Source organism: Sceloporus occidentalis, unplaced genomic scaffold, assembly GCF_023333645.1.
Source record: "Sceloporus occidentalis isolate IW3139 unplaced genomic scaffold, rSceOcc1.0.p SCAF_4, whole genome shotgun sequence".
NCBI classification, from domain to species: Eukaryota; Metazoa; Chordata; class Lepidosauria; order Squamata; family Phrynosomatidae; genus Sceloporus; species Sceloporus occidentalis.
In genome coordinates, this window is record NW_028316984.1 from 36,527,548 (window position 1) to 36,771,340 (window position 243,793).

General features: G+C 41.0%; 5 protein-coding genes and 1 long non-coding RNA gene across 7 annotated transcripts; 5 read left to right on the top strand and 1 right to left on the bottom strand.

Annotated features, from left to right (window-relative positions):
• Nucleotides 1-19,209: 19,209 nt before the first annotated feature.
• On the bottom strand, nt 19,210-26,359 carry LOC149313742 (uncharacterized). Of its 2 annotated transcripts, none has more exons than XR_016280854.1 (2): nt 26,266-26,359; nt 19,210-20,315 (listed from the first exon to the last, which is right to left on the bottom strand). It is a non-coding gene; the product is annotated as an uncharacterized LOC149313742 (long non-coding RNA). The 2 variants fall into 2 exon arrangements; XR_016280853.1 differs by lacking the exon at nt 26,266-26,359 and adding an exon at nt 25,156-25,356.
• Nucleotides 24,899-51,598, top strand: SP3 (Sp3 transcription factor). The gene is made up of 7 exons (XM_089519727.1): nt 24,899-25,274; nt 25,864-26,054; nt 26,228-26,374; nt 40,631-41,981; nt 48,842-49,034; nt 49,371-49,567; nt 49,865-51,598. Exons 1-7 carry the CDS (start codon nt 25,268-25,270, stop codon nt 50,179-50,181), a joined length of 2,403 nt encoding a protein of 800 aa, XP_089375853.1. The 5' UTR covers nt 24,899-25,267; the 3' UTR covers nt 50,182-51,598.
• A 17,077-nt stretch (nt 51,599-68,675) lies between these two features.
• On the top strand, nt 68,676-90,946 carry LOC149313744 (dynein beta chain, ciliary-like). The gene is made up of 10 exons (XM_089523026.1): nt 68,676-68,954; nt 70,964-71,110; nt 71,676-71,860; nt 73,572-73,761; nt 77,321-77,420; nt 77,774-77,985; nt 85,026-85,259; nt 88,064-88,231; nt 89,888-90,004; nt 90,905-90,946. The coding sequence occupies exons 1-10, from the start codon at nt 68,676-68,678 to the stop codon at nt 90,944-90,946; spliced, it is 1,674 nt and encodes a 557-aa protein (XP_089379152.1).
• Nucleotides 90,947-107,736: 16,790 nt separating this feature from the next.
• Nucleotides 107,737-113,711, top strand: LOC149313745 (dynein beta chain, ciliary-like). The gene is made up of 6 exons (XM_089523027.1): nt 107,737-107,811; nt 108,739-109,071; nt 110,065-110,319; nt 110,441-110,610; nt 113,223-113,442; nt 113,544-113,711. Exons 1-6 carry the CDS (start codon nt 107,737-107,739, stop codon nt 113,709-113,711), a joined length of 1,221 nt encoding a protein of 406 aa, XP_089379153.1.
• Nucleotides 113,712-119,556: 5,845 nt separating this feature from the next.
• On the top strand, nt 119,557-182,399 carry LOC149313746 (dynein axonemal heavy chain 11-like). Its single transcript, XM_089523028.1, has 25 exons — nt 119,557-119,643; nt 120,024-120,140; nt 120,670-120,756; nt 121,789-121,947; nt 125,903-125,986; nt 127,395-127,553; nt 127,656-127,778; nt 128,157-128,279; nt 131,883-132,107; nt 134,662-134,753; nt 136,291-136,417; nt 136,875-137,024; nt 139,145-139,378; nt 140,751-140,882; nt 143,977-144,137; nt 152,240-152,396; nt 158,135-158,280; nt 158,742-158,858; nt 165,531-165,669; nt 169,885-169,977; nt 171,925-172,119; nt 176,196-176,273; nt 178,756-178,888; nt 178,990-179,117; nt 182,107-182,399. The coding sequence occupies exons 1-25, from the start codon at nt 119,557-119,559 to the stop codon at nt 182,194-182,196; spliced, it is 3,336 nt and encodes a 1,111-aa protein (XP_089379154.1). The 3' UTR covers nt 182,197-182,399.
• Nucleotides 182,400-221,505: 39,106 nt separating this feature from the next.
• On the top strand, nt 221,506-243,407 carry LOC149313747 (dynein axonemal heavy chain 11-like). Its single transcript, XM_089523029.1, has 8 exons — nt 221,506-221,632; nt 223,248-223,413; nt 226,932-227,034; nt 229,582-229,821; nt 230,742-230,903; nt 236,190-236,383; nt 241,893-242,055; nt 243,327-243,407. Exons 1-8 carry the CDS (start codon nt 221,506-221,508, stop codon nt 243,405-243,407), a joined length of 1,236 nt encoding a protein of 411 aa, XP_089379155.1.
• Nucleotides 243,408-243,793: the final 386 nt, after the last annotated feature.

Consider the following 243,793-nt stretch of genomic DNA (forward strand, 5'->3'; position numbering starts at 1 on the left):
CAAGAGGTGCACCATGTTAAGAACTGCATTAAGCACACTTAGGCTGCTGCCACACTGCTTTCACTCTCATCACTCCATCCTATGGAATTCTGGGATTTGTAGTTTGTTGTGGTGCCAGGGCTGGGCTTTGAAATCTCAGGCATAAGAGAGGCAAAAGGCTTGGGCTGCATCTACACTGGAGAAATAATCTGGTTTGAGACCACTTTAACTGCCTCGGCTGAATGCTATGGAATTCTGGGAATGGTGGTTTGTTCCAGCACCACAGCAGAATGGCAGTTAACCCCTGGAAAGCTCTCTGACCAAGGTGACCAATGCCCTCTCCTCAAAATGTAGGGCACCCAAGCAAAAATATGTAGGACATGGCCAAAAATAAAAGCTAAAAACACCCATGTAATTATAAATCCATGCTTCTTAGCCATGATCCAAATGGAGGACATTTTGAAATTTGACAGAAGAGGACATGTCCTGGAAAAGGAGGAGGATGCCTGGTCACCTTGGCCTGTTACAGACAGGCCAAAATAAAGCTGCTTCGAGTCACTTTGGAGGTATGGTATTTGAATGATGCATGCGTCCTAAGAGTCCAAAAGCTGCACCAAAGCCACACTCCAGTTCTAAGGACTGGAGTGCAGCTTTGGTGCGGCTTTTGGACTCTTAGGACGCATGCATCGTTGAAATACCATACCTCCAAAGTGACTCGAAGCAGCTTTATTTTGGCCTGTCTGTAACAGGCCATAGTCTCTGGTCCAAAATACACTGCAGAAATAAAACAATGCTGGACTGAAATGCCCAGAGTTCCTCACCAAAGCTGTATCCACACTGAGGAAATAATCCAGTTTGAGAGTGACTTAACTGTCCTGGGTTAGTGCTGGGGAATGCTGGGAATTGTGGTACATTGTGGCCCCAGAGCTATCTCTGACAGGGAGTCCCATAACCCTCCAAACGTAGTTGAACTGCAGTGCCCAGAATTCCTCCCCAGGTGCATCCACACTGAGGAAATGGTCCAGTTTGAGACTGCTCAGTGCTGGGGAATCCTGGGAATTGTAGTCTATTGTGGCCTCAGAGCCATGACTGTCTCCCAAACACTAGCATTCCCAGGATTCCCTAGCACTGAGTTAAAGCAGTCTCAAAGTGGGTTATTATTCCTGCAGTGTGTGTGAGAGATATAAAAGCTAGGGACTGGATTCATTTGGAGGATCTCTGTGTCCAAAACACACTGCTTGGACTGCCAGGGCTCAGTGCTATGGAATCCTGGGAATTGTAGTTGATTGTGGCACCAGAGCTCTCTGACAGAGAAGCCCAAATGCCTCACAGACCCCAGAATTCCAGAGCATTGAGCTTTGGCAGTTAAAGGGGTCTCAAAGTGCAGAGGGGGGGGGGAGAGAAAAGCCAGGGAGTGTGAATGAGCTCTGAGAGGAGGAGGAGAAGGAGGAGGAGGAGGGAGGGAGCCAAGGGAAGTGGCCAGGACCACCAGAGGAGCCCCTGCTTTTCCTCATCATCGCAGCCTTCTCACTGCTGGCAAGAGGCTCTGCCCCCAGCCAGGCAATGCCTCCATTCAGTCTCCTTTTGTCAAAAGAGCTGTGGTGCCACAAGAAACTACAATTCCCAGAATCCCATAGCACTGAGCCATGGATGTTTAAGGGGGGGGGGTCAAACTATTTTTGCAGCCTTTGCTACCCCAAAGCCTTCTATTATTTACCAGCAACTTGCAAGGCAAAATCTCTTCCTTCCAAGCCTTTGAAAACCAACCCAAGGGGAGGGCTGATTGCTTCTTTCCCATTGGTCAGCTTCAGGAGAAATTTGCATATTACAAGGAAAGGTGTTTAGGGCCTCAAAAACGACCCTGTGATAAAGAATTACAAGAATACTGAGCGGTAGACATTTAAAAGATGAGGAGGCATTTAGACTCCCAGGGAAACAGGAACGATTGATGGCCTTTTTTTTCTTTGCTCACTGTAACCTGAAAGTAATGCCTCTTGCAGGGTATATATACCAAGTGGGCTGGCAATAGCTCTGAGTGGCAGATGTCTTTAAGACCTACTCTCTAGGCTTAAGTCAGGCAGGGAGGCGGGGAGGATGGCACACAGCCAGGGGGAGGGCTGGAGCTGCCTCCAGGGCCTTGCTGGGGGGGGAGGTCCCGGGGGAGGGGCCAAACTGGGGTGGGACCATGTGGCCCCGCCCCAAACTGGGAAAGTCCCGCCCCCGGGTGGGATATGGCAAGCCTAAGTGTGGCGTTCTCCAGTCATTGGTCTTAATCAACATGATACATTAGGACAGAGAGCTTATACTTCCATCTGGGATATAGGGATGTAGATGTATTTAACCCTTATATAGGGAGGTGGATGGCTGTAATCTGTTTTGGCATTTAATCTGAACTTTAAAGGACTAATCCAAGGTGCTACACCTGTTTTGAGGATGGGGCTCTATACCTTGGATATCTCTTTTGAAGTTCAAAAAGGAGCTGATTCAAGTTCCCACTGACTTCAGACGAGAGGCATCAAACCACCTAGATAGAGATACAGATAAATATTTCAGCTAGAGAAGCAGAAGAATTAAATTACATTTATTTATTTAGAATATTTATACTCAACCCTTCAGCCAAAAAGGCTCCAAGGGCAACTTGTAAATAATGAATTCGACAGTTGCCTGTATCTCTTTAAAATGCTTTAAAGGATAGTGGGAGTGAAGTGAAGCTCAGCAGGAGAAGAAAGAAGCCCCCCCAAAAAACTTTTTAAAATTAAAATTACAAATTTCAAATTTTTTATTTCTTTGAATTTTGTTTTATAAATTTGATTTTTTTTAAAGAAATACATTTTACCCAAATCACCCATATGTATATGTAAATACATTTAGGTTATGTGTATGATATGGTAATTTGAAAGTCTAATTTCAATTTTGATAGTTATTTATGTCACAACTATTAGCATGACATTCCGTGGTATATGGGAATTAGTGCGTAACATTAGTGCAAAAAAGCATTTCTAAGGCCTGTTACAGACTGCCAAAATAAAGCTGCTTCGGGTCTCTTTGGAGGTATGCTATTTAAATGATGCATGGGTCCTACAAGTCCGGAGGTCGCGCTAAAGCCACACTCCATTCCTAAGCACCAGAGTGCAGCTTTGGTGCAGCTTCCGGATTCTTAGGATGCATGCATCATTTAAACAGCATACCTCCAAAGAGACCCGAAGCAGCTTTATTTTGGCAGTCTGTAACAGGCCATCGTATTCTGTATGCTGTGAAATGGGAGGAAAAGGACAATGGGGTGACACTATGAGTTCCCGCACCAGGTGACGCCAACCTTAGGTACGCCACTGCATGGAGGGAAGGCCTCTTACCAGATGCTGGGTCCAATGGACAATGGAGCTGTGCCTGGCCATTCTTTTGTCATCCAAAGGCCATTTTGATGGCAGCTAGAATATGGAGGAAGGCCTCTCACTAACTTTTGGGGCCAAAGCATGATGGAGCTGTGCCTGGATGTTCTTCTTTTTCTCAGTGGCCAGAGCAATGGTATTGGTAGGGGATTTACCCTTCAAGCTCCTGCTATTACAGTGAGCCCTTGGAATCTGCTGGGATTTGGTTCCAGAACCCCTCGTGGATAACAAAATCCATGGATGGTCAAGTCCCATTAAATACAGTGGCATAGTAAAATGGCATCCCTTAGATAAAATGGCAAAATTAAGGTTTTCTTTCTGGAATTTATATTTTTAAAAAGTATTTTCAAGATGTGGATGTTGGATAAAGAATCTGTGGATACAGAATGCCAATTGTATTTGCAGGAATCCAATACAGTAATTGCAACCAAGACTGTTGTCTAAACAGGGAGGGTCCTTTGTCTTTAAAGGAGACATAAAACAAATAAAATGGTTGCTTCAAGTGACAATGATGCTTTAAGCCAAGTGGTGGATGGATCCATTGTTTTGGAGGCAGCAAATTCACTCTCAGTTTTAAGACACTTTAGTGCTGAACTTCAGGAAAGCTACTGTCCTGCAGCTGGATGGTTTCTGTACATCTGGGCAGCTGCAGGCCTGTGAAACCAAAAGGAAATTTGCTGCCCCCACAATAACAGTCTAATGAGAATAATATAGGACATGCCAGCAAATACAAGAAAATGCACAAATATTTTCTGTTCTCAGAATTTCAGAGGCTGCTGCCATACTGTAGAATTAATGCAGTTTGACACCACTTTAGCTGTCATGCCTCAGTTCTGTGGAATCCTGGGATTTGTAGTTTGCTGCAGCACCAGAACTCTCTGACAGAGAAGGCTAAATAGCTCACAAAACTACAAATCCCAAAATTCTACAGCATTGAGCCATGGCAGTTAAAGTGGTGTCAAACTGCATTAATCCTGCCATGTAGATGCACCCATAGAGACTAGAGATATGTAACCTTGTTCTTCTTTTCTTGTTTCATGAAACAATGTACCCCTGAAGATTAAGGTTTAGAATAGATTTGGAATTAGGATTAAGCTGTAGAAGAAACGATGTCAGAAAACACTCCTGGCCAGGATAGCATGTGTGAGTGAACTGTTGACGCAGTGACACTGTCATTTAGTTAATGTTCTGTTTGCCTTCAACTATTTCCTGGATCATGTGAGCCTAGCAGTTGTGAATCAAAGTTCACTGATAATGACAGAGAAAAACTCTTCCCAGCATTTATGACAGAGGAAAAGAAATGAGGTACAAAGAATGACAATGAACAAAGTCATGGGCACAATCACAACGGAGTGCACCAGCCATCATGATCCCATAGGAACCACTCTTATAAAAGCCCTCACAGCAGAGTTTGGAGGGCTCGAAATTTAAAAATTGTTTTATTCACTCTTTGTGAGCTCAAAAGAAAAAAGAGAAAGGAATGTATTTCATTAACTTCAACAGGTAAATAGTTCAGTTCATTAAACTGCATTTTGCATTGATCATTAACATTAATTGTTGCAAAGGCACAGGATTAGAAAAGAAAGGCCACTTGTTATATATCTAAATCACTGCATTTGTGCTGCAGCCATTTTCTTTATAGACGCAACTCTGAAATCCCCTGACAAATTGCTCCCTGGTGGACTTCCTTGCAGTAAGTAGCAAAGGCGAGAAGCGATCTGTGAGATGATGGGAATTAGGTCCCAGGCATTCCCAGATTACTGTCTGACCCTTGGGGAACATGATTTTAGGGCATTTACATCCAAGACAGCAAGCACAACTACAACAATTATTGCATTGAGAAATACTCCTGATTTAAATGTGGGATTAAAAACTCAAACCCGGGTATTATTGCACACACTGTCTAGAAATTCTGGAATACAGGGTGGGGTATATTATTATTATTAATAATAATATTAGTAGTAGTAGTAGTAGTATAGCACTAAGCTGGATTTATAGTCTTTAAAATATTGTACCTTACCCTTCCTCCAGCAAGACAAGACAGCTAACAAGGATACAACTATAAAATGATCATTAATAACTGTTTTGGAGGGTGATGAACGTTCCTTCTTTTTCTCTATCTAAACTTTGCCAGCAAGGTGAGTGACCAGTACAAGCAACTACTCAAAGCAGCAGCAAAAGTGTCAGTTCCTTGCCTCCTGTGGGGCAGCCAACTCTACAGGCATTTCTGAAAAAGATGCTGGTGCCACCTACCAGCAATGGCAGAAGGCCATCTTGAGGCACCACCAAGAGGAAGAGCAGGGCGAGCATGGATGAGTTGGTGCCAAGCACCACAGAGAGCTACCCTCTCCCACCCTCCTTTTGCCGCCCTCTTTTCCTTCCATCACTTCAGCCATGAAAGGGAAAGAGGTGGCAACAGCACTGAGGAGGGAGCTGGAAATTGCGCTCAGAGGAGATGCTCCCCCAATGAATGGCACAGTATTGACCCAACGGTCCATCCCATTCGTCCTCTGCCCCATCTTTGGCTCATGTCTCTTGGCTTTTTTGTATGTGCATCCACTGGGAGCAAGAGCTTCTGCTTCTCAAGCACCTCCATTATTGATTATTCTGTCATTACTGTACTAATTGTTTTAGGTCCTGCTGCATATCCCTGGGGGTATGTGTACCCCAGGTTAGAAACCAGTGAGGTAGAAGATACCACTACCTCTGATGAATGAAGGTTGCTTGAAACTTGTTAGTCATTACAAAGAGATATTGGAGTATTTTGTTTTTGATAAGAAAGAATAATCTTATCAAAAGGGCTCACTATTTCTTTCCCTGCTGCCTTTTTTTTTAAAACTTAATATTTATGCTTCTCCCTTCTCTCTCTATCTATCTATTTTTACCCAAGAAAGGGCCCCAGAATCCACTGTGTAGTTGTTCGTACCTTGCTCTTGAAGAGCTCCATCACAATGGTGGAGAATCTGTGGCCTTCCAGATGGCGTTGGACCAGTGGCACCACTAGAGTTGCTGTTAACCCCAAGCTGTTTGGCTCTGGCACCCCCCACACCTGTCACTTCCACTAGCCAGGCACCTCTGCTGTGGTGGGGTTGGGGTACTGCTGCCACCCAACAGCCCCTTCCAGAAGGCCAGAAGATCTGGAAGGTAGCCCCTTTTCAACAGTGGCTGCTGGTGACTAGTGGTGTTTTTGTCACCCTGCAGCCCTTTCCAGGTCTGATGGGGCTGCTGGCTGAGAAACAAATTTGAGGTGACTCTATTTCCACTTGGCTAGCAGCCCCAACTGACCCAGAAGTAGCACCCCACCAGTACTTGCAGCCGATGGATGGCATAGGCACCTTGGCTGGCAAGAGGGGGTGGTGGGATGTGTGTGTCTTGGGACAGATGGGAGTGAACTCCCCACAGGGTGTTCACTCCCCATTGGTGTCACCTGCTGTGATCCGCACTCCTCAAATGAGGCCTCTGTGCTGGACCATAATTGCCATATCAGTACTGCTAATAGCCCTGCTCCTTTTTAGCAAACACTTCTATATACTAGTGTTTTAACACATAGACCTTGCATTCTGGTTGCAGTGTACTTCATAAATAGAAGCTTTCAATGGAGTGTGAAGTTGACATATTCAGATCTCTGTAGCATAAAGTTATACTTAGTTCCTTTTTAATAAGACATCTGAGCTCTTCCTACAACATAGGAGTCATATTTATTGCATTGACACAGCAGCTGTGAGAGAGAGATACTCTGCATTCTAAGGAGTTTATCCCATGGCTTAATAAATCAGTTTACCTCTGTCTGGCTTAAATCTTAATTCGGGTGGCATCCTGATATTATTGCAAGGTTTTTGCTGCCTAATTTGCCACCAGAGTATAGTCTGGGTCCATCTCCGCTTCCAGGAGTGCTCCTCCCTGCTCTTTTCAGATCCAGGAGTTTACTGAGTTAAGAAAATGACTGCCGAAGCACTCCTGGAAGTGGGGATGGACTCGGGCTGTATTCGGGTGGCAAATTAGGCGCCAAAAACCTTGCGATAACATCAGGATGCCACACAAATTAAGATTTAATCTGGGTAGAGATAAATCAATTTATTAAACCATGGGATAAGCTCCTAATATACTTGAGGCCTGGAATGAGTCTGTGTGGAATCTATCTATCTGTATCTGCAAGCACGCAGCCTTACTGATGGCCATTCCTTACAACAGACAATGCTTTTGAAAAAAGTATTCATATTATACTTCCATTATGGCTCTGTCTGGGACTCTATGGAGCCTCTGCGTAGCTTCACCACTTCTCTAAAATACTTGGGACTCTTCGACCATCTCTTGGCTCCCTGCAATCCCATTTTTCTTCTTGTGCAAATACCCTACCTGAAGATTTACAAGCAACAGAAAGAATATTGGAACAGTTATCTGACAAGTAGAAAAGAATGATGGATTTAATTAAGAACAGAGGGCAAACGAAACATATTCATAAATAGTTCTATAAATATGAACGTGCATAACATTATATCATTGTCCATTTAACGCCTCATACTGAATTATGAAACCCCTGAATACAATATTGCACAAGAGCCAAACATATGTGAATGGCACGATATCTTATTATTTCGACAGCAAAGAGAATTTTCATAAGTCATTCATACTCAATTGAATTAATGCTAAGACTTACTGCTGGCTGTTAATTATCTTCTGTAAAGAGTTGGTTATTGTGTTCAGCCTTAGTAAAGGGAACAATTGTTATTGTGCATGTTGAAAGAACGATACCTGGGGGAGAGCTGAGAAAACACACTTGCTCAGAATTTTAACAAGTGGAGCATTGCTGTACAGAATAAGTGCTGAGATTTGTGAGTTTAGTTCTGCATACTGGGCTATGGAAGATTAACATTTTTTCCTCACTTGATGAGCACTGAATAGTAAATCTTAGGTGATGTGTGATATATTTGCATTTGGACATCCACTTATTCAGAACCGCAGTGACATTTAGGGATCAGATTAAGACATTTGATGGTCTAGTTGGGTTGTCCTTTACAGCAAATCTCATTAGCTGAATCAGTAGCAAAATGAAGAAAAGATGTGAGGCAGGGTTGGATTAAGACATGCTGAAGCTCAAGACTCTGGGTGCATCCAGACTGATTAAAAATGCTAGAAAGTTCCAGATTTTGTTCCTGTTCTTTCTGACTTTATTTTGGAGATCCATGCACATTTTGTCATCCTAGAATGTTTTCCATCAGTTCCCATTATGACCAGGGGCTTTTTCTACCAGTTCTCCAAGTTGGTTTATTTTAACCCAGAATAAAATCAGAAAGAACAGGGGGAAAAATCTGGGACTTTTCAATCTGTCTGAATGCACCCTATGTCAAATTTAATAAAACTCATAGCATTACCAAAACGAAGTGTCTTACATTAACAATTATGCAAAGGTTTAGTTGTGTGTGTACATGAGTTTTTTCAGTAGTTCAGTAGTTTGAGCCACAAAACTAGTTTACAACTTCTTTCTGAGGCCTTGTCTGCACTGGCCAGGATACTATGGGGGCAACCCAGAGTATCCTGTTGCCACAGTTGCCCCAACATGCCCCTGTTAACTTGGCCACCGTTCCCAAATCACCATAGCTATCTGCACAGGAGTCCCACCAACCTGCCCAGCTTTTCTGCCTCTGACATGCGTCGCTCACTTCTGAAGTCAGAATGAGACACCCAGAAACAAGCACAAGCCTGGGCTTCTTGTTCTCATCTCAGCACAAGCGACCTGTGGCTAGGGTTGCCATAGTGCCGGACCTCGAAACCGGGAAAAATGTAGGACAACATTTTCAAATGTAGGACACACAAAATTGTGTCCTACATTTGAAAATTCTGTCCTACATTTTACCGCGATTGCAGCGGGGAGCGGAGGCCAAGCGGCAAGGGAAAGCCTCCACTTAAGGAGGCTTTCCCTCCCCGCCTGGGCCCCGCCACGATCGGAGGCCAGGATCGGGGCCTCGCCTCGTTCCTGGGACCCTCAGGGACCAGGAAGGAGGGGAGGAGGCCGGCGGCGATCGCCCCGGCCTCGCCTCCTCCTTGGCCCCCGCGGGGACCAGGGAGGAGGGGAGGAGGCCGGCGGCGATCGCCCCGGCCTCGCCTCCTCCTTGGCCCCCGCGGGGACCAGGGAGGAGGGGAGGAGGCCGGCGGCGATCGCCCCGGCCTCGCCTCCTCCTTGGCCCCCGCGGGGACCAGGGAGGAGGGGAGGAGGCCGGCGGCGATCGCCCCGGCCTCGCCTCCTTCTTGGCCCCCGCGGGGACCAGGGAGGAGGGGAGGAGGCCGGCGGCGATCGCCCCGGCCTCGCCTCCTTCTTGGCCCCCGCGGAGACCAGGAAGGAGGGGAGGAGGCCGGCGGCGATCGCCCCGGCCTCGCCTCCTTCTTGGCCCACGCGGAGACCAGGAAGGAGGGGAGGAGGCCGGCGGCGATCGCCCCGGCCTCGCCTCCTTCTTGGCCCCCGCAGAGACCAGGAAGGAGGGGAGGAGGCCGGCGGCGATCGCCCCGGCCTCGCCCCAGGCCTCAGAAAGGCCTTGGAGCCGCCGAGGCGGCGGAGGTGGCCGCGGTGGGCGGGGCCGTCCCGGTTTGGGCGCCAAACCGGACCGGGACCGGGATGGCACCGCCCAAACCGGGATTGTCCCGCCGGGGGGCGGGATATGGCAACCCTACCTGTGGCGGACATGCCAGGTGACCCAATGCAATGTTTATGCAAACAGCAACAGTGGTATGGGAATGGAGGGCCCCAGATCTTCTCAGACAGTCTAGAGCTATAGATATATTTTTAAAAACCGTTGTAAGTTTGTTAAACCCCAGCTCTGTAGTTTCTAGATCTATTTTTTAAAGATAGTTCCTGTCCTCTGCCTTACAGTCTAAAAGATGCGACCACAAAGGGAAAAAAGGGATGAGGAAGTAGATTAGCATGGCCATGTCTCACTGAAATGAACAGGCTGTGATCCATAGAGCTACAATTTCTGTGTTGCTTAACTTTAGCCTCCTCTAATTCTTAAAAGCTCAGAATCACCCTTCCCAGACTAATCCTCCCCATTCCATAAATCCATACTGGGTCACAGAAGTATTTCCATACCTCCCCCACCTCTACACATTCTTCTACAATTCACACAAATTGGGAATGCAAAAATTCATTTTCAGGGGACAGTTCTGAGCTTGGAAAGCAATAATTGATTCTTATATATCAAAGTATGGAGCAAAGCAGGGGTGAGAAACCTGAGGCTGTCCAAATATTCTTGGATTTCAGTTCCCATTAACCTCTGCTGGGGCAGCCAATGGCCAGGGATGGTGGGGGCTTTAGTCCAGCAACTTCTGAAGAGGTACATGTCTCTCACCCTCATGACAGAATTACACAACTGCAAGTAGCACATGGCTTGAAGCTAAGAATATGATCCAATGCATCTTAACAGTTGACTGCACTAAACAGTGGAATTTTCTTCTGAATAGACATGCAGAAGATTTCACTGTGTAAGGCTACCATCTTATATCACTTACTAGTAGTCTCACTGAACTCAGTGAGACTTACTTCCAGGTGAACATACCCAAGATCCATGTTGTTTGGGCCCATTTATGTGTGCTTTCTTTTTAAATATCTTTCCATAGCAAATGATTGGATGTGTTGCTCTGTAAATGATTGGCCAACTAACTGTTCTGCTTCAAGACACTTCCATGTGTCTGCTCCTCATCAATACTGGTTTGGTTTTCATTTTGTGTAAACATGATTGGACCTTTAAGCACATGTAATGCCTTTTGGATTGTGACAATTAACTCCCTCATTTCATTGTATATCTGTAGGGACCAGGGTTGTTAGGTGCAGCCAACATGGCGTAGTGGTTTGAGCATTGGACTGCGATTCAGGAGATCAGGGTTTGATTCCCACTGGGCCATAGAAACCTTTGGGTGATTTTGAGTGAATCACACTCTCTGAGTCCCAGAAAAACCCATGATAGATTCACCTTAGGCTTGCTATAGGTTGGAAATTACTTTAAGGTACACAACATCAAGGGTGGTTAGGTTGCCCCCCATTTTTGTTGTTCAAAGCCCTGTCAAATTTAAACACATTCACTGTGATGACCAGCAACACAAACATGTTGTACAACACAATCTGGGAGGGGGCGGAAAGGAAGGAAGAAAGGAAGGAAGCCATCTCTTCCTGTTTCTCAATCTGTCATCTTTCCTTGGCCATTTTTTAAAAATAGCTACTGCTCTCAGTATAATAAAGCAAGTTTGGATATCTTCATTCAGAAGATGGAAAATGTTAGTTAAACATTATGCTACACAGGTAGCTGTCTTCCATAAGAACAAGTTATTTGTCCTCTTTTCCTGGATTACTTTTTCTTTTAGAAAGAGTCCAGGTGTTCTATAGATAAAATAATCGAAAACCATGAAGAGCCTTATACAGCTTAGGTCCAGGCTGACAGAGCATGTCTCCTCAAATAACTATGCCTGGGCCCTGAAGAGGCTGTTGTCTTGCTTCCAACACCTTCACAGGTACAGATGGTGGGAACATGGGAGAAGGCCTTCTCAGTGACTGCCCTAAACTTTAGAACTGCCACCTTAGAGAGACTAGAATGGCCCCCTCCTTGTTATCTTTCAGCTGCTGGGCAATGACTTTTGGTTTTTATTTATTTATTTAGACAGGCTTTCAACATTGAAGGCTTTTAAGGAAAGGGATGGAAGAGCTGTATTGTTTTTAAATTGTATTGCTCAACTCTTAAAAGATCTTGACCACACTTGAATGTTGCTTGGCCACACGTATGTTGGGTTTCAACTGTGAAATGTTGCTGGGCATGGACATAATTATGGGGCGCAGAGGGTGTGACCCACAGCAGGTGGCATCATGAGGCAAGTCTCAATGGGAGGAAAAATGAGAGGCCCTAGTTTTTTTTTTAAAAAATTAAAATTTAAAATATTTTTAAATTATATATATATATATATATTCTTATTCTTTTTTTTTAAAAAAACCACACCTTACCAAATGTTCACTTTAACCACATAAAGCTATGTAGACAAAACACATTAAGGCTGTGTGTATGATATTGTAATTTAAAGGTATAATTTAAATTTTGTTAGTTGTTTATGTCACAACTACAGTTGTCCCTTCATATCCATGGGGGATCCATTCTGCCCCCTGCCAGCAGATAACAAAAAATACAGGCCCTCAAGTTCGGTTGTTTCCTATGGTGACAAAACGTGCATGTGGAAAACAAGCAGGTACACTTTTGAGTAAGCCACAATAACTATGTGATGCTGCCTTATCTACTGTAGTGCAAAGTTCTGGCTATAGAATTCTATGTCCTGATCCTGATTCAAGGACTTTATTTATAACTTTTAAATGCTTAAATACAATTGGCATAGAACTTTGTGTGTTTGTGCCTTCAAGTTGCATGTAGACATATGGCGACCTCATGAATTTCATAAGGTTTTCTTAGGCAAGGAATACTCACGGTGGTTTTGCTGTATTCCTCTGAAATATAGCCTAGAGCACCTGGCATTTCTTGACAGTTTCCCATCCAGGTACTAATCAGGGCTGACCCTACTTAGCTTCCAAGATCAGATGGAATCTTTAGGGTATTTAGGCATCCCACATAGAACCGTTTGAAAGACAAAAGTACAATAATTAGGCAGTGAAATCTACTTTCTCTTTCCACAGAAAGTTTACTAATTTTATTGATTAAATTTCATTCCTTTACTAGCCATATCTACTATGAATTAAACTGCATGGATTACCTCTTAGCCAAAAGGGTGATTGTTAGCACCAATTTTAATACATCCAAATGGAAAATATCTAAAGGCTTTGTCATATTTGTTACTTTGGGGGGAAATGGAAATGCACTTGTCTAATTAAATGGGAAATAGTAAGATCATACGCAGTTATTTGTTGCAGCTGTTGGAAAGCAGAATTACGATTAATCTGCTGTTCTAATTTATTGAAGCCTCAGATGGAAAAGAAATTGGAAAGAAAAACAAGAATTGACAATCATAGTGCTGAAGAAGGTGGATATTTATTTGGTCATAAAACTGCAAAATGTAGTTGGTTAGCAAAATTGCAATTTAATTTCATTGCTGTGAGGCCTGATGATTCCTGTAACAGAGCTTATCATTATTTTCATTATCCCAGCAACAAAAGATTACAAAGGATTTTTAAAATAATAATAATAATAAAATCATGGAAACATCTTTTGCATACATAGCATACAAAAATAACAGAGAGGATGTCACATAGAACTCATCCTATAAAAATGATAATTATTATCATCCCAGCTACAAAAGAACACAAGGGACATGCACACAAAAATAACAGGGGGAATGTCACATGAAAATCATCATGTCAGTGTTGTCCTGTCAATACCAGTGGGTCCATCTTTTGGGCAAAGAAGTGGTCAATTTGGTTATTTGGCTTTTATATTTGCATGCTGGCTGAGCCACACTCCAGTTCCAGTTGAATTAAGTGTTGTTCAAAGCTCATGGGAAACATGAGTAGGTAAATTGGGGTGGGGTTGAGTTAGGTCTGGGGCTGTTATAGTCCATTACAGACCTCCCTCCCTTCATTTCCTCCCATACACATTCTTGCCTATGAAATTATCATGCCTATGTCCCCCTGCTGCCTATGGTTTATTCCCAATTCAAGCAAAGGGATAGTAGACTCAACTAGTTGTGGTGTCCGGCATGACCCCGTGTATGTGCCATTGAATCTTCTATCATATGCAGGGATTCCATCCTACATGCTTAGCAGTTTCCATAGAAGGGAAAGCAATGTAGATGTTATCCAAGGATAAGAACTTTGGAAGAACATGATACATAATTTTGCCATTTATTATTGTATTTGCCATATATACTAGGCTATAAGTCAACCTTATGAATAAGTCGAGGGCAGGTTTTGGGGCCAGAATTATGGATTTTGCCATGACCCTGTGGATAAATTGAGGGTAAAACTTGTCAGTGTGTGTATGTGGACGTGGCAAGAGTGACTCTAATTGAGGCTTTTTGCTTCCGTGTTTCATCTGTCATTTCAGCCTTCACTGCCCAGATAGTGGCAGCATGGGCGGGAGAGGGACTCTGTTTAACTGCAATCAATCAGCCAGGGCTCTTTCTGCTTGGCTCAAGAGAGAAAGAAACTGATCTCCTGACCGCATGAGGAATTCTGAAAGAGCTGCTATCATACTATACTGACCCATAAATAAGTCAACCTGGGATTTTGTGGTCACTTTTTGGGCACAAATTTTTTGACTTATAGATGAATATATACGATAAGTATGAGTATGAGACAAACTGCAAGTTCAGTCATTTGGGGGAATGATCTGGATCAGAAATACAGCATGGAAGAAACCTCTGACCACATCTCAGTCCCAATCTGAATTTGAGACTCCACAGCTACTATTTGCTTTAAGGAAAAGGCAGCTTCCTTCTCAATGAGAACAACTGTGAAGGACTTCGTTTGTTCTAGTCAATATCACAGATCTTCCTTCTACTGTTTTGAGCCTTCTGGTAATCCTTAGAAAGCCACAAGAGGAAAACCAGCTTATATTTCTTAGGAAAAATTGTCACATCATATGTTTTTAGATTACTAACTACTAGCAAATAAGATTAGTAACTACTAGCAATCTAGATTTTCCCCTTGCCCAGTAACATGAATCCTGTAAAGTCCTAACATGTAGACAGTGATGTAAAGTGGAAAACATTCCATCTTTGGACAACTGGACTAAAACAAAAATTCCAATGCTTTTTCAGAATTGTCTTCCTAGGTAGCACATATATTTCCATTAAAAACTTTAAGCCAGGGTAAAATTAGAATTTTAAGTTTCTGGGGTTTGTGGGCCTCTATGTCAATGACAATATATATGGGCTTCTTGGCAAGGTTTCTTCATAGGTTTTCCCTTGCTTTCTTCTTAGGCTGAGAGTGCGACTTGCCCCCAATCACTAAGTGGGTTTCTGTGATTGAGCAGGGATTTGAGCCTGTGATTCCTGAAATCCTAGGCTAACACTCAAAACACTACTGGTTCTTTGTCTTATCATTTACAATGCCTTTATTATCGCAGCCTAAAGAATAAAGGGAAAATGTATTCTATCTAGTTGCAGTGCCATACAATATTTACATGAATTACAAGGACCAAATAAACCAAAAATCCCCAAAACAAACCTGTTTTTTTAAAAGTGACATTTTCTTGATTCAAATTTTAAACCTCATGGGATCAGCAATCTTAAGGCATGGACAGGGGAAGAGAAAAATCTGTGGTGAAATAAAAACTCCACTTGTTTATGCTAACCAAGACAGAAACATGGGGTCCTGGGTTTTATAGCATTTCCCCTCCCATTCCACTATGATGTTTTTAAATACCCCCTTTGGCACTAACTAAAGTGAAAATACCATATTTTCTGGTGTATAAGATGACTGGGCATATAAAACGACCCCCAACTTGCGTGCAGGCAGTGCCCTGGTCTACTATAGGCCGAAATAAGGGGGTCTGGTGCCCACACACGCCAGCTTGAGGGGGCCTCTGCAGAGGCCTGGAAGGAGGGTGTCAGAAGTGGCAGTAGGGCCTCCCGCAGTCTGGCCCAAAAGAGCACTTGACACCATGGAAGAAGCCACTGGAGCGGAGCATCCCAGGCAGCAGTGGCGGTGAGGCATAAGAGGCCGGTTCTTTCCCTCGGCCCGACCATCCCTCTCCCGCCGGACCAGCTCTGGAGCTGTTTCTCCGCCACTTTTTCTGGCTTCCAGCCCCCAAAACCAGCCCCTCCCATTCTCTCAGCTCAGCTGTAATGGCAGCGAGAAAGGGAGAGCCTGGCCGCAGTGCCTGCTGGGATAGGAAGCTGCAAGGACCCCCCCCCCCCCGGAGATGGAGAAGTGGTTACGCCATTTGCCTTTCTCTGTGGAGGCTGGCGAACGCTTAACCCAGCGTATAAAACAGGGCTAAAAGGTTGTCTTATACGCTGGAAAATACGGTAATTATTCTATGCCCTCAAGACTAGTGTAATTGTTTGTCTTGTTAGGGAAGGGGCATGACTTTAAATCCTACGAATCAAAGGCTTCTTTCAATGCTGTTGATACTCCTTCTGCCCTACTTTTGTTGTGGCACAGATGGAAGAGCTTTTCACCAGACCTACCTTCCACCGAATACAGTAATAAAGATTAAACCCGCACATGAAATATTTTACTATTGGAAAACCATTCCAGGTATTTGTACATAACATACAATTAACACATATTTTAGTGGGCTTTTAAAAAAAATTATGTGTTAAGTCAAATAACTCAGATCTCCATTAATAATAGGATAGCAAAAAGTGCTCTCGATATAAAAAGATGTTTTTTTGTAGTAACTTGAAGATTAAGTAATTTGTTTTGGCATAAACATTCATGGCCATTCTAGCCAACTTCTTCAGAAGTTAAAAAGGGACTAGATGAGAGCATGATGGTGCACATCCATATGAGTAGTATGGAGATATGGTACTTACTCATCATATAAGGACATAAAGCAAAGCTGTATCTCAAGTATGAAAGAGCAACTGTAGCAGAGCTGGAAATGCACCTAGAGTTAAAATTACAGGATGCCATCCTATGCACACTTATTTGGGAGCAAGGCCTCGCTGAGTTTACTTCTGAGTCTAAGTGCATAAGATAAAACTGTGAATCTATGTAAACGATCACCAGCGAGAATCTTACAAACATTCCAAGACACACTGAGAATATTTAGAATGGCCCTCTCTTTACTGTCCTTGTATTTACAGGTAATCCCCTTTTTATTCTGACAAGTTTTTAAAACAGAACTTTCAAAGAACAAACTAAGGGTGTTGTATTGTTTCATATGGGACAGTTTGTAATAGCTTTTCAATAGCATTTTCTCTTTTTAGGGTAGGTTTGAATTGTTTTAATATTGTGAATAGCTTTAAGTCCCATTTTAATGTCTCCTTTTTATGTTTTTAGCTCTATTGATCTTTTAAGATCGTAAGCAGTCTTGAGTGTCAATTTTGGGATATAAATAAATATAACTTGTGATGACATCATGCAAATGCCTTATAAAAACTGAATGAGTAACAATTTAATAGGCTTAAATACCAGTTGAAAGCATTGCTGACCAAGCCAATATTGTCAATGGTGAGGAATGTATCTAACACCACCTGGAGGGTCACAATAGTTTCACACTTGCTTTGCACACACTGTGGAGCTGGGAGCATATGTTCTCATATTCAGGCTCATGGTCCAAGAATTCATCTTTTTGAGCTTTTCTTTCATATTCCCTTGCAAGGATGGCAGCTTTCCACCTAAGAATAAGTGACATGCAGGGAGTGAAGGTATTTTTATTGGAGTCTAGCTGCAAAGGGAAGTCTTAAATCTCTAGGTTAAAATGTCCTCTCTGTGCTTGGTATAACAACACAGTTGTGGTTGCTAAATGCATTTAAAGTAGCATCTGATTTGGCCTCATCAAATAAATAAACAGCTTGCTTGTTCACCCCAATTACTCTGTTCAGTATTCTTTACAATCTCATTTCAATGATAACCTCATTGTAGATTAACTGTCCCAATGTTTATCTTATTCCTTTCATTTTGTCTGTTGTCACCCTCCTTGTTGAAAACTGAATTGGCTGCAAATCTCTAATGAGTGTTGTCCAAGCCCTAGCTATCAACTATTTTCTCCTTCCTCACCTCTGAGAAAGAACACAAAAGCAGATCTAGAATAATCCAGTGGAAAACTATTCCTTTAGCTATGTTCCAATTACTTTCCCTGTCACCTTCTTTTCAGGGCAGCAATTCTAGAGGGAAATGGTGCCTCTCCCCCTTATACATTTGGTAACTGCTGCTCTGTGGCAACTTGGTTTGCCGAAAGACTATTTCAGGTGAGAAGATGCCATTAAAGCAATGGTTCTCAACCTTTTCTATGCCTCACACCCCTAGGAAATGTTTGATTAATGTCTGCACCCCTCCAATAATAATATCACCTCTGAAGATGAAGAAATCTAATTTCTAATATCTGACCCCATTTAGTGATACACATACAATGTGTACATACAAAGGGAACAAACTGAACTTAAAAAAAAAAATCCAGGCTTATCCATTATGAGAGACCATGGTGTTTATCACCCGGGAGGAATTTCTCTTAATTTCGAATGAAAAGAAAGTGGGGCCAGAACGCATTCACGTGAATTTGCTAATTCAGCGAATTTATGTGAATTTGAATTGCATTTGAACTGACTCCCCATTGCCTGAAAATAGCTTGCCATTGTATGTGATCACCTCTCACGCAATAACGTGAAACCCCATGATTGCGTTCGGACTGCCTTCCCATTGCCCAAAATTGCGTGTGGTTGTCTATCACGCAATAACATTAAACCCCATGATTGCGTTCAGATTGCCATTGGATTATACTTCCAATTTCCCTTGTCTGATAAACTCCTATGGTTAAGGCTCCACCCTGATTATGATTGTATAACTATTTGATGATTGTATATTTTAAGGAACTAATAGGAATGTGTAATTCAGTATTAGTATTTTATAGATTGCTTTGTTGGATTGTATTATATTATTTTAATGATGTAATCCTGCTTCGATCCTTGGGAGAGGCAGGAAATATAAATAAAATTATTATTATTATTATTATTAGCTTTTAAATCAGTGTGTAAAATCCAAATCTAAATTTAGCAATTAGATTCTAATTCAGAAAAAAATTAGTGATGACTCGTCACTCAAGGACACAAGCCAGAATGGGAACCTCTGCATTAAAAGACCAGAGCATTAGAGCACAAACAAATGTAGAGTGGGCTGAATAGAAAAGGTTAGCAGATGAAGAAGGGGGAGAAACATAGCTGAAGCATAACAACAGTAAAACACTGTGATAAAAAGTTTGGTTAAAGAAATAGTACTTTATTAATGAATTAAAAAATAAGGCCACAACATTTCAAGCATGCACTTAATTGCATAGTATAAATGTCTGTAATATATCAGCATGTTTTCAAACAAGCCCCAGCACTACTACTAAAATAATCTGCAGCTATTCTGTTTTCCTTTCAATTGATTTCTTGAGGGGAAAAAGACAACATAATATAAGGAGAAATCCCCACCGCCCCAAATATGTGATTAATGCAGAACTGTTCTCAGTGGCATCTGGTGGATTCCACATCACCAGGGCAGTTAATTAACCCCGCCCCATCCAAACTTTAAAAGAGCTATCTAGGGTGCTGGAGTTTACTCCCAAAACAAATTAAATGCATTTCAACTTCTGACTAAAACCTAGAGGAGACTCACTGCTCTACTGAGATGCACCAGTTGCTACTGGCAGCTCCTGGCATAATTTGATCCCTTATGCTATGGATCCCTCAATTTTGACATCTGTTGCACAATTATACAGTCTTAGGAAGGACTTTTTGCGGTATTTCATTTTCTTGTTTGCTAGCTGCCTTCCAGTCGACCTTGACTCATGGTGACCGTGAATGAAACATTTCCAAGCCCCTCTATCCCCTATCTCTCTGCTCAGGTTCAGTAGGCCCTTGGTCTCCCAGATTAAGTCTATCCATCTGGTCTTCCTGTCTTTCTCCTGCCTTCTACCTTTACCAGCATCATCTTTTTAAATTTCATTTTCTACCCTATGCAATTCCATGCTGTTGTACTTGAGCTTGCAGGCTGGACGCTAACTAGCCCAGGGGCCAATTATACTCACCTCAGTACCATGCCTCATCTAGCTTTTCCAAATGAACTGTTCAGGTCAGTTTTCAAAGCTCACTGAATCTGAAGTGTTGTGCCAGCCATCTGTACCCACCTCCCCACATCAGTTCTTATGAATTGCACTGGTTTTGTGAGTAGCGTCTTTGTTACTTTTGGAAGATAATACACAGGTTCCACTTTGTTGTATGTTGAGAGAGGATGTTGATTCTGGACACTCAGTGGCAACTGCAGTTTAACTTTTCTGACATTATCTTGTTTAGTTAACACCAGCATTGCACAATCAGGACCTGCAATAAAATAATATTTTTATTTGTATTTTTTCCTTAGTTTAGAAAATATTTAAGTATTTAGTTAACCTGTTTTAATCTGAGACTAGGTAGGCTCATACCACATGTATTTGCCATTGCCATTAAGACTTTTGTTTTTATTTTTTAAAGTAGGTTTTTTTGTAAAAAAATTAGAACTAAGCATTGTCAACAGCCTTCAAAGCAAATAATTTTACTAGGGTCATACAATATCAAAAAAGGCTACTTTCTTTAATTCCTCCAGGTGATACTAATCATGCTGTTTTTGGACTTATAAATCAGTGTAGACAGATTTATTTTACTAGCTAAAATCTTCTCTCAACCAGCAACCTTTCTGCATGAACTTGATTCTCAAAGTGAGATAGTAATACAACCAAAGGCAGATAAGTTTTGAGTCTGCCACACAGTTAGAATACAATAAAATATTACTTCAATTATAACTGAGACATCCGTGCAATGATCCTACAAGAGTGACACAAATATGGAAGCAGACTACATACATGGATCCTGTTCTGGATCAGGATTTACATACAACAAATTGTACTATATGAGTAGGTTACTTTATTCAACAAGCAAACCTGTTCACACAGATCTCTTTCACTGCTGAACCAAGATTGCGCAAACAGTACTATACTTTTGTATCAGTTGCCCCAAACATCCAACGAACCAAAAATTAATTTCCCACTGACATACTATTAAGCCACTGTCATTTGTTAATATAATAATATGTCAAGTGGTACAACAGACCCCCTAATTATTCATGTATGTGGCTTCCTGGTGACTTGAGGCAGAAAAATACATGTTTAAAAATGAAAATATCTAAATCATATATTAAATAGAGGTTACTACGTAATACTAGCTTTTCTTTCACTGTCATAGCCCTATCCACTGAAAGTCATCCAAAAGGAAAACAGAAAAATACTCAAATTTATAGGATTATGTAAGCTGTGATCCTCATCAGCTACTATGGAATAAGTCCCAATAAACAAAGTGGGATGTAAATCCTATTCAACAAAATGGGTCTGAATTCTGAGTAAATATGCAAATTATCAGACTGTATGCCTTAAAATTCAGCAACACTTCAACACAAACCATCCAAAATCTATGATGCTGGATAATACATGAAGAACTAAAACACCATCATGACATTTATACTGTTGGGTGAAACCTGGGGTAATATAAAAATTCAAGACACTTTTTAAAAACTCTCCAATTCCTTACACATACAATTGGCCATCTGTATCCACAGATCCTTTATCCACAGATTCAAGCATCCACAGCTTGAAAGTATTAAAAATATATATGAATTCCAAAAAGCAAACTTGCCACTTTATATAAGGGACACCAGTTTACTATGCCATTATGTATAATGGGACTTGAGTATACATGGATTCTGGTATCCACGGGGGGTTCGAGAACCAAACTCCAGAGGATACCAAGGGCCCACTGTATATGATAAAATATGTATCATATTAAGTCTAGTTCCTCAGGTATTTGGGAGTTAGGACTATATTTATTACAACGAATGAACACTTCTCCTTGGATCTCAGCTGGACTGCTTCCTGGAAAAACAGTTTAGATAAACATTAAAACCAACGCCAGAATTGCCACACTTTAAGGCAGTGGTCCCCAAACTGTGCTGTTTAAGGGATTTTGGACTTCAACTCCCAGAAACCCAGACTAGTGGCCAACATGGCTGAGGCTTCTGGGAGCTGAAGTCCCAAATCTCTTAAAGGGCACAGTTTGGGGGCCACTGCTTTAAAGAGATGCTTATTATGTGCTTTGAATCTTGGGCGGGTTACAGACCGCTGAAAAGCGGCGGCCTGCACCCACCCGTTTCCCCACTGGATCAGGGCCTCAGCAGCCAGAGCGGCAGCTGCTGAGGCCCCGATCCACCGCTTTCCAGGCCGCAGGGAAGCGGCAAAATGCCGCTTCCCTGCCGCCTGGAAAGGGGTGTCCTTGGGGCTCCAAGCCCCAAGGACGCCCCGCAACGGCAGGGAGGAAGAGAAAGGGGCCACTTGGCCCCTTTCTCCTCTGAGTCGCTGGGCGCAGCCGTCTGAAGGCTGTGCCCAGCGACGCAAAGCCAGGAAGGAGCTCCGAAACGGCCCCAATATGTCACAACCGTGCCGCCTCGTTTGGAGGCGGTGTGGTCATGACGTAGTGATGGCAGTGGCCTTGTGGAACGGCCGCCGCCTTTTTCTACGTGCCGAGCACGTACTAGGGTTAGGGGTGTCCGGAAAGGACGCCCCTTTCTAACCCTAGTACGCGCTCATCGCGTACTTTAATACCCGTTTGTAATGGGCCTTGGACTCATTTCTCCCAAGATGGGTTGCTTTGTGGGCTTACAGCAAGCCCTGTGAAAACATTTTAATACATTCATCGCTCCATATTTGAGGCTTTGATATCTGCGGTTTTGATTATTCACGGATTCATGGCTTGGGCCCAGGATACCTGAAGGACCGCCTCTCCCCATACATTCCGCCCCGCACCCTCAGAACTTCTGGGCAGCAATTACTTAGGGTTCCAGGGGCCAGATTCACCTCCACATCGAGGAGGACGTATTCCATCGCTGCCCCGGCCCTTTGGAACATGCTGCCCGCAGAGCTCCGCTCGGCTACCTCCCTGGCTCAGTTTAGAAGGGACTTGAAAACCTTCTTATTTCGAGCTGCATTCCCCGATTGAAGATCCTGATGGCCTCCCCCCTCTTTTTGCCGGCAAGATGGCTGGCTGACTAGGTTTTAATTTGTTTTTAATATATGTATTCTCTGTTGTATGTATGTGTTTTAATATGTTGTACACCGCCCTGATCAATGGAAGGGCGGTATAGAAATAAATTTTTTATTATTTATTATTATTATTATTTAATATGTTCTCTCTAGGAATATCTAGGTCCTCTAGTGCAACACTATGGTCAATTTCAGTTGCAGTGAAATACCTAAGATTCCTAGAGAGAATACTCTACTAGGCGTTTGTGTCTCCTCCAGTGCAGTTCCCAGAGAGGTGTCCTCTCAGGTAAAAATATGGTGTTTTTGTTATTTGCGGTTTTCCCATATTCACGGGGGTCTTGTACCCCTAACCCTAGCGAATATGGAGGAATGAGTGTACTGTCAGTTGAACATACTAAATGCTTTGTGGAGCTTATTATTTATGGAGTCTTGATATTAAAAAGCAAATTAGGAGGAACTTCCTGACAGTAAGGGCTGTTTTACAGTGGAACACACTCCTTCCTCAGAGTGTGGTGGAATCTCCTTCCTTGGAGGTTTTGAAACAGAGGCTGGGTGGCCATCTGTCAGGGGTATTTTGATTCTGTGTTCCTGCATGGCAGAAGGGGGTTGGAATGGATTGAAATTGGGGTCAGAAGGCAGTTCTGAACCTAAGCTTTTGCTAGTTGTCCCTCCATATTTGCTAGGGTTAGGGGCACAAGACCCCTGTGAAAATGGAAAATGCGTGCATAACAAAACCATGTTTTTACATGAGGACACCACTCTAGGAATCTCTAGGTCCTCCAGGGCAACTCTGTGGTCAACGTCCGGCAGACAATGACCATAGAACTGCACTAGAGGAGCTACAAAGGCCTAGTAGAGTATTCTATCTAGGAATCTTAGGTCTTTCAGTGCAACTTTTAGCTAAAGTTGACCATAGAGTTGCACTGGAGGAGGACCCAGATATTGCTAGAGAGAACGTATTAATCAAATCTGTGAATAATCAAATCCACGAATATGGAGGGACGAGTGTACCTTTATAAGTGTGCATCTACACTATAGGAATAATGCACCTTGACCCCGCTTTTATGTGCTGTTGCGTCATTCTATGCAAACCTGGGAACTATGGGCCCAATACAGACGGGCACTTTGTGGTGTGGTGGCTGTGATACTAGGGTTAGGGACCGTACACCAACTGCATGGTCCCTAACCCTAGTATGGTGTGGCGGTATACTAATGGCGGTGTCCCGTGTATATAGGTGCTGCCATTGTGACATAAGCGCCACAGTGTCCACACGGCACCATGCATCGCTTACATCGTGAGTGTGTCGCGACGTCACTCTGGTGTCGTAAAAAGGACCTGGTTTTGCACCGCTTTAACTTGTTGTCTGGCTCATGGCTATGGAATTCTGGGAGTTGGAGTTTGTTGTTGTTCTGCTCCGCTCTGGGCCCACAACAAACTCCAACTCCCAGAATTCCATAGCCATGAGCCAGAAAAAGAATTAAAGTGGGGCAAAACCGGGTTATTTCTCCCGTGTGGACGCAGCCTAAACGTCCTCCTGAGGAGGCAAAGGGCGGGAGCGGCGCCCGGAGGCTTCCTGGGGCCTGGGCCTCTCCCGTCCTCTCCGCCCGAGGCCCACCGGGGCCTAGGCCTGCCTCATTGTCTCTCACACAAACCCTGTCCACAAAACAGGAAGCCATCTCTCTCCGAGGCGGGAGAGGCTGAGGGCGGGGGCCCAATCAGAGCGCGGCGCGGGTGAGCGACGGGTGCCGCCAGCCAATGGGCGCCGGAGCCGAGGATGGCGGCGTCCAACCAGCGCGGGCGCCGTGGGCGGGAGTTCCGGCGAAGGCGGACAGGCGGCGGCGGCAGAAGAGTAGTAGTAGTAGTAGTAGTGGCGTCGGCGGGGCCCCCGCGTTCCCCCTCTGCCGCCGCACAAGCCCCACCTTTTCGGCGCCGTCAATCAAGGCAGCGGGGAAGCCCCGGAGTCGGGCTCCAGGCAGACACCCAAAGGCCCGGAGCCATGGCAGCCGTGGCCGGGGAGGCCGCTTAGGAGAGCAGCGGGCCTGCGCGGGAAGCGGAGAGAGGGAGCGAGAGAGAGAGCGAGAGAGAGCGGACCAACCAGGCAGCCAGGCAGGCGGCGAGAGCGCGCTTCGCTTCCTTCCTCTTTGCTCTCTGAGGCGGCGGCGGCGGCGGCAGACGAGGCCTGTCTCCTTCCCGCTGGCACACCCGCCATGACCGGTGCGTACGGGGCGGGAAAGGGAAGGCAGCCCCCTTGGTCCTCCTCCTCCTCCTCCTCCTCCTGGCGCCGTGTCTGCTCGGGAGCGTGGCTGGAGCGGCTGTGGCTGCGAGCGGGAGGAGCAGAGCCAGGGGGAGGAGGAGAAGGAGGAGAAGGAGGAGGGAGGGAGGAGAAGAAGAAGGAGAGAGGGGCAGGGGCAGCGGGAGAGGGAGCAAGAGGAGGAGGAGGAGGAGGAGGAGGGAAAGCAGGCAGGGCGGGCTCCAGTGCGCGGGAGGTAGGCTTAGGCCCTGGCCGGGAAGGAGGGGGAGAAGGAGGGAGGAGGGGAGGGGAGGAAGGGAAGGGGCCAGCTCTCCCGCCCGCAGCCCCTCCGTCCATCCGCCCGCCCGCCCGACAGGGACTCCCTTCCCCCAACTACTATCCACTGCTGCTACTACTAAGGCGGCGGCGGCGAGGAGCTGAGAAACCCCTCCCTGGATTGAGAATATAGAGATCTCTATATCTGTATCTATGGATAAATAGATATACCTCCGCCTGCGGCCGCCGAAATATCTCCTTCCCTGCCTCCCTCCCTCCCCCCCGTTCTGCCCGCAGCTCCCGAGAAGCCCGTGAAGCAGGAGGAAATGGCTGCCTTGGACGTGGACAGCAGCAGCAGCAGCGGAGGAGGAGGCGGCGGCGGCGGAGGGGGCGCCCAGGGGGAGTATCTGCAGCACGGAAACAACGGCAGCAACGCCAGCGCCGCTGCGGCGCCCCCCGAGGCCTCCGACGAGCCCGGGACCCCGCAGGTAAGCAAGGCGCCTCGCCAGCCTCCCTCCCCCTCCGGAGCGGCGCACACAAGGCCCGCGGCCTAGGCTCCTCCAGCAGCAGCGCCAGCGCCAGCGCCGCCATGCTGGGCCCGAGTGGCGCCCGGAGGAAGAGGCCGCCCGGGACTAACCCTCTCTCTGCCCTTCCCGCGCAGGAGGCCCAGCCGTCCCCGCTGGCGCTCTTGGCGGCTACCTGCAGCAAGATCGGCCCTCCGTCGCCGGAGGAGGAGCTGGAGGAGGAGGACGAGGAGCTGGAGGAGGAGGAGGAGGACGACGAGGAGGCTTCCCCTTCGGCCGGAGCGGTGAGTGAGGCGGAGGGGGGCCTCGCACGGAGGGAGACCGACCGACTGCTCGCCCGCCCGGAGGGAGGGAGGGAGGGACGCAGGGAGGATGGGAGACACACACCGCATCGCCTCGCTTTGCCCGCCCGCCCGGGGGAGGGACGAACTGGAGGCCGACCTGCCTGCCCGACCGCCCGCCCGGGAGGGGGGTCCCTAGGCTCCCCCCTGCCGCCGCCTCCTCCTCCTCCTCCTCTCTCCGGGAGGAGCCGCTCCTTCCCTCCTTCCTTCCTCCCTGCCTTCCTTCCCTGGGGCGGAGGGGAAGAGGAGGAGGAGGAGAAGGAGGAAGGAGGCGGCGGCGGTGGGACTTCCCCCTGGCTTCACCCAGGCTTCCATGCTCCCCAAAAAGGGAGGAGGGTCTCTCTGGCTGCCTCTCTTACACACAGTCCCCCCTTTCCCCGGGAGCCCTTTTGACTGCCATCTGTCATTCCCCCTCCCTGCTCAGAAAATGAAGGCAGGAGGAGGCAAGGAGGGATGTTTTCTGAGGGGCAAAATGGCTGTTGGCGGAAAAGGAGCCCAAGGAGCCCCACAGCGGAAGGAAGGAAGGAAGCTGCTGCAGCAGCCTCCGCACACTGCGGATCCTGAACGGCATCAAGATTACAGGGAGGGAGGGAGAGGGAGGGGTGTTACAAGCACAGAGATAATTTTATCCGTATGCCTTGCCCTGGGTGGCCAGAGGACACCCCCCCCCCCAAATTATACAGATGCCTTTATCTGTATGCCTCACTCCGGACCCCTTTCTCCAGGACCTGCCCTGCATTCCAAAACAGACTCCATTTTGAGCATCACCAAGAAGCACACACTCACATTTAATCGGCCACGTCCTCCGTTGTCCTCGAGGGACGCCCTACATTTTTTTGTCCTCCATTGCCCTCTGACCTCCCCCATAAAAATACGTTGTTACTAGGTGGTGGGGTGGCAAGGGTGGCACGTCATTTAAAAGACGGGCAAAAACAATTGTTTACTGTCTAGCCAACTAAGTGACCCAATTCCAAGGTGGGTGGTGGGCTCCTTACAGATCAGGCTTTAAGCCCAATGGTTTCCTGATTGATCTGTTGGGGGTATTTAGGTGACGGGTTCAGATTGTCTTAAGGGTTCAGCTGTGTCATTAGTGTACAAGGATTGGGCACAGTGTCTTATTTTGACATATTTTTGTCAAGTGATGAACTGTACCTTCGACGTTGAGTGGAAATCTGCGTCTTTTGAGCAGCCTTCTGGGTGTTCTCCCTATGAAAATAAAACATAAAAACAAATTTAAATGTAGGAATTCAAGCTTAAGCTTTATTCAGATTTTGTATTTTGGGATACCTGTGTGTAGGATTCCTCTTTCAGTGTCCCTTGGCAGAACCTGTTAACATTTGAACTAGAGCTCTCCTTTAGAATTTGTCCACTTGATTTAATTTGCATTTCTCTACCCACTTGAGTGCTTGGGAACCATCTCAACCTCACTACAGTGCAAAAGCCGTGCCGGTGGATTAAGGATTGTAGCCTCTCCTAGGAGAAAGAAAGTATTTGTTATCTTTACAACACACCAGGAAGCTAAGATGCTCTTCCAGTTGTAATCGCTGGTCCACAGCCTCAGTGAGTTAGTGTCAGAATCTGGAACAAAGCCAGAATTTAACTTGCTTGTGCATGTCCTTCCAAATGTGACGCAAAGGGGAAATAGTGCAGCGGTGTGGTCTCAGATTCTCAGACAGCCTGAAGCAAGATTTTGACATGGCCAAAATTCTCCATCCTGGGTTCCTCAAAGTAGGAACTAAAATGGTACTGGAAGAACATTAAAAGTGTACTTTTTTTTGGTTAGTAACCTAAGTTTATATTAAGTGGGGTTTTTTTTAAGGGTAAACAGGAATTTATTAAAGGAAAAATGGGTGGGGAGAAGAAGACATGAAATAGGTATGCAGGACAGAGGCAACATAAATTGAAATGGTTGTCCACAGAAAAAGTTGTTATTGTGACTTTTTGTAGATAATTATGGAAATATAATATAATACAATTGCTGTCTGTGGTTTAGTCATATATCTCAATGTACCATCTCCAGCTCAGGATACTTGCAGCTAACACCTGATAGATAACTGCTATGGTGTTTGGGCTGAGGAAAACTAGGTGAATACAGTTAGGAAACACCATCTGGGAAACCATTATGCCATTGTATTATTGTCTCATTCATGGCACTAGAAAATCTGGATCTCTGTTTTTCTTCACACTAACAATAATGATGCCAGATGAAGAGAGATGGGCTGAAGAGTTAACATGAATCTTTTTAAAGGGATTGTTTGCTTAAGCATACAAAGTTGAAATAAATCTTCTACATCAAATGCATCATGTAATGTTTTGACATGTTCCTAGAAAATATTGTTATCATTTATGATAATAAGACAAAAGCACTTAGCTTTCTCTCCACATAGCCCGAAAACCCCACAAAAAACTAGTGATAGAGTATGATTCTCATTAAGGTTTAGTTGAAAGGCCACAACCATTTCTCTTCTGTAGTTGTTGCTAACTGCCCTTGAGTCAACCCTGACTCATGGCAACTTCACGAATGGGATATCTTCAAGCCTCCCCGGCCTCCACTCTTCTGCTTAGGTCCTGTAGATTCAGGCCTGTGGCTTCCTGATTGAGTCTTATCGATCTGGCATACAGTCTTTCTTTCTGAGACCCTCTATTCCAACACTATTGTCTTTTCTAGTGAGTCATGCCTTCTTGTGATGTGACCAAACTATAACAGACTCAGTGTGATAATCACACTTTAACTTTGAGTGCTCTCTCATGCACTCCAGTTCTTTCTTTCAAACCGTGCTTCCCAGCTACCTGAAGCTTGCTCTGGCAAATGAATTGGGCCATGGTTGCCATGTTTATTGTTTTCCTCACAGATTTTATCCTCACATTCTAGGCTGTAACATTTCAGTTCCTAAGAGGCATGCTTTGTTCCAAACTCCCCACACACCTATAGTGACAACATATACATTCTATGGCATTGTCACTTGAACAGTTGTAAACAATTTTCTCAAACTTAACCACTTGTCATACACAGTTTTTTGTACAAGTAAAAAAATAAGCAAAAAATGTATCTTTGACTCTATGGTACTTTTTTTTTTATCCCAGCTAAAATGTCTGGCTACATCTTTCAACAAACCATGATGTGAAGAACAGAAGTGGTTTGCTGTGGTTCTCAGTAGGTTGGCTCCATTTGAGGGGGAAAAAAGTCATCCAATATTTGTTAAGGAATACCCATACGTCAAGCAATTCTACTTCTTGATAATCCTCTGGTCCCTAACCCACCCATCATATATGGGGAAGCTTCCTGTACTTCAAAAAGTGAATGCTTCATTTAATCAAATTTTATTTTTCATTCCACTTAATGTTTTCTGGTTCTAGATGTTTGGGTGGAATACATGTGATCTGGTACACATATGGAATAAAGTATGTTCCATCAAACATCAGGTATTTGTATAGCCCTTGGATATCTGATATTTGTATACTCCTAAGTAATTCTCCTTAAGGAGCCAGAGTGGCCTAGTGGTTTGAGTGTTGGACTACAATTCTGGAGATCAGAGTTCAAGTTGCAGCTTGCCTCTGGAACCCACTGGGTGACCTTGGGCAAGTCACATGCTCTCAGCCTCAGGGAGGCAATGACAAATCTCCTCTGAACAAATATTGCCAAGAAAATCCCATTATAGGTTCGCCTTAGGGTTTCCATATGTCAGAACTCACTTGAAGGCACATAACAACAAAATTCGCATTGGAGTCAGAAAATATCAACTCATACAATGGCGGGATACAAACCGCCATATAGTACGTATAGGATATGTACTAGGGTTAGGAAGGGGCGGTGCTTCCGCACCCCCTAACCCTAGTACGTATCCTATACGTACAAGATGGCGGCGCCCCTTCTACATGGGCGCCACCATCTTTACGTGCTGGACGCATAGCATCCAGACGTGTCGCGGCGCCTATGACGTCGCGAGTCCGCGCCAGGCGCCTCGCGACGTCATAGAGGCGCCGCAAGAAGAAGCTCCGAAATGGAGCTTCTTTTTTGCTCCGCGCGGGAGCCGCGCGGTTTGACTGCTGCAGCTCCCGCGCGGAGCAAACGGCGGCGGCGGGGAAGCGCCGCAAAGCGGCGGTTTGTATCCCGCCAATGCTTTTTTTAAAAAATTAGGGCATGAGGGTTAACTTGGGCCTCATCTGCACTGCAGAAATAATGCAGTTTGACACTGCTTTAACTGCCATGTCTCAGTGCTGTGGAATTCTGGGGTTTGTAGTTTGTTGTGGCACCAGAGCGCCCTGGCAGAAGGCTAAATATCTCACAAAACTACAAATATCAGAATTCCATACCTTGAGCCATGACAGTTAAAGTGGGGTCAAACTGCATTATTTCTGCAGTGCAGATGAAGTCTTGGTTTCCAGTTCTGGGGCAAACTGTTACTTGCATAAAACATAAGTTTGCCTAATTCTTCTTACAAAGGATAAATTAAAATTCCTTCCTCTTACCCCGAAAATGCAGAGAAGGCTGAGCATGCTTTTTACCCTTCTGGAGGCACAGAATATTGAGAAGCTGGGGTGGAGAAATCAAAGTGAAGGGGAAATTGAACAGATGAAGTAACTAAGCTTCTTTCAGTTATCCAGATGGAAGAATATCTGAGAATGTGCCATGAAGTAGGAACGTGATTTGATTCTGTGTGATATACGCAGAGTTTTGGATTAATCAGCCTTCAAAACATTGGTTTGTTTTGAGAGTCTACCCATTTCACAGATTAAATGAGAGAGAACTACAGTGCTGCATGGAGTGGAAAGTTCTGGATACCTCTAGTTCTTGTGCTGTGCTCAGGGCAGTAACTATTGCCTATTTATAGCAATTGATGTAAGGCACAGGACTGGAGTGCTGCAGGTTAAACAGAATGTGCTCCTGTACCACTGGAGCTGAATACCCTTATTCTTTTATACAATAAATAAGATTTCCTGCTTGTTCATTCTTGCAGGTTCCAAATTTATTTTAATGATGAGCTTGTGTGCTTGTAGTATAGATTTTTTCCCTTTGTGACAACTTTCATTTAGATCTAGGACTGTTTTGTACAATAAATACCAACAAAGTTGCATGGACCTTTCTTACAATCCATGTTAAGGTTTACTTGGACAGGGTATCTTGTTTCCTTATGTTTTAGTAAAGTTCTCTGCCCAAATTTCTCTTTCTGTTTCAGCTGTTGTGCCTCCTTTTATGTTTACTGGATTAAAAAAATGTTAAAATCTTGCTTTCTGTTATACTTGCAGATAATTAATTTACTATGCTTCTCTCATTGCCTGCTTCCTATTCTGATTCTCCCCTCTCCCCCTTAAATAATTGTGGTAACCACTGACTGAAGAGCACTGGTACTTTGTACCATTGTATACTTTGAAGCTTTGTATGACTTGTACAAAGGTGGTAGTGGTTTTAGAGTTTCTGGACAAATGATACTATTTAGGGCATCTTTGTTTTGATCTAAGGTTTCACCTAGATTTATTTTGTCCCCTTTGAACCTTTCTGTTACTTGGTATTACAGTTACAATATTTTCTTAAGAGAATTCTGAAATCTTTAAACTGACTCATTATAACAACTTGTTTGCTATTTGCTACCATCTTCAAAAGATATTCCCTATATTCTGAACATTTGAAACCTTCAGATCCTGTAAAACGCATTGGATTTCATGGAGTTCTTTACTGAGCAGAACACATACGTTTTCTTTCCTTTTTCTTTTTTGTCTTTCTTTTAAAAAAAATAGTGGTGTGCAATAATCAAAATTGATAATTGCAGGCATATAAGGAATTGATAGCATCAGAGAAAATCCTAAACTCCAAGTGCCATGTGCTGCTTTTTATAAAATGCACTTTAAGATATGTTCATGGAGAAAGTATAAACTCTTCAGCAGTGGTAGAGTACGCCAAGCAATTAAAGCATAACAAGATATAGAATTAATTCTTGATGTAGGATTCATTTATGTTATGTCTTCATTCTCCATGATACCATTATTTGTTGGTTTCTCCATTCTAAGAGGTTGAAATGCCTCTCCTAAGGCTTAGGAGAGGCATCTCTAAGAGCTTTAAGCTAAAATATGCTAATATTTTTGGCCCCACCCTTTTCTGGAATGATTCTCTCCGGAAGAATTTTTCTGACAGTGATTTTGGCCCTCAAGTTGAAAGAGCTCCCCGCCCTTTGTTTAAAAACTACAGGTAGAAAAGAAATGAAGATGTTTATATAAACAACTCCTTGAGATTGTGATTTTAAGGCAGTTTAACTGTGATGCTGAGTTCTATTGAACTTAATGGGATTTCCTTCTAATTAAACGCATTTAGTATTGAGATCAAATATAACAATGTTTACAGCACACTATAATAGTGTGTACATGCCCCAATTACATAGTTGCAACATGTACTAATTTTAATAATGTATTTTCATAAGGAAGTTGTAGGTCACTGCACTGAATGAACCTTGACTACTTGAGTCATGTGCTTTGAGGATCAGGAATCAGGTGTAAATATACTCTGAATATGGGCTGTGTATAATTATTTTGAGCCCACATGTTACATAAGTTGAGGCATTGAATCAATCCCTGGGGGCGGGGGGGATGTAGAAAGCTTTTGTCTCTGATTTTATAGTTAAAACTAAATCTTGGTTTAAAATAGTTCTACATATCCTTATTCCATAACAAATAAAAATATTTTTTATTTATTTCCCACTTTTTGCGAAGCAATCAAAGCGGCGTACAACAAGTTAAAATACAACCATATATACACAGTACCCCCCCCTTAAAACAAGATTAAACAGTATAAGATTGAAACCAAAGAAGAAAACATGAAGAAAACAAGAAGTTTGAAAGTCTTTCCATATTGAACTGTGTTAATTGCCATTTTGGGCAAGTGGAAGAGACCCACATAACTCTTAGTTGCCTTTTGAAGTTGATGAAACAATATTTTAAGCCCCTCAGAGCAGTTGTGATTCTTAGATTTTGACCCCTTAAACAGTGGGGTTTGGGACTGAGTATTGTTTGCATGGGGCTGAGGGGGTCAGGGAGATTTCAAAAGCTGTATTGGACACACACGCCCTGATGTGGCTTGTAGTCATACTCCAGTTGGGAAATGTTGGGCTGTAATTCTGAGCCGCTCTAGTCACAGTGCCAACAGTGAAGGATGCATGTTGTTCATCCCTATCTAAGCCAAGGTTTAGATGAGTGATTCCCAAGCTTTAGTCTTCCAGGCGTTTTGGACTTCATTTCCCAGAAGCCCCAGCCAACTTGACCAACATTCAGGAATTTTGGAAGCTGAAGTTCAAAACATCTGGAGGACTAAAGTTTGGGAACCACTGGTTTAAATTATGGTCACCATAGCAAGCCTCAGGATTTCTGCTCTTTGGCATCAGAAAGGAAATGAACACTTCTGCTGTTGACACACCCACAGTTCCCTATTATGAACTTGCGGAACTAAATTCTTAGTTGAAACAAATCATGAAAGTTTGGATCCAAGAACAAGTGAAAGGACAGGCCCAATGCCATTGGGCCCGGCCTCGATTAAGAAAACGAGCCCTCTGCCTTGTCCATCTGCCTTGGTCCAGGCCTCAGAGGGAGAGAAGAATGCTGGACCTGATCCCCTCCCCCCCACCATTCCCGTGTCCTTTTGTGTCGTGTCTTTTTAGATTGTAAGCCTGAGGTCAGGGAACCGTCTATTATCCCCTCTGTTGTAAGCCGCCCGGATTCCCAGTGATTGGGCGGCATATAAATAAATCCTATTATTATTATTATTATCTTGTCCAGCCCTACTTTGATCCTAGAAAGAGTTAGAATAAAGAGCATTTCCCCAAGTTCGTAAGTAACAGGAAGCTGATGTAATCAAAAATGAAAATAGGAGGCTTTACTCTCCTACTGTTGTGTCAACAAGAGGAGGAACAGTAGCCTGCCAATGATTTGAAATTGTGTGTACTTTAATTATGTTTTTCCAATGCTTGCTGTTTAGTTCTAACAACAAATCTCTGTGAGGTAGATCTCTAGTTACTGAAAAAGTTTTTCTGAGTTTTATGCTGAAGCTGGATTTCTGAACTAAGAGAGTCACTGGATTTGACAGAACTCAAGGATCACTGTAGCTCATGTGGTATTATCTAATCTGTCAGTTTAAGGAGCTCAACAGACTGCCCCTAAGAGTGCTGGATTGGGGCCACGGCAACTACATGCTGCAGTCCCAATTTGGCCTTTCCGCGGTGCAAAAAGGAGCCACAAAAAGCTGTTCCTTTTTGCATTGGGAATGGGCGCCATAGCTATCTGCTGTGGCTTTTCGGTGCTCCTTTGATGCTGCGTCATCTGGACGCTGCATCATGCCAACATGGGGTGGAGTTGGGGTGTGTGTTGTGTGGACACCACGCTCCCACTCCACCCAGATGCCAGCCTTAATGCCTTGTTTGTCGAGGCTGTAAATTATTGTCTGAATTATTCCATTGTACTGTACTAAGGGCACATGTGAGTCTCAGAATCAGTGGGATTTGTTAAATTCATGTGTGTATTTTCTTTGAAACTCAGTATTAGTGGACTTGCACTGACTCGTCTCATTAGCATCACCATCTGCTTGTGACAATTTAGGCAACTATCAGAAACATAGGGACACGTTGGCTTGGTGGTTAAGACGCTGACACTGATGATTTCAAGGTTGGCAGTTAGAGATCCAAACGCCACATGACGATGTGAGCTCCTGTCACAAGTCCCAGCTTCTGCCAACCTAGCAGTTCAAAACATGTAAAAGTGCAAGTAGATAAATAAGTACCACTTTGATAGGAAGGTAACATTTTTTGGTGCAGTCATGTTGGCCACGGAATTGTCTATGGCAACACTGGCTCCCTTGACTTAGTAGTGAAGATGAGCACCGCTCCCTGTAGTCAGACATAACTAGACAATCTTGTCAAGGGAAAACCTTTACCTCAACGAAGGGCATTAAAAAAAAAAAAAACCAGAAAAATTCTCATCTTTGTTGTGGTGTGGTATTTTGTTACTCAAAATATTCAAATTGTTGCTTAAAATAAGTACAGTCAGCCCTTCTTATACACGGATTTTTTATACACGGATTCAAGCATACACGGTTTGAAAATGTTCAAAAAAGTATAAATTCCATTTGATTTTCCATTTTTTATAAGGGACACCATTTTTCTGTGTCATTATATTTAATGGGACTTGAGCATACACGGATTTTGTTATACACGGGGGATCTTGGAACCAAACCCCAGCTTATAAAAGGGTCCACTGTATTTAAATGTAGCTGTGGATATCTGTATAGCTTAATTATGAAATATTTATAGTATCATATGGAGGTTACATTCTGAGTTTTGCCATTTTGATGAAGGATTAGAAAGGCTGTGATATAAGTAATTTTTGCAGGTGTTGGATTTTACCAATGACCACTATTGTGATCATGAGAAGGATGTTTGATAGGCCTACCAATGACCTTGGACCCAGAAGCACTGACAAGTGAAGTTCATGACTTGGTTTATTTGGAGTACAGTGGGCCCTTGGTATTCGTGGGGGGGGGATCCATTCTGGATCCACCCACGGATACCAAAACCCACAGATGCTCATGCCCCATTGTCCTCATTGAGACTTGCCCCTTTGCCCCACCTGAAGCCTGCCTTGCTGCGGTGGGCGGCTGCCTCCCTCCTCTTATCCTCCCTGTTGCTGCTACTCTTCCTTCTCTCTCCTCTTCTTCCTTGCTACTTTTTCTCCTCCTCTTCTCCCCGCCACTCCTCCTCTTCCCCACCACTGCTCTTCCTCTTATTCTTCCTCCTCTTCCCTGCTACTGCTCTTCCTCCTCCTTCCTTCTCTTTCTTCCTTCCCCCTCCTTCAATGCTTCCTCTTCCTTCCTCCTGCTTCTTCCTCCTCTTCCCGCTGTCTCCTCCTCCTCTGCCACCCCCCCCCCCCACAGGCTGAAATATGCTGATGGGAAGTTGCACATATGGAGGGTGGACTGTATAAGCAACACAAGAAAGATTTAAAAGAGCGAGTTCACAGCAAGATATTGTAAATTGTTAGGGATCGGTCCGAGAGTTCGTGTCCACCTGGAGTTATATACCTGAAGTCTTGATGTTTTTAAAGCAGGAGTAGGAACATTTTGGCATTCCAGGTGTTGTTAGACGTCAAGTTCTTAGTAAGCCTAGGCAGCATAGATGATGCTGAGGAGCACTGGGAGCTGCAGTCCAACAGCATCAAGAACAATGCCTAAATCCTATGTCATGTTCTCAAGGCTTAAAAACATGGCATTCTGAAGATGACTTTCAGTGGACCCAGAACTACAAATTTCAATGACATTTAACTCCACCTCCAGCAATCTTAATGACATCATTTTAGCCATGCAAAAATTTAAATAAACATGATGGAATCTAATATTATCTAATCTGTCAGTTTAAGGGGCTCAACAGACTGCTCAACAGACCGATGGTTCCTGTAAGTATAGTTGGGCCTCTGTGTTCATGGATTCTGCACCCACAGCTTGGAAATATCCTAACTGCCTCAAAAACAAACAAACAAAAAACAACAACAACCAAATTTTGATTTTGCTATTTTATAAAAGGGACACCATTTTACTACGTCATTGTATTTAATAGGACTTAAGCATCCATAGATTTTGGTATCCATGGGTGGTCCTGGAACCAAACCCCAGTGGCTACCAAGGGCCCACTGTAATGCCTCTTCCATGTCCACTCTTTCAGTATGAATGACAATCTTCCCTCTATGGTTACTGCAAGGGTTTCACCTTTGTTTTGCTGAGATGTTTGGTTTTAAGCTGGCATAGAAACTCAGGTTCAAGACCTTTCTCTTACAAAGAACTCGAAAATAGGTAATGCAGATTTTTTGTACTGTTTGTACCCATGACTTATCTCTGTAACACTGGTAGTCTAGAGGTCCCTATTTGTTGTGTGTGTTCAAGTCATTTCTGATTTATTGCCACCTAAAGGTGAATGTATCACAGGGTTTTTTCAACAAGATTTGTTCAGATATATATTGCCATTGCCTTCATCTGAGGCTCAGAGGATGTGACTTGCCCAAGGTCACCCAATGGATTTCCATGGTCAAGCAGGGATTTGAACTCTGATCTCCAGAGTAGCAGTCCAATGCTAAAACCATACCACTGGTTCTCAAGACCACTGGGCAAGAAGCCCAGTTAAGGACAATCTAAAGGGAAAACAAAAAGTAAAGAAAGACGTTGAACACTCAAATTGTAACACATAGGCGGGTTACAAACCGCCATGAAGGTACGTGCAGAGTGCGTACTAGGATTAGGGAAGTGCGGTGCTTCCGCACCTCCCTAACCCTAATACGCGCTCTGCGCGTAAAAAATGACGGCGGCCATTCCAGACGGCCGCCGTCATGAGGACATCATGGCCGCGCCGCCTCTACACGGGGCGGTGCAGACGTGACGTCCTCACTCCGCGCCAGGGCGCCTAGGGCGCCCTTTCCGCGGACCAGGAAGGAGCTCCGTTTCAGAGCTCCTTCCTGGTTTGCAGTGGCGCTTTGCTTCGCTGGGCACAGCCTTCAGACGGCTGCGCCCAGCGAAGCAATGGAGAAAGGGGCCAAGTGGCCTCTTTCTCCTTCTCCCTGCCGCCGCGGGGTGTCCTTGGGGCTTGAAGCCCCAGGGACACCCCTTTTCAGGCTGCGGGGAAGCGGTGTTTTGCTGCTTCCCCGTAGCCTGAAAAGCGGCGGATCGGGGCCTCAGCGGCTGCCGTTCTGGCAGCTGTGGCCCCGATACACCGGGGAAAGAGGCGGGTGCAGCCCGCCCCAAATGGGCGGTCTATAACCCGCCATAGGCTGCATCTGCAATGCAGGATTAATGCAGTTTGACACCATTTTAACTGCCATGGCTCAATGCTATGGAATTCTAGGATTTGTAGTTTTTGTGAGATATTTAGCTTTCTCTTTCAGAGCTCTAGCGCTACAACAGACTATGTATCCCAGGATTCCATAAGATGGAGCCATGACAAATTACATGAACTCTGGTGTGTGGCAGCAGCTATAGTCCTATATTTTTGTTCTTGTATGTTCTCCATTTGCATGAAGTAAAGCAGGTTATGGAATTAACTCCTGTAGTAATTTTCAAATGGATTTCCACCAGTGTTTCATTGGAGTAGAAACAGACTTCATTTTCACCAGCAATCACTCCTAAAAATCTGCTCTAGAGAAACCTCAACTCTTCAGAACATATTTTTGGATGACAATATTGGGTACACAGGGAAGAGCAGCAAAAGTCACCTCCCTTTTTTTGCCACTGAATTTTCCCCACCTAATTCAACACCTGTTAACACAGGTGTGGGCAACATCTGGCCCTCCAGCTATTGGACATCACCTCCCATTGGCATTAGCCAGCATAGTGAATTGTAAGAGTCTGTGGGAGGTATAATCCAGTAATATTTGAAGGGCCACAGTTGTCTACTGAAAATAAGTTGTTATTAAATAAAAAATAAATGTTTGTGTTACAAATTGTGTCCAGGTCTTTGAAGGTATAAAACATAAAGATACACAACTGAACAGTAAAGTTAGGATTGTCCAATCAGATGTATTCCCCTTGACCACGTAAGGATGAGAGCTGGACAGTGAAGAAAGCTGATAGAAAGAGTATACCTCATTTGAGATGTGCTGGAGAAGAGTGCTGAGGATACCGTAGACAGCCAAACAGACAAACAAATGGGTTCTAGAACAGCTCAAGCCTGAACTCTCCGTGGAAGCCAAGATGACGAAACTGAGGCTGTTGTACTTTGGCTACATCATTAGAAGGCATGTTGGGGAAGGTGGAAAGCAGTAGAAAGCGAGGAAGACCGCACACCAAGACTAAGGGAGGTCATGGGCATGAGTCTGCAAATCGTAATCAGAGCAGTGGAAGATAAGGAGTCTTGGAGATGTCTCATCAACAGGGTCACCATGAGTCAGGACCAACTCAAGGGCATTTAACCGCTTTGAAGAAGAGCCTGTCATTGACATTTTTGCAGTTTTATGGGCAGATGAGTGAGCATAGCTGTCTTTTCTTGCCTTTCTGTGTTGGTTTTGCCTGCACAATAACCTTTAAAATGGCAGCACATTAATCTTCAGGAAGGTGCTGTTTTATAAAGGTGACCCTGAATTCTGATAGAGGGGATAGGCTAAGCACGTAGGCATGAATTCAGTTACTATCCTAATTATAGTAGACCCACTCAATCGGTGGAGTTTAACTATGTGTTGACTCATTCAGCTTTTCGTTGACTGGGTCTACTCTTGTTGAAGCTAACCAGCCAGATTCCAGAAGATCAGATAATGTTTATTTTTATTTCCATATTTGTAATTAATTCTTTTCGAAAATAAACTGAAATAAGAATGGTTATTGTGAAATGTTAGTAATTCATTATAGAAAGAAGATCAGATTAGTATCTTTGTTTTCCATTAAATTCTTCTAAGCATCTTAATACTTGAGTTGCAGCAGCTATATCTTTTCAGGACTTTGCATACTAGTAAACACAATAACTGTTTGTTAGGAGGCTCTGTCATTGTAGGTGAGCATTTATTTGTCTTACTAATGTGTTTTTCTGAATAATAAATTTCCCTATGCTGCATTATAAATTTTGAGTTTTTCAAGTGAATAATGTGGCTATTTTACCTCAAACTTTTAACCTGTAGAGCAGTTTTGGGAAAGGAAAAGTTTAAAGTGAATAAGACATGTTGTCAAAGTAATAAGACAGGGACATCTGATGCTTTGTGATCCAGGCACAAACAGTTCAGAGCAACATTTTGCAGTGCTCCAGGGATATGGAGTAGATTCAGTAATTTCCAAACTGAAAAGATAACATCCTAGATGAACACTAGATTCATGGTAATAATCCTTTTCATAATCTCCAAGATAAATCACTACTTATAGCAATGAATGAGCGTCTAAACCGGTTAGGAAGTAAAACGCTTTTAAAACTGAAAATGAATTTAAATGTCAACAATTCAGAAGTTAATATGTCTTGACTAAGGAGTAATGAATATAACTGGACACAGTGTAGCACAGAATTTAATGCAGTGCAATGTGCTGAGTGTGTTGGCATCTATTGAAATCAACTGCTTTATGTGTATTTCACTGTGCGTAGCATTGAATCAAAGCTTTTGGCATATTGTAGATACATGAGTAAATGTATTCACTTGCGTTTCACATGTAAACCAACATAAGTGTCTCACCTTTGTTTTTTTATTTTTTTGTTTATTTCTATTCAGACTGGAGATTTGGCCTCTGTACAATTAGCAGGAACTCCAAATAGATGGGAAGTGTTGTCTGCTACACCCACAACTATCAAAGATGAAGCTGGCAATATAGTGCAAATCCCAGGAGCAGCTACAGTAACGTCAAGTGGGCAATATGTTCTTCCTCTTCAGACTTTGCAAAGTCAACAGATATTTTCTGTTGCTGCACCTGGATCAGATTCATCAAATGGTACTGTATCCAGCGTCCAGTATCAAGTCATACCCCAGATTCAGACAGCAGATGGTCAGCAGGTTCAACTTGGTTTTGCAACGTCCTCTGATAATGGTATAAATCAAGAAACTGGTCAGATTCAAATCATTCCTGGCTCCAATCAAACCATTATTGCCTCTGGAACTTCTAGTAATATTCAAAATATTTTATCCCAGTCTGGCCAAGTCCAAGGGGTGACAATTGGTGGTTCATCTTTTCCCGGACAAGCGCAGGTAGTTGCTAATGTTCCTCTTGGATTACCAGGAAACATTGCTTTCGTTCCCATCAATAGTGTTGATCTAGATTCTCTGGGACTCAGTGGTTCTCAGACCATGACTGCAGGCATTAATGCTGATGGACACTTGATAAGTACTACACAGGCAATGGATAGTTCAGAAACTTCTGATAGGACTGCTGAACAGGTTTCTGCTGAAATGACAGAAGCCACCACTGATACAGACTTGTTTGTGCCAACATCCTCTTCATCACAGCTGCCCGTTACCATAGATAGTACTAGTATATTGGAACAGAATGCAAACAGCTTGTCTAATACAACTGGGCAAGTACATAGTTCTGATCTTCAGGGAAATTACATCCAGACATCAGTCTCAGATGAGACACAGGCGCAGAATATTCAGGTCTCCACAGCACAGCCTATTGTACAGCATATACAGCTTCAAGAGTCTCAGCAAACTACCAGTCAAGCCCAAATTGTGCAAGGTATTACACAACAGACAATCCATGGTGTGCAAGCAAGCCAAGGTATATCACAGCAGGCTTTGCAGAATCTTCAGCTTCAGTTGAATCCTGGAACCTTTTTAATCCAGGCACAAACAGTGACCCCATCTGGGCAGATAACATGGCAGACATTTCAAGTACAGGGAGTTCAGAACTTGCAAAACTTACAGCTGCAGAATGCCCCTGGCCAACAGATAACATTGACACCTGTACAGACACTCACTCTTGGTCAAGTTGCAGCGGGTGGGGCCTTGACATCAACCCCTGTTAGTCTAAGTACTGCCCAGTTGCCAAATCTACAGACAGTTACAATAAATTCCATAGACTCTGGTGGCATTCAGCTGCATCCAGGAGAAAATGCAGACAGTCCAGCAGGTATTTATATTATTATAATTGTGTTGAAACCAATGCGTCTTGTGCTTTGAATACTGATAAAAGTTAATTAATGTTTTATTATCACTAAAGCATGTAAGACTTTATGTTCCCATTTATGGACAGTTCATTTTCTTCTATATAAAGTTCTCTTACCACCCCCCCCAGCCCCGCTGCTCAGATAAAAGGGACAAATATGCCACTGAAATGAAGGACATTTCTTTTGTAAGACTAAGTGGCCTGTTTATAGGAAGCCTATATTTATCAACTTTAGGATCTATCCCATGTATTAGATGCTCTGTTGACTTCTTGAGTTGTTTTATTTTTACTTTTTAACAGCATTTAATGTAGATGGGTAACATGGAAATCAAGATGTCAACATAATTATGTAAAGCTACAAGAGGACCTTTAAAATTATATTTTAGAAATGTTAATCGTGCAAAAAGGACAGCCAGAATATTCAGGGGACTGGAACACCACTGAGAGGAGAGGTTTCATTGTTTGGTACTGTTGAATTTAGAAAAATGTGGGTGGGGACGATGATAAATGTTATAAAATTATATGAAATTATGGCCTGTTACAGACTGCCAAAATAAAGCTGCTTCGGGTCTCTTTGGAGGTATGCTGTTTAAATGATGCATGCATCCTAAGAATCCGGAAGCTGCACCAAAGCTGCACTCCAGTGCTTAGGAATGGAGTGTGGCTTTGGTGCGACCTTGCATTGGAGTGTTATAGCATTGCTTTGTACTTTCTGTGTCCCAGCTATGTGTACATACTAATTCTACACTTTCCAGCATTCTGTTAATGATGACCATGTGAGCGGGGGAAATAGGACAAAATTCATTTTTGCTCTTTTAATAGTTTTGTGCATTCTGGAAGCTACAGGTACCTTTTTTTAGCTAATTGCTATAGTTCAAATCTCATTTTGTCTCTTTACATAAAGGATATTTTGCTAAAAAGTATACAGGAAGGAACCTTTGGGCTTTCATAAGAAACTTCTTGCTTTTTGGATTTTACACACTTTTGGGAAGAATACTTGCAGACTGCTCTGAAGCAGCCAAAATGTTTGTAACTTAAGATGCTCTTTATATTCGGTAATTAACAGCACACACAATTTCAGACTTTCCGAAATTTGCTGCTCTAGTAATAATGATGATGATAGTGACTATTACTTGTAGTCATTTCTCAAAATTTTCCCAAACATACATGTACAATTTCATACCAAGGTAGGGTTAGCAAAGCAATTTGCACTTTGTATCAAGCATATCTTTTTGTGCAGGAGAGAAACAGCAACCATTCTTAATCTCATATTTTCTTTGACTGGATACCTAGGTCTTCATTCATGGTTGCTTTTCATGGGACCAGAGCAGCATGTACAGTGGACCCTTGTTATACGCTGGGGTTTGGTTCCAAGATCCCCCATGTATAACAAAATCCGTGTATGCTCAAGTTCCATTAAATATATGACATAGCAAAATGGTGCCCCTTATAAAAAATGGAAAATCAAGGTTTGATATTTAAAATTTATGCTTTTTTGGAACATTTTCAAACCGTGTGTACTTGAATCTGTATAAAAAATCCGTGTATAAGAAGGGCTGACTGTAGTGTGTTGTGAGTGTCTCTGGCTAGAATAGATAAATTTATTCTGGATGCGTATGAGCCTTGTAAAAGCCTGATCATTTGTGGTTTTCTATCGGCTGCATATTTTAAGAACAGATGAGGATAGAGGAGTTCTCCTGTTGCCACATCTAAGCCTGCAATATTATACACATTTTCCTTGGAGTGTGCCCTACTAAACACCCTGAGGAAACATGGGTAAGATGTTCTGTAAAAACACACAAATATCATATGTACAGCGCTGTGTAAATTTACAGCCCTTTATAAATAAAGCATAATAATAATAATAATAATAATAATAATAATAATAATAATAATGTGATTATAATCACATGCTCTGAACTATGCACATCATATTTGAAATGAATGAGACTTAATGGTGCACAGTAGTTCCAGTCAAACAAGATTATGTATGTACAGTTTGCCCTCCACATTTGCAGTTTAGACTTTTGCAAGTTTGATTATTTGTGGGTTTGGTTAATATGTTCTTTCTAGGAATCTCTAAGTCCTTCTTCAAGCACAATGCTCTGCTCCTTGTCTCTATGGCCTGTTACAGACAGCCAAAATAAAGCTGCTTCGAGTCACTTTGGAGGTATGGTATTTCAATGATACATGCGTCCTAAGAGTCCAAAGGCCGCACCAAAGCCACGCTCCAGTCCTAAGGATTGGAGTGCAGCTTTGGTGAAGTTTCCAGACTCTTAGGACTCATGCATCATTGAAATACCATACCTCCAAAGTGACTCGAAGCAGCTTTATTTTGGCTGTCTGTAACAGGCCCATGTTTTCTTTGACCCCAGACTAGTGCAAACATTGTTTTTTTTTTCTTGCCCCTGGTGAATGCGATTTGTATAGATTCCCGTTCATACCCCTTGTAATGTTGTTTTTAAATTTTTATATTGTGATGTTTTTAACTGTATTTTATCATTTTTCATCTTGTAAGCCGCCTTGATCATGCATTTGGAAAGGCAGGGTAAAAATAAAAATTATTATTATTATTATTCTGCCAGGAATTGACCATAGGATTGTGCTGGGGATCTTAGAAGTTCCTGGAGAAAACACTTCTATAGGCATTTGTTGGTCCTCCAGTGTATGATAATCTTCTGGGAGATGTTGACCACAGAGATGCACTGGAGGACCTGGAGATTCCTAGAGAGATATTCTCTAAAGTAAAAAGAAAAGTGGTTTTTTTTAATTTGTGGTTTTTCCACATTCATGGAATTCCTTTACCCCTAGCCCCAGCAAATGTGGAGGGACTACTGTATAGTTTTTCTTCGTTTCTTTTGGCGTTATAGTTCAGGAATCCTCTTATCACTGTTCCTGGAAGCTTAAAATATGATCCAGAAGGGAGGACACTGATGTTTTATGCTGTGTGGTGCCTCTTAGATGGCACTTGTATAGCTCCACTATGCTTGCGATATTAAATCATATTTAATCTGAAGATGGGTTTAGTTTTAGGTCATCAGTTAAACACAGAAAATATTAAGCGAGAAAAGCCCTCCAAAGTAATGCCAGGGGAAGTGTGAAAAATCTTTTTAAAAATGGTTTGGAAAAGAAATATTCAGACAATTGGCATTATTTCCATGCAAATAAGAGGGTTTTTTCAAATGCTGTGCAGACTATAATAGCTTACCAAGTATTACCTAAGCAAATATATATGGCAGTTACATTGTCTTTTTCCTATTATCAGTTATTCCTTTTATATTTCTTGCATTTGATTTTCTGTATTTGTCATAATTCTGTCTCCTTGGAATTCCATTTGTTATTGGCTGCCTTAAATAGCTTCTTACACTTTAACATTTTAAGAGGAAACTAGTATGTAGTACTTGGTTTTTCTCAAGTCTAAAATACATGTTAGGATTTAGGATTCCAGAGATTGGATCTCCACTGCACAGTTATATCAGTTTGATACCAATTTAATTGGCATGGTTTTGCCCTGTTGAATCCTGAAATTTGCAGTTTGGTAAAGTACTTAGAGTAGCTATTTTCTGCTAGTAACATGGTGTCATCTGCATATCTTAAATTGCTGGTTATTTTTTCCTCCAATTTTCATGACTCCTTCCTCTGAGTAACCCGCTTTACATATTATATGTTCAGAAAACTAATTAAACAGACAAGGTGATAAAATGCAGCCTTGCCTGACCCCTTGCCAGTTGGAAACCGTTCTGTTTTCCCCATATTCTGTCTTGATGGTAGCTTCTTATCCTGAGTACAAGTTATGCATCAGGATAATCAAATGCTGTGACACACCCATTTCTTTGAAAGCCATCCATAATTTTGCACAATCTACACAATCAAAGGCTTTGCTGTAATCTATAAAAGGCAGATTTTCTTCTGAATTTTTTGTGTGTTCTCCATTATCTGATGTACGATAATGATCCCTACTGCCTCTTCTTTCCTGAACCCAGCTTGGACATCTGGCATTTCTTATTCCATCTAGAATAGAAGTTTTCTTGTAGAATTTTGAGCATCACTTTGCTTGCATGGAAAATGAAAGTAGTGGTCCTGTGGTTACTGTAATTGCTGCTGTTACCTTTCTTGGGGATTGGACTGTATGTTGAGCACTTCTAATGCATGGACCATTGTTTTGTTTTCCATATTTGTTGACAGATTTTAGTTAGAACTAGAGTAGATTCTGTCGCTGTGGATTAAAGCAGCTCTATTAGTATGCCATCTGTTCCTGGTGATTTATTTCTCTCAAGTTCTCTGCCTGCAGCTTGTACTTAACTTTCAAAAATTGGAAGTTTGTCTTCATATGGTTCTTCTTAAACTGGATCTGTCACATATACATCTTTTATATACTTCACTGTTTTGTTTACATCATCTTTTTGTTTCTGCTTAATCATGCAATGTGTTCTACTGGTGATAAAGCATCCCCACTCTTGGTTTAAATTTCCCTTTGATTTCTCAGATCTTGTGAAAGAGGTCTCTTTTTCTTTCTTTTTTGTTGTCAACTTTTATTTCTTTGCATTGATTAATATAGCAGTTCTCCTTGTCCCTGCACAAAAATAATTGAACAGTTGCATTCAGCTTTCTTCTCATCTGTCCTTAACTGTGTGAAGTGTTGCATCTGTCATCCGTTCAGATGCCTCTTTATTTTTTGGCTGCAGATAGTCTCTTTTTGCATTCCTGACTGACAGTGTACATGGCTTCAATGCAAAGTTGTTCTAGCTCCCAATCAATTAGGCTCAATAGTGCAAATATATTTTCCACATTATCTTAAAATTCTACAGGTATGTTCTTCAGAATGTTTTTCGGCATGATGGTTTTCTGTGTGTGTGTGTGTGTGTGTGTGTGTGTGTGTGTACGTGTACGCACTTTACTCTAAATTTTAATATTGGTAATTCACGGTAAGTGCCACAATCTGCTCCTGGTCTTGTTTTTGCAGAGAGAATTTAGCTTCTCCATCTTCTCCTTTCAGTTATGTTGTCTATTTAATATATATATTGGCTGTCAGGTGATGTCCATGCTGAAGTTGCTTCTTGGTTTGCTTGAAGAATGTTTTTATGATGCAACAAACTGTTAACTTTGCAAAATTCAGTCAGTCACTCTCTTGCTTCATTTATTGATCCTTGATCAAATTTTCTTGCAGTCTCTGGTTCTGCTCTGTTCCCTGTTTTTTGAATTCCAGTGGCCTATGATTAACAAGAAGTCCTGTTTTGAAGTGTGTTCAATATCCTCCTGAGCTGCTGCATAGAATTTTTCAGTTTCTTCCTCTGTAGTTGGAGCACAAACTTGGACTATGATTATATTGATAGTTTTTCCATGAAGTCTTATTGAGATGACTTGGTCCAACTTTGCATTATATCCTTTGACTGCTTTTGACTGTCCTCAATATAAATGTTATCCCATTTCTGCCTAGATTTTCATTTCTTGAGTCAAGTTAGCTGACTTAGAATGCCCCATTCCTGTCTACTTTAGCTCACTCATCCCAAGTATTTCTATGTTTATACATTCCATTTCTTGTTTTTCTAGGTCTAGCTTCCCCTGATTTATGCTTCTAACATTCCATGTTCCTATGACAGGTGTTGTGCAGCATCAGACTTTACTTTCACCTCTGATCCTGACTGCCCTTTCGGCTTGAGTCTAGTTGCATCACTAGCTGCAGCACTATTCATACTTGCCCTCTGCTCTACCCCAGACGCTCACTGAGTACTGTCCAATCTGGGAGTCTCATCTTCGGGCACTGTGACTTGTTTCATTTTGGGTCATCTCATCATAGGGTTTTCTTGGCAAAATATCTTCAAAAGGAGGTTTTCTCTGTGCAGTACTAACAAGTGTTAACTATGGCACCAGTGCTTTTGTCTCTGAAAGATCCCCTGCCACCACAGAGGATGCCATGGTGGGTTTGTATTGTTAGATGGTATCAAACAATTCAGACAGTGAATTGCTGTCTGAATTTAACTGCTGTTGTGTTCACTTCTCATAGCGGTTGAAAAAAGGAACTTTAAAAAAATTAAGGCTTACTTGTTAGCCTGTTTGAATTATTCCACTGGTTTCAGTTAAAGAGATTTTCATATTTCAGTGAGAAGATTATTTAAATTACTGTTATTATTACTGGAAGGTTTACTTACTTGTAATCTGTCATGAGAGCTAGTGTGATATAGTGGTTTGAGAGTTGGATTACAACTGGAGAGCAGGCTTTGAATCCTCTTTCAGCCATGGAACCCCACCAGGTTACTTTGGCAAGTCATCCTCTCTCAGCTTCATAAGAAGGCAAAAACAAATCCCCTCTGAACAAATCTTGTCTAGAAAATTCTGTGGGAGGTTTGCCTTAGGGTAGCCATAAGTAAGAAATGTCTTGAATGCACAAAGCAACACTAACAAAATCTGTCATTTCCAAAGTCCAATTGCTAGTCACAGCAAGCGCACACCCATGGAATCAGTGTGGTTTACATAAGTGTTTTCAGTAATTGATTCAATTCAGTGGGTTTGTGTTTGGGACAACTACTTGAATTTAAATCAAAAGTTCTTTCCATTGTGTTATTCAGCATGTATTTTAAGTATCATTTTCTAGCAAGAAAGGTGCTTAAAAAACACTTGCATTGGTGGATTTGAAACCTGTGGCTAGGCATATCGTCTAATTGCAGAACCATCAATAGGGATATAGCCATAACACAGGTAGGCAATAAAACCTATAAACTTTTCAACTGGCATATTGTGGTGTACAAGACATGCTATAGGGGTAAGATCATTATGGCCTGCTTCCCTTAATGGGCTAGCTACTGATCTCTGTTGCTTGTCTTTAGATATTAGGATTAAAGAAGAAGAGCCCGATCCAGAAGAGTGGCAGCTTGGGGGTGATTCTACACTGAACACCAATGATTTGACACATTTGAGAGTACAAGTGGTAGACGAGGAAGGGGACCAGCCACATCAAGAAGGGAAACGATTGCGAAGAGTCGCTTGCACCTGTCCTAATTGTAAAGAAGGCGGTGGAAGGTACGTGCTTCTTGACTTCCTGTGTAGTAAACGTCCTTAAAATAAATGAGGCAAAAGTGAGAGAGAGCTCATTACTTTCCACACCTGTAGCTGTGGGGAATCTGTGCTTCTGGTACTTGCAGTGCAAATGGGCAGGTGACTGACAGAGGGATGTGGCCTGTATTGTGATTTTTTCCTTCAGCAGTGACAGCTCCTGCTGCTTCTGAACCAGTTAATGCCATTGATCCCTGTAAATGCATATGGAGTTATTTGGGCATTATCTCCTTACAGTTCAGCAAAATAGATGACAGGCTTAGAAGTGCTGAGTAACTTTTGTTTTCATGTATATTTTGACAGGGGCACCAACATAGGGAAAAAGAAGCAGCATATCTGTCACATACCAGGATGTGGGAAAGTATACGGAAAGACATCACACCTGAGGGCTCATCTCCGCTGGCACTCTGGGGAGCGTCCATTTATTTGTAATTGGATGTTCTGTGGCAAAAGATTTACTCGCAGTGATGAGCTGCAGCGGCACAGGAGAACACATACAGGTTATTAACATATTTTTTTCTATGTTAGTTTTTGAAATGAGTGTGGGAGACTGCCTCTTTGTGTAAGAGAGGAAGAGTAAAGAATCAATCAGTTTAAAATATGGTTATCGTTGCTGAGTTCTAAATGTTTGCCTGTAGCTACTTTCTTTGGAATGGGGGAGGAATATAGTTTTATTTGGTTGTCTGTTTATTAAGCTCTTCTGCACAAAGATCAATTTGTTTCAGTTATGTTACATTGTATGACAGCGTTCTGTGAGTGTCCATGTGAAAGAAACGCTTACTTTATATTTTCTGCAGGTGAAAAGAAGTTTGTCTGTCCAGAATGTTCAAAGCGCTTCATGAGAAGTGACCATCTTGCCAAACATATTAAAACACATCAAAATAAAAAGGCTATTCATGCTAGCAGTACAGTGCTGGCATCTGTAGAAGCAACACCAGAGGATGCTTTGATTACTGCGGGTGGAACAACACTTATCCTTGCTAATATTCAACAAGGTTCTGTTTCAGGGATAGGAACTGTAAATACTTCTGGCACCAGCAATCAAGATATTCTTACCAACGCTGAAATACCTTTACAGCTTGTTACCGTTTCTGGAAATGAGACAATGGAATAAATATACACAAGATACCTATTAATTGTGGTTATTTTTATACAGTAGTGAGAAGAATATTGTTCCTAAGTTCTTAGATATCTTTTTATTGATGTGCAAAAATTTTTGGATTGACAGTAACTTGGTTATACATGACACTGAAATGCCTTACTTTGTATGATATTCCATAGTATATTAAAATGGTAAAATTGCATGGGTTTTGTAGGTACTTTTGGAATCTAGAAGAGATTAAATTTTACCAACTTGTATAAAAAAAAAATTTAACGATGGAAATGGTAGTCTAATCAAATGCATCAATCCTTTGTGGTTTAGTGTAAAAATGAGAACATGTTGGTATTTATCTATTGTAAGATAAAAGTTGATTGGTGAAAAGAAATCATGTTATGATAAAAGAAATTTTGTAATTTTCTTGATGACTGGAATTTTTATTATGCATAACTGACAAATCAAGTTTCCAAGCAAATGTTTCATTGTATAGGCTTTACTTAGCTCATCAACTTGTCATTTTGAAGCTAATTATTTTAATTAGGTTAACTATGTACAATATTTTAAGCATTACTCTTGTAAGAGTTTGAAAATTACATTTTAACATGGAACTCTAGGGATAGTCACCTTTTAAATCCTATTGAAAAGCCATGTTTAAAGTTTAATTTTGCCAAAATAATGTCTTGTTAATATTCTTTCAATAACTAATTTGGGAAATAAAACCAATGTTTAAAATTATTCAAAGGCTTAAAAAAGAGAGGTTGTAGATTTAGAGTGGTGAAACAAAAATAAAGAAATACCCTTTTCTTGAATATTGGAGGACCAAAAACTAAAGGGTGTTCATTTCAACAGTAATTTTTTAAATCTAATATTGACTCCAAAAACATTTGTCTGCCAGGGCCTTAAAAGCCATCATGTAAATTACCAATAAAATAAATACACACAAACATACACATACACACATGGAAGTAGAAAATCTGTTTCATAGGGACAATGCTTCATATTAATATTAGTCATAGTGAAATAAGGGTTTTACAGCGCTTTCTTCTGCCAAGCTTTTGGTTAGCTGAGCTGCATTTAAATGTCCACATCTTTACTTTACGCTTCCCTTAAACTGTATGTATCCAGTACATATAACTGATAAACATATATGTTTTTTATTAAGCCGAATTCTTTTTTATTTTTAATTACTGTTTATATTTTCAGTTATAGAAAAATGTACACACCTTTAATTTACATAGCCAGTCTGTAAATGCTCTGTCCATTTAACAAAAGAAAAGAAATACAATAATTACAGAAGTTCACTCTTTACAAGCATTTGGAAATCTGTTCATTTATTCAAACCACCTCAAATTTAAAGGCTACCTTATTGTACGTTTAAAATGTATTATAACAGTGTGGTAGTTAATAAAACACTATTTTTTTTTCCTTTTGACTTGGGGTGTCTGGTTTTCCTTGGCCTTTTTCTTTTGCCATAAGAGTGATTTGTTACAAATTATGGTAGTAGCAGATGCTACACACACACACCACTATGTTTCTTCCCAATTTTCCAGTACAGCTAATCTTTTGAAATATGATTAATGACCAGACCTGTACAGTTCTTTTCTCATTCCTAATTCACTCAAGAAATAAGCAGTACCGCAAAACAGATAGTAGAATGTAATTCTCATGCTATTCTTACAGAGTGTGATATGTTTATATTCTTTGCGTTGGGTTGTTTTCTCATAGTATAGCAGACTCTTCCTTCAGAATACCTACATTTCTTTCAGAGGCTAAGCAGCTTCCATGTAATTGCCTTAAGAGTACTAGGAACTGTGATAGGTGTATGGTTTACTAGAGGTTGCTTTGGAGGCATGTAGACCCTGGTTGGCACAGCAGACCAGACATACAAAAACATGCTTTGGGCTATAATTCTACAAAGGGGGAAGAGCAATGGATTTCTTTTTAAAAGACCCTCGTATTTTTCACAAATCCCCAAAGTGTCAGTGCTTTTATTTTTTTATTGTACTTGTTCAGTTGTCTGAACTATAATATTGAATATTCAACAGAAGAGGCAGTCACCTTACTTTAAGTTGATTCACAAGCCTTTTGTTAACCATTATTTCAGACACAAGCATATTCTTTTTCTCTTGGATGCCTAAATTTCTTCCCTCTACTTCTTCCAGGCCTTGTGAGAGACAATGGTGTTTCTGTAAATCTTGATTTGTCTGAACCTCACATATGTGTAGGTTTTATCCTCTAGAGTAGACCAAAAGTCTAGAGTGTGTAAGTATCTGAGACCTCACTTGTATGCTTGAGTCTCCCCAAGTACTTCCTGTTCTGGCTACTTTTTGGATTATTCCAAAAAGAGTACAAATGTATCAATATATAACATCTTTTTTTTCTTACCAAACTCTTGTCTACTCTTGAAACTCATTTGAAGAGAAAAAATGCTTGAGAGAGAAGATAGAACAGTTGGAGGGGAATAAGGAATATGCTGCAGAAGGAAGGGGTTTACTTTCCTATGCCCCATTCTGTAGGCAGAGATAGGTAAATTTAAACAATAGCTGTACCATCATCATGTTTGGCTCTGTATATTTTAAGTTTAACCCATCTCTTTCCTTACATGGTTCCAATCACTCTTGCTTCATATATGCTAGTTTGGAATTTGATTTCTTCATAGGCACACAGAAAGATCTGAGTGTGGGAAATGTATGGATAGTGCATTTTGAAGCTTTAGAAATCCAATACTGGTAAATGTATCATTACATCCTGTTCCTGGTGTGTGGTTTCTGAGAGCATGATGTTTTAAATTCACTAGTTATATGTAACTTTCCAGCAAGTATCTTCTATGTAATATCCTGTAGACTAAGCTGCAGAGATCTTGTAACTCCCTTCTGAGCTGATCATGGCAGAAGTCCACCTGGTGGGAAGATGCTGAGATAGTGTCCCTTTAAATGTTATAGCTAAAAATTAATGTGGAATGTGCTTCCAGTGTTCATACATACCAATAGAACTAAGCCAAATGAATGGATAGAGGTTTATGAAATGGCTGCTTTCTTAGGACGCTCATTTTGTCTGTAATCTACTGTGTCTATAAAATGAGAAGTTGATGGAAATGCTTTTGTGTTTTTCTTTTCTGTTTTGTTTTCCCCTCCATTACATTTTATTCTGAGGTTTCTCCTTTCCACTTAGAGCTGTCCCACAGAACTGGAAGAGTGCCTTTACCCCACAACTGCTAAATGCAAGTGTGATTCAGCAATTAAATCTCTAGAAATATTTAAGTAGTTTCAGGGCTGAAATAGATGGCCCAAAAAGGCTGGATTGGGGCTGCTGTGGCGCTGCAGCAACTGCACACCGCGCCCCCAACCCAGTGTTTTCCCATCGCAAAAAGAATTGGCAGAAAGCCTCTCCTTTTTGCACCAGCAAAAAGGTGTCTTTGCTGCTGTGGTGCTGGTTTTTTGGAGCTCCAGCAGCGTGCGGCATCTATACGCTGTGCTCCCAGAGCGCTGAATAACTGCCGCTGTATGGGCACAACCTGTTCCCAGTGTCTAGAGGGTGTGTGTCGTGCATACGCCATGCCCCCAAGCTGGGAAGACACTGCATTTTGCCAGTCTTGTTTTGCCCCTCAGTTCTGTATAAGATAGTAAAGTAATTTTGTTATAAAAAGCCAGTTCCCTGCTTGAGGAACTAAATTCTCAAGTGTTTATATGTGGGTCCTTTGTATAGACATGAGCATGAACTGTGACATCCCTTTTAAGGGCTGTTTGCAAGGGCAGCAAGCTTTAATGTTGCTAACTTTGGGTGGCATAACATCTTTTAACAAGAGGCCAACCCAACAAGCTACCCATGTGTGCTTGGGAAGAGAGACAACCTCCCGCATGTGTGATAGATGCTAGACCTCTCTCTTTTAAAAGAATTCATTTGCTTGATTTTAAAAACAAACAGATTTGGTGGTCATAAAAGAAACTGGGAACAGCATCACTCCACATGTCAAATGTCTGTGTTTGATTCTGTTGCTTAGAAAATAAGAAATTCCATGGCAGAAATGTGGATACGTAATGCATGATGTAGAGCTGGGATGGGAAATGTGGCCTTCCAGATGTTGATGCAGCTCCCAGCACCTCACCATTGCCTAGAATAGCTAGGCTGGGGCTTGTGATCCAACATCTGGATAGTTGCATGATTCCCACCTGATGTAGAGAAAATGAACAGTAACATCCCCCCTCCCCCCCCCCCCAAACAGACTTAGGGTATAGTAACTGCTTCATATTCTCATTTGCAATTGTGGTACTATTGCCACACCTGCAAAAGACCCACCTTTAAATCCAGTCAGTTGTTTGAAGAAACAGAAATCTGGCAAGCAAGACGCTGAATCGAATCCTCCCTGACTCATGGCAATCCTGTGGATGAGGCATCTCCAAGAACCTCTGTCCCTACTGCTCTGTTTAGGTCCTCTAAATTCAGGCCCATGGCCTCATGACTGAGTCCAACCATCTCACTCACCCTTTTCATAAAATTGCAAAAATGCCAGTGATAGGCTCTTATTCAAAGTTGTTATTAACTGCCCTTGAGTTGGCCCCAACCCATGGCGCTCGTGGATCTCCGAGACTCCTTGTCTTCCACTGCTCTCCTCAGGTCCATTAAATTTTTTATTTATTTACAGTATTTATATCGTGCCTGTAACCTCCCTGACTTGAGTCTATCCATGTGGCATCTTCCTCTCTTTCTTTTGCCCACTACCTTCCCCAGCATTATTGTCTTTTCCAATGAGTCGTGCCTTCTCATGATGTGGCCAAGATACAACTGCCTCAATTTAGTCATCTCGTCTTCCAGGGAGATTTCAGACATGATCTGCTCAAAGACTCATTTGTCTTTTTAGCTGCCCATGATATCCTCAGCACTCTTCTCCAGCACCACAAATGAATTGATTTTCATTCTGTCCCCTTTCGTCACTGTCCAGCTCTCACATCCGTACATGGTGATGGGGAACAGAATGGATTGGTCGATTCCCACTTTATAGTGTTTATAGACTTCTATCTTTACACTTTAAGCTGGCTATTTCTAGGGTGAAGTGCAGCTTGATTATTGATTGTCGTGCAGTGGACAGCAGTGGAGTAGTGAGACCAGGCTCCAGGGCCCTCCCAGAGAGTGGGATTTTAAAAAGCAGAGTTTTCAGTTGTGACAGTTGGCCTGGCCTGGTTGGTGGGTTATCTGAGGAGCTGACACCAAGATGTGTGTCTGGAAGAAGAGAGAATGGTTAAAGCCTGCCAAGATTTTGATTTTAACATAACCATACTGAGCTTGTAGTTAACTCACATAAGATACTCTGTATCTGTACATTTCTCAATAAAGGTTACCACATTCAACTCATAATATACTCTATTTCTATACGTTTCTCAATAAAAATTACTGCATTCAGCTCAGATAAGATACTTTTTATCTGTACATTTCTCAATAAATGTTACTACATTCAACTCGTAAGATAATTCTCTTCATGTTTCTCAAAAGTTACTACATCAAACTGAAATAAGATACTCTATATCTACATATCTCAATTAAAGTTACTACATTAAACTCATAAGATACTCTATTTCTGTACATTTCTCAATAAAAGTTACTACATTCAACTCACATAAGATACTCTATTTCTGTACTATTATCAATAAAATAAAACAAAAATGCATGGATTCAAGCTTTCACAGATTGAAAATATTTTTTAAAGTGCAGTGGGCCCTTGGTATCCACTGGGGTTTGGTCACTTCCAGGGCATCTCATGGATATCAAAACCTAAGGATGCTCAAGTCAAATTAAATATAATGGCCTAGTAAAATGGCATCCCTTATATAAAATGGCAAAATCAAGGTTAGCTTTTTGAAATGTATATATTTTAAAAATATTTTCATGCTGTGGATGCTTGAATCTATAGATTAAAAAAAATGCATGGATATGGAGGGCTGTATAAATTCCAAATAGCAAACTTTGATTTTGCCATTTTATGTAAGGGACACCAGTTTGTTATGCCATTGTATTTAATGAACTTGAGCATCCACACATTTGGGTATCCATGATGGGTTCTGGAACCAAACCCCAGCAGATACCAGGGGTTCACTGCATCTGTTTTATAGTGGATTTGTTGTTGTTGTTGTTGTTGTTGTTGTTGTTGTTGTTGTTGTGTGCCTTCAAGTCATTTTTGACTTATGATGACCCTAAGACAAACCTATCCCTTGGCAAGATTTGTTCAGAGGGGGTTTGGCGTTGCCATCCTCTGAGTCTGAGAGAGTGTGACTTGCTCAGGCTCAAACAGTGGGTTTCATGGTTGAGTGAGGATTTGAACCCTGTTCCCCAGAGTCATAGTCCAATGCTCAAACCACTACACCATGCTGGTTCTGATGACTCTGACTGAATTGATTGTTATAAATTGGAAAGAAGAGAGCTCACCACCTAAAATATTGAAGCTGGTTTGGGGAGACACTTGGGACCCTAATATACTTAAGGATTGTGTTAAAAGGGTGAAAGTAGGGCAAATGTCTGGGTACCGCCTAAGGTTGGAAGGTGAAATCAAGCTAGGTCTTAAAGGAGGTCTGTGACCACCAAGAGAGACTGCAAAGATTTGGAACAGGACCCACAGGGCTGCATTTGCACAGCAGAAATAATCCAGTTTCACACTACTTTACCAGCCACGGTTCAATGCTATGGGATTCTGGGAATGGTAGTTTACTGTGGCACCAGAGCTCTCTGACAGAGAAGGCTAAATGTCGCACAAAACTACTGTTCCCAGATTTCCATAGCACTGGGCCATTATATTTAAAATGATATGAAACTGAATTATTTTTGCAGTATGGATGCAGCTCAGGAATCCTTGCTTCTGCTCCTCGCAGGGTTACAAACAGGCAGGCAGGGGCTGGTCACGTCATCCTGGAGTGACCAGTTTACCAACAGAACAGACCTTCATCCTGGACAACTGAGTGGCTCTTAAGATGAGTTTCTGGGACTTTATTAGTTTCTGGGACTGGATGGAGAGTTAAATGGTAGAACATTGTGGCTATGTGTTTGATACAGGATCTTCTCCATGTAAGACATGTTTTTTAAACTCCATGTTTGCCGTGTTCTTACACCATGTTATGATGTGACAGAAAACCAAAACCCACTAATTGGAGTAGATTTTATTCTCAAGGGAGTGTGCAAGCCAGAAGATGATGATGTTCTGGTCCAAGCTGTGAGGTTTGGGGGTCTTAACCTATTCCTAGTAGGGCCAGCATGGTGTAGTGGTTTAAGTGTTGGAGTACGACTGAAGATCAGGGTTCAATTCCCCACTCAATAATAAAAAACCCATTAGGTGACCTTGTAAGTCACACACTCTCAGCCTCAGAGGATGACAATGGCATCTTCTGAAGAAACTTGCCATGAGTACCCCATGATAGAGTCACTTTATGGTCACCATGAGTAAAAAATGACGTGGAGTCACACAACAACGAGAAGAAGCATGGGTCGCTATTGCATCGGTGGCCGGCTTCTGTGTCAGCGAGACAGTAGCTCTGAACTTTGAAGTTCTCCAAAGCACTGGATCTCCTTTGGGAGGTAGGGATCCAGTGCTTTGGGGTGGTCTTTAAAACTTCATACAAAAACCCGGGGGGGGGGTTGACTATCCCACCTCCCTCAGGGCCCATCTGTGGTCTTCCCATGTGTTTCTATGTGGCAGGATACTGGGCTGGAGTAGCCGCTGCTCTGATCCAGCAGCCCTCTTCTTATTTTCCTACAGAATGAGAAAGTAAGTTTTCTAAAAAGGTAAACGTGAGAGCCAATGTTGTGTAGTAGCTTGGGTGTCGGACTAGGACTCTGGAGACCAGAGTTTGGATCCCTGCTCAGCCATGGAAACCCACTGGGAGACTTTAGACAGGTCACACTCTCAGCCTCAGAGAAGGTAAAGGCAAAGCTGCTCTGAACAAATCTTGCCAAGGGCCACCATAAATCAGAAACAACTTGAAAGCACAACAACAACCATCTGTAAGATGAAAAATATAAACACAGAGACATTGATAGAAAACAACCACAAGGTATCTAAAATACTTATACCCATACTTTCTTCCTACTAGGTGCATGGAGAGAATGAAGTGCTCAGATGTAGGACAGAATTGTGATAGGGATAAAATATTGTGGGACATCCCCCTCCAGTGAGAGTTTGTTCCTGCAATGTAGCCCTCCTCTTCTTCTTGTCCCATTTGTCATGATGACAATGTTGTTAGAAGTCCAAAACAACTAGACTCCGCTGAGCAGTTCTGATCTCAGGGAGTGGGAATGTGGGAGAAAATGGGGGCTTATAGCACCCCCCAGGGGCTGTGGAATTTGCTTTGCTGAGTGCTGTGAAACATTTTAAAATGTGTTAATGTGTTCCTAGCTGCTGCGTAATGAAAGAATAGGGTGGGTGATTAGGCCGTAATGCAATTGTTTTCCCTTTCTCTTTTTTAATCAAAATCAGAGTGAAATTGCTGAGGTGCTGTGATTAATAATTAAACACACTGTGGCACATTGTCCCATTTTCCATATGTTTTCATACCAATCTTTATGTAGGTAATGTGCTTTAAATATATAATTATTTAACAGCCTAGAAAGGCACCAAAGGAGCCCCATTGCACAAAATATATAGTTGCAAATAATAGCTTTGCTGCTTCCTGTATTTCCCCCCTTTTAATTAGTTGCATGTTTACCTGAGGCACAAAAATGGGCCATTTTTGAAAAGGTTAATTAATTTTAATGTTTTAATTAGGCATGTTATTATGTACTTACTTATTTAGACTGAGTACCTGACAATATTATATAGATTTATTGAAAGTGTTAAAAGTCTCAGAACTACTCAGTCAATCACTTGCACTAGGGGAGATCCCCCCCCCCATTTTTAATTTTTATTTTACATTATTAAAAGGCACACCCCTAGATAAAGAAAAGCTAATTTTAAAAAAACTACTTGTACAAAGCCAAATGTAAATGCATATTGTAATGGGATGTGTGCTGGAAGTATTACTTTTGTTGCTTATTGCCTTGAGATTTTAATTTGGATTTAGCCATTGATATCTGAGACCTCAAAAGGGCAGAGGTTGTAACTCAGTAGTAGAACATTCATATATTAATTCCCTGGCAACTCCATTGACATGTTCTCTGATTTAGGCATGGCAAGAGGATTTGCTTGTGATTCTGGAGCAGTGCTTCCCAACCACCAGATGTTTTTGACTTCACTACCCATTATCCACAGCGGCCTAAAACAGATGGAGAGAGCAAACATAGGGAAGATTGCGCTGGAGTGTTTCCTAGTCAGAGTCAGTCATTATGGGTTTTGTGAACTGATTTCCTAAAGGAAATTCTTTGTTTGTACTGGTCACAGCTGGTAGATGCTGCAAGGACCCTTTCACACTGTGTGTGTGTGTGTATGTGCCTTCAAGTCACCCTTTGACTTATGATGACCCCATTAATTTCATAGGATTTTCTTAGGCAAGGAATACTCAGGAGTGGTTTTGCCAGATCTTTCCTTTGAAATATAGCCTACAGCACCTGATATTTGTTGGCATTCCCTCATCCAAGTACTAACCAGAGCTGACCCTGCTTAGCAGACAAGGCAAGACAAGATCTGATGCCTTTAGGATATTTAGGCTCCTTCCCTTTCACACTACTCAGTCTCATGTACAGTTGTCCCGATGAGCGAGGGATTTGTTCTCTCGCGAATTGAAAAAAACACAAATATTGGAGCCCCATTGTTTTTAATGGCTGTATGTTCCTGCACACCCTTTTGTCCCTCCTGGCTTCCCATACATGAATCTGGAGGGACGACTGTATTAGCTGACTTCAGCTCAGAAACAGTGCAACAAAATCTGGAGGGCCTCTGCAAAATCAGAAAGCTTTATTCAGAAACCTAACTTGCACACAGAAGAACAATGTTGTCAGGACTGGATCAATTTCAGTCACACAGTATATTAAAAGTACATAGCAATTCAAATGTTTTGCGCACTGACACCATATTTATCTTCAAATAAAACCATTCCTCTTGCCAGGACTATTTCTCCTTTCCTTTTCTCCTTTTCATACCACACACACCATGACCTTGATAGCTCACAGTAAATATTTCCTCCCCTCACATCTGCTCATTCGCTAGCCCCAAGGAAAATAATCTGTTTACCTAGCAGTTCCAATGTGCAGCAAATCCCATCATCCACCATTACAAAGCATATACAGAACATGTGACTAGTAAGCATGGCAAGATCTATGATTCTGACAATCACTTATAGCACTATGATTTCACCTTAAATGTGATTGTTCTGTCTTGTGGAATCCTGAGATTTGTAGTATCATGAGTTATTTAAAGTTCTCAGGCAATAAGTTTTAGTGCTTCATCAAACCTCAAACTCCGAGATTAGAGTGGAAGAAGAGTGAAAGAACCCCAAAGGAAAATAATAATAATAATTTTATTTATACCCCGCTCTTCAGCCAAAAGGCTATCAAAACAGCTTACAAATTGTTAATTAGACATTTCCCTGCCCTCAGGCTTACTGTCTAAAGAGACAAAACACAAAAGGCGAAGGGAATGGTAGTGGGGAAGGGGGAAAGTCCAGCAGATCGTCTCTCCCTCAGAGGCCTGGACCACGGCAGATGGACTGGAGGGAGGGCCCTTCTTACTCTGATTAGGCCTGATGGAGCTGACCTGCCTTTCTCTCCCTCTGGATGATGGATGGAGGAAGGGCCTTCTTCTTTTCAGGCATGGCCCGATGGAGCTGTCCTGCCTTTCTCTCCCTCTGGATGATGGAGGGAGGAAGGGCCTTCTTCTTTTCAAGCAATGCCCGATGGAGCTGTCCTGCCTTTCTCTCCCTCTGGATGATGGAGGGAGGAAGGGCCTTCTTCTTTTCAGGCAAGGCCCGATGGAGCTGTCCTGCCTTTCTCTCCCTCTGGATGATGGAGGGAGGAAGGGCCTTCTTCTTTTCAGGCAAGGCCCGATGGAGCTGTCCTGCCTTTCTCTCCCTCTGGATGATGGAGGGAGGAAGGGCCTTCTTCTTTTCAGGCAAGGCCCGATGGAGCTGTCCTGCCTTTCTCTCCCTCTGGATGATGGAGGGAGGAAGGGCCTTCTTCTTTTCAGGCAAGGCCCGATGGAGCTGTCCTGCCTTTCTCTCCCTCTGGATGATGGAGGGAGGAAGGGCCTTCTTCTTTTCAGGCAAGGCCCGATGGAGCTGGCCTGCCTTTCTCTCCCTCTGGATGATGGAGGGAGGAAGGGCCTTCTTCTTTTCAGGCAAGGCCCGATGGAGCTGGCCTGCCTTTCTCTCCCTCTGGATGATGGAGGGAGGAAGGGCCTTCTTTTTTTCAGGCAAGGCCCGATGGAGCTGTCCTGCCTTTCTCTCCCTCTGGATGATGGAGGGAGGAAGGGCCTTCTTCTTTTCAAGCAATGCCCGATGGAGCTGTCCTGCCTTTCTCTCCCTCTGGATGATGGAGGGAGGAAGGGCCTTCTTCTTTTCAGGCAAGGCCCGATGGAGCTGTCCTGCCTTTCTCTCCCTCTGGATGATGGAGGGAGGAAGGGCCTTCTTCTTTTCAGGCAAGGCCCGATGGAGCTGGCCTGCCTTTCTCTCCCTCTGGATGATGGAGGGAGGAAGGGCCTTCTTCTTTTCAGGCAAGGCCCGATGGAGCTGGCCTGCCTTTCTCTCCCTCTGGATGATGGAGGGAGGAAGGGCCTTCTTTTTTTCAGGCAAGGCCCGATGGAGCTGTCCTGCCTTTCTCTCCCTCTGGATGATGGAGGGAGGAAGGGCCTTCTTCTTTTCAGGCAAGGCCCGATGGAGCTGGCCTGCCTTTCTCTCCCTCTGGATGATGGAGGGAGGAAGGGCCTTCTTCTTTTCAGGCAAGGCCCGATGGAGCTGGCCTGCCTTTCTCTCCCTCTGGATGATGGAGGGAGGAAGGGCCTTCTTTTTTTCAGGCAAGGCCCGATGGAGCTGGCCTGCCTTTCTCTCCCTCTGGATGATGGAGGGAGGAAGGGCCTTCTTTTTTTCAGGCAAGGCCCGATGGAGCTGGCCTGCCTTTCTCTCCCTCTGGATGATGGTGGATGGAAGGAGGGATGGCTCTTCTTCTTTCAGGCAAGGCCCGATGGAGCTGTCCTGCCTTTCTCTCCCTCTGGATGATGGAGGGAGGAAGGGCCTTCTTCTTTTCAGGCAAGGCCCGATGGAGCTGGCCTGCCTTTCTCTCCCTCTGGATGATGGAGGGAGGAAGGGCCTTCTTTTTTTCAGGCAAGGCCTGATGGAGCTGGCCTGCCTTTCTCTCCCTCTGGATGATGGAGGGAGGAAGGGCCTTCTTTTTTTCAGGCAAGGCCCGATGGAGCTGGCCTGCCTTTCTCTCCCTCTGGATGATGGTGGATGGAAGGAGGGATGGCTCTTCTTCTTTCAGGCAAGGCCCGATGGAGCTGTCCTGCCTTTCTCTCCCTCTGGATGATGGAGGGAGGAAGGGCCTTCTTCTTTTCAGGCAAGGCCCGATGGAGCTGGCCTGCCTTTCTCTCCCTCTGGATGATGGAGGGAGGAAGGGCCTTCTTTTTTTCAGGCAAGGCCTGATGGAGCTGGCCTGCCTTTCTCTCCCTCTGGATGATGGAGGGAGGAAGGGCCTTCTTTTTTTCAGGCAAGGCCTGATGGAGCTGGCCTGCCTTTCTCTCCCTCTGGATGATGGTGGATGGAAGGAGGGATGGCTCTTCTTCTTTCAGGCAAGGCCTGATGGAGCTGTCCTGCCTTTTTCTCACTCTGGATGATAGATGGAGGAAGGACCTTCTTCTTTTCAGGCAAGGCCCGATGGAGCTGGCCTGCCTTTCTCTCCCTCTGGATGATGGTTGATGGATTGATGGAGGGCTCTTCTTTTTTCAGGCAGGGCCTGATGAAGCTGGCTTGCCTTTCTCTCCCTCTGGATGATGGTGGATGGAGGGAGGGCCTTCTTCTTTCAGGCAAGGTCTGATGGAGCTGAAGACTCCATAGGCCTGAAGACTATGCCTATGTGGCATTCCTAAAGTTGCAATTGCATCAAGAGGGTTACAGCCCTATTATTCATTTCCACATATTTCTAACATATTTGTGTTGAAAATATTCAGATGTGACAATGGTTGCTAAAGTTTAAAATGGGTTACAGCTGAAGGCCAAAAGCCTAGGCCGCAGACAGAATGTCCAAGGAAAACGGAACAAGACAAAATGTAAACAAGATATGTTTTCTGTCTGTACTATGATTGGTTCCTATGTTGCATGGCAGCTTGTGGGAAAGAGGCTGAACTAAGTGATCACAGTGTGGGAATGTTGTACATATGAGAACAAAGACTGTTCTGGTGGATTCTGGGAGAATGGAGACTGAGAGAGTAAGACGTGTTGTACAGTTACAGCTATTAGCTCATGTATATAGCAATAAGACAATAAAAGCCCTCTTTAATGAGTGAACCTGCTGGAGTCTGCTTCTTTAATTAAGCAGCTGTTTCACTAGGCATTGTTCCAGCAAGCTGAAACACATGTTTTGGAGTTTGTTTTGATCCTGAGTTCCAGAGGAGCCTGCATCTGCATCCAGTTGGCACCAGACTGGGACCACGGGCAAGAGACATCACCCAAAACATTTCAACAAGTGCGCCCATGTTATACGCAGGTGCGCTATACGCGGCTTTTAGCTTATGCACAAAGCAGTGTAGAGCCACACGGGAGTGCACGGAGTGCAAGCGGCGGCACATCCCATTCAAATTAATGGGGCGTGCACCCGTGGCGCACATGCACCACTGCATGTACGAGGCCCATTCACTTGAATGGGGCTTGAACATAGGCGGTATTTGGCTTATGTGGTGGGGTCCGGAACGGATCCCCGGCGTAAGCCAAGGGTGCACTGTAATAGGAAAGTTTTCAAATGAAAACAAGGATACACACAGTTTTAACAGGGGAGACTCCTTTATCAGTCGTAAAGGCTAATGTCAAAAGCTGAACCACAACAATTGGGTTTATTTAGGATTTGCAATTTTGTGTTAATTCTGTTAACTGATCTGTTATAAACAATAATTACTGATGTGAAGTCAATGCTGGTGAAACATTAGGAATAAACTCTTCCAGAACACAGGCACATAACTCAAAACCCCCACAAAAACTAATAATTACTGATAATTGTAAAGAGGAACTGGGCTCCCACATTGAAACATCACCTTTGCCAAGTGAAGTAATTGTCAAAAGAGAATAGCTCTTAGAAGAGCTTGGAAAAAGTTAGTTTTTGAATCAGTATATAGAGAGATCTTGTAGTACCTTTGAGCCTAGCTGAAAGAAAGAAGTTGGCAGCATGAGCTTTCCTAAACTTAAGCCTACTTCCAAGGATTTGGAATCTGAATTGAAGTTACACACACTAATGGCATATATAGGCCTGTCCCTGGCTTACCACTCCACCAAATGCATCTGAGGAAGTAGACTTAAGTCTATGAAAAATCATGCTGCCAACTTCTTTCTTTCAGTTAGTTTTAAAGGTGCTACCAGATTACTCTACATACTGATTCTGACATGACTATACCTTTATTTTTGGATGTAAAACATGCATAGTGCCCCAGCCAAGGGCATGTGGTTGGGGTATTCTGGAAGTCATAATTCAGAAAAATAAAGTTTCTCAATTCTGGTTCCTCACCAAGTTGGGAAGATACAGAAGAAATGCCACAAAAGAATGACAAAACCAACTCATGTTCTCCATTTTGATTGTGAGTGTGGGGATGGCTCCTGCATTTATAACTGAAAAAATCCTGTGGTAGTGTGTGCCTCCAAGTCATTTCTGACTTCTGGCAATTCAAAGGCAAACCTATCTTGGGGTTTTCTTGGCAAGTGTCTTCAGATCAGGTTTGTCATTGCCATCTCTGAAGCTGAGAGAGTGTGACTGGGGCAAGGTAATCCAGTGGGTATAATGGTCGAGAGGGAATCGAACCCTGGTCTCTAGAGTTGTAGTCCAACACTCAGACTGCTACTCAATACTGGCTCTCTATCAAACCTTACAATATTGATATAAGATGGACTTGAAAACTGGTGCACTATTTCTGTAATGCTATTGTAGTCTAACAGTCACAAAATATCTGCTTCATGGAATTATATAAATTGTTGCTAATTATAGCATAAATGGGAAACATGTTGGGTTGTTGGATTGCAATTTCCACCAGCCCTAGCCTGTACAGCCAATTGTGAAGGAAGATGGATATGGAGGACCAAACACTTCCCACTCTTGACTTATGGCCACTTCCCCTTTTCCATGTTTTTATAATGCAGAATATTGAACATTTCTTCCTGATCTCTGTTTGAGATAGGCTATGAATCTCAGGGTCTGGACCCTCTTTTGCAGTCCCTAGGGAAAAATTGAGGAATCTCAGGGTGAGAGTACTATTTTGAAAAATATATGTATATCCCCCCCCCCTTTTTTTTTTTTGTTAGAGTTGGTAGTGTTTATTAGAATGGCATATTCTGTGCAACTGTACTTAATAACATCAGCAAGGACTGCCCCTGCAACATCATCCTTGTAACATCACCAGGGCCTGTCCTCCACATATTCCTCCCTGGGTGTCAGATTTTGGCCATGAACTCTCATGACCTATGATAGTTCTGACCTGGAAACCCCATGTTTGAACAACAGATCTCTAGAGAATAAAGGAATGATTTCCACAGTGTTTGTCATTTCTTAATATCCTCTCCTTAAAATCTTTCCCTTAACATTGACACCCTAAACACCAGGAAGGCAACAGACAGAAAGGCTACCTTGGATGTTCATTTGTTATGAACTACTCCTGTTGCTTCCACTTGGTTGCCTAAGCCACCTTAGCTGCTTCAAATAAGCAAAAGCACAGCTTTTTATGTGGGACCAGTGTAGAGAGAAGAAACCTAGTGGCATCATTATGGGAAGCCAGGGGTGCAGACCACACCAGGGCCTCATTCCCACTTACCGTTAAATTGGGTTTCTGAACTGAATCCAGGATTTGGTTCAGCAGCTAGTGTGGTTCTCACTATGTTTGCACCAGAAGAAGGCCAGTGCTGGAGAGACTGGGAAGTAGGCAAGGGAGGCCGGGGCACAGAAGGCTGGGGCAGATTTGAATCCGCATGGTTCCCACTTGGGCTGAATTGATTTATTTCAAAATAAATCAATTCAGCCCAAAAGACCTAGAAAAAACCAGCATCTTCTTGTCACTGGTTAAATGGGTCTAGAATATGCCCCCCCTTTCTGAATTGCTCCAGCAATTTGGATTAAGTGGGAACCATGCTTGTTTAAACCAGATCGTACCGAATCACGATCCGGTTTAAACCGTAGTTGGAATGAGGCCCAGGTGACACAAGGGGGAAATGACACTACTGTGCCTCAAACATCTACCTTTTGGCAGAAACAGCCTGTGGCGTTCATCTGTTTCTGTTTAAAATACTGTAGGAGATGGGGTGAGTGGGGTGAGGCTCAGTGAAAGGAGGAAGGATAGGCCCCAGATTTTTTAAAATAAAACTTAAAATGTCAAAATTTTAACATAGTTTTTTGTGGGTTTTTCAGGCTATGTGGCCGTGTTCTGGACAAGTTTATTCCTGACATTTCACCAGCATCTCTGGCTGGCATCTTCATAATATGGCCACATAGCCCCCCCCCCTCCCCCCATGAAAGCCAGCCATGAAAGCCTTTGACTTCAAAATTTTTAACATTTTAATTTTTTTATTTTTAAAAAAATATTTAAAAACCTTACATTTTACAACATTTTCACTTTAACTACACGAAACTATGCATATGTAAACACAATCACCCTGGGAGTATGCTATTGTAATGTAAAGGTATAATTTAATTTTTGCTAGTTATTTATGTCACAACTATTGCCATTAGATTCAGTGATATATAGAAATTATGACTTATGAGTAACATTAGTACCAAGAACGTTACTAAGGACTCTGCATGGTATGGTATAGGAGGAGGTCAATGAAGGGGTGGGGTGACGCCATGGGTTACCGCAAAGAGTGACACCAACCCTAGTGATGCCACTGAAGAAACCTTCCAGTTGTTTTAACTACAACCCGCATCATCTCCACCTCTCATGAGCAATGGCAGTGTTGTGGAAGTTGTACTCCAAACCATCTGGAGATCCAATGGTCTCTCATACTGGGCTAAAGAAGGATAGGATTCTGTCACAGGTACTGAAAACAGGTTAGGATCCATTTAAATTGAGCAATCTATGTATAATCTTACGTGTGTGTGTCTAGTATGCCCTTTCAAAAGATCTGGTGGATTTGGAGGGTTGGAGAGATTTTTGTGCAGGTAACACCTCCACCCTACTATAAGCTCTCTGTACACTCACAACTGTACTCCTATACCTTCAAGCAACAGGACAAAGCATTAAACGTGTGGTGAGTCTCATGATTTTTTTTTTGGTGAGGGTGTGACATTTCCAAAGAGGACAAAATCTGGTTGTGCATGTGAAAGGAAAAGGGGAAAGCTGCATGTTGTGAAAGGAACAGCAATATTTGGTGTGGGGTACTGCACAGGAGACTAACTTTTGAATCTTCTCCACAGCTGCTCAGAAGTAAATCTAATTATTCTCAGTGGAGCTTATTCCCAGGTAAGTGTGTCTAGGCTTGCTGCCTAATTTTATTCCAGGCATTTAGTCAGTCATCTTGGGATAAATTTTATTTCATTTCATTTTATTCTTTGCTGAGGGGTTGCAGCTTTCTTTGGTGTTTTTGCTAATAAGAATGCAAAGTAGACAGGCTGGAAAACAGTTTTGGAAAGGGTGCTGTGATTTTCTTCCTGTATGCAGATCTATCTGTCTGTGGAGGTTTCCTGCAGTTTCACCTCAAGGTTTAATAGCCAAGGTTAAGAGCTCACATTTTGGCTTGAGCAACATGGATCCTTCATTAGTGAAAGCCCTCTTGGCCTCCAAACCTTCATATCCCTTTCAGACTGGTGAGCCTGACTTTCCCCCTAATCACAGGCATGTTTTCCAACTTGTTCTCAAGACCTCTGAGCGATGGGTTCAAATACTGACTTGAACCTCCCCCCCTCCTCCTGGCTTTGTATTTGCAGGAGATCCTGCAACAATTACCCGCCTGCATTCCGAAGGCTTCTCCATTGTTTTCCTGTAAACAATGGCACAACTCACATCACATTATAAGAGAAAGAGTGCAATTGGAGAGGCCTCACTCAGGTTGCAGTACAAGTGAGGTCTTGCGCTGCTGGGCTGTCGCTCTCTCAATCATTAAGGAAAATCCACTTACTGCTTCCATCCCCTCCCAATATTTTAAATAGGTGACATTAAATAGGTGAGCAAGGGAGGGCACGCTTGCCTTTTAAGGAACACAAAGAACGGCTTCCAAGCCCCAGCTCCTGCTAGCCCAGTTTGCTCTTACCAGTCTCTGGGAAAAGCCCGGTACAGAATGAGAAATGGGAGCTGCTAGGGAGTCCACTTCTGGAATCTCCTGCATGAATTGAAGAGGTATTAGCAGAGCTCCATTTGCTGTACTTCAACAGGCCCAGTGTTTTCTTCTTCTCTCAGCCAGAGTCAGCAGTTTAAAAAGTCCAGCATGTTGGGATCAGCAACATGCAGCAGTGCTGTTTCCTTCCCTAGTACAGCCCTGAATCCAGCCACCACAGCTCCTCTCAACTTGAGTTCTGTTTTGGCCATTGATCACATCAAGGAACAAGCTTTCAAGTCCTTCAGGCTTAAGGCCGAGAAATGGAATCGATTCATTTTGACAGAAGAGAACCAAAAGCTTTTACTGGATTTCTTGGATAAAGGCCAATCCCAGTGGCTTGCCTTTTGCACTGGCCCAGGAGGGAACCTGTGCGTGAGCAGTGGCCAGGTAGGAACAGAAATAGAGAAAGTGTGTTGACACATTCAGAAGTGGGAGAACCATGGCTAGCATTCAGAGCTAAGAAGTGGTTAATGGTCCAGAATAGTCATAGTACCCATGCATGATTAAAGGTGATGGTTCTTGTTGTTTTCAGATGAGTGAAGTAGGGTGGTGGTGATGATGGTGGGATGAGACAGGAATGGTTTCAGGGAGTGAATAAAATCATCACCATCTTCTTCTTCATCAAGAGGAAGGTGAATATCTTGAATGCTGAAATGTTGGCAACCAAAGGGGGAAAGAGTTATAGAGACGATTCATTTCAGAAGTTGCTTGTGGTTCTGATGTACAAATTATAATCTTTCTTAGAAAAGGGAATGTCATATCGTTAAGGGTTTAAAGAATGGGTTTTACAGCCTAAACAGCATTATTTGATAAATTCATAACATTTTTGTATAAAAGAAAAATAATTCCCTTTGCTGTTTGAAAATAATGCAAATGTGTGAATGTCTGTGAAGAAATACATGTAATCACTTGACCTAGTGGGGCCACCTGATCTGGTAACTCATGGTGTCACACCCCCCCCCCTCCATTGATTTCCTCCAGTGCCACACCATACAGAAACCTAAGTAATTTTTTTGATAATTCCCATATATCAGTTAGTGTAATGGCCATAATTGTGGCATAAATAACTAGCAAAATTAAAATTCTATCTTTAAAGTACAATATCATATGCACAGCCTAAAAGTATTTACATATTTTTATTTTAATGTGGGTTAAAGTGAACATTTGAAAAGATTTGATGCTTTTAAAGAAAACTTTAAAATAATATTTTCTTTACAGTTTGAAAATATCTTAAAATATTTTAACTAAATTTAGTTTTAAATTTGTAGCTCCTGCTCTCCCCTTCTGCTGCTTTACTGGTGCTAGTTGGAAATTGCTATGTGTATTTTTAACTGTATAATTGTATTCTGATTGCTGCTTTTATTATGTGTTATGTGACTGCATAATTTATTTATTGGAACCCGCCTTGATCCTTGGAAAGGTGGGCTAGAAATAAAGTTTTTATTTTATTTTTTATTTTAAAAAATGTGAGTCCTCTCCTCTCTCCTCCCACTGAGCTTCACTCCACTCACACCATCTCTACAGCATTTTAAAGGGAAACAGGTGAATGCCACAGCCCATTTCTGCCCAAAGGCAGATGTTTGGGGAACAGTTGTGCCACCGAGGTCTGAACCCCCTAGTGATGACCCTGTCTACTGGTGCGAAAGATTATAGTAGTCAAATGTACAGGAGATAGAATAAGGAAAATGTGCTGACAAGGAGAGTAACTTAAAAAAACAGCTGATGAGACTGATGTGTAGGTTTATAAAATCTACAAGTCAGCGCACTAACTCAGTACAGCAATAGTCACTGTTTTTAACAGGTTTCTGCACTGTTTTTAACTGTTTTTTTTTAAATGTAAGTTTCAAACGGTTTCTAATATTATTGGTAGCTTAATTTTAATGATAATCTTTTGTAAATTTTTATGTATATTTAATCTGTTTAATTTATCATTCATATTGAGTCTCAATTCTGAGGGAGAGGACAGAATATAAATAAAGTGAACAACAACAATACCGGAACACTGAGGGGAAAAGTTATTCAATTTTTTTTCCCTATGTAAACTGTTATACAAAGAGCAAATCTATTCTAATATTATTGCAGCCCAAAAGCAACTCCCAACACAAATGCAGATAGGTTGGGTTTTTATTAATACCAAAAGGGGCCTGCTATGCACTGTAATGGTTGCAGTGATATCAATGGTTGAAGAGTGTGGGAAAGTTACTTTTTTACTGTAGCCAGCAGAATCACTGGCCATTCCAGCTGGGGGATTCTGGGTGTTGTAGTCCTTCCTCAGTAAATTTTTGGTGTTGTGCTTTTCTGCACAAGTCTGGGCAATCATACTGGCGAAAATGTGTTTATTCAAGAAGTTGAATAGCCACTAGTGATGGCAATTTTATATGTTATTTCTCACTCAGGCGCCTATTTCTTGGAAAACAAAACTTTTGTATGTCTTATGGAAAATGCCTATTACAAAAGTATCTCAATCTGGCTATAAGCAGGAGATTGAATTAGGAGAGGTTTCATATCACCTTCTTGATCAAGTTCCTGTCCTCATAAGCCAGGTAATGTCATGCATGTGGCCACATATCATTGATTTCGTTCAAAGTTGTCTGCATGGAATTTGTGTCTCCCTGTTCTCTCCCCCCCCCCCCCCCCGTATATATGTGTTTAATTGGAAGGGTGGTGATGGTGCAAACTTGGGCCCATTGATGGTGATACGATTTACAGTGGTTGAAACTTCTTAAATTCTTTCGTGGTGTCTTTGGTGAAATAAGAACAGTTCATTATAAAGAATGCTGAGATGGCCTTCTCATCTTTCCAGCTATTTTGCCAAAATGTGCTTTTTGTGCAAATATGAATGATCAGTGGACAAATATTTTTGCTGAATCGTTAAAAGGGGAGCTGTTTGATTAAGTGGCTCAGCAAATGTGGTGCTCAAATGGAGAAAAAAGAAAGCTATATAAGAGGAAAATGATGTTTGCAATTATCTTCCCCTTATGTTACATCCAACACCTATTTGATAGGACTTTGGTACGTTGGGATCTAAACACATTTTGTTTTTCCAGCCAGACTTTAATTTGATTAAATTCAAATTAACTTAATACCTACTTGTATAATTCCTGGCAGGTTCTGTTGGTCATTCTTTCCAACCCAAATAGTTATAGAGGCTGGCCCAGATTCGTGCTAGAGGATGTAAGGAAGCACGTGGAGATGCTAAGAAGTACAGCGTATGTTCTGCAGGGACATGTAGCAAGAAGAACTTACCTTCCATTGCCTACACTGATGGAGCACCTTGATGATGAAGAGGCAATGTAAGTATGCACATTAGGGGAGCTTGAAGGAACTCTCTGAGGTGGCAACATGGAGGTGTTGCAGGGTCAGGGGGCCAGCCAGACCCCACCTCCCAGCAACAATCCACACAATGACCTTTGACAGCACTGTGAAGAGAACTTATAGATACATATGTGTGGAGTCCTCCTTTTCATGAGGAGGATCTTCACAGAATTGCTGTCACCATCTACCTTATAGTTGCACCTCCACTGTAGAAATAATGCAGTTTGACAACACTTTAACAACCATGACTCCAACCTACGGAATCTTGGGATTTGTAGTTTTCTGAGGCACCAGCACTCTTTGACAGAGAAGGCTAAAGACTTTGTATAGCTACACATCCTAGGATTCCATAGGATGGAGCTACAGCACTTAAAGTGGTGTCAAACTGCATTATTTCTACAGCGGGGATGCACCCTATGTGTATTTTTGTTGGAGGCTTAGCTTAACTGGTGTAGTCCCACCACTGCACACATGCTTTCAGTTTTTCCCATAAAACCTGCCAACTTTCCTAAATTTGCACACGAGATTAAATCTTTAAAGACAAAAGGCTCATGCCCACTCATAGGCACACATATAAACTGCTTTTTAGATTTGCCAGTTGAATGACTCTCTTTTCAATAATTAAGAACCGAAAATTCAAAGGGCCTCTCAACTCCAAGGCTATTACACCAATAAAGAAGGTCCCACTTCCTCACATGCTACTGAGGTACATGCAAAGGTAGATCATAATATATGCTACATGAGAAAGCAGATCATAATATATGCTCTTCTTAGGAAGAAGCTCTGAAGTCAAAAGAAGGATGAATTGGAACACACAATTTAGAAAATGAAGTTAGTTTGCAGTTTGCTTCTCCCCTGATTTTTATTGTCAACTGCAACATCCCAGTATGATGTAAACAATTTATTGTAAGTTAAAATAGGATTTTTACGAATATAATTGCATCAAAAATACTTGGAGATTGGGAAGACACTTGGTCACATGGGTTAAAGTAGGGAAAAACTGTAATTTCATTATGTATGTGCCTAGCCCATGCTTGTATCCTATGTATTTACCCCCTTTCTTTCTTTCTTTCTTTCTTTCTTTCTTTCTTTGTAATAATGCTTTAAAAATTCAATTACAAATAAACTTTGGGTTTGAGGATACAGTTCATATGTATCAAATTCTATCTGTGCTTGGTTTTGAGATTTTAAAAAAGACAGAAATGGCCATTAACCTATATTCAAGTACATCTATAGGGAAGGCCTTACATAAGACAATGAGATATTCATTATGTATATTACTAACACCTATTGCACATTCATTCTGTTAAGAAAAATAAAATACATATGACACATATAGTGCTTTATACAAATACGATGAAAAGCAAAATGGTTTAATCATCTCAGGATCCAGAGCTCACATTACTTCGACCATTTGAACTGTAATTGAATATTCTCAAAATAAAAATTGGATGGATGGATGGATGGATAAAAAGATAGATAGGTAGTGTCTAATTTATAATCTGGCATTGTGTACACTTGTTCTATAATAGTCTTTCATGCCTATGTAACAGGAGGAATGAAATCTGAACTCTCACTGAGTATAAATAATTGAAGCCACAGGTCAAATAGTTACATGCTTCCAGGAGTATTGCCTTTCCCCCTATTTAGCTTCCATCTTCCTCTTTTCTTTTTTTTTTTTGACAACAGGACATCTTATATGGAAGCCACTTCTCTGTATGTAATTGAAACTATGATAATCCAGTGGACTCATCTTATATCTGAGGTGTTAAGACTGGATTCTGCTCAGCTGATATTGCATGGTGGAAACCCTGGACCTTCTGTAGAAATTCAGTTTTGGCAAAGGCAAATGGAAAACCTGCAAGGAATTTATGAGCAGGTAAGACAGCTAGGGCATAGTGTAGCTTGAGTGTTGGACTAACGACCAGGGTTCAAATCTCTGCTTGGCCATGGAAACCCATTGGGTGACCTTGGGCAAGTCCCTCTCTCTCAGCCACAGACCAAGGGAAAGACAATCCCACCTCCAAAGAAATCTTGCCAAGAAAATTGTGGTTTAAAAGCCATGTACAGTAATCCTATTCATTTAAGATCTTCCAGATCCCCCCATGGATACCAAAATCTGCAGATGCTCAAGTTCTGTTGTCCCCAATAACGGCACATGAAAGCGGCTGTGTGCACGTGCCACCACAGGACAATGGGGGCTGTCCCTAATAGTGGTATGGCAATGTACACGCACCGCCATGGGGACAACACTGGTTTGCTGTCCCTGGATGCTTGAATCTGTAGATGGTAAGTCTGTGGGTACTGAGGGATGACTGTAGTTGTATTACTTGCTGTAACTAATTATTTCCTCGCTGTGGCCTAATTTGGAATCAGCCCAGTATTGTGTAACCTGGATATCAGTGATGCTTCAGAGTCTCATTTACGCCTCTGTCCCACTGAACTATGGACAACTATTATCCCAGTCTGATGATCCCTCAAATGTACTATCAAATGATACTGTTAGAAAAGTGAATAATGAGGCATTTTAGATTACTGAGGTGGGGATGGGTAAAATAACTACCTAATATATTGGCTGAATCCAATTTATTAGTCCCAATGAAAATAATGAGTCAATGATTTGATGATGCGTCTACACATAGATAAATCTCATTAATTCATTGTGTCTACTCTAGTTGAGATTAACACTAGGATTCAGACCATTTTTTATATTATAGAAAATAAACTGAGGAATGTAAAATTGATTTACAAAACTGGTCTTGATTATCTAGTGATAACTGGCCAAAGAAGAGCATCAAGTCAATAGGATCTATTTATTTATTTATTTGATTGATTATTTTTATCTTGTCTTTCTCCCAAGTTGGGACCCAAGGCAGCTAACAACACACACACACACACACACACTAAAACAACACTTTAAAAAACAATTAAAAATACATCACACAAAATTTAAAACATACAAGGTTAAAATGATCTAAACCAACCCCTATCCCCCAATAAAACCAGGACTGCATGATTTTAAAAAGCTTGTTTGAACAAATATGTCTTTGCCTGCCAACGAAAGGTCAGCAGTGAGGGGGCCAGCATAGTCTCCTGTGGAAAGGAGTTCCAGAGGGTGGGAGCAGCCACTGAGACAGCTGTCTCTCGTGTCCTCACCAAATGAGCCTGGGATGATAATAATAATAAATAAATAAAATGTTTATTTGTATACCGCTTTTCCTGGGATCAAAGCGGTTAACAGCATTAAAGAACAGTTTAAAATTACAACAAAGATTAAAAAGAGTTACACAATTCACAAATAAAACACAGCCAAAACACATGTCAGCTCAACAGTGCTGACAAAAAAAAAAAAGGGGGGGGAGTATTCAGAAGATAGGAGTCAGGGGTAGGCCTGCTCAAAAAGATATGTCTTCAACCCCTTCTTGAATTGGATAAGGGAGGTGGCCGAGCGGAGCTTGACGGGCAGCGAGTTCCAGAGGTTGGGGGCCGAGGTGGTAAAGGCCCTCCTAGTGGTGGTAATCAGCCTGGCTTCTGGAACTCTTAACAATTGCTGCCCAGATGATCTGAGTGTGCGGGGCGGATTGTGTGGAGAGAGGCGGTCCTTTAAGTACCCTGGGCTCAAGCCATTTAGGGCTTTATAGGTAATAACCAACACCTTGTATTGTGCCCGGAAGCGAATAGGCAGCCAATGAAGGTCTTTTGGTGGGACCAAGAGAAAGCCTTCTCCTGAGGATCTTAAGGCTCTACGTGGTTCGTATGGGGACATACCGTCTCTCAAATAATCTTGACCTAAGCCGTTTAGAGCTTTATAGCACTTTGAATTGTGCTTGTAAATGAACCGGTAGCCAGTGAAGCTGTTTCAGTACAGCAGTTATACGTTCCCTATAACTGGCTCCAGTCAGGCTTCTAGCCGCAGCATTTTGAACCTGCTGAAGTTTCCAAACAGTTTTCAAAGACAGCCCTACATAGAGTGTGTTACAGTAGTCCAAATGGGATGTAACCAAAGCATGTGTCACTGTAGCCAGATCTGACTTCTCAAGGATTGGGTGCTGCTGGTGCACTAGTTTTAATTGTGCAAATGCACTCCTGGCCAGTGCTGAAAACTGGGCATCCAGGCTCAGAGTTGAGTCCAGGAACACCCCCAAACTGCGAACCTGAGATTTCAGGGGGAGTGTAACCCCACCCAGCTCAGGCACAGCCCCAGTTCCCTGATCTACCTCACGAATGACCAGAAGCACCTCTGTCTTGTCTGGATTAAGCTTCAGTTTGTTTGCCCTCATCCAGTCCATTACTGACAGCAGACACTGGTTCAGCACAAGCAGCTTCCTTGCAGTCAGATGAAAAGGAGAGATAAAGTTGGGTATCATCTGCATACTGATGACACCGCACCCCAAAACTCCAGATAACCTCTCCCAGAGGTTTCATGTAGATGTTAAATAACATGGGGGACAAAGCAGAACCATGAGGGACCCCACAGGCCAACGACCAAGGAGTTGAACAGGAGTCCTCCAATACCACCTTCTGGGTCTGCCCCTCCAAAACAGACTGGAGCCACTGCATAGCAGTGCCCCCATCCCAGAAAGGCAGCTCAGAAGGATATCATGGTTGATGGTATTGAAAGCCACTGAGGTCATCCACCAAGGCAACCAAAGCTTTCTCTGTGCCATAGCCAGGCCTGAAGCCAGATTGAAATGGATCTAGATAGTCCATTTAATCCAGAAATCCATGGAGCTGGGAGGCCACCACTTACTCTAGAACCTTGCTCAAGAATGGAATATTAGAGACTGGCCAATAGTTATCAAGGATGGTGGGATCCAGGGAGGTCTTTTTCAGTAACAGCTTTAACACAGCTTCCTTTAGGCAGGATGGAAATTTGCCTTGGTGCAGTGAAGCATTCACCACTCCCTTTACCCACTTGACCAGTTCCCCTCTAGCTGATTTCAAAAGCCAGGAAGGGCAAGGATCAAGATCTAATCTTGCTTATTTTATTGATTGATTGATTTCATATCCTGCCTTTCTCCCTGCATGATGTTCAAGGCAGCTCACCTCCCCATCTGCTCCTACATAAAGAAAGAGAAAATTACACTTGGAGTTCACCCTGTCCAGCTCCAGCCACCCATTCACCCTTGGATAGGGAACCCCATGCAAAGAAGCAGGTGGGATGAGTGTTTTCCAACTGGGCAGCCAGCCAGCCAGCCAGCCAGCCAGCCAGCCAGCCAGCCAGCCAGCCAGCCAGCCAGCCAGCCAGCCAGCCAGCCCGCCCGCCCGCCCTTTGGCTTCTACCCATAGCTCTTGCTCTATGGACTCAAATAGCTAAGTGCAGGATGGCCAGGAAATCTTTGCTTAGCTTGGTTTATTGACCCTGATGCAGTTAATTCTTGCTTACCAAAATAGAAAACAGGTACTTGTGCTAAATGTTATATATCTTCTTTTCATAGCTGCAAAGCCCAAAGGTTCACAAAATATTGGAGATCCTACATAGGACAAGAAGTAGCTATTACCCCGCTTTCAATCTACTTATCATAAAAGTTGAAGCAGGTATGACACTGGGTACATGTATGGAGAGCTCCCAATTCATTTGTTCATTTTTTAAATTATTCAGTGCAATAATTTGTGATCTGTCTCTGTAATACTTGAATATATTAACTACATAGCAAAGGCAGATGTGTGTGTGCCTATATTCTACAACATGCTTGATTTGATGACCCATGCCAAAGATTCATCTTGTTCAGTGCATTACAGGGACAATTGGACTTCACAGAGCAAGACTTTTACATTGACCCAGTGAAGACTGGGGACTGTATGCTGCCCTTGCATTAAAAGCGTGTGAATCAATTCTAAATAAAGCTCACCTCTGTACGTTGATTTTGTTTATTTTCTATTGTTTCCAGCGGTTTCTGAAGCTCAAGATATTTGCTTGTATCTAAGCCCTTTGAAACACTACATTGCCTACTTGGAAGAATCCAGCTTCTCTAATACTAAACGTCTCATTGCACCCCTTTTCCATACCATCTGTCTGATCTGGACCCATTCCAAACACTACTGCTTCCCCAACAGAATTGTTGTCCTGCTACAGGAGTTTTGCAATCTTCTAATTGACAGGGTAAGGAAAATGTACTTTGCGCGTTTCAGTTAGCAAGTTATATGTTTCTTTGATAAAGGATTTAAATACCGACATCTGCCATATTAAGTTGCAGTTTATGGATCCCAGTTAGTGTGCACAAACTATTTAATGATGCCCTCTTTGCTGGACTGAATCTTGATTTGCCTTGCAGAAAGGCCAAGATTAATTGTTGCTTTAAAAAAAATTATTGTCTGCCAATATGTTACTTATTACTGTTCTGTATTTAGCATTGGAATGCAATAATTGCAGTATCTGCTTATTCTTATAGAAAATACAGATGGGAATCCAGTAATTTGATTTGAATTTTCTTTAAAGTTCTGGATCATAAAAAGGGATAAAAATGTTAACTCTATAGATTTATGATGCAGATTTTCAAGTGTGGCTAATGATTTATTTAATAAAAAACATGGAACCTCAGGGAGCCTCACCCATTCATTCAGTCACTCACTCAATCTGTAACTTAAAATTTATATCCCACTTCTCTCCCATTAGTGGAGCCAGGACAGCTTACAACACAAGTTAAAACCAAAAAACAAAACTCCAGTTAAATTAGATTTTTTTTAAATGATTAAAATCTATCAGATTAAAACTAAGCACTGTTTTTTAAAAAAATAAAAACATGACAAAAAGACCCAGATTAAGCAGCCAGTTAGTGTGACAAAAGCTGCCTATTTACAATGGTCTTCATCCATCAACAGAAGAAGTCCAAAGAGGAAGGCAGCCTAGTCACTTGTAGAAGGGAGTTGAGTCAGTAGACTGAGATCAGTCACTTAGAAGACCCCCTCCTCTGATTTTCATGGCGTTTTGGTCATAGCCAGCACTTCGAATTGTGCCTGTATATGGACAAGTGGCTAGTGCAGTTCTTGTAAGAAGAAGTTTCTGTTGTCCCTGTAATCAGGTCTGGTCAGTAGTCATGTCACAGCTTCTTGGACCTGCTGAAGTTTCCAAACACTCTCCAAAGGCAGTGTCATGTAAAGCATGTTATAGTAATCCAAATGAAATGTAATTGAGTCATGTGTTATGGTGGCCAGATATGTCCACCACTGAAATCTGGGTATCTAAGCTCATGGCTGAGTATCCCCAAACTACAAACCTACAGTGAAAGTGAGGCGGGTTACAAACCGCCAAAAAATCCGCACCCCCCTAACCCTAGTACGTATTCCATACGTACAACATGGCGGCGCCCCTTCCACATGGGGGCCGCCATGTTTACGTATCGGACGCTGTGCATCCGCACGTGTCGCAGCGTCTATGACGTTGCGAGTCCGCTCCTGGCGCCTCGTGACGTCATAGAGGCGCCGCTTAAAGAAGCTCCATTTTGGAGCTTCTTTTTCGGTCCGTGTAGGAGCCGCGCGGTGTGGCTGCTGCGGCTCCCGCACGGAGCAAACGGCAGCGGCGGCAGACCGCCTCAAAGCAGCGGTTTATAACCCGCCTATAATTCCATTCAGCACAGGCTCCCAGTCCTGTTCCCTGATCTGCCTTTCAACAGACCAGGAGCACCTCTGTCTCGTATAGATTAATATGCAAAAGGATCTTGTAACACCTTTGAAACTGTGTGAAAAAAGTTGTAGCACAAGCTTTCATAGAGTTGGTCTACTTCCTCTTACTTACGTAGAATGCCTTTCTCATAGTTAGTCTCAAAGGTGCTACAGGATCCCTTTGCATACTGATATTCCAGACTAACACAGCTATGTTTCTGAATATGTAAACTAGGATACATATGATATAGATTAAGTTTCATTTTTTTCACCTTTCCCTGGTCCATTGCTGACACTGATTTAGAACAAAAATGGTTTCCTTGTAATTAGATAGAAAGTTGGGATATAGGATTGAGTGTCATCAGCATACTAGTGGCACTTGAACCCTTAAATTCCAGACTTCCAGCATCTTCATGCAGATGTTAATGTAGTATGAGGGACACAACTCAACCCTGTAGGACATTATAGGACAAAGACCAAGGCATCAAACTGGAATCTTCCAGCCCTACCCTCTGAGTTTATCCTCCCAAGAAGGGCCACTATGAAACAGTGCCACCAACTCTCATCCCAGTGAGGTGTGTTCCAGAAGAGTATCAAAAGCTCCTAAAAGATTCAGCATGTGTGGATTGTGGCCCCACAGAACTGGTTGGAGGTGACTTTTGATGTGAATCAGTCTGTGTTCCCCTTTGCCTATTTGTTCTTGTAGGTCTCTAGTAGAGCTAGATTGAAGCCATTTTCTAATGGCTAACTTATACCCCATGGACCACTAGGTGGGTCCAAGAACTAGGTGAAAAAGGTGTTCAAATGCAATTCTTATTTGAAGCTTCCATCAGATTTTTAAAGGAGTCCATGATCCAAGAAAGGGCAGGAACCACTCTTTTACTGGAGTGTGTAGTCCATGCAACTTTTCCTTTACTGCACCAACACACAATTATAAAAATGTTTCAGACTCCTGATCTGCTGCAGCCTCTTCTGTCTTGTCTGTTCTTCCTCATTAATAACTTTTGCCATCTTGACCACACTCTGGGGTTGTTTGGTCACATGTATCCTAGTTTACATCTGTAAGATGTTGGTGGGTATGCATCTGGTGGGAACATGGGAGAGAGCCTTCTCAGTGACTGCTCCCAGGTCCTGGCACTCCATTCCTAGAGCACCCTCCTTGCTGTCTTTCTGCAAACAGGCAAAACTATTTTTGTGTCAGCAGGTCTTTGAAGACTGATTGCTTAAGGGGCATGGGCCTTGCATAATGTGCTGGTTAGTCTATTTGTTATTTTATTTTTAGTGGTTTATGTTTTCAACTGGTTTTAATTTTTTAAATAGTCTAATTACATTTTTAATCTTTCTGCACTGTGAATTTTAGCTATGTTTGTTTTAATTGTTATGTTGTATTGAATCCTAAACTGGGGAATAAGATTTCTTCTTCTTCTTCTTCTTCTTCTTCTTCTTCTTCTTCTTCTTCTTCTTCTTCTTCATGGCATATTACCTGAGAAATTTTCTGCCACCTGAGAAGTAGGGGGAAATGAAAACAGTAATCACATGGGCTAGTAAGACCGTACTTATATTGTAAACATAAGCTCTTTTTGCTAACAGTTAATCCTGCCTATGTACCCTGAACATAGGCATACATTAGAACATAGATATTAATTGCATCAAATAATACACTTTTTGGCCTTGATCCTGCAAAGCACTTAATGTATTTGCTGCAAATGTGAGAAGAGCACTAATTAAAGAAGCAGAGCTCCTTTAAGTACATGGCAGAACAATTCAGGTTGGACTAGGGAGATTATCACACGCCAATTTCCTGCTGGTATAGACGTGGGTTGTAACCATAAGAGACGGATTCTTGTTGCACTGCCCCATGGCCAGGCAGTAGGCATCCTGTATCAAATCAGGGCTTCTCCTGCAGCTTTTCAAGAAGAGGAAGTCTGGATTTGATATAGGCTGCCTACTGTCTGGCCATGGGGCAGTGCGTTAAGATCTGTCTCTTACGGTTGCAATCTGCATCTATCCCCTCAGGAAATTGTTGTGCAATAATCCTAAACTTCTCTGATTTCATTTCCTCCACAAGTATTGGATTACACATCTGTTGGCCCAGCCATCTATGAATGCTGGGAGCTGTATTCCAACACTTGTGGAAATGTGTGCCAGGTTGGGAAATCTACTGTGAGCCTATAGTTCTGTGGGCTGGTTTTGTTATTGAATATTGAAATATTTGTGTTGTGATAAAAGCTTAGGCCATTTGCTAGTTTTTTGTAATTTATATAACCAGCATCTACACTCCCGCACAACTGCACACTTAGTAAATGACAAGAATCCTCCTGCAGTCAAATTAGCCAAACACATCTAGAGCTTGGAACTTTTATTTAAGGTTAAAGCACTACAGTTATTTTAATAAAATACATGTATTACAAGTAATATATTACTTTTTAATTAATTTATAGTTAACTTGTTTAAAAACCTTATAGAAAAATAGTTCCAAATCTTCCTAAACAATCCTCAAAAACAATATTTTGAAAATAACGCCCTTACCAGACATTACATTGTTTCATTAAAGGGTGGTTATTATGTGGAGTCAAAGGCTTTCATGGCCGGCATCCATAGTTTTTTGTGGGTTTTGGGGGCTATGTGGCCATTTTCTAGAAGAGTTTCTTCCCAACATTTCGCCAGCATCTATGGCTAGCATCTTCAGAGGATGCCAGCCACAGATGCTGGCAAAACGTCGGGAAGAAACTCTTCTAGAACATGGCCACATAGCCCAAAAACCCAACAAAAACCAGTGGTTATTATGTCCCAATCATCTCACTTGTTTACTATGATGGTGTTTGGAGTAGTATTATTTAAAAAATAACAACAGTGTTCCAGATACCATATTAGTAAACAAGTGAGAAGCATAACTTTCTCATATGTTTCTTGCTTTGTCGTTGGCAAGCGCACACAGAGAAAAGATGAACCTACCTAAACTTGCAAAGGGATCTTGTAGCACCTTGAAGACTAATTGTTTGAAAGAAGTTGTAGCATAAGCTTTTGTAGGGGTGAAGCAGATGGAGCAAAAGGAGTGGCCAGAGGCTGCTCCAATCCTGATAGCTACAGGACTGTGGTCAATAGACAGCGGGGTCCCGAAGCCAGCCGCTACCATGGTCCCATTCACTCTGTTGGCAGGACTGACTTTTTGCCTCTCCTTTTTCTGGTGACTTCGGTCTGCATTAGCCAGCCTCAGAGTGGCTTCCAGCCGCTTTGGGGGCATACTTTGTATAAATGTCATGTCCCCGAAGTGACCAGAAACTACTTTATTTGGCTTATCTATTTCAAACCATAGACTTAAGTCCTCTTCCTGAAATGCAGTAAATCAAGTGTATGAAAGTTCATGCTACAGGTTTTTTCACACAATCTAAGGTGCTACAAGATCCTTTTGTATACTGATAATCCAGACTAATACACCTATGTCTCTGAATCCTACCCAAAATTCTTCATTTTTCCTTTTCATTTTTGGCTGGCTTTGTCTTCTGCACAATTATGATCCATTATCATGCTGCAAATGCCTTACAGCTAATAAACAACAGGAGGGGGCAGGCTTAAACTGGCAAAAAGCAGGAAAGTCACACTAGCTGTGTGAGTCTGAAACAGCTCTTGTCTTGAGTCCCTGTGCGCACAGAAAGCATGGCACACAGGGCAGGAGAAGCCACCCTGGGTTGGAAACCCTGCTGCCAGGACCAGAAACGAGCAGCCATCCACATTTAACCCTCAGCTTCCTGGCATAGTATTGTTGGTGCCAGACAGTTGAAAAATACATCAAATGGCATTTAGTGTTAGAATCGTTGCTGATTGCAGATGTTTCCTCTTTTTTGGAAATAATTTAATTCATTTACTATTCTTGGTAGCCAATCACTGCAATACTATTAACGTTCTTCAGTTTATACTGCCCCCCCCCCCCCCGGGATACATGAGTAAATTTATGTACTAAAAAAATAGTATAAAGCTTTCCTCAGAAGTATTTCTGGTGGAAATGACAAATGTTTTACAACCTACCACCTTCCAGCAGGCTCTGGAAAGACTTAATAAAAATTATGTTAAGATTAAAAACACGCTGACAGATCAGAAACAATCAGATTATGGTGATCTTGGGGAATGCAGTTCTGGGTCTACGTTGGGGTGGATATCTGGAGACTTTCAGCCCAGTTCCATTACAAATGAACATCCATATCATGCAACACTGAAGGGTAGTGGCAGCAACTGCAACGAGGCATGATGTGAATACCCAAGCAGGCACGGACCGCCTGGATTCACATCCTAATTTTTTTTGTAATTTTAAAAACGTTTCACAGCTGTGTTCAGTTGTATAAATCTGTGGAACTCCCTGCTCAGGGAAGTTAGATTTTCTATCTGTTTTGAGCATCCATTAGGCAGCTAAAACTATCTTGTTCTGTATGCCCTTTGGTGTTTAAAACCATTCTGTCTGTTTTAATTGTTTGTTTTTTGGAATTATTTTATGGAATATTTTTAGTTTGTTTTTAAAGTTTTAAATCTCTGTATCATTTTCAAAGTTTTTATCTGTTTTGTATAACAGGACCAGGACCCTGGTGAGCTGTGATATAACAATACTTTAGCTAAACAAACAAACAAACAAACAAACAAGAAAGCAGAGACAGCTAGCTAAATTACAGAAGATTATTTTATTATTTTTACATTGCATATATAAAAATCCTAGTATCACTCTCTACAAGACAGCTAATTCAGAAGCACATGTGTTTAGCAGTAGCACCAGGGCAGCTGAGCTTCAGGAGTAAATCCTCATTTTCTTCCTTTACTCATGATGGTGCTATAATTTAAATGAGTTTAAAATGTAAAATTACACATAATAATGATAATGATGCTGCTGCTGATAATTATAATAAGAATAATAATTTCTTGCCCACCTCTCCCCATGGATCGAAGCAGAGAATTACAACAATTAACAAACACACCAGTTAAAAGGACATCAGTTAAAAGAACAAATAAGATATACACATATTAAAATGGTTTGTATTTTAATATATTATATTTTAATTTCAGATTTTGGAATTCTGGATAAGAAGGACTTAACCTGTAGCATGAGCTTTCATAGACTTGAAGCTACTTCCTCAGATGCATCTGAGGAACTAGATTCTAATCTATGAAAGCTCATGCTACCAGTTTCTTCGTTTCAGTTAGTTCCAAAGGTGCTACAAGATCCCTTTGCGTATGATTTTCCACACTAACATGGCTATGTCTGAATACTACTACTGAAATTACAAGCAACAGAAGACTGGGTAGAACTTGTTTTGAAATCAATGGGAAAGAAATGTTATGACATAATCCAATATTCTGACATACAGCCCCCCCCAGAGTAGTAATTCTCAACTAGTGGTTGAGAGGAGAAACACAAGGAGTTAAGGTCACCTTGACCAATGGCCTAAAATGCCTAGTGGGTTGGGTGAGTTCAAGATCAGTTGATGATTTTTTTATATATTGATAAAACGTCTTCATAAATTATTTCAATTTGTTGGATCTTTTCTGTCACACTAGGCCTTCTCATTTCTAATCCCTGCGGAGATCTTCACGATGGACCTAGGAGAGGGAATAGAAAAAATTAAACAGACAATACAGACATTCAGAATGTTCAAGAATACATTCTCTACTTATCAAGAAAAGCTTGCTTGTGATCATAAAAATCAGGGCAGTGTGAAACCCTGGGACTTCCCTTCTGATTTGGTGTTTACTAGATTTGATAAGATCCTTCAGAGGTTGCTGCATGTTCAGGTAATGTATATTAATTGTAATACTTAATTAGGGTTGCCAGATCTTAGGGCCTGGGCCCAAGTCTCCAGTTTTTGAGGTGCAATTCCTCCAGTTTTGGTGGGCTCACAAAGGTCTCTGTGCAAGTCCTCACTTCAGCTAGTAAAGCAGCCACTTTGTACAATTTACAATGTTTAATGGATTTGCCTCTGCAACCTGCAAAGATTCTCCAGTGGATGTATGCATTTACTAAGCCAGCTTCCTCCTTGCCTGCCAGTGTTTGTAGTGCCAGGGCTCACACTCTGTTCTGCTCTGCACCCACCTTCTGGTTAGAAGCAAGGCTAGATTAAATGTTCTTATTCCATTTCCCTAAGTAGGTAAGAAACAATAATGCCATTTCACTTTGATCTGGGAACAGCCCTTTATCTAAGATCTCTCCCTTAATTTCAAAATAGGAAAACATGTTGTGTGTGTGCGCGGGTGCACGTGTGTTTTAAGGACAAGCTGTGAGCAATTGTGGTTTGCACATAATGCATAATGCTTAATTACATCACCAGGACCAAACCCTAGGCCTCAGGTTTTGGCCCAGAAACTTCACAGCCTGGGATGATCCTGAACAGGCAACCCTAACATATCCATTTGAACTGTTAAAACTGAACTTGAAAGCACATTTTAACATTTCATATGTAGGTGGCTATAGTTGGTGCTGAGAGCCAGTGTGTTGTAGTTGTCTGAGTGCTGAACTCTGGAGACTGCATCTCGAATCCCCAGCCATGGCAATCCATTGGGTGACCTTGAACAAGTGACATTCTTCTAACCATAGAGGAAGGCAATTGCAAACCGTGCCAAGAAAACCCCATGATTGGTTTGCCTGAGGGTCGCTATAAGTCAGAAATGACTTGAAGGCACTCAACAACAGAGTCGGTGCCACCCTTACTCTTCTGTCTCAGAGAGTGAGTTCAGCAAATGCATATGCTCTTTGTCGTCAGAGAGTGAATTCAACAAATGCACATCTAGTCAGATGCTTTCTCTTAACATTTCTAGTGGGGGATGTTTACTAATGTATAGACATTCTGTTTCAACGGGTAAAAATCTGCAGCAAAATGTTGTAGTGAGAAGCACTTGGCAATTCCAGCCAACCAGCTAGCTAGCAAATCAGCCAGCCTTATTTTCTTCCTGGAAATGCTATTTGATTACTTTCATCCAATTTCCTCTATCTTCCCACAACAAACTCTCAAGAATATGATAAGGATCTGTCCTCACTGATAAGGATTTGTCCTCACAGAGCTGGGGTTTGGAGAGGGGTACCCCCTTAGATTATTTCCCTCCTTTAAAAATGTTTTTTGTGTTTCTACAAATGTTTGGATTAGAGGTGTAAAGAGCACTCATAAATTTTATCATCCTCAACAAGAAAAGGTGTCACAACAACCAAGTATTATAATAAACAAACAAACAAACAAATGTCAATAATTTTGCCCATTTGCAATAAGAGAAAAAGCAGCACCCTTAGGGATTCCTTCCTTCAAAATTGCTTTTTTTTTGGTGCAAAAAATCTTGTGAATTTTTTCAGAAAGGTCCCAAAATTTGAAAAAATATACAAAAACTCTTTCTCAGTAGGGACAAAACCTCTGAAATTTTTCATTCTTCTATGTGAAAATTAAATATGCAAAGGCTCATATCTTTGCTTGGGATACTCCTCAGTATGCTGGTACTCCATCTTGTTTATTGTCCACATTTAACTACAATCCTGGCAGCATCCACTATCTGAGTTTTTTTATTAGAGTGTTGTCTCCCATTTATACTATCAGAAAACTCTTCCTAATGCCCATCTTACATGTTTTAGGCTTCAATTTGATATGATTATTTCCTTTCTCATTCATAGCAAACAAAGGGACCAATCAGTCCCTATTTTCCTAACAGCAGCCTTTCATGTATCAGAAAATAAATTGTGAGTGACCTTATCTTAGCTAAACAACTCCTTCAGTCTTCCCTCATTATTTCATATTCTTGGATTGACCAGAAGTGAATAAGAGATTCCAACAAAAGCTTCACCACAGTGGAGGTTGGAAATAACATTACAAACAATGAGTTTTCTATCATTTGTTCCTTTTCTTTCCATAAGCAATGCTATTGTAGTAAATTCTGAGGTGTAAACGCTTATCATGACAGTCCCCTATGGCCTACCCCAGTGTGCCTTTTTTTGTGTATGGAGGGATGGGTTTAATGAAATTCCAGAGTTACACTAATGTGGTTTAACAAAATACAATTCACACAAAAGAAAGTTTTAGAAAACCAGGTAGTTCTGGAATAGCAAAAAGGAGAGGGAGGGGAAGAGGAGGAGACACAGGCACCACTAGACTGCCCAGTTCTGGAACTTCCATAGGAGTAATTTAGCACATTTGAGGACTAGCATTATACCACGGTGATTGGGAGCTTATTGGTGGGTTTTCCCTGTCAATGGCAATGTGCAGGCTAACCATGCTCAGAGGAAAAAGCAGTGAAGGGAGAGAGATGGTGTCTTGCAATAGGTGTCGCCAAAGGCACTATTATTCAACTTTTATGATGATTTAAAAGTTGTGTGTGATAAAGTTATTAGATTCTGGTAATATTTATAGGTCTTATTCATTAAGTTTTGGACTGAAAATTTCCATAATATCAAATCTTATGATTTCTTCCCAGTGCTACAAAATGTATAACATTTTGTATATTTAATAATACGCCTTTATTTTTTGTTGAAAATTGTTAATAAGCATGACATGTTTTTAAAATCATTAAAAAGACATTAGGATAGATACTGAGCCCTAATTAAACATGTCTTTAACTCAAAGGAGATATTTACATCAGCTATTGACTTCCTCAAGTTGGAAAAAATTGAAATTGGAGGCTTGAGAGGGAAAATTCTCAGCGAAGAGATTCACTGTATGAATGAAGAGTTTCATGAAAGCTGGAAGGTACTCCAAGAAAGTAAATATGACCCACTGGACTACGAGAACCAGGTATATATTAACCTATCTCATGAACATATATGCACTTGCTTTAGAAATAGCACAACAAAAATATATGCAACCAGATCTTGGCAGTCCCATCCACAGCTGGATGAATGACCACACACACTAAACATGGCTGTACAAGCAGCTCATACTCTACTCCAAGGGTTGGAATTTGTGCCTCTGAGTCTACATGCAGCCCAAAGATCTTTGTTGCAGCCATCACCTTGGCAACCCCAATGGTAATTTTTTTTTAAAAAAAAAAGCTTTATTTTTAAGGCAGTCATATCCTGATATGAGCTGTTATTGCATTTCCAGGCAGGAACCCCTATGCACCCAGTTTTTACTCTGGCATTGATCACAATTGTGCAGAGAATGCCATTCAGATACTAATTAGTGTGTATTTGTGTGTTGTTGTTGTTGTTCCTGTGTGTACTTTCAAGTCCTTTCCAATTTACGGCATCCCTAAGGTGAATCTATTCCTGGCAAGTTTTTTCAGAGAGGGTTTGCCATTGCCATCCTCTGAGGCTCAAGGAGTGTGACATGCTCAAGTGGGCTTCCATGACCAAGCTGGCATTCAAACCCTGGTGTCCAGAGTCATAGTGCAACACTCAAACTACTACACTACAGAAGCTTGTGTGTGTGTGTGTGTGTGTGTTTGTGTGTGTGTATTGTACACACACAATTTTTTAAGCAATGCTCTAGCCTTGAGGTTCATCATCAACTGAGGACTGCAGGTGAGAGTTCATGCTATGAGAGCTGAGAACCTTAAGTGCCAGTGGCCTCTTGGGTCTCAGGAACAAAAATTCACACCATTTTCTATCTGGGACTAACTCAGGGTTAGACAATGACATGATGGAGCCTAGGTGTTACTCAACTGGTTGCTGGATCTTAGAGGACTGTAGCCCACTACTTTACAATACATTTTTTACTTTCATTTTCTTATTTTTACTCAAAATGTCCCTGTGCCCTGGGGGCTGTAGGGACAATTTCACTGTATTTTGCCTCCTCCTCTGGAGGCTGTTTAAGTCCCAGTGAAGACTATTTAAAGGTTGGAAATAAACTGGAAATCACATCTGGTTTACTTACTGTGGAGCGAGGAGGCTTTGCCAAGCCTTGAACTGTCCAGGGTAGGGAAGAAAACATTTTAAAATATATATTTAAAAAGGGTGGGTGGGGCCCATGGGGGCCTCAAAAACAGCCTTGGAGACTACATATTTCCCACAATTCATACCAAATGGCCACACCAACAAATGGGTATCTGCACATATAGATGCCTGATCAGGGTGACCAAAAGTCCTCCTTTTCCAGGACATGTCCTACATTTAAGCCTTTTGTCAAGAAAGAATTCCAAAATGTCCATCATTTTGCTCATGACTAAGCAGCATGAACTTATCTTTATATGAGTGTTTTTAGCTTTTATTTTGTCATGTCCTACATTTTCCTTGAATACCCTACATTTTGCGGTGCCTCATCCTCCTTTGCGGTTAGGACACTTGGCTACCCTGTGTGTGACGTTTTGGAACTGATGCTTGGAATGGGCTACAGAGGCATGGCCATTTTGACATGGCTAGACTTTGGTTTGAAAGAAATGAGTTAGTGGTGCTATCTAATTGAATGGTTGCAACGGCAAGCTGAAATTAAAAGCTCCTATTTCCTATGCAGGAATTTCTGTCTGACTACACCAGATATATTGAGCAGATTAATGTGTTTGATAATCGATTGGGAACAATACTAAATCTTGCCTTCCAGGAGCCAAAGAGATTGGAATCAGCTTTTAAGGTAAGCATTTTAACAATCAACTAGATACAGACTAAGCCATACTTAGTTCTATTCCAGTCAATCGGAAAGAAGCCCATTAATTTCAGTAGAGCTAAAGTATACAGTAACTTAGTCTAGATCCAACCTTATATGTATATCAATGCAACAGTGCTAACTTGAGTAAACCCATTGAAACCAGTGGCAATTACATAATGGTGACTAGCAAGTTCTGTCTATTTCAATGGGTACGTTCTAGCTGGGACTGACGTTACATTTATCTATTCTGGATTTAGCTGTGAGTGTGAGTGCTCAGGTCTATATTTTATACCTTAAGCATCAAATATTTGAGTGTGAGATATAGCTAATTTATTAATTTGCATCTGCTTACAGATAGCACATTTAATTTAATTAGCACCTACTGGGAGCAATGATTGGTGCTTGAAAGAAGGCACTCCAAATTCTGTCCTTGAGTTTTGAAATGCATTATATACTTTGAGCTCTGCATTGTATTCCGTACTGTTTTAAATTTCCATTCCATTTTCTATACTTACTTAGCAATTCTTCCCTTCCCTTTCCCTCTTCCACTATGCACAATTGAAATGGGAATTACATTTCAGAGGTGAGACTTAGGATTTATGTAGAATGCTTACTATGGAGATTCTATTTTCTATTCTTTTGTAGTGTTATTTGGCTACAGGAGTTGGTTCTGTGTATCCATAGTTCTGTGCATCAATTTTGACCACTATGAGGTTCGAGCACTATAACAGAACATCATTATCCCCATTTTGCAGACAGGATACAGAGGCTAGAAAAAGATGATAGATCAAAGACCACCCAGGACTGCCCACTTGATTTCTGTATCCACGTGCACCATTCTATCCACGTTGAGTTGTTGTATCCACATTCTTTTAACTTTTCCAGATAGTCAAGGACAAAATCAAGTGGAGCCATTATATTCTGTAGTGATGTAGAAGAGATTTGTGGACATTACACAGAAGAAAGTCATAAGGGGAGAATCTTATCCATGACATTTATCCTATGCTATTCAGGAGTTGTATAGGATTTAGCTGCACAAACCCCATTCAAACCAATGGGGGTTATTTAAGTCAGTGGGAATTGTATAGCTAGAACTTTTGCACAACCTTTGAAAATCTAATGGCAAGTAGCAATCTGTATAGTGATGGAAACCAAATATAAAGTATCAGAGGACAGCATTACAGGAGAAAATTAGGAAAATGTCTTACAAAATGGAAAAGCTGATGGAAAAAAGAGATGGATGGGGGGAAAGGAGATGGCTGAATCGCTGAGTTAGGTAAGACTCTGAAAGAGAATTCATAGGGTTTCAGAAAATACAATTTCATCAAAAGCCAAAGGAAAATGAAAAGGGAGACAGCGGGTGTAATTGCTGTGAGGAACAGTTTCCTGCTGAGACAGGAGAGTTTTACCATCAGCTCTGTAAGAAAACATCCAAGCAAATACAATAAACATAGAAATAAATGTATCATGAAATCAAGAAGGTAGGACAAAAAGACTTGACATATGCACTGGAGAAGAGGCAGAGCAAAGGGTGAATAGGATGACAGTAGGAAAAGAGAAGTGAGAAAATTACATCTCCATGGTGCCCTACAGGAACAGGGGAAGAGGACAAACAAGAGGATAAAGATACTTAGAATATAACTGGAAAAAGTACATTTATGAACAGACTGCAGGAAAGAAAGAAGAGAGAGAGCGAGAGAGAGCAAGCAGGCAAAAATTGCATCTGAAATATTTTCTCAGAGGAATGAAACCTTGCTTTTCTAAAGTTCACCATTTCTGTGAAAGTCAAGTGTCACCATGAGTCCTCATTCTCATGTATGAACAAGCCTATATTTAAACACATACATTTGATCAGCATAGGAGTCCTGGAGTCTTTTGGAGAATGGTCTTTGTTTCTAAGGGTGATAACCAAGGGTGATAACAGGCAAAAAGTGACAGCAGGCTGACCCATTACAGGTAATTCCTGAGCCCCACATGGTTTGGAATGAAGCTCAAGCATAGGATTTGGAACCAAAAGCAATTAAGCAATGCCTCTCCCTGGCCCAGGACTAATCTGAGAAAGAACACAAATAACAACAAAATAATTTCAGCCCATTGAAGTGGTGGGATGGGGGTAGTGACAGGCATTTTAACTACCAGTGTTTTAGGCTGTTCAATCTGTAAGCTTCCTCATGGGGTGCTTGATTAGAATGGTGTTTTCCAGTTCAAGAAGAATTATGCATTTATCTAGATATAAGGCAAGGTGCTAGAAAGATGGCAAGAACAACAAAGAAGCCATCGTAGCTGAGCTTCTCACTGGACACTAGGTAATAAAACTACTGTGAATTTTGAAAAGAGCTAATGTATATTATTTTGTTTCTAGTTTTATGAAGAAGGCAGATATGAACTCTCAGTTTCGAAGAGAAGGCTCTGGTGAGTCTGAGCCAATAGGCCTGATCAAGATATAAGGCCTCACCTGAGCTCTGCCTCTTATCTGAACAACTTTCATTCTGTCGGGGAGTGATCTTTGATCCTGCAGATTCTTCTGTTTCTGCAGTTCTTATGTCACTTCTTTCTCTAGAGAACTACTACTCAAAGTGGTGGTGCCTGGGCCTGAATTGGGCCCTGAGCAATACCAGTCCCTGGTATGTTTCCAAGAGACAAATAAACAATTATACCCAATGGGCACAAATATAGTGCTGGTCCCTAGCACATCAGGTGGAGTGGAGGGAATAATTGTCCATTCCCAATATCTGATAGCCTAAGAAGCAATGCCTTAGGACCTAATATCTTCCTGCTTTCCCCCTAACACTCTACACTTCCTACCTGATGTTCAAGTTATCTTGCTATGCATTTGTTCCTTCTTACTGGCTTCTGGTATCTGGACTGATGATTTACTTCCTGGACCTGCTGATGACCACTCTTCTGTTTCACCCTCCATCTACTTGGATAATCTGTGACTGATCTGGACTGAATTGACTGCTTGACCAGTCTTGCATTATAACCCCCTGCTTCCCAGGATGCTTGCTGACTGGAGCATAGGGCATATATAAATGGAATTATTTTCAAGAGCCTTTAGACCAAGCAGGTATTTGAACCACAGCATCCAAGATTAGGTTCAACACTTTGCCCAGTAGTTTTGCTATACAGAGGTAGAAGGGAAATGTTGTTGATCTGAAATATTAGTGTCCACACTAAAAGCTTTGCAACAGGTGTCTTTCAGACAAATAACTTTTTAAAAGTATAGGTCAGGCAAGTGAGATATTAACATAATGCTTGTATCATGTAACATAATAGTCAATGGATCCAGATTGCTAAATTTTGTAGCAAATGAAAGTAACAAAATAGATTAATAATAATAATAGCAATAAAAGCACACAGTAAAAACAAACTGTAAAAGGCACACAACAGAAGGACAAACAGCAGGGGAAATGCAGGTAACGGGCTTGAATTGATGCCAAAAATGGGATGGCACAACAGAGATAAATAAAACACACAGCAAAGATGCAATATAATAAAATGCTGTAATTTGGGCTGTCAGCATGAAAGTGTAGGGAGTTCACAATAGTAGGGAGTGAGTTAGCTTTTATGGGATATTTAACCACAGCCACTAGGAAAAGCAGCTGCTGTTCGTATTCAAATAAAGCAACCATGCTATTGAGGAAAATGATATAAAATCACTTCTATAAACTTTTGGATTCCATTTGTTGAGTCTGCCCACCAGATATCTGCATTTTACTTTTTAATGACTGCATTCCCTGATCTTACATAAAAGGTTCTTCACAGTGTTTCCAAAATAACACAGTTCTTATGAATGAGAATTTGTTGTATTCAGGCACAGACATTATCTGTGCAATGCCCTGTTTAGATTTTCCACACCTCTGGGGCTCAGCTGAACATGTATTTTGATGTACACGAGGGTGGAGATGTGTAAATAGCTCTCCTGCAAAGTCAGGATTAAAAAAATATATTTTTTGCTTTCCCAAGGTCAAACCAAGGTCTCCAATTGGATCTCTCCTTCCCATAACTTCTGTTTGAAAAAGTTGAAAAAGTCCTGAAAACTAGTCTTATTTTCACACATCTCTATCATGATGGTTAGTTTACCATGGATATTTTTTAAAATGTCCTGCATGGAGGCCTGTGTTTTAGACTGTACTAGAGAGTGGTAGAAGCCTGTTACATTATCAGGACTTGCATACAGACTGGAACCATACACAAGGTTTATGGATAGTGCAGACCGCAGCTTCTTTGATACATTCATTTGGCTCTAGACTAGAAACAATGCTGTTTGACATTATTTTAAGTGCTATAGCACCATCATATGGAATCCTGGGGTTTGTAGTTTTTAAAAAGGGCTTTAACTTTCTCTGTCAAAGAGTGCTAGTGCCTCACAAAACTACAAATCCCAAGATTCTGTAGGATGGAGCCATGGAAGTTAAAGCAGTGTCACACTGCATTTTTTCTACAGTGTAGATGCATACTATATCATACATATACTAGATTTTGAAATGAACAGGGTCTTAGACTTAACTACTATGTATTAATGAGAATGTAGCTTTCAATAGCTATCGGATTGTAGTTTTCAGGTAGCCTGGATGAATTTTAGTTATGAAAGCAGAATGTTATATTACCGATGGTGAAGCAAGCATTGCACAAACATTGTACTCTGTGTGTGTGTGCGTGCACAGGCATATATTAAAATTAAAATAATTGGACATAACTCTTGCTTTTTTGCATTTTTCAAATGCCTCTGCTTGCATTTGAGAAACAAAATGTAAAGGAATGTAAAGGCATGAATTTAGTTATAAAAAGTGTTTATACTTAATCATTTTACTGAAATACTGTTCAAAAGTTAGTACATGAATGACATTCATCCAAAACAAATATATAACACAGGTAATGAAATGTCTTCTTTTAAAAAAATTAGCTACCTGAAATAGTATTTTTTTTAAAAAAAACCAGAGATGAAAACTGACATATATGCTACCGTTCCCGTGTGTTAACAACACACAATTTCTTTACAGATTTTGCAGATATTTGGAAAACTTCTGGAGAGGGCTGTCATATATTCTCATTTTTATCCCAACGTTGCTGTTCTTCTTTCAATGTTTGATGAGGAAATTACCTGCTGCAAGCAAATATTTGACAATCAGATAGAAAAAGTGAGTAACTACTTTTGGCATTCTAATTTATTATTATATATTATTTACTTATTTATGGAGACATTACATTTTTCTTCTTCTTAGTGAACACCTGTTCAGTCATGATGATCACTACTTTGAAATTTAGTATAAACTGGAGGGAAAACCCAACTGAGGTTTTTAGTTGTTGATTCTCTTTCTTATATAAATTTCCAGTTTGTGATGCTATTGCCTGGCAGGTCCATTATGGTCAGAAGACAGTTAAAAGATTTATAATCTTCTTGATAATGTAGTTTTAGAATTGGGATGAAATGAGAGTATGTTCCCCAAGAATATAATTCACAGGTTGTAAATTTTGCAAATCATTTAATTTTGGGGAAAGGATTTTTAGAAAGTTTCAAAATGGTGGCAAGTGGTGGCGATATCTCTTTTCTCCTTTCCCACCATTAACCTTTCAACCGTGTATTTTGTTCCCTGCTAGCTGCAGGGTCAATAGTAGGCCTTTTCTAAATATCTATTACATCGTCCTAGGGGCATCTTAGGCAGAGAAATAGCAATATTTGCCGCCCAAAAGAGCTCAGGCAAAAACACAGTATGTATCTCCAAAGGGAGACCAGTACCCTGGCCACTCACAAAATAGATAAGTACCTGACCAGAACCTAGGAGAAAAATGGTCTGTCACAGCCCTAATCCCACCATTTCAAAGGGCTGAAATTATTTTGTTGTTATTTATTATTTATTAATAAGGGCTGAAATTTATTTATTATTGCAAAGAGCTGAAATTATTTTGTTGTTATTTGCTATCAAATCAGCATTAACTTTATGACAACTCTGTGAATGAGAGACCTCCAAGAGCCTAGGTCTTGATCATCAACAGGTCTGCCCAGGTATTGCATACTCAGGACTTTGGCTTCATTGATTGTGTCTATTCATCTAACACAGGGCTTGTCTTCACTGTACAGAATACTCTGGGCTGCCCCTGGAATATTCTTGCCCCAAATTCCCCCGTACCTGTGCTTTTTCTGCAGTAATGATGGGTGGCTGACTTCCCACATGATCCCTGTTCATTTTACAGTGCTGCTGCTAAGGTCACAATGAAGCACTCAGCCATGTTATTGATGCTGGGCACCTTGTTATAACCGGAAAGCAAATTGCGCCTGCAGCAGTGATGCTGGGCGGCTCTTGCTATCACATGGGAAGGCAACCACCCATTGTTGCTGCTGAAAACCCAGAGGAAAATGTAACAAATTTAAATTCAACTTTAGGGGAGGGAAGGTCAAATCGGGTGTGGATGTCAGGAAGACCACACTCTCATGTTGCTTGGCTACACATATCCTGGTTTTCGTCTGTAAAATGTTGCAGGGTAGGAAGAGTTGCCATTTGTCCTGGAAAACCTAGAAATCCTGGATTGAAGGGACTAAAAAATGTCCTGGCTAGTTGAGGTTAAAACATAGTGGTAGAAAAAATGCAATGATTAATGTGTTGAATTTGCACAATCAGAATGCAAATTAATAATATGCACAATTACAATAATTTTCATACTATGCAAATTAGATGCCTGGATATGAGGGCTTGGAATATGGCAACCTAAGGGTATGAAAAGCCATTGGTATTTTCAGAAATGGGGAATGGGGGAGTGAGATGAGATCAGGAAAAAAAAGAAAGAAAAGAGAACTTTTGTATGTTCCTTGCTTTTCCTGAACGTTTTACCTTTAAAGCCCTAAATGGCTTGGGCCCTGGTTACTTGAGGGAACGCCTCTCCCTGCATAATCCACCCCGCACTCTCAGAACAACAGGTAAATTATTACTCGAACACCCTAAGGTGAGGTTGGCGATTACCCATCAAAGAGCTTACACGGCTGTAGCGCCCACGCTCTGGAATGCTCTTCCAGAAGAGATCCGCCTCAGTGGTACAGTGGAAGCCTTTAAAAAGGCATTGAAAACCTACTTCTTCCAACAAGCTTATTCTTCCAATTCCTTGTAATAAAAGTATCCCCCAAATTGATTGATTATGTATTATATATATTTTATGTTTTTAATACTGCTGAATTCATGTTTTTAGACAATTATATTGGATTGAAATTTGTATTACCGTTTTTAATTTGCTCATATTGTAATATGACATTGGTCATTATTCAAATGCTGTACACCGCTTTGATCTACAAGGAAAAGCGGTATATAAATAAACAATTTATTATTATTATTATTATTATTATTATTATATATCCATCTCCTTTTCATCTCTTTCTGTGTCTGTAAATATAGACAGGATCTCCACCCAGGACTTTTGACATAGGGTATGCAAAACAATTGTTTTGCTGCCATTTCCTTTCATTAGCAGTTGATGTGTGGTTTCATTTATATTCAGTCTTTTGAGAGGCAGAACGGTGTAGTGGTTTGAGCACTGAGCTATGACTGGAAACCAGGATTCAAAATTCCTGCTTGGCCATGGAACCCCTTTGGGTGACCTTGGGCAAGTCACACTCTTTCAGCCCCAGAGGAAGGCAAAGTAACCCTCCCTGAGCAAATCTTGCCAAGAAAATCTTGTGGTAGAATCACCTTAGGGCTGCTACAAGTCAAAAACTACTTGAAGGCACACAACAACAATCTGGCCTTTCTCCCAACAGGGGACCAAAGGTGGCTTACAATATAAGTTAAAACAAGATACAACTAAAAGCCAAATGATAAAAAAAAAAGTTAAAATGCAGTTGATAATACTAAAACACAATCAATTTGAAGAGTATAAATCATTCAAAAACATAACAATACAAATAAAAATATCCCCCCACAAAGACTCTTCTGCAGTCAATCAATCAATCAATCAATCAATCAATCATCAAATGCCTGTTTAAAGAAAAAGGTATTTTCATTTGATGAAAGAAGCACAGGGAGTGACCCAGTTTATCCTTTTGTGGGAGGGAATTCCACAGTCTGGGATAGCCACAGAGCCCTCTCCTATGGCCCCACCAGATGGGCCTGTTATGGTAGTGTGTTTCAACAGAGGTGTGTGTGTGTGTGTGTGTGTGTGTATACGTATATATGTACACACACACACACACACACACACACATTTTAATTAACTGTGTAGCAGTGGAACCCCTCTACATGTCTACTGAAGTATGTCTCAGAGAGTTCAACAGAGATAACTCCCTGGTACATAGACATAGGATTTCAGTTTAATTCCTGTCATAATAAGCTTCATTTGGATGTTTCACAGATTTCAGTGGGATTTAATTCTAAGTAAGTACAATTATAATACCAGCCTAAGCCTATTTTGGTGGGCAACTTTTTTGTTCCCCTCCTATGGGGCCACTGCTGAGATTTTATTGCACTTTTTAGTGTGATGTATTGACAGTCCATCATCATAACAGTTTCTGTTTATTTAAGTTAAGGAATGGAGGCAATGCACTTCATAAAAACATGCCAATGACTGCAGGCAATTTAAAATGGTCTCAGGAGTTACGAGAGAGGCTGCTGAAGCACAGAACACATTTTAGGCACATCAATCATCTGTAAGTATTGCTATAAAAATTGTACAATAGGGCTTAAACCACTTCCCAAACCACCTTCCACTGTGTACTTAGAAATGACATTGAGGGAAAAATCCTTTCCATCTCTCTAGAATTCCACAGACAGAGGAAACCAATTTTGTCTTCCAAAAATGTGAGAAAATGTTGGCATTATTGGATAAACATGACAAGGAAATTTATACCTTGTGGGTGCAAGATCTAAACCTCCTTTGCGAATCACATCTCAGTCAACCAATCCTCAGAAGTGACAACAATGGATTATTTGAAGTTAACTTTAATGAAAAGGTAACCCCTAGGCATTAATGTGCCCTTTGCTGTGGTCATTTGAACAATTGACCACCATGATGGACTTTAGGGTCTAAACTGGGGACTTCAGAGGCTGAAGGATGATTAACTTCACTCTGAGCTGTAGAACCCTTATGGTTTAGAACCCTTTTCATGAGGCCCAGTGATAGCCACTCAGAAAGATACTTGGGTTGGTCAAATCAATGATAAATATCAGAAGCTTGGACACAGGCCATTGTTCCCAAGTCCCCTGTTGTTTCTGACCTCCAGCCAGGGCTTCAGGGTTCTTGCTAGGGTCAACTCCCCAAGAAATCTAGCTTTCTCATTATACAATTTCTCTCCATGCTCCAGCCCCCAGCTTAGAACTTAAAGTCCATCATGGTGGTCAATTGTTTTGTTTGCTCTGGATCAAATAATTCCAGAGTTCAGGTTGCTTTCCTTGCTCTGATCTGTCCCTTGAATCTTGACTCTGAATAATTCTCTCTGGTTTTTACATTTCCTTTTATTTATTAATTTCTAGCCTTTCATTTTACTGGTTTATTATTTCATGTATATGCTCTTATATGCATTTTTGTGTGCATGCAGTGTGCATTAATGCATTGATGCACAAATGTACATTTTTTTCTAAAGTGCATATTTTTCCTAGCAATTTTGCCTTATGCAATTAACTTTTGTGTAGAATTTACAATCATATGTGTGCTGTGGTGCACACTTCCCACCAGTGCAGACACTGAAACAATAACAACTGGAGAACTACGTTGCAAAAATCTGGGAAAGAGAGAAGTGCTATGCACGGTTGGTTTGCTTGTTGGTTTAGGAGATACAAATTAGGTACATACATATGAAGGCTTGGATTTAGCACATTTCTGCTCTTTTCCTAATGTGCATACTTCCCAATATCCTGTGAGGCCCATCCCATCTGCTCAGTAGAGGTATACTGCCCCCACCAACCATCTTTGACTGAATGTGACAGGATTTCAGGAAGATATTTGCTGAAATCATAATGGTTAGTCCCAACATAGTATATCCATTGAATCAATTATTGGATAGTGAATCAACATGTAGGTAAACTGAATTGATTCTATAGGTTTACTCATATATTTAAATAAAATGGTAATAAATACTCTACTTGGAACTATTAGAGGTATTTAGGCCACTGTTACTCCTATAGGGATCCTGATATGATGTACTGTGCCCACACAGCAAAGGATTGCTCCCATCCATTTACCCAGCTGCCTCATACAATTTAAAATATGGGGATAGATGATGTTATCCTTCCTCAGCCTGTCAACCTCTATATGTATTGGGCTACTATCATCCCTAACCAGATTGATGAGACATGATGAGAGTTGTAATCCAACATTGGAAAGCTGATTATACAGTATCTATAATGTCTGTGCTGTAACTGAAGTAAAATGTTGAGTGAAACAGCAGGAAGATTTTTCCAGAAGAAAGTTGGAACGAATGTGCTCAATGTGAGAAAGTTTTGTAGTGGTTTCTTGTAGCATAACAAAACCATTTACATCTTTTGCTTCAGCTCTCTGCTGTCCTCCGAGAAGTGAAATACCTTGAGGTTTTAAGACATCCTGGTATACCTGAGGTTGCTGTGCAATTGTATTCCAAGAGAGAAACTCTTTACAAGGTAAATAGAAATGACTCTGTGTGAAAGATGTGTGTGAATATAAAGAAATGGAAGAAAATTGACATAACTGCAGTAATTTGTTTGAGTCTTCCACTATCCTAAACCAGAAGCGAAGAGTGCACAACTATTTTTTCCTAATTATTTTGTCAGCTGGATGGTGGTTATATTGGAGTTTGTAGTTAATCTTGTATTTCAGTCTTACTGCACCTAGACATATTCTGTTGAATACAAAGGGCCCTCATCTTCTCTCTGTTGAATTAGCTTGCGATCCTATTGACAGCAAAATAGCAGTGTACACATTACAAAGGGAGTGGGAGGACCAAGCACTTCTACTGCATTTAGGGTCTCTCTTCACATGCTTTCCCTTTCCTGAAGGGACTTGAGAAAAGAACACAGGGGTGTGGTGATGTGAAGGGAGTGAATAGGAAGACCCCTTTATTCCTCACCCACTCACAGGTTTCTCAAACCAAGAATTCACAAAATTAATGGGAGAAGAGAAAGATGCCTGAATGGATTTTAAAAAAGAAGCTAGTGGTCATTGCAAATGAACCAGAAGAACAGAAAATACCATGGTCATGACTTGTTTATCTATCCTTTTTAAGCAAGTAAGCGAAAATAAAGAAAAGCTTGGAAAAGTTATCTTTTGGGAGGAGGATTATAACTCCAGGAAACATCCAGCCATCATGGCCACTGGTCACACTGGCAGGGGGATTCTGGGAATTCTAGTCCAAAAAAGTAATGTTACCAAACTCTTGACAAGAGTGAGTAGTAGAAGAAGAAGCTCCTTCCTCTTGCCCCTTTGTGTTGCCCTCTCCCTCTGGACAACTCTGGACAACTGTGGAATGTGAAGAGCTGCTGGTCAGGCAACGGGCAGAAAAAAGGGAAGGTGGAGCCATTCATGGAAATGGGCCCACAGAGCTGAATGGAGCTGTTGCAATATTTGTGTCACCCATGAGAAGCCTAGCTAACCCACAGACTGGAACAAAGGGATCTGCTTACAGTGTTATGAATTTGCACACTTCTCTGTGTAATAAAATCTTTTTGTTCTGGAAGTGCCTGAATCTTGAGGAAAGCTATTGTAATCATGGGTGAGCTGTTTGGTTGGCCATTTGAAATGAGGGAAGGTTGACCTACTTCAGGCGCTACATATTCATGCTATGACAATGGAAGACTGCCACAGTGATTGAGTCTGGTAGCTCCTGAGAATGGTCAGGGAGAAAGAATATCCTCTTTGTTGCTTCCTAAAATAAAATAAAATGTAGAGGTCATGTGAAACCAGGGAAAGCAATAGAATAAAAAGGTTCTTTTGTTAGGACCATGCCATCCTCTTATACCTTCAAGCTTTGGGCCAATATGCTGTTCAATGTATGAATCGGCATGGAGCCCAATAGACAGAGGATTAAAAAAAAAAAGATGTTTGAAAGGCTTGCTCTGTTAAGGGACTTGAAAATGTATCACATCCAGATCCCTATAAACTACGTACTTAAGAATATCTTAGCTGTGAACTGAATAATAGGCAAAGAAGGAAATATAATTTATACTCACTAAAACATGGTAACAATCTTCCTTAGCTTGGTGTCCAGCAAATGTATTGCATTAAAATCAACACTGTGATGATCAAAGATAATGGGAGTTTTGGTCTGATATGTATAGTGGGTACCAGGTTGGGAAAGACTGATCAAAAATTTTTTTTTTAATTTGCAAAAACATACACACACACCACTTATATAATAATATACTAATATACAAACATTTCAAAGTGGTGTACACCAATAAAATATAGACAAGCCACAAATACAGTATTCTTTCATATCCATGACCATATCCATGAGCTCAGTGCTCACAGGTTCTCCTTCTGCCCAGTGCATATTATACATTGGGTCAAATCCCAACTTCCCACAACTCCCGAGGGGTTATCTTGAGCAAATCATAGCTTTTCAACTTTAACCTACTTCACAGGGTTGTTGTTAGGATAAAAATAGAGATGAGGGTTAGAGAAATAATGTACAATGCTTTTAGATCCAGGATATAAATAGAGTGGAATTCATTAAGAAATAGTTGGGGTGGAAAATGGATGCCAAAAGAAACCCATGCATTGCAATGGCCTTTTAAAATTTCTCAGTTAAGGTTCAGTCCTGTCCACATCTTCCACTGGTGTATAATAATAATAATAAGTTTATTTGTCTTTTCCTGCTTCTCCCAACAGATCGAAGTGGGATTACAACCAAAAATCTCCATACAGGCAATCATGTCTAAAATACATATCATAAAAACATCACAAAGTATAAAAATTTCAATTACAGTAATCGCAGGGCAGTGGGCAGTTATGCTGTTATGACCAGAAGTGGGGTTTCCTAAAGTTCTTTATAGAAGGTCAGGTGGGTATGCCCACCGGAAGAGATCTGTCTTTAGTGCCTTCTTAAAGGCATCTAGGGTCGTGATGAGACGGATCTCCTCCAGCAGATTGTTCCATAACCTGGGGGCCATAGCTGTATATGCTCTTTTGGAAGTAACTGTTAGTCTGACCTTTGGGTATTCTAACAGATTCTTCCCTGTTGTCCTGAGGGTGCGGGGCAGATTGTGTATGGAGAGGCGTTCCCTCAAGTAACTCGGGCCCAAGCCATGTAGGGCTTTAAAGGTAACAACCAACCCTTTGTATTGCACCCGGAAGCTAATCGGCAGCCAGTGTAAGAATTTTAGGACAGGTGTTATATGATCTGACCTGGAAGTTCCAGTGATCAATCTGGCTGCTGCATTTTGAATTAATTGAAGCTTCCGAACCTGGTACAAAGGTAGCCTCATGTAGAGCACATTACAGAAGTCTAAGCGAGAGATTACCAGTATGTGTACCACCATTTCAAGGACCTTTCGGTCCAGGTAGGGACGCAACTGGCGTATCAGCTTAAGCTTGTACCAAGCACTCCTGGCCATCGCATCCACTTGAGAGGATAACTGTAGAGATTGGTCCAGGAGTACTCCCAAGCTGCGAACTTTGTCCTTAGGGATAGGTATGACCCCATCCAGGACTGGGTGACAAATCTCCATCCCTGGACTTGGGGTGCCTATCATGAGTACCTCCATTTTCGCTGGATTCAGCCTGAGTTTGTTTTCCCTCATCCAGACCATTACTGACCCCAGGAAGGCATCCAGAGGAGAGATGCCATCCTTAGTCACTGTATCGGTCGGAGACATAGAGAGATAGATCTGGGTGTCATCAGCGTACTGATAACACCGTGCTCCATGACTCCGGATGAACTCTCCCAGCAGCTTCATGTAAACGTTAAATAGCATGGGGGACAGAATGGGCCCTTGAGGGACACCAGATATCAGCTCTCTCTTAGAGGAGCAGCTGTCTCCCAGCCTCACCATCTGGAATCTGCCCGAGAGGTAGGAACGGAACCACTGGAGTGCAGTGGCCCCGATACCTAACTCTCTCAGGCGTTCCAGAAGGATACCGTGGTCAATGGTATCGAAGGCCGCTGAGATGTCCAAGAGCATCAACAGGGTCACACTTCCCCTGTCGATGCCCAGACAGAGATCATCAACTAAGGTGACCATGGCCGTCTCAACTCCATATCCCACTCTGAGGCCAGTTTGAAATGGGTCCAGATAATCAGCTTTGTCCAAGACCTCTTGGAGTTGGAAGGCGACTGCCCTCTCGATCACCTTGCCCAAGAATGGTAAAAGGGAGACCTGTCTGTAATTATTTCTCAACTGGGGATCTAGGGAGGGCTTTTTCAATATTGGATTCACTATAGTTTGTTTTAGTGAAGATAGAAATATCCCATCCTGAAAGGATGCATTTATTATGAGTTGTGACATTTTCATTGCATCACCTCTCTGAACGGTCAGCCAGGATGGGCATGGATCGAGAGGGCAAGTCATCTTCCTTACACTTCCAAGGAGCTTGTCCACGTTATTGGTATTTACAAACTGAGTTGATATGTGTGAAACATTGCTCTGCAGAAGACTTTCTCCAAGTAAGCACCAGTAAATCTCTCCTAATACTGAACATCTACAGGTTGCAATTTCATTCCTATGACACTATACTTTTTTGATCTATGTGCATAAATGCATACACACACAGGAAGAGTAGATCAAAAGAAAACAAAAACCTCAGAAAAAGCTAAGTCTTGAAACATAAGGTTTACACAAATATCAAAAACAAAACAATTTTTCTGGTCCAAAGAGCTGTGGCCAGATTGCTAACTGGAGTTCACTACAGAGAGCGCATAACTCCCTTGTGGCACAGCTCCACTGATTGCCTGTCCATTTCTGAACAGAATTCAAAGTGATGGTAATGAGCTAGAAAGCCATATATGGTTCACATCCAGGTTAATTGAAGGATCGTTGTTTTTGTTGATGTTGATGTTGCGAGCCTTCAAGTAATTTCTGACTTATGGCAACCCTAAGGAGACCCTATCACGGGGCTGGCTTGGCAAGATTTGTTCAGAGAGGTTTACTTTTATCGCCCTCTGAAGGTGAGAAAGTGTGGCTTCCCCATGGCCAGCTGGTGGATTTCCTTTCCTTTCCTAGTTGAATACAAAGTACTCTATTTCAGCATCTTGGTTGACAGGCCAGAAGGGAGGAATAATAGGATTCTTTAAAACTAGCTGAGAATCCAGGAATGTAGAAGATTAGCGGTGGCAGTCCCAAGTGATACATGGCTATTGGAGACTAGGATTTTTTATTTCATCTTCATCCTCAAAGACAGATTCTGGCCTCTAATTTGTGCAGCAAAGCTGTAAAGATCTGTCATGGCATTTGTTAACTGCAGTTTGCTGTGAAGAAATTTTTGTGTACCTCTGTGTACAAGGAGATCTCTATATCATAATGAATGGTTTGGTATACATTTCATTTATTCATCACTGAATAATAGATGCATCATCATCATCATCACCACCACCTAATTCTTTGTCTTTTTCAGTATCTTGGGAATTTAAACATGATTACCAGACAGTATAACCAGCTAAGGAGGACAATTCTGCCTGAGGAAGCAGAACTCATAGCGTACGAAACTGGGAGAATTGACCTACAGTTAAAGCCTGCTTTTGATACACTGACCTGGCAGAATGAAAATCTGTGGTTTTTTATTGAGCAGACCAGAGAGCTTGTTCAAAATGTAGGCAGCAGACTCCAGAAAGCCAAGGATAATGTGGAATTGATCCAGATACTTCTGCACAGACTGAGTGAAACGTCTTTTCTTGCACGAAAAACTGGTCCCAGCCCTTCGATGCTGTGTCTTGATTACAATGAAAGAATGTGCCAGCACTATGAGGTTGTTCAAGAGACAGGGAGAAGGATCCATCAGCTAGTTCAGGTGACTATTCTTTCTAAATATTTTAAATAGGACTTCTATGCTGGGCAGTAATCATCATCTTAATTTTTGAACTATTCAACCTCATTTGCCTATAGTATGTTTTAATCCAATTGATTGTGGTGGCCCATGTGATTTTGTTTACAGGGGTCCATGCTGATAACACATCAGACTGCAGCATCTGACAATGCAGATGGGATTAAAGTGAAATGTTGGCAAGTTGAAGCCAAGGACAGTGAGATCCAGGGGGGAAAGTGGGGGAGGAAGGTTAAAAATGAAAGCACCGAAACAATGCCAATGAGTTTCCAACATTTGCTGAAAACAGTGAAGATTTTTACAACCTCCTAAAATGAATACAGAATGAGGTAGTTGGTGTCAGACAGTTTTCAATTCACTAGCTACCACCGTTTCCAGGCAGATTCAAGGTGCTGTTATGACATACAAAGTCCTGTATGGCTTCACTAGCTACCACTCTGTTTCCAGGCAGATTCAAAGTGTTGTTATGACATACGGAGTCCTATATGGCTTCAGATAATACTTTCTGAAAGACCACATTTGCTTATATGAGCCTGCCTGAGTTTTAATATCTTCAGGAGAAGGTCCCCCCGCCCCTGCCCCCCCCCACTCTCTTTCAATCACATCATCAGCACAGCCACATTTGCTGAGGACTCTGAAGAGAGCCTTTTTGGTGGCTGCTCTTAGGGAATCAAATAAAAACAAAGGGTTCCAGAACTAGTACTTTAGTAATAATAGGAAGAGTGGTCTTAGCATAGGTGAAGACTGTAATGCACTGCTGAGTAACTTTAGCCTTTGCCATTTGGATTGGAAATGGTCTTTTAATAGTGTACAAGGGACAAAGTGTACAAGGGCAAGTGTACAAGGGACAAAAAGAAAAGAATGCTTGCAGAAAGAGAGTGCTGAAAGGGCCATCTCATGTATGTTCCATGAGAAAAAGGTACATATCCCAAACAGTTTCTGCTGTCATGGCAAGTCAGTGTAGTATGGTGTATTTGGACTGGGGCGGGGGAACATGGTAGAAATCTTTTATATTTGTAAAGCTGATTGTATGATCTTGGATGTAGGGATGACCAGTGGTTGCCATCTCAGCGGTATGATGAATCACTTCTAGTCTAGGTTTCATTCCAAACTTTAAAGGGATTCAGTGTGTTAAACCCTGTCCCCCAAACAGATCCATCACCTTTTCAAAGCACCACTGACATGGATGTCATTGCCTATCAAACCACAGTCAGCATTCAGTATCTACAGATTTTTTATCAATGGATTCAAACATCCACAGCTTGAAAATATTAAGAAATTTCCCCCCCAAAAAGCCTTGATTTTGCCATTTAATATAAGGAACACCATTTTACTATGCCACTGCATTTAATGGGATTTGAGCATCCATAGATTTTTGTATCCATTGTGGGTCATGGAACCACAGCCCAGTGGATAATAAGAGCCCACTGTATAACCTAGGCCTCATTCACACTACGATATAAACCGATCTGGAAACCTGTTTAAAGAGGGGTCATTCACACTCGCACCTATTTTCTCCAGTGAGATTTCGGGTGTGGGGGGCAGGGCACAAAACCCATTTAAACTGGTGCTTTTGAATCCAAAGCATTTACTGCTTTTTTTTTTCAAAAGCACTGTTTTTTGTGGGAGCCGCCAATGGGAATGCAAAGTCAATCTCATTTGAAACATCCCACCACCACTGCTCTTTCTCCTCTTCCTCCTCATCCTTCCTCCCTCTCTCTTCCTCCTACTCTTCTTCCCCCCTGTCACCCCCCCATTGCTGAGTGTGAACAGCAATAGGGGTAAAAATGCCATGGAGCATAGTGGCAACTTCAATTTGGATTGGCATTGCTGAGCAGGCCTGGTTTCCTCAGTACAAAAAGGTAAGTGTGAATAGGCTTGTCGCATGAGCATTGTTGCTTGAGAATTCTGTTTCTCCTTGGAATAAGTCCTCTCTAATCATAATTGGCACAATCTCGTGACTTTGCCAGAGAAATGCCGTTTTAATCCCGTCTTAAATTCTGGTTACCCCCCCCCCCCCCCAGTGAGGCCCTATTTTACTAGATGATTGTGAAGATTCAGTGAAAATGTCACTCATGTATTTCAGCATTAGGTGGCACATAATTTTTTGACTAAACAAGGATCCCATTCCCCAATAGATATTCACTCTTTTCTCCTTCCCATTTAATTCATGATCCTGTAATCTCATATTAGGGTATTTATGTTAGATATCTGGATGATGCACACAAGGAAACCAGTTTACGGAGAAAAGGCATCTGTTGAAGGGCTAGCCCTACCATTAAACATGATGAGGCAGCCCTTGCAGGCAGGTGAAATGAGGTAAAATGAAAGGGAAGAAAATTATTAGTTATTTAATATATTATTGTTGTATTTTTACTGCTGTGGTTGGGACAGTACTGTTCCCAAGTGCTGTGGTAATTTAACTTGGGTACATTGCATTGTGATGGGACTGGGGAGAAGTACCATTTGTGGGACTGGGCGCAGACAGCAGAAATGTCTTTGACTGGCTTTGATATAGTGCAAATAAGAGATACAAGCTTAACATCTACATCTTGTATTACCTCTGCCTTTGTCAGACCTTGGTGTTGCATCCATTACTTTGAGCATAATATGGGTGTCACTTACATGGTAAGGAAATTATATTATAAACAATGGGAAAAGAAGGAAGCTTTTCCTTCTCAAAGAGAAGCTTCCTTTACTTGGAAGTGGATAAATAATAAACATAGGATAGGTCTTATGATGGGAAGTGTGGATTTTAAATCCTCTTCCTCCTACTCATTTTTTCCCAGGACAATCAAGATCTTCTTCAGGCAGATTCTCTTTCTGATGAATGGAGAGCCTACACTGAATATATTGATCACATGGTTTCAGATGGGCTATTCAAGGCTATCAAGTGTTCCCTCCAGTATATGATGGAAAACACAGAGATGACATCAAAATCCACTGCCTTATTTGAAATTCAGCTCCTTCTTAATGGCAAAGAAATGACTTTTACACCTTCTTTGGACCACATGGTCAATGGCAATTTTTTTGATGTTGTGGAAGGTCTAATCCAAAACATTTACCTGATTGCATCTCATATAAATAGAGTTGCGAAACATCTTGGGTACGAAAATTACCAGGTATAATCACAAATGCTCCAATTGTTGTTTATTTTAACCTCCAGTAGTGTGGGCTGTCATCAATGAGGCTTTCTTGTTTGTGCAAGCAAGGCATGAGCAGCTTTTGATTTAATCTGCCTATGATAAACCAAGCCTGTAATGACCATGAATGGTATGGCTTTTACAACTTGACATTCTGGCTCCCATTTAACAGATGATAACTTCCATTTTAGGAGATAGCTGGGAAAGCAGGCAATCCTATGGCTCCTAGTAATAACATGTTGGTAGACAGAGTCACAGTTTTGCATTGTCATTTTGATTTTCTTTTGATATCCAATTCCTCTTTGAAATGACGGGATACTTTGCTTGCGGACTAGTTTACATGATTAAAATTTTAATAGTATGTGATCTGCCACAGTGAATTTGCAGAAGTTTGGGCTAGATCAACTGCAGCCTGTTACACACAGGCCTGAATCCTATCATTTATCCCCAACTAGAGCAGACCTATTGAATCCACCATTGAATGGTGAGTCAATTGGAGACAAATCCCATTGATTCAATTAGATGAGACTAATTATAGCATTTGTGCCACATTCAGCAGAACTGGCAGAAGACAGTATGCCTGTATAAACTGTTATTGGAGTGGGGATGCTTGCAGATCAAGTCCAATTTAAAAGCTCTCCAGATCCTTTGGGCTTTCACTTTTAAAAAAATGTCTGGCTAAAAGGAGGGAATCGGCCCATTCGGAGGTCTCCAGGAAGAGGAGGGATTATCCTCTAAGGAAGAGCCCAGATAGGAATAAGACCTATACTGTGGCCTCCTATGCTTACTTCATGTAAGTAATAGAGCTTTCTGTTTTGTCCTCCTCCTACAACCTTTTTTGGTAATGGCCATTAAATTAGTTTACACACTTGCAGTTGGTGCAGGGTCTTGCTTCCAGACCAACTCTGAATGTCTTTCCACAGTACAGATTAAATCGTTGTCCCATCTCTATGGTTTTATTTTGACATTTAGCATGATGTAGACCAGATGGATACACTGAAAGAAATGCACCAAGAAATCATGAGCAGGGTGCGCTCAGTAATTGTTAATGCCCAGGAATATCAAAGCTACTTTAAGAAATACAGCCACTTATGGATGGATGATAAAGCCAAATTTATGAAGCAGTTCCTTCTCTATGGACGATTTCTTCATACTGAAGAGCTGGAATTATATCCAGACCATGAACTTCAGAAATGCTCCCCACAGTTAGATCACTTTAAACAACAGGTACTTAGCCATTTTTATTTGTGGTGAATTTTTGTTTATTATGTTCTTTTAACTAACTATTTAAATTATGTAGTTCTTCTAAATAAAAACTCAGAATTGTGCTCATATCTCATTTCTTAAGATCAGCATTTATGAAACGCTACATAAAGAAGTCAGCGAATTTGAAAATCAGAAGACTTTTAATGGCTGGTTTTGGGTTGATATTAAGCCTTTTAAGTTCTCACTGATGAATATGATTAAAAAATGGAGTTGGATGTTTAAGGAGCATCTGCTCAACTCTGTCACCCAAAGGTAACCTACTTTTGATGTCTTTTAAATAGTCTTTTGAATTTTACTGCCTTTTGAAAATCGTGTTCATTTTGTTAAATATTGAGCATAATGGAAACAGGCATGTTAAGAAAAAAAACTCCTTTCAAGAAATGCGCAATGCAGAATTATGTCCTTGCTCCCACAAAACCTTGCTTTATATAAAAACCAAGGAATGGCAGCCTCCTGGGCTCAGAAAAATTGGGGCTGCATTGGACTGGAGCTGCACCACCACTGGGTGTCCAGACAGGCTGCCCTCCTCGGAGCTGCACCACCTCTGCCTCAGCTGAAATTTAGCCAACAAATTTGATGTCATTGCAGTTTGCCCCCTGGGCAGCTCTCTCTGATTTGGAAGCAATAGCAATAGCATTTACGTTTCTATTCTGCTAAGTAGTCTCTAAGCAGTTTACAACATGTAAGCTAATTGCCCCCAACAAGTTGGGTACTCATTTTAGTGACTTACGAAAGGATGCAACCCGGGAGCCCCAGGATTGAACTCACAACCTTGTGGCTGCAATACTGGTTGTAGTACTGGCATTTAAACTCTGTGCCATTAGGGCAGAGAGTGCAGGACAGAGTGTCTTTTCTCTTCCCATATTGACAGGAAGTGGAGGGAACAGTGGACACTGACATTGATTTTAGACATAGTGGTGACAGTGATAATAATAATAATAATAATTTGTTTTATTTATATACCGCTATTCCAAAGATCATAGCGGTGAACAGCAAGTAAACTAATTAGCAAGTAAGCTAATTTGCCCCCAACAGTCTGGGTACTCATTTTAGTGACCTCGGAAGGATGCAAGCCTGAGTCGAGCTTGGGCCCTTTTGCTGGTCTTGAACTTGCAACTTTGTGGTTTTGAGTGAATGGCTGCAGTACAGGCATTTAACCACTGCGCCACCAGGGCTTCCCATTATTTTTCCAATAATGGTACCTTGGGGGCCTTAAAACAGGGGTGTTGAGCTGTAGGCAGACCACGTGTTTATTATTATTAAACTCTACCCAGTATTTCAGATGACCTTGTGAAGGAAATGATCTCTGTTTGCTGCTTCAATCTGCTTTTGAAAGTATAGCAGGGCTGTGCTACTGAACCTACTTCTTTGCACTGTTGTATGCCTTCCCCAACCCGCCTCTAGTGTTTATTTATTTATTTATATTTATTTATTTCATTTGTATGCTACTCTTCTCCCAGAGTGACACCCAGAGAGAGTCAAAAAACCTTCACAATAGACATTTAAAAACAAAACCACCACATAAAATAGTATGAAATCATTTAAAAGAAATACAGAAGTTTAAAAAGATAACATCCCAGTAAGAAATTCCCTGCTTGCACATTAAAAGCCCTCTTAAACGAAAAGGTCTTTAGTGTTCAAAGGAGGAGCATGAATGCTTGCAACAGGGAAACCTTCGAATCTGGTCTTCTTGTGAGCTGGAAGTCTTGTTGCATAGGGTCTCCATTTGTGCAGAAGCCTACATGTGTAGAGGTCAGCGGAACAGCACAGGCATTCCTTATGCTGGCTTCAGTACTCAGCATTTCTGGTGTTCTTAGAGAACTGATCATCCCGTCCCATTTGACTCTGGTTTCAGTGTGGAACTTGGTACAGGTTCAGCCTGTTCTGGTGGAAAGAGAATTCTAGAGTGGTTCTGTTCCTTTTTGCAGGGCTGAATAAAATCATAGAATCATAGAATCGTAGAGTTGGAAGAGACCTCAAGGGCCATCCAGTCCAACACCCTGCCATGCAGGAAATCTAAATCAAAGAACACTGTGGGATTTCTATTTAGCCCCACAGTTATTGAACTGTGAAATATTGCAGGGTTTCATTCCCATGTTGGCCTCATTTGGGGCTTTTCACCAAAGCTTTCCACCAAAATCTGTCTAGGTCATAGCTTGTCTAGAACTTTGATAAATGCAATAGTTTTACATTATTGTAGACACTCCAGTGCAGGAGAAAAGGAGCATGCAACTCCTGAAGATTTTCTCCCCAACAGGAAATATATATATATATATATATATATATATATATATATATATGAAAATTCTGAAAAGCCTAGGTCCCTTGAGTAGTCTGTCTTCAAAAGCCTGCTGGGAAAAAATATCTTAACCTACTCGTGGAAAGATAGCAAGAAGGGTGAGTATGTCACAACCCCAAGCTGCCCCCACACCGCCATATAACGCTGGTCTGTAGAAGCTTTCAGTTCTCAAAGCACTACCAGAATAGAAATGTATTTACTTGATTGTAAAAATGTAGTGAGCTGTTATTGGAGGGAAGTTCCAGAGCCTGGGAGTAGCCACTGAGAAGGGCCACTTCCATGTTACCACCAAATGCACCTGTGAGGATGGTGGGACAGGTTTCCTCCATGCTCGACTGGAGGAGAAAGCACTTTCTTACCAACTTTCTTAGGTATGGGAAAACCTAAGGAAAATGTTTCTTCCTTATAACATGTATAACACATTGGCTTACCCTTAGCATGCACAGATACTTGACACTTATCCCTCTGCATCTGGAAAAGCCCTTAAATTACAGTTGAAACTAACAGAAATGGCTAGCTCTGTATTAATTATTTGCTGATATACTTTCATTCTTCTTATTTTTAGTGTTACAGAGTTAGCCAGGTTTATCCATGAAACTGAACAAGGATTAGTGAAGAAAGTGAAAGAAGGAGATTATGCGCTTCTGGTTGAAATAATGGGGCATCTCATGGCTATACGTGACCGTCAGTCAACAGGAGACATTTTCAAACCTTTAAAATCCACAGCTGAATTGCTACAAAGTTATGGACAACAGTTACCGGAACATATTTATATAGAACTTGAGGTAAAAATTAATAATAATTCCAGTAGTGGTGTATTCCCCAATTTTTGAAATATTTTTTCAAATGATAGCAAATAATTTTCGTTAAGTGTTCTTGCCCCTAGGTGTCTTCTGGGGAGATTATGAGGGCTCAGTGGGGTGAGGGGAGAATAGTCTGGTTCAGATGGGTCAGCAATTGGTCTCTACAGTATGCAGTCTTTGTGCCAATGGAAAAATACCACAGTAGTGGGGAAATCTGTGACCTGTTGCTTGGTCTTCTGCCCAGGCAGTAAAGGTTGATGGGCAACCCCAAAACCTATGTTCTCTTTTCTGACATGGAGGCAGCATAACTCAGACCATGCTATCCCTTCACATATCAGGGATGCAGCAAGTAAGGCTCCTGAGTCCTGCTGACCAATTGACAGCCATAGGTGCCTGATGGCATCACCATGCAAAAGTAAGCCTAGTTGACATCCTGCTAGTAAATTATGATATTACGTTTGCCTTACATCATCACAACTCACTTTTTTGGTCATTCTATACACTAGAAATTTGTTCTGATAATGTAACAATCGGAAGGTCCTCTCCAACCCACGTTACAGCCCGTGTAGCTCTGCCCTTTCCCATGGCCATGTCCATGTTATCAGAGAGCAAGGAGATCAAGTAGTATTGCATCTAGTTTTAGCTGGATGTGCTGCAAGGGCCTCCCCCACAGGGATGTCCTAAGGACTTGAGGAGATCCCTATGGGTTGCTGGTACTTCCAGTTTCAGGAAAATAGCTAGATGTGTTGCTGCTCATTCCCTCACTCCCCAACAACCTGAAAATGGAAGGCAAGCTGCATGATCTCCAAAGTAGGTTTGGGAGGGCTAGCATTGATAAACATAGATACAAAGTCCTAATTATCTGATACACATATGCCTTCTGATATAGCTTTTAAAGCCTGAGGAGATTAAGAAAAAAAGAAAAAGAAATGTCAGAATATTTTAATGAAGATGGATGAAGACACAGCTGCTATATCTTTGACAAGTTATTAGGCTCTGGGACTTCCTTCTTATGGAGGTTAGGCTGGTTCTTGCCCTGTTATTCTTCCATTGGCAGGTGAAGACCTCTGTAGTTCAACAGTCTTTTGCAAATTGGCTGATCTACAAGAAAAAGGAATTTCTTAGTATGTTTTTAGATATGTTTTAAATTACTTTTATTCCTTGTTTGCCTTCAAGACATTTCCAGCTTAAGGCTATCTTGGCATTTTCTTGGTGAGATTCATTCAGAAGGGTTTTGCCTTTGCCTTCCTGAGGCTGAGAGTGTGTGACTTTCCCCAGGGTCATCCAGTGGGTTTCTGTACCCGGGTAGAGATTTGAACCCTGGTCTCCAGAATTCTAGCCTGATGTTTAAACCACTACACTGGCTCTCATTTTAGATCCAGCATTTTAGAATTTTAGACATAATTTTAAATATTTTTAAATCTAGAAGTATTTTTTCTTGTATATCTTTTGTTTTGCAAGAAGCTTTGTGTCCCAGTTTTGAGAAAAAAGAGGGTGATGGTAGGATAAACCAATTCAATACAATACAAACAAAAACTATACATAAACACAATCCAGAGAGATTTTTTTTCTTTTGTTAACAAGAAAAAAGGAACATATGGACCAAAACATTCTACTGGCACTAACCTTAATCTAAAAACTTGATTTAACTCACACAGTAATACTTCTCCAGTGTTTTCAGGGCCATATATTCATAAGGCCCCCAATCTGTACATTAATCTACTGGGCTTTTCTTGTTTTCTTTTCCTCTTGTTGTGAGACTCCCTCCCCCATTCCCTCCAAGATATGAATATACTTCATGCTTGGTATGGAAGTTGGAAGTCTGTCAACTTGATTGGCTTATTTTTCCATTCTAAATTCTCATTTACTGTGAGTACTTCATTGGAAAACATTTTTAAAACTATGGAAATATTGCCTTTTACGCTGCAATTTGTAGGCAGAAATGTCTTTGTGCCATCATTTACAAATTCATTGTCAGTAGATTGCCTATGTGTATTAAAATTCTCAGACCATGTGAATGACAAATTTTGCATCCTATAAGAATCAATTTTTCAGCTGCATGATTTAGCAGATGCATTCTGACTTTGCTACTGGAAATGGCTCTTCTTGCAAGATGGCCCAGTGTCCAGCCTCAGTTCAGGGACTGTTTTACATGGTTTGTTCTCAATACAGTTCCCACTCAGATATCCTTTCAACTTAGCTGCAACCACCATTGTGGCTGTGGATAATGAGGATTTTATTCCAACACATTTAAAGGGCACCAGTTTGAAGAAGACAGAATGCACTGAACCTGCAACATTTTAACACAATCTACACACCCTCTTCATTCTCCCCGGTGCATTGTATCTTTTTCTTTTGGGGTGATTCAAAATGTTGGTTGATTTTTGAGAACACAGAAAACCATGCCATGGTTATACCTCTCTTGTAGAACTGAGGGGAAATGCAGAAACATGAGACACAAATCAGGCAGAGGAACACAGATTGGAACACCTTTCATATGAAGAAAGATCACAAAATCTGGGACTTCTTAGAAGAGCTTGGAAAGTCATTTTTAAGAAGAATGAATAGAATGATATGCCAGAGTAATGGAATAGTGGTAGAGTGATTCTCTGGGATCTATTTCTAGCAGAGCAGTTATAAAATGATGTTCCATGACAAAGAACATCATCTACCATTGCTCAGTTATGGGTGGCTTCAACATGTCATTCTTTCTTCCTGAAATTGGAACAATGGATGCAAGCTAAATGAAAAGAGATTCTACCTCAACATTAGGAGGAACTTCCTGACAGTAAGAGCTGTTCAATAGTGGAACACTCTACCTTGGAGAGTGGTGGAGTCTCCTTCTTTGGAGGTCTTTAAACAGAGGCTGGATGGCCATCTGTCAGGGATGCTTTGGTTGTGATTTCCTGCATGGCAGGTGGTTGGACTGCATGGCCCTTGTGGTCTCTTCCATTTCTATGATTCTATGAAAACAACATTCTAAGTTAGGCTCGTTTATTTTAAAAAAAAGATGACTAAGGGAAAACATGCCCAGTGTTTATAAGCTTATTAATGGTATGGATACAGTAGAAAGGGGGAAAGTTTCTCTTCCTCTTTCATCCAATAAAATTAGTGGTGGAAGAATGAGAACAGATAAAGTCTCCCTTATCTGAAATGCTGGGGACCAGAAGTGTAGTTCTGGAATACCTTTATTTGCATATATGTGCATAATGAGAAACCTTGGAGATGGGACCCAAGTCTAAACACAAAATTAATTTATGTTTCATATACACTTTATACATATAGCCTGAAGGTAATCTATACAATATTTTTTAAAACAATTCTGTGCATGAAACAAAGTTCTGTACATTAAACCTCCCAAAAGCAAAGGTGTTCTTATTTCAGTTATGCTTGAGAAAGGTTTTGGTTTTTGGAATGTTTTGGATTTTGGCATTCCAATTAAGGGAGACTCAACTGGTTGCCATTTATGGAATTTACTGCCCTAAGATATGGTGTCATTCATTAGTTTAGAGAGGTTTAACAAATGGATTTGTAAAATTCATGGAGAATAATGTCATCCATAGCTGCTAGTCATGTTGATTATGTGTTTCCCAAACTTTGGAAGAAACTAATTACAAACCATGAATTACTTGTAATTAGTTGCTTTTCCTAATAATGAATGTGCAGCTAAATTACATTACTTTAATAACTTAATGAAGAACATGCTCACTTCTTTCATGGTCTAACTAACGTTAAAGTTACTTTTATCGTTTCAAGGATATGACTTCACCAAATGGTTTGTTGTGTTCTGTTTTTTTAAGTAACTAAACATTAACTATTTTAATAATTTTTGAGAAACAGGAAAATTCTCTTTTTAAAAAACTTGCAACTCTTAAGTGTAATTTATTAAACATTTTAAAACATAATGTTACTTTAAAAGACTGATTGTGTCAGACATTAAGTCCTCAATATACTATTTAACTCTTATATTCCATTTAGGCTTCTCTTGCTTTGTTTCCTGGGAAAACCATGGAAAAATTTCAAAAGTATCCTAGTCCTAAGTTGAAGAAGAGCTAAAGTCTTGCAAAGATCTTACAGGTTTTTGCAAGGATTCAATTGGTCTACAAAAATATTTTGATTTACTCTGTTCTATCACACTCAGCCTTTACAAGTCCATTGATGTTTTCTTAAAGGAAATCTCAGTGAAGAAGTAAATGTTTTGATAATACCTTAGGTGCAACTGCCAGAACAAAATCAAAATCAATAGCTCAGATTTTGAAGTTGGAGACAAGTTAATCTTGAAACAGGACTGTAGATGGGGAAACTTATGTGTATTAAGCAATGCAACTAAGGTTCTTCTCTGCCCCCCAAAACAGTATTGATTTCTAGAAACACTCCCATTCTAATGCTTTGATGGTATGATATAGGAAACACACATTAGAATGTGTTTTTTCATTGATTTAAATTGTTTTTATGCTACCCTCTAGTTTAACAAAATTCGCAAGGCTGTTCACAATACTCATGAAAAGAATGTCAAATTCAGAAGATAAAGGTAAGCAATATAAAATGAAGTAGAGAGCCAACATGACGTAGTGGTTTAATAGTTGGACTCTGGGGCTCTACAGACCACCCTGATAGAGTGGCATCCCGCCACCCCTTTCAGCACTGGATCAGGGCCGTGGCAACCACATGCTGCAACCCTGATCTGGTGCTTTGCCAGCTCTAAAACAAATGGCAAATTGCCACTCCTTTTAGAGCCGGCAAAAAGCTGTCCTTGCTGCCGCACTGGCACTTTTCAGTGTTCCTTTTGGCATGTGGTGCATAAATGCCGTGCCAAAGAAGTGCTGTAATGCCGCTTGCCATGCGGGTGGTGTGATGCAGGCATGGAGGCATCCTCGGGGTGTGCGTCGTCCAAATGCCATGCCCCAATGCTGCCCCCACATCGGTGCTTCAAGCTAAGACTCTGGAGACCAGGGTCTGAATCCCTGCTCAATCATGAAACCCACTGAGTGACTGTGCACTAGTCACATGCTCTCAACCTCAGGGGAAGACAACGGCAAACCTCTCAACAAATTGTGCCAAGAAACCCCCATGATATTCTCACTTTAGGGTCATCATGATTCAGAAATGACTTGAAGGCACACAACACACAGCACAGAGGACAGTTAAACCTGAGAAGAATGATAAAAACCAGAAAAGCCAATAAAACAACAGCAACAGACGAAAACCACTACAGATGGCTTGTTGAAGTCCTGACTAAATAAAAATATGATTGACTCCTGCCAAAAGGGATTTTGGATTGGACCCAGAGAGGCTGGGATTCTGCTTATTCAGTGGGACATTCCTTGCACCCAGCATCCAGCTGCAAACTTCTGTACTTCCCCAGCAGCTGATGTTAAATGGATAGGATGAACAAGATAGAAAAGTCTGAATGGGGAGATCTGAGAAGTTCCATGTGTTTGTTTTCTTCAAGCAGAAGTGTGTTCCATTGTGTGAATGGCATCTCTGGATTAATTCAAATCCTTCAGGTGATTCTATCAAGAGCTTTCTTGCCAAGTTTCCTTAGGAAGTTTGCCATGCTTAGGGTTGCCTTGAGATGGAAATGACTTGAAGGCACACAACAACAAACAACAAGGCTTCTGAGTAATTGTTTTTAAATATGCATGAAGTCGTTTGCACCAAGAAGAACATGGGAAATTACCCTTAAACAATAATTAGCTACCTTTCTATTTCCAAAGTGTTTACTCCCCAGTAGTGAGTTGCTGATATAGTTGCCATTTATAAAATGTTTTTCTTTCTTTTCTCAGAAATCACTACATAGCTACTTTTAATTACTTTAAAAATATTAGAATGCTCTAAGCCAGTGCTCCTCACGTGGGGAACCAGCAATTACCGCCGCCCCCCATATGCTCTGGACCAGCACCATGTTTATGCCCATTGGCTGTAACTGTTTCTTGGTTTCCTAGAAGCTTGCAGTGACTGGCACCAACAGCTTAGGTACTGGCACTGGTCCAGGGGCCACCACTTTGAGTAGCACTGCTTCTAACCTGTTGCCCTATAATACCAAGTACTCTCCTCTTGTCTACTTTGTGGTTGCCTTGATACCAACAAGTGAGCATGAGCTTCAAGCACAAGCCTGCACATAAACCATGTGACATTTCTTTGCTGCCATTTTGTGAGGCCGCACAGCCCATAACTATAAAAGTAAGTAAGCCTTACATTTATGGCAACACAAAAGGAGTGAAGGTATTCAGTTATGCTGCCATGTAGTTATAACTTAGTTATCAGAAAAGGAATTAATTACAAGTAACCATTTATTTGTAAAGAATTAGTTCCATGCCCTGGTGTGAACTGTTCACCCAACAGTTTAAAAATCTGGAAAATTAATATTTTATAAATTACCATCCACAGTGACTGCATTACTGCATAAATTAATTAGGAAAATAGTTAAATGTAGAAATCTACTAGGGAAGTGGGGGGAGAAAAGGGTGGTTGTGAAAATAAGATATGTGTACAATCTTTTGTGAGAGGAAGAGTTGCTGGCTTGATATGCCACCAAACAAACAATATCTGTGCGTTGTTAGGAATTACCTGAAAAGTGGAAGAATCTTAAAAAGATTGCCTTCACTGTGAAGCATGAAGTGGCTCCTCTACAGTCCAATGAAGTGTCTGTTATCAGAAGAAAATGTGTACTTTTTGAGGTGAGATCAGTTCTGTGCTGTGAACCGAATGATTTTTCGTTTTTTGTTCCGATAACAAGCTGGTAGCAAGCTTCACTGAACTGAAAAATTGTAAACTCTTAGAAAAGGCTGTCTAAAGATAACAATTCAATGTTTCTTGGTAATATATTCTGGATGAATCTGATAATTTAAAGCCCATTTCACCCAAAACGGGAATGATGCTTGCATCCTCTTTATCTTCAATTATGTCTAATCTGTTTCTAATTCATACATGGTGCCACTGTTGTCAGATCAAATGTAGATTTTGAATGTTTTATACTTATCCACTGGGAACATGTGAGCTGTGTGTCAGGGTTATGCAGGCTGGAGCTAATAAAGTTTTAAGCAAATTTAAGAGAAATGAGAGTACTTAAAATGAAATGATTCAGGGTTCATGAGATGGAACATACTTAATGAATGGCAGCCAAGGAAAAGTTAAATAGTCTCAATGGATCACTTGCTTAACCTTTAACTTAACTTCAGATATACATTTGTATACTATGTCTTTCAGGTTAAACAGCAAGAGTTTAGAAATAGATTTAAAAATGAAGTCATCTTTAGATTTGATGCTGAGGATCCTTATACGTGCATGGATAAGGTAACAAAATGTCTCAGACACTTCAGTTAGAGTTTCAAAACAGATATAGACCTAGCAATAACTTTAAAATAAATATATGCAGCAGCAAAACATTTTTCTTGACTTGATTCGCTTGGTATTAACAGTCACCTGACAAACTAGGGGTGCAGCTAAACTGTAGAAATAATGCACTTTGATACTACTTTGATATTATTTTAACTGTCATGGCTCCATCCTACCAAATCTTGGGATTTGCTGTTTTGTGAGGCACCAGCTCTCTAGAAGAGATGGCTGAAGACCCTATAAAACTATATTCTGATTAGTTGTTTTCATTAGGGGTGAGAAAATGTCACACAGTTGTATTCTGCTTTGTTACTTTAATGTAGAGTCTGCCTTCTAAGATGAAGAAAAGCAAAAATTAAATGGATTTAAAATTTACCCCAGGCCTCCACACTCTCCACCCACAGCAAGCCTAAAAACTTCTATTTTCCTCACAGATCTATCTCAAAATGGTAACAGGAAATTGTGTCTTTTGTGGCTTCAGGGGCCAACAAAAGTCAGAGCCAGGGGTTGCATGCTCCCCATGGACCATACTATGTCCATCCCCACTTTAGAGGGATATAGCATTTTAGAAGATGTCTCTGTTGCCTTGTACAGTCAGTCCTCCATATATATTGTTTTGTTATCCATGGATTCAAGCATCCACAGTTTGAAAATATTTTAAAAATATATAAATTCCAAAAACCAAATGTTGATTTTGCCATTTTTTACAAGGGATATCATCTTACTGTGTCATTGTATTTAATGGGACTTGAGTATCCACAACTGATTATTATGCAAAAACACTCAGGTTGATTTCTTGAATAGTATGCCTATAGCAACGTCCTCATGTACACAGATCTAGTTTAAACTAATAATGGCAGTGTTTTCCACATCACCCATTCAGGGCTAGATAGAAGCAACATTTTTATCTGAGAACTGTATACTATGGATCTTTCAAATAAATCCTAGTATTTTTGTTTGGTAAATTATTTCAAAATGGTGTCCTTGCAGACTCACAAAGACATTGCAAAGCTGGAGGCAGAAATGAATAAATTACAGCAAACAGCAAACCTTTTTGAAGTGAGTGTGCCAGAATACAAACAGCTCAAACAGTGTCGTACTGATGCTATCTTGGCAAAATCTGTCTGGGACATGGTGGTGTTTGTCCAGGTAAGGACGCACTTTTGCAGTTTCCACTGGCTAAATAAGAGGTATTTCTGCAAAAGCATGCATGGGCAGAATGAAGCAATACATGGTGTCTTTGTGAACGAATGAGTCCTATATTGTCTTGGGACGTCAATCAATATCTTTCCTATGTGTGCGTGCCCAAAGTTTGAGGCCTCTTGAGAGGCCCTCCTCTGTGTCACCCTCTAGAAATGTGGGTAAATGAACCTAGAGCCAGTAGATGATGGCCCTGGTTCATAGTTTTTTGAGTTATTCACTTGATAAAAGAAAGGTGAATTGTCTGGTGGGAATTGTAGTTTGAATAAGTTTGAAGCAGACTTTTCTCATTAGGCATTGATTGAAGAAAGTATGTCCCAGAAAATTAATCCCATTCCATTTCTGCTTTATGCCATGTGGCCACTGAATGTACGGAAATGTTAAATTATTTATGAGCATGTGACTCAAATGAATAAACACAGAGTAACAATGCTAAGAAAAACCAGACGCTAAGGCAGAACATAAAATTCTGTCTCATGATCTGTCTTTAACTTTCCTTGGATTTCCGTTTTATATAATGACTGTGTTATTGTCAGTCATAAACCTGGAACAAAGCATTAAAAGGGGAGATTCCTTTGCATGGATTTGAGGAGATCACACAATATTCAATTTAATATTCTACTCATAGAAAAAGTAGGCTCCAAAAAAAACCCCTCACACTGACAACTGATGGCTCCCATGTAAGCATTGAATCTCTTCCAGGCTTTGAAGGAACTGTAAAATGTGCTGAACCCTTAAATAGGTTCAGCACTTTGGGCAGTTCCTTTGAAATAAGCTAAAATCTGTAATGGATTCATTGTCCCAGAGATATGGGAGCTACCAGCTGCTACTGGTCTGTATTACAATGGAAGAGACCCATTTAATACATCTCGATGTGTGTTTTCCCAGTAAGTCAATTGACATGGCTTCTGTTGAGTTTTTAAACAAACAAACAAACAAATAAACAAACAAAGCAAACTTCCAAAGATAAAAGGAATAGGTGCATACCTCTAATTTTTTTAAAGCTGCTTGTTCCTTTTGTCTTTGGCAGTTCTTATTCTGTCAGATATGTAAAACTTGATAATGCTGCATCAGATAGTGTGTGTGTGTGTGTGTGTGTGTGTGTGTGTGTGTGTGTGGTACAGAATGCTCTTGAATGTGCAAACTCTGTCAGCCAGTGAACAGGATTAGTCTCTGGGTGATGCGCACGCACATGCACACACACATTGTGGTGATTTAAAAGCAGAAATTGTAAAGCTGTTATGTGAGCACCCCTCCATGAGGACAGATGCTCATATGTTGGGCCAGCTGCTGCTTGCAGCCCTACAATTTATCCTGGGTTGCTACATCCTACATTTCACTGTTTAATCACAGATGGAAAAACAGTGAAAGAAGGATTTGTATAAATAAACCCACAGGTAATGTGACACGGGATCTGTGTCTTGGATCCTAAATGGCAGCTCCATTCATAACAACACAGGAAGCTGTTTTATACCAATCCAGACTCTAGCCTAGAACTGCCTAAGGGCTGGGCTATTTGTGTTGTAGTGCAACATGCATCAACAAAGTATGAGGACCGATGGGACCTGCAGACAACAGCATCTAGTGAAGTACTCCTTAGCCACATTTAATCTGTATTGACTGGCAGCATCTCTACTGCCAGTTTCTCAGCCCTGCTTGGAGATGGTGAGGATGTAAAAAAGGGTCTTCCACCTGCAAAGAACGCTGAGCCACAGTCTTCCCTAGCCATCCCTGTAAGATGTAGTTTTCCACTACCTTCCACCTCTACTTTCAACCCTCCCTCTGATATCATCTCTACAGCAATAACAATAACAAATAATAATAATAATTTCTATTTATTTCCTGCCTCTTCCCATAGGATCGAGGCGGCTTACAATCACAGTAAGATACAATAAAATAATAAAATCCAATATCCAAATAAAATACAATACAACTCTAATAAATTCATACCATATAAATAAGTCTCCCTCCCCTCCCTCCTTACATGTATAACATAATTTCTAATATAACAATGATAAAATATAAAATAAATTATTAAAACCATTAGTTAAAACAATTGAGACAGGAAGAAGTAGATATCTTAGATAATCAGTAGGGAGTGATCAAAATGATGGTCGATATCAGTGGTGTGACCAAGTGTATTATTCAGGGAAGGCCTGTCGGAAGAGATCCGTTTGGAATGCCTTTTTAAAGCCATCAAGTGTAGTAATGTGTCGGAAGTACATTTCTATGCTGCTTATCGGTAATTTAGCACTCTCTAAGCAGTTTACAATGTGTAAGTCAATTGCTCCCCACAAGCTGGGTACTCATTTTACCAAATTATGAAAGGATGGAAGGCTGAGTGGACCTTGTAGCCCTCCTCTAGGATCTAACTTACAATGTTTTGGCTGAAGTACCAGCATTTAACCACTGAGCCACCAGGGCTCCTTTTGTTGTGTGCCTTCTCTCCATTTGTTGTGTGCCTTCAAGTCGTTTCTAACCAAGGTTTCCCTAAGGTGAAACTATCACGGGTGTTTCTAGGGATAAATTTGTGTGATTTGCTCAAAGTCACCCAGTGAGTTTCCATGGACTAAGTGAGGAATCAAACTCTGGCCTCTAGGGTTATAGTCAGATCACTACATCACACTGGCATTCATCTCTCCGTACTTAAGGGCTATAGTGGGAAAGGAGAATGCCCTGTTCCATGGAGGTGAACTCTTTTCCATTCATGGAAACAAAGCTGGAATCCAAATGTATAACTGTGTTTGTGTAAAGCATTACTGAGCAGGGCAGGATTGGCTGGAAAGATTACTTTGAGGGAACAGTTCACTTCTTATCCTTTCCTCTCTTTCCTTCCTTTGTCACTAACTTGATAAATCAATTCAATACAAGAGACAGACTGTATCATCAACTATGTAGAAGCTGTGTTCCATTGGGTTCCCCCCTCCCCTAGGCTGTGAATCTTACAAGCAGCTGAATTTAGATTTGTTGTTATGGATCATGAGATAGCCCCAAGGCTAGAATAAGAAGAGCTCCAAATCTAGAGAGATGATAAGCAGACCTCTAGAGAGAGGGTCATTTGGTCATGCTGTTTGCCAAGAGGTAATATCCCCTGCCCCTCAATGAGTCTTTTAAAGTGCAAGACCAACTCCTTCTAGGTAACCTTTTGCTAGGTAAACTGATATCTCATATGATAATCAAGAGAACCACTGGTGAAGTAGGGCAGTTACCCCCTTCTGTGTTTTAGATCATACATGAGTCTTAATATCTTTGATGATTAGGTGATATTAAAGAAGAACAAACACGCTTAAAATATACTTACTCTTTTTCTTTTTTTTCTTTGGCCATTTAAACTCAAATATATCTGAAAGAATATCTTTGAATCTTGCTGTGAATCTTGCTCCCACCATTGAAAACCAGAGAAGGCACCCTGATGTTAACATTTAATGAAAATCAAGAAAATGAACAGGCAGAACTTTATGATTTTTTTTTTAATTTTGCATTTTCTTCTCTTAACAAAATATGAGCAAGGTTGGTAAGATAGAAGAATGCCTTGGGGAGTGGGAGGAAAGGCTCTCTAGGAAATGATTAAAACATCAACCTACTCTTTTCCAGCTTTTGATGAGAGAGCATCCTACTGAATGTGAAAGAAACTCTATGTCTGGAAATGCAATGGGTTTGAAATATGAATCTGGACAGTGTTTTCTCTCTTAAATGTGAGTGAGATTTTCTAGCACTCAGAATGAAGAATATAGATATCCTCTTAGATTAGATTTCAGCCTCAGTAGGTTTTAGATTTTGAAATTCATTTTGTAGTCTTTGTACATTATATACATATTTATACACAGAACCTACAGTTGAGTCTGAAAACTCCTCTTGCATCTTAAAATGCCACAAAAAATGTTACAGGATTTTCCTTCCCCAGATGAGTATTAAAGACTGGATGAAAACCTCATGGAAGCAAATAAATGTTGAACAAATGGACGTGGATCTCCGAAGATTTACAAAGGTGATTCCCCCACTTCCCCATTGCTGTATGGTATTTATGTACAGTATGTGCCATTTTTATTAGTTTGGCACACCAGCCTTTACATGTAGTATTGCATACTGCAGCTAAAGTGTTATCCAGTACCTGGCAAACCATCTAGAAGCACAGCTATTTTAAACTCGGTGAAAGAGAGTCTTGGAAAGTTGATGTATTCTCCCATGGTGGCAGTTGTTGTTGTTTAATATTGCCATTTCTGGAATCTGATTTGTGCTCATGTTGTCTTTTGTGTAGAGATTGGCCTTTTGCCCTTTGCAGAATGCAAAAGGGCATGTCAGAGAGAAGATATATATCATGTTGTAAGATGAACAAGTGAACAAACCCCAGATGTACTGTACAATTTCTGGATAATACTTTGTGTATCTAACAAAGGGACTACCGTCTAGGGAATCAAATGGGTCAGAGCTGTACAGCATCAGCTTCTGAGATACGCATATGGACCAAAGTTTCTGTATTGGCCAGGTGTTACATAAATATTATGAGCTTAACCCTGGCCTAGTCAAAGGTGAAGCTCCTTCCACTTAGACTGCACACTGAAGCTTCCAGCATTTACAGCTGATAAGACTTTTTGATAAGACTTGATGTACAGTACTTACATTAACATGTGGATAAGGTGACCCAGGGTTTTTGGGACAAATTTTGACTAAAATTTCTTGACTTATGCCTGAGTAAATACAGTATATTACTCCCCCCCCCCAAAAAAAAAAAAAAAAAAGGCTGAATTTAACCATTGTGTTTATGCCACATGGGCAGAATAGAATATATTTTGCCAAACAGAGGCAATACAGTGTTTGGAGGAGGAAGTTAGGATTGTGCCTGCCTGCTTGCCTGCCTGTCTACCTTGCTTCCAATCCCCATGGATTGATCTGGTTCTTCTGCATGCAGCATATAGCATCTGCATACAAATTCCCTCTCTGTGCATTGTCATGAGGTACAGGATGCAGTAACAAAGCCTTTACATGTACATATCTCTCTGTGTGCAGGCATTTGCCAAAGAGTCAGACAATGCAGCCAGGTTGGAGGTCTCTAACCTGGTGTGTAGAATGGTCTCATTCCTTCTATGTAGTATGGAAGGAATGGTCTAAGTTTGGTCTCATTCCTTCTATGTGCTACATTTCTTTTGATATGGTCAACTGAATAAAATGTAGTCAGGATTACTGAAAGCAGTTGCAGTAGCCTACATGGTCCAACACCTTCTCTAATGTTAAGGGTGATGTCTCTAATGTTAAGAATGATGTTTAGGTAGCTCTGATTCATAGGATCTGGCCCACCTAAGAAAACCCAAATGTTAGCTTTCAAAGCAGTGCTGTCTTTGACTTCAATTTCACATTAGTTCTTCCTCTCTCTTTTTCATGGTTTCTGGCCTACAAAGGATATGAAGACTCTGGATAAAGAAGTACGGATTTGGGATGTCTATATAGGATTAGAATCAACTGTCAAGAATTTGTTAATCTCCTTAAGAGCTGTAAATGAACTCCAGAATGTTGCTGTCCGGGAAAGACACTGGGAACAACTTATGGCTGCCACAGGGGTATAACTTTTTTGGCTTTGTACATGAGTTTATGGTGGTAGTATGATCAAGGACCAGAGCTTATCCTAAGGAACGAATGATTTATTTCACTTCAATTCCTAGGTATGTTTTGTCATGAATGAAGACACCACACTAGGGGAACTTTTTGCTCTTCAGCTCCACAGAGTAGAAGATGAAGTTAAAAACATTGTGGACAAAGCTGTGAAGGAACTGGCAATAGAAAAGGTATATCACAGTCAATGTGCTTCAACTAACAACTGTTTTAGTAGGAAATAGGTTAAAATCCTAATTACACTGGGCCCTTTCACACTACACAGTTATAGCATTATAATTCCCCTATGACTATCGTGGCTCCGTCCAGTGAAATTCTGGGATTTGCAGTTTAGGGAGGGGTATTTAGAATTCTCAGCCAAAGAGCTAAAGTGAACCCCCAAACTACAAAACCCAGGATTGCATTGGATGCAGCCATGGTGGTGACATCTTGCTAGAGTTGTGTAGTGTCAAAAGGCCCATTGATACCAATGGACTTGTTCGTAGAGTGATGAGAATCAGGGCAGCACTTGCAGAAGAACTGTTGGATCTTGCTATGTTTCCCCTCCACAGTTGCTTGTAGAAATCAATCAAACATGGAGCGTTATGGATTTCTGCTATGAAGATCATCACAGCACAGGCACACCACTGTTGAAATCTGATGAAAACCTTATAGAGACTCTAGAAGACAATCAGGTAATGATTCACATTTGAGATTTTTAAGGTATTTTGTATGTTTGCTATCTATTGGATGTTGATCCATGTCTTATTTTGGAGGTGGTGTCTTTTCTTATTACATAATAATTACGAGAAAAAAAGAATCTTGACAAATTTCCACATCTTCCACATCACAAAATGTCATGTGATGAAAATGAGGAGGAGAAGGATGATAAGGATACCATTCCTGTAAGAGCTACAGCAAAAAAGAGAGACCTAAAAAAACTCCAGTTGCCATGTAGAATTCCACACGTGGCTTTTGGTATTTTGGCCCTTATATAGCCAAATTATTTGACTTTTTACATGGAATATAAAGTATAGACTTGGTTATCATTATGAGTAAAAGGCATTTTATTTTGAATGAACATGAGATTAGTTTTGCAGTGTACTGCTCTGTCCATGTTTTCAAGAAAGACTTCAATTCAACTGTTGAAATATATTAACATGATTGCAAGGCATTGGAAATATTCCTCAGGCATTTTAAATGGACCTTGTAGAATTTCCATATACTTTTTAGAATACATAGAAAAGAATGTCAATATAGGTGTTGAATTAAATATTAATTTGTTTCAATCTACATTATGGCCCTCCTGCTTTCTAGGCTTAAACTGCAGTTCTGAATATTTGTCAACTAAACAAATATATATAACTCAGACTCTTCTCTGAGTTTGAATCCCAGCTGGGCCATAGAAACCCACTGGGTGACCATGGGTAAGTTACAGTCTCTCAGGCTCAGAGGATGGCAATAGCAAACCCCTTTGAAGAAACTTACCAAGAAAACCCTATTATAGGTTGATCATAGGGTCACCATAAGTCAGAAATGACTTGAAGGCACATAACAACACCAGCAAATTGATACAGAAATGAAAAGTGAGAATACTGAAGAGTCAGAGTACTGAAAAGTGAGACTTGTGAGTGCATCTATATGAGTGTATCTATGTGATAGGGCAGTTTGATACTTTTTAAACTGTCATGGTTTTATAGTTTTTTTGTGGGTTTTTGGGGCTATGTGGCCATGTTGTGAAAGAATTTATTCCTGACGTTTTGCTTACATCTTTGGCTGGCATCTTCAGAGAAAAAAGATGCAGGCAAAATGTCAGAAATAAATTCTTCCAGAATATGGACACATAGACTGAAAAACCAACAAAAAACTATGGATGCCGGCTCTGAAAGCCGGCTTCACATTGGTGCTGTGCAGACGAGTGGCTAAATGCCACGCGTTTTGCCCCAGAAGGAGGCTGTGGCAACCACATGCCGTGGCCTCCAGAGGGACCAAAAAGAACCTACTTCTGGGCAGTTTCTTTTTTCATCTGGACACTCAGCCCTCACCGCGCCTACAGGCCGGCACAAAGTGCCAGTCTGTAGAGGCCCATTGTCATGGTTTTATCCTACACAATCTTGAGATTTGTAGTTTAGTACATTCTGTCAAACTACAGCACTAGATTTCTTCAGCAGAGAATTCTAAGTACAGTGTGCCCATGCCTTATGCAGGGGATCTGTTCCGGACACCTCCGCATAAGGTAAATAGTGTGTATGCTTGAACCCCATTGGAAATAATGGAGCTCATGCATGACGTACGGCACGGTGCACGTGCCATTGCAACCCTATTGGGGCAGCTTTCAGCATAAGCTGAAAACTGCGTAAAAGGCACCCGCTTTTGATGCGGGCACACTGTACCTCACCAAATTACAGGTGCCATGATTTTCTAAGATGCAGCCATGGAAGTAAAAGTGATGTCAAACTGCTAAAGATGTGTGGTATAAATACAATCTTGCTGACTTTCTCTTGGTTACATATGCACCCATAATTTGTGTTACACATACAGTGTGTATTATTATAAAATAACAACATAATGCAGAATTTGAGGGAAATTAGTCCAGTGGAGGATCCTGGCGGGGGGAAAAAGAACAACTCTTAAGAAGAGGATGAGGATTTTTGAGATGTCATCAAGGAGAGAAAAGACCTGTACAAAAGCCGGGGAAATAATCTGCACAAAAACTGGGAAACCACCCAACACTGGTGTCATGGGGAACCTCAGATTGCAATCTCAGGAAACTAAGAATCAGTCCCAGGGATTGTGGTTCTTCACTCCAACTTAAACTTCTTTAAAAAGTGGTTAGAATTAAAAGGAAATTTAAAGAAAAAAATCATGCCATAGGGTGAAGGAAACAAATGGCATTAATTAAAATCCAAGTTCTTGCCAGACCTTGTTCAGCAAAACTGTTGTCTTAAGTAAGTACATGTTGGTTATACTGGGTCCAAAGTCAGCACATATGTTTCAGATAAAGTAAGGTATGAATAGCATTCTTTCTATGGAGTTTATCACATGGAGGGCGAATTGGTAAAATCCCATGCAGAAGTGGGATTTTAAAATCTGGGTGTTGCTTGTCAGATGTGTTGGTGTTAAAGAGAAATAATGCGAAAATAATCTGAACTGAAAGCTCCTTTGTACTTTTGGAGTTTAGCGAAAGTAAAAAGAAGCTGGTTTTGATTACTTTGCGTTTGGGTTATTTTTGCGCTATTTCTCTTTAACGCAAACATTGTCTGAAAAACATCCTGCAAATGTGGGTTTTTTCAACATTCTGTTCTTTTTATTAACACAAAAAATCTGTCAATGACCTCCTTTCTCCCTTTCTGTTGTGCCAACATTTCCTGTGCATATATGTTCAGTTGCACTTTCATGCTGATTTTGGGTGTTCAGGGTGTGTGCTTTGGGTGGAGAAATGTTGGTCCACATCATCAGGGAAGAGGTAGAAAGGGTGGATGGATTCCAGGAAGCTGAGTGCCCAGGGAAACTGGTAATCCATGGGGTTGGGGAGGAAGGTATCAATTAGTACCTGTTTTATGTGTGTGTGTTTATGCGTGTAAGAATGGGGAGGGTAAGAAAACAGGGGGCTCAGTGTGGTGGTAGGAGTCCACTCTAGTGGAAACAGGAGGAGGGGGTGCAGGATCTGGGTAAGGGGTACATCTGGAGGAAGGGGTGAGACAGCCTCCTGGACAGAAGGTGAGGAACCTTAATCTCTTTCCAGGATCCCTGACCAGGTGGCACTGTCACACTCTGTAGATCATCTCTGAGGCCCAACCTCCTGGACCTCCAAACCCCTTTCCCTCTTAGGGCTTATCAGTATTTAAAACCCAGCCGCTATGAGAGACAACCTCACCCTATGACGCTATAATGCCATGGTGTTATTACAGCTTCATTCTCTCACTTAAGACTGCTTTTAATTTAATTTAGATTTTTGTGGGGGGATCAGTGTGTGTGCTTGGGTGTTTGCATAAGAAAAAGGGCAGTACTGGGTGGGCAGTGCATGTCATGAGGTTTTTGCAGAAATGAAGGCTCTGATGCTGGTAAGATTACAAAGGCACAATAGGGAAGAGAGCAATCCTATTGACTAGCTCTTTTGAAAACAGCACTGTTCTAATGAGAGAAGAGGCTTGTGTGATAAGAATGTGACTGACTGGAAAACTAAGGAAGATATTTTGTTGCAAGCTGCATATTTTACTAATCATATTACTTGTTAAAATGATAGTGAATGTAATTAATATATGGCTGTATTTCAATATATGCAATGTAAATTGTAGGTTCAGCTTCAAAACATCCTGATGAGTAAATATGTGGAATATTTCTTGGTGGAGGTGAGCTGCTGGCAGAAAAAATTAATGGTTGCAGATATGGTCATTTCAATGTGGCTGGAAGTACAGCAAACTTGGGCTCACCTCCAGAGTATTTTCACAAATTCTGAGGATATCCGGAATCAGCTTTCAGAAGATGCTAAAAGATTTGAGGGGATTGATCAAGATTTTAAGGTATGAGCAAGCATCCCAATATTGTTTTCTTCATTAAACAGAAGATAAAGGAGCACATTTAGGGGGGCTGCTGTTGTTTTCAAAATGGGATCAGCTACTAGAGATATATTTTTAAAACAAAGATAAATCTCAAAGGCAAACAGATTCAATGTCTAGTATTTACAGTCCCAATGAGAGCAAACATGGCCCAGGAGCAGAACCATTCCTATGGTAGAACAGTGGGCCTACAGCCTATCTCTGTCCACTTGTGAAAGTTTTGTGTGACACCAAGACTCCTTTTTGGGGTGGGGAGTGACCTTGTGCACAGGGGAGCATAATGTTTATATTATGTCCCCTTGTGGATGGCAAGGGGACTTGAGTTGAAACTCTGTGTATCATGCTACAATTAAAGAGTAGTGAGGACTGGGAAATTCATGATTCCATCACATGCATTGTATGACCAGTCCATACCCTTCAACATTTCATGGATGAATAACGGGGTGCATGTGACTGAACAATGATGTTTATCACACTATACTCTTAAAGTGCTACTATTCCAGTTTGACTGCTCTAGCTGCCTCCTGTTGCATTCTGGGATTGGCAGTTTTAAGGAGGGGTATTTAGAATTCTCAGGCTAAGAACTTCTCTGCCTGAGAATTCTAAATACCCCTCCTTAAAACTGCAAATCCCAGAATGCAACAGGAGGCAGCTAGAGCAGTCAAACTGGAATAGTAGCACTTTAAGAGTATAGTGTGATAAACATCTATATCTGAGTGGTCAAGATGGGCAAATCTAATTGCGGGTCCAAGGGCGAGTGATGCACTGCAAAAAATACACAATACCAATGAAATGGGAGGGGGAGAGGCCAGAACTAACTAACTATTTATTTATTTATTTATTTATTATTAAACTTTATTTATAAAGCACTGTAAATTTGCACAGCAAAACAAAAATTAAAAACCTTCATAAGGTGTACAATCTAAGAAAACAAAATAATAACATGAAAACATATCTTAAAATACAACAAACACAAATACATAATAAAAATTCAATCAAGTTGTGAGGTGAAACACTTCTCTAAACAAAAACGTCTTAAGTTCCACTTTAAAACTGGTTAAAGAGGTGGTAGTCCAGACATGTAAGGGAAGGAGGTTCCCAGACTAGGGAGCAGAATGTGAAAAAGGGCAAATCTGAGCAGGGGAAAAGGAAATCATAGGTTGTATCTACAGCCCAGCATTACTAGATCTCAAAGCATGGGCTAGACAATGCGTAGAAACAAGTGTAGCCAGATAGGGAGGTGCCACACCATGAAGGGATTTGAAAGTCAGCAGAAGAAGCTTAGACAAAGTGTCTAAAGCGATGACGAACAGAGTAATGAATGTATATATGTGGTGGCACACTTTTGTTATTTTCTTTTTCTTAATAATAATAATAATAATAATAATAATAATAAGAAAATAAAATGTTTGTTCTTTTTCAGTTGACCAGTTGTGATTTTGATACTTCTTAAACTTAAACTATAGCTTGATTCAAGTTAATACTTGGCATTTTACAAGTGACCTTGCATTTTCAGCACCATCAGAAATGAAATAACTAATGGACAGGACTTAAATAAGTGCCCATTAGTGTCACAGACCTTAGGGATTTGTTACATGTTGCTCAAGTGAGGTGCTCTTTCTCAGGTAATGAGGGAGCTTCAAACAGTTGCATTCTGGCTGGTATAAAAAGAAACAAGTTGCAAGAACTTCCCCAGGAAAGGGTTCATGCTCACGTGCAAATTCAAGGCCTGAAGTAGATGGGTAAAAAGTGCTGGCTTCAGGCTGTGTTGGAGGCATGGTGTGCAGATGATGCACACCCCCAAACTGTCCAGAAGCTGTGCAGAGAGTGCTCCAACCCAGAAAAGTTGGCACAAAAAGGAGTGGCAAAAAGCTGCTCCTGCTGGCAGCAGGGTTTGCGACTGTGGCAGCCCGCTTCAGACGCGAGCCCATACAATCACCACAGTCCCGGCGCAATCAGGGCTGGCATGGTGTGAGTGCAATCCTTTTTGGCTTTGAAACATCCACTAGGGGACATGGAGGCATATTCACCATGTTTTTAGACCTTCCATTTTAGATCCAAGAGGCCCTTCTTAGCAAACAGACATTAGTAGAAGTCATTTCCTCTTTCAAGCATGGTCTCTCCTGAGCCTAAGTTAGTTTAGAGGGGCTAAAATATTTTGGGAATGTTGCCATATTCTTTAAAGGGCATTTTGGGTCAAAAATGTGACCTTTGGAGGGGCACATCAACAGCTGTAGGGGCGTCATGCACTTTGTCACCTTACTTTATCTAATCTTTGATTTTTTTTCATGTTTAAACCACCAGGGGTAGATAATTATGAATCCAGTTTCTCAGACTGACTTGTCTAATCCTTGCCCTGCATTTCAGTTTATGACTTACCAGAGGTTTGAATCTCTTCCATACTGAAATACAATGCTCTGTCCAATATACCATGTTGATTCTAAAAAGAAAGAAAAAAAATCTGTTTCAAAATATTGTTTCTATTTCCTTCTCTTACAAAAATATTTTGCATGTTCAGGAACTTATGGCTGTGGTGGTGAAGACAAAAAAGGTTATAGAAGTAACAAACCAGATGGGATTGCTTGATAAATTGGAAATTCTTCAACAAAGGTTTGATTTTAATGGCTCTAAGATGGCATATTGTTTTCAGTGTGAAAACTACTGATATTGTCTTGAAAGTACTATGTTATCTGATGAGTCTAATAAAAATTGAGCCGATAAGTATTTCTCAGACCAATGTGTGGTTTGGAATTGAATTCCATATTTTCTGTATGTTCCAACATAGTGCTCAGTAAAGATATTTAAATGTTTAAGAAATCTGTAATCTGAGAGAAAACAAAATTTAAAATATGCAGTTTCCAAGGAATAAACATTTGAAACAACACATTGTTTAAGAGCTTATCTGAGGAATGTACACTTAAACCATTTTTTAAATTTCTTAATTAAATGTAAATGTATGTGCACATTTTAAAATTTCTTTCTTTCTTTATTAAAATATTTATATTCCACCTTTTATTTGAAAATCTCAAGGTGGTGTACAATAAGGCTAATCTAGCAAATACTAATTTTCAGTTTAATATGGAAACAGGGTGGAATGGATTCAGGTGTATACATGCAAAAAAGACCTTGGTCAGAAATAGCCTAATTTACTCATTCCTCTTATTTCCCTGCAGTGTGGCTATATAGACCAGTTTCCTCCAACATGATATCCTCTAGATGTCTTGGACTGTATCTCTCATAATTCCCACCCATCATGAGCATTTCAACTAGGGAACGATAGGAGTTGCAGTCCAGCTCATCTGGAAGGCAGCAGGTTGGGCAAAGCGTCTCTAGAGTTTGTGAAGGCCCATTATTGTCCTGAAAGCAGCAGCCTAGGCAGGCCTCTTGGCCCTAATGGCTTTGTCTGTCAATACCTCCAACATCTTTGCCTCACTTTGCTTGACATTTCTTAGAGAAATTGGTGTGAAGAATCTGACACACAAAGTCTCCAGTTTAGTGGGAATTTCTTTCTTAGTAATTTTTGTTAAGGATTTCAACTGCAGTCACTCTAAACTAGGTAACCTGTGCCCCTCCAGATGCTGGATAACTCTAATTCCCATCAGCCTCTGCCAGCCTTGCCTGTAGTGATGGATATGGGAATAGTAGTTCATCTACCTTTGCCCTGTTGCGAGACATCTCATGTTTAGGATATGAGGTAGAGAAAAAAGAGTTAAGGACACTTATATAGTGATATTTATTGTTCCTTATGCTTAAATTTGACCTTAGGATGCTTGCCTATATTGCAAGAATAAATATAGTGTAGGAGAACCACCTTCATCAGATGCTAAGGGCTACTTTATTCCCTGTTGGTGCAGTGGTTTAATGCCTGTACTACAGCCACTCACTCACAAACCATAAAGTTGTGGGTTCAGTACCAGCTGGGGGCTTAGGCTCAACTCAGGCTTTCTTCCTTCCGAGGGCAATTAGCTTACACATTGTAAACTGCTTAGAGAGTGCTTAAAATGAGCCAATAAACTGTATAGAAATGTACTTGCTATTGCTATTGCTTTCTTTCATAACAATTCTTATCCTGTATTAGAAACAGCCTTTTATATATGTATGTATGAATCTTTCTTTCTTTCATTCATTTTGAGAGTTTTGTTTACAGGCTTACACTTTGTGAGAAATCCTTAGCTGACTATTTAGATGCCAAGAGACTCACTTTTCCAAGATTCTACTTTGTCTCTGCTGTGGATTTATTAGAAATCATTTCCAAAGGAACTCATCCTAGGCAGGTGAATATTCTTTTTGTCAAGCTGTTGGCATGCCTCGCTTAGGCCCAATACAGATGGGCAAAAAGCGCTGTCATGGGGCTGATTTTAGGGCTTGGGAATGCAGAGCATCCGCATGTTCCCGAGCCCTACCGCACACCCGTCACCCTCATGGCTCGCCCCTGTCCAAATGAGGGCTGCCATGATGATATACTCCAAATGGCGCCACACCACATGTATGTCATCGGTGCGCATGAGGGTACCAATAGTGCCCTGGGCGCATCGCAGAAAGAACCTGCTGGAAGCGGGTTCTTTTTATGCCTCCCGGAGGCCATGCCATTTGGTAGGTGCAGCCTCCATGTGGGGCAAAAACGGGTGGTTGCAGACCACCCTTTCAGGGCTGTCTGTACAGCCTCTAAAATCTTAGTTATGACAAACTGAAGCTATGAAATTATCAGCTTTTTGTAATGTGTATCAACAGATTACCAGGCACTTGGTGAAGCTGTTTGACAATGTGGCTGACCTTAAATTTGAAGAGGACAAAAATAAAGGAAGACAAATGGCCATTGGGATGTATAGCAGAGAAGGAGAGTTTGTCCTTTTCTCAGAGCACTGTCCCTGTGAAGGACAGGTAAGTCTAGAGCGTAAGGTGACATGATGAGATGTGGGTATTATAGCTGGATTCAGGAAAGATAATGGCAAATTGCTGAGACACAATGTAGAAAGAGCAAATCAGTGTTAAATTCATATGAAAAGGAACAAGTAGGTTTGAAGCATGTCAGAGACCCTAAACAGAGTCTAATGTAAACATGAGCTACCAGTAGCCTCTTTCTAATTTACTTTACACTTTATACCAATGATACTTTTTTAAAAAACATAAACTACTCCATAAAAATGCTACTAATTATATACAAGCATTTAAAACTGTATACAAGCATTTGGCCCCATACAGACTGCCAAAATAAAGCTGCTTCGGGTCACTTTGGAGGTATGCTGTTTAAATGATGCCTGTGTCCTATCTGGAAGCTGCACCAAAGTTGTTTTTGGACAATGTTTTTTCTCTTTCTATGCATGTGGTAACAGGCAACATCTTTGAAGAAATATTTTTTTCCCTGTGTGTAAAAATGGGGGAAATCTCTTTTTTGAGAAAGTGTTTGCCTCTGGCTCTTTACATGCCTTTATTTTGAAAGTACTTTACTGTATATATTCTGTGTTATGATTATTTTTTCCTTGCAGTCCTTGGAGTTTCCTAGTCCAGTCCTTAACTCAGGAGGGAACTCACTAGTTCTTCTTTCATATTCTACAGACAAAGAAGGCAAAGAAGAGAATACTCTCCCTCCCAACACCAGTATGGGAGGGCTAGTGCAATATGATCTTATAGTAGAAAAATAAGTAATTACTCAGGATGCTCTTGTAATAAGGAAAAACTTACATTTATTGTCTCCCCCTGGTATAGAAAAAGAGACAGACAAAGGAAATCAATCCATATTTTACTACAAGAACCCCTAAAACAGAAGTAGGCAGCTACTTTTTCCCCCATGCCCACCTGGTGCACCACATTAGCATGCTTTGGTGCACCTTTTTTGCCTGGTTTTCAGCCTTTCTTTAATTTTCTTTTTAAAAATTGCGGTGATCACTTCGTTTTCAGGTGGTTTGGGACAGTTTGGCTGGGTGAGTGGGAACCGTGAAAATCAATCTGAAAAAAAATTAATGCAGGAAGGGGGAGTCTGGAAGCTTTGTGGGGTTCCAAGAGGCTTAATGGACCACATTTAGGGGCCCTAAGGATGCATGATAGGCCACACTTTGCCCTACTGTATCCTAAAGGCTAGCTCTCATGTGTGGGGTAAGCTAGCAACCATGAATGGAGTCAGAGCTCCATGGCTGCTTCCTTCTCAGAAAAAAAGGAACAAACTAATTTCTTAAATTAGGGAAAAATTAATTCATCAGGTAAGAAGGAAACAAAAGGCATGAGTACATAGGGAAAATGGAGAAGGAGGAAATGCAGGGACTATCAAGCTTCTCATTGTACTCTCTCCTAGTGAACACTTTATACAAGCATTGATGCTTCCTTGTTTCCAACATTGCCTCTGATGTTGTTTAGCCTCTTTTAGGAATCTCTCACCATGAAATAGTTTCAGGCTGGAAGTACTACTTATGCCCTCCCTTCGGCTTTCTTGGCCACTTACCAAGTAGCTGCCTCTTCCAAAAGTTCTTGCATGACTCCTGTTTCCTTTTGACCTACCCCTGTTTCCTTCTGTTCATAAATGAGAAGCAGAAGGCAGGACTGTTCATATCCTCTTCTAATTGACTACAGTAGATAAATGAATAACAAGATATAAATCTGTGCCTACTTACTGACAGATGATTTTGAGATAGTTACTCTACCTAAGAGCCTTTTCACACTGCGCTATAGTGCCATGATCTCACTTTAACTGCCATGGCTGAATCCTATGGAAATGTGGCCCTTGAAATTCCCTGCAATCCCTGACTTTTGATGCTGGATTCCAACAAAATGTGGAGGGCCGCAACCCTATATGTAATAGGTTACCCTATTAGAAACCACAGAAAATTGAATAGAGCCAAAAATGAAGTTTTCAAAAGAACTAAGTACATGTCTACACCAATGATTAACCCATGCATGTTGGTTGTGCATGTGGTATGAAAGCCAGGCACAAAGCCACAAATGAAGCAGAAGTGTTCCCATTGCCCATATCAATAATATGTGTTCACCTACTTATTTTTGTTCTTCAGGCAGAATGCTGGTTAAGCTGTTTAGAAGAAATCATGCACATAACAGTTAAACAGAAAATAATGGAGGCTGTGGTAGCCTATGAGGATAAGCCACGAGATCAGTGGCTGTTTGACTATCCAGCCCAAGTGGCTTTGACCAGCAGTCAGATTTGGTGGGCCACAGATGTTCGGATTGCTTTTGAAAGGCTTGAAGAAGGATTTGAAACTGCTCTGAAAGACTATAACCGCAAACAGGCAAGTGTGACAGCCTTTGAAATGGAAAAAGTGAAAGCAGCACCAGCCATGGGCTTGTAATGATTTGACTCAGTGATAATTTGGATTTCCTGGAATATTTTTCTTGAAGTTAGTTTGGCCCAAGATGTGTTGCTGCCTAAGGCAAAGGAGCAAGGTGGTACCCTTGTTCCCATTCCATGTACACAAGTGAAGCGACTAGCAGCTGGAATTTCACTTCAGCTCTGCTAACAGGATGCTTAGCTCTGGCATACCTGAGGGCATCAAGCCGGGTTAGGGATATAGGATATGTTGAGTGGCACATATAGCTCTGTCCTCCAAAAGAGAAAAATAACTGGAGGGACTCAGAAGCAAAGTCCAAGGAATGTTCAGCACTGCTAATTAAGGGATTTTCATGGTGTTTCCTAATGTTAAGGCTGACCCTGTGTCACTCTAGACCAGTGGTCCTCAACTTTTTCAGGATGCCACCCCCTTTCCTCTTGGGCAACAACCCTACCACTCTCCAACACCTATTTCCTGATATTAAGTCTACTGTTCTACTGCAAATTTAAAACAACCAGTCTTGGTCACTGCTCCCTTTGCACCTGTATAAAGTTATCAAATCCCATGATTTTGGACAGTCCTCCTATTAACCTGTCCTGGAATTACAACAAAATTCTATTTGGGACAAGAGTACAGCAGCCCCCACCCCCATTTTGGTGAGACCACTCATAAATGCCGTGCTGACTACCTTTCAGCCACCCTGCCAAGTCTTCCTCCAAGTCCCATGCGTGTTTGATTCCCACCAATTTGGTCATAACTCCAGTGATTTATTGTAGGTACTTTGGCATCAGTTTTTGATATATGTGTACATGTGTGTATGTTTGTGTGGTGAATCCAGCATTCAAGATCTGTCTTTTCAGAAGATGAATTGGCTTTTGATCTTTTGTCACATACTGTATTTAATGTACCAGGATAGCTGAGCATAATTCCCCCTCCTTTTTTGGTAAAAGGTTTTAACAAAGGCTCACTATTTGGCTATTATGTTATTCTTTCTCCTCTGTGTATTATATATGTTCTATTTGAAACTCTTAATAATTCCATCACATTGAACACTCAAGCAAATGTAGTGTAAATCAATCTGTGTGCCAGTATTTAATGCATATGGAAATAAAAGTAATGGCCACTAGTTGAAAAGTGTATCTTTGTTATTAAGGAAGCAAATTGCAATTATGAGAAAACAATACCATTATTAGCTTGCAAAAGTTATTTGCATTGATTAAAAGCCCCAATAAGTATGCCTTGCTTGCCAGAACTGCTCCATTTAGCACTTGACATATAATCGGGTTTTCCCTTCACAGTGTAATATCTCCATTGAAATATAATTATTTTGCAGATTGCTCAACTGAATGCCCTTATAAACATGCTGCTAGGGGAACTCACCCCTGGAGATCGTCAGAAGATCATGACAATATGCACAATTGATGTGCATGCAAGAGATGTTGTAGCCAAGCTTATAGCACAGAAGGTAATTTGTTGCAGAGCAATTACCCTAATGCATTTTTAAAAGCATAAAATAAAGAATAATTTCATTTGTTGAAAAGATATTCGGGTTGCTTATGTATAATGATGACAGAATATTTTGATTCAATCAATTTCTGTCCTTTTTTCTATGGCTTTGACAGGAGATAATTGCATTTACCAGTTGGTGGAAAAAGTGCTATTTAAATGTGTACGTGTGTGTGTGTCTGTCTGTATGTATGCATATATTGTGTTATGTCTGTTTGTCCAAATGTTTAAAGTGTTTATTAAAACTGTATGCTATAAAATGATGGCAGGTTCTCAGTGATTTGTCCCAGACCTGTTCAATGTTACTATGAAATTGTGCATTTATTACAACTGGCTTTGCAATTTAAATTTTAGATAATATTATAATTGTGTACGAATCTGGCAGAGTATCTTCTGTTTTTTTATGTGCATATTGAAAGTTTCCATACCGCCCCCAAAAGTTGTAACATTAACTTGATAATTCCTTTCAGCCTCACTCTAAATGTTTGGCTTCTTTGCAAAATTCAGGCAATGTATAAAGAAGTAAGTTTTGGCTTGATCAAGATGCTCTGTCTCTGAGTGGGCTCATCTCCCCACATCTTTGCACTGTCACCACTAACTTGTCCTTTCCTTCTGGGCTCAATCCATGCCACTGCTCTAGAAGGAGAAGGCAAGGCAAGTGGAAACTGTTGCTCCTTCTGCTTGGTCATATTACTACATGCATGCCAGGTGGAGAAGAAAATGGATGCCTCTCTCTTTTCAAGGAACAACATGGTACAAAAAGCTAGGTGTGCTGTTTTGGAACAGGAGGTGGAAAATGTCAAAAGCATTTATCCTCCTCTTTGGAAGTAAAAATGCATTTTCCTCTTATTTGGGGAGAAAGGCACAATAAAAATAAAATAAAATCAATAAATGAATAATGAAATGAAATGAAATGAAATGAAATTTATTTATATACCGCCGTTCCTATGATCACGGCGGTTTACAACAGAATAAGATACAAAATACAACAATACAGGTTACAGACAAGATAAAAACCATATGCTACTATACGACAATAAATGCATCCTTATTCAATCAAATAATAAGACAATCTAAAAATACAATAATTAATATACAAAACAAGAAAAAACAACAACAGGACATGCGAGGAAGGCATTACAGCCCATGTCCCAACAAACCCCTAGAAAAGAAACTAACTACGCCCCTCTCCTCTATCTCCCTCCCTCGAAAGAGTCCACGACGGCGGGACCAGGCAACAGTCCTTGGCATTCCACCCTGATCGTATAGGGGCGGCGGCGGCATCCTCTTCAGGGGAGCCGGTGGGCCGGCTTTTGTAGGGGCCGCTCCCACCGGCCCCGCCCCCCTGGAAAAACGCCGCTGCGGCAGCGAAGAGTCCTCTGGGCCGCTCTGCCCAGGTGGAAAGGGGCGGTGGCGGCGTCCTCTTCGGGGGAGCCGGTGGGCCGGCTTTTGTAGGGGCCGCTCCCACCGGCCCCACCCCCCTGGAAAAACGCCGCTGCGGCGGCGAAGAGTCCTCTGGGCAGCTCTGCCCAGGTGGAAAGGGGCGGCGGCGGCGTCCTCTTCGGGGGAGCCGGTGGGCCGGCTTTTGTAGGGGCCGCTCCCACCGCCCCCGCCCCCCTGGAAAAACGCCGAATTAATAGAGACCTAGTGTGGTGTAGTGGTTTGAGTGTTAGACTCCAGGGGATCAGGATATGATAAGCAATAAAAGGAACTAATAATTTGCAGTCCATTTATAATACTCAAAATCTGCATGAGGTGGCTGCCTCACTGTATCTAATTGTTGAACCAGGTTCAGCGATGAGGTGATAACAGGCAGGAGAAAGAACAGAGCCTTGGTAGTCAGCATTATTCTGCCTGCTCTGGTGTCAGTCTTAGGAGTTTATCGCATGCATTTCCTAGTCCAATCTGTACACTGGACGGGATCGGGTTGGAACAGGAAGAAACGGGTTTTACTGCACACAAAATTGCTGCTGCATTGCCGTCTGATCAAAATCCATCCTCAAGCAGTGCTGTGGAGGCTGATTTTGGTAAGAAGGAAAGCTTCTGCAGCACCAAAATTGCCCACCAGAGCACTGCTTGGGGATGGATCATGGTCAGACAGCAGTGCACTAGCAATTTTGTGTGCAGTAAAACCTGTTTCTCTCCGTTCCAGCCCGATCCCATCCAATGCACGGATTGGGCTGGAAAATGTGTGTGATAAATCCTTAGTGGCTATGCAGTGATGCTGATGCCTCATACCAGCCCTGGCCAAAAAGATCTCCTTGGTTCAGTGTTTGGCTTCTCCATCTACAAAAGGTCTCTGGTGTCAGAGCTGGGAACCATCTTGGACTGAGAAGTTTTCTCTCAGATAGAGTAATCAGTACTAAATTTGGAGGACCAGTACTCTGACTCAGTGTAAATTAGGTTTGCTTGGCCAGGTTTGCATGGTACTTCATATTAGGTCAGAGTTAATATTCTGAAGCTATACCATATCTGTGGAAGATAAGGAAGAAGTGTGACCTAAGAACTGTGACATGAATCAGCAGCCAAATACAGGGACTCTCTACATAATAATGTGGTGGGGTTTGCAAAGAGATTGACTGTTTGAATACTTCTATGTATGGAACAGCTTCATTGACTGAATATTAATTCATGAAATGATGTAGGCCAGCCTTTCTCAACCTTGGGTCCCCAGACGCTGTTGACTACAGCTAACATTATGCACAACCACTAGGCCATGGGGGGAGGGGGTGGCATTGTCTTGTCATTTGTCTTAGAGGCCAAAATATCTGGGGCTAGCCCTGGTCTTTATCCTATTTCCCTCTTTTATAGATGCCCTGTATACCACTTGATAAACTAATTTCAAGATGTAGCAGATTATGATCAGTTACAGCTGGTGGTTCCCATGTCAGTGGAGCATTGAATCCACTCTGTGGTTGATTATGACCATATAGCCCAAGAAGATGTTGGAATGAAAAAAAAGAGAGAGAAAAGGGATGTCTAGACTGCATCTTACTTCAGGTTTTCCTGGAACATCTATTAATTTGTTGCCTCCCCCCTTTTCTTAATTTGAGGTTTCTAATGGACAAGCATTTACATGGCTATCCCAACTGCGTCACCGATGGGATGAAGAGCAAACTGAGTGTTTTGTCAACATTTGTGATGCTCACTTTCAGTATGCTTATGAATATCTCGGGAATAGTCCCAGACTTGTAATCACACCTCTTACTGACAGGTAAGGACTGTATTTCAAGTGGCTGAAGAGTAGGGTTGCCAGAAGTAAAACTGGAAAAGGCTCTTTCACCTCTAATGTCTGTGTAGAAGAGGGAATTTCAGCAGGCATTGGTAGCTATCTGCTTGCATGGCAAGCAACACCTACTTGGCAAGAAATTTTCTCTTCTACACAGCCATTAAAGGTATAGGAACTCTCTCCAGTTTTCGGTCTGGCAACCCTGAGGAGGAGTGATTTTAAACGAGGAAGGCCATGGGATACTGTGCTTGTTCCACACAAAGCTTCTTCTGGGTTTTCTATTGTCTTATCATTTCTCCACAAAACTGGAATGTGTCTGAATATAGATATAAATAGTGAAATTCAGGAATCTATCCAACAGTCTGATTATTAGGGGGAAGGAAAGTATTTTTTTTTTTAAAAAAAATCAGCTGCTATTCTTTCTTAAAAACATGATTTTTCTCAAACTTTTCTAACGATGGGTCTGCAGAAGTGCTTAATTGGCCCATTTGACTTTAGCAATCAATGTTTTACCTTTAAAAAAGCCAAGAAAAACAATGCTATGGCTGCAGTCTTATGCTCAATCTTCTATGCAGGAATAAGTCCCAGGCAACTAAATATTATGCTGTTAATTATTTTGCATGTAATGAAAGCAGTTTGTCAAAGACAGTGGTCTTTTAGCTCTGTTAACTAGCATTCTGTTTTCAAATCTAACAACTGTGCAGTGCTCTGAACAGTTGCTGAAGAAAAATCTCTTTCCACTGAACATAATCATTTTGTTGTGGTGCAATGCATAATAGCAGTTGGAGGAGGAAATTTACAGCAATTTTAAATATTCTTTTCACTGAAATTGTTTATCCACATTGCCAAAGCCTTTAAGGAAATACTGATGTTTTCTGCATTGTCGGGAGCAGCTGTCTACGTCTCCTGCGGCTGTCAGCCCACTAACTAGGCAGATGGCAGACAGAAGCGGAGGTAAAAAGGAGGAAGGGAGGGAGACAGCTAAAAAGGGAATATGGCAGCACCTTTAGACTAACTTGTTTTTATTTTAGTATGGACTTTCATGGATCACTTCTTCAGATGCAGTACAGAGTGGCTGAGGTGTGTCTACTCTATGCAGGACTAACTTTTCTGTCTTGCAGGAAGCCCAGCTGGCAGATGGGGATGATGATCTTTCTGTGTTTTGAAACATGGGAAGCCTTATGTGGAACCATGTGCTCTGTAGGGGTGATTAGGATTGTGTGTGTGTGTATATATTTTAATGCACTGAACGAGCCCTTAATAATCAGGTCACCAAATAGCATTAAGATATATAAATTCTATTAATTGCCATTTTGTTTTTTATATTTTTATTTTTATATACATAGATACTAACATAAAAAAGACATAAAACAGAAAATAGTACAATAATTCTAAGGTGTTACAAAATCCAAAATAAAACATTAATAAAGAAGTTAAAAAAAAGAACCGCAATAATCAAGACAATAAGTTTTGTAGTTGAAGGTAGATACATACACATTTGCTTTACTATTAATTGCAATTTTGGACCTGTCAGGAAAAAGTGCACAAAGCAAGCAAGATTGGTTTGCCATAGATGTAAGCTTTTATATATATAGTGTGTGGAAAGGGAACAGAACAGGGATACACAGAGCACAGGGCAGCCAAGGAGCTCCGAAGAGGATGCCTGTTGACCAAACTAGCAGCAACAGCCTCTTCCTGTGTCTTTTTGCAGAGACCTGTAGGAGACTAATGAGACCAGAGCATACAAATTAGCCCTAGGTGAGACAGCAGGTCAGAGAGGACTGAGCAGAAAATTTTGACAATGCCTAAAAGGAAAAAAGGGGAAAAAAAACAGGAAATAATTTTTGTGACAAGCTGTCTTCTATAATTTACTGACTGAAGAATAGATTTTCACAGCCATTTGTGCTGATTCTCACAGGTCACTGTGTTCAAGAAAGCAGAGTAGAAAAAAGTAACTTTTCTAAGCTCCGCTTCCTTCCACACTATACCCTGCCAAAAGTGTGATGATTCGGTGCAGCAAAAGTAACATAAAGCAAAAGATAGTTATATATCACCAAGGTGATGCTCCAGGAAATGTGAGGAAAGTACTCTGTTCCCTTTGCTAGTCCTGTCAGCGTAAGGAAAATAAAATCTTCTAGGCCCCCAACAGGACAGTCAGGGTAACCTTCAAAGCCCTTTCACACTACACAATTATACCTATTATATCTATGATTCTTCTTTAACTGCCATAGCTGCACCTTATGGGATCCTGGGCTTTGTAACTTAGATGAAGGCACCAGAGGAACAGAGAATTCTCAATGTCCCTCCTTAAACTTCAAGTACCAGGATTTCATAAGATGCAACCATGGTAGTTAGACTGTAATCATAATGCTATAATTGTGTGATATGAGGGGCCCTCCAGATGCTGTTTGACTACAACTCTAAGCAGTCTTAGAACTTCATTGCACCTGTTTTTTTCAGCATTACGGGTACGGAAAGAGGATGCTCATGTGCGCTCATGACCAGCCAAAAATGGATTTTACTGCATGGCAAAGCGTCCCCCAAAAGTCCCCATTCTGTTCCGTTGCGCCAAGCTGTCCTCGTTCAGTGCTGACGGGCGCCATTTTGCTCAGTTGGAAGACTTCTGACCAGAACATTTTACACGCCTCAGCACTGAATGAGGACGGCTTGACACAACGGAATGGAACGGGGCCTTTTGGGGGACGCTTTGCCATGCAGTAAAATCCATTTTTGGCCAGTCGCGTGCGCACACGAGCGTCCTTTTCCTGTACCCGTAACGCTGAAAAGAATGGGTGCAATAAAGTCCTTAGTCAGCATAGCCAATTTCATTCCCAAAAGCTAAAATGTGGAGATCAGCCTCAATCTTACAAGAAAATATTTTGGCTGTCAGTGTAAGCAGAAAAATCAAGTCTAATCAAAACTGATGCATAATATACATTTTAGAGTACAAAATACAGATAAAATACAGTATTTATTTATGAGGTTCCTGATGTACTCAATGTATCAGTTCCAGAATCTTACTGTGGCCATCGATTTGGTCCCACTAGCTACATACCAAGTTTGGAGATCCTGTGATCAAGTATGTGGCTTCAAACATGTTAAATTATAGCACACATGGGCAAAGTGTGGCTCTCCAAAGGTTGTTGGAGTATAACTCCCATTTGCCTTAGCCATCGTAGCCAATGGTGATGAATGTTAGGAGTTGTAGTATAGCAATATATGGGAGACCACACTTTGTTGTTGAACAGAAGTATAGATGTGTGAACCTTGTTTTTTTAAAAATGACAGTTGTATATGTTTTTGGCTAATACAAACAAAATAAAGACTGTGCAGTACTTGTACTGGCCAGGCCCTTCTAGTCATTTTCCAAGTTTCCATTTGAAGAGTGGAGCATCTGGAATGGACAGCTAGTGCTGAGGACATGCCTCCTTACCACAAAGGATGGGGAGCATTTGGTTCCTCACATGGTTTAGACTTTAACTCTTAGAAGTTCTAGTCAGCATTGCCAATGGCAAGGAACTATAGTAGTTGTATTTCAAAATATCTGCAGAGTCAAAAATTTCCCCATCCATATCAGACCTTCATTTCATAGTAGTTTGTTACTTATTTTCTCTATGTCCAAACAGATCATAGAATCGTAGAGTTGGATTCTAGAATCATAGAATCGTAGAGTTGGAAGAGACCACAAGAGCCATCCAGTCCAACCCCCTGCCATGCAGGAAATCTCAAAGCATCCCCGACAGATGGCCATCCAGCCTCTGCTTAAAGACCTCCAAAGAAGGAGACTCCACCACTCTCCAAGGGAGTGTGTTCCACTGTCAAACAGCCCTTACTGTCAGGAAGTTCCTCCTAATATTGAGGTGGTACCCTTTCACATGTACTGTTGTCAAGCCAGGTATCACCCATCTGTGCATTTCATTTTTACTGCCCAAGCATAATATCCTACATTATCCCTATTGAAAATCATTTTGTTAGTTTCTAATCTATTAAGGCCTTTTCGAATTTTGATTCTGTCCTGTGGGGTAGCAACTTTCCCTCTTAATTTGGCATCATCTGTAGATTTTATAAACATGTCCTCTATTCCTTCATCCAAGTCATTGATGAAGGTGTTGAATAGCAGCGGGACTAGGACAGAGCCCTGTCAGGAAAGTTGACTATCATGAAGAAATCTTCATATAATAGAAATATTAAGTACATTTCTATACCACTTATCAGTGCACTACAATAGAATCCACTCTCGCCATAGCCTAAACAAGTTTTCATGCAGCTGGTTTAAAGTAGATTTAAGTTGCTGACTTGACCTCACTGGTACCAGAGATAGCTTGGGAGAATCAAGGTATCCCTTTCAGGTTGACATTGTTTGCATGAAATAATAATAACGCATTCAAGTTTAACGTATTTATTCTTTAGGTTAAACCAGTTTGTCTGACACTTTCTGACACAAAGGAGATAAGGATTCAGAGCAATACTAGCAGCACAGTATTAGGAACAACATTTTTCTGTCTCACTTGAGAATATCATCCTTTAGTCTGGTTAGGCATTTCTCTCTTCATAGCTGGTTCAAGCTTCACAGAGCTTTTCTTTTGAGAAATAACCAAAAACAAAGCAAGTAAGCAATGGGAAGGCAGTTGCTTAACCATCAGCCTTAGTGTGTGATGAACATTGCATCTTTCTGTGGTACACCTCATGCCACTCTGAGTACAGGCAAAAAAGTTACATTTCCGTAATTGTCAAAAAAGAGATTTTCCCCCCACAGTAAAAATTTATAAAAGAAATGCTATCCCATGCTTCTTTCAAAGTTGTGGATTAAGAAAAACTTTTTTTCTCCTTCTTCTTTTTAACATGTTGGGGCATTTCCTGTGACCTTGAAGAGGAAGGAGCTAGGGACAATTTTTCTTTTAACGATGAAGCAGTCCACCTAGTAGTAACTGAATCCCCCCACGTATCCTTCCCCATGCCTTTTTGTGTGCATAACTTTAGAAGTTTTGAAAAGAACACTAACATTCTTGTACATGACAGAAACAGCTGGTTAAAAAAAAGATAGGAAAGGCTGGCCACTTAGATTTCACCAGATGGGTAGAGTGTGACATGATCAATTATATCTTAGTAAAGCGGTAGGATCAATGTGCTGGAGGAGGGCATACAAGAACAAACGAAGAAGGACACCTTGTGGAGTTTAAGGAAAAAAGGTAGAGAGCATCGTGATCAGGAAAGGACAAAAGAAATAGCCCACTCCTTCAGAAGCCAATGGAGGCAGGCCTACTAGCAAAGTACAAGGAGAGCAGGTATACAGTAATAATAATAAGTACTGTAGGGTTAGAGGATCATGTGGAGATGGTCACGGAAGAAAGTAAAAGTACCATAGCGCTAAAGGAAAAGGTTTTCTGGAAGTCAAAGATATCAGAGAGCACACAAAAGACAATCACGAGGGTGAAGGAGATGAAGATCAAGGGTGGAGAAGAAGACTAATGAGGAAGAAGAAGTTTTAGAGAAAGCTGGAAGACCTAGTGAAGCCCTCTAGCATGAGAGATGAAAGACCACAAGGTGGTAAATAGCAGAAGAGATTTCTTCAAGCTGCTGAACAATGCCAGTAGCAGGAAGCCTAGAAAGCTGTCTCAATTGAGCCTAAATAAATGGTTAAGACGAGAAGCCTGAGATGTGGCCTTGGAAAGAATGTTCCCAAAACTTCATATATGACACTCTTACTTTGGAAATCAAAATTAGGTGAAAGGCCTTCAAATCTTATCAGTAGTTAAGGAATAGAATTAGCGATGCTAATTTTTCCTAAGATACACATTTCCCCATGTATGAGGCTTTCTACAGGAATTACAAAGCAGTATACATTGTGACAGGCAGATGAGAATGTTTTGTATACTGCCATCCAGGTTTATACTTTTGGACTCAAACCAGTTCTTTGGACTACCAGTGGTCAATGTGAAGACCAGCATAGCTGAAAATAACATCAGCCCTTTTCTTAATGTCTTCTTCTCTGTATTTAGTGTGTTTGAAGTGAACAACCATATTTCAAACTGGTAGTGTGAGGTTAGAATAAAACAAACAATTGTTTGGGGGGGGGGGTTGGTTTTACACTCAACTTGGCTGAGTTTCTACATCTAGTAGTGAATTTTTTTTTGTGAAGTCGAAGGCTTTCACAGCTCGCATCCATAGGTTTGTGGATTTTTTGGGCTGTGAGGCCACGTTCTGGAAGAGTTTTTTCCTGATATTTTAATAATAATTAATTAATAATTTGTTTTATTTATATACCGCTATTCCAAAGATCATAGCGGTGAACAGCAAGTAAGCTAATTAGCAAGTAAGCTAATTTTGCCAACAAGTTGTGGCTGGCATCTTCGGCCTCATTCCCATTTACAAATAAATTGGTTTGTGATCCGAATCGCTGGATCAGTTCAACAGAGGAGCGTGGTTCACACTACTTTTGTCCTGATTGCATCCCCCCCCCCCCCCCCGTAAAATAACCCACTAGTGGTTCACATTGACAAATGAATCAATTCAAAATGTACCCACTTCAGCCGGTCAAAGGGCAAATTTAAATCAATTCTGATCCGTATCTGGTTCACACTTGTGCAGAATCAATTTATCCAAAAAGACGCGGAATAAATCAACATCAAAAAGATGCGGGTTAAATAGCCCTCCCTCTCCAAATTGCTTCAGCGGTTCAGTTCAAGTGGGAACTAGGGTTATTTGAACTGGTTCAAACTGATTTGCGATCCGGTTTAAAAGGTAGTGGGAATCAGGCCTAAATATGCTGCCACAGTAGGGTATGATTTAATTTTGGGATCTTGGCTAGACATAGCTGCTGAGTTCAGCAAAGATACTGGAGGAGAATAACTTCTATTTCTTACATGGGATTGTATATCTTCTTTTATACTAGCTCTTCATCCTCACCAAGATTTCACAATTTACATAAGAAGCAATTCTATACATGCGTATTATGCACATTAAATTGGCAGGCCACTCTTATTTCATGGTTACCAGATGGTTTTCATACTACACTTACCACTCCAAAATATAGGGAAAGTAGAACAGGGCAATCTGTTTTACAGGGCAAGCATTTGACCACTGTGCTTGCTGCAAAAGGATTTTTTTTTACCATGTGGGTGCTGTATTTTATTTATATTTGGGCTGATATGTTTTAAATTGTGTTTTAATTTATTTCTGTTTTGTTATTTTGTTTTCTGTTTTATTTGTATTTTATTTGAATGTGTGAGCTGCATAGTCCGATTTGTGGGATGGAGAGAAAGTCAGGATATACTGTATAACCAATAAGTAAACAGAGATGTTTAGCACAATAAACATGTGTAGGTCTAGTACAATCTGAGTATACATTGTTTGACATCTTATCTGAAACATGATTTTACAGTAGCTTCCAATGTTTCCATATAGTCACTTTTGCCATCCTCTGTAGTAGGACAGTGCAATCAAAACTCAGAGATATGTTGGCTAAAAGACAGACGCTTCTTGTGCTGGATAAACCAGCTTTCTGATGGCTGAATTACTGGCTGATATCAGAGATCAATTAGCAGAAGGATCTTTGAGCACAGCTGTTCTGCTGGCTGAGATCAACCAAAAACAGTGTGGAGAAGGAGTATCTGTAACATTCCCAGTCTCTCTCTGTGGCTTCCTCTTCTCTTTTTGTTAAAATTTAGACCCAGCCCTGATACTCTGTGTTATATCAATGGTTTCTCTTGATATCTTAAGTGTTCCTTGAACTGAGGATAACACGATAATTGTGTGTCTTTGACTTATTAAACCTAAGCTATGAGATACTGTGGACCAATGTAAACAAATTATTACCTCAGATTTTACATTTGACAGGTAAAATCTATTTTGCATTTGAAATTGCCGTGTGTTTTTGTCTTCTTATAGCCCTTACTATTTTGAAATTGGGAAATAAAAGACTATTTGGTATCATATTGAGAGCTTTACTACTACATTATAATATTTCATTACATTGCTTCTGTAGATTGTAACCCATACACTTGCTTATCTACACAAAATGCTGGAATAATAATAATGTATTTCTTCTGGAGTTTTTCCAGAGGTATATAACATATCTATTCCTGCAGATGCTACATTACCTTGACACAGTCTCTTCACTTGACTATGAGTGGTGCATTGTCAGGACCTGCAGGAACAGGGAAAACAGAAACCACCAAGGATTTAGGCCGGTCTCTAGGAATGATGGTTTATGTCTTCAACTGTTCAGAACAAATGGATTATAAGGTACTGTGTTTGTTCAAATATTAATTAAAAGACTTAATGCTTAGTTATTCATCTATGGCTCAAGTAGATCAACAAACTGAAGGAAGAATAGCATTTGTAAATAATTTTAGCATGGTGAAACTTAAGAAGCAAAGAGATGATGATGAAGTTGACAGTGGTGATGACTGATCAAGGGAGGCAGGATTTTAGAGTCTGGGTTTCTGAAATAATCAATGTGAGAGCAACTCTGGATAAGAATTAAAAAGCCATCATACATATTCAGATAAAGTAACTATCTTCCATTTATATCGAAGGTGGAGAAAGTAGGGCCATGAGGCACATACAGTTCTAATCTCTCTGACCCCAAATTCCCCCTGCCCACCCTAATTGATATTTTTGGGTGAAAAATCACCACATAGATTGCCCTCAAATGATGCCTGGAGCATCATTTTTACCCTTAATATGTAACCCAATTCAGCTGAAAATTAGTGTGGTCTACTGTGGGAGCCAGGAGTGAAAGTATTTACTTAATCATGTCATGGATGAGTTTTGGGTTTTTTTGTCAGTGGCAACTGCTTGTATGCCAAGGGGGTGTCACCACAAATGATGATGTTTCAAATAGCTAGCCTGTACTCCTTCAGTAGAACTGAGAGCCACTATTATAAGAAGATAGGCTGCTGCATTCTTGGCAGCAGATGCTTATTTTATGGCCCAAAGAATAATTCCACATAGAGGAAGGGTAGGCTGAATCCAGATCACCGTCTACTGGTAGGTCATGGGATGATTTGCAAATATAACAATATAGTGCGCCTGCACCATACATGGGCTTCCCATACACGGATTTGAGCTTACGTGTACAGCAAGCCCGGGAGGACAAAATGGTGTGGGAGCACACCACCATAGAAACCAATGGAATTTGAGCATACACATTTTTCCATATACGGAGAGGGGGGGAATGGACCCCCGCGTATAGGAAGGGCTCATTGTATGTTTTTCTGTTTCCCACTTTTGATTAACAATAGCAAAAATAAATAACTTTTCCCCTTCTACAGATTGAGTTGTCAGAATACTTGACCCATGGTAACTTGGATTAGGAATGGAGAAGAGTTAAATTTTCCAAATCAATATATGAACTGCAAAATTACATTTTCCAAATCACTATATGAACTGCAACTTCCAGAATATTACAGTACAGTCCTGTGAAAAAACAATAACAATAAAAGTATGCAAAATATCTATATTAGGGGAAAGCATGCATGGAAAGATGAATAATAGGTGAAAATACATACAAAGCAGGTTTATGTTTAAAAAACTGTTTCTCAGAATTGAATATATTAGGTAAATTTGTTAGTAGTAGTAAAATAATAGTAAGTATTCTACAACTGAGAAATGAGTGGCAAGTAGAAAAACTGTGAAGTATACAAGTGATTCTACTTAATCAGAGAGAAGAGCTGATCATCCTGTAACAGATATAAAAAGGTGTGTGCCAAACCCAGTGTAGCCCAAGGACAGCAAAGCTCAGCAGGCAGGCATGCTAACAGGCTTGGTGCTAGTTGATGAAGACTGATGTTTAAGACTGTTGATTTATGAAGGTATGCTGCAATTTCTGTTTAAACTAATGCTGCAAGTACTACTTGGAAGAATGCTAAAGGACTAAGTTTCAAGAACTCTTTGGTGTGGGACAGTTGGTTCCAAAGAGCTGTGCCGCCGCCAATTCTAGGCTTAGAGACCATACACCAACTGCATGGTCCCTAATGGTGGTGTCCTGTCTACACGGGCACTGCCATCTTAGCATAACAGACGCACAGCTTCCATACGTTACCGTGCATTGCATACGTCACGAGTGCACCAATGGCGCACTCATTATGTAAGTTGGGCACCGTAAAAAGAACCCAGAAAAAATGGGTTCTTTTTACTCCGTAGGGATGTCGCGCCATTTGGCAGCTGCGGCATCCCTCTGGAGGGAAACAGCCCACCGCCAGGCCGCCCCTTTGGGGTGGTCTGTCCCAGGCCTAAGTTTTGTAACCAAGACTAAAAGGAGTTTATTTGCAGCTTGTATGACTGCAATCCTAGTTGCCCCTAACTAAATAAAATCCTACTGAGTTATTATCATCTGCAAGCCTTGTGTGGGAGGTTATGCCTTATCCGTACTGAGGTTTGGAGGTGAATTCTGCTGGCACATCTGCTATAAAACCTCAACAAAAGAGGTGTACATAACTGCCTATATTAAGAAAAATATGCTCAGACATGCATACTTATCTAGATTTCTTAAAGATACAGAACAAAAGTAGGGAAAAATTAGAAATTGAGGAGAAACCCAAACTAACAGATTTACTCAGATTTAGACTGTTAGACACAGACTTGGGACAGCTAGGTTAAAGTTCCCAATGAGCTTCAAAATCCACAGGGTAGCTTTGTGCCAGTCATTCTCTATCAGTCTTGCTTACCTCATGGGATTGTTGTGAGGATAAAGTGGTGAAGATGGCAGCCAGATGCATGCCTTCGGCTCACTGGGAGATGGGCATGGTATAAATGCCACTAATAATGAATAATAAATGAATTCCAAATTCAGATGTTGATTTGAACTGATAACTTATCTCAATACATGGCTTATTATAATAGGTATAAGGTTGCCCTCTAAGTCACTATTTTACATTTTCCCCAGCCTCCCTGCAGTTACAGTTTTCCCCTACAGTTTTAGTAGAAAAAATTAGCTCCCTCAGCACTCAGGTCTGCTCAGACCTGACATATATCACATAACAGTAACCCTTCTGTTAACCTGTGGGTGTGTGAAAGGGGTTGAAGAGTACTGATGGAATTACTGTGGATTAGATGTTGTCTAGTATTCCGCTATCCTAAAATGATGACTTAATCATGAAGTACGAACTATTCTATTATTGCAGCAATAGTGAGGCTTGCATTTAACTGCCAACTCATTATCCAATAAATGAAACATGCTCCCTTTATACAGCTGTATAAAATGATACTATAAGATTTTTTTCTAGAATAATATTATTAACTATATTTAAATTTGTGGAATTACGGTATTAAAAATATTCAGATAGCTCAACTAACATTCAGCAAGACACTATTTTAAAAAATATTAAATAGGTACAGCTTCATATACGAAATAATTCTGCAAAGCACCCTTGCACATAGGAGTGATATACAGATACATACATTAAAATGGTTTGAAAACTATGATAACCGAGACCATATGAGTATGGAAATTTAAATAGGTAGACCCCAGGCCTGGTTAATTGAATTCTGTTAATTAATTCTGAAAATTTACAAAGCATGAAAACATTTGCATCTAGTTTCTGAATACAAAGGTGAGTAGTACTGGAGAACTGAGGAAACTCACTTCCCACCCAGGAGCCTTGGAAATGATGTGGTCTCCAGAGAACAAGGGGCTTTCTCATTCACACAGATCATCCACAGATAAACACAGGCCTAATGAATGTTCCTCCTAATCCAAAATCTCCAAAAGTTATTCTGAAATGTAAATGACAGAAGACAGTATACTTTTGTAATTGCATTGGTATAATGGATTGAAACCTGCATAAGCACTGGACTTGTTCAAACAAATCACATCATTTGTCAGTTGAATATTTCCCAATTTAAGTTCATCCTGGGACTTACAGTTTGGTCAGAGGTCCCAGAGGAACTCTCTGGATGAGAACTGTAAATGTCCTTTCCCCTAAACAACCAATCCCAGATGTAATAAGACATTACCATGGTAGTTAAAATGGAATCACAGTAGTATAACTGTGTAGGGTAAAATGGCTTCTACAGCTGCATCCATTAAAAAGGAAAGCGGTAAGGGAAGGCTTTAATATTAGATCGCTCTGTGGAGAACCTGCATTGACCCTTTCTTCTGTGCTGTTCCTTTCCTCAATTATACTCTGCAGTCCCTCATTCTCTTCCAAAACCAAGATGCTGTCACACCCCTTTCTAGGAATTTATGCTGTGAGGCAACCACCTAAAACAGCAGATGCTGGGGCAGCAGTGCTAGTTTACCAACGTTCTGTCATTATCTCTTGAGCAATTCCCTTAAGTTGGAGGCCTGACAACTTGTCTTAAACTAGCCTTCTTCTTCAGGTGTGGTGGAGAATGCCATCCCATCACTGGTGTTGAGGAAAGATTCTACTGACAGTCCAGTCACCTGCTTGGACTATTTGGGTCGAGATGAAGCAGGCAGGCACTATCTAGTCCTTTGCTTCTGGCACTTTTCACCAGTGATGCTCTTTTTGCCCAGTCTGCAGCTGTCAGGCTGTCTTGTTAAATAACCAGTGGCCAAAACTAAATAGTAACAGCAATAGCAATGGCAGTTTACATTTCTATACCATTTCATAGTGAACTAAGCACACTTTAAGTGGTTTACGATATGTTAACAAACTGTCCCCAACAAGCTGGGTACTCATTCTACTGACCCACAAAAGGATGGAAGGCTGAGTCAACTTGGAGCCCTCTGAGACTGAACTCACAACCCTGGGGATTAGCAGATGAGGGACATCCTGTCCCTGTTCCGTCCTTCCCATGAGACTGTGGGATGGACTTTCCCATCCAGGAAGCTAAAAAATAATTGTTGCTTGGAAAATCATTCCCCCCCCCCCCCCACACAAGCTGTTATGGGGATTTCTGCTACACACAGAGGGGAGAACAGGGCAATGTCACAGGAAAGAGATCATAATCCTTGCTAATCAGAATGTCCTGAGGCTTACACATACAAGTCCCAACTCCACAAAACCATTGCTTATCATTACAGAAAACTCTCTTTGCTCACTGCTACTTCTTAACAACAGCATATAGCTCTTCCTGTCTGAATTTTATATCCACCTCTCTCCTATTTATTTCCCCTTTTCCTCTGGCACTTCAGTCTTAAGCCCTCCGCCAATGAGGATTCCCCTTTCCCATAACTCACAGTACTCCTTGCCGTAAGATGGTCTTGGGAATCAGTGGCTCCAGTGGAGTTGGTAAGAGCAAAGGAATCGCAGTAATATCACATTTTAATTCACTGGGAATTTGAAAAGAAAAGTGTGTTTCTGGAGGCAGCCTTAATCTTTTTTCCCCCTTTACCAAACTGATTGATCAAAAACTAGTCATCTGGTTATTGAAGCTCTCCATGGAATAAAGTCATGTGTTTATTTTATTGTTTATAAGCTGCTCCTTATCATTATGCTCCCAGAGAAGCTTACAATTAGAAACACTTGGGAGTAGGAAGCATGTGGATAGAAGTCCCTGTTGGTGCATGCTGATTCTCTTTAAATGAGTTCATTACTTCAAAATTACTGTGACTGATTAGAAATGATCTGTAACATACGGTGCCTCCATCCAGACCTTTCTAGAACAGCATGGGGAAAAAGCCATAGAGGACCAACAAATGCTAATTGACTACATTTTTTAGCCAATATTGTTGATTAGATCATGTGTAACAATTAAGGTATGCCTGTTGTAGCATTTTACTTTACAAGGCTCTTCATACCTACCATTTAGATAAACTCAGCCCCGTTAATAAGCTTCATAACATAAGCAGACTGCCTTCTTTAATGAGCCCTTGCTGCTGTTGCTCCAACCATTTAAAAATGTGTGTGCTATGGGGGATGTTGTTGTTGTTGTTTTAAAAAATTAGCTGTATCAGTCAATCAGTCAATAGTTATAATGCAACATCTTTTCAAAGAATGAGTGAAAACAGTATACTGTTGTGGTTAATTTCATGAGAATGTTTTCTGTTTTTCTTTCTTCTTTCTCTGCATTAGTCAATTGGGAATATCTACAAAGGTCTGTGCCAAACTGGCGTGTGGGGATGTTTTGATGAATTTAATCGCATTTCTGTGGAAGTGTTATCTGTTGTAGCTGTTCAGGTTAAAATGATTCAGGATGCTATCCGTCACAAGAAGAAAAGGTACATTAAGTGTAAGATTTAGTATTTGTACACTCGTCCCTCCACATTCATTGGAGGTAGGGGCATAGGACCCCTGTGAATGTGGAAAAACTGCAAATAACAAAAACACTATGTTTTTACCTGAGAGAACACCTCTCTAGGAATCTCTAGTTCCTCCAGGGCAATTCTGTGGTCAACATCTGCCAGACATTGACCATAGAATTGTGCTGGAAGAGCTACAAATGCCTAGTGGAGTGTTCTCTCTAGGAAATTCTAGGTCCTTCAGTGCGACTTTTGGTTAAAGTTTACCACAGAGTTGTGCTGGAGTACTTAGATATTCTTAGAGAGAACATGTTAATAAAATCTGTGAATAATCAAATCCACAAAAGTCAAAGCCCCAGATGTGGAGGGATGAGTATTAGTGTCATTGTTGTATGTTTTAAACATCTTACTTTATAACATTGTCACACCCATTCCTACAGGTTTAACTTTTTAGGTGAAACTATTAAGTTGAAAGCAACAGTGGGGATTTTCATAACTCTTAACCCAGGTTATGCCGGAAGAGCAGAGCTCCCAGAAAACCTTAAAGCTCTTTTTCGGTAAGTATATAGTGGAGCAAGCATACAGAGGATTGCATCGGATCCAAAGAAAATGAGCAGATGAAACTAAATGTTTGGATCCATGAGCAGAAAGTAAATGTTAGTAATTTTTTGTATACCTTTACAAGAGTGGTAACACAAGATATCCAGCAGTGGCATCCCGCACTGGGGTGTCCAGGGATGGGGCTTTGGGGGTGGGCTTCAGGGGCAGGGCCAAAAGGCCTCACCCTCACCCTCCTGCCTGGTGCAGCTTTACACACATGTAAAGCCTTGCCGAGCAGGGAGGATAGGTTGCCCTGGGCTTCTCCCTCCTTGCCCAGAATGGCTTTACACATGAGTAGAGCTGTGCTGAGCAGAGAGGAAGGGGTGCCCTGGTACTCCCCCTCCTTGCTGCATGCTGTAGTGCACAGTAGGGAGGGGTGGGGGACCCCTACTCACTCGGGTGTCACCCCCCCTTCTGGGGTGTCACCCAATCTGGTCCACACTCCCCCCCCCCCACACACACACCTCGGTGATGCTACTGTCATCCAGTAGTACAATAGCAGTTTATATAACAAATCTTGTGCTTCAGAAAGTTACTTTTGCCTCCTGTTCAACCTGTTCCACAAATGAAATACTGTGGTTTTCAAGATGTACAGCACTATAGCATGTGGTCTAAAAGCACCCTTCTCTGAGCACTTGTTGCTTTTCATGTGGAGAGACGTTCCTTTGGATCTAATTCATTAATAACTTTTATTCCTGGTTTTCAGTGTTTATTATTAAATCTAGTCTTTAACTTTTGTATGTTTTTTATCAGTTTTATAGTGTTTTAATGTAGTGTTTTTAAATTTGTCATGAACTTTTTGTAAATGTTTTTAATACGTTATGGAAGCTGCCTTAAGTCCTGACCTGGGAGAAAGGTGGCATATAAAAAATAAAGTAAATAAATAAATAAATTTCAGAAATTGGTTTTTATAAATTTCCATGGAGCCCTTTTTAATAATTATTCAGGTGTTATAATCAAAGTGCTAAAGTGGTTCAGAAATAGTAGTATAATAATAAAACATAAGATCATTTTGTTTTATTGCTGATATTCCTCTTTTACTCACTTGATCTCTGTTGAATCTGTGTCCTGGAAACAATAGCTGTGTTTACTGGTGACAGCCATCTTAGTTCCAGAATAATACAGACAGCCAAGTAGAGAGATAGCGTATATACTCGACTATAAGTTGACCTAATGTATAAGTCGAGGGCAAGTTTTGGGACAAAATTATGGGTTTTGAAATGACCCACGGATAGGTCAAGTGTAAAGCTTGGAGGCTCCTTCAGTGTGTGTATGTGAGCAGCAAACAAGACGAGGCTTCAGTGTTTCCGCCTTCAACTCCTGAAACAGTGAAGCACATGGGGGGGAGAGGGACTGTCAATCAGTCACCAAGGACACTATCTGCTTGGCTCAGGACAGAAAGAAACTGCATGGGGAAATCTGAAAGAATCATAGAATCATAGAATCATAGAATCGTAGAGTTGGAAGAGACCACTAGGGCCATCCAGTCCAACCCCCTGCTATGCAGGAAATCCAAATCAAAGCATCCCTGACAGATGGCCATCCAGCCTCTGTTTAAAGACCTCCAAGGAAGGAGACTCTATCACCTTCCGAGGAAGTGCATTCCACTGACGAACAGCCCTTACTGTCAGGAAGTTCCTCCTAATGTTCAGGTGGAATCTCTTTTCCTGTAGCTTGCATCCATTGTTCCGGGTCCTGTTCTCTGGAGCAGCAGAAAACAAGCTTGCTCCCTCCTCAATATGACATCCTTTCAAATATTTAAACAGGGCTATCATATCACCTCTTAACCTTCTTTTCTCCAGGCTAAACATCCCCAGCTCCCTAAGTCGTTCCTCATAGGGCATGGTCTCCAGACCCTTCACCATTTTTGTCGCCCTCCTTTGGACACGCTCCAGTTTCTCAATGTCCTTTTTGAATTGTGGCGCCCAGAACTGGACACAATATTCTAGGTGTGGCCTGACCAAAGCAGAATACAGTGGCACTATTACTTCTCTTGATCTAGACACTATACTTCTATTGATGCAGCCTAAAATAGCATTGGCCTTTTTAGCTGCCGCATCACACTGTTCACTCATGTTCAACTTGTGGTCTACTTGGACTCCTAGATCCCTTTCACACGTAGTTTCATTCAGCCAGGTGTCACCCATCCTATATCTGTGCATTTTATTTTTCCACCCTAAGTGCAATACCTTACATTTCTCTGTGTTGAATTTCATTTTGTTAGCTTTGGCCCAGCTTTCTAGTTTATTCAGGTCATTTTGAATCTTGATCCTGTCCTCTGGGGTATTAGCTATTCCCCCTAATTTGGTGTCATCTGCAAATTTGATAAGTATGCTCCCAATTCTGTCATCCAGGTCATTGATAAAGATGTTGAATAGCACTGGGCCCAGGACAGAGCCCTGTGGGACCCCACTGGTCACTTCTCTCCAGGATGAAAAGGAGCCATTGTTGAGCACCCTTTGGGTTCGGCCGGTCAACCAATTACAGATCCATTTAACAGTTCCTTTGTCTAGCCCACATTTTACAAGCTTGTTTGCAAGAATGTCATGGGAAACCTTGTCAAAGGCCTTACTGAAATCAAGATATACTATATCCACAGCATTCCCTTCATCTACCAAGCTGGTAATTTTGTCAAAGAAAGAGATTAGATTTGTCTGGCATGACTTGTTTCTCTGAAACCCATGTTGACTTTTTGTGATTATGGCATTGCCTTCTAGATGTTCACAGACTCTCTGTTTAATGATCTGCTCCAGAATCTTTCCTAGAACTGATGTCAGACTAACTGGGCGATAATTGTTGGGATCCTCTTTTTCCCCCTTTTTGAAGATGGGGACAACGTTTGCCCTCCTCCAGTCTGCTGGGATCTCTCCTGTTCTCCAGGAGTTTTCAAATATGATTGCCAATGGCTCCGATATTACTTTTGCCAGTTCTTTTAATACCCTTGGATGGAGTTCATCTGGTCCCGGAGACTTAAATTCATTTAGATTAACAAGGTGTTCCTCTACTATCTCTTTACTTATTCTGTGCTGAAATTCCCCTATTCTGTCCTCTGCTCCATTATCCTCAGGTTGAGCACCCTTTGCCTTTTCTGAGAAGACTGAGGCAAAGAAGGTGTTGAGTAATTCTGCCTTTTCTCTATCTCCTGTTAGCATTTTGCCATCTTCTCCACGCAGTGGCCCTACCGTTTCCTTCTTCTTCCTCTTGCTGCGGACATATCCAAAAAAGCCCTTTTTATTGTTCTTAACCTCTCTAGCAAGCCTGAGTTCATTCTGCGATTTAGCTTTTCTGACTTTACCCCTACACATGCCTGCTATTTCTTTGAATTCCTTTTTCGTGATTTCCCCCTTTTTCCATTTCTTATACATGTTCTGTTTCAAACTTAGCTCGGTTGAAAGTTCCTTAGTCATCCATCCTGGTTTCTTGAGACACCTCCCGTTTTTCTTTCTCACTGGAACTGTTTGAAATTGTGCCTTCAGTATCTCCCTTTTGAGAAAGTCCCATCCGTCCTGAACTCCTTTATCTTTTAGTATTTCTGACCATGGAATCGCCCTCAGTACTTCTCTAAGTTTACTGAAATCCGCTCTCCTAAAGTCTAGGATGCGTGTCTGACTCTGCCTGGCTTCTCCTCTCCATTGTATAACAAACTCCAGGAGAACATGGTCGCTTCCACCTAAGGATCCCACCACTTGCACCCCATTAACCAAGTCATCCTTGTTGGTTAGGATCAGATCTAAAATAGCTGACCCCCTTGTTGCCTCTTCCACCTTTTGGACCATGAAATTGTCTTCCAGGCAAGTGAGGAATTTGCTAGACCTTGAGGATTTTGCTGAGTTTGACTTCCAGCAAATATCAGGATAGTTGAAGTCGCCCATCACTACTACATCTCTCTTTTCTGACTGTGTGGTCATCTGTTCTAGAAAGATATCATCCAATTCCTCAGTCTGACTTGGGGGTCTGTAGTAGACTCCCACCGTAACACCCTTGTTGTTTCCCTCCCCTTTGATTCTTATCCAGATGCTCTCCACCTGGCTTCCATGATTGATGTCCAGGATCTCTTCACTGGTGTAAATATCTCTGACATATAGTGCTATTCCTCCTCCTTTCCTGTTTGGCCTATTTCTCTTAATAAGGTTATACCCCTCTATTTCCACATTCCAATCATGAGACTCATCCCACCAGGTTTCAGTGATGCCTATTATATCATATTTGCTTTGTTGTACTAGGAGTTCGAGTTCATCTTGCTTATTTCCCATGCTCTGTGCATTAGTGTAGAGACATCGCAGACCATGGTTCCCTTTTACTTGCTGCCTGTGCAAGTTTTTTTGCCTCCCACTGCTGGGTCCTTGCACTGTTTGCCTTGTTTCCTCTATGTCAGTTTGACTATTTCCGCCATCCCTTTTAGAGATTACCATACTGACCCGTAAATAAGTCAACCTAGGATTTTGGGGTCAATTTTTGGACATAAATTTTTAGACTTATAGATGAGTATATACAATATTTTATTTTAGAAAATACTGTGTTAATTTAAACTCACCTGGAAAGTAGGAATGAAAAATGCTTGTTAAAGATGGAAGTTCCCAGGAAATACTTCATGATGAAGAAAACATTATATGGATCTCCAAAAATAATTGGCACAAAATCTGGTACTTTCAGATTTTTTTGTCAGCTAGAGAGGCTCTCAGGGCCGAGTGGGTCGGTCTGTTGTGGCCCTTGTCAGATTCCCATGTTCCCATCATGTGTCCTATTTCTGCCTTAATTAGGAGTTTTCATTTTCAACCATCAACATAAAAATTTGCATTTAAAAACACATTTCCAAATGTATGTTTTCTCAAAATATGCATGTCTAAATGCATCTTCTCTTAATACTCCCATTTTAAAATGTATTTTACACCTTTCTGAGCTGATACTGGAAATTTGAAAAATGTTATTGGGCAGATAACCAATGCATATTCATTCCCATGTATTAGTCCTGTAGAGGTGGATGACATTTGTCTGTATTGACATTTGCAAGGTCAAAATATTAAAGCTTTCACAAAATTAATACTCTGATATTTAGGTCAGGACTGGGAGAGCTGTAGCCTTCCAGATGTTTTTGTGCTGCAGCTTCTATCATTTCTCATCATCAGCTTTGCTGGCTAGGATGCCTGAGACCTGCTTCCCAACAACATCTGGAGGGGGCAGTCCGTCCCCTGCCCATGCTTTAGATGAAGGTCTCACAAACAGGAAATAATCAGTATACAGTTAGTTATTTACTTTGTTATTACTATATTTTCAAAGCCACGGTTGTATAAGTTACTTCTGGGATTTTCTTCCTGGAACATCCTTAGCTGGATCAGAGAAAATATATAGAAATAACAAAGTAAATAATTAACAATGTACTGCCACTTCAGGACTACTAACATGAGCTGAGGCCTGAGGCTGCCACCGCACCATGCCTAATGACACAGCCAGCACTGAATCCGTGTGTGTGTGTGTGTGTTTGTGTATAAGCTGTGACTCCTGGACAAAACTCAATGCCATACAGGCATTGAGTTTTATTCAGAAGTAAAAGAAAAGGTAAACACGCAGGATATGGTTTGTTCACTGGCTGATTTAATGTAAATGCCTTTATGCCCTCTTCAGGCATTTTGAGTAACTTAATTTATTTTTTAACTAATCTGTGAGCTATTATATGCATGCATACATGTCTTGTGGTAAGCTTTCATCTCTCCCATTGTGGGCTTGAGAATAAAAGACATGTTTATATTGCAGAAGCAAATCATTTGGTAAAGTGTGTATTACCATTTCCTAACATGGGGCAACATACCAAAGAGAATAACAAAAGACTGCTCTCCCACCCTACCCCACCTTTTTGGTGCACATATAAATAGTTTCCAGGCTGTGCTGGTGAATGGAAGGCATGTCCATACCCTCTATATCAACTGGTTTCCATATCTGTGAAGATCTTACCTAAATAAAAGATTCAAGTCTGCCTTTGCCCCATTAGGTAGAATTATACAGCTGCCTTAAGTCTGTTGGAGTGGCAGAGAGAAGTAGTTCGCCAGTAATATTTTCTGAGCCCCCTGGCCACTTCCCTCTGCTTCAGGACAGAGATGTGTGTGCCATACAGGCTGCCCTGCATGCCATAAACAAGACAAGGTTAATAATAATAATAATAATAATAATCATCATCATCATCATCATCATCATCCCTCACCTACCAGTCCAGTTAATTTTTGTATCTAGAATGAGATTTGTCTGACATCTTGTTCTTCAACTTAGGCAGGAAAACATCTTGAAAAGATAATTTCCCTAGAAGTAAATGAAGTCAGAATTAATAGTTTTATGACCACTTCTCACTAACAGTCACTCCCAGAAGCACTCAGGTTTGGATATTCTAGAAGTCAACTTGTGCTAAACATTCCATGTTTGACACCAAAGGCAAGAAATCAGCATATACATAATTTGTGGAAGTTATTTCCCAAATTACTTTTATGGACTCTAGTTCCAGTGAGCAAGGCCACTGGTAACTTTCCCAAGCATTGCTTTGACAATGGTTCACTTGGGAACTGTGGTTCACAGGGAAACTGTGAAAATTTGTAATGAAGGCCAATATTATAGAATTTTAATCTATTTAATCAATCTGACAGGCCCTGTGCAATGGTGATTCCAGATCTCGAACTCATTTGTGAAATAATGCTGGTGGCAGAAGGATTTGTGGATGCCCGGTTGCTTTCTAGAAAGTTTATTTGCCTCTACAAACTCTGCCATGAACTCCTTTCCAAACAGGTGACTGAATATGATGGTTATGTTTTTATTTATATTTTCCTTTTATCTAAAGATTGATCATCAATGCAATTTGTAATACTGTTTTAAAATATATATTAAACAATCACTACAACAATGAGATAGAAAAAATGTGATTTATGTGGGCTAGGTGGACTAGAAGACCATCAGAATTAAACTCTGTCAGAAGTTAGAGTAAGCTTATACGTTTTCAGTTAAGAGCAGGCATTGTAAAAATTAAAATTTCCTTCACTATTGCTGGTTAATTAGCTTTTTGCTGAATTTGGGTCATGTGTATTGGTATACTTTCTGTCAAACCTGTACATTTTGAAACAGATGCAAATTTGTTCTGCAGCAAATTTGTACTAGAGCAATTTCAGTTCTAGATTTCTTTTGGTAGCTGTAAAATAATTTATAAATTATAATTAAGCAATTTGAAAGATTCAGTATTCATAATTTAGTAAACAGTTATCACTTATTTTAATTTTTAAAAACACCTCAAATTATTTCTCTTTATGCTGCTTTAAGTTTGAGTACTCTCTGGTGAAATGCTAAATATTTCAACATTTAACTAAACGTCAGGTTAAATATTTTCAAGAACTTCATGATAATGTCATAATTGTGACTAAACAACAAATGTGTATACAGAAAAGTTAATTAAATTTACTCACCTGTGACACTTCTGTATTCATGATTGTTATTTAGTACAATTATTACACTCCATGTTGAATCTCTCCTATCCAGAATTTTGGAATCCGAAATACTCCAAAATCCAAAACTTTTTTCATGAGTGGCTAAGGTAGTGGCACCTTTGCTTTGTGATGGTTGAGTGTACACAAACTTTGTTTCATGCACAAAATTATTAAAAATAATTTATAAAATTACCATTATGCTATGTGTATAAGGTACATATGAAATACAAATGAATTTTGTGTTTAGACCTGGGCCCCACCTATAAGATATCTCATTAAATATATGCAAATATTGCAAAATAAAAAAAATAAATCAAAAATTCAAACAGCTTCTGGTTCCAAGCATTTTGGATAAGGGAGACTCAACCTGTATTGCCATGATCATAATTGCACCCCAACATACTTTACCAGGCATCAGCTACATGAGGAGAAGCAGGTTCAGTCTCCCAGTGGTTGGGGCATGGATGAATAATGCTTCTGTCAGGCTGGGGAAGTATGCTGGGAGAGATTATTTTATTAAATGTACTTAACTAAATAGCTGATGTAGTTTGGTTGGCTACAGTTTCTAGGTTTCAGTGATGTAGTAAAGCAGCAAAAGGGGACTAAAAATTCCTGTCTACCTATATGAGGCCCAAAATTGAATTACAGCCACAGGAGACTCCTGACTCCATCCAGATACAATTAAGCTCAGTGCCATCTAATAATAAAACAATGATGACAGCCATCATTATGTGAACTTCCACATGGCACTAAAGTGGTATTGCCCATGTATAGCTTTATGTAGTCACTGGGAACCAGGTTAGCATTATTCTCATTTGAAGAAAGGGAAGGCATGTTGTTTCATGTCATGGAATTTCTTGTTCAGTAGAATTGTTCAAGACAAAGTTTGGGGGAACTTGTGGGTCTCCAGGTACAGAGATATACCTGAGCCAGCATATCCAGTGCACAGGGAGTATGGGAATCATATTCCAGTAGCCTCTGGAGGATCACAGGTTGTCCACTGTAATAAGACACTGGCAGCAACAAAACTGAGCACGCTAGATGGATTTTAAATATTCAAATAAGACCATTTTAGTGTAAGCTAAAAAAAATTCTTTGAGACAATGTGATTATATGTAAATTACGTTTTCTGCAGAGCATGTTGAGTTGTCTTACTGTTGATAACAGATGAAACCCATACTGGATATGATTAATCCTGCCTTGTTTATTTTTACAATTTATTCTGATGTGTCTCCCTGGCTAATGGAATGGCAAAGTTAAGCCAATAATTGCAAATAGGAGTATGAGGTGGAGAATTTCTTAAACTCATTAGTTGCTTCTCTTTAGTCTTTAAAAAGATTATATGTTTAATTCATAAAAGATCACCATAATCTTTTTATTCAGACTTTTGTACTCAGATGTTTACTTACAGTATTTGATAAACCAAAGGAATATATATACTGAATATATACTAATGATAGTTTCATTCAGATTACAGTATTCTATGGAGCTGGAAGACAAAGGCTGAATGGCACTAGCTATGAAATTAGAATACCTCTATAGTAGGGCTGGAAAACTTGTGCATTCCAGATACTGTCAGAGAAAAATTCCCACCATCCTTCATTATTAGCTAAACTGGCTATAACTTGATGGGACCTGCAATCCAACAATATCTAAAGAGTTGTATTATTCCTGCCCTTGAGTCAGAGTGATTAGCTTGAACATATCCTTTGTTCTAATGCCATATTTGTTATAAAAAGTCTAGTGAATGGTAGGGATGGGAAGAATATTCAACAAATTTGACAAATGATTGAAAAACACATTCCTTGAGTATTGAGAAACCCTGATGAAAAGTATCCTGGACTGACTATAATCTTTGCAGTTCTAGATTTATGCTACATAAAAATTGCATGTGATTGTTTTGCAGAGAAAACAACATTTTCTGTGAAGGAAATAGCATTTTCTGCATAGAAAATGATATTTTTGCATTTAATTAATATTTTCTGCACACAAAATGCTGTAGTTATTCTGCACAAAATTTACACATCTTTTTCTGTGGCAGAAACAGAATTTTCTGTGCAGAAAATGTTATTTCTTTGAAATGTTGTTTCCTGCATGTCAGATTTGTGCTGAATAAATTCTGAATTGCAAATAGTTTTTGAAAAATGCACAGTTTTCAAAGACTTTCTTGTAGCCAGAGGAAAACTGTTAAAACTATTCATTGCTTCCTTTTGAGAAGAAAAGTAGAGAAGAATTACGTCCTTATTTAACACAATTGATAGTAATAAGAGTTACAATGAAAGCAGCCCATTTACACTACCCAATTATTGCACTATTATTCCACTTTAACTGCCATGCTTTCATCTCTGAAATCCTGGGATTTTCAGTTTTGTGAAGAATTATTGCTCTCTAGCTGAGAATGCTAAATACCCCTCCCTAAACTGCAAGTCCCAGCACCATTATTGTATAGTGTGCATGGGCCAGGAGATCAATATTTTATTCTAAGATACAGAAGGATGGTTTCATTGCCTGAGCAATCCAAATGGAACCTCTTGACGTGCCCAACATTCAGCAAACTCATACTGATCTTATACCTTCTCAGCTGTCATGTCATCTTCCAAAAAAGGCTGATAATTGAAATGTTGTGAGAATGCTGTGAAATCTCTTTTAGAGTTTCCTGCCCTTATCTATGAAAGATACAATTCAAGGCAAGGGTCCGAAAGTTCCCTTGGCAGGAGAAATGAATGTTTTAAATCCATTTAAGACAATGATTTGAAATATGATGGGGTCACTTCACTGACTTGTTGGAATCTTGCAAACCAGTGGGTATCAAGTGCCAGGGTGCACTGTAGTTTATTCTGACACAGGAATGATGGGACATGATTTTTTAATTCTAGATATTTTGATACCTGTGCTGTTTTGTGTGCTATTTATTGCAAATAATTCTGAGGCTGCCCTACAAGCTACTGGCAGAAGTGTATGTGATGGGCTTTTCTTTATCTATAGTTTCAATATACAGTATAGGCTGGATTATGACCTAGGTGTATACAGTGGGACTAATGGAAACAGTTTTCTCTAACCTCTCATCTCCATGGCAGCTCAGACATCCTTTTGCAGAAATGGCTTCTGCACAATTTGAGGTGTGTGAGTGAAGGTGGTGGTTCCTCCCTCAGCACCATCACTATCATATTCTGTGTGGCCCACCAAACCCCTCTATAGCATTCTGGAAGGTTTCAGCAGATGCTGCATGGAGAAGAGAGCTAGGGAGTCTATTTCTGCTCATCTCAGTGTTTTAAAGTTTGAAATTCCATCATTATAACTTTTAAAATATTTTTCTATTTTAATTTTTTTTAAAAATATATTGTTTTGGAATAGCTGGAGCTTTCACTGGGGGAAAAACAAGTACCCACTGGAAGCATTTGAGGTTTTCTTCCACATAAATTCATATAGGTTCGGATAAGTTGCAATGATTAATGTCTTCCATTTAAAAGATTGTGAAATGACTGAAAAGTGATGAGATGATCCATTGTTTGTTTCTCTTCCATAGGATCATTATGATTGGGGTCTTAGAGCTATAAAATCTGTTCTAGTTGTGGCTGGATCACTGAAACGAGAAGAGCAAAGCAAACCTGAAGATCAGGTTATCTCTCTAAAATGCCTAATTCTCTTGATATGTATGAAGACAGATTAATTTCTAAAGAACTGTCAATATTATCAGTTACCTATTAATTTTGATCTAATCTCTGTCTTCTCTACTAAATATCTGGCTTATGCTCTGATCATCTTCTCATTTCCTAATGCAGCCTTCTGCCTTCATTTTGTAGACCTCTCTTCCCAAACTCTGCTGCCATAATTGCTCACCTCATCTGTCACTTAGAGCTTGTGACCTCCTCCCTCCTTAAAAAAAACACCCGTCAGTGGCTTCCATTGTGTCCAACCGATACTCCTTCTGTTACCTTTCAGGTTTTCTGCAACCTTGCTTGCTCTGTCCTTCAGCCCCTATTAACTGCTCATTATATTTTCTCTTCCAGCTCTACCAGCCTCAACTGTTTGACACTCTCTTGTTCTCTAATGCAACACAACTTTGCCCTTTCTTTATTACATGCATGGAATACCCTTATTAGACATGTATGTGGTTCCAGAACATCTTTCCTTTCATTCAAGTCCATTCCCAAAACCCATTTTGTCAATTATGCCTTTGGCAGAAAATAAGGGTTTGCTCCCTTATTTTTCTTATTAAACTGGTCTCTTCCTCCATTTGATTTTTATTGTTTACTTTTGTACATTCCTGTGGATAAGAACTAATTACTGCTGTTTATGTCAATGGAGATACAGTCAGCCCTTCATATTCATGGGGGTTCAGTTCCGCCCCCCCCCCCCAGATGCTAAAAACCATGGGATCTTAAATCCTGTGATTCTTTTTTTTAATTAAAATGTTATTAATAGATTCTAAAACAAAACATGACAACAAACAGTACACCAAATCAACAACAAATACAGGCAATAACCCAGGTAAGGGGCCCTGAAAGTTATAGATAAAAGGTGTGTTCAAGGATCCTGAAAGACATTTTTCCATAAAAATTTAGCTAAAATTGGGGGATGTCTAGAGACTAAATCTTGCTGGATGTATGTCTAGAGATTAAATCTTGCTGGATGTATTCAATAAATGGGTGCCAAATCTTATGAAAGGTCAATCCAGAGTGTAAGCCTCTCGCTCTATTATTATTATCTGCCATTTTCTCCTTTAGCCACAAGTCCCAGAGTATAGTCCACCATCCTGCAATATTCAACTTTCCAGTTTTCCAGTTCCTGGCTATCTCAAGCCTGGCAACAGTCAGAAGCAAACTGTGATTCTTAATGCACACACTGCCAATAGGGACAATGGAGTGGGGTCATCTGTTGATGCTCAGACCTATGGATGGCAAGCCTGTGGTTGGGGCAGACAGACTGTATTGTTGCTGCTTCTTCTCATTCCCCTTCCTCTTTTGCTAGTTGTGGTTAACACCATTCTATTTTGGTGAACAGCCTTTTGGGTGGACTGTCTGATTCATCATTTGTATGCAGGTTAGGAATAGAATATCCCTTCAAATGCTGGACTGCAAGCCCTAACAACCCTAGTCAGCACAGCTGATGTTGTAGGATGGTGGGAGCTGCAGTCCAGTGACATCTGGAGTGGCACATGATTCCTACTCCATTTAAATTAGATGGAATGCATGTGTGTATGTTGAGGAAACAATCTGCTTTTAAAGCCTGTCAGAATATTTGGCAGGCATGCACATTGTGCCTAATTCACTGGTTTTAAAGTCACAGATAATCTCCCCTGAACAGACACAGACGCATGGCTTTAACATGTCATTTTCTCATTCACAAAACTAAGTAATTGAACTGTGGTGGGGGTGGAACTGTTGCAGCATGGCATTTCCAGGATCCAGTCTATGTCACTGCAGGTAGCAGATTGAGTTTAACAAGCCATATGGGTTGTAATTGTTGAAGTATGATTAATTCCTAATGTTTGTTAATTTTATGCCTTACATTATGGTTTGTTATTATTTCATTTAATTATAGTGTCATGTTGGTTTTTCTGAAGGTTTTGATGAGAGCCCTCAGGGATTTTAATCTACCTAAGGTAGTCACTAATGATGTCCCTATCTTTCTGGGCCTGATCAATGACTTGTTCCCATTGCTGGAAGTTCCACGGAAAAGGGATCTGAAGTTGGAACAGCTGGTGCGCCAGTCCATTGCAGAACTCCATTTGCAGCCTGAGGAAAACTTTATACTGAAGGTGGAAATAATGGCTTTCTGCTTAGCTTGTCGAAAATTCTAAATGGCATGATTGAATGCAATAATGATCACTGTTGTTTGATGTCTGTAGGTTCCAACATCTGGCTGTGGCCATTACTGGGCTTTGCGATTAAGTGAAAGCAGTATGTGTGGGCTTCCTGTTTCCTTGTTACAAGCAGCCAGTGCATTTAAAGCCTCTATTTCCATATCAGGAAATTATTCAAGTTTGTCTGTGGGAAAATTAACAGTTTAATGGCGTAATATGATAGCCCATCTTGGCACTCATGTTCAGCTTTTGATTACCTACATTTTATTAAACCTTTGCCTAAAGGTTTTAAAAATGATTTTAGTCCCTTATTAGCCTCTCCTAGACAAGAATCTCAATCATAAACACACACACAAGTTAAAATTAGCTCCAAGTGGCCTTTTGTCTTAAGAAAAGTTCAAGAAGGAATGACTAAAGAGACTGGTTTTTCTACTCTTGGGAGGAGTGGTAGAACTAGTTGGGTTGTTGAGGTTACTGAGGAGGGAGGTAATAAGTGTATGTTCATTACTGTTCTCTCATCATTTCCTGCCCTTTGAGCAAATGATATACTTGAGTCACCCAAGTGAGTGCCCTATTCCATCATATTATCCCTCTTCTGTAATTTGATTTTATGGAAACATTTTTTTTACATAAATCCTGTTGAAGAAAAGATCCCCCTCACACTTTTTAATTGCTTAGAAATATTGATTTGACAGATTAATTTGTCAATGTCACTATATGTTCTGTCACTTACGTATTGTAAATTTTTGTGTGGGTGTACAGATGCATGTACACAGGCACACAGATAAAACAATTGGGTTATGAAGATAGGAAGAAGTGAGAGAAGATTATCACATGGAGGCTTACTGTCCTTAAAATGTGGCTAGACTGTCCCTAAAGCATGAGGGTGCAAGCGCCGGTCGTGCTTGCCTCCCATAATGAAATTGTCCTGTCATTAAAGCGTTTGTGAAGCCACCATTTCTCTCCATAACGGGAACTCCGTTATGCAGAGAAATGGCAGCTCCGTGAATGCTTTAATGACAGGATGCTTCCATGACGATTTCATTACAGGTGACAAACACGACCAGTGATTACACCCTCACACTATAGGGATGATCTAACCACATTTTAAGGACGATAAGCCTCCATGTGATAACTTCCAGAATGTCTAAGCAGTATAACACTTACCTTTTTTCTTCTAGATCTCTCTCTTCCCTCTCCCTCCCCTTCTCTCTCATATCTCTCTTACTGTTCTGGTTTTTAGTTTAAAATAAATTTCTGAGTACATAACAAAGGATAACTTTTTGATACATACAGTTGAAAACAAAAGAATAATGAAATCAGTTGAACAAAACAAAATAGGGTAATATGCTTGCTCAGAACTTGTTGTCTTCTCTGAGGTTTGTACCTTAATTAGTGAATTTAGGATTACAGCTTTAATACAGCAGCAGAATAAAACTATTTTATCCCAAAGCCTTTAAGATACTGAACTAAAATGGCATATTTTGACTAGTGCCTAAATTTAAAATTCTCCCATAGGGAGGGCATTTCATAATCCTAGCAACCACTTGTTTGTGTTCATGAACTATACAGAGAAATACTGTAGCAAAGCTAGCACTATTTCACAATCCTATAAAACTTTGAAAATTTTGCCTAAAGTAGATTTGTCAAGGTCTGCCATTTTAGCCCCTATTTCTGTTGCAGGTGCTTTAGAAAAAATAACATTAGTATAAATGGCCTCCATAGAGTTTCAGTTCATTTTATGTCACTGTGATTGCTTGTGAATAAGGAGAAAAAGACAGCCTTATATTTAACAAACTTTTACTTGTTACATAGTAAGTTATCTCAATATTCAATATTCTCAATAAATCACCTGTACAGAAGTTTTCATAATATGCAAATTTATTTACATTTAATTAGTTAAAAATTAAGCAGTTAAAAATAGATGATTAATCAACTAAGTTCTTTAGGTGGTTGACAGCCCTACTAAAAATCTTTGCAAGTACCTTAACATGAACAGTGGCAAACTGTATGGGGAAGCATGGAGCAATAGCTCAGAAGCAGAGATCATGTAAAAAGTCCCAAGTTCAGTCTCAAATTCTCCAGTTTGGGCTGGAAAAAACTTGAATCTAGTCTGAAACTGTTTCCATTTTACCTACAGCAGATTTCCCCAACCTGTTTCCTTCCAGGCATGTTGGCCCATAGTTTGCATCAGCTACTTCCATTGGCTGGTTAGAGATGATGGGACTTACCTTCCAATATATCTTGGAACCAACAGGTTGGTGAAGGCTGCCATAGATAAACTGGGTGTGTAAATCCTCTCTTGCCCTGTTCTGATGTGCAAGAATGAGAGACCATGTAACCTCACTGTGAGATGGTGAGATATTTCTTGCCCTTTCTAGCGAGAGTTCACACATCTGTAAGACCATGGTGTGTGTGTACAAATTGTACAATGATGCAACAGTGCAGTTGCAATAGCTCTGATAATTAATTTTGCAGAACTATTATCTTTTTAATCACTCAGATATTTTCATTTCTTTCATCAGCCAGTCCATCTGCATGCACTCTTCCTTATTTGCTTCACAAAGGAAAAAGATGGTACTTTTTTTTTTTGCACAAATTATAGGTGCCTTCTTAAAGAGCACCATGTTCTTTGCATCATTTTTGTGCTGGAGGCAAGTTCTGTTGTGGAGGCTGGTAATTTCTCATTAGGCTATCTCAGTGTACCAAGACAGCTTCTATCCTGGAGAAAAAGACAGCTTGAAAATGTTCTTCACATCCCAAAGATGGATGATGATGAACTACAAAGACCAACTAGATCACTTACTATAATGTAACTTCCTATGTGCACACTCTTCATTACATTATTGGATTCATACACTGTGTTCCCTTTAAACCAGCAATCTGGCAGTTGGTAGTTCAAGTAAGATATGAAGATTCCTCCTCTCCGTGTAATGTTTTCTAAGGGAAATTTGGAGAAAGATACATGTGAAATAGTCATGCATTCAGATATGTTTTTGGCCTGTAACTCCTAGAACATCTCTATGTGCTATGACTTCTTCTTACTGTGGAGCATTAGCCCCCTACTAGCTGTTTCTCCCTACTGCCTAACCTCAAGGAATTCTGGATCTGGGAATTCTTGAGTGACTATATCACATAGCCTGTTTATCAAACTCCATGTCCATGGCTTCAGGAACTTGTCTGTTTATCAAACTCCATGTCCAGGTTTAACTTTGGAAGCTCACATTCCAGCAATTCACTGGTCAGAGGGTTGGTGGTTCTGCTCTAAACACTGCTTGTGACTGTGTTCAATAAATCTCATAAGATCTGGACAATAGGTCCATAAATGCAGGGAAATCAGTTTTCAAAAATTACCTCAGCCATGATGTGTGATTTATCCTCAAATTTTCCTTCATGGTAACAAGTCTTTAGTCTGAATTCCCCCCCCCCCCCCCGTTTACAACTCTGGGGCCCAGTGTAAAAGCTGTCACCCCTGCCTCTCTCCAGCTCTGGTGCTGCATTCAGCAAATGCATAAGACAAGCACATTTTAACAGCTTTTACATTATATTTCTGTTGTATATCTATATCTATTTCTGTTTTCTCAAGTTCCTGCTGCCTAATGGCATGTCCCTGCCACAGGATCACCAAAATCTATTGGAAAGATCCATTGTCCATGTAAAATTAGGAACAGCAATATACTACTTCTGGACAATGAGAAGTCAATGCTGCTATTATTAACCCCATTGTTTCAGCAGTAGGATCACACAGAGCATGTCTGACCCAGCCAATAGAAAACCAACTTACAGCATAGTATCTGTGTAAATATACTCAGCAGCTGGTGGGAGAGCAAAGTAAAATGGGCAATTTTTTATGAAATGAGAGAATAAAATTGGAGTGATGTTTATTGAAATGTGGGAAGAAAAGTATTCTTTGATTCTTTTTCTTGATTCTTACAGTTTTCTTAATATATAGCAATGTCTGTAAAATGTGTTTGCCATTATATCACTCTCCCTATCTAACCCCCCATCCCATTTTCTTGAATGACATTTAGGTTATGCAGTTAGAAGAACTATTGGCTGTCAGGCACTCAGTCTTTGTGGTTGGAAATGCTGGAACAGGGAAAAGCCAGGTAAATAAAGAATTCACACATACACTGGTTTGGTAAATGAATATCAATCGAGAGAATGTAAATTAGTTAATGCAGGTTATAATACGCTGGCTGCATTCAGGATTCTCAGCAACATGTCATATGAGTATATTCTGATATGAAGGAGCAGGGCCAGCTCAATATCTTTTGCTGCCTAAGGCAAAGGTGCAAAAACAGCAATATACTCCATTTCCCATTCCATGAATAGCAGCTGGCTGGACTGGTGTCTGAATCATACTTCAGTGCAAGCTGCCTGTTCCTGCTCTGATATCAGTGGGGTAGCACAGTGGGCACAAGACACATTGTGCCGAATGGCTTTGCCCACCAGTGCCTGGCTGCTACTCTAACCCTGCAGGATCATACTAACGGAAGCAGCCACTTCACCCTATCTAATGAGAGCCAGTGTGGTGCAGTAGTGGTTTGAGCATAGGACTAGGACTTTGGAGACCAGGGTGTGATTCCCCACTCAGCTATAGAAACAGTTTGGGTGAGTCACATACCCTCAGCCCCAGAAAATCCCGTGATAGGGTTGCCTTAGAACCACCATGAATAGATGATGACTTAAAGGTACACAGCAATGATAGCTTTGACATTTTCAATTCTTCATAGTGCTGAGCTCTCCTAATAAACTCTGGGTGAATCATATACTCTTAGCCCCAGGCAACCCCATGATAGAGTTACCTTAGGGACACCATAAATCAGAAACTACTTGAAGGCACACAACATCAACAGGAATCATAGGTTTGACTTTTTCAGTTGGCCATAGTGCTAATCTCTCCTAATAAAGCATGGGATGGTGGTGTATCATTTTAAAGTATTTTTTAACATTTGTATCTTTTTAATTGTATTTTATTCTTTTAATAAGTAACTTGTTTTAATATTCTATTTTAATGCACTATTTTTGTATGCTTTTAATTGTACTGTTTTTAATGTGAGAAAGGGTAGGATATAATAATAATAATAATAATAATAATCTTAAACTACATTGTGTACAAATTGATGCTAAACCTTCAAAACAAAGATCTGCAGTTGTTGGATTCAAAGCAGAGATAATTGAATCCACTTGTATTTCTTGATAGAAAGTTGATAGGTTGTATTAATAAATATCATCTTTTTTGCATAATGGCTTGGATTCCAATGAGCAAGAAAATACTCCTGCTTGTAAAAGGCAATTTCTCCCTTGCCTTGTTCATCCAGTTTCCCTGTGCTGCAGGGCTTAAACCTAATTTTAAGACAACAAAATAAACTGGCTTAAAACCAAATACTTTTGCTTTTCTAAATGCACAGTAAGCTCCCTCTAGATTCCTAAATAGTAGCTTAATGTTTAAGCCAATTTTCAGGTTATATGGAAACCTTACTGATTTCACTTCCCAAAAGTTTATGATGTATGTGTATTGTTTTCTCGCTTACATATATTCTTCATATTTCCATCCATACACAGAACACGGTATGTATAATTAAAGCAAAGCATGTATAACTAATTGTCACTTGTTTCTCTTATATTGCATTCATATGTAATAGGGTTGAAAAACTGCAGTTTTATAAAGAAAGGGAAAAGATAGTAGAAAATATGTCACAGCAAGCAAAAGCTGAAGAACGTGTCTTTAGTGCTATGAGGAAATTAAATGACTGAGGCATTTTGTAGATTTTTACACATGATTTAATTTAGGTATATTCTGAATATAGTTTGAAGTATTTTCCTAAACAAATATATTTGCCTGCAACTGCCAGGGCCATCCTTATCACTAAGCTAAACCGGCTCCCTGTCTTACCATCTGTTTTTGTTGGAGGGCCGAACTGGGTGTGCCATACACTAGTTTTCCTGGTCTCCTTAATTACAGGGAGTGGGCCGATGCTGTCCCATTAGTAGTATTCAAGTACAAGTCATCTGGCAGTCAGTCAACTTCTATATGTGATAAGTGGGGAGCACCCTCTTTTTCTTCACCTTAGGCAGAAAAGTATTTTGAGCCAGCTCAAGTATGGGCCTGAACAGACAGGCCAAAATAAAGCTGCTTTGGGTCACTTTGGAGTTATGTTGTTTAAATGCTGCATGCATCCTAAGAAGCTGGAAGCCACGCCAAAGCCACGCTCCAGAGTGCAGCTTTGGCACAGCTTCTGGCCTTTTAAGATGTGTGTATCATTTAAACAGCATACCTCCAAAGTGACCCAAAGCAGCTTTACTTTGGCCTGTCTGTTCAGGCCCTATATTAAGCATCATTTACTTGGTGGCAAAGCCAAGTTTGCTGTGGAATAGTATGTGAAATGGTTGGTACCAAAGAGAAATAATTTTTGAAGCATAGTTTGGGCAATGTGGTACAATTGAAGCTACTACTTGATTATAGGATAGGCACAGCAGACTGTTCTAGCTTTCAGTATTAAAAACCCTGCATATTACAGTATGAAGCTGAGAAATAATTTTGGGCATGGTTTGTAATTGATGCATGATACGATGTTCTAACTTTAGATATTAAAGACACTGCACGTGACCTACTCCAATATGATGCTGAGGCCAGTATGGAATGATATCAATCCAAAAGCTGTCACCACAGATGAACTCTTTGGGTTCCTTCATCCATCAACAAGGGAGTGGAAAGATGGTATTTCTAAGAATTATAAATCAAATTATTAATGTTAATATATAGAGAATAATCAAGTTTTAAAAAAATATAGCTTATTTTTGTTTTTGTTTAATCTAAAGGTTTATTTTCATCCACTATGAGAGAACTGGCTAGTATTGCCCATGAGGGTCCAAAATGGATTGTACTAGATGGAGACATTGATCCTATGTGGATAGAATCACTCAACACTGTCATGGATGACAATAAGGTTTGTTGAAATCATGCTATTAATAACTTTGTTCTCTGATGCTAAGTATTTATGCTTGGTATAGTTATATGGAGACCCAGCATGGTGTATTGGTTTGAGCTATGACTCTGGAGACCAAGATTCAAATTCCCACGGAGCCATGGAAACCCACTAGATGGTTGCCATAAGCTGGAAATGACTTGAAGGCACACAACAAGAGTTATGTACCCTCTTATAATTCATTTGTATATTTCATTCACTTTTAAAATTAATCTGTACCACACCTTCTCCTTATACAGATGAAGAGGTGTTGTAACCTGAATACAGTTGTCCACATTCTGGCAAGATTCAGGTTGAAAATGTTAGCTAGTGCAGAATATGGTAGCTAGATTGTTAAACGGATTTTGTCATTCTGGAATATTTTGCCACTGTCAAATATTTCATTATCTTCGATTTTGTTTCTATATACAATTTGAAACATTATAAAGAGGCTCGTAGCCTCTCAAAGACATATATAGGAGCTTATCACTTGGCATTTTAAATTAGCTCCAGCCTCCCGGGCTGCAGACAGGACGCGGGATGCAGGCGGGGATTATCGCACATTAAATCGCTGCCGAATCGCCAGCTGCCATCAGCCTGAATGAAAGCTTTCTGACTTCTAAAAAGTGCTGGGGGAGCGTAGCTTGGGCCTGGGCTCATGGCGGCCAGCGATTCAACAGTAATTTAGTGTGTGATAATCCCTCCTACCTGTGTCCTGACTGCAGTTTGGAGGCTGGAGCTGATTTAAAATGCCGAACGATAAGCTCCATAGGATCTTGAGGAACTGCCTTTATTTCCAACAAGTAACAGAAAGGGTTTATTTCCTTGCCTTGCTTTTTTATCCCATATTCCCCATGGCCAGCAAGGTCCATGACCTTTACTTACAGCTCTCCCTTCGTTATCATACTAAATTTTGATACAACATCTCAAGAAAGATGAACTTCTCCGAACCTCCATCATTATTTTTAATCCTAAAACAACCTTTAACTGCCATGCCTGATTAAAAACACTATGAGGTTCAAATGCTTGTGTAGTGTTATTTTGCACCTTCTGGTAGGTCTAATACAGGTATCACTGCAGTGTGTTTTGTAGGACTTTTATCACACCAGCCTGCTGTCCTGTCATAGTTGTGCTCATTTGAGAATGGAAACCTACTGGCTTGGCATCATTTCTTATTATACTTTCCCCCATGATAGTGCTTTGGCAATCCATGGTCATGTGATCTATTTTCCACATTGCCAAACACCAGCTTCCAGGAGGAAGGTTGGGAATGATCACAGCTGCCAACTGCTTCTGGAAGCCAGCTGCTGTATGAATGTGCACATAGCAGCTGGCTTCGGGAAGTTGTTGGGTGCTGTAATTGCTTCTCTGTCCCCTTCCCAAAGCGTGGGGCTTCTCTGTGCCACCAGCCCCGTGAAATCGCTGTTGAGCTAACCACCTCCAGAGACTGGCTACAGTGTAAATGTGCACACAACAGCTGGCTTCGGGAAGGTGTTGACAGCCACAGTCGCTTAGAGAGAGGGAGGAGCAGAAGCATACATAATCACAATGCATGACTGCCTGCAAAGTGCAACTGCAACAGAAGGGACCTACGTCACATGAAGGCAATAATGGAATAGTAGTGAGATTGAGGGATATTGCCCAGCAATGAAATGGTGCATTACAGTAACAAATGGAATGCAAGGTAACAGCAGGATGAACATGGTATTGTGTGATAAGTACCACCTAAACACAGTTTTATCCTGTTAAAATTCCACTTTTCTAGCTTCATGTGATAAAGTCCTTAAATTCCAAACATTGGTTTTAATAGGTAATATTTCAAATAGCTTAAAACTGGCATATCTGAAGGATTACTTTTTCCCCTCTTGGTGAACCCTTGTGCGGTTAGGTGTGTGGAGACTGGGCTTTTTCTGTGATAGTGGTCCACTAATGGGACAGCCTCACTAGAACATGATGTTATTTACATTAAGGGCCTTATCTCATTGCAAAACAAAGGAGAAAGGGAGTGAGATAGAAGCAACTTTTTGCTTACCTTCCCACATGCACATGAAGCACTTCTGCTCTACTGCCAAGGGAGACTATTATGAACTATTGTCCTGCTGGAAAACTCCATTTACCACAGGCTCCATCTGGAGGGAGAATGGAAGTATTACGACATCATGGGGTAAGGTACAGTAAGCAAAAAGCTATTTACATCTTGTTCCCTCTTGTCTTTCTTTGGCAATGTGATAAGGCCCTAAGTCAATGCTAATGTAAGGAATGTGTTAAATTTGTTTTATTTTCCCAATGCTTGCTCATTGGCATGTTTTTGTACCTTTTGATGAAAGACTCTTTCTCAATCTGATTTTTCCACTTGTATTTGGGATATTTAAAAATATTTATTTATTTTCTGTTTCAGCCAGAAAGACTCTCAGAGAGGCTTACAGATAGTTAATTAGACATTTCCCTGCCCTCAGGCTTACAATCTAAAAAAGACATGACACAAAATGGAAGTGGGGAAGGGGAATAAATCCAGCGGTTCTTCTCTCCCGCTGAGGCCGGATGATGTCAGATGGCAAAGAGGGAGGGCTCATATTCTTACTTTAGAAAATGACCAAGCTTCTCCAGCTTCAGTGTTGCATCCTTGATTGCCTTTTGAAGTTGCTGATTTTTGAATTTATGACATCAGCAATCTGGATGTCATTGATGCAGCAATTAATAAACAGATTCCCAATGGGTTGGAAGTCTTCAAAGAGCTGAGGATATCCAATTTCAGATGTCATTGGCATCATGTAAAAGTGTTCTAGACGGATTCCATATACACTTTGTAAAACTCTCATGTATACCATGTGCAGAACTTCAGGCTTAACATTTGGAAATAAATCACTTTTGGAAATGTTTTTGGCCTCAGTTCCAGTCAGCAAGAAATTGCGTATATGTACAATAATATCATTTTCACTATGTACAATTATCCATTTTGTGCTTGGGGAAGGCCTCTCTCTCATCCCTTTTTCAGCCAGCAGTCGGTCCTGCCCAGCACACAGTGGCAACAGAAGATGGAAAATGGAAAGACCAAATATAAGTATTTTAAATAAACATAGAAACACTATGTCCTAAGTGTACACACTTACTGTTTGATATCCATCTCTGTTTTACAGAGTTTTGCTAGTTTTTGAAATGCACAAAATGCTGCAAATGGAGGATAGGGGGAGAAGTGTGCACATCCATGGAAATAATGACTATTATATTACCTTCAAAACTCTGTGATGGGGAGTATGGGACTGTCATCTCTGTCAAGGACTGGCCCAAGGAAGCTTGCTGTCTGAAGCAGAACAGCAAATGACACCCCTCACCTACCTAATTCAGATCATATGAAACCCTAAAACAGCCTATTTGTTTTGCCACATGAGTCAGAAAATTCCACAAGCACATCTCCTGATTCTTAATCTTAACATAACAAATACCATCCTTGTGCCATCTTCTGATGTCACCCCAAATCTGCTGCTTGAGGCAGTGACCTCACTGTGCCAAATGCTAGGGCTGGCCATACTTTGTGTTCTGCCCTTACTAGACAAACATTTGTGATCATTTGCTAGAGATGTCACTGACAGTAAGCAAGAGTCCTCCTTTTTAACAGACAGAATTCATAGAATAGCACACAAAGGGATTTCTTATTGACAAATCCAGCATGAATAGATTGTGATATAGTTGGGGTTTAAAGACAATAATAAAACTCCAAATAGAATTACGGCTTTTGGAATGTATAGTAGATGTAAACCCAGATGACCTATGCCTTGCCCCCAATACCCATTTAGTAATTACTACTCTTTTTCTTGTAAAGCAGATGGCTCTTTAACCAAAATGAGATACAGAGTAAAAGTGAAAAGGTCATGGTTCAGCCTTGAAAGAGGAGGAGCAGAAATTTGAATCATTTTGTATTTTGTATGTGTGTGTGTATTAATCTTCATTGATTAAAATATCACCTTTATTCACTATAGTGTCCCAGTCTTTCTTTATGATGGATACAACAGCAGGAGAGCAAACTGTTGGAATTGAGATACTTTGTGCAAATTGAAAAGAGATTTTTTGCCCTAATTTCACACAATGGTAGAAACCTCCTTTAAATCACATTTTCCTAACCAGCTCCTAGAATAGCTCTTGTTGTTAGATTCTAAGGAGTCTATTGTAGCTTTTAAGCTAAAGCACTCAGTAGGGGATGTGTAGAGTTGCACCGCCCCTTTGGAACACCAGAAGAATGGCGCCTGATGGCAAGTACGTACAATCATAGCAGATAAAAATGGATCAGACTGAAACAGGTTATTCCAAGCCCACTATATGCCAATATTCTGTTGTATCACAGTGGATCTACCACATACTTTGTGTGGCCTATTTTTACAAGTGTTGAGATTTCCATGGTTTTCCTCAAACACACAGCCAAGATGTTGTGAGTTCTTGCAGTGTTTTTGTCAATCGTGAAATAAGTAGCATTCTTCTGAAAAGGTTGTATTTGGCAGAACCTTCTTGGATTACTGGCATAGAACTAAAAACAAACCATCCCGGTTGCAATCTTGTAACCATTTACCTAGGAGTAAGTTCCATTGAACTGAGTGAATTTTAATAAATAATAATAATAATAAAGTTTATATTTCCCACCTCTCCCAAGGATCGAGGCGGGATTACATCAGTAAAATAATACAAAATACGATCAATAAAACACTAATACTGAATTAACTGACATTCCAATTAGTTCTCTAAAATAACGATTCATCAATAGCCAAAAATCATAGGAGTGGAGCAATCGTCATAACCTTTTATATGGAGTCCAGTGGATAAGTCCACCGGAAGAGATCCATTTTGAGTTCCTTCTTAAAGGCCTCTAAGGTAGTGATAAGATGGATCTCTTCCGGTAGGCTATTCCATAATTTTGGAACCACAGCAGTGAACACCTTATGGGAAGTTGTCATTAACCTAGTGTTATGATGTTCCAATAAATACTTCTCAGATGTTCTAAGTGTGCGGGACGGATTGTGTAGGGAGAGGGGTTCCCGCAAGTAACTCAGGCCCAAGCTATGTGGGGCTTTAAAGGTAATAACCAACACTTTATACTGCGCCCAGAAGCTAATTGGCAGCCAGTGAAGAGATTTCAACACTGGCGTTATATGGTCAAATCTAGATGTACCGGTGATCAATCTGGCTGCCGCATTTTGAACTAATTGAAGCTTCCGAACTTGGTATAAGGCTAGCCCTAAGTAGAGCGCATTACAGAAATTTAAAAGAGAGATTACAGTGCATGTACCACTGCTTCACAGTTCGTTCGGTCCAGATAGGGATGCAGTTGGCGTATCAACCGAAGTTGATATCAGGCACTCCTGGCCGTTGCATCTATTTGACATGACAACTGCAATGACTGAACCTCATCCTTTCAGGGAAGTGTGACCCCGTCCAGGACTGGTTGACAAAACTCCATCCCTGGCCTTAGGGTACCTATCGCAAGTACCTCCGTTTTCTCTGGATTCAGCCTGAGTTTGTTTGCCCTCATCCAGCCCATTATTGACCCAAGGCAGGCATCCAGAGGAGAGATGCCAACCCTAGTCACTGCAACAGTCGGAGACATAGAGAAATAGATTTGGGTGTCATCATCCTTTTGACACTGTACCCCCATTTTACTGCTGAGTAGACATGTGTAGCACTTCACTGACACACTTCTGTGTAATTGGTAAAATTGCTAATTTAGATAACAGTTTGTTTTTCTTTGGATTGGATGGTCCAAACTCCCATCATTCTGTTTCTCAGTTAATCAGTGAAGCTGAGTTTCTCACTCTTCTAAAGCAGAAAATATTTTACAAAAACTGTGATTTGCAAACAGGGCCAAACTAGAAATTACAGTTCACTGGTTTAGAGTTATAGTTTGCCGCTCCAGACAAAATGATGAACTATATAAAAACGCATGGGGGAATGCACTGATGAGGAAGGAAGAAAAGGAAATACACAAGCTTTGGAGTCATTCATGTATCATAAAACCAAGTTTTAGCATTACATCTGAACCAAGCTTGTCTCCTAGAGCTAGCTAGGCCCAGCACAAAATGTGCTGCTTCCAATCTCCCACTTCCATATCTGGAACCCCCACCGATATAAAGGGCTGACTGTAGTAGCTACAGCAAGTCGTTTTAGTATCACAGCCAGAAAATTATACAATTATCTCTCCTTGTCTTCCAGTAGTGAAAATACAATAATAATACATTAATAACTAATAAATTGCTGCTTCTTTATGGCATCAAAAATCTGATGCTTGAAGCAGCAACCTTGCTATATCTATATTAAGGCCAGTTTTACTCAAATTATTTTATACACCGATTAATCTAATATCTTTAGGGTTTCCAGATTAAAAACGGGCAAATGGTTCCTGTATTTAGAGAGAATTTAAACACATATTGCTTGTCTCACAGCCAGATAGCAAGCAACACCTGCTGAAATTCCTTGTTTGACACAGTTGTTGAAGGTACAGAAGCCCTCTCTGGTTTCATTATGGCAATTGTAAATGAAATAGAGATGTGCAGTCAACACAAAGCACCACATGACTCTTTGTTATTTTAGGCCACTATCTAATGGTAGCAATATCTTTTAATCTATAGTATTTCTCCTGACCGCTTTTAAAGAACCAGGTGATACTCAAATTCAATTTGCTTTTGCCCTTTCCTCAATAACTTGATCCACCAGAACATGCTACTCCCACCTCCACTTTATTGCTTGATTGATGATTAACATTTTGAACAATAAGACCTCCCATGCTGATGCCGTTTCATGAAATTTTATTTAATATCAGTGAAATTAATACTTAACATCAAATGAAAGTAGTACTTCTTTTAACTGAAACTGAGATTCACATACTTGTTCACAAAGAATTAGTTTGATTTTATGAGTATATCCTACTGCAATCACTTTTGCTTTACTGTTCCTCAAGTAATGCCATAATATTATATTTTCTTTTAATGAACTATCATATTATATTGATTATTTTTATTTTCTCCAGCTATGTCTACTGAAAAGCTCGCCTGCATAATGCTGGCCCAATATAAATTGCATCTCTCCAATTAACAAGGCTATCAATTAAAATTTCAGGCAGGGTACATTCTGATTCATCTAGATTCATGTTAAGTAATTTGGTAGTGAGTAATTTATTTCTCTACAAAATACTAAATAATATGGTCTCTAAAAACAACAAAGGAATGAAGAGCAGAATCCCTCTGAAAGGTCTCCTGCATACAACACTAGGGTTGGTGTTGCCTGGTGCGGTAACTCATGGTGTCACACATACCCCATTGGCCTCCTCCCATACCATGCCATGCAGAATCCTTAGTAATGTTCTTTTGTACTAAAGTTGCTCATAAATTGTAATTCCCATACATCACTGAATGTAATGGTAATAGTTATGTAAATAACTAGCAAAATTAAAATTATGTCTTTTATTTACAATATCATCTGCACAGTCTAAATGTATTTACATGTACAGTCAGCCCTCCAAATCCACAGATTTTTTAATCCAAGGACTGAAAATATCCCAAAAAATAAACCTTGATTTTGCCATTTTATATAAGGGGCACCATTTTACTACGTCACTGTATTTAATAGAACTTGAGCATCCATAGATTTTGGTTTCCACAGTTGGGGGGGGGGGCAGGACCTGGAACCAAACCCCAATGGATACAAAAGACCTACTATACATAGTTTCACGTGGCTAAAGGAAAATTTGTTAAGATATTATGTTTTTAAAGAAAATTTTAAAAGAATGTATACATATTTTTTAAAAAATCGAATACATTTTTTAATTGTTTAAAAAACCCCAACCTTGTGGGCACTCCTTTTTCCTCCCACTGAGCCTTACCCAACTCACACCATCTCTTCAATGTTTTAAAGGACACAGGTGGACAGCACAGCCTGTTTTTGCCCAAAGAAAGATGTTTGGGTGGTGTCCAGATCAGTGGTATCACCTCCCCTTAGGGCAGGGGTCGGCAACCTCCGGCCCCCAGAGGCGCCAGGACCGGCCCCTGCTCACCCCTGCCGCCGATTCTGCCGCGGAGGGCAAAGGAGGAGGAGCGTGGCGCCCATTAGGAGGTCTGGCGCTGCCCTGGAGCCCTCTAACAGGGCTCCAGCGAGTGCACCGGGCCTTCTACATGGGCACCGCCATTTTCTGCTTTAAAAAAGCAGCGAAGTCTCGCGCGATGAGAAAGGTCGCGCGAGACTTCGCCGCCTTTTTAAAGCAGAAGATGGCGGCGCCCATGTAGGAAGCTCAGTGCGCTCGCTGGAGTGCTGTTAGAGGGCTCCAGGGCAGTGCCAGGCCTCCTAATGGGCTCCGCGCTCCTCCTCCTTCGCTCTCCGCCCTCCTGGCCCTGGCCCTCACCCTTCTGGCTCTCCCCTCCTCTCTTCGCCTCCCCCCTATAATGGAGATGGGGGGAAGGAGGAGGAGGAGGAGGCAGAAAGCGAAAGAGAAAAGAAAGAAAGAAAGAAAGAAAGAAAGCGAGCGAGCCAGAGCCACTGCCACGCAAGAGGTTGGTTCCTTGGGGGAAGAGAGTTATTCTCTTTGCAAAATGTCTCAACATGGGCTGGCTTGTTTATTTCTGGTTTGGGACACTGTGTGCATGCATTTCCCCCTGTTCTGCGGCCTTATGGTAGCTGCCACATGCTAACAAAAATTGTTTTTATTATGCTTGCCTCCCTTGGTATTCTCTTTGCAAAATGTCTCCACAATGGGATGCTTGCTCCTTTGTGGTTTAGTAGCTTCCATGTTTGTAACTATTATTATTAATTATTTATTTTTGGGCTTCGGACGAAGGAAGGGACTGAGGAGGAAAGGCCAGGCACACGCCTCCTTCTCCCCGTGGGGCTTCGGTGGAAGCTCCACCCCCGGCATGCGGCTCCACCCCCAGAGGGAGGAAGCTCCGCCCAGAGTGTGGCTCCGCGCCTGGAGGGTGGAAGCTCTGCCCCAGTGTGTGGCTCCGCCCCGGAGGGTGGAAGCTCCACCCTCAGTGTGAGGCCCCACCCCCGGGGGTGGAATCTCCACCCCCCCGGCTCAAAAAGGTTGCCTACCCCTGCCTTAGGGTGTCATTTGGTGTGGACTGCACCCCCAAACTCCTCTAGTGGCGCTCCTGCCTGCATATGCATGATTGAAAGAAAAGGGGTCTGTACAACAACTGCATATTACTACTTACATTAATTTAAAATCATCTTGTGCAAGAGAATGTCCTATTTGTGCTCCAGTTCATCTTTCTGAATTTCCCCCTGAATATGCACATGAATATCCATAATGATAAGGCATGTTATTTAAACTGAGAAAACAGCTAGTGCACTCATCTAAGAGTACATCTACACTGTATAAATAATGCAGTTTGACACCACTTTAACAGCTATGGCTCCATCCTACAGAATCCTGGGATTTATAGTATTGTGAGGCATCAGCACTCTTTGGGAGAGATGACTAAAAACCTTGTAGAACTACAAATTCCATGATTCCATAGGATGGAGCTAAAGCACTTAAAATGGTACAAACTGCATTATTTCTACAGTGGAGATGCACCCTAAGTGTGTGTGTGTGTGTGTGTGGGAAGCATTTCTGTAAAATTGTACTCTGTGACTCTTATTTTTCAAAACAGAACCTTAATAACTTGATTTGAAAAGCAAAGCAAATGAATGAATAATGTTACTCTGTTTAGGTTCTAACCCTGGCAAGTAATGAACGTATTTCCCTCATGCCTTCCATGCGCCTGTTGTTTGAAATCAGCCACCTTCGGGCAGCAACTCCAGCCACTGTCTCAAGAGCTGGCATCCTCTATGTGAATACTCAAGACCTTGGTTGGAGCCCGTGAGTACAAGAAAGACACTTCAGTCCCCCTTCAACAAGCAAGAGACTGTTGGCTGTTGGTTGTCGTGATCCTTTCCTTTATTCCTTTGCCACAAAACCTTAGCAGATACCAAGGGCCCATTGCATTCCCTTCTCCTTTCTTCTTCTTCTTTTGAGTTAGAGTGCTATAGTGCATTGGTGAAATTGTACTTTTGCACCATTACTGGGTGTTTTGGCCTTGTAGAATGCTGTTTCCTTTGATCTAGAGTTTCAGAAAGAACCAAGCCAAAAGAAGAGAGTCATAAAGGAACTCTACCTGTAGCTGGTCAAGGATAAACAATGGGGGAATGATTGGTAGGAGGGAATCCTGTAGCCAGGTACAAGTAGTGTGGAGAAAACCTTGGAAAAATAAAGTGGGTGGCTTGTTTTTGTTTTGGCATGTGGGGAGAGTATGCAAGTGATAATATACATATTTACATATTTACATTCTTAAATATTTATTCATTACGTTTGCTGTTTTTCTCAGCATCTGTTAAGATGCCATATTCATCTAAAAACAAAAATCCTGTCACATTATTGAGAAGCTATAATTAATGAAATTTCAAATGACAGAAAGGGGCTGTACATATGGGACGCTCTGGATGGAGGCCATGGAACCACACGCTGCGGCCTCCGCAGAGAGCCAAAAGAAGTTGCCCCTTTTGCGCTGCACTGTTTGGGTGCTGCTCGAGAGTCGCACCATGATGCCATGTGCTGTACGTCGATAGGGCAGGGTCATGGTGTCCAGCATGCGGACGCTACTCCATGACTCTGCCCACAGGCCAGCACAAAGTGCTGGTCTATAGTCTTTCAAAGTTACTCCTCTGAAACAGAGTATACAAAATTAAACAATAATTTAATGATAGCAATAATAAACTTTTCCAAATTACAGAACTAAGGTGATTCAACAAGGACATGAAGCTGCAAAAACTGAGACCCACAATTAGTTCATGAAATAACCCCTAAAAGCAATCATCTAATTTTCTCATAATCCTCCCTTCTTTCAGTCTTTTCAATAAAAGCAATTCCTTAAGCAAAAAACAACCCCAAAGTATTTTCCCCCCACAGATATGTGACTAGTTGGATTGAAACTCGCAAAGCACAATCTGAAAGAGCAAACCTAACCATCCTCTTTGATAAATATGTGCCTTACTGCTTGGAGCAAGTGCGATGTAACTTAAAAACCATCACTCCAGTTCCAGAGAACAGCATGGTACAGGTAACAAGAACTGCAGTAGGATCTTCCGTCTGCTGCTCCTCTTAAGATGTGATTTTTAGAGTGTTCAAGTATGCAGAGCTGGTGTGAAGGAATTTCATTATAATCACAGCATGTTGCATGTGTGTGTGTGTGTGTGTGTTGTCATTCAAGTAACAAATCAGACTGGGTAAGACCTGGTGCCATTCTCTGCATCAATCTCACAGGCAGGAGTTGGTATTCTACTGCCAAGTTGTTGATTACAACAGTGTAGGGCGTGGACACATTCCTGTCCTGTCCCTCTTTTCTTCCAGTGCTCCTAGAAAACAATACTCTTTAGACACAATTTCTTGCAAGATTGGCTTTCTCTATCCCTTCTCTCATTGAAGGCAGATTTACCCAGTCCTTTTTTCAACTTTGATTTACATTTTTATCCATCAGCTGGATAAATAAGTAACTGCATGTTTCATATATTTGTATGTTAACAACTATTGTGCTCACAGGATGCATAGTCATGCATTTTGTCAATACATACTGTGTTTGTTGATGTGAAAATGCATAATTGCCACTTTTGACCATTGCCAAATGATTTGGGTGAGTTGATTTTGACAATTCAGTTTAATTAAAAAAAATTGTTGTTGTTGTTATATTTATTTGTATCCTGCTCTTTTCCCAGAACTGGGACTCAGAGTGGCTTCACAATATTAAAAAAATACAATTAAAACATAGAAAAGTGATACATGAAAACATAATTAAATTTTTACAATAGTAAAAGAGATTACTTATTAAAAGAATAAAAATACGACTAAAAAGATAGATTTATTTATTTATTTATTTATTTATTTATTTATTTATTTATTTGGAGCTATGCAGTTGACAAGTATCTTTGGAATTTGGAGTTTCCCAATATGGGCCTTCTCAATACTCTCAATAAAAATTATGTATCACAGAATAATCCACCAGCACCACCCAAAAATTGGGTGGTGCTGGTGAATTACTATGAACATACTAAACATTGATAAAAATACTAAGAATACATGTGTTTCTTATTCAGAACTTTCAAGGCCTAGATTGTGCTCCTCAACAGCCAGGTGATTGCCTAACATAGCATAAACAGCTCTTCTCAGTCTGACCACCCAACAGAGATTATATGGCATACTATGGCGATACGGGGCTACTGGGATTAATTTTTTGGGTGGTGCTGGTGTAGCTGTGTTGATCTGTTGCAGCAAAAATCAAAGGGAACTGGGACACCTTGAAAACTAACAGGTTTTATTTGGTATAAATAAAATTTTGTTAGTCTTTAAGATGCCACAAGTGATTTGTGTGACCACACAAGGCTTTTTTCAACTTGCCATGATCAAGTTCAGGGTGCATCCTTGATTAACGGCCATATGGAATTCCTAGTTTATGCAGTCATTGCCTGATATGATCATGAATGAGTCACACCTCACCAATCCTGTAACTAAGCACATTCATAAGGAGGCCAAGAGTTATGTAAACTGGGCCTCAGTGGTTATCCCTATAGATTGAACCATAGCTATCTTTCGTTGATGACATCAGCCTTCCCCAATCTGATGCCCTCTAGATGTTTTGGACCTATTGCCCAGCAGCCCCAGACAGCATGGCCAATAGTTAAGAACACTGGGAATTGTAATTGAGCACATCAGGGAGACATTAGGAATGCTAGATTTTACTGCTGTCAAGAATATAGGGTCAAGGGTGATTACCCACCATGAACTTTGAGTGCAGAAAGTGTGTGTGTGTGTGTGTGTGTGTGAGGGTGTTGCCCTACAGGGCCAGCAGCAAATGGCTCCCCTCTTCCACCTAGGTCGAAGTCCATGGTTCTCAAAGCCAGCTGGACTATTTTCGTCTTTGAGACAGGAAACCACATGTTTACTAAAACCCATCCATGGCAGTTAAAAACGACAGTAACAATATCAAATAACTGACAATATGCCAGCTTTCACCACACCTTAAGTCTGGAGAGAGAGAGAGACAGACAGACAGACAGACAGACAGATAATATTTTCTTCCCATGCACACACACACACACACCTGACTCTGCTGGAAGGATTTCTAATATCGGAAGTTTAACATTGGAGAGAGGGATTGGTGTGTGGCCACGGGTTGAAGAAGGAAGGTTTCAGATCTGGTTCCTGGGAAGACAAGGTGCTGTCACTGTCATGTCTAGAGTCACCGTCCATGTTATCACTGAGGTTGAGGGTGGGGAAATTTAGGCCAAATTTTATTTATCTGGGCAGATACAATATGTAAGAAATCAGTCCTTATCATGGCCCCAAATCATTTTGGTTTTGTGGCATTAATTGTTTAAAAAGTATTTATTAAAAATAAAAACCAAGTTATATGATAGCAAAAGATTCAAGACCATGGAAATAATGTTGCTCCCATTCTTAAATACACCCATTAAAAAATGAAGACTCTTTTTTAAAAAAATGGTAAAAATGTGCCTGGCAGTATATGAATGTTGGTTGATATATAGAATTTTGCCACTTGTGTGATCTGAAGTTATTCCAGCAAACAAAGTAAATGATGGCAGGGGGTTTATGGGGCACATGGAGATTAATGCAGGCTCCTCCTTCCTTGTATTATATTAACAATTCCATCTGCATTTTTGAATGAATGCAGACATTATGCACTTTATGCTGTTTTTTAGATGATTTTTGGAGGGTTTTACAAAAATACTTTAAAGCTTTCTGGATCAAATGATTTTTCTATAAAGGAAAAACAAAAGTCAGAAACGAAAACAAATTGTTGTCACTCATTTAAAAGAGAGAGAATGAGAGAAAATGAGAGAGAGAGAGGAAAAAGCCATCATACTGCAGAACTTAGATGTGGGTCTTTTGAACAGCACAGCTACATTATGTTTGCATATCTTATTTTGATTCATTCACATACTTAAAGCAGCTGCACTCTGAAAGTGGTAAAGAGGACTGAGCTGGGGTTTATTTCTAAAGGACTTTTTTAAAAACATCTTTCTTTAATAATAAAACTTGCTTGTATAGATTCTGCACGAAAAAGAGGATCAGTTTTCAAAAGCAAGGATTGTACAGTAATCTTTTTCTGTGGATGTACGCATGCTTGTGTGTGCACGCTGACTTAAACAAACACAAGGATGGAATAAAAGAAAGCTGAGGAAATAGTAGGAGTGCTCTCCTCTGAACTGGGCAGTAGATAGGTTTCTGAGATGCATCACCTTCAGTGCACTTCTTGTTCTGCCATCATACTGGAATAGGGCCAGTTTTTGCAGCTGTCAACTGCCACACACAAAACTCTACAAGTCTATATAGCCTATAAATTTCAGATGGACCGCACTCATGTCTGGCAAGTTTCCACACAAAACTTGAGCACAGGCTAAGTACTTCCTTCTTTTTTTTAAAAAAATGCTAAAATCCTGTACATGCCTAGTATAACATGAGCCCTATTGAAGATATACTGTTTACATAATTCCATTAATCTCCCAAGCAAGCAAATTAATACTCAAGATTTGACAACAAAGGTTTATAGTATATATGGAATATCAGATGCCAGATATCCAAACTGGATTCTGAAAAGGAAGAGACATTACCAATCATATTGCAATTACACATTGGCAAGCACATACTTGCAGTATGCACACACATCAGAATAAATTTAACTGACACTTTGTAGATTATAGCAAACCCTTTGGTTGTGTACATCATGAACAACTGTTAACCACACTTGGAATGGATGTGCCAAAACATTTGATTTTCCTGATGTGTAACCTATACTCTGGACAAGAGTCCTTTGTCAGGATGAAATATGGAGAATCGGAACAGATTCCAATTAGCCAAGGAGTCAAACAAGGCTGCATTTTATCAACCTATCTGTTTAATTTATACACAGAATATATCATATGGGAAAGGATAAGGCTTGGAAAAAGAAAGTGAAAATTAGAGGAAGAAACACTCAACAGTTTAAAATAGGCAAGGGACAACATATTACTAACAGAATTCAGTTGGACTTGGAATGATTCACTGTAATTAAGCAAGAAGTTCAAGGATTACGGTTGAATATTAAGAAAAGATCACTACAGATTACTGTTTACATAACTTTGAGGCTGGTGATGAAATCAGAAATAGTGAAAGACTAAGACTTGGTAGGACAGCTATGGAGGAACTAGATCAGATTATCAAGTGTGAAGATTTATCGTTAAATTTCAAAGTCAGAATAATCCAGGCGAAAACAGGAAGATCACATTAAAGGAGGATTGATTCATCCAATCCTGTTGAGGCCAAGAGTTTGCAAGACCTGAGCAGGACTGTTGTTGATGGGGGCTTTTGGCATTCTCTCATTCATAAGTCAAAACCAATTTGACAGCAAATAACAATAGCAACAACAACAACTGTATGTATGTTTAGGAACAGAATATCCAAATATACCACAGTATACTTTCCAAAAGCATGCCTAACATTCCCTTTTCAGTGTTCCTTAATATTTTGACCTCTATATATATTGGATTACATCCCCTGGAAGCAGAGTACCTGGAGGGTGCCAAGCTGGGAAAGTGACTGAGAGAACTCCTCCCCCCCACCCCACCACATTAATTCAGTAACAAAGATTGCATCTCTTGTACCTGCTCTGTGCTGTAGTACAGCCACAAACACATTGCTTACCTCTATTAATCTATCAGTGGTCAAGTACAGCTTTCTAATAAATCCCAAAACACCCCTGCAGTAACGTCACTAAGAAGGTGCAGGCTGTACTGGTGACACCTCAGAAGAGGGTGACATCTGGTTGTCAGCTCACCCCTTGCAGGCACTTTTTTGCCTGGGTAGACAGCTGTTGCCCTGGCTGCGTGGCCATTTCCATGACTTATGCAGCCGTGTGGCCATTTCCGTAGGTCTTGGGGAGGTCTCCAGCCCAGGTGGGTATCAGGTGACTGTTTCCCTGGCTCGTGTGGCCATTTTCATGTGACCCTGGCCCCAAAAGTCCCACCGGAAGTCCTGCCCAGAAGCCCCCCCCTCAGAAGTCCTGCCTCTCCACACCCCAGGTGGGGATGCCACTGCACCCCTGCTTTAGTTGCAACTGCTGGCTCTGTGAGATATCATTCCTTGCTGGCTTAAGAAGGAACCAGGGGATTGACCTGTCTTTCTTGATTTGCTTTGTGCAGTTGCCCCAGATGCACACCTTCCAGGTGTCCCAAATTGGAAAGGACAATCCTAATTAATCTTCAGTCATCCCACTTGTTCAGCTGCTTTTAAAATGCTCTGTTTCCCCTTGCTTTTCCCACTCCCACTCCTTCCTCAGTTTACTTAAACTGCTGCAAACTGAGTTCAAAGTATCAAATTACTCAATTCATTCAGTGTCGGGGTGGGAGAGAGACATGAGAGGAAGGGTGGAGTCTTGTCCTTTCCAGTTGGCTCAGGTAAAAGCAAACTGCTTCAGCCTCATAGCTTGTGTGTTCTTCCTCATTAATAACTTTTGCCTTGTTGACCATACTCTGCCACAGCTGAACCACACATGTCCCAGTTTTCATCTGTGAAATGTTGGAGGATATGCACAGGTTAGAAAAATGGAGACTGGCTGTAGTTCAACCTGGAGAATTAAACTGTTCTCTCACTTCTCTTTAAGGCAGTATTTTTCTTGTCTATGACTTATTTTGCAAGGTAAAAGTCTTTGTCTTTTTTCTAGTTAGCACTTGTGTAGTGATGCAGTTATCATTAATTCACCATGGTGGTGTGAGACCAAATTATCATTTTAAGAGGATTATTTTATCTGAAAAGTAGGAGCTATAGAACTGGAATAATAATAATAATTATTGTAATACCAGTAACAACAACAATAGATGTCTTTTATCATTCCCTCTCTTTTTACTGCAGACTTTGTGTTCATTATTGGATTGTCTCCTGACCCCAGAGAACACTCCCCCAGATTCTTCTCGTGAACTCTATGAAATATATTTTGCATTTGCCTGTGTATGGGCTTTTGGTGGTGCTTTATTCCAAGATCAGGTAAATTTCTGGTTTCAAGGAAAGATACAGTATTTTGGTATTCTCTCTAGATTTGGCAACAAGAGTCTCATACATTTTCAAGAAGAAAAAAAGAAGGGAGACAAATTAAGCATGGGATGTGTTTATCTTAACTGCAAAATGTTGGTGAGTAAGAAAGAGCTCCCCCCCCCCCCCCAGTAGTTCAGTCCTGTACCTAACTCAGTGGAGGTTTCCAAAAAATATGTCTCAGGCAGTGACCTTAAGGCCTTGATAGGTACCCTTTTTCTGGCAGTCTATAGTTTTCATTTCTTAAATTTCAGTTTGCATAGGCCACTTGAAATAATTTTTTGGGACCCAAAATCACAGGGCTCCTAATATCTAATACCAAAACCTGAGCCAGTCAGCCTGTCTGCCACACTAGCTCTTGATCTTTGAGGGTTCTGAAGAAAAAATAGGAGAAGATTGTAATAATTTTTACCTGCAAGGTCACAGGATGATCCAGTAGGCAAGTACTTTGGTTAGCAGGGCTGGGAAATCCATTGAGCCCTCTCTTTCCTCTCATAGCATACCAATGTATACCATTGTTCTTCCATACTTGCTAATTAGAACTGGGTATAATGGCAGTCTTTTCACTTTAACACCACCTTATGAAATGCTACTTTGGCAACACTATCTCATCTTGAATGGATTTAGGTCACTGGTAAGTTGGAAAGGTCTATTAAATCCATATTTCATAAACCAATGCAATAAAAGGCATGCATTATAATTCATCTAGTTTAGTGACTGTAGTTTTCTTACAAACAGTCCTCTAAGAGTGATTATGCTGTACATTTGTTATTCTTGTGTGTGTTAAATATTTTTTTAAAAAGATCTCAAAAAGCTTTTTACACAAATACAGTTGAACAAGAAACCTTTATAGCCAGTTTCCCTGGATTGTCACGCATTTGTATGGTCTCTGGTGTCATCCAAAGCATACAATTTTAAAATAATTTAAGGCCTTAATATTTACATTGGCAAAGAACCAAAATTATTAAGGTTAATATGTTTATTATCATATGGTTTCTTGAATTGTTTCTTGTAGCTGAGCTCAGTTCAGATAAAGATGGGAGCAGCCCTCCAAATACTGAAGTTTCCAAAACCATGGGCTTGCCATTCCCACATGTTCAAAGTAAGACAAATGCATCTTTCAGTACTTTAATTTTTGGCTTTGCTTTGTTCTGTTTTCCAGCTAATTGATTATCGCATGGAGTTTAGTAGATGGTGGATCAAAGAAATGCGAACAATAAAATTTCCTTCCCAAGGGACAGTTTTTGATTACTTCATTGACCCTGATACAAAAAAATTTACTTTGTGGAGTGAGAAAATTCCAGGCATTGAAATGGAACCAGATGTCCCTCTCCAGGTAGGACAATCCACTGCAATTAGTAATAAGAGAAGCAGCAGATTTCTGGATAATTATGACTGGATTAGGCAGAACATAAAGTGCATAACAAGTTGAAGTTCAAGTGTTGCTAATTATCCAAGCAGTGTCACAATACAAAGAATACTGTGCCAGTTGAAATTGCATTGCTCTCATGATGCGAAATTTGCCAAAGTAATTTCTCTTTATTCAACATTATTGGGTTTTGAATGGCATCAGAATTCAGAAATGTACTGAAGGTATTATAAGCATAATAATATTGTGTCCATGTATATTTTAATATTGGACCAAGTTTAGGAGTTTGGGTAGGCATGTGGAATATTGGTTGCCTCATCCTCCACTAGCAAAGGTTCCTTTTGTTCAGAATAGCTGAGGATTTCATTTAGTTCATTATTTGATAAGAGCATTCCAAAATTTATATATTTCTTTGTAAATTCAATAGGAAACAATTGAGATTTTGTTTTTAAAAAGTGTAAAAATTGGAAGAAGCAATAATGACACATTCTTTGTGTGATCAACCATGTTTGTGGTGCTGATTTAAGGTTGCACCATCCTTTTTCTGACAGGATCATCATCTTTAATAACCACATGATAGACAGGTTTAAACTCATGTTCATACAGGGAATGACTATAGCTCTTAAATTTGGGCATTCCGAATTCTGGTTAATTTGCCTAGTGAAAATGGTTGACAATTTCCTCCAGTTAATTTTTTTCAACAAGAACAGAGTTTAAAACATTCAGATGTGGATGGGTGGGGAGACACAGAACTTAGAGAAGCTGTTCCCAGAAGACTGAGTTTCTCTGCTCCTGAAAAAGCAGGCATATGGCTTGGAATGCTTCTTGGTACTTGGCAATCTGTCACTTGAGGCTCAGGTGGGACTTTATCACTTGAGGCTTAAAAAGTGGAATTAGAGCAGGATAGTAATATCTGTGGTTGTGTCTTATCACATGACCATGTGTCTGTCCAGTAGCTGGTGTGTAGTCCATCCATTGCTGGAGTGTTCCTTCTCATTGACAGGCAGAACCCATCAATGTTGCCCAATCGTGCTGCTTTTTATACTGTTGATTCACATTTAATAAGTTCCTCCTGAAGCATTTCCAATGTACAGTCAATCATATCATGTGAGTGGAGGCACATGATTATTTTCCTCTCCTCTTCACTATTCCCAATCAGACTGTTATTCTTTTTCTTTTTTAAAATTTTCTTTTCTTTTCTTTATTTTATTTAATGTAATGCCATGCTTGCACAATAAAAATAAATAAAAATAAATACAGACTAAAGGCATGCTAGGAAAGGGATAGAGCATGGAGGTGGGGATGTGGCTGGGACAGAAGCAGCATGATGGTGATTTGGAAGAGTTTTGCAATAATAACTGTCCTCAACCCAGTATGTTTGCATTTCCTAGACTATAGTGACTGTGGTGCCTTACGAGCCTGGCATGAAAACATCCTTGGTCTCAGCAGCTAGGAATGCCTTTTACTAAATTCAACGGGCACATCAGGTACAAGTGTTCGTGAGCAGAGATAATTCTGCCACAATGGTTCTCACTTTGATAAGCTCCCAAGTGCATTGCTGTAATTCATTAAATCATTTTAACTATTATTTTAATAGTTTAATTTTTTAATAATTACTATTTATTTCATTGTTTTGACTATATTTGTAAACAATCTGTCCCTGATGTGCCTATGAATGTATAGAGGTTTTAAGATGTTTTAGATAGATAGATAGATAGATAGATAGATAGATAGATAGATAGAACCAACCCCTGGCTTCTGTTATTGCAAGGCCATTACTGGAATCAATGCAATGTGAACAGGGGCATGTTCTTACCTCCTGTCCTCTCATTCTAGTTCCTGCTCAGCCTGTATCATCTCTGTTATCACACCTCCTATTGCCCATCAGCTTCTCCATGTATCTGATACATGGAGTGGCAAAGAATAGATACGTCTGTTGTTGCTACCAGATCATTGAGAAGTCTAAAACAATATGTAGGAGCTAAGGAACGTATTACAGACCACAGGTGTCTGATTTTTCACAGAGATACTACCCACCACTCTACAGCCATTTTCAGAGCAGTCTCTCTCTCTCCCAATCTCTCTCTGCATTTTTATTATTTATTGTAAAATTGTTGTTAGAAAAAAATTACACCCTGCTCATCTGAAAAGAAACCAGAGTGGTTTACAACAACAAAATCCAGACATATGATTACAATAAATTTATAACTACATCAAAGCAACAATATAAAAACAATAATAAAAATAGAAATGGCAGCATAAAAGAGCAAATTAATCAGCCATATAATCTCACCCCATCCCAAAAGCAACAACAGATTTTAAAACAACAACAACCAAGACAATAGCAAGCGAAAAACCAAAGCAACTATCACCCCATGACAAAGACATCTCTTAAAAGCCATATTGTTATTTACTGTCTCGGGGATAAAGCAAGATGTTCATTCTGAAATGCAGGGCAAGATCTCTGTCTGTCTTTCTCAGCCACCCACCCACTCTATTCTATATACAGAAGTCAACTAGACTGGGAGTCAGTTCTTATGCCAATGCTGTCTGCTTCTACTGCTGAAAGGATATAGGGCAGTCCATATGGTATGCATACAGATCTATCCCCTGGTGCTTTGTTTCTTCCCCTCTACAAATATTAGCATTTTGTGGGATGGGGAATTTTGAATGCACACCCACCAATGAGCTGAAGGCCTCTGTTGAAAGGAGAAGAAGGAAAAAGCTGGACTGTTTTTTCTTCCACCAAGGACACCGTTGTTGGTGCTTTGTGAGCTACTAGATAAAACTAAGATATTTAAATGTAGTATCAGCTTTCTTTCCTCAGCTAGTTAAAAGCACAAGTTCAACACAATAATCGCTTTGTCAAAGACAGGTCAGTATGCTGCCTGGAGAAAGAGTTTCTATGTATGGGTGCTGTGGTAATTAGGGTTAGGAAACGGTGGTTAAGGAGCTGGTAAATGAAAACTCCATTAAGAACCGGAGCAAGTAGTGTATTATTTTAAGCCTTTTGGCCTCATAGCATAACCCAGTTTGACTTTGATCTAATTTCTGTCAGTTGAAATGGGTATGAGAAGACAACTGCTTGGTCCTGTTGTGTGGAGGATCAAAGAGGACTATATCAACAATAATTTTTTAATATCTGATTTTTACAGTTTTATAGTATGCATGTTTTTTGTTTTATTTTGTTTTACTTTGTCTCTGGTCTATTGCCTGGAGTCAGCGGTGTCTGTTTGGTTCAATTTCCCTGGGGCAGACAATCTGATGTCAATTTCAATGTGAACTTTAAAATGAATTGAATCCTACAATCCAGGTGGCTGTCAGGTAAAATCCACTTTTCCATTTGAGGCGTATACAATAAAGGAGGTGATGGCAATAATGATGAAGAAGATGATTTTTATTTATGGACTTTATCACACGTGGGGAAAATTGGGAGTTTAAACAGGCATTATCCAACAATATTTGTGCGATCGTGGTGAAGATTTTTACATGCATCATAATTAAAGATGGCTTATCCCAGGTATCACCAGGGAATAACCAGCAACAAATCATTCATGGGGAAATCCTGTGAATGATTTGTTGCTGGTTATTCCTGGGAGAAGTCATCTTTAATTAGGATGGTATGTGAAAACTTTGACTGTGATCACACAAATAGCACTGGATAATGCCCATTTAAACCCACAATTTCCCCCATGTGATCAAGTCCTATATCACACATTTCTCCCAATAATGAAATTCAAGATGACTAACAACATATTTAAAACCAATATAAATTAAGAATGATGCAAAAATTCAATAAAATATAAATATAAACGTTATTTTTAAAACAATTTAATAATGATTATCCTCTTACATGCATTTTGAACCATTGTGTTTAAAGTAATAGACATCTAGAGTAAGAGGTAAGAAATCTGCAGAGTTTCAGATGGATAAATGCATCAATTAATGTGGAAGGAGAGCCCTTAAAAATTGCTTTGTAAAAGAGTGATTTCTCTACTCCTCTGTTGTTTTAGGGGAGATGTGAGGGGAGTTTGGTTTGAAAATGTCACATTCCATAGATGTGCTTCTAGGAAGGAAAATGCAGAATTTCAAAAGCATAATTGCAGATGCTAGGGCATTATAGTGCTTAAGTACAAACGGAGGCCCAGTACAGACCGTTGCTTTGCGCCAGTCTGGGACCAATTTTAGGGTTTTGTATGGCTGGGTGTCTGCATGTGCCCAGCCCTACAATCGCTGCGGGGGCTCCCATGGTTGCTTTTGGGAAAAGTTTGCTTTAGAGTTGGGCCCCATTCCCACTGGGCTATAAAGCGAATCAAGAATCGGATTATAGGAACATTGTTCCCATTTGAACTCGCTCCTAGTTTAAGGAAAATCGTTCCCATTTGAATTCGCGTTCGATCCTACTTTGATCGATTTCTTTAGCGAAAACCCAAATCAGTGGTGGATAACCCGGGTTATCCTGACACCACTTTTCCAGCGGTCCTTTTGCCAGGGACCATGTCCAATACGGGGTCAATTAATGGGAACGTTGGATGTCCAATTCGAGTATTTTGGGACAGGAGGGCCAATGTTAAAGGGGCTGGTCTGGAGGTGTCCCCTGCTTTGTTCTCTTTCCTGGCATTCCCAGAGTCATTTTCCTGTTCGCGTAGCCTTTCCATGGTGGTGTGGGAAGCAGTTGTGTGTGTAGCAGGTCCGTAGCTAGGCTGGGGCAAGGGGGCCCCAAAGAGAGGGAGACAGAGAGACTTAGGCTGTATCTACACTGGAGAAATCACCCAGTTTGACACCGCTTTCACTCTTTCCTGGCTCTAGGCTATGGAATTCTGGGAGTTGGGTCCACAACAAACTCCAACTCCCAGAATGCCATAGCCTTGAGCCAGGATGCTTAAAAGCAGTGCCAAACCAGGTGATTTCTCCAGTGTAGATGCAGCTTCAGTCTCTTTCTCTCTCTCTCTCTCTCTCTGGTGCGCACGCATCTGTATGTTCCCCTGCCCCTCCTGCCCGGGAGTTGGAGTTTGTTGTGGGACTGGGCGCACACACACACACACACACACACACACACTAGAAGACCTTTGGATCTGAATTGGATCCCCTCTTATTCTTCCTCCTCCTCTTCTTCCTCCCCTCTTCCTCCTCCTCTTCCTCCTCCCCTCTTTTTCCTCCTCTTCCTCCTCCTCCTCTTCCACTCTGGGCCCAACAACATATTCCAACTCCCAGAATTCCATAGCCTGGAGCCAGAAAAGAGTGAAAGAGGTGCCAAGAGTGTGGATGCAGCCTCTCTCTCTCTGGTGTATGCGCGCTCCCCTGCCCCGAGTCCTGGGAGTTGGGGTTTGTTGCTGGCCAGCTGGGCCCTTCTTATTTCTTTTTCTCCTCCTCCTCCTCCTCTTCTTTCTCCTCTTCTTTATTTCCTCTTCCTCCTCCTCTTCTTCCTCCCCTCTTCTTCCTCCTTTTCTTCTTCCTTCTCCTCCTCCTCTTCTTTCTCTCCTCTTTCTCCTATTCTCCTCCTCCTCCTCCTCCTCCCTTCTCCTCCCCCTTCCTCCTCTTCTGTTGTTGTTATTGTTATTGTGTGCCTTCAACTCCTTTCGGACTTATGGCGACCCTGCAGAGTTTCCATGGCAAGTTTCTTCAAGGGGAGATTGCCTTTACCTTCCCCTGCAAGGCTGAGAGAGTGTGTCTTGCCCAAGGTCTCCCAGTGGGTTTAATGTCCAGTCTGTCCCCTCCAATTCTCTAGCCACCAAGCCAGATGCCTCTTCTTCCCCATTCTTCTTCTTCTTCTTCTTCCTTCTCCTCTTCCTCCTCTTCTTCTTCCCCTCTTCCAGTCACAATGAGGCCTAGCTGCCCAAACGCTCAGGCGCTTCAGTGATCCATTGACCGCTAAAACCCCCCACAGAAAAACAGGTTTGAAAGACACAAATGGGAACAGGGAACAAAAACAGCCTGCGTCAAAATGCATCAAAGCAACTGACATCACTGTGACATCTAATCGCCTAAGTGCTTGATTGACAGCTTAAAAAGGGGAAAAAATTGTTCCAGACAGGCAATGGGAACAGGCAACAAAAAAGTCAGTATCAATGCAATGGAGAAACATCAATGTGAACGAGAACATGGGTCAAGAAAAACCGAGTCCGTTTGCTCCCTTTTGTAATGGGAACGATTGACGTGATTCGAATACAACTCGGGAACTTGATCCGAGACACACTTGCAGCAAGATTTGTCGCTTTATAGCCCAGTGGGAATGGGGCCTTGGGTGCTAGAGAGAAGTTTATTTTGCTTCAGGGTGCTCCAAATCTGGTCTGAGGTAGTCTGATTTGGCTTAAGATCCAGGATACATTTAAATCTAATGTAATTCCTTAGTGGTTGTGTAAGAAGTCATTACACTGAAGTTTATCACACGAGCCCTAAAACGGGCCTGTTGCGTTGAAAAACGGTGATCGCACGGGCGCGCACAGAAGGGGATGGGGCTAAGAATGGGAGTTTACCACACACTGGAATGCCACCACTGCCGCCGGGCGTTCCAGTCGTGTCCTACATCCATTCCAGAGGGCTTGATTTCTGAGAACACTTTGGAACAGTTCTCAGAAATCAAGCCACCTGGAACGGATGTAGGGTGCGATTGGAATGCCCGGCGGCAGTGGCGGCATTCCAATGTGTGGTAAACTCCAGTTCTTAGCCCCATCCCTTTCCGTGCACGCCCGTGCACGCTCCCATTTTGGAATGCAACAGGCCCGTTTTAGGGCCCATGCGATAAACTTCACTGATTGTCATAGCCAGAATCAGGTACTAGTTGTAAAAAGAAAAGAAAAGGAACAATCAAAAGAGGTCTTTGAGTGGATAGAGAAACTGTGGCTCTCTGCACAGGCAATGCATGGCCCAAAGCCCAGTTCTGGTGTGTGCAGACTGGATGACATCTGGCCCACTCAGCACCAGAATTGGGTTTTACTACTCTTACCATGGTTTTTTTAAAGTCTTGTTTCTCCTCTGTTTCTATCTCTTCATTCAGATGCCCAGAGCCTGTTTGTAATGTCTCCCACTGAGTCACTTGGGGCATCTGCTGTTGCTGCCAGTTGGTCAGAATAATGTGCTCTGCCATGCGAATGTCGCTGGCCACCTCACTCTGAACTCAGAGGAATGTGACTTGTGGTGGCAGCAGATGCACTGGGTGGCTTAGCAGGACGTGCATGAACATAGGGCTTTGTAATGAGGGAAGGGTCAGGACAGCTATGGAGGCAGGATAATCTGGGCTTCCCCCACTCCAGGGTAGACAGGGCCTCTATGTAACTTTGGCAGGCAACAGCAAATAATTTTGGGTGCTCAATTTTGGCTGTTTCAGAAGATGAGTCCATGGCAACTACATCCTCACATCACCACACTGATCAAGTCTTTGGAATGCTATGTGTCAAGATCAGCAATCACCATTTTTCTTTCTGACTGTTATGTTTTTCCTGTCTTTTTGAACCAAGTGGCACAAAACATGAAGCAGAAGATGTTTGCTTCCCCCCCCCCCCCCCAAGTTTTTCTCTGTTTTCCTAGTAGAAACCATAGTGTCAAATGGACTCTTTAGGCTTCTGGGCACATTTCATGAAAGCTTGGCTAAGCATGTGCTGATTGGCTGAATTTAGTTGTTAGGGGTCAAGAACAGAGGTTGCACCAAAATATTTGTGGTGGCGGGAATGGTACTCCTACTGAAGACAGCTGGTAGCATGACTCCCTCTTGTTTGGAGTCACTTCTTACCCAAATTAGTTTTCTTGTGTTTTATTATTTAGCTCAAAGAAAACCCTCAAGGTTGACATGGACTGGGATTGACAGAACGATGGCCCTTGGAAATCCCTGCTGTCCATTTAAATTTTAATGTTTCTATCATTTGTTCCTCTGTGTAAATTAACGGCCATGGCCGTGTGTTGGGTTTCTTTTCTGAAGTCAAGACTTTAAATTTAATTCAATAGCCTAGATTTACAGCTATTCTATATTTCACAAGGCAGAATCAATAATGTGACTGAAGTGAAGAAGATAAAAATTTATGGTATCTTGCAATTTAATGGTTGAAAAGATGCAATTGGAGAGATCATAAATTGTGAAGGAGTTTATGCTTCATTGCTCCTGATTCAGTGCTTGCTGTTAGGACTTGATTTGTGACTATTCACAAGGTGTGATTAATGGTGTGATCGATGCTTGCTTCAGTGCAGTAAAGCAGTTGTAATGCTCTTCATTAGAATAAATAAAATAAATTGACTGAAGCTTTATAAAAACTGTGTAACATTTAAAATCTAAAATGTCATTTTCCCCCCTCTTACAATTTAGGTTTTTTCAGGCAGTTTCCACCTACAACACATTATTCATTGTCATTTTTTTTGCCCCCCCCCTTTTTTTCCGGATATTATAGAAATCCATGTGGGTTTGGGTTAGCTTTATGCAAAACTCACTGAAGAGGAAAAAGGCAGACAGAAAGAGTGAGAGAGAGTGGGGAGGGAGGATAGGAAAGGACTGGCTGGAGCCTAGAAAATTGTGATGACTATGTTTTGCCATCTTCCAAATGCACGTTCTATATCCTCTAACATCTGAAGGCTGAATATGTTCTCTCCTAAGGATGCTTCCCTTGAAAAGTCTACAAAATAATAGCTTCCATTGTTCCTGAAAGGAATGGCTGTGTAATTGGCCCTGTAGCAGAAGCAATGGAAATGTACAAAACATTTTAATAGCATTCCACTAGTTTGCATAATCTAGTGCTCTTTTATTCTGTCCTGTTCAAACAGAAAGAAGAATAATTTTTAGAAAACTTGAAACTGGAAAGGAAGGAGCGTTGTTTTGATTTAGCCTTTTAACAAAGGGGGGGGGAGGATGAGTCTTCTCTCTTTTTTAATACAGAAAAGGCCACAAATGCACAAAGGTTATTTCTGCTTAAGACATTTTGAAATTAATAAGGTGTCTTTATGGATTGGCATCACATAGATGTGCCCGTCCTGTTAATTTTTATATAGCTATGCGATACAGATGCTGTAAGCATAACTATGCTAAGGAATTAAACTGTGTTAATAAGCATTCATTACCCCTAAGGAATCATGGGAACTGTAATTTTAGGATGGGTTTGGCTGTGGCTTCATCATACCAAACTATAGTTCCCAGGATTCTTTGTAGGAATCCATGGCAGTTAAACTGATATAAAATCAAGCAAATTCTAAAGCCCACTTCATGACTGTGCACATCTATAAAACCTGCATCCATGTACTTTCTCTCTTTTCCACCTCCATAAGCTTTTCTGTCAATTTTTTAAAAAAAGAAGGCAAAATTCATCTCTTCCTTTCACACAGAATGAACCCCCAATTACAGCATTTTTCTGTGCAGAAAACAACATTTTCTGTACAGGAATTAATATTTTTGCAATGAAATATTGTTTTCCACACAGAAAAGGCAGTTTCCTGTACAGAAAATGGTATTTTCTGCACAAAGCAATCATGTGGGATTTTTTTTAGCAGATTAATTCCTGAATTCTGAATTGCCTTTGAAAACTTTCCCACAATGGGAAGGAAATTGCTGAAATTATTCCTTGTTACTTTCAAAAAGAAATTGAGGCCCTATTCAGACATCGGGTTTTTTTTAGTGCAAATATTCAAATAATCTCACTAATGCATTCCAATTTTATTGTTCACACTGTTTTTTTCATCAGAACCTCATCTCTGCAAGTTCTGTTGCTCACAGGTGTCAGCACTTGAATAAAGATAGAGTTGACAATGCAAATGTATTTGAAGCATGTTCAAGGCATGCAGAGTTTTATCCCAGTTTATCCTGGGTCTATTCACATCGGTTATTCGCACAGCTGAATTGGAAAAAAATATCCCAAGATCGATTATCCCGAGTAAAGTGGGTTTCTTGGGCAGTTCTTCCTGAACTTCATTGGATGCATTCAAAATGCATGTGAACAACAAAGATTCTACAGGGATTATTTTCGCTATTTGAAAATAAAGAATCACATTCCTGTCTCACCCTGAGGGGAAGGTAAAGACTTGAAGGCAAAAAAGAACAACATATGCACCCATGACTGGGTGGCTTCTGGAGCCAGATTCCATCAGGCTTCTTTACAGTATGGAAACAAGAGGTTGGAAAAAGCAAACTGCCCCCATGCCCCCCCCCCCAAAAAAAAGTCTGCTGGAATAATTTTTTTTGCCAACTTCTGGTGAGTTAGTACTATTTGTTGGCCCTTTACCGAGTCTCCTGCAGTGGCACATGGATCCCAATTGGCTAACATAACAACATACCTGTAAAAAGTAGGTTTTATACGAGGATGGTGAAAATGTGATATTGGGAATGCCTATGCCAAAGCTTCCTGCTTGTCTGCTAGAAGAGAGGAAGTTATAATATTCCAAATACATGTTTTGAGATAAAGGTTAGCAGGTCAGACTCAGCAGGTATTCCTGCAGATCTATACTCTTGTGCCCAGTTTGCTCCTATTTTTATCTCCAGGGGCTAAAAATGATTTGTTCACATTTCAAATATAAAAACCAACTCAAAAGTTATATCAGCAGGATGCTTCTCCTCAGCGGGCTTATTCTTCAGAAGTACATGTATAATTTTAAAGTTTAAATATGAGCTTCAGTACAAGGAAAATAAACAAGGTTAACGTGATACCTTCTATTCAATGACTTTCATCACCTGGGCAAAACTTCCGTTTGTAAAATCACAGAACATGGAACTAGGCAGATACTTTTCAACGTGATTCTTATAATTTGGGGGAATGTATATCAAAGAATGATGCTGTTTTATTGAAAGAATTAGGCCTTTGTGATGTCTTGTTTCCCCACGTTGAGAAGTATATTATTGTGTTGTTGTTTTATTCATTTATATCCTGCCTTTTCCCAATAATGGGATCCAAGGTGGCTTACAAATTATTCAAACTAGTACAGATTTAAATCATATAAAAATAGCACTGTGTGTGTTACATTTGTTGTTGTGTGCCTTCAAGTCTTTATGATTTGTGACAACCCTAAGGCAAACCTAGCCTTTTCTGGGGTTTTGTGGGTCTGAGGGTGTGTGTTCTTTCAGGGTTACCTAGTAGGTTTCCATGGCAGAGCAGGGAATTGAATCCTGGTATCTAGAGTCATAGTCCAATGCTTAAGCCACTACACCACACTGGGTCTCTCTCTCTCTCTCTCTCTCTCTCTCTCTCTCTATATATATATATATATATATATGGTATGAGTTATTTAAAAAAATAAATATTAAATGATCAATAGAGCTGAAACATTTAAAATTTTAAAAGGCAACATAGAAATCAGCAAATACAGTACACCTTTAAAAGCCCATCACATCAATTCTTGAAAGCCTGACAGTATTTCAGAACCAGGTTGTCCATGTTACACATTCTGGGCTGCCCCTTTGCCTTCCTCTTCATTCTTCCTTTTTTTAAAAGCCAAAATTTCCTTCTTTCTTTCATACTAAAATCCAACTGTGCAGTACACTTGCTGCTTCTCCGAAAGGTTACATGCACTCTGGAAAGCTTTCCAAATGTTCTGATGGTGCAGTTTCCAGGAGCTTGCTAGACCTAGACCTCTAAATCCCCCAGGAGTTGTAGAGCACTAGTGCCATAGCTCTAGGGTGGTGTAGAGATGACCTCTGTAGTGCTTCTGCGGGACTTCTTGTAGCCTGTCAGGGAGAGCATACATATTGTGTGGCTTGGATTTTGGGTTGAAGGAAAGAAAAAAATAGTTTTAAGAAAAAAGAAAGAAAAAGTAAGGAAACAGACACCACATTTTAGCTGGGGTCAACTGTACCCCTCGGACTGTAAAGAGGGGATCTTGAAGGTGAGCCTTTTTCAACATTGAAATCCCAAGAGATGGGTGGGTCTATGCAGAATATCAATAGTAACATTTTAAGGATAGTAATGAATAACATATTGGGTGTAAATAATTTATTTATTTTCATTATTAGATTAAGAGCAGTTATATCATCCTCTTGATGTCTCAGCAGTGAATAATGGAACAAGTTCCTTTTCAAAAATAATGTTCCAAGATCTTTTATTACAGAAGGATGCTGGAAGACATTTCAGAAGAATTGTATTTTAGATCCAAGGATGATTGGCATTTTGAAGAGATGATAGCATGAAGGTCCCTGAACTACTATCCCAACCACCCATTTCACACTGTCTTATCTTTCCTGTTAAGACTCCCAAAGACAGTGATATCACCTATTCTTAGTAAAAGAAGAAATTTCTAACAGAGATGTACCTGTGTACTAATATTGGTCATGTGCAAGTATTTTTATACTTACTGGTATAATCTAGTTTGAATGCCTCTTGGATGGAAGGATGGGCTAGAGAGTGGTGCAATGAACTACAGTGAGTGGATGGATGGGATGAGGGAAGTAGAATACACAAGGATGTTCTTTTGGTGGAGCTCAGGGAATTTCACTGGGACAAAGATTTGATCTTGTTTTTAAGAATGTGCACCAGTCATCATACTCTGTGTGTGTGTGTGTGTGTGTGTGTGTTACATACCTCTGTAACAGCTGTGCATAGTTCCTTATGTGAATGCACATAGTCCTTATTGCTGGGAACCACTTTTGGTGATATTTAGACACATAAATGGGGTGCCAGAATGGGAATTTGACCATATTAATCTGGAAGAATGTTACAGTTAAGCTTTCCCCAATAGGTATCTCAAGCAGAGACAAAACTCGATTTGGAAGAAGGGCACCATGAAGCAAGCAAGCCCGGCCACCAACACATCCATGCACAGAAGTAGACTAGAGTGGCAGTTGGATTGTACTTGAATGTTTAGTAATGTGTCAGTTGTCCAGTACACATAGGTAGTACATCCATATGGCACTCATAGCTCTGTCTACGAACAGAAGGGAATGACTGGAGCCAAGGCCAGTGGCATCGTAAGGCCTGAGGAGGCAGCTACCATGACCTTCCCCATCAGCAGAAGACACTAGAGCTGTTACTGCTGCCACATTCCTGATCCTACCACTCCTCTTCCTTTCATGACAGAGAAGATGCAGGCATGGTTCTGCCACATCATACTCTGATGGAGAAAGAGGCTGACCGCTTGGCTGGCTGTGGTGTTGTGCATGCCAGCAGTTTTCAGAGGCCAGTCTGTCACACAATGAGTGAGGTTGCATTTAACTTTGTGCTTCAAGTGGCAGGAAAGCATGGACTCCACCTGGCTAGAGGACATAGTAGTAGCTCCTTCTGCATCTGCCATCTGAGGAGGTTGCCTCTCTCTATCTGATCAGAGTACGGGCCTTGAAAGGTGCTGAATACATGGCACCTTTAATCAGGCAGACCAGCAACATCAGGGACTGCCTGAAGGAAGAGGCCCCTCCCTCCTCAACTGTCATCTCGGCCTCAGAGGGAGCCATCAGGCAGACCCAGCAACATCTTGGACTGCCTGAAGGACGAGGCCCCTCCCTCCTCAACTGTCATCTCGGCCTCAGAGGGAGCCATCAGGCAGACCCAGCAACATCTTGGACTGCCTGAAGGACGAGGCCCCTCCCTCCTCAACTGTCATCTCGGCCTCAGAGGGAGCCATCAGGCAGACCCAGCAACATCTTGGACTGCCTGAAGGACGAGGCCCCTCCCTCCTCAACTGTCATCTCGGCCTCAGAGGGAGCCATCAGGCAGACCAGCAACATCAGGGACTGCCTGAAGGAAGAGGCCCCTCCCTCCTCAACTGTCATCTCGGCCTCAGAGGGAGCCATCAGGCAGACCAGCAACATCTTGGACTGCCTGGAGGACGAGACTTCTCCCTCCTTTAACTGTATTTTGTATTGTATTACGATTTTACTGTACACCGCTATGATCATCGCGGAATAGCGGTCTATAAATAAAACATATTATTATTATTATTAATCAGGGTGCCTTGTTACACAGTGGCGGGTAACTGCTATTGGGAAATGTAAGGCTGTCTAAAATAGTTCCCAACTCATTCCTTTTTGACGCAACTCTTGGATGGCACTTTTAGCAAATACTGACTTGTATGAAATAGTTTTCAGTGTATTTCCTTTGTTATGCAGCACCTGATCTTTGTTTCTGTTCTTGTTATGCACACATCACTAAATCATCTTCATGTGGTTAGGTGAGGAATGAATGGAAAATTCACAGGTCTTCTTTCTTCATATATATTCTGCAAGGGTAGCATTGATATGAGTCACTGAAAGCCAGTAGTTTGACATGGGACAGGGACTGTGTCAGATGCTATTGAAGGAATGCACCTGACTTTGGATTTGGAATATGGTTTTACTCCATGTCTTTGGTGTATGCATTTTCTCTATATACATTTCACAGATTTTCCCTGTGAGCATCGTCTATGGCAGGGGTCGGCAACCTACGGCGCGCGGGCCACATGCGGCCCGCCGAGCCGTTGGGACCAGTCCCTGCTCGGTCCTGCTGCCGATTGCCACTGCCAAAGGCCCCCGTGGCAGGCAAGAGGTGGCTTGCACGCGGGCCCATTGGCCTCCGGCGCAGGCGCGTGGGGCCCTTTGCCCTTTGACGCAGGCGCGTGGGGGCCTTCGGCCTCCGGCACAGGCGCACGGGGTAAGTGGCGGGCAAGGGGGGCAAGTGGCGGGCAATGGGGGCAATTGTCTATAGAAGCCTCAGAAACATGCATTTATATTAACATTTTTAAATCAGCAGATTTTTTGCGTGTCCTCCATTTTTCTAATTTTAAAAGTGTCCTCCATTTTAATTTTTTGTCCTACATTTGTCTCAGTTTATTTATTTATTTATTTATTTTTTAAATTGTTAAATTATTATTATTATTTTGCTTTGGCCCCCTGAGTTGTCTGAGGGACAGCAACCCGGCCCCCGGGTCAAAAAGGTTGCCTACCCCTGGTCTATGGATTGTTTATCCACCACCAGCACCGAAACTTGATAAAAAAAAAATCAGAAAGGGAAATAGAATTTTCAGATATATTGTTCCACTTAGGAGAGTTTACCTGAAGAGCAGAGCACAGTATCCAAGACTTTAGTTTGGGGGGATGGGTCTTGGAAAGTTGCTTTGAAAGAGAAATTAGTAATGATTGTGTTTCTGAGGTCTAGAAACAAGTGATTACTTGACTTAATATGTACACTTTTGAAAAACTGTAATTGTTCTTTGCAAAAATATGGGAAGTGATTTTGGAAAATATAATTCTTTCAGTTACCTGGAAATATCTGAGTCCTGTAAGAAACTGTTTTCTCTTCCCAGCCACTTAATTGTCTCTTTCAAACTCACAACGTAGCATGGTTTTGTCAACCTCCTTGATGTTTTTTGTAAACTGCTCTGCATTTGCCAGTTTCACTGGAATATAAAACATTTTAAATAAAAAATAAAAACACCTGCAAGAAATCATGAGGCAGCAGTGCAAGCCAGTACTGGAACCATGTGCATTCCTTCTCTATCCTCTGCAGTAGTTATAAAAGTAACTTAAATTTTAGTTATACCGCAGAAGGAGTAACTTAGTACCTTTTTACATCACACTGTAATGCTACACTGTAGTGCTGTGTACTCATGTTCTTCAGGTATATCCTTTCTCCAATTCTAAATACCTAAGTCTTTCAACTGTTTGGTACTTTAACAATAAAATAATTTAGGAATATGTTAGGAAATAAAGGACACAACACATGGTAAACTGGTGGGGGCGGGGAACTTTACCCTTTTCTCTGTGTCTATCCACCACTTTCTTCTAGATCCCTCACAGTTCATTAGGAGGTTGCTCGATTTATTAGGAACCAATCATGCATTCATACATTCTTCCATCTGAAGTGCACTTTTAAATGTTAGACTATACACTAATCAAGTTGAACATGATAATGAGAGCACGTTCACATTGTTAAGGTAAATGATCCAATGCACTCATAGTGAAGACGTATTTGAACTACAATTGGAGCTTTTCATTGCAATATTGAACATTCTGGGGAACTTTGAGTGCGTTGTTTGGTGGCTGAGTTGCAAATGTCTGATTATCATTACCCTGCTGGCTGTGGGCTGGTCATTTCACTGCTACTTTCAGTTGCTTTTCTAGCCACCATTAGGAATTTATAAGAAATTGCTGCTGGGAGTTAAAGTCTAGATGGCATGAATATTAATACCCTCCCTCTTACTTAGGTACAAACATACACACTTTTAGTTCCAAGTTACTTGCAGTGCAGTTCTGAACATTTCTGTTCAGAAGTGAGAATTAGGTGTAGGAATACAGGTTTACTTATTACATTGATTGTTTGCTTTATCACATTCTAGTCCAGGAAAGCAATAAGGATGGATGTCTGAACCCACATGCTTGCTACTTTCCAGACTATTATAAAGTAACAGTCACAGACCGATTAGAGTCATCTGTCAACTTTTCAGAGTAGAGGGTGCCACTGGTGGCCTTCCATATGTTGTTGAGATTGTAGCTACCAGTGATGAAAGATGGTGAAAACTGCTATTCAGCACCATCTCTTAAGGGCCCATGTTCCCCATTTTTGTTCACAAGTATATAGGGGGATGGGTAATTGTATTCACACCACTTCTCCCCACCCTCTCAACATCCCTGATGTTCACATATGGGAGATCGTATGTGTAAAAATACTTAGATGTGCATTTCGTTCTCGGTTGGGTGATCTGTAGACCTCTACTTTGTGGTCTACAGACTGTATGACAGGAGCTTACACAAAGCAGAGTTTATGCATGTACAGTATTCCATTGTAGCAAAAAGGAGGATGCAGTTGTTGTGATCCCAGTCCAGCCCACTAGTCAAATCTAACTTGGGCTGCCGCCATACTATCCCCTCCATGAATTCTTTAGCATCAGTCAGGAATTTAGTTGCTATGATGAGAGCCTAGGTATACTTTTCTGGTGGAGTTTTGTGTGGGCTTTCCTCCTATCACACCTTTTCCTTACACACTGGATCAGGAACACTGTGAACCAAGCTTCTGCTCATAGTTTTCTGGGTGGGATGAGCTTTCAGCCATCTGAAAGCAATTTCAGTCTACCTATTGTGCTTTGTGCCTACCATCATTGAGTGAAGGGCCAATGGAAGGGATGGGAGGGGGGAGACACCTCTGCATATCATACAGACAGCTAGCAAGGAGGGTGCCTTTTTTGCAGCGTAGGTGCAGTAATATTTAAAGATGTTTTAAATAAGTTGTTCTGAGACTCCCACTTTCTTTTTCTTGACTTTAGCTCCCTGTCAAATTTTGATTGCTAGACTTCACAGCTTAGCTGGGGGTGGAGTGTGTGTGTGTGGGGGGGGGGGGGGCTGCACTGCAGGGCTTAAGAGTAAAATTGGCCAGTCTGGTATTGCTTTCTGTCTTCTTTCATATGCAGAATGTAGGGAAGACCCTGTGGAGCCAGGAAAAGAGCAAGGAAGCAAGAGAGGAAAGCAAGCCTAGAGGCACTTTCACACTGTGCAATTATAGTGCTGTGATTACAATTTAACTGCCATGATTCCATCCTATGTAGTCCTGGTATTAGTAGTTTAGAGAGGAGTATTTAGAATTTTCAGCAAGAGAGTTCTAGTGCCTCGCCAAACTACAAATCCCAGGATTCGAAAGCACACAGCCATGGCTGTTAAAGTGGAAACATAATGCTGTAATTTGCAACATAAAAGAACCTTAGTTTCATGAGTTAGGGAAAATGGGAAATACGTGGAAAGACTCACTTTGAACCTATGCTCACAAGCGTACTAAAAGGCAACTGGAAAGGATTTGAGCCTGGAGTGTGAGTGATTTGGGGACACTGGTGAAAACAGGAGTGTGCAAAGTATCTCAGGGGCTTGTTGAATCATTGATTCATACCTGCAATTCTACCCAAGTTAAATCAAGAATGAACTTGTGGTTCACACTTGCTTTCCATTTGCCATTTCTGAAAGTAGTACATCAATGAAGAAATTCTGTCTTCAGATGAACATCACCTCTTTAACTTTGTCAGACAGAAGCAACATCCTGCAGGGTTGAATTGGAGAGTTATAAAAATCTTACATTCCCCCAGAGTTTAGAGAAGTTACATTTTTGGATTACAACTTCCAGAATCCTTCAGCTTAGCCAATTGTGATGATGGGGTGGGTCCAGCAGTTGCAGTCCAGTAACTTTTCTTGTCTTTGCATTTACCTAAATGTGATGTCTCCCCTTTTTCCCTTCTTAGCTTTTACATATAATGAAAGGAAGTGTAAGAGGTGAATCATGTGAGCCTAAGGTCCACTCCTTTGCTCACCCGTGCAGGAAGACACTTTAAGATGTCTTCGGAGACAATGACTATAGGAAATGCATGAAAATTTGACATTTTCTGTAGTGTCCCACTAGCAGACATGAGGGGACAAAATGGAAACTTTCATACCAGCTCAGAAATTAGAATGCCATGCATATTTTGAAAGAGATTTACATTCAGTGAGAGCAGGCTGTCATGACAAATAGCTTAGGAAGCTGCCATTGTTTACATTAGGGATGTAAGGAATACTTGACAGTACAGTCGGCTCTCTGTATCTATGGATTCTGCATCCACAGATTCAACAATCCATGGCTTGAAAATATTTTCCCCAAAAAAGTACCCAAAAAGGAAACTTTGATTTTGCCATTTTATATATGGGAAACCAGAATGGACTACCACTCTAGAGATCAGGGTTCGATTCCCCACTCAAGCATAAAAGCCCATTGGATGTCCTTGGGCAAGTTACACTCAGCTTGAGAGAGCTTGATATAGTAGTCATCATGAGTAAAAAAATGACTTGGACCAACAACAATAACATCAAACCATTTGACTGTACCACTGTATATAATGGGACTTGAGCATCCACAGGTTTTGTTATCCACAGGAGGTCCTGGAATCAAACCTCATTAGCTACTAAGAGCCCACTGTATTTACATGTTTTATGAAAAAAGGGTGTCTTGACACTTGAAGCAGTCTGAGAACAGCCACAAGATTCTTTCCAGGTGTTTGCATCTCCTCAACTGGACTCAACTAAAAGGTTGGTTGGGAGGGTTTGTCCCTCACCAGCTGGGATACTTCCTAATTGTGTGATTTTCACATCGTCTCAGTGAGTCTGTGAAAGCTGTGTGGGCTTTGGGATGGAATTACTGGCATTTTAACAACATTTAACAAGAATGCCTCTTCTTGTTGTCCTTCCGCCGGCAGGCTAAGACCTACCTGTTCAGACAGGCTTTTAAAATGGAATGTTTTTAAGGTCCGGCTTGGGATGTTGTTTCATAATAAAAAGTTTTATACAATTTTAGCTTTTAAAATGTATTTTATTCTTTTAATAGTTATCTATTTTAACATTGTAATAATTTAATTCCTTTTTAATAAACCTATTTTCTATGTTTTTAATTATATCGTTCTTTTAATACAGTGGATCCTTGTTATACGCTGGGGTTTGGTTCCAAGATCCCCCGTGTATAACAAAATCCATGTATGCTCAAGTCCCATTAAGTATAATGACATAGCAAAATGGTATCCCTAATAAAAAATGGAACATCAAGGTAAATTTATACTTTTTTGGAACATTTTCAAACCGTGTATGCTTAAATCCATGTATAAAAAATCTGTGTATAAGACTGTATTGTGAAGCCACTCTGAGTTCCAGTTCTTAGAAAAGTGTGGGATACAAATAAATAAATATGATGATGATGATGATGCCGATGACACCTTACTGTTGCTTGTCCTTCCTGCCATGGAATACAAATTGGGCTCCCAGGTTTGTCTGGGGCCATTCCTTGTGGAAAATTAGTTTGTGTAAAAGTATACCTGGATTTCTTGTGGCCCCAAACCTTCTTTTTGTGCTAAATACATATGCAAGAAAATTACACATGGCATTATTTTTGCACATGAAGCAGAGTGCATGGTTTCTGCCTCCAAATCCATTTTCTGTGCTGAAAAACCTTGCATGTTTTTGCAAAAGTAAATTTTCAACTATTGAGTTCAATGGAACTTACAGCTTTAAAATGACATGAATCTATCATATCCTAGTCATAGCTTCAAATTTTCTTTGAGCTTTACCACACTAGCGAGATCCTGCAAGAAAATAGGAGTTAAACGAGAGTTAAGTTAAATTCGAATTTAAAGAGAACTTGCAATTCGGAAAGTTTATCACACTAATTGCTGCTAAAATGAAATAACGTGAACTTAATCTGCAGTTAAAGCAGAGGAAACCAGCAGCTTTTAAAATTTGGTTTGTTCTGAATTTAAAAAGCTGCTGATTTCTTCTGCTTTAACTGTGGATTAACTGCATTATTTCACGTTAAATGGGACGTTGTGTGATAAACTTTGGGCATTTCTGGATTACCTTCGTGTTATAGCGCGTTTAACTCCCGTTTTCCCACAGGATTTTGCTAGTGTGATAAACTCTTTAGTTGATGGAGCAAAGGAAAAAGATCTGGAGAGACAGAGAAAGAAGAACGAAGATGGTAAATATAGGTCATATCCGCACAGGTCAAATAATACATCTCCCTCCCTGCTCATCCTCATGGCGATCCGTCCAGAAGACAAAGGGATCAATCCCCAGTTCTGGTGTCAACTATCCAGGTTCAGGTTGTTGTTGTTCTTGTTATCTGCCCTTGAGTCAACCTCAACCAATGGTGACCCTGTGGACAAGACATTTCCAAGAACCCCTATCCCCTACTTCTCTACTGAGTTCCCGCAAGCCCATGCCCATGTCCCCCCATCTGAGTCCATCCATCTGGCATGCAGTCTTCCTCTCTTTCTTCTCCCCTTTTCTTTTCCTAGCATTATTGTCTTTTCCAGTGATGGATGCCTTTTGCAGTGATGGATGTCAGCCTCAGTTTAGTGATCTTGGGCCCAGTACAGATGGGCCAAAAGCAGCGTGGCTGCACCGATACCAGGGCTCGGGAGCGTGCAGCAACCACACGCTCCTGAGCCCTAGTACGTATGGGAGCTGCCATTTTGGTGCGTGTGCATTTAGACAGCGCGCGTACCAATGATGTGTCTTGTGCGACACGTCCAAACAGCGTAATGCACAAGACATGTCACCACAATGCCCCAGGGCGCAAATGGCACCTTGGCAGCGTCGGGGAAGGAGCTCCATTTTGGACCTCCTTTTGACAGCCAATCGTTGCTGCAGCCATGTGGTTGCTGCGGCAACGATCCGGAGAAGAAAGGGAGGGCCTCTGGCCGTCCCTTTCTTTTCACCTGTACCAGGCCTTGGTTTCTAAGGAGATCTCTGGCTCGCTCTGTTCCAAGACCCATCTGTTTGTCTCTTTGGCTGTCTATGGTATCCTAAGCACTCTGCTCCAGGACCACATTTCAAATAAGTTGATTTTTCTTCTGTCTGCTTCCTTTACTGTCCAGCTCTCACATCCATACATGGTGATGGGGAATATTGTGGCTTGGACGATTTTAGCGTTTGTGCTCAGTTATGTATCTTTACTCTTCAGCGGCCCCTCTAGTTCTTTCATAGCTGCCCTCCCAATTTCTTCTTATTTTTTGAATGCAGTCACCACTCCAATCTACATTTGATCCTAGACACGAGGATTTTAAACTATCTTTATTTTCTTCTTGTCCCCTGAAGAAAACCATTTAATAATTCTAGGCCAAAATGTGTTGGGCTATTTGTAAGAATAAAATCATCTTTTTCAACACCCTTTGTGTCTCTTCTCTACATCCCTCCCCCAGGAGACTGGCCCAGCCTCTTGCAACAGAGAAGGTTTAAAGCAGGGGTCGGCAACCTCCGGCCTGCGGGCCGGATGCGGCCCACGGAGGCCTTTCGGCTGGCCCCTGCCGCCGCTGATTGCAGCTTTTCCCGGCGCCGCCATTTTGTTTTTAAATGGCGGTGAAGTCTCGTGCGACCTTCCCCGCCATTTTGAAAAACAAAATGGCGGCGGCCTAGCGGTGAAGTCTCGCGGGACCACAAGAAAGGTTGCGTGAAACTTCGCCGCGGCCGCCGGAGCCCTCAAACAGGGCTCCAACAGTGGCAGCGGGCCTCTGGGAGGCCCGTTGCCTTCGCTGGGGCCCTGCAAGAGGCCCGTTGCCATCGCTGGGGCCCTCCAAGATGGTTCCGGCGGCGGCAGCGACCCTCTGGGAGGCCCGTTGCCGTCGCCAGTGCCCTCCAAGAGGGCCCCGGCAATGGCAAAAGGGCATCCCAGAGGCCCGCAGCCACCGCTGGAGCCCTCTTGAAGGGCCCCAGCGACAGCAAAAGGGCCGGCAAAGAGGAGGAGGCCTCCAGTACTGGCGGCCCCCGCCGGCTTTTTTGCTGGCTTCTAACGGGGCCAGCAAAGAGGGGGAGGCCTGCAGAGCTGGTGGCCCCCACTGGCTTTTTTAACAGAGGAGACCTCGAGCACTGGCGCCCCCCGCCGGCTTTTTTGCCGGCCTCTGACAGGGCCTGGGGCCCCGTCAGGGGCCGGCAAAGAGGAGGAGGCCTGGCCCCCGGGGGGTGGAAGCTCCAACCCCCGGCTTCGGCCCCCCCAGTTGTCTGAGGGACAGCAACCCGGCCCCTTGCTCAAAAAGGTTGCCTACTCCTGGTTTAAAGCCTTTGTGCTTTGTATTGGACCTTTGGCAAAACAGAAGATAGGAATGCGTATATATTCACCTTCTTTTGAAGTGGAAACATTCACTTGCATTATGAGTTCTGGAATGAATTGGTATTCTGAAAGATGGGGGGAAAGTTCACTTTTTATTTCATTGAAATCTGTATTTAACAGATACACTTGTGTCGCAGGAAAATATTTTGCCTTCAAGTGGAACTTGTTACTAAATGTTCCAAAGGCCTAACCCTAATCAAATTTCACCACTTCCCAGCAATACAATTAAGTAATAATATGTCCATTTTCCAATTGGGTAAACTAAGTACAGATAAGTTAATTAACTGACCCAGCATACTACACAGTATCAGTTAATCACAACAATAAAAACTACCCAGAATCACAATTAATTAGAGTCCCTTGTCTAATTATTAGACTCTCTTTGGTACAGTGTACCAATAGCATCATATTCACTCATACTCACAGACACAGATGAATAACACTTGAAGCTTTGAGAGGGATTCAGTGTGCAATGTGCATATTTCACCTCAAGAATGCTCATTTTTCTGTCTGCCTCCTCAGGTTCTTTGTGGGCTTGGAAAATAGCAATCTCTTCTGGATTTGTACTTTTCATTTGGAACCTCAGAGAGAGCGCTATTTTCCCCCCTCCTCTCAACCACCTCACCAGATTTTTGTATTATCTCCTATACAAGCTGACTTCATACTGCCACTGATATACCTATTTTCTGCAGTGTGAATGAACTGCCTGGAGTGATAAATATTAAACTATATCTACAATTTCACTTTCAAAAAAATTGGCCCTTTTTCTGTGAATAAAACGATTGCTACCATATTTACCTGGTTTCCTAATTTTAATTCTGATCTCCTTGTGTAGAATTTTCAGTCTAATTTATTGGCAAGAGCAATTTGACATCATTTCTCTTCATTTATGTCCATGTTATATTATTTCAGCATAATCATATGGTAGCACTATGACTTATGTTTATAGCATGTCATTTATATTTGAAAATGTGAATATAGACATTGCAATAATTCTCATATTACATTTCACTGTATTTTAAGTGACAGCAAAATGCAGTATTCCACCACATTGAGTTACAAATGCTGTATAATGTAATCTTGCTAAAACAGCTATTTAGCTTCTGATCTTTGCGGTGTCAAAAATCATTCATTGTTATTATAAAATTAAGATTATGACAAGTATCAAGTCTGAGTAACCGTTATATATTTCCACTTGTTTAATCTTAATATATAAATTCACTTTCCTGTCACTTAAATTGAAATATAAAAACAATTACATTGATTTACATTGCAAAAGAACACTCTTAACTGCATAACATATATCTTTTTCCTTGTCTCTAAAATGCATATCCCTCTGCGCCTTGTCTGCGAGAACAGACAGTCTTGATTCATACATCTGAAACCATCCGCTTGAGATATTTCATGGATTTACTTCTGGAGAAGGGTCAGCCCATCATGCTAGTGGGAAATGCTGGAGTTGGAAAAACAGTACTTGTATCTGACAGATTTACCAAGCTCTCTGAAAAGTATATGGTGACCAAAGTCCCCTTCAACTACTACACAACATCTGCTATGCTTCAGCGTATGTAGTTGTTGCCATTTGACTAGCTCCTCAAATATTCAATCTTTTTTTTCATTTGCAATTAAAACTGCTCTAGATTACCAAATACCTGTGAATTAGGACTGAATTAGGACTGAAGGACTCTTTGTTAGACAAAGCAAAACATAACAATGTGGTGGGAAGTCTCCTGGCATCTTGTGTGTGGTTTGGTCTTCCCAGTTCCAGGCCTTGGTGCATATCAAGATGATTATCTTAAGTGCATGAATGAACTACATCAGCTAAACTGCCTCAGAGTGTAGTGGAGTCTCCTTCCTTAGAGGTCTTTAAACAGAGGTTGGATGACCATCTGTCGGGGATGCATTGATTTAGATTTCCTGCATGGCAGGGGGTTGGACTGGATGGCCCTTGCGGTCTCTTCCAGCTCTATGATTCTATGCACAATGGATTATATACAGACTTAGGCCTAAATCCAGTTGCTAGCCCCAACTACACTGAATCAATTGCTGAATAGCAAATCAATATTTATGTAAATCCCATTGGTTCAGTGAGTTTGTTCTAGCTGGGACTACCAACTGGATTTAGGCCTAAAGTAGATCCACTGAAATCAATTATATTTACTTTAGATATACTAACTGAAATTTTGCTATTTCAATGGGTCTGTTCTATGTGTGAATAAATCTGGTTTTAGCTCTGTATAATTTACAGTCTTTTACTTTAAGAATATAGTTGCTATGCTGTATTTTATTTATTTATTTATTGTAGCAGTGGGGTACCTAAACCCCACTCTTCAAAGCAAAATGCCTTCACAAAGCAGCCAGTAATATTAATCAGGTATGAAAATAATTCAATACAAAAAATTAATATAACAAACAATTCAGACTGTTAGTGACTCTCCAGAATATGAAACATAGGTCTTTCCCTCTCATTTGCATCTTGGTCCTTTTAGATAGAGATGCTAGGGAACTGAGCATAGGGCATTCTGAAGGCACATCATGCCCTCTCCCAATGGATTATGGTGACTGCATAATTTGAACATGATGTGCCTCTGAGAACAGAAAACATCAATGAAAATACAAAAAGTCTCCATTAAAACAATGAGCAGCAATTAAACTGACTATTTCAAGATATTGAAACATAAAAATTACCAGGCTGGTAAGTGCCAATTTTGTAAAAATAGATGCAGTCCAATCCCATGGAATCAGTAACTCTGTTTTCACTTACCTGCATCCAGGGAAGAAAGGTCTCTCTAGGCATCTGGAGGTCCTCCAATGTGACGCTATGGTCAACTTCCAACAGAAGTATAGCATTTACCATTTTATGCTGTAAATCTGAGAATGTATCCCTCATGGAGATGAGGCTGTAAAACAAACAATCAATCTAAAGATCTAATTTCACATTGCCCATATTGTAGAAACCAATACTGTTAGGCAGGACATGCTTAAAAACTGTCAGACTGTCATGTTCTGATTGGCAGCTCTGATTAAATTTCATATAACTATTTTTAGGATTTTTAGCCTTAGAGGGTCTTGACATCACCATGTTGGCAGCTTAAATAAATACGCCGGATGAATATTTCACCTATGTCATTGTTGAACATCAAGTTATTGTTCTTGCATATCTTCTGTTCTTATGGCAGGTGTTCTTGAAAGATCCTTGGAAAAGAAAGCGGGCAGGAATTATGCTCCTCCAGGCATGAAAAAATTAATTTACTTCATTGATGATCTTAATATGCCTGAGGTTGATGCCTATGGAACTGTCCAGCCTCACACTCTAATTAGACAGCACCTCGACTACAGTCACTGGTAAACCCTTTTTTTAAAATTGTACAAGTTCTGAAATATGTAAGTTGAAGTTATATGTTCACATGTTCGAAACAGCCAGTTTTTGCTAGACTTCACAATTTGAATCATGTATAAGTTGAGGGCAGGTTCTGAGGCCAGAAATTTTGGATTTTGATATACGGCCTGTGGATAAGTCAGGGGTAAAACTTAGGGGCATGTAACAAAGGATCGCAAGGATGAAGCAAATTCCAGCAAGCATAATATTTGTGCTTATATTAAAAGCTGGGTGGATGAGAAAATAGAGGGGAGTTCGTTCTTCCAGGAGAGATTACACTCTTGCCTTTCTCCAGGGATTGTTCCTTTCTTATATACTGTAAGAGTTAAAGTACAATACTTGGATGAGTCAACTCAATGTTTTGGGTCAATTTTTTGACCCCATAATTTCTAGACTTATACCTGAGTATACAATGGGACCTCTGTATCCATGGGCTTGCCATCTGAGGATTTGGGCATTAGTGGATGGCAAGCCCACATTGTCCCCAATAGCAGCACATGCATGCAGCCGTGCTGCTATTGGAGACAACTGCACTGAAGTCCTCCGTCCCTTCTTCCTTCCTTCCTTCCTTCTGTTCCCTGTCACGCTCCTTCTTTCCTTCCCCCCCCCCCGAGCCTTCTGCCCCATGCTTGGTTTTGGGAGGGGTTCAAAGGTGGAGTAGCCAGAGGGAGTCAAAGCCGGGGAAGGGGCTTGGGACTTGTAGCCTGAAGCTTACATCCCGGGTGTTGTACTTTTTTGTGAGGGGAGGCTCTGAGACCCAAGCCCTGGCACCATTTCTAGCTCCCTTTGGCTGATGAGGCTCCAACCTCCATCTCTGAACTGCCCCCAAAGCCAAGCCCAGGGCAAAAGCCTCAGAGGGGGAAGAAGTGGGGAGAGAGAGGGAATGGAAGGAAAAAAGCATGGAGAGAGGGGGGAGGAAGGAAGAAAGGAAGAGAGAGAGACGAAGGGAGAACTTCAGTGCATTTGTCCCTAATGGCAGTGTTGCCATGCTGACATTAGGGACAATGGGCCTTGAGTATCTGTGGGTTTTGGTATCCACGTGTGTGTGCGTGTGCGCACACGTGTATCCAGAACAGATCCCCTGCACGTGTGGATAGCAAGGGCCAACCATATACAGTAATTATGGATTCTTATTTTCTTCACCTATTACTGAGGAAAGCATACAGAGATCAGACTGCTTGCTTGTGTCAGTTTTAAAGACACACAGACTGTAACAGTGAACAGTGACCAAATTATCAATGGGGAATTTAATTAGCTCAAGGTCACGAGAGGAGGCCTGTTACCACACCTCAGGGATCGCCCCTTCGATCTTTATACCAGGAACTAGAAATCCAGAAATGAGGCAGAGGCTCTAAGTACAATCAATGTCTCTTTTATTGGAAACAAGGATTCAAACATACAGGCACATACACTCACACATTCATACAAGACTCAGGAAATAACGTAGTAAATGTAAAATAGATATTAGGCTTGCTAACGGAAATACTCACCTTATGTAGAAGTTCTATCTTCCAATTTGTGTGTGTGGGTTTGCAGGTCTGGTTAAGCAGACAAGTCAGAGAGAAAGACTGACTTTAAAACTGACATAGATAGCTGTGCTGCCAGCAGCAGAGAGAGGCTACCAGCAGCTAGAGGTACCAGCAGTGAATGGCTGGCCCCAGCGAGTGGCTAACTGGCCCCAGTGAATGGCTAGCCGCAGCCCCTCTCTAAATTTAGGAGACCTTTTTAAGGGTTTAACAGGGTCTCTAGACAAAGGGTAATCAAAGGAAACTGTTTGAAGTGTATTTCACATCCTAACCAAATGTTTTGATCTAACCCAAATGTTTCTGCCAGAGTAGGGACCTGAATGGCTACAAATGCCATTCCTTTGATTCAAATGGTTCCCCCTCAATCACAAAGAGAGACACTTCCTTAAGACATTTGATAGCATCTTTCCTGATAGCACTTAGCAGCTCCTTGCATAATCTCATCCAAGCTGGGAAAGGAAATTCGTTTACATATCAAAAACTCATGGCTTCCCTTGTTTCAGTGGGAGATCACATGCTAGGGCCATTTGGCTACTCAGGTCAAGATGCACTTTTTATATCAAGATGCAGGTCATAGATTATCATTTAGATATATTAAAAAGGTGTAGATCAATGCCTATCATTTCGTAGATCAATGCCTATCAAGGCCTATATAGTTCTCTGTGTAATAGGCCCTTAATCCAGATCTGCTGCAGAACACTTTCTAGGTCAGTGGTTCCCAAACTTTCGTTCTCCAGAAATTTTGAACTTCAACTCCCAGAATTCCTGACTGTTGATCAGTCTGGCTGTGGCTTCATGGGAGTTGAAGTTCAAAACACCTGGAGGACTAAGTCTGGGAAACAAGGACAAGGGACAAAAGTCTGGAGCAGTGGTGACTGGTGGCTTCCATTTCAGTGGAACAGTGATTCCACTCCAGTTTTAGTCTGAACCTCACTGGTGCCAGTGCAAAACTAAGGTGCAAAACTATGCCCCCAACATAGCTTCAGCACCTTGGATACCTCCTTTAAAGTTTGGTCTAAAACCTGGAGTAGATTCCCTAGCCTTGTCATATGGGACCCCCAGGAAGGGCACAAGAGTTGCTCAAGGGGAGCACATGACCTGGAGGCCTTGATCCCTCCTCATGCTCTTCCTTCCCACAAACTTTATCTTTCCTGGAGGGGAAGAGAAAGGCAAGGAGGGTGCTTGGAGTGTCTGTCTGAGGGACATATTTTACTCTTTGTAAAATATGCTACCCACAACTGGACATAAGGAACCAGATATGGCCTTCCTAACATAGAACAGAATGGAACCATAGGGTGCTAGTGCCCCATTCCCTATTAAAACATTCATTCTGAACATGGGATCCTTTCGGCATACTAACTGGGTGCAGGACTATCCATGCTTGATTCTGTAGCCTATGTCCCAGTGGGCACTGACTTTGCCCTCCTTCACCTCTAGCCATTTTCAGTAGGAAGACTGGGGTTTGGAGGCGCCCTCTGGAGATCCATACAGAGGTCTTTCCCATCATCTGCTGCCTAATTTTGACTTCGTGAAGTCATTCATGTGTCCCTGAAACACTGTATACCCACGTGTTATTTAGCCTGTTCTCCTGTGCAAATTGGCACTCTCTGTACTTGTCAAAATGGTTAACAGCCTTCAATGGCCTTGTTGAAGAGACCCCAACAGTGGAAATTCTCCCCTTATACGGTAGATGCTTGAACACTACTATCATAATTTGATGAGAGGAGGCCAAATTGAGGTACTGTCAGTCTTCCGAGTTGCTTAAGAGACTAAGAATTATAGAAATCTCATGTAAGAGAGCAGGGACAAAAGAAAAGGTTTTCAGATCTTTTAACAGAGGGCTACATAATCAGACTTTCTTACAGCAGCCTTCACTGTGAAGATCTGTCAATAGGGATCTCAAACTGTGAATATACAATTGAGTTTTATTATCCCTTTGTTATTTTGTAACTACATAGGTATGACAGACAGAAACTGATTTTGAAAGAAATTCACAATTGTCAGTACGTCACGTGCATGAATCCCACGGCTGGAAGTTTTTCAGTAAATCAGCGTCTTCAGGTAGGTTGCCATACGTGCCAAGTGTGAACAAGCTGTTCTTCTTCTGAATAAGTATTAAAGCTATTTTAATTTCAGCAAAGAGAAGAGCATTAACTTTCTTGTGCTCCCTGGCATTTACTGCTCCAGAGGGGCATATTGATGTTGTTGTAAATACACAAGGTATTTGTGTATTTCCTTCTCTTGCTTGCTTAAAAAAGAGATAACGAATCACTGCACTATGTATGAAGTTGAAGAATATTATCAATCTCATCAGCACTCACTTCCAGATGTCCATATCCTTCAAATCGGTCCAAATCAGTATCCATCAGAAATAACCTCCTTACTCACTATGTTGTCCTCTGAGTGGACAATTATATCAGATAAACAAGGCGATATAACCAGTGCTATCACTAGGGGTAGTGTCATCCGGTGCGGTAGCTTCTGGGGTCACATACACCCACTGACCTCCTCCCATGCCCTACCATACAGCATACTTAGTAACGTTTTTTTTGTACTAATGTTACTCATAAATCATAAATATCACTGAATATAATGGTAATAAAGTGCACTCGCATTATACGTGGGCACGTTTTACGCAGCTTTCAGCATACACTGAAAGTCGCGCTGGGAGAAGGGGACGGCGCGTCCCATAAGGAATAATGGGGCGTGTGCCTGTGATGTGCATGCGCCACCGCACCACTACATGCACAAGCCCCATTAATTTAAATGGGGCTCGAGCATAGGTGGAATTCCCTTTACATGGGGGGGGGGTCTGGAACGGATCCCCCGCATAAAGGAAGGGCAGACTGTAGTTATGACACAAACAGCTAGCAAAATTAAAATTATTCCTTCAAATTATAGTGTCATACTCACAGCTTAAATATATTTACACGTACAGAGGAGATTATCACACGGAAGGAATAGCGTCCTTCTCCTGTCCTTTTCCCATCCCTAAACCCAACTAATTGCACAATCAGGGATCACACCCCCACATGCTTCTCCCATGGGTGTCATGGAGCCATCTCCGCATGCTTCTGGTTCCTGGTAATACCAAATGAAACTTTACTCCATGAAACTTTAACAACGGGAGAAGTGTGAGTTTAGGGACGGGAGAAGGATAGAAGAAGGAAGGGAGAAGGACTCTAGCCTTCCATGTTATAATGTCCATAGTTTCATGTGATTAAAGTGAAAATTTGGTAAAATGTGATATTTTTAAAGAAAATTTTCAAAGAATTTTTTATTTTTTTAAAAAATAAAATATTTTAAAATTAAAATTTAAAATTTAATTTTATATTTTAAAAAACCTAGGGCTTCTCCTTTCTCCTCCCTCTAAGCCTCATCCCACTCACCTCATCTCTTCAGTATTTTAAAAGGATGCAGGTGAACGCCACAGGCCATTTCTGGCAAAAGGGCCCTTAGGGTGTCACCTGGTGTGGCCCACATCCCCTGCACCCCCCAGTGACACCCATGGATATAACATTTGTGAAAGCAAGACCCAATAAAATGAAGAATTAAAAACCCAATAGGCCTGTGTGCCTGATATGGGACACTAGGACAGGCAGAGAATTTGGACTAGGTTTTAAAATGGCAACAGTTCAGACTAGAATACAACTTTTAGTCAGTTAATTGAGGCTTTCAGTTGGTTGAAGGCTTTTAATTAACCAAAAGGTTGTCTTGGATTAATAAAGCTCCAGATGTTTATTTATTTATTAATTTATTTAATAAAGTGCTTATTTAGAAAGGCAGTTTCTCTTCTCTTTAGCCCAGCGGAAAATAATCCTCTTCTGAGATTATGGCTTCAATAACATGAAACACAACAACAAAATCCAAGCATACCCATCTGCCAATTAGATGGACATTTACAAAACAAATCCTTTGTCCTCCCTGCAGTCATCCATACCATAGAGATCTGAAATTTCAATCTCTTTTATAGTATGTAGTCTGGGTTTCTACCATCCTTGCTTATGTTAGTGTGTTGCTTTTAAGCAGATATTTTAGACCCTTTTGTTAAATATTTGCTTCATCATGATCTCAAGTGGTGGCTGATGGCTTCTATATCACCCAGTGAAATTGACTAGCCATAGTATTAAGGGTGGCTGAGAAGACACAACAGAACCCATTGCTAGTTTAAGGAGTTCACTGCCATAGGATGTGATAACAGCTTTAAAAGAGTGGGCATCTCCAACCTGCCACTACAAATCCCATTATCCCTAGTCAGCATGGCCAAAGCTACCAAATTGGAGGAAGGTGTCAAAGAAGACTGGACAAATGGATGGAGATCTGAGGTATCAATAAGAGAGAGCTGTGGCAACTGAGGTGATTAACAGAGCCTTCTAGAGAGCAACACCAGGATAAAGTGTTCCTTCAGGCATCACATTTGGGCTTCCTGGATGCAGGACTTAGTGGATTTTCAATCTGATTCTCCAGGGTTATGAGTAAGATTTACCTGCAGAATCCTTTCAGCTGTCACCTTTGCATTCAAGCTCCCAAGTGTATAAATGGTGGAGGCAGGATGTCATTAATTATATTTACCTGAAATGCTTTCCTCCTCCCTTCTCTTTATTCTAGAGACATTTCTCAGTGTTTGCTGTCCACTTTCCAGGAACAGATGCTTTAGCCACTATCTATGGCAAGATAATAAACATGCATTTTCAGCAAGGGGGCTTCTGTTACAGCATAAGGAAGTCTGTTGGCACACTTATACAAGCTGCCATTTCTTTGCACCAGAAGACGACCCAGAATTTCATGCCTACTGCTATTCGATTTCATTATATTTTCAATTTAAGAGATCTGACACGCATATTCCAGGTAATGCAGTTTTACTGTTCTAACTTCTACATGCAGTGATGTCCTGCACCAAGGTGTCACCTGGTGCAGGGGCAGGGCTCTGGGGCAGAGCCAAAAGGCCCAGCTACCAGCATCCTGCCCTGTGCAGGGCAAGGAAGAGGGGGCGAGCCCTCTCCCTCCCTGTCCTGCGTGGCTTTACTCTAACATGAAGCTGCACACAGCAGGGAGGTTGGAGTGCTCACTGGGTGTCACCCCTTTCTGTGATGTCACCCCCTTGAGTGGTGTCACACGATGCAATCCAATCCCCCCACACCCTCCTAGCCTACATGTTTTATTATCCACATCTATTGTGCTTACCAAAAACATAAAAAATAAAAAAAATTAAAAATAGTCAGATCAAAGTTGTATCTATGAACAAGAAGGTGTTACACAGGTTTCCCATAAGGTGAAGTGTATGGCAGGGGGAAATGGCCACATGCATTGCTGGAATTGTGTTCCTAAATATCTCATTGCAGAATGTTATTATAAAGTTTAGATGAATTATGGTGGAAAAGAGCGGACATGATAGAAAAACATGAACTCATGCTGGAACCTGCCAAAGCTGGATGAAAACCAAACACTATCAATAGAGCAAAACAGTTGAGGCAAATAAAAAGGGATAATTTCCACAAAAATAAAATTTATAGATAGTGAGTGTGGAAGGAAAATGGAATCAATGTTCTTGAGGCAACCACAGTACCTCATTATAAGCAATTTATCACACTTACCTGCAGGCCTTCAATTGCTTATCAAATATATGCATATATTATGAATAACAAATTTACAAGTTATGGTGCCACAGGAGTGTATTTAATTGAATGGCATATTTTAGTTAAATGAAACTGATAGTCTAATGTTCAAGAAAGATAATGGGCAAATAAACACTTCAGATTATTTTGCAGGGAATGCTTTTGGCAACGCCAGAATGTGTACGGTCCCCTATTGACTTGGTTCATTTATGGTTTCATGAATCTTCCCGAGTCTACTCAGACAAACTTATGGAAGAAAGGGATATCGAACATTTTAAGAAAGTGCTTATCGATACAGCAAAAAGGTACTTTGAGGTATGTATTGACTCCTGGGTTTGACTTCAGCCATGAAACATTCCTCTCTCTAAATTCTTAATCTCTAGAGTAATCATGAGTGAGGGTCAAATTACAAGTTACTTTTTAATATACAGCATACAGCTACATCTGTGCTTCCTCCACCCCTTTTTCATGAGCAGGTGCTAGGATACCAATTTAGATCAAGACAGCAGTGGCAGGGGAGGAGAAGTTTAATGTTTCTCTTCCCAACTGCCCCTTCCCTCTGCACTAGTTAGGGGATAGATGAGGTGGGGTGGGTGGAAGAGATTTGACCCTCAGTTGGGGTTGCCATAGCTGAGGACCTCCAAACCGGGACAAATGTAGGACAAGGTTCAAAAATGTAGGACTTTTTTATTTTTTAATTTTTTAATTTTTTTTATTTCCTGGCCAGGAATATTTAAAAAAAAAAAAAGGTCCCACATTTTTGAACCTTGTCCTCCTTCTCCTTCCCGGCTTGGGAGGAAGCCTCGGGCTGCTCCCAGGCCGGGAAGGAGCGTGGGGGCCGCCTGTCATCATGGCCATTGCCGCGGTGGCAAGCGGCCTCCTCCTCGGCCTCTGGGGCTTGGGGGAAGCTCTCCCAGGCCCCTCTGGAGAGGCCTTGGAGGACCCCACAGCCGGAGCTCCGACCGCGGAGCCTCTTCCAGGGCCTCCAAAGGGGCCTGGGAGAGCTTCTCCCAAGCCCCAGAGGCCTTGGAGGACTGCTCCGCGATCGCGGAGCCGCTTCCAGGGCCTCCAGAGGGGCCTGGGAGAGCTTCTCCCAAGCCCCAGAGGCCTTGGAGGACTGCTCCGCGATCGCGGAGCCGCTTCCAGGGCCTCCAGAGGGGCCTGGGAGAGCTTCTCCCAAGCCCCAGAGGCCTTGGAGGACTGCTCCGCGATCGCGGAGCTGCTTCCAAGGCCTCCAAAGCCTCCAGGCCCTCGCTGGGAGGGGGTTGTCCCGGGGGCGGGGCCAAACCGGGGCGGGACCGTGTGGACCCGCCCCAAACCGGGAAAGTCCCACCCCCAGGCGGGATATGGCAAGCCTACCCTCAGTCAAATCTCCCAGTGGTTAAGAAGGCAGGAAGGGCAGGTGGGGAAAAGCACAGATGCAGCTACATGTTCTGCTGCTGACTGTATTTTCTACTGTTTTTTGTCCAGTCCTGATTTAAAGATGAAAGAATCATACTAAGGAGGAACAAAGTTGCCTTGAAGCTGGAAAATTGTCTCAGATGTTACACAGGCCACGTGGTTACAGCCTTTTAGTGAGGCATTTCCTCTTTTTAGCAGAGCACTTCTTGTCCACCAGGGCCACACTTCCAATGTCTGTTCTCCATTAATGTCAGTTGTGCTGCTCTAATATCTATTTTGACCCTCAGTCACCTATGTATCACTCTGTAGCTAATGTTTCCTTGTTTTGCTGTTTTTTTTAAAAAAAATTGGTTCAGACTATTTTCTTTCATAAGAGTATAATCCGGAAGGCAACAGTGCAATGGTTTTCAGCATCTATAACCACACTGTTTTATTCCCAGCTTGGAAAGGGATCTTGTCACACCTTTGAGACTAAATGAAGAGCCTTTATAGACTTGAACATCTGAGGAACTAGAATAATCTCTAACAAAGCTCAAGCTACCAATTTTTCTCTTTCATAGTTTTTGGTGGATTTTTCAGGCTTTGTGGCCAGGTTCTAGAAGAGTTTATTCCTGATGTTTCACCAGCATCTATGTCTGGTATCTTCAGAGAACACTGGCATGGAAGTGAGTGGTGTGTGTGTGTGTATGTGTGTGTGTTTGTGTGTGTGTGTATAGTGACTCTAGGTTGGGAGGAGTGATTTGCATGTTAATCTGTGATTGTTCTGTTGTTGAATGGCAAGGCCTCAGGGGGTGGAAGGATATGCAAAGAGGATTTGAGCCTATTTAATTAGTGATCTAATTAACACACACACACACATACACACACGATCCTAGGTGGTTTTCATTTGCATTTTGTTGGGTTTTGATTTTGGTGTTTTTCAGGACTGATAACCAAACTTTGTTCACTTTAAGGGTTTCTTCTTTCCTGTTGAAGTTGTCTAGGTGTTTGTGGATTTCAATGGCTTCCCTGTGCATTCTGACCTGATAGATGTTGGCATGGTCCAGAATTTCAGTGTTTTCAAATACCATTTTATGTCCAGCATCATTTATAACTAGTCCTGAAAAACACCAAAATCAGGACCCAGCAAAATGCAAATGAAAACCACCTAGGATCAGATTTTTTTTCCAGCCAATGGTTCGCTAATTAAATAGGCACAAATTCTCCTTGCATATCTTCCCATCATAAAGCCTTGCCATTCAACAACAGAACATTCACAGATTAACATGCAAATCATTTCTCCCAACCTAGGGTCACACAGTATATATATACCCCCTCAGTTCCATGCCAGCATTCTCTGAAGATGCCAGCCACGGAGGCTGGTGAAACGTCAAGAATAAACTCTTCTAGAACATGGCCACATAGCCTGAAAAAAACACGAAAAACTATGGATGCCGGCCATGAAAGCCTTCGACTTCTCTTTTTCAGTTAGTATCAAGGGTGCTGCAAGATCCCTTTGCATTCCATACTACTTTATGTCCTTGCTTGTTGCTCAGAAGCTTCTATGTTCAGCAATCAGATAAACAAGTGATATAAGTAATCATCTTTTGATTCCTTAGTTGAATCTTATTTATTGAACTATGTGGTCTGAATGCACAGTTTTGTTGCTTTGTCTCTTATCTTCTTTGAACTGCTTGGAGGTGGTACAGTAGATGCCTTTTAAAGAAATACATACCTAAATAGTTTTCTTGCATTGAAATAGCTAAATTGGTTGATATAGCTCTATTGGTTGAAGTGGCTACCTGGCTTTTAAGTGAAGTGGCTTCCTGGTGAGTTTCAGAGGTAAGATCAGAAGATGGATCTCCCATGTGATCTTGGCTACTATTAAAGAACTGCATGTTTGAGAAAAAGGAAGGATGGGACCAAACATGACTGTGTAACTAGAAGAAAGTGAAGACGTGTGTGGGAGGAAAAGAAATAAATCTGAGGAGTATATTACACTGGGGTTTTTGGGGGGATTTTTGGAAGTCAGATCCGGGGTGACTGCGGGTCCACAATGCAAATTCACGTCATAACGTGAATGTGTTATCAGATGAGATTCCTTTCTATGAGCGGTCCTTCCGTGGTGCTTCTGCAGTGATTCCAAAGTGACCCCTCATTTTGGTAAAATTGGAAAAAAGTGAATTCACAGAATTCGCTTTCAAGCTCACTTCGATTTCACTTCGAATTGGTCTGGTGTGGAAGTTCACTCTGATGTCACCCCCCTTGGCCCCTTGCATCCTGCTCCTTCATCCCCCCTCCTCCTTCATGCCATCTCCTCCTCTCTGACACCCTGCCATCTATCCCATCATCCCCTGACTGCTCCTTCAGTCCGATCCTGGCTCCAGTGACCCCCTGCAACCTATCCCATCATCCCCTGCCTTCTCTTGCATCCAAATCCTGGCTCCAGTGACCCCCTGCGACCTATCCCATCATCCCCTGCCTGCTCCTTCAATCCTGGCTCCAGTGACTCCCTGCAACCTATCCCATCATCCTCTGCCTTCTCCTGCATCTGAATCCTGGCCTCAGTGACCCCCTGCGACCTATCCCATCATCCCCTGCCTTCTCCTGCATCCAAATCCTGGCCCCAGTGACCCCTTGCCACCTATCGCATCATCCCCTGACTGCTCCTTCAGTCCGATGAAGGATGACAGCTAAGGAGAGGGCAGGGAAGGAGGACAGTGTCCAGACCCCCACTGAGCATGTGCAAGGGTCCCAATTCAAATTGTTGAATCCGCATGGTATGCACCGGTGTAGTAATACAATGTGCACTCACTCTGCTTTGCATGAATCCACATCATGTGACTTGCCTTGGATTCGATTCCCCCTTGATTCGGAAGGGCAATGGAAGGGCAACCAGGTGTGATAAAACATTCACATTACGACGTGAATTCGCATAGCTGAACCAGGAGTCACTCCAGATCTGAGCTCCAAAAAGCCCTGTCTGATATACTCCTGAGAGTATCAGTCTATAGGTGAGGAAGCAACAGATGAGACAGAGATGGAGACAACATATCAGGGAATCCTATACCTTCCTCTGTTTCAAATTTTTCAAGGATGGTTGCATATTGTTCCATGTCAAAGGTCCCAAATACACTACAAGAATAATCCAATTTGAGATCACTTTAACCGTCCTGGTTCAGTGCTAGGAAATCCTGGGGACTGTAGTTTATTGTGGCACCAGAGCTCTCTCTGACAGAGAAGACTAAATGTCTCACAAAACTACTGTTCCCATAATTCTCTAGCATTGAGCCAGGGCAGTTAGAGCGGTCTCAAACTGGATTATTTCTGCAGTGTGTTTTGGATCAAATACATATAAATGTGTTTCCTTTATCTCCTTTCTCTGATCTGGATGGCTACCAGAATAAGGCTCTGAGTCTGGAACAAACAGTGGTGTATGAAGCCTGGGCTCACCATACCAGACTCCAGGACTTTATGGTTAGCAGGGATGATTGTGTCATTTGCCACCACCCTCAGTTTGTCTACAGTCCTCTTAGTAGTAGGGAGGGGTGATGGATTTTCCATCAAATATATTGTGAGTTCCTGCTCTTGTGTTGTTGTATTGCTGCCCTTTAGCTATTACCTTTACATTACTGGGGCTAGATCATGGCAACCCATATTGTAATCCTTTGTATATTTCCATGGGAGCATGCCCCACTGACTTAAGTGGGATATTGCTAAGTAAATGTGCATGTGTAACCTTTTACTTTGTACTTCAGGAAAAGAGAAGAAGCTACTAGGCCAGTTTGGGGTCACAGAACCCTTTGGGTCTCTTGACAAAAGCTATGAAAAAGGCAGGAAAAGGCACTGAAATACCATTATCAATGTAACTGGAAGAAAGTCAAAGGGAAAAATATGTTTTTTGTGTCTGCCTGGTTCACAGTCCTCCCAAATCCAATCTATCCATTCCCTAAGTGTCCATGAATCCCTGGTTTAGAATCCCCTGCACTGTATATAGTTCTTATTAAACAAATATATATATATATATATATATATATATATATATATATATATTAAAAGAACTTATTAAACAATAATAGCAAAAATATGTTCAAACATCCAAGGTGTGTCGGCTGGATCTGAGGATTTGTTTTGAAAGTTAAAATTAGAAGAATCAGCAGTGTTAAAGGGTTAATGTGCAGTCTTGAATGCTTGTTTGTATCTCTGTATTGTTACCACCAGGGTGTTGATGAGCACATATTTATCCACAAGCCAATAATTTACTGCCACTTTGCCCATGGTGTTGGAGAACCTCATTACTTTCCAGTCTCTGATTGGAATAAGCTGACCAGAATTTTAACAGAGGCTTTAGAGCACTACAACGAACTACATGCAGCAATGAACCTTGTTCTCTTTGAGGATGCCATACAGCATGTGTAAGTTCTCTCAGTTCGGGCATGTGGGAAGAGGGGCCTCAATGCACATCACTACTGAAGTGTAAATGGATTTCTCTGTAAAGATATTCAGGAGAATGACCTCAAGTAAAGGTTTAGGAGCGGGTGGGGGGTGCTGTGCCAGTGACCAGGTCTAAGCTGGGCATACAGCACACAGGCTCACTTTGAAAGTTCCTTAGTCATCACACTCTTTCAAGGTTTTGAGATGCCTCCATCTCACTGTAACCTGTTAGCTCTTGCTCTGTGTGACCAGCCAGCATCACTGCTGCTGATGTCAAATTCACAGTAGATGCCAAGTCCAAAGAGGGGCATGACCTATAAGGATATTTTAAGATTCATTTTGTGGAATATTACATCTGTTTCAAATATTTTATATTTCCTGACTCATGTGCATGAAGGTGAAAAAAGGACGGCTTCAAAATAATTATAGAAATCCCAGGGAAAGGGGATGACTTTTTCCCTTTCTGCACTCCTTTTGGTCTTACAACTTTTCTGGTTTGCCTTGTGCTAGGATTAGTATGTTAGTTTCATTGAAGCTACAGTGGAAATGCTAAGAGATTAAATTATCATTTGGGAGCACATTTGAATATTCTGATTTTTTTTATTTATATCCTAATCCCGTGATAATCTTTTCTCCCTATTCTGTTCCTAAATTTCATATTAATGTTTTATGTATTCTACATGAGTTCCAAATGCATGTTTGGAGAGACAAGAATATCTATGGAATCCTATGGTGTAAGTTAGAGGAGGTAGAAGCAGGATGGAAATTAGTCTAAAGTGGAGAAATGATGGATGGGCAAAGATTAACATGCTAACAACATGGGTATACATGTCTTCATTTTAAATATGATTCTTACACAGACTGATCATGCATTTAATGTATAGTTATGTTCCCAATATACACCTTAGGTATGATCCAGCTGAATATCAGCAAAATATCACGCATTTCTGTATCATTTGATTTTGAACTCTGCGACAACGCAGAAAGAACCGCAACCTGGAAACATCACCCAAGGAGACTTTCTGCTGTGCTTTCTGCAACCGGACCTGTTTATCCCGAATTGGCCTTTTTAGTCACCAACGTGCTTATACAAAGCACGGGATGAGTCCTTCCTGAATCTTCGTTCACGAAGAAAAGCCAGAGAGAGTGATTTTGAACTCACATAAACTTCCTGACCAATGGTGGCTTGAAACCTCCATATCAGGTTGCTATAACTCAGAAATGACTTGAAGGCACACAACAACAACAACAAGGGGTAGTTCCTTAATGTTGGCAGTAAAACAGAAAGGCAGTCACCAATCCACTTACATGAAAGCCCCTGGCCACCACTATTTCTGGCAGAATTCTAGGCTGGAGAGGAAAAGCTGCAAGTATTTTACCTTCTCTTTCAGAGTAACTACCAGTATGCTTGAGTGCACAGAGACATGCACATATCAAAAGACAATGAGATAGGAAGAGAGGCATAGGGCCAAGCAAGTATCCAGCCAAATGATGCCTTGAGAGTTTTTGTTTTTCTTGTCAGCATTTACAAAAATTCAACATTATGATACAGCTAATAAATCTATAAAAGATATCTGGTTTAGTATTTTTCTAAAGATCCATAGATATTTTTTATTGCTCTGGTATCTTGGAATATTTTTGAATACTATCACTACACTGATAGATATTCTTGCCCAAACTGAGCCTACCTAATCTGTATGGCAATGGTGGGATCATTTCCCAGAGAGTTTATAAAGGCTGTTTCACTGGGATCTGCAATAGAAAGCAAATTAATTTTTCATCTTGTTTTGTTTTTTGGTTAATCAAGAAAAATGTACTTAATTACTCTGGCAGGAAGTCATGCATGTAGAGGCTGAGCTCAGCCTGAGGCCAGATGTCAGGTAGTCTGAGCTAAAATACATTCTTGTGAAAACTTCAATTCCCAAAGAGAATAATCTTATCAATAAAAGAACCGTATTCCTCTGGAAACATAGCCCTGTGTAAAAAACACACACCATCAAACCATGGAATTATTAAACCTAGCACTGATTGCTACCTTACTGCTTTGTTTGCTGAAAGTGGCAATAACTCTCGTAATGTTTGATGAATATTGTTGTTGTTGTGTGCTGCCTTCAAGACATTTCTGAGTTATGGCAGCTCTGAGGTGAACCTATCATGGGGGTTTCTGGGGCTGAGAGTGTGTGACTTACCCAAGGTTACTCAATGAGTTTTTATGGCTGAGCAGGGAATTGAATTCTAATCTCCAGAGACATAGTCCAATATTCAAACCGTTACATCGCACATGGCTCCATAATGAATATTCTGATCCACAAAATCAGGCCATTAGCACATCTATGCTGTTGTGGCTAGGGAGTAAAATGATCCTGTTATTGGCTAAACAAGTTGTTATATCGACTAATGTCTATCAGGATAGGAGTGGAAAACATATGGCTCTTTGAATCTTGTTAGAGTGCAGTTCCCACTGGCCCTTGCCAGTGCAGTCAGTGGTGCAGGGAACTGCATTCCAAAAACATTTGGAATTAGTGTAGTGTGTACCAGCTACCCATCTTTGGTGTAGGACGATGCATAGCATAGATTACACTGTGACACAAGATATAAGAAGAGTGCTGCTGGAGCAGATGAGAGTCTGTCGAGTGCAACACACTGCATTATCACTAGCTATTCTGGGTAGCCCAGTACAAGGCATGCAGACAACACTTATTCTGTCACTGTTGTTGATCGACAGGAAGTGATACTGAAAGCAAATGGTAATGGTGCTGAGTGGTGAACCGAGCACATCTGTCCAAGACAAAATTTACCATGATCCAATCCAATGAGTGTACCTATGGGAAGAGAAGCAAAATGCCACCTCAAAAAAGAATCCCTCCCAGTGAAATTTTCTTTCTGTACCCACATTTCTAGCACTGTAGTAGCTTCAAACTTCAACAGATCCTTTAGTGATACAGTTTAGGTATCCAAAGTAAAGGGGTAGGTAAAATTACCAAGGGAATGCAAACACAGTAAATGTAAGACAGCTAGGTATTTATGATTTGTCAATGTCTCAAATCATAGGGGACTGAAGGAAAATTTCATTGGGGGGGATTTTTATTAAGTTGTCAATGTCTTCATTTTCCCCACACCACAGCTACACCCTGGATCAACCCCCAGGAACATAAATGTGTGATTACTTACCTGTTTTTTGCAAAATAGCAAACCACCCTTCGGAGGCATTAGGATGCTCCTCAAAATCCCGCTGTAGAAACAGTGGGTATATTTCAGATATTATTGGTGTCAAGGCTTGCAGGGCCAGTACTTCAGCCAGGTCTCACAGGACCAGACTCCTGGGACTTTTTCTTTAGCAGGAGTGAAGACATTCCCTTGTGCCCCATCTGCCTCAGGTTTCCTTGTTTCATCTGTGCTTAGCTGAGATACACAGGGGAAGGAATAAATTGTCCCCGCTTTGTTATCATTATTACAGTTGTCATGCAAGGTGCATTCAGACGTTACAGAAGACCTACTCTTTGTGGACATGACTGGAACTGGTTTGTTGATGTGGATCACTAGATAATGGATCAACATAGATGCCTCCCTTTTTGGATTGCCAATGGGTGCTGGCAGACAATGGGGACAGTTAGGATGAGGACCTTTTATCACCACCCCATTGCATGCTATTAAGACCACCTGTCCTATCACCAGGGTTAGGAATTTGGTTTTGTACATGGCAGTTTTTATGTATGAATGCCAAAGGTGCTACCATTTTAATGCAAAGTGCATGTCAGTTTCACATGTGTAAGAGAGGAACTTTTTTTAAAAAGTCTGTCAAATTCAAAGTCACAAGAAGTTCAATATTAAGAAAGTTTTCAAAAATCACAAATAGTATTTTTCAAGTCCATGCTTCCAAAAAGGTTGATTGTAGGGCTACCAACTTTTAATTAGTTTAATAGGTAGATTAATTAGTGAAAGCTTTAATAGCCAGTTAGATATTTCCCTCCATTAACTGATAGAGGGTCATTGAAGGGCAAATTGCTTTGCAGACTGCACAGATGGATAGGTTCCCTTCTCACTGTACCACATCAGATGACCTTTCCATCCTACAATTTAAACATAAAACCTACAACGTTGTAATTTTAGAGAAAGACCTTCATTCATTCACTTCAAAAATATATCTATATTTATTTAATATTTTGGGGGGATTGTATTAAAATATAATTTATTTATTAATCAGTTGATAGACTAAAATATCTTTAGGTAGCTGATAAAACTGTAGCATGAACTTACACATGTTTACTTGGAAAAAAGTCCCACCGTGTTGCCTTTACCATGCTGTATATAGAATTATAGTCTTAATTATTTACCATGAAATTACTTCACAAAATTCCTGGATGTTTAACAGTTTCAGGAGATGCAAATATTTTCCAGGTCCAGGGAATTCATGAAAACTGGAATACTGCTTGAAGCATCTGATACCTAACCTTGCTTGTGTCCAGTGTCATCAGCATCATGTATATTTGTGCAATATGGAGCTTTTATCTGGTAAAACCATATTCAAAGCAGCTTGAAGTAATTAAAAAAAATCCACTATTGCAACAATTTTCAGATATCTTAGTAGTGATTGCAACTCAAGAGTCAAGTAGTAATGCAATAAACATCTCACAGTAGTAAATACACACTCATTAAACAAACCACTAATAATCACACTAAAGTCTAGTTTAGAAAAAGACCCCAAAAGAGGCTAAAATTCATTTCATCCAAACCTAAAGACTTCATCCCCCCTCACAGTGTCAAGACAGTTTCTGTAGAAGCCATAGAGCATCCACCACCCAATCACTGTTAGTCAGGGCTCCATTCTCCAAGTTAGGGCGAGTTTTCACCTTTACCAGGAATCAGGAGTTTCTCTCTCCTGCCACATGGGTTGATATATTCTAGTTCCCCAAGTCTAGTCAATCACATGAGAGCTTTTTGTACTTCATCTTACAGAATCTTCTAGCCAACATGGGCACATGCACAACTTAGTTCTTGGTGTCAAGAACAGGCAGGGATCATCAGGTTCCTATCAGAAACAGGAACCGTGCAAATTTAACAGTGGAGACATAAGAAATGGAGAGGCCAGAAGCTGAGAGGGCAGGTTTAAGTAGCCGTGCCCTAGCCCCATCCAAAACTCATTGCAAATATTTGAACCAAATCTCAAGGCTTTTTCTTCTTGCAGTGATCCCTACTCTTGAGTACCTCTCTTATTTCAAAGAAAACCCGTGACAGACTTAACATGTTACTAGTTATTAATTAAAATTAATTAATTGGGTTGTTGTTGTTTTTTAAAAATAAATAAATAAATAAATAAGATGCAGACCCACCCTAGGGTTCCCTAATATCCTTACTTGGTTTCAGATGTCTGGGTTTCATAACCCAGGAGCTGAAATGGAAACATACTCACACCCTCTCTTTCTGTTTTATTGGTTGAGAGAATAATGCCTTTTTAAAACTGTCTCATTTTAATATTTTCCTCTTCTATAGTTGTCGTATCAGTCGCATTCTCGAAGCCCCATATGGAAATGCCCTTTTGATTGGAGTTGGAGGAAGTGGCAAGCAAAGTCTGTGCCGCTTAGCTGCCTTTCTCAGTTCACTGGAAGTCTTCCAGATAACCCTGCGTAAAAGTTACGGTATCCATGACCTCAGGGTATGTATCAAAGTGATGGATTATTCTTCAGTTATCATATGGTCTTCTTGACATGTTTCCTATTCTAAAATCAAATCCTACAGGAGAAAAGTTGTTTTCAGTATTTAATTTCTCCATTTGAACCTGCATGTTTATTTAGATCTGCTGGGGGGATTTCTTTTCTGTATTTTGGAAGCAGTTGAGGGGATACTTTAGGTGAGTGGATCATGTATAAGGTGCTGATCAAGAACATGGCCCACAAGTCTGGGTTCTTACTGTCATGGTATTTAAAAGCTTTAAGGCATGAGATTACTTTGGTCACCTACAATATGTTGTTATTTTATGCCTCCAAGTCATTTTTGACTTATGGCGACTCTAAGGTGAACCTATCATAGGATTTTCTTGGCACATTTCTTCAGAGGCAGTTTGCCATTGCCACCCTCAATCTGAGAGAATGTGACTTGCCAAGGTCATCCAGTGGGTTTTTATGCTCGAGTGGGGATTTTAACCCTGATCTCCAGGGCTGAACACTCAACCTACTACACCACATTGGCTCTTGCTAACTACAATATACTCCCTGGTAATAACACACTTTCTTGGAACTATGATACAAAAAAGTCATAGTAATGGCTAGCTATGTTACATTGTATCATTTATATTATGATAACAAGTGTGTTAAATCAAGGCAGAATCTGCACTCATTGGTGGGTTACAGACCGCCGAAAAGTGGCAGCCTGCACCCGACCGTTTCCCCGCCGGATCGGGGCCTCAGCAGACAGGGCGGCAGCTGCTGAGGCCCCGATCTGCTGCTTTCCAGGCCGCGGGGAAGCGGCAAAACACCGCTTCCCTGCCTCCTGGAAAGGGGTGTCCTTGGGGCTCCAAGCCCCAAGGACACCCCGCGACGGCAGGGAGGAGTAGAAAGGGGCCGCTTGGCCCCTTTCTCCTCTGCGTCGCTGGGCACAGCCGTCTGAAGGCTGCGCCCAGCGATGCAAAGCCAGGAAGGAGCTCCGAAACGGAGCTCCTTCCGGGGCCTTGGAAAGGGCGCACTAGGCGCCCTGGGGCGGCCCCAATACTTCACAACCACGCCGCCTTGTTTGGAGGCGGCGCAGTCATGACGTAGTGATGGCGGCGGCCGTGTGGAATGGCCGCCATGATTTTCTATGCGCAGAGCGCGTACTAGGGTTAGGGGCATCCGGAAAGGACGCCCCTTTCTAACCCTAGTACACGCTCGTCGCGTACTTTAAGGCCCGTTTGTAATGGGCCATAGTTTTTAGGCCTTGCCTATTTTTCAGATGGAAGCTATTGTTCAAGAATCAGAAGCAGGCTATGGAAAAACACAGGCACACACCCACACTGCTCCCACACAAACATGACCTTTATCAGTCTAGTTTAAAATGAATGCCTAGGACATTTCAGTTTGGGAATGTCAACTAAACCTGAAGTTCCCCAAAATTCCCAAAAGTTTGTCTAGTATTTAAACGTGAATGAAAATGTGCTCTCTGGTTCTGAGGCCAAATCATATTTGTGCAAGCTTTTGCTCCTTCTACAAGAAACCATAAATCTCACTGCTGAATTGTTATTGCAGCAGTGTATGAACTGAGCTAGTGGTGCAACTAGCATTGGAAGTCATGGGGTGGTACAGCCAAGCACCCTCCCAAGACTAGAGAACACATGGAAATGGCAAACAGACCCAAAGTCAATTGATTCTTTCTTCCCAATGACAGAGGCTTCACTAAGGCTGCATCTGCACTGCAGAAAT

Coding starts and splice junctions, on each gene's coding strand:
- SP3 (XM_089519727.1), top strand. Junction 41,982..48,841: donor AAATGCAGACAGTCCAGCAG/GTATTTATATTA, acceptor GCTTGTCTTTAG/ATATTAGGATTAAAGAAGAA. Junction 49,568..49,864: donor GCACAGGAGAACACATACAG/GTTATTAACATA, acceptor TATTTTCTGCAG/GTGAAAAGAAGTTTGTCTGT.
- LOC149313744 (XM_089523026.1), top strand. CDS start 68,676: ATGTTGGGATCAGCAACATGCAGCAGTGCTGTTTCCTTCCCTAGTACA. Junction 77,421..77,773: donor TATCATAAAAGTTGAAGCAG/GTATGACACTGG, acceptor TATTGTTTCCAG/CGGTTTCTGAAGCTCAAGAT. Junction 85,260..88,063: donor AGAGGTTGCTGCATGTTCAG/GTAATGTATATT, acceptor TTTAACTCAAAG/GAGATATTTACATCAGCTAT.
- LOC149313745 (XM_089523027.1), top strand. CDS start 107,737: ATGCCATGGAGCATAGTGGCAACTTCAATTTGGATTGGCATTGCTGAG. Junction 107,812..108,738: donor GGTTTCCTCAGTACAAAAAG/GTAAGTGTGAAT, acceptor ATTTTTTCCCAG/GACAATCAAGATCTTCTTCA. Junction 110,611..113,222: donor CTCAACTCTGTCACCCAAAG/GTAACCTACTTT, acceptor TCTTATTTTTAG/TGTTACAGAGTTAGCCAGGT.
- LOC149313746 (XM_089523028.1), top strand. CDS start 119,557: ATGAGCTTCAAGCACAAGCCTGCACATAAACCATGTGACATTTCTTTG. Junction 125,987..127,394: donor ATCTCCGAAGATTTACAAAG/GTGATTCCCCCA, acceptor TGGCCTACAAAG/GATATGAAGACTCTGGATAA. Junction 178,889..178,989: donor AACAAGGGAGTGGAAAGATG/GTATTTCTAAGA, acceptor TTTAATCTAAAG/GTTTATTTTCATCCACTATG.
- LOC149313747 (XM_089523029.1), top strand. CDS start 221,506: ATGCTAGTGGGAAATGCTGGAGTTGGAAAAACAGTACTTGTATCTGAC. Junction 223,414..226,931: donor CACCTCGACTACAGTCACTG/GTAAACCCTTTT, acceptor GTAACTACATAG/GTATGACAGACAGAAACTGA. Junction 230,904..236,189: donor CAGCAAAAAGGTACTTTGAG/GTATGTATTGAC, acceptor TGTTACCACCAG/GGTGTTGATGAGCACATATT.